Raw genomic sequence first — 288358 nt, forward strand, 5'->3', positions numbered from 1 at the left:
GGACTGACCTATCAAGAAAGACTGGATCAACTGGGCTTGTATTCACTGGAGTTCAGAAGAATGAGAGGGGACCTCATAGAAATGTTTAAAATTCTGATGGGGTTAGACAGGTTAGATGCAGGAAGAATGTTCCCAATGTTGGGGAAGTCCAGAACCAGGGGACACAGTCTAAGGATAAGGGGGAAGCCATTTAGGACCGAGATGAGGAGGAATTTCTTCACCCAGAGAGGGGTGAACCTGTGGAATTCTCTACCACAGAAAGTTGTTGAGGCCAATTCACTAAATATATTCAAAAAGGAGTTAGATGTAGTCCTTACTACTAGGGGGATCAAGGGGTATGGCGAGAAAGCAGGAAGGGGGTACTGAGTTGCATGTTCAGCCATGAACTCATTGAATGGCGGTGCAGGCTAGAAGGGCCGAATGGCCTGCTCCTGCACCTATTTTCTATGTTTCTATAACCCTCTATTCCCTTTTCCCACATTAGAACAGTGACTACACGCCAGAAGAACTTCATTGGCCGCAAAGCACTTTGAGACGTCTGGTGGTCGTGAAAGGCGATATATAAATCTACGTCTTTCTTTTCTTTTTTCCCCCCATACGCTTGTCTAGCCTCCCCTTAAATGCTTCTACACTGTTTGCCTCAACCCCTCCCTGTGGCAGCGAGTTCCACAATCTCACCACTCTCTGGGTAAAGAAGTTTCTTCTGAATTCCCCTTTGGGTTTCTTGTGACTATCTTGTGGGGAAGAGTGTAACGAGAGGCCATCTACATAAGTGGAAACACTCTCTCTGTATCCACTCTATCAAAACCTTTTATAATTTAAACAGTATAAATATTTGTATTGCACTTTTTTTTGACAGACATACGTCAATGGACCTGAAACAGGACTCTCTCCCCCCGACTCTCTTTCTACACCCCCGCCCCGGACTCTCATTCCCCCCCCCCGGACTTTCTCCCCACCTCCCCCCCCCGACTCTCTCTTCCCCCACCCCCAACTCACTTCCCCCCCCCCCCAACCCCCACCCCGACACTTTCCTCCCCGGACTCACTTTCTCCCCCACCCCCGGACTCTCTTCCCCCCTCCCGGACTCTCTTCGGACTCTCTTACCCCCCCCGGTCTCTCTTTCCCCCCCTCCCCCCACGATTCTCTCTCTCTCTCCCCCCCCCAGACTCTCTTCCCCCCCCACTCCCGGACACTCTTTCCCCCCCCCCCGGACTCTCTTCCCCCCCCTCCAACTCTCTTCCCCCCACCCCCCCCATCAACTCGCTCCCCACCCCGGACTCTCTCCTCCCCCTGACTCTCTTTCCCCCCCCGATTCTCTCTCCCCCCTGACTCTTCCCCCCCCCCCCCCCAACTCTCTCTCCCCCGCTCCGACCCCTTGGAGGGCCGAGAGCAGATAGTCGAGGGCCGGTGTGCGGCCTAGAGGGCCCGTAGGAAGCCGAGAGCAGCGGCGGCGAGCAGAGAAGCAGCGGGGGGCTGAGAGGGAGGAAGCGAGAGGCTGGGGGAGGAGGAGAGGCTGGGGGCGGGAGAAGAGTAACTGGGAGAGAGACTAGTGGTGGTGGTTGGTGGGTGGGTGGGGAGGGAAGAGACATGGGTGGGGAAGATCGGAGTGGAGAGAGGGAACTCAGGTAAGATAGATTACATTCTTCCAATGTCTTACAAAGGACATTGTTGGCGTGAATGATATCAGAAGTCATGCCACTGTCACTATTGACATCATACCCAATAACCCTGTTAACAATCCGTACACAATGCCTACCCCATCTCTGTTGGGGTGGGGGGGGGCAGGACTGATGCACTTGGACTGGGGCAAGGCACTTCGGCTGGCCTTTGCTGTCTTCTGGGGAGTTCTGTCCTCTGTCACTTCAAGAAGTCAAAGTGGATCGAGTTACAATTTGCAAAGTCAGTGAGACCTAGGGATGGGCGGTTCCAGTTACACATTCCTGTGAAACTTCAGGGTGTGGCTTATCCTCCAAGGGGACCAATCAGAGACAAAGGGTGGAGAATGGTGGCCATTTTTGCAGTACAAATAAGCGCATCCTAATTTTAAAGACCTCTATTAGGTCACCCCTCAGCCTTTTTTCAAGAGGAAAGAGACCCAGCCTGTTCATCATTTCCTGGTATGTATACCCTCAAATTTCTGGTATCATCCTTGTAAATCTTCTCTGCACCCTCTCCAGTGCTTCTATATCCTTTTTATAATATGGCGAACAGAACTGTATGCAGTGCTCTAAGTGTGGTCTAACCAAGGTTCAATATAGGTTTAGCATAACTTCCCTACTTTTCAATTCTATCCCTCTAGAAATAAAACCTTAGTGCTTGGTTTGCTTTTTTATGGCCTTCCTAACCTGTGTCACAACTTTTAATGATTTGTGTGTTTGCACTCCGAGATCCCTTTGTTCCTCTACCCCACCCAGACTCATACCTTCCCAGTAATAAGTGACCTCCCTATTCTTCCAACAAGTGTAATACATCACATTTATCTGTGTTGAACTTCATATGCAATTTTATTTTTTATTCGTTCCTGGGATGTGGGTGTCGCTGGCAAGGCCGGCATTTATTGCCCATCCCTAATTGCCCATGAGAAGATGGTGAGCCACCTTCCAGAACCGCTGCAGTCCATGTGGTGAAGGTATTCCCATAGTGCTGTTAGGGAGGGAGTTCCAGGATTGTAACACAGCGACGATGAAGGAATGGACAGTATATTTCCAAGTCAGGATGGTGTGTGACCTGGAGGGGAACGTGGAGGTGGTGGTGTTCCCATGCACCTGCTGCCCTTATCCTTCTAGGTGGTAGAGGTCGCGGGTTTCGGAGGTGCTGCCAAAGAAGACTTGGCGAGTTGCTACAGTGCATCTTGTAGATAGTACATACTGCAGCCACAGTGTGCCGGTGGTGGAGGGAGTGAATGTTGAAGGTGGTGGATGGGATGAAAATCATGTAGGCTGCTTTGTCCTGGATGGCGTCGAGCTTCTTGAGTGTTGTTGGAGCTGCACTCATCCAGGCAAGTGGAGAGTATTCCATCACAATCCTGACTTGTGTCTTGTAGATGATGAAACGCTCTGGGGAGTCCGGAGGTGAGACACTCGCCGCAGTATACCCAGCCTATTCTGCAATTATATGCCCATTCTACAAGTTTATTAATGTCCCCCTGCAATTTGTTGCAGTCCTCCTCAGTATTGACTATCCCCCCAATTTGGTGTCAACTGCAAATTTTGAAATTGTGCTTTTGATTCCAAGGTCGAAATCGTTAATATAAATTGTGAACAACAGTGGTCCCAGCACTGATCCTGTGGAACACCACTACCCACCTTCTGCCACTGTGAATAGCTGCCCTTTACCCCTACTCTCTGCTTTCGTCTTGAAGCCAGCTAGCGATCCATTCTGCTACTTGTCCCCTGACTCCACATTCTCTGACCTTGTTCATCAGTCTATTATGATGTACTTTATCAAAGACCTTTGGAAAATCTAGATAAATTACCATTGTCTAGTCTCTCTGTTACATCTTCAAGAAATTCAATGAGGTTGGTCAAGCAAGACTTTCCCTTTTGAAATCCATGCTGATCATTGATTATTATATTTTTGGTTTCTAGATGTTCTTCTATTTTCTCCTTTAGTAGGGATTCCATTATTTCCTTACCACCGATGTTAAGTTGACTGGTCTATAATTCCCTAAACATGTTCTATCCCCCTTCTTGAATATAGGTATTACGTTAGCTATCCATCATTCCCTTGGCACTGCACTTTTTTCTAACATATTATTAAATATGTGTAATAATGCCTCTGCTATCTCTTCCCTAGATTCTTTTAAAATGTGTGGATGTAATCCATCCGGACCAGTGGTTTTATTCTCTTTTGAGTTTGATTAGCTTATTTAATATATCCCCTCTTTATTTTAAATGTACTTATCTCATTATTAATCTCATCATCCAATGTCATGTCCACCTGTTCTATCTCCCCGATAAATACTGAAGCAAAATAATTATTTAATATTTCTGTCGTCTCTCTATCGTTACCTGTGGTATTATCCTGTCTATCCCTTAGCGGCGCTACTCCCATCCCAACCTTCCTTTTTTATTAATGTGCCTGTAAAATATTTTACTGTTTTGTTTTATGTTTCTTGATAATTTGATTTCATAGTTCCTCTTTGCCTTCCTAATTTGTTTCTTTTGGACTTCTCTTCTAATCTCTTCATATTCTCCCTTATCATGCGCTCCCCTGCTGTCTATGTACTTAATGTATGCCTCTTTCCTAACCCTCAATTGTTCCCTTATGGCTTTATTCACCCATGGAGTCTCATTAGTGTTTCATTTGTTCTTTCCTTTTAGCAGAATATATTGTTCCTGCTCTCTGTTGAACACAATTTTAAATGTTTCCTATTGCTGTTCTACATCGTAGTTTGCCAATATTGTTGCCCATTTTATTTTCCCAAATTCTATTCTCAGTCCCTCAAAATCAGCTTTTCTCCAATCTATTAACCAGGTTTTCTTCATACTTCTATCCTTCTCAATTATCATCTTAAAGCGTATTATATTATGGTCACTATTGTCTAGATGTTCCCCTACTTTTACTTCTCTTATCTGTTCTGGTTCATTCTCCATGACAAGATCCAATAGCGAGTCCTCCCTTTTTGGGCTTTTTACATATTTGGTTAGAAAGGAATCCTGTACACATTGTAGGAACTCCATTCCCTTATCCCCTTTACCTACCTCTTCTGTCCAATTAATATCGGGGTAGTTGAAATCCCCATGATGATTATTCAAAGTTTTTTTACTCATTTTCCTGATTTGTCGACATATTTTTTCCTCCACCTCCCTTCCACTATTAGGTAGTCTGTGGACTACGCCTATTAGTGTGATCCTTTCTTATCTTTTATCTCTATCCTTTACCTGAGGACTGGGAGAAATGTAGAATTTAGCAGAGGAGGAGTAAGGGTTTAATTAGGAGGGGGAAAATAGAGTATGAGAGTAAGCTTGCAGAGAACATAAAAACTGACTGCAAAAGCTTCTATAGATATGTGAAGAGAAAAAGATTAGTCAAGACTAATGCAGTCAGAATCAGGTGAATTCATAATGGGAAACAAGGAAATGGCAGACCAATTGAACAAATACTTTCGTTCTGTCTTCACTAAGGAAGACACGAATAACCTGCCAAAATTACTAGGGGATCGAGGGTCTAGCGAGAAGGAGGAACTGAGGGAAATCCTTATTAGTCAGGAAATGGTGTTAGGGAAACTGAGGGGACTGAAGGCCGATAAATCCCCAGGGCCTGATAGTCTGCATCCCAGAGTACTTAAGGAAGTGGCCCTAGAAATAGTAGATGCAATGGTGGTCATTTTCCAACATTCCATGGACTCGGGATCAGTTCCTATGGATTGGAGGGTAGCTAATGTAATCCCACTTTTTAAAAAAGAAGGGAGAGAGAAAACAGAGAATTATAGACTGGTTAACCTGACATCGGTGGTGGGGAAAATGCAGGAATCAATTATTAAAGCTGTAATAGCAGCGCATTTGGAAAGCAGTGACAGGATCGGTCCAAGTCAGCATGGATTTATGAAAGGGAAATCATGCTTGACAAATCTTCTAGAGTTTTTTGAGGATGTAACTAATAGAGTGGATAAGGGAGAACCAGTGGATATGATGTATTTGGACTTTCAAAAGGCTTTTGACAAGGTCCCACACAAGAGATTAGTGTGCAAAATTAAAGCACATGGTATTGGGGGTAATGTATTTGATGTGGATAGAGAACTGGTTGGCAGACAGGAAGCAAAGAGTAGGAATAAACGGGTCCTTTTCAGAATGGCAGGCAGTGACTAGTGGGGTACCGCAAGGTTCAATGCTGGGACCCCAGCTATTTACAATATACATTAATGATGTGGACGAAGGAATTGAATGTAATATCTCCAAGTCTGCAGATGACAGTGGGTGGCAGTGTGAGCTGCAAGGAGGATGCTAAGAGGCTGCAGGGTGACTTGAACAGGTTAGGTGAATGGGCAAATGCATGGCAGATGCAGTATAATGTAGATAAATGTGAGGTTATCCACTTTGGTGGCAAAAACAGGAAGGCAGATTATTATCTGAATGGTGACAGATTATTAAAAGGGAAGGTTAGCAAAATGAGACCTGAGTGTCATGGTACATCAGTCACTGAAAGTAGGCATGCAGGTACAGCAGGCAGTAAAGAAAGCAAATGGCATGCTGGCCTTCATAGCGAGAGGATTTGAGTATAGGAGCAGGGAGGTCTTACTACAGTTGTACAGGGCCTTGGTGAGACCACACCTTGAGTATTGTGTGCAGTTTTGGTCTCCTAATCTGAGGAAGGACGTGCTTGCTATTGAGGGAGTGTAGCGAAAGTTCACCAGACTAGTTCCCGGGATGACAGGACTGACATATGAAGAAAGACTATATCGGCTAGGCTTATATTCACTGGAATTTAGAAGAATGAGAGGGGATCTCATAGAAACATATAAAATTCTGACGGGATTGGACAGGTTAGATGCAGGAAGAATGTTCCCGATGTTGGGGAAGTCCAGAACCAGGGGACACAGTCTAAGGATAAGGGGCAAGCCATATAGGACCGAGATGAGGAGAAAGTCTTTCACCCAGAGAGTGGTGAACTTGTGGAATTCTCTACCAGAAAAAGTTGTTGAGCCCAGTTCGTTGGATATATTCAAGAGGGAGTTAGATGTGGCCCTTACGGCTAAAGGGATCAGGGGGTTTGGAGAGAAAGCAGGAATGGGGTACCGAAATTGCATGATCAGCCATGATCATATTGAATGGCGGTGCAGGCTCGAAGGGCCGAATGGCCTGCTCCTGCACCTATTTTCTATGTTTCTATGATTCTATTTTTGTCTTGCTGATACCCGAGTCACTTTTTTCTACTGCCATTATGTTATCCCTAATAAGTACAGCTACTGCACCTCCCTGTTTTCCTTCTCTCCCACTTTTCTAAATATGTTGTACCCTGCAATGTTTAATTCCCAGTCCTGATTTTTCTGTAGCCATGTCTCAGTGATCCCTGTTATGTCTCGTTCCTCGCAATGCATGATTGCCTCCAACTCCTCTGTTTTATTATGCTTTAAAATGCTCCTTAAAACCTACCTCTTTTACCAAGCTTATGGTTATCTGCCCATATTTCTCCTTATGTGGCTTGGTGTCAAAAATTATTTTTTGTCTAATAACACTCCTGTGAAGTGCCTTGGGCTGTTTTGCTACAGTAAGGGCAGTAGATAGAAAGGATCTTAGCTCCAAAAATCAGGAAATAGAATCAGTTTGGGTGGAGCTAAGAAACAGCGAGGGGCAGAAAACATTAATGGGAGTTATTTATAGACCCCCGAATGGTAGTTGTAATGTAGGGCAGAGTATAAATCAGGAAATTAGAGGTGCATTTAACAAGGGTAATAAGATGGGAGACTCTAATCTACATATAGACTGGGCAAACCAAAGTTGCAGTATAAAATGTGGAGGACTAATTCATGGAATGTATACAAGATAGTTTTCTAGATCAGTATGCTCAGGAACCAACTAGGGAGTAAGCTATTTTAGATCTAGTATTGTGCAATGACAAAGTGTTAATTAATAACCTTGTAGTAAAGGGGCCCTTAGGGAAGAGTGACCATAATATGATAGAATTTTATATTGGGCCGAAAATTCCGGCCTTGCCGGGTGCGTACGAAGTGCGCACGGACCCAGCGAGGCCTCGCAAAAGCCGGTTTTCGGGGCGCGATGCACATGTGCCGAAAACCGGCTTTTCTAATTTCTCTTGACAGATCCTCCGCATCCCCAGGAGAAGGACATCCGTGCGGGAGAGATCGGGCTATTTGCCCAACTCATGCCCAGCGAATGTCTTTCAAACTTTTACGCCTGGTAAAAGCAAGCGTATAGCTTGCTTTTGCCAGCATAAGGGTTTTAAAACATAAAAATGAATGATAAACATATAAATATTAAATTTAAAAAACCCTGTCCATTAAGATAAGTTTATTTTTAACCCTATTAAAACACATTAAAAAAAAATCCAAAAAATAGATTTTTTTTCTAAAACATTTAATTACATTTTAATTTCAATTAATTTTATATATGTGAGATATCTTTATAATTTATCATGCTGTGTTTGTTTTAGGAGGGTTTTCTCATTGATAGTAACAGGAACTCGCACTAACAGCATTCCCGTTTTTATCAATGAGAATACTGCATCGTGATTGGTGGTCCCACATGACTCCAGTATTTCCGTACGTATGGGGAAATCCTGTCCCCGTACGCTGCGCATCGAATGAAGGCCTCCGACCGTAATTGAAGGTGCCTCCGGGATCACCAGGAATTTTCGTTAAAGATTTTCGTGTCGGAGGCGTTCACCCGAAGGAAGTCTCCAACCAGAATTTTCCCCCCACTAAGTTTACATAAGAACATCAGAAATAGGAGCAGGAGTAGGCCATACGGCCCCTCGAGCCTGCTCCGCTATTTAATACAATCATGGCTGATCTGATCATGGACTCAGCTCCACTTCCCTGCCCGCTCCCCATATCCCCTTATCGCCTTATTGTTCAAGAATCTGTCGATCTCCACCTTGAATATATTCAATGTCCCAGCTTCCACAGCACTCTCAGGCAGCGAATTCCACAGATTTACAACCCTCTGAGAGAAGAAGTGTCTCCTCATCTCTGTTTTAAATAGGCAGCCCCTTATTCTAAGATCATGCCCCTTTAAGTCAACCTCCTCATCCCTGGAATCAACCTAGTGAACCTTCTCTGAATTGCCTCCAAAAGCAAGTATATCCTTTCATAAATATGGAAACCAAAACTGCACGCAGTATTCCAGGTGTGGCCTCACCAATATCTTATATAGCTGTAGCAAGACTTCGCTGCTTTTATACTCCATCCCCTTTGCAATAAAGGCCAAGATACCATTGGCCTTCCTGATCACTTGCTGTACCTGCATACTATCCTTTTGTGTTTCATGCACAAGTACTCCCAGGTCCCGCTGTACTGTGTCCCTTTGCAATCTTTCTCCATTTAAATAATAACTTGCTCTTTGATTTTTGAAAAGTGCATGACCTCACAGTTTCCAACATTATACTCCATCTGCCAAATTTTTGTCCACTCACTTAGCCTGTCTATGTCCTTTTGCAGATTTTTTGTGTCCTCCTCACGCATTGCTTTTCCTCCCATCTTTGTATTGTCAGCAAACTTGGCTACGTTACACTCAGTCCCTTCTTCCAAGTCGTTTATATAGATTGTAAATAGTTGGGGTCCCAGCACTGATCCCTGCGGCACCCCACTGGTTACTGGTTGCCAACCAGAGAATGAACCATTTATCCCGACTCTCTGTTTTCTGTTAGTTAGCCAATCCTCTATCCATGCTAATATATTACCCCCAATCCTGTGAACTTTTATCTTGTGCAGTAACCTTTTATGTGGCACCTTGTCAAATGCCTTTTGGAAGTCCAAATACACCACATCCACTGGTTCCCCTTTATCCACCCTGTTCGTTACATTCTCAAAGAACTCCAGAAAATTTGTCAAACATGACTTCCCCTTCATAAATCCATGCTGACTCTGCCTGACCGAATTTTGCTTTTCCAAATGTCCTGCTACTGCTTCTTTAATAATGGACTCCAACATTTTCCCAACCACAGATGTTAGGCTAACTGGTCTATAGTGTCCTGCTTTTTTGTCTGCCTCCTTTTTTAAATAGGAGCGTTACATTTGCAGTTTTCCAATCTGCTGGGACTTCCCCAGAATCCAGGGAATTTTGATAAATTACAACCATTGCATCCACAATCCCTGCCACTACTTCTATTAAGACCCTAGGATGCAAGCCATCAGATCCAGGGGATTTATCTGCCTTTAGTCCCATTATCTTACTGAGTACCACCTCCTTAGTGATTGTGATTGTGTTAAGTTCCTCCCCTCCTATAGCCCCTTGACTATCCACTGTTAGAATATTGTTAGTGTTCTCTACTGTAAAGACTGATACAAAATATTTGTTCAGAGTTTCTGCCATCTCCATGTTCCCCATTACTAATTCCCCGGTCTCGTCCTCTAAGGGACCAACATTTACTTTAGCCACCCTTTTTCTTTTTATATACCTATAGAAACTCTTGCTATCTGTTTTTATATTTTGTGCTAGTTTATTTTCATAGTCTATTTTCCCTTTCTTAATCATTTTTTTAATCGTTCTTTGCTGGCTTTTAAAAGCTTCCCAATCTTCTGTCCTCCCACTAGTATTGGCCACTTTGTATGCCCTTGTTTTTAATTGGATACCGTCCTTTATTTCGTTAGTTAGCCACGGATGGCTATCTTTTCTCTTACACCCTTTCCTCCTCACTGGAATATTTTTTTCTTGAGAGTTGTGAAATATCTCCTTAAATGTACGCCACTGTTCATGAACTGTCCTACACTTTAATTTATTTTTCCAGTCCACTTTACCCAACTCTGCCCTAATACCTTCATATCTCCTTTATTTAAGCTTAGTATGCTGGTTAGAGATCCAACTTTCTCACCCTCCATCTGAATTTGATATTCAATCATGCTATGGTCACTCATTCCGAGGGGATCCTTTACTAGGAGATTGTTTATTAATCCTGTCTCATTACACAGGACCAGATCTAAGATAGCCTGCCCCCTGGTTGGTTCCGTTACATACTGCTCAAGGAACCCGTCCCTTACGCACTCTATGAACTCCTCCTCAAGGCTACCCTAACCAATTTGATTTGTCCAATCAATATGGAGGTTAAAATCACCCATGATTATTGCTGTTCCCTTTTTACAAGCCCCCACTATTTCCTGGCTTATGCTCCAACCAACAGAGTTGCTACTGTTAGGAAGCCTATAGACTATGCCCACCAGTGACTTTTTCCCCTTATTGTTCCTTATCTCCACCCAAACTGTTTCAACACCCTTATCATTTGAGCCAATATTGTTTCTCATTATTGCAGTGATTCCATCCTTTATCAGTCGAGCTATTTCACCTCCTTTTCCTTTCTGTTTGAAAGTAATTTAGTTAAATCCGAAACTAGGGTCTTAAATCTAAACAAAGCAAATCACGTAGGTATGAGGGGTGCGAAGGTAGATTGGGAAACTACATTAAAAGGTATGACGGTAGAACATAAGATTTTTGAATATTAAGGGATATGGGGTCAGTGCAGGAAAGTGGAGTTAAAGTAGAAGATCAGCCATGTTCTCATTGAATGGCGGAGCAGGCTCGAGGAGCCGAATGGCCTACTCCTGCTCCGAATTCTTATGTTCGTAAGGGTGCTAGATAAATACAAGTTTTGTTGTTTTAGTTTGACATCAGAGAACTGGCATCAGTGCTACAGACCTGCTATAATTACATTCCCAATAGCTTTTATTGTCTGCTGCACCAAATCAGTTGCCTAATAGCAGAACTGCTCTCTTGTGAGCTCTGCTGCAGCATTTCAGTAATTTTGAAGCAATAGCCTTGGGCACAGGTCTTTATCCATTTTGCTTGTCAGCTTTTTCTGAGTCTTGTAGTTTAGCATGTCTGATTAACGGGTGCCCTAAAATAGCAAATAGGACCCTGAAATCGCACAGTGGAACACAATGCTCCACATAAACTGCAAATGGCCATGTAATAGTGATGAATCAGTGTGAATGAGGTAAGGAGGGACTGTGGAAATGCAATTCATTACGTGCTCATAAAGTGTTTGCTTAGAGCACTGCAGAGGCTCCGAAACAGGGCAGAATGAATTAGCTTTGCAAATGAGATTGCTACCACTGTACCTGTGAAGACATGAAGAGCGAACAGGGCTGGGAGTTGCCCAGGCACACAGCTCCAATTAACCCAGCATTCTTATTGCTTCATAAAGAAAAACTGGTGCCAAGTATTGTTTTCTCTCCTGGTAATACCCCCCGGTTTTTGGGATACAGTGTTACACACGCTGGCAGCAAACCAGCACCTTTCCCAAATGGTCGTTCTTCATGCATGAGTCGAGACCATGATTATTCTTGGACTGTTCGACCATTGAGGGCATCACAGTCAAATTTGATCCTGTTCTCACCCAACGCTCACACATGCATTTTCTACCAGGGGTCATTAGATAGTGATAAGGAGCTAGAATCAGACTCTTTCACCTCCTTTCTAACCCAGGGGTGCTGAGGCCAATTGTAACACCCCAGCTGATGTCAGCTAACTCAGTGCAGAGTAAGTAAACCTCGGACCATTTTGCTGGTATGGCTTAGTTGATCACGGCATTGGCCTGTGTGGTCGGAAAACCTCGGCACCAGCTCGCAGATTCAAACATGGAAGTTTAGCGTAAACATCAGCAAATCTTGTAGTGCTGTTGCTAAGGGCAACCAAAGCGCATTTTATCCCACCCGAATAGAATCCTACTTCTCTCTCCCAGGCCACACATCTTTTAACAGTCAAGATGTCCACCTGGAGACCAGCTCTCAGATTTCTGCCTCTCAGAACGAGCAGGTCCAGGGAGCTGCGCCGGGGTCAGGGGTCATGGAGCTGTGCCGGGGTCAGGGGTCATGGAGCTGTGCTGGGGTCAGGGAGCTGGTCAGAGGTCAGGAAGCTGTGCCAGGGTCAGGGAGCTGTGCCGAGGTCAGGGGTCAGGGAGCTGTGCCGGGGTCAGGGGTCAGGGAGCCATGCCGGGGTCAGGGAGCTGCAGAGCTCAGTTTGCTCCACTCAATATCCTGGCTTTGAGCCAAAAACTAAAACTTTGGGGGAATCAAAATTTCTCGACTCTCCGAGACTAAATTTCCACTGACTAGTAAAACAAGAGCTTGGAGTTTGGGCGAGGTGGGAGGTTTGAACCTTCTGTCGGTCTGGCCTTTTTACCAACAGTGGTTGTAGGGAGGAAAGGGAGAAGAATGAAGGAGTTGATTAAAGAAGGGCTGTTGAGTGAGTGTGAGTGTCCTGTATTCTGGAGCACAATGACCTGCTGCCTGTCACTGCTTGAAGCTCATAGACCAACTGAGAGAACAGATATTCCAGAGGTGTAGATTTCTCAGTCGCTCATAGTGATGGACTCCCACAGGAGTCGGCTACACAAGTGACCAAACAACAGCTACCCCCTAACAAGAGGTCAGTCATCAGCAGGAAAAGGTGGATCAGGTTCCCCAGGATCTTGGATTCGCAGCAGTCGGATCACCTTCAGGAAATACAGTGACAGATGTGGGAGCAGGAGGGACGGTGATAGATGTGGGAGCAGGAAATACAGTGACAGATGTGGGAGCAGGAGGGACGGTGACAGATGTGGGAGCAGGAAATACAGTGACAGATGTGGGAGCAGGAAATACAGTGACAGATGTGGGAGCAGGAAATACGGTGACAGATGTGGGAGCAGGAGGGACGGTGATAGATGTGGGAGCAGGAGGGACGGTGATAGATGTGGGAGCAGGAGGGACGGTGATAGATGTGGGAGCAGGAAATACGGTGACAGATGTGGGAGCAGGAGGGACGGTGACAGATGTGGGAGCAGGAAATACGGTGACAGATGTGGGAGCTGGAAATATAGTGACAGATGTGGGAGCAGGAGGCACGGTGGAGTGTTAGAGTCTAGCTGTGGGAGAGATCTGGCTAGCTTTTACAATTCAGGTAATATGGAAGTCTTGGGCTCTTATTACTCCTCCCACAAGAGGTTTGTTTTAACTAATAGTCATGGAATCTCCCAACAGCTTCAATGACACAGAGTGCTTGAGCAGTATTGATAAAGTAGAGGCTGTGACTCAGTGCTCCAGACTCCACTCCCAAAGCCATCTGATGAAAGACCCATCTCTCATTAAACAATCAAACACCTACAGTGTTGGGGGTTGGAGATGTGTGGTTGGGATTATGTGGTACACATTGTGCAGCAAACCCGAGGCACACCTGCATTGCTGCTGCTGTCAGTAAGGAGGGCCGGGCACATGACTTATTTTTTCATTTTCCACTTTTATTTTCCCATTAGTCCCTTCCTGTACTGAAGGCACTGAGTCATTGCTGGGAACGAGGAGCCGCCATATCTCACGCAAATGCCCATTTTGCAAGTGTGAACCCAGAGAGTAGCAGCCAGCACAGTTGGACAGTGAATAGCTGCATTCTATTCAAGTAATGGCAGCATCCCAATCAAACCTGTTAGCACCCGCGGAAATATTCAGGGGGTCAGACAGGTCTGCGCAGAGAGAAACAGGGTGAATGTTTGAGGTCGGGGACCTTTGTCAGGCTGCACAATGTCCCAGCCACACCTCCAATCCCCACAGTATAGGTGTCTGATTGTTTAATGGCGTCAGGTCACCGACCCCAAACATTCACTGTCTCTCTCTCCACAGATGCTGCCTGACCTGCTGAGTATTTCCAGCATGTTCTGTTTCTATTTCAGATTTCCAGCATCCGCAGTATATTGCTTTTGTATTTTCTGTTACTATCCTTGCCTGATGTCCCCAAACACACACACATTCCAGCAGGAATTACTGATCAGGAACAGGAACCCAGGGTGGTTTTTCCCGGAGACCAGTTGTAACAATCTTACACCAGCCCCAACTGAAGTGAACTAACTCAGGACAGACCAGGGCATGAGCCTGGGATCTTCTGGTCTGGGTGGCTTAGAGAGCTTGTGATATGTGCTTACTATACAGTATAAATGCACACGAGGCCCATACTTGAGAGAACGTCACTCTGTGACCAGTTACCTTTATTACCAAGACCTCAAGTGATGAAGGTGTGTGGAGCTTCCCCTTTGATACCTGAAAGTCCAGGTTAGGAGTGTCTCCCACAAGTTCACCCCTTGTGGTCAGTGATCTCAAGGTGTACAACTTAGGTCAGTTTAGACATGGGTTACAATGATAGTTGAATACATGACATCACCTCCCCCCCAAAGTCTTATTGGGATCACAGGTTAAGTCTCTCTGGTGGTTTACGCTCCCTTGTAGAGCACCTGAGTTGGGGCTCCGGTTGTTGGGCGCTGGCCTGAGTGTCTGCTGTTTGCGGTGCCTCAGGCCTGTCCGGACTGCCCACAGTAACTGGGCTCTCCTCCACTTGGTTCCGGTGTTCGGTCACCTGTGGTGGAGTAAACTCTACGTCGTGTTCTTCCTCTGCTTCTTCTATGGGGTTGCTGAATCTCCTTTTAGTTTGATCCACATGTTTGCGACAGATTTGTCCATTGGTAAGTTTAACTACCAAAACCCTATTCCCCTCTTTGGCAATCACAGTGCCTGCAAGCCATTTGGGCCCTGCAGCATAATTAAGGATAAAAGCAGGGTCATTGACATCAATACATCGCGCCCTCGCATTCCTGTCATGGTAATCACATTGTGACTGACGCCTGCTCTCAACAATTTCTTTCATAGCAGGGTGTATAAGGGATAACCTGGTTTTGAGCATCCTTTTCATTAGCAGCTCTGCGGGTGGAACCCCTGTGAGCGAGTGTGGTCGGGATCTATTGGCCAACAGGAGGCGTGATAAGCGGCTTTGTAGCGAACCTCCTTGGATTTTGAGCATCCCCTGTTTGATTATCTGCACTGCTCGTTTGAGGCCGGCTTGAACGGTGCCGTTCTGACATGGTTGATTCCATTGCCTGCCATGAAATCCTGGAATTCGGTGCTTGTGAAGCACGGGCCATTGTCGCTAACCAAGACGTCCGGTAGACCATGGGCGGCGAACATTGCCCGTAGACTTTCTACCGTGGCAGAGGATGTGCTTGAATTTAAAATGGCACGCTCAATGCATTTGGAGTAGGCGTCTACTACAACCAAAAACATTTTTCCCATGAAAGGACCTGCGTAGTCCACATGGATGCGTGACCATGGCTTGGCGGGCCAGGACCAGGGGCTAAGGGGGACTTCCCTGGGTGCGTTGCCCAGCTGAGCACGCGTGTTGCACCTGCGAACACAAAGTTCCAGGTCTGCATCTATCCCTGGCCACCAAACCTGTGACCTGGCAATTGCCTTCATCATGACAGTGCCTGGGTGCTCATTATCAGAGAACTTCACAAACAGCTCTCTGCCCATCTGGGGCATGACTACTCGGTTTTCCCACAGTAGGCAATCGGCCTGAATCGAACGTTCATCCCTGCGCCTATAAAACGGTTTAAATTCCTCAGGGCATGCCCCGTACGTGGCTGCCCAGTCCCCATTCAGGACACATTTCTTAACTAAAGACAGTAGCGGGTCTTTATTTGTCCAGACTTTAATCTGATGGGCTGTCACAGCTGAGCCTTCGCTTTCGAAAGCTTCAACAGCCATGACCATCTCAGCACCATGCTCAGTTTCCCCCTCAGTGGTGGCTAGTGGGAGCCTACTGAGTGCATCGGCGCAGTTTTCAGTGCCTGGTCTGTGCCGAATTGTGTAGTCATAGGCGGCTAACATGAGTGCCCACCTTTGTATGTGGGCCGATGCTTTCGCATTTATGGATTTGTTGTCGGCCAAAAGGGATGTTAATGGTTTGTGATCTGTCTCCAGCTCAAATTTCCTGCCAAACAGGTACTGGTGCATTTTTTTTTACTGCATATACACATGCTAGCGCTTCCTTTTCTACCATCCCGTAGCCCCTTTCTGCCTGGGACAGACTTCTGGAGGCTTAAGCTACCGGCTGTAACTGACCATTGGCATTCACATGCTGCAACACACACCCGACCCCATAGGACGACACATCGCACGTTAAAAGAAGTTTCTTACACAGGTCATATAATGTTAACAGTTTGTTGGAGCATAACAAATTGCGTGCTCTATCAAAAGCCCTTTCCTGGCTGTCCCCCCAGACTCAATCGTGACCTTTGCGTAGGAGCACATGTAGCGGCTCTAACAGTGTGCTCAATTTGGGAAGAAAGTTACCAAAATAGTTCAGGAGCCCCAGGAACGAACGCAGCTCCGTCGTGTTACAGGGTCTGGGTGCTCTCTGGATCGCTTCCGTCTTGGACACAGTAGGGCTGATCCCGTCTGCTGCTACCCTCCTCCCCAGGAATTCTACCTCTGGAGCTAAGAAGACACACTTCGCCTTTTTCAGTCGCAGCCCTACCCGGTCCAGTCTGCGTAGCACCTCCTCCAGGTTGTGGAGGTGTTCTTCAGTATCGCGTTCTGTGATGAGGATGTTGTCTTGAAAAACCACTGTCCCTGGAATTGACTTGAGGAGGTTTTCCATATTTCGCTGAAAGATTGTGACAGCCAAACGAATCCCGAACGGACATCTGCTATACTCAAACAACCCTTTGTGTGTCGTGATGGTGGTCAGCTTCTTCGACTCACTCACCAGCTCCTGGGTCATGTAAGCTGAGTGAGGTCAGGTCCAATTTTGAAAAAAGTTTGCCACTTGATAGTGTTGCTCTCGGTAGCGGGTACTGGTCTTGGAGTGACACCCAATTGACGGTGGCCTTGTAATCACCACATATCCTGACCGACCCATCCACCTTGAGCACCGTCACGATCGGGCTCGCCCAGTCACTGAATTCGACTGGCGAGATGATGCCTTCCCTCAGCAGGCGGTCCAATTCGCATTCTATCTTTTCCCGCATCATGTACGGCACCGCTCTGGCCTTGTGGTGTATTGGCCTGGCGTCCGGGTTTATGTGAATCACTACCTTAGCCCCCATGAAAGTGCCGATGCCGGGTTGAAATAATGAGTCAAATTTGTACAGGACCTGTGAGCATGATACTCGCTCCACAGAAGAAATTGCATTGACATCGCCCCATTTCCAGTTCATGACAGCAAGCCAACTCCTCCCCAGCAGTGCGGGATCGTCCCCCGGGATAATCCAGAGTGGCAACCTGTTCTCCGAATCTTTGTGGGTCACGACTACCGTGGCGCTGCCTAGCACCGGAATGATCTCCTTTGTATATGTCCGTAGCTGTGCGTCAATGGGCAATAATTTTGGCCTCCTGGTCTTGGACACCCACAACCTTTCGAACTGTTTGATACTCATCAGGGACTGGCTGGCCCCCGTGTCTAGCTCCATTAATACTGGGATGCCATTGAGGAGCACTTCCATCATTATCGGTGGCGTCCTGGTATATGAACTGTATATGTGCTCCACATAAACTCGCTGAACTTCAGCTTCCAGCGATTTCCCCCAGTATTCATTTGGCCTCATAGGGCTTACATCAGGCCCGTCCTCCTCGTACATCAACCTGGCTGCAGACTTCCTGCACATACGTGCCAAGTGACCACTGACGTTGCAGTTTCTGCAGGTATATTGCTGATACCTGCAAGCTCTGGCTGGGTGTTTCCCTCCACACCTCCAGCATGAGCTGGAGGCTCCGTTGTTGGAAACAAAAGGTCCATTACCTGTCGATCGTCTCTGACTGTCTCTGTAACTGTCCGTAAGCGCACCATTAACAGGTGTTGATGGCCCCATTACTGGCCGCATTGTCCATTGCGATGGCATGAATTGCCGTTCAGCTAGCCATTGTCTCTGTTGAATTTCCCCTTTGGGTTCGACTACATGCTGGGGCATGTCCGATTGCCCTTGTCTGCCTAGAGAACTGTGTGCCACGTTAACAATGTTGACTCCCTGGTCGTTTGCCGCATTTGAGCCAAGATTTTTGTCATACATCATTCTGGTCTCTTCCTCCCCTGAGATAATTGTCTGGGCTATCAGAGCTGCCGCTTCCAAGGTCAAGTCTTTCGTCTCAATCAGTTTCCTGAAAACCCCAGCGTGCCCGATGCCATCAATAAAAAAGTCTCGCAGCATCTCCGCTCTGCATGCATCTGGGAACTTACATAGGCTCGCCAGTCGCCGGAGGTCTGCCACGGAGTCTGGAACGCTTTGTCCTTCTTGCCGCCGGTGCAAGTAAAATCGGTATCTTGCCATGTGCATGCTGCTCGTCCGTTTAAGGTGTTCCCCAATCAATTTACCGAGCTCTTCGAACGTTTTGTCTGCCGGCTTCTCTGGCGCTAGAAGATCCTTCATCAGGGAGTACGTTCTGGATCCACAAACCGCCAGGAGATGAGCCCTGAGTTTGTCGACCAAATCCTGACCCAACCATTCATTAGTGACAAAACTTTGCTGTAGTCTCTCAATAAAGTCGTCCCAATCATCACCAACACAGTACCTCTCGTCTGTGCTGCTAGTGGCCATGCTCGCGTGGTTTAAATCCCAGTTTCTCGTCGCCAATGATATGTCTTTACTATACAGACCCATACTTGAGAGAAGGTCACTCTGTGACCAGTTACCTTTATTACCAAGACTTCAAGTGATGAAGGTGGGTGGAGCTTCCCCTTTTATACCTGAAAGTCCAGGTTAGGAGTGTCTCCCACAAGTTCACCCCCTTGTGGTCAATGTTCTCAAGGTGTACAACTTAGGTCAGCTTATACATGGGTTACAATGATAGTTGAATACATGACAGCTTGCAATTTAAAAACAACATTCTGCCTGACTCTACAAGCTAGTCCCCTTGCAGGGTGAATGTGAGCTCCAGTCTGTGTCTCTGTTAGTGTGTGTGGGAGGGGGAGGGGGGTTCTCTGGGTGCGTGTGGGTGTTTGTGTGGAGGGGTCTCTGGGTGTGTGTGTGTGGGGGGGTCTCTGGGTGTGTGTGGAGGGGGGTCTCTGGGTGTGTGTGTGGGTGTGTGTGGGGGGGGGGTCTCTGGGTGGGTGTGTGTGTGTGGGAGGGTTCTCTGAGTGTGGGTGGGGGTGTGTGTGAGGTTGGGGTTCTCTGGGTGTGGGTGGGGGTGTGTGCGGGGGGGGGTCTCTGGGTGTGTGTGGGTGTGTGTGTGTGGGGGGGGGTCTCTGGGTGTGGGTGGGGGTGTGTGGAGGGGGTCTCTGGGTGTGTGTGGATGTGTGTGTGTGTGGGGGGGTCTCTGGGTGTGGGTGGGGGTGTGTGGGGGGGTCTCTGGGTGTGTGTGGATGTGTGTGTGTGTGGGGGGGTCTCTGGGTGTGGGTGGGGGTGTGTGGGGGGGTCTCTGGGTGTGTGTGGATGTGTGTGTGTGTGGGGGGGTCTCTGGGTGTGTGTGGGGGGGGTCTCTAGGTGTGTGTGGCGGTGTGTGTGGGGGGGGTGTGTGGGGGGGTCTCTGGGTGTGTGTGGATGTGTGTGTGTGTGGGGGGGTCTCTGGGTGTGTGTGGGGGGGGTCTCTAGGTGTGTGTGGCGGTGTGTGTGGGGGGGGGTGTGTGGGGGGTCTCTGGGTTTGTGTGGGTGTGTGTAGAGGGGGGGTCTCTGGGTGTGTGTGGGTGTGTGTGTGTGGGGGGGGTCTCTGGGTGTGGGTGTGTGGAGGGGGTCTCTGGGTGTGTGTGGATGTGTGTGTGGGTGGGGGGGGGTCTGGGTGTGTGGGGGGGTCTCTGGGTGTGTGTGGGGGGTCTCTAGGTGTGTGTGGGGGGGGGTGTGGGGGGGGTGTGTGGGGGGTCTCTGGGTTTGTGTGGGTGTGTGTAGAGGGGGGTCTCTAGGTGTGTGTGGGGGGAGTCTCTGGGTGTGTGTGGGGGTGTGTGTGGGGGGTGTGTGTGGGGGGTCTCTGGGTTTGTGTGGGTGTGTGTAGAGGGGGGGTCTCTAGGTGTGTGTGGGGGGGGTCTCTGGGTGTGGGTGGGGGTGTGTGGAGGGGGTCTCGGTGTGTGTGGATGTGTGTGTGGGTGGGGGGGGGGTCTGGGTGTGTGGGGGGGTCTCTGGGTGTGTGTGGGGGGTCTCTAGGTGTGTGTGGGGGGGGGTGTGGGGGGGGTGTGTGGGGGGTCTCTGGGTTTGTGTGGGTGTGTGTAGAGGGGGGTCTCTAGGTGTGTGTGGGGGGAGTCTCTGGGTGTGTGTGGGTGTGTGTGTGGGGGGGGTCTCTGGGTGTGGGTGGGGGGGTCTCTGGGTGTGTGTGGGTGTGTGTGTGGGGAGGGTCTCTGGGTGTGGGTGGGGGGTCTCTGGGTGTGTGTGGGTGTGTGTGTGGGGAGGGTCTCTGGGTGTGGGTGGGGGGGTCTCTGGGTGTGTGTGGGGGGAGTCTCTGGGTTTGTGTGGGTGTGTGTGTGGGGAGGGTCTCTGGGTGTGGGTGGGGGGTCTCTGGGTGTGTGTGGGTGTGTGTGTGGGGGGGGTCTCTGGGTGTGGGTGGGGGGGTCTCTGGGTAGGAAGAGCCGTTGGGTTGTAGAGAGGGAAATAAACGAAGAACCAGATAAAGATGCCGTATTATTAGACAATGTAGTGACTGCTTTGCCTGCGAGAAGTACAAATGTTTTTATGCCAGTGTTGGCCTTAGGCTGGATTCACCCCTTGATTCAATAGCCTTCTGATTCTTTACTGTCTACATTACGATAGTGACTACATTACTTCATTGGCTGTGAAGTGCTTTGGGGCGTCATGAGAATGTGAAACGCTATATATAAATGCGAGTGCTTTCTTATCTAGACTGACGCATGAACATGTTCGACTTGGGCGAGTGATCTCAGAGCTGCTAAATGCCTGCGGAATTTTACCAGCAAGGAGTCCGTTTGTTCTGGAGAAGGAAATGGAGAAGATTTGGGGGATATTTCTGGTTAACAGAAGTTGAGTTTTCACATGCACACATGCACCTGACAACTGACTAAACTGGTGACTAAGATTTGATTCTGTGGTGCTCCGCTCCTGCAATGATTTCTCAACAGGGAAATTTTATTCCTGCACACTATTACATAATTCAACCACTAGCTCAGAGCCAAGAATTTATTGCCACGTTATGTGAAAGTTGCTAGGCTCCCCTCCCTGCTTTATTGCGGAAAACTGCAGCCAGATGTGCTGACCAGTTACTGATTCAGAACCATAGAATGTAAGGCCACAGAAACAGGCCGCTCCGCCCATCAAGTGTGCTCTGGTGTTCCACACCAGCCTGGCCCAATCCTCCTCACAAACAGGCTCGATACCCTTTCTTGAACAATCTAATTCTGTTTCAAAAGAATTTATAAACTTCGCTTCAACAACAGAATTCGATATTCTAACTCCCTTCTGGATAAAGATTTTTTTCTAACCTCCCCTTGTTAGCCAAATAATCTATCGTGTCTCTAAATACAATTTGAGCTCAGGCCTATCGAATCAGACACGACTACACATCGGTGTATTTAAACCTAATGCAACATCTACGGTGTAGGGATCCTTGAACGGTGCAGAGGGAAGAGGAAGCTCTGGACTAAGTGACATGCCCATGAATTATGCCACTCCACATTTTCCTGAACCCTTTGCCCAGTTCCGCCATCACACTCACTGAAAACAGTCTGGAAATAATAATCATAGCTCCGCTCCCAATAAAATCATTGGCAATTGCGATTTTTCTGTAGTTATGCCCGTTTTCACATCACCGCCAATTAGACTGAAAACTAATAGTAAGTGTGCTCGGCAGGTAGTGCAGGAGTCCCCCCGTGAGTCCATCTCGCTTTCAAACCAATATTCAATTCTGAGTATCGGTAAGGACGATGGTGCCTCTGGGGAGTGCAGCCAGAGCCAATTCCAAGGCACCACGCGTGGCTCAGCTGCACAGGGGGGAAGGAGGAAGAACAAAAGAGCTCTAGTGATAGGGGATTCTATAGTTAGAGGAACAGACAGGCGTTTCTGCGGCCGTAGACATGACTCCTGAATGGTTTTGTGCCTCCCTGGTGCCAGGGTCAAGGATGTCACAGAGCAGATACAGGGCATCCTGTGGGGGTGAGGGCAAACAGCTAGAGGTTGTGGTCCATATCGGGACCATCGACATAGGTAAAATAAGGGATAAGGTCCTACAGGAAGAATTTAGGGAGCTAGGAAGAAAATTAAAGGGTAGGACCTCAAAGGTAGTAATCTCCGAGTTACTACCGGTGCCACGTGCTAGTGAGTACAAGAATAGAAAGATAGAGAGGATGAACATGTGGCTGGAAAATTTGTGCAGGAGGGAGGGCTTTAAATTCTTGAGGCATTGGGACCGCTTCTGGGGGAGATGGGAATCAGACAGGTTGCACCTCAACAGCGCTGGGACCAATATCCTCGCGGGGAGTTTTGCTAGTGCTGTTGGGGAGAGTTCAAACTAGCTTGGTAGGGGGATGGGAACCCGAGAACAAATTCAATAGGGAGGGACGTAAAGCAGAAGTTGGATAGCAAGAATCTAGAAAGTGAATTTGTAAGACAGAGGAAACAGGGCTTAGTATGTTGTAAGCAAAGAGGTCTTCCTGTATATGGTATATACTTTAATGCAAGGAGTATAGCAAATGAGGCGGATGAGCTAAGAGCACAGGTAGACACTTGGGAATATGACATTATAGCCATTACAGAAACATGGCTGAAAGAGGGGCAGGTTTGGCAGATCAATATTCCTGGCTACAGGCTTTTTAGACAAGACAGAGAAGGGGGTAAAAAGGGGGGGGGCAAGGTTGCGGTACTGATTAAAGAAACTATTACAGCGGTGATGAGGGATGAATATGTTAGAGGGATCTAAATGAGGCCATATGGGTCAAATTGAAAAATAAAAAAGGGGCGATCACAGTGCTGGGCGTGTATTATAGAACTCCGAGCAGTGGGAGGGAGATAGAGGAGCAAATATGTAGGCAAATTGCTGTGAAGTCTAAAAACCATAGGGTAGTAATAGTAGGGGATTTTAACTAAAACAAATATTGATTGGGACAAATTTAGTGTGAAGGGTATAGAGGGTGCGGAATTCTTGAGATGCATTCAAGAGAATTTTTTTAGTCAGTATGTAGTACGCCCAATACAAGAGGGGGCGGTCTTGGATTTAGTTTTGAGGAATGAAGCTGGGCAGGTTGAAGGGGTATTAGTGGGGGAACACTTGGGTGCCAGCGACCATAATTCAGTCAGATTCAAGTTGGTTATGGATAAGGACAAGAATAGGCCTGGAATAAAAGTTCTGGATTGGGGAAAAGCTAATTTTGCTAAGTTAAGGAGTGATTTGGCCACAGTGGACTGGAAACAGCTACTTGTGGGTAAATCAGTGTCGGAACAGTGGGAGGCATTCAAGGAGGAGATCCGGAAGGCTCAGGCCAAACATGTGCCCTTAAAGAAAAAGGGTGCAAATAATAATTCTAGAGCCCCCTGGCTGTCGAGGGACTTACATGGGAGAATTAAGAAAAAAAGGGATGCTTATGTCATATATCAACAGCTAAATACTATAGAATCTTTTGAAGAATATAGAAAGTTAAGAAGCAAAATTAAAAAGGATATTAGGAATGCTAAGAGAGAGCACGAGAAATTCTTGGCCAGTAAAATTAAGGAAAACCCTAAGATGTTCTATAAATATATTAAGAGTAAAAGGGTAACTAAAGAAAGGTAGGGCCTATTAGAGTCCATGAGGGTAATCTTTGTGAGGAGGCGGGAGATGTTGGTAGGGTTCTTAACGAATACTTTGCATCTGTTTTCACAAAGGAAAGAGGTAATGCAGATACTGCTATAGAGGAGGTGTGTGATATTCTAGATGAAATAAATATAGTGAGAGAGGAACTATGAAGGGGTTTAGCAGCTTTGAAAGTAGATAAGTCCCTAGGCCCAGATGAAATGCATCCCAGGCTACTGAGCGAAGTAAAAGAGGAAATAGCAGAGGCCTTGACCATCATTTTCCAGTCCTCTGGATATGGACATGGTGCCAGAAGGTTGGAGGACTGCTAATGTAGTACCCTTTTTTAAGAAGGGAAAAAGGGATAGGCCGAGTAATTACAGGCCTGTCAGCCTAACGTCAATGGTGGGAAAACTATTGGAAAAAATCCTGAAAGACAGGATAAATCTGCATTTGGAATGGCAAGGATTAATTAGGGACAGTCAGCACGGATTTGTTAAGGGAAGATCGTGTTTGACTAACCTGATTGAATTTTTTGAGGAGGTAACCAAGAGGGACGATGAGGGTAATGCATACGATGTAGTATATATGGACTTTAGCATGGCTTTTGATAATGTCCCGCATGGTAGACTGGTCATGAAGGTTAAAGCCCATGGGATCCAGGGCAAAGTGGCAAGTTGGATCCAAAATTGGCTCGGAGGTAGGAAGCAAAGGGCAATGATTGATGGATGTTTGTGTGACTGGAAGGTTGTTCCCAGTGGGGTTCCGCAGGGCTCAGTATTGGGTCCCTTGTTTTTTGTGGTATATATCAACGATTTAGATTTGAATATAGCGAGTATAGAAACATAGAAAATAGGTGCAGGAGTGGGCCATTCGGCCCTTCAGCCTGCACCGCCATTCAATGAGTTCATGGCTGAACATGCAACTTCAGTACCCCATTCCTACTTTCTCGCCATACCCCTTGATCCCCCTAGTCGTAAGGACTACATCTAACTCCTTTTTGAATATATTTAGTGAATTGGCCTCAACAACTTCCTGTGGTAGAGAATTCCACAGGTTCACCACTCTCTGGGTGAAGAAATTTCTCCTCATCTCGGTCCTAAATGGCTTACCCCTTATCCTTATTCTTATGATTAAGAAGTTTGCAGACAACACTAAAATTGGCTGTGTGGTCGATAATGAAGAAGAAAGTCATGGGCTGCAGGAGGATATCATTCTACTGGTCAGGTGGGCAGAGCAGTGGCAAATGGAATTTAATTCAGAGAAGTGTGAGGTGATGCACTTTGGGAAGGCTAATAAGGAAAGTGTATACACATTAAGCCGTAGGCTACTTAATAGTGTAGATGAACAAAGGGACTTTGGAGTGCTTGTCCACAGATCCATGAAAGTAGCAGGCCAGGTGGATAAGGTGGTTAAGAAGGCATACGGAATGCTTGCCTTTATTGGCCGAGGCATAGAATATAAGAGCAGGGAGGTTATGCTTAAATTGTATAATACTTTGGTTAGGCCACAGCTGGAGTAGTGAGTGCAGTTCTGGTTGCCTTATTATAAGAAGGACGCGATTGCACTAGAGAGGGTGCAGAGGAGATTTACTAGGGTGCTGCCTGGAATGGAGAATCTTAGTTATGAGGACAGATTGGATAGGTTGGGTTTGTTCTCATTAGAACAGAGGAGGTTGAGAGGAGACCTCATTGAAGTGCACAAAATATTGAGGGGCCTGGACATAGTGGATAGTAAGAGTCTATTGCCATTGGTGGAGGGGTCTATTACGAGGGGGCATAGTTTTAAGGTGGTTGGTGGAAGGTTTAGAGGGGATTTGGGGGGGGGTTTCTTTACACAGAGGATTGTGGGGATCTGGAACTCGCTGCCTTGAAGAGTGGTGGATGCAGAAACCCTCACCACTTTTAAGAGATGGTTGGATGGGCACTTGCAAGTTAGGGACCTAGAGCTGGTAATTGGGATTAGACTGGATGATCTTTTGTTGGACGGCGCAGATATAATGGTAAGTACTGCAGGGAATAGAGTATTGCCAGGGTGATCTCCTGGACTAGTTTGGGTCGGAGAGGAATTTTCCCAGATATTTTTCTCCCTAAATTGGCCTGGGTTTTTATCTGGTTTTTGCCTCTCCCAGGAGATCACATGGCTCTGGTTGGGGTGGAGTGTAGAATGTTTCAGTGTAAGGGGTGTCACAGTTGTGTGGGGCGGACTGGTTGGGCTGGGTGCTCTTTGCCTTTCCGTCATTGTTCATAGGTTTATATGTAACCTATAGGGCTGCTGACCGAGGGCCGCGCAGCTCTTTGTCGGCTGCTGCGGACACGATGGGCCGAAATGGCCTCTTTCTGCACTTTAATTTCTATGTTTCTATGTTTCTAATGTTCCAAGTGACCTGACAGTGGTGCAATTTATTACTCCAAGATCGGGTTTAAACAGAGGAAATCACAGGTTCAGGAAAGGGAGCGTGTGACTTTTAGGGAGCCAGGTAGTAAGGATTTAGGAGAGGTTGAGAAGGAAGTCCCGCGGACACTGGTCCCACAGGTACAATGTACTCACTCCCTGTGAGGACAAGGAGACCGACTGCAGGGAGGACAGACACAATGCAGATCAGGCACTATGGCTCAGGAAGCTTCCAAGGGGGTGGGGGGGGCGGTGGGGAGCAGAATAGGAATGTGGTTGTGATAGGGGACTCTATAATTAGGGGGATAGATAGCGTCCTCTGCAGCCAAGAACGAGAATCCCGAAGGGTGTGTTGCCCTACCCAGTGCCAGGGTAAGGGATATCTCACGGTGGTTGGAGAAGAACTTGGAAAGGGAGGGGTAAATCCAGTTGTGGTGGTCCTGCTGAAAGAGTATCAGGAGTTAGACTCTAAATTAAAAAGCCGGACCTTGAGGGTAATAACCTCTGGATTATTGCCCGAATCACGTGGAAATGGCATAGAAGCAGATAGATCAGGAGAGTTAACACGTGGCTAAAGGGCTGGTGTGGGGAAGAGGGGTTCCTTTTCATGGGACACGGGCACTAGTACTCGGACAGGAAGGAGCTGTACCGATGGGACGGGCTCCACCTGAACCAGGATGGGACCCGTGTCCTAACAGAAAGGGTAAATAGGGAGGTGGCAAAGGCTTTAAAATAGTAAGATGGGGGAGGGATCTACAAGAAACGTAACCAGCCTAAATATAAACAAAACAGGAAAAGAGAGCATAGGAAAGAATAAAATAAGGAAGGTCATTGATGGCAAGGGAATAAATAGAATTATAGACCAGGAGTCTACAAAGATGGTTAAACATAAAGTGAGGAAATCCTATTTAAAATGTGTTAAACTGTCTGTACAGCAATGTATTATCAACAAGGGCAGACATTGACGACGAGATTCAACACCGCCTCCAGTGCTCCAGCGCAGCCGTCGGCCGTCTGAGGAAAAGAGTGTTTGAAGATCAGGCCCCCAAATCTGCCACCAAGCTCATGGTCTTTAGGGCTGTAGTGATACCTGCCCTCCTGTATGGCTCAGAGACATGGACCATATACAGTAGACACCTCAAATCGCTGGAGAAATACCACCAATGATATCTCTGCAAGATCCTGCAAATCTCCTGGTAGGACAGATGCACCAACATTAGCGTCCTCGATCAGGCCAACATCCCCAGCATCGAAGCACTGACCACACTTGACCAGCTCCGCTGGGCGGGCCACATTGTTCGCATGCCCGACACAAGACTCCGAAAGCAAGAGCTTTACTCGGAACTCCTACACAGCAAGCGAGCCCAAGGTGGACAGAGGAAACGTTTCAAGGACACCCTCAAAGCCTCCTTGATAAAATGCAACATCCCCACCGACGCCTCGGAGTCCCTGGCCAAAGATCGCCCTAAGTGGAGGAAGTGCTTCTGGGAGGGCGCTGAGCACCTCGAGTCTCATCGCCGAGAGCATGCAGAAACCAAACGCAGGCAACGGAAGGAGCGTGCGGCAAACCAGTCCCACCCACTCTTTCCTTCAACGACTGTCTGTCCCACCTGTGACTGACTGTAATTCCTGTCAATAACAGGGGAGCTGGAGGCAATCATGCGTTGCGAGGAACCAGACATAGCAAGGATTACTGAGATATGGCTAAAGAAGAATCAGGATTTGGAATTAAACATTGCAGGGTATAACATATTTAGAAAAGATAGAGAGGGAAAAAGAGAAGGTGGAGTAGCTGTACTTATTAGGGATAACATAATGGCTGTAGAAAAAAGTGACGCAGTTATCAGCAAGACAAAATGGAATCCATATGGATAGAGAAAAAGATAATAAAGGATCAATCTCACTAATAGTTGCAGTCTACAGACCACCCAATAGTGGAAGGGAGGCGGAGGAAGAAATATGCATCAAAATTAGGGAAATGAGTAAAAAACAGAATAATAATTATGGGGGATTTCAACTACCCCGATATTAATTGGACAGAAGAGGTAGGTAAAGGGGATAAGGGAATGGGGTTTGTACAATGTGGGCAGGACTCTTTTCTAATCCAATATTTAAAATAGCCCAACAAGGGAGAATTTACTATTGAATCTAGTAATGGGGAATGAACCAGAGCAAAGAAGAGAAGCAAAAGTAGGGGAACATCTAAGCAATAGTGACCATAATGACAATTAAGATGACAATTGAGAAGAACATAAGTATAATGAAAACCAAGGTAATAGATTGGAGAAAAGCTGATCTTGAGGGGCTGAGAATAGAATTTGGGAAAATAAATAGAACTTGGGAAAATAAAATGAGCAACAATACTGGCAAAAAGCAATGTGGAACAGCAATGGGAAACATTTAAAATGGTGTTCAACAGAGAGCAGGAACAAAATATTCCACTAAAAGGAAAGAACAAACTCAGCACTAATGAGGCTCCATGGATGAATAAATCCATAAGGGAACAATTGAGGGTCAGGAAAGAGCCATATATTAAGTACATAGACAGCAGGGCAGAATACGAAGAGATTAGGAGAGAAGTCAAAAAAACAATTAGAAAGGCAAAGAGGAACTATGAAATTAAATCATCAAGGAACAGAAAACAAAATAGTAAAATATTTTACAGGCACATCAATAAAAAAAGGAAGGATGGGATGGGAATAGGGCCATCCCACTGGGACCTGCAGCCTGGGATGGTGGGACACTGGGTGTGCCTTGCTGCGTCCCATCGGGATCGGCAGCCTGGGATGGTGGGACCCTGGGTGTGCCTCGCTGCGTCCCATCGGGATCGGCAGCCTGGGATGGTGGGACACTGGGTGTGCCTCGCTGCGTCCCATCGGGATCGGCAGCCTGGGATGGTGGGACCCTGGGTGTGCCTCGCTGCGTCCCATCGGGATCGGCAGCCTGGGATGGTGGGACACTGGGTGTGCCTCGCTGCGTCCCATCGAGATCGGCAGCCTGGGATGGTGGGACCCTGGGTGTGCCTCGCTGCGTCCCATCGGGATCGGCAGCCTGGGATGGTGGGACCCTGGGTGAGCCTCGCTGCGTCCCACTGGGATCGGCAGCCTGGGATGGTGGGACCCTGGGTGTGCCTCGCTGCGTCCCATCGGGATCGGCAGCCTGGGATGGTGGGACACTGGGTGTGCCTTGCTGCGTCCCATCGAGATCGGCAGCCTGGGATGGTGGGACCCTGGGTGTGCCTCGCTGCGTCCCATCGGGATCGGCAGCCTGGGATGGTGGGACCCTGGGTGAGCCTCGCTGCGTCCCACTGGGACCCCCAGCGTCGGACGGTGGGATGTCCCACCAACACTCAAACCACTACTCAGGGAAGGGGCTAGCACCTCAGTGGGTGGCACCTGCACCTCCTCCAGAGTGGGAACAACAGTGGGGGCTTCATCCATCCCCTCCCCCTCAAACCCATGCTCTTGGCCTGGAAGGTGGGATTGGAAGATGTTCTCTTCAGGCTCGTCCTCGCCTGAATCTTCTTCTGTTATATTTTGCATAAAATGAGGCCAACCCTGAGGCTGCAGAACAGACAAATGGTTTGCAGCAGAGGAGGGGGCAGGGTGGGTGGCATGAGTAGGCTCTCACAGCACAGGCAGCAGGCTCATTTGAAGGACCACGATGAATGATAGCACATTGCATCAACCGAACCGTAGCTGACAGAGACATCCCCATGAACCGAAGCATGGCTAGCCCACACAGTACTTAACAAGCCAGACTGTGGAATTTGCAGGACTTACCCTCTCCCTCGAGTGTGGGCCCAGCTTGTGCAGTGGTGGTTGCTTTTCTCCAGACAGGACCCATCAAAGCAGCAACCCTCTCTTCCAAGGGTGTCAGTGGGTGCAGATTTGCCGGGCCTCCTCCTGTTCGAGTTCTTTCTCATTTGTTGTGTCCCACTTTCCTCTGCAGAGATAAAAATATAACTTTTTAGAGAGGGTGTCTTTCTGCTGGGTGGGACATATACAGCTGGTCACATTAACAATTGCAATTCCATTGAATAAATGAAAATATTACTTACACTAACTACTTGACCAAGGCCCTGCCACTTCTTTTTGGTTTCAGCTTTTCTTCATTTCTTTTGGGTGGAACTTTTATGTGACCTCTGCTGGTGTCCAGCTCCTGCCATCTGGCCTCAATCACAGTAACTAGTGCCTCCACTTCAACCTGTAAGAAATTCTTGGTCCTTGCACCTTGTTGCATATTGTATTGCACCTCCGATTTTTCCACTGAGAATTAAAGTTCGCACACACAATCGGCTCTTTAAAAATGGCCGATTGCAGACCGGGAGCTGTACTGCGCATTCATAGGAATCACATCAAAAACGTCCTTTTTTTTCCCGCATGCGCAGAAGGGGCAACATTGTTTTTTCGGCACGGAACCTAGGCTCCAACCCCCGGGGCTACAGGACAGGCTGCGTGGCACCAATTTCAAAAAATAGACAGGGAAACTTGGCACATTTATTTTTGGAGCAGTTGTGGCCTAGAAAAAGGGGCGTAACTCTGGCAATAAACCAAAAACCAGCTTTGGGGAAAATTGAGCCCTAAGGAACAGGAGTAGGCCACTCAGCCCCTCGAGCCTCTTGCCCATTCAGTCAGATCATGGCTGATCTGCATCCTTCCACCCAACTTGGCTCCATATTGCTTAATACCTGTGGCTAGAAAAAAATCCATCGGTCTCAGATTTAAAATTATTGATTGAGCTAGCAATTGCTACTTTTTGTGGGACAGAGTTCCCTACTTCTACCATCCATTGCTTGAAAATTGTCGATCAAAGTTCATTGGCTGAGACCCTCCCATAGCTCTGGATGGTGAAGGTGCGTCACTTCACTGTGGACCGGCACAGAGGGCCTGATTCACTGCCAAGCTCGCAGCGGAGTATTCTCATTTTTAAAATGGCAAAATTTGGAGTAAGATAGCAACGGTCAAGGTCACCAATCTCGCAGTTGCAGGAAAATCTGGGCCATTGTGTTTCTCAGGTGAAAGAAAGAAAGACTTGCATTTATATAGCGCCTTTCACGACCATCGGATGTATCAAAGTGCCTTTACACCAATGAAGTACTTTTGAAGTGTAGTCCTTGTTGTAATGTGGGAAACGCGGCAGCCAATTTGCACACAGCAAGGTCCCACAAACAGCAATGTGACAATGACCAGATAATTTGTTTCTGTTATGTTGGTTGAAGGATAAATATTGGCCAGGACACCAGGGATAACTCCCCTGCTCTTCTTCGAAATAGTGCCGTGGGATCTTTTACGGCCACCTGAGAGCAGTTTAACGTCTCATCCGAAAGATGGCACCTCCAACTGGGCAGTGCTCCCTCAGCACTGCACTAAAGTTACAATTTCACGTACCTACAATATTCTCAATAAGCTTATCATAAAAAAACACAGCACAGCAAAACTAAACTGGTGGATTCCTTTGGACAATCAATCAGGTTGGTTGCAGTATCCCTGCTGTCACCCTAATTAACCTTTTCCATTATTACATTCACCCAAATTATTAGCCAACCTCCTTTCGTTCTTTTTGTGATTATCTTAAATTCTTACACTGCACTTTTTGTATTACTTTTCTATTCTTCCTGTAATAGGCTGTCCAAAACTGTACCTAATCCTCCAGCTCACTCAAACCAAGTTCAACACTCTCGCCTTGCTTTTGTATTCTGTGCCTCTAGATGCAAACCCAATAATTTAGTTTTCCTTTTATAGCCTTATCTACTTGCACTTTTACTTGTATTGGCCGGTGCACCTCTCCCTCTGCTCCCTTTAAAATCCTACCATTGAAGGTGCATTTTCCTTCCTCATTCTTACTTCCAAGCTGCATCCAGTGCAAGCTTCGATCAGTTGGTTGCTCTCTCTCACCTCTGAGTCACAAGGTTCTGAGTTCCAGTCCCACTTCCAAATTTGAACACATAGGCTAAGCTGACATTACAGCACAATACTTAAAGGAGTGGTGCACTGTTTGAGGTGCTGGCTTTCAGATGAAACATTAAACCAATATCCTGTATACTTAAAAGATCCCATGGCACTGTTGGAAACAGAGCAGAGAGTTTTCTTGCTGTCCTGGACAACACTTACTTCTCAATAACAACAAAAAATTGATTATCTGATCATTTATTGATTTGCCATTGGCAGGATCTTGGTATGTGTAGGACCTGTGTGCAAATTGAGCTGTGTTTGCCCACATAACAAAGGTCACTCAATTAGTTGGGAAAGCTCTGAGGATATGGTGAAGTGTTATATGAAATGCAAGTTCTTTTTTTCACAATGTTTTACATTGAACTGCATCTGTCACTCATTTGCCCATCCTGCTAACTTAGGTATGTTCTCCTGCACTTTCACACTTCTCATCACAATTTGCCCTACCCCCATTTTGGTTTCAGCAAATTTCAATATTGTTCTCTGAGTTCTTATGTGCAGACCCATGATGTACATAGTAAATAACAGTGGCCCCAACAAACACTGCTGTGGAACACCATTCATCTTTCCAGCCCGAGCTGTTTCCTTCTCTGCCCTCCAAATGCCTCTCTATCCATGTGGCCACATCCCTCTTAATTCCATGTGCAATTATCTTTGCCATAAGTATCATATGTGGTTCCTTCCCAAATGCTTTTCATACACCCACACTAAACCACATCCACTGAATCGCCTTTACTTATCCTCTCTGTTATTTCATCAAAGAATTCTATTAGGTTGGTCAAGCGTGACCTTCCCTTTAGAAATGCACAGTGCCTGGCCCTGACCAGCTCATGTTTCTGTAAGTATTTCATCATTTCATCCCATATTATAGCCTCTATTTGGTTACCAACAGCCCAAGTGACCTTGAGTTTCCTGGCTTATCCCTGTCTACTTTTTGAGGGGTGTCTGTTCACCACCCTCCCGACCTCTGGCACAATAACCCATTTGAAAGAATTTTGGGAAATTATGGTCAGTGGCCTTTATTATCTCTTCCTGAGCTTCTGTCAGGATCTTCGGATGCAAACTATTAAATCTGGTGATTTTCTCATTAAAATAATCACATTGCACAATAAGACCTCATCGTTACAAACTCCTGACCATTGACATTTCTGCTCATTTAAATCAGACGTTTATTTAGTTGAGGTTTTGGGATGCTCCTGATGGAGCCTCAACTATGTGTTTCTGAGTATGCAAAAGTGTGTCTGTGTGCCTTTGGGGTCGTGCTTGTGTCTGTGAGGCTGATTCTTGAGTGACCCCATTCACCCAGCGAACTTTGCCAGATGTCCGAACCATTTTCAAGGTGGGCCTCATTTGAATATCGGTGAGCTTCCCAAACATTCGGAGCTCTGACAAATAGCTCAACGAGCCAGGGAGGGGCTAGAAATGCAGTGGATTCTCCAACGGCCATGAAAATTGCAGCAATTTGCACAAGTTAAAGAGGCGACTACCTGTTTTGGGTGGCATTGCTGGGTGCCCATTTACATAAGAACATAAGAACATAAGAATATAAGAATTAGGAACAGGAGTAGGCCATCTAGCCCCTCGAGCCTGCTCCGCCATTCAACAAGATCATGGCTGATCTGGCCGTGGACTCAGCTCCACTTTCCCGCTCGCTCCCTATAACCCTTAATTCCCTTATTGGTTAAAAATCTATCTATCTGTGATTTGAATACATTCAATGAGCTAGCCTCAACTGCTTCCTTGGGCAGAGAATTTCACAGATTCACAACCCTCTGGGAGAAGAAATTCCTTCTCAACTCGGTTTTAAATTGGCTCCCCCGTATTTTGAGGCTGTGCCCCCTAGTTCTAGTCTCCCCGACCAGTGGAAACAACCTCTCTGCCTCTATCTTGTCTATCCCTTTCATCATTTTAAATGTTTCTATAAGATCACCCCTCATCCTTCTGAACTCCAACGAGTAAAGACCCAGTCTACTCAATCTATCATCATAAGGTAACCCCCTCATCTCCGGAATCAGCCGAGTGAATCTTCTCTGTACCCACTCCAAAGCTAGTATATCCTTCCTTAAGTAAGGTGACCAAAACTGCACGCAGTACTCCAGGTGCGGCCTCACCAATACCCTGTACAGTTGCAGCAGGACCTCCCTGCTTTTGTACTCCATCCCTCTCGCAATGAAGGCCAACATTCCATTCGCCTTCCTGATTACCTGCTGCACCGGCAAACTAACTTTTTGGGATTCATGCACAAGGACCCCCAGATCCCTCTGCACCGCAGCATGTTGTAATTTCTCCCCATTCAAATAATATTCCCTTTTACTGTTTTTTTTTCCAAGGTGGATGACCTCACATTTTCCGACATTGTATTCCATCTGCCAAACCTTAGCCCATTCACTTAACCTATCTAAATCTCTTTGCAGCCTCTCTGGGTCCTCTACACAACCAGTTTTCCCACTAATCTTTGTGTCATCTGCAAATTTTGTTACACTACATTCTGTCCCCTCTTCCAGGTCATCTATGTATATTGTAAACAGTTGTGGTCCCAGCACCGATCCCTGTGGCACACCACTAACCACCGATTTCCAACCCCAAAAGACCCATTTATCCCGACTCTCTGTTTTCTGTTAGCCAGCCAATTCTCGATCCATGCTAATGCATTTCCTCTGACTCCGCGTACCTTTATCTTCTGCAGTAACCTTTTATGTGGCACCTTATCGAATGCCTTTTGAAAATCTAAATACACCACATCCGTCGGTACACCTCTATCCACCATGCTCGTTATATCCTCAAAGAATTCCAGTAAATTAGTTAAACATGATTTCTCCTTCATGAATCCATGTTGCATCAGCTTGATTGCACTATTCCTATCTAGATGTCCCGCTATTTCTTCCTTAATGATAGCTTCAAGCATTTTCCCCACTACAGATGTTAAACTAACCGGCCTATAGTTACCTGCCTTTTGTCTGCCCCCTTTTTTAAACAGAGGGGTTACATTAGCTGCTTTCCAATCTGCTGGTACCTCCCCAGAGTCCAGAGAATTTTGGTAGATTATAACGAATGCATCTGCTATAACTTTCGCCATGTCTTTTAATACCCTGGGATACATTTCATCAGGACCAGGGGACTTCCCTGCCCGCTCCAAAATCGCAGGAGGCCAGATGTCGGCAGGAACAGGTGCTGCGACTCGATTATAGTCTCGCTACTGCACAATCACCACCAAAAAATGTTTGTGTCTATGTGTGTGTGCTTCTTTCTGTTTTTTAACCAGCTTGTAACAGGCAGGTTTTACACAGCTGTTTGGGGGGGAGGGGGGGGGGCATGTTTTCAGTTGCAGAAACTGGAGGTGTGGGTGGGAAATATTTCTGTGTTTTTTGGGGGGGGAATGTCTGGAGACATTCAGTCTGAGCTTAGGTCATGCCTCCTACTCCTACTCCTGTGTTATTTCCTGAGCCTCCACAGCTCTCATTACACAGACAGTCAGGTTTGAGGAGAACATTCACAGACTATGTATGAGTCACACTTCCCACATCATTCCTGGATTCTAGATGTTTATTTCACCTGTTACCCCTACAACAGGCTGGTTTTTTAAATTTTTTTTTAACCATTTAACAAACCCGTCAGCATTTCTTCCCTCCCCGACCGCCCGCTATTTTCTCGCTGCCCTCCTAAAGGTGCTGAGTTTCCCTGGGTTACAGTCCCATGGGTATCTCTCATTCCCTTCTCCAAGTGGCCATTCTTCACACCAGTCTAGACCATGGAGATATTACAGAAGAGGCAACCAGATAAAAAGACGCATACTCACATATAATTAAATATTTATGAACATGCAATAGATGACAGACAGGAAAAGAGACCCTGGTCTACCTGGCCTGTCCCACACAATTGTGATGCCTTATGCATCACAATAAATACACTCCCCACCCCACACACAAGCGTCTGATCTCCCATGAGAGGCGACAAACCAGATTAAAACCCAGACCAACTTGGGGAAAGAAAATCTGGGAAATTCCTCTCTGACCCCCTTAGGCAATCGAAACAAGTCCAGGAGATCCCTGTGGCCCTGATATTTCCCTGAAGTACCGACCTTTTGTACAAGCTGATCTTTGCCCCACCGAGAACCAGGTCCAGCTCTCGCTTGTCGGAATTCTGCGAGTCGGCGTCCACTGCACGAGATGGCAGCCCGTTCCAGAGGTCCACTGTTCACCTCCTGACATCTAACCTAGAACTGAGCGGATACAATTATCAAGAAACACGGAACAGGCTGTTTCTCTCAAAAAAGACTGAAAAGTGACCAGATAGAGGTCCTTAATATGATTAAACGTTCGATAGAATCGACGTAGAGATGTTTCCACTTGTGTGGGGGCCACAATTATAAGATATTAACTAATACTTGGGATAAGGAATTCAGGAGAATATTCTTTACTGAGAGAGGGTGAAAATGTGGAACTCACTACCACATAGAATCATAGAATGGTTATAGCACAGAAGGAGGCCATTCAGCCCATCGAGCCCGTGTCAGCTCTCTGCAAAAGCATTTCAGCCAGTCCCACTCCCCCGCCCTTACTGTATAGCCCTGCACATTTTTTTTCCTTCAGGTACTTATCCAATTCCCTTTTGAAACCCATGATTGAGTCTGCCTCCGCCACCCTCTCAGGCAGCGCATTCCAGATCCTAACCACACGCTGCGTAAAAACGTTTTTCCTCATGTCGCCTTTGGTGCTGCTGCCAATCGCCTTAAATCTGTGTCCTCTGGTTCTCGACCCTTCCACCAATGGGAACAGTTTCTCTCTGTTCTGTCTAGACCCCTCATGATTTTGAACATCTCTATCAAATCTCCTCTGAACCTTCTCTGCTCTAAGGAGAACAACCCCACCTTCTCCAGTCTAACCACGTAACTGAAGTCCCTCATCCCTGGAACCATTCTCGTAAATTTTTCCTACACCCTCTCTAAGGCCTTCACATCCTTCCTAAAGTGCGGTGCCCAGAATTGGACACAGTACTCCAGTTCGGGCCGAACCCGTGTTTTATACAGGTTCATCATAATTTCCACGCTTTTGTACTCTATACCTCTATTTATGAAGCCCAGGATCCCGTATACTTTCTTAACCGCTTTCTCAACCTGCCCTGACACCTTCAACGATTTGTGCATATATACCCCCAGGTCTCTCTGTTCATGCATCCCCTATGGAATTGTACCCTTTAGTTTATATTGCCTCTCCTCATTCTTCCTACCAAAATGTATCACTTCACACTGTTCTGCGTAAAATTTTCTCTGCCACGTGTCCACCCATCCCACCAGCCTCTCTATGTCTTCTTGAAGGCTATCATTATCCTCCTCATTGTTCACTATACTTCCAAGTTCTGTGTCATCTACAAATTTTGAAAGTGTGCCCTGTACACCCAAGTCCAAGACATTAATATATATCAGGAAAACCAGTGGTCCCATTACTGATCCCTGGGGAACACAACTGTACACCTTCCTCCAGTCCGAAAAACAACCGTTCACCATGACTCTCCATTTCCTGTCACTGAGCCAATTCTGTATCCATGCTGCCACTGTCCCTTTTATTCCATGGGCTTCAACTTTGCTGATAAAATGCCACATAATAAGCTTATCAGATGCCTTTTGGAAGTCCCATGTACACCGTGTCAATCATCTCTGTTACCTCATCAAAACACTCAATCAAGTTAAACACGATTTGCCTTTAACAAATCCGTGCTGGCTTTCCTTAATTAATCCACACATGCCTGTTAACTTTGTCCTGGATTATCGTTTCTAAAATCTTCCCCACTACCGAGGTTAAACTGACTGACCCGTAGTTGCCTGTAGTTGCTGGGTTTATCCTTAGACTCTTTTTTGAACAAGGGTATGACATTTGCAATTTCCCAGTCCTCTGGCACCATACCCCGTATCTAAGGAATATTGGAAGATTATGGTCAGTACCTCCGCAATTTCCTCCTTAACTTACCTAAGCATCCTAGGATGCATCCCATTCAGAGTTAATTTTTATTTTTCAGAAACTGAGGAGAAGGGCCAAGATCCATAATGCAGGACATTGTCAAGACTTAGAAGAGTAAAAGAGAAGGTGACATAAATTAGGAAGTAGTTGTGAGACTCCAAATCCTGTAGATTGTAGAGGGTTGGGATTAGGGTTAGGCAGACAAGCAATTTCATAGGTTTGTAGTTCCAGAAACCAATCAATTGCATGGTTCAATAAGCTTGATAAGGAGCATGTCAGGAGGAAGAAAACACATTTGGAGTTTAGGATGAAGAGAGGAATGTTCATTTAGTGCCTCAGCCATGCCCTCTGCCTCCATGTCTAGCTCGTCTTTCTGGTCCCTAGTCGGCTCCACTCCTCCTCTTACCACCCGTTTATTATTTATATGCCGACATAAGACTTTTGAATTTCCTTTTATGTTAGTTGCCAAACTATTCTCATACTCTTTCTTTGCCCCTCTTATTTCCTTTTTGACTTACCCTCTGAACTTTCTATATTCAGCATGATTCTCATTTGTATTCTCAACCTAACATCTGTCATATGCCCCCTTTTTCTGCTTCATCTTACTCTCTATCTCTTTCGTACCCGAACCATCTCCTTTTTAAAGACAGCCCATTGTTCGATTAGTTTTGTCCGCCAATGTTTGATTCCAATTTACCCAGGCCGGATCTGTTCTCATCCCACTGAAATTTGCCTCCCTCTAATTAAGTATTTTTTACTCTAGATTGCTCCCTGTCCTTTTTCACAGCTAATCTAATCCTTATGATACTATGATCACTGTTCCCTAAATGTTCCCCTACTGACACTTGCTCCACTTGCCCCACCTCATTCCCCAGAACCAGATCCAGCAATGCCTCCTTCCTCGTTGGATCAGAAACGTACTGATCTAGAAAGTTTTCCTGAACACACTTCAGAAATTTTTTCCCCTCTCTGCCCTTTACACTATTACTATCCCAGTCTATTGGATAATTGAACTCCGCCATTATCACTATTCTATAGTTCTTGCTCCTGTAATTTCTCTGCAAATTTGCTCAATATCTTTCCCACTAGTTGGTGGCCTATAGAATACACCTAGTAGTGTAATGGCACCTCTATTATTTCTTAACTCTAACAAAATAGATTCTGTCTTTGATGATGTAGTTCTATGTAATCATCTTGTGATGTTGATAGGGTTATTCAAATGAACATGGCATCACAGACAAACCCACTCCTAACCCCATCTGATGTCCATATGCACACTTTCCAACTGGCGATGCTTCATAGTGATCAGGAATCGGGCCCTTGCTGATTCTCCGCTCCCTCACATAGGGAATCTGATGCAATTGTGGTGTCCCAACTGCTGAATAGGCAGAGATCAGGTAATTCAGCTCACACCAGGATTTGAACCTGCGATATTCCTCGTCTATATGAATTAGTGCTAAACTCGAGGATGTCTTTAGTCGCTAAGCAATTTGTGATGTTTAGAGGATATCGCTGAACTAAATCATTTGAGTTAACTGCATCCCAGTTACGTTACATTCTACTAAAATGTGTACTCTATGTGCGAGTCTAGTCGGTATAGACTTGAAATCAAGCCTCTTGGGGAAGGATCAGGGGTGGGCCGTAACTTCCACCTGACTCATGGATGATACCGAACCCCATTCCACTTCCAGAGCCTTGGCACCTTGCAGCCTAGTGCCCATTCCATTGTCAGTGCAACTTGGTCATCAACCTCAGTGGGGCGGGTGGAGCAATTTAATTGTGCCACCTTAACAGTGTAAGTTAGATGACTGCACTGCCAATTATGTTTAAATTTGCTGCTGTCACGGCAACCGATCACTCTGCAATCCATTGCCTTTGGGAACCCAGACAGTTAAGAAGAAGAACTTGTGTTTATGTAGCAACCTCAGGTCATTGCAAAGCGCTTTACAGCCAATGAAGTACTTTTGGAGTGTAGTCATTGTTGTAATGTAGGAAATGCGACAGCTAATTTGTGCACAGCAAGCTCCCTCAAACAGCACTGTGATAATGACCAGATAATCTGTTTTAGTGATAAGAATATAAGAAATAGGAGCAGGAATCGGCCATTTGGCCCCTCGAGCCTGCTCCACCATTCACTAAGATCATGGCTGATCTGATGTAAATATTGGTCAGGACACCGGGGAGAACTCCCCTGCTCTTCTTCAAAATAATGCCGAGGGATCTTTTACATCCACCTGAGAGGACAAACGGGGCCTCGGTTTAATGTCTCATCTGAAAGATGGCACCTCTGACAATGCAGCACTCCCTCAGTACTGCACTGGAATGTCCGCCTAGATTATGTGCTCAAGTCTCTAGAGTGGGACTTTATATCCCACGATCTTCTGACTCAGAGTGCTACCACTGAGCTAAGACTGAGACTATATTAAATTATGTGGTCCCACTTTCGCCAGCGTTAGGTTCTGGAAAGTAAGGTCTTGGCAATATGAATGAAATGGTACAATTTTAAAGGGGGCAGGAACAGAGACATACTCAAGTCTTTGAAAATGGCAGCACAAGTTGAGAAGTCTGTTAAATAAGCATACAGGATCCTTGACTTATAAATAGAGCCATAGAGTACAAAAGCAAGGAGGTTATTCTGAAATGTTATAAAGTACTAGTTAGGCCCCAGCTGGAGGATTGTAGCCAATTCTGGGCACCGCACTTTGAGAAGGATGTCAAGGCCTTGGAGAGGGTGCAGAGGAGATTTGTTGGAATGGTGCCAGGGATGAAAGACTTCAGTTATGCGGAGAAACTAGAGAAACTGGGGCTGTTCTCTGTAGAGCAGAGAAGGTTAAGGATAAATTTGGAAGGTGTTCAAAATCATGAATGGTTTTGTGAGTAAATGAGGAAAAGCTGTTTCCAGTGGCAGGAGGGTCGATAACCAGAGGTCACAGATTCAAGGTAATTGGAAAAATAAGAGGAAAAATGTACACAGCCGGTTACTATAATCTGGAGTGTGTTGCCTGCGGTGGAAGCAGATTCAATAACTTTCAATAGGAAACTGGATAAATACTTGAAGGGGGAAAGTTTGCAGGGCTATGGGGAAAAGAACAGGGTAGTAGGACATTTTGGAAAGCTCTTTCAAAGAGCTGGTATAGGCACGATGGGCTGAATGGCCTTCTATGCTGTATCATTCTGTGATTCTATAAGGGCGCCTGCCTTATGCAGGTATACATTGCTGTGGGGGCACATGAAGTTGAGGTTACTGGAATGTCGATGGATGATGCCTTCTGCCTCTTATAGTGATGTCTGCACAGAAAGGAAGGCATGCTTCTTACAGTCAAAACTTCAGTGGGCAGAAAAAGGGGAAGAGTTCCAAAACAAATTCCACCCTTCCCACACAGATCATGTGGGAATATTGACTCTTGAGTATTGGCAGGCTGTTGGATCATGGGGGTGGAGACCTGATCCTGTTTTCAGCTGATGTCCAGGTTAGCAATCGGGAATTGGAACTCTCACTCAGGGGGAGTGTAGTACCCCTGTTACTGAGACCAGTGCCCAGTCCAGGACTCAGATCATGTGTGGCCCAGCCCAGGACCCAGAGTGTGTGGCCCAGCCCAGGATCCAGAGTGTGTGACCCAGTCCAGGACCCAGAGTGTGTGGCCCAGCCCAGAGCTCAGAGTGTGTGGCCCAGCCCAGGACCCAGAGTGTGTGGCCCAGCCCAGGACCCAGAGTGTGTGACCCAGCCCAGGATCCAGAGTGTGTGGCCCAGCCCAGGACCCAGAGTGTGTGGCCCAGCCCAGGACCCAGAGTGTGTGACCCAGTCCAGGACCCAGAGTGTGTGGCCCAGTCCAGGACCCAGAGTGTGTGACCCAGCCCAGGACCCAGAGTGTGTGGCCCAGTACAGGACCCAGAGTGTGTGACCCAGCCCAGGACCCAGAGGGTGTGACCCAGCCCAGGGCTCAGGGTGTATGGCCCAGCCCAGGACCCAGAATGTGTGGCCCAGCCCAGGACTCAGATCATGTGTGGCCCAGCCCAGGGCTCAGAGTGTGTGACCCAGCCCAGGACCCAGAGTGTGTGGCCCAGCCCAGGACCCAGAGTGTGTGACCCAGTCCAGGACCCAGAGTGTGTGGCCCAGCCCAGGACCCAGAGTGTGTGGCCCAGTCCAGGACCCAGAGTGTGTGGCCCAGTCCAGGACCCAGAGTGTGTGGCCCAGTCCAGGACCCAGAGTGTGTGACCCAGCCCAGGACCCAGAGGGTGTGACCCAGCCCAGGGCTCAGGGTGTATGGCCCAGCCCAGGACCCAGAATGTGTGGCCCAGCCCAGGACTCAGATCATGTGTGGCCCAGCCCAGGGCTCAGAGTGTGTGACCCAGCCCAGGGCTCAGAGTGTGTGACCCAGCCCAGGGCTCAGAGTGTGTGACCCAGCCCAGGACACAGAGTGTGTGACCCAGCCCAGGACCCAGAGTGTGTGACCCAGCCCAGGGCTCAGAGTGTGTGACCCAGCCCAGGACACAGAGGGTGTGACCCAGCCCAGGACCCAGAGTGTGTGACCCAGCCCAGGACACAGAGGGTGTGGCCCAGCCCAGGACCCAGTGACCCAGCCCAGGACCCAGAGTGTGTGGCCCAGCCCAGGACCCAGAGTGTGTGGCCCAGCCCAGGACCCAGAGTGTGTGGCCCAGCCCAGGACCCAGAATGTGTGGCCCAGCCCAGGACTCAGATCATATGTGGCCCAGCCCAGGGCTCAGAGTGTGTGACCCAGCCCAGGTCTCAGAGTGTGTGACCCAGCCCAGGGCTCAGAGTGTGTGACCCAGCCCAGGACACAGAGTGTGTGACCCAGCCCAGGACCCAGAGTGTGTGACCCAGCCCAGGACCCAGAGTGTGTGACCCAGCCCAGGGCTCAGGGTGTATGGCCCAGCCCAGGACCCAGAATGTGTGACCCAGCCCAGGGCTCAGGGTGTATGGCCCAGCCCAGGACCCACAGTGTGTGATCCAGTCCAGGGCTCAGGTTGTGACCCAGATTGCTGACTCCGGGCAGCTTATTGTATCACATGTTCAGGGAACTTCCGCCTCTTCAAAAACACTTTATTTTTTTTAATCCTCAAACTGTGACTGAAGCAAATCTTCCCAAGTCGGTAAAGTGGAGTGTGACCCGACCTTTTACTTTTGATGTTTTAACAAATTGAATTTGAAAACCATAGAGAGGAAATGTTTGCATCAGATCCTGTCATTTTTTTTAAATATAAAGAAAGGGCTACTTTTCCAGGAAAGTGCTGTGACCCAGCCGTGGCCGGGGCCCAAGCCCTCCTCCAGCTTGCAGTTGAAAGCCAGGCTGACATCAGAAGGGCGAGGCAGGAAATGGGAGGGTCCCGGGTGGCCTTTATCTCCAGGGAAGAGGCATTGCTGCTCAGTCACAGGGCAGCCGGCACACACACACACACAGAGCTGGGCGGAGTGAAGCCGGAGCCGCTCCGTGCCTCGTGTTCGCTTTCTTTCAACAACCGAGACTAGACATTTAGAGCCGGCCTGAGAATGAAGGAGATCTCGGAAGGTGCCCAAGTGATCAAGGAGGGCGTGCTGGAGAAGCGAAGCGACAACCTGCTGCAGCTCTGGAAGAAGAAGTACTGTGTGCTGACCCAGGACAGCCTCGGGCTGTTCCCGGATTCCCAGCGCCGCTCCCGGAGCAAGGACCTGAGCCTGCAGCACATCCGGACGGTGGACTGTGTGGAGAGGACGGGCAAGTACCTGTACTTCACGGTGGTGACCACCGACAACAAGGAGATGGACTTCAGGTGCCTGGGGGAGAGCTGCTGGAACTCGGCCATCACCATGGCTCTCATTCAATTCAAGAACAGGAAAGCCATCCAGAGCTTCAAATCCAGACAGGACAGCGAGCTGCCGTCCCCGGGACAACAGGACAAGCTGCTGGGGCGGTCTCCCTAAACCCTGGCCCCAAAGGTAGGGACATCTCCCACTGTCCGAGTCTCTGTAACTCCGGTCTTCCCACCCCCTCCCTCCGAGCTGATCCGCTTGGGGCATATTTCAAATTATTAGCAACTTTGAGCGGGTTAAAAGTGGACTGAGTCCGGACCAGGCCGGAGATGCCCAGGTCCCGGCCTCGGGGGGGAAACTTTCAAACAAAAATTCACCTCCTAAAGTTTCTGGTAAAGTTCCGCACCGCGATCCTGACCCGCTCCGCCGCAATTCCCGGGCACAGCAAAACCTGGGCCAAAGTTTGAGCGATGCGAGTGGCGCCAGGCTCTGGGGGGGATTGTCAGCCCTGTCCGAAGCCATGGGGAGCACCAGTCTCCCCCCACCCCTCCAACTGTTTCCCCCCCCCCCCCCACTGTTTCCAACCCCCACACTGTGCCCCTAACCACGGCCAGTCACCCCCCCCCCCCACACACTGCCCCCCCCCACCCACAGTTTCACCCTGTTCCCCACCCCCACACACACACACACACACTCTGTCTCCCCCCCCCCCCCCCCGGTCTCAGTGGAGGACCCGCTGATAGGGGAACTCATGCTGACACTTATCACAGCTTTGGGGTCACAGTGTAACCCTGTTACTTGGTATTCAGCTGTCTAGACCAGGAGGATCCCAGGCCTGTACTGAACTGGCTGATCTCAGTCAGGGTGGTTATAGGTGGCAGTAAATGAGCTCAGTGCACGAACCAGCTGGAGAATAAGCTTCTCCCAAGATCTGCCTCCATTACTGACAGGACTCGACCTGAAAACTGGTTACATCAATGGGGAGGAGGTGGTTGCCAGTACGACACACCAACATGAGTCAGTGCCTTCAGGATAGGAGTGAGAAGGAAGTGAAGAAAATCAGGGCAAGGAAAGAATTCAGAAACCTAGTCAATCTGAAAATGATATAGATAAAACATTTTGCCATCTGTTGGGCTTTTTCTCAACTTAACAGTACTCACCGTCTAGGCCCCCTCTTGATGTATGGCTGAGAGTTCCCTGCAATAATGGTGAAAGCTAACATATCTGCATTTTTAAAATAACTTGTGGTGCTGACTGATGGCAAATGCTCTGGTCATTGACTTTATGTCCTCTCTCTCTCTTTCTAGAACTGCCAAATCGATTGTGGAAAAAGTATCTCTTGACTGAGGATGTGGATGAAGGAAATCTGAGGGACTGAGAGTGATTTTGAAACGAACGCAATTTCATCCTCTGTGCTGTTTCTGCCAAATGGATGGGGACTGTTGCATTCCGAACCACCGATAGCCAGATCCAAAGCCAGGCTGCAGGGCGTCCGTGGGGGCTGGCCCAAAACCTGCTTCTCTATTTATTTATCTATTGCAGAACCAAGAACTTTTATCTTTTTGCATCAATTCTTCACATAAATTATTTTGAATTCTAATTTTGCATATTTATTAAAGTTTTTTAAAAAAGAAACTTAAATCTGTCCTCTTTTTATCTTTTCAGAGTTCAGTCTTTGCACTTACATAAAGCGGGGTTACAAACACTTTTAACATTCGTTACCTCAAAATGTAGTGTCCAAATGAGGTTTTGCGGGCTGCAGTGGGAACCATGCTGCCTCGGGCTGCATATAAAGTTGCTGATACATATAGATCGCAAGGATTTAAGATTATTCACCAGTGAAGTAACAGTGCCAATAAACAGCTCTTTCCAATCCTGCAGACCAACAAAATTCAGACCAGACACACCAACAAATAAGAAATTTAAGCACAAACACGATTGAGTCGTCTGCTCATAAGAAATAGGTGTAGGCCATATGGTCCCTCGAGCCTGCTCCGCCATTCAATACGATCATGGCTGATCTGATCATGGACTCAGCTCCACTTCCCCGCCCGCTCCCCACCCCCTTATTCTCTTAACGTTTAAGAAACTGTCTTATTTCTGTGTTAAATTTATTCAATGTCCCAGCTTCCACAGCTCTCTGAGGCAGCGAATTCCACAGATTTACAACCCTCTGAAAGAAGAAATTCCTCCTCATCTCAGTTTTAAATGGGCGGCCCCTTATTCTAAGATTATGACCCTAGTTCTAGTCTCCCCTATCAGTGGAAACAACCTCTCTGCATCCACCTTGTCAAGCCCCCTCATAATCTTATACTTTTCTGAATTCCAATGAGTAGAGGCCCAACCTACTCAACCTTTCCTCATAAGTCAACCCCCACATCTTTAGAATCAACCTTGTGAACCTTCTCTGATCTGCCTGCAAAGCAAGTATATCCTTTCGTAAATATGGAAACCAAAACTGCACGCAGTATTCCAGGTGTGGCCTCACCAATACCCTGTATAACTAGAAAGACTTCCCTGCTTTTATACTCCATCCCCTTTGCAATAAAGGCCAAGATTCCATTGGCCTTCCTGATCACTTGCTGTACCTGCATACTATCTTTTTGTGTTTCATGCACAAGTACCCCCCTGGTTCCGCTGTACTGCAGCACTTTGCAATCTTTCTCCATTTAAATAATAACTTGCTCTTTGATTTATTCTGCCAAAGCAAGGATTGAGTTGCCAGGGATCGGGTTGCCAAGGAGTGGGTTACCAGGAATGGGGAGCTGTGTATGACTCTGGGACCACAGGTTAGATACCCATGGATGAATTGGTCAGTTCCTTTTTGGTGAAGAACTCTGGGGCAGAACTGTTAGTGGTTCTCTCCCCTCATTTTCCTGAAGGCACTGATTCTCACTGGGGTATGGTCCCACAGGCACTAACCACTCCCGTATTTTGCCCAGGTGTGAGTGAGCCTGCAAAATGAGTGTCAACTTTGGAGAGCCAATTCCTGGTCTCTTGATATCTGCACAAGTACAGTTATCAGCAGGGATCACTGGATAGTGATTGTGAATGGGAACTCTGCCTAGCCCAGGGACACGAGGACAATTGCAGCATCTGTACTGCTATCCTCACTGAGATCCACTATCAGGAGAGTTGAACATGTTGATTTTTAATTTCCCCCCCCGAAATACAGAAATAGCATTGTGACACCTAGTTGCTGTAATTCTTGGGAGTGGTGGGCGCTACCATCTCTGTTCAACCCGTTCCAATTGCTCTGTAGACACTGTTTGATTTAGATTTCAAAAGGTGTATAGACAGGACTGTCAGTTCTTGCATCACAGCAATCGTGGAACAAACTGAGTAGATGGGCGTGGTGCTATCTTCCAGCAGAACATAACTAAAAATACAGTCCTAACCGGATTCTAAATTGAAGGCCGTACTGGAGGGATTATGTTGGGAGATAACCGTGGGTATCCAAGCTATGAACCGAGGACCATGTACGGACAATAACAGATCGGTAAAGACCATCTGGGCCATTGAGCCTGTTCCAGTGCAGCCCTTGAGCACTTAAATTGACTGTTTTCCTGCTCTGGAATAATAACCTAACGATCTAGAACGAGGGTAAACTACCCAATCAGCTGCTTTGGTTTCATAGTTTTTTTGTGCTCAAGGTCCATCAGCTGGTGGTCGAGGGGGTCGTTCAGCCCGACTGCCTGCCTTTCTTCCGCGGTTACATCCGAGCCAGGGTGTCCCTGGAGATGGAGCACACGGTGTTCACCGGTACGCTCACAGCCTTCCACGAGAAGTGGGCACCGGAGGGACTGGAGTGCATCATCAGCCCCGGCAACAAAATTTTAACGTGAACCATGTCAAAAGTTTAATTTGTTTAAGTTTGTCGGTTTTATTGCCACCCCCACCGCCCCTTTTAGCCAGGAGGCACTTGTATAATTTGTGTTTTGGTGCCCTCAGGAAAAAAAAACAGGGGGCAGCTGAAGAGGTTTTGGAGTGTGACCCCCGTCCCCCCTTTAATCAGGGGGCACATGATTGTTTTCTACAAAAATAGTTGTGCTCAAGATGAGATGCTAGCCTTGGGTAGTGGAACACGTTCCTTGACAGACAGAGACAGTGTCTGCGGTCTGTATGCAGACATGTTGGACACAGCCTGTGGCATTTCCTTTCGTTTCCTCGCCAGTCTACCATCGAAACAATTTTTTGTAAACTTTAAAAAAACTATGAAAATATATTAAGACATCCAACCAGTAAATTAAGTTTTTCTGACACCAAAGTTTTACCTGAGGAAATGCAACTTTTCAGCTGGATTTATAAAAACTGAAATGCTGAACCAGCAATAAATAGGTATCGTGGGCAGGTAGTCGTCAAACAGATTTTAAATGTGTTTACTGTACATGACAGACACAATACTGCCCTTTGGTGCACTGGAGTTTGTGTAGACTAGGCTCTGAGATGGATGGTCTACGAGCCAGTTCCTGTCTTTTACACTAAATCCAGTTCCCTTCTGGTGCCAGTGTAAGAGCTGAATCTTTTCATCGGTCAATGATCCTGCACTGGGATAAAGAACTGGATATAGTAATGTAAATGCCAGAAGCAGAACCATGAACATAGTTTCTACAATCCAACCTAAACATGTACTAGTGTAACAAACGGGTACTTTGAATATTGTGTACAGTTTTGCTCTCCTAATCTGAGGAAGGACGTTTTTGCTATTGAGGGAGTGCAGTGAAGGTTCACCAGACTGATTCCCGGGACAGCAGGACTGACATATGAAGACTGGATCGACTAGGCTTATATTCACTGGAATTTAGAAGAATGAGAGGGGATCTCATAGAAACATATAAAATTCTGACGGGACTGGACAGGTTAGATGCAGGAAGAATGTTCCCGATGTTGGGGAAGTCCAGAACCAGGGGTCACAGTCTAAGGATAAGGGGTAAACCATTTAGGACCGAGATGAGGAGAAACTTCTTCACTCAGAGAATTGCGAACCCGTGGAATTCTCCACCACAGAAAGTTGTTGAGGCCAGTTCGTTAGATATATTGAAAAGGGAGTTAGATATGGCCCTTAGGCTAAAGGGATCAAGGGGTATGGAGAGAAAGCAGGAATGGAGTACTGAGGGAATGATCAGCCATGATCATATTGAATGGTGGTGCAGGCTCGAAAGGTCGAATGGCCTACTCCTCCACCTATTTTCTATGTTTCTATGTTTCCTGAAGAGCTTTTAACACCAGTTTAATTTTCCTCTGCTTTTATTGCACTGTTAATGTATTCACATAAATTCCTGTCTGGGAAATTTTAATACAGTTATTAACCCAATTTAAAAAAGCAGGTTAATAACATACAAAAAAACAGAAAGGCGAAAGTAGCTTTACAGCTGGCATCGCTTGCAGAAAATAATGGCTGTAGTGGATGTTATGAGGCTTGACTACAACAGGTAGTAAGGAGCAGGGGGAGAGGGAACATATCTGGCACTTGGCTCTGATTCCAGGTTACAGTGACACACATGTAGCTTTGAGGGACGGAGATGCATCTTGTTTCGAGCTGATCGATATCCAGTGACAACTGTTGAAGTGCGTGAATGTGAACATCTGGTCCAGCTGTGATGCCCCAACAGTAACGTAGCCTGATAACACCCAAAGGCAGATGTTATGAGGCAAGGCACTAGGACAGAGTCACACTAGACGTCATCGTCATCATAGGCAATCTCTCGGAATCGAGGAAGACTTGCTTCCACTCCTAAAGTGAGTCCTTTGGTGAGTCCAATACGAGAGCCACAGACCCTGTCACAGGTGGAATAGACATTCGCGGGGGAAGGGGTGGGTGGGACTGGTTTGCCGTGCGCTCCTTCCGCTGCCTGTGCCTGACCACTTTACGCTCGCGGCGTTGAGATTCGAAGAGCTCAACGCCCTCCCGGATGCATTTTCTCCACCTAGGGCGGACTTTGGCCAGGGACTCCCAGGTGTCAATGTTGATGTCACACTTTACCAGGGAGGCTTTGAGGATGTCCTTATAACGTTTCTGCTGCCCATCGTTTGCCGTGAAGGAGCTCCCATAAAGCAATTGCTTAGGGAGCCTCGTGTCTGGCATGCGAACTATGTGGCCTGCCCAGCGAAGCTGATCGAGTGTGGTCAGTGCTTCAAAACTGGGGATGTTGGCCTGGTCGAGGACACCGATGTTGATGCGCCTGTCCTCCCAGGGGATTTGCAGGATCTTGCGGAGACATCGTTGGTGATACATCTTCAGCGACTTGAGGTGTATTCTGTACATTGTCCATGCCTCGGATCCATACAGGAGGGTGGGTATTAGTACAGCCCTGTAGACTATAAGCTTGGTGGTAGATTTGAGGGCCTGGTCTTCGAACACCCTTTTCCTCAGGTGGCCGAAGGCTGCACTGGCGCACTGGAGGCGATATTGAATCTCCGCATCAATGTCTGCCTTTGTTGATAAAAGGCTCCAGAGGTATGGGAAGTGGTAAGTATGGGTTAGACAATATAGCCGTGATTCAGCACTCTGAAGTGCAAACATTGCAAGAACATTGTCCAGTTCATGGGCAAATTGGCAGGACAGAGGCAGGTTGCTGGCACCCTTTTTCTTCAGTTTAAAAGTTTCCTTTAAAAATGATTATTCAGCCTTTAGATTTGTAATCACTGGTAATAAACCACGTTAATATATGGGAGTACCACATAGATCCTGAACGACTAGTGCCGGATAGTAGCAGTCTGCTTGAGACATTAGAGTTGTACGGTTACACTGAGAGACGCATACTGTATATCTATTCATCAAATCTTTATTCCTTCCATTTTACAACAGATATCAAAATGCAAAGTTTGTTAATCTACATCACAAGAACATGATGGAGTGGGATGTACAGGAAATGAATGACATCATTGGGGTGGGGGGAATTTGACCGTTGACCTGTTTAATGATGCAGATCCTAAGGCATGGTTAGTTTTCATTGTGCTTCATACAGCTGTCAAAATCAATTAACAATAATTCATATCACAGAACGTACACATCCTCTTGCACCATCTGGTACAATTTCAAACTGCCTGAGGCTAAGTCCCTCTATGGTGTCGTGTGTAACCGCCCACCTGGATCATGACATCCTCACATCCTGCATAGACTCCATCTCTCTCCCTGTCTGTCTCTGAGTCCCTCCCTCTCTCTCTCTCTCCCTGTCTCTGTCTCTGTCCCTCTTCCTCTCTGTCTCTCTCTCTCTGTCCCTGCCTCTCTCTCTCTCCCCCCCCTGTCCCTCTCTCTCGCCCTGTCCCCCTCTCTCTCCCTATCCCTCTTTCCCTCTCCCTATCTCTGTCCCTGTTCCATGATGCACACCAGAGCTTTGGAAATGGCATTCCTTTTCGCTCAGCAGCAGATTTGCCACGACCCCGAACCATGTCCGCCCCATTACCCGTGTTTCTGCTTTCTCCCTTCCCCCTCACAGTGTTTCAGCCCCCCCTCCTCACAGTGTTATAGGCCTCCCCTCTCACAGTGTTATAGGCCTCCCCTCTCACAGTGTTATAGGCCTCCCCTCTCACAGTGTTATAGGCCCCCCCCTCACAGTGTTATAGCCCCCCCCCTCACAGTGTTATAGGCCCTCCCCCACTCACAGTGTTATAGGGTCCCCCCTCAGTGTTATAGGGCCCCCCCCCACAGTGTTGTAGGCCTCCCCTCTCACAGTGTTATAGGGCCCCCCTCACAGTGTTGTAGGCCTCCCCCCCCCACAGTGTTATAGGCCTCCCCTCTCACAGTGTTATAGGGCCCCCCTCACAGTGTTATAGGCCTCCCCTCTCAGTGTTATAGGGCCCCCCTCACAATGTTATAGGCCTCCCCTCACAGTGTTATAGCCCCCCCCTCACAGTGTTATAGCCCCCCCCCACAGTGATATAGGCCCCCCCCTCAGTTACAGGCTCCCCCCCCCCTCACAGTTAAAGGGCCCCCCCCACCACAGTGTTATAGGCTCCCCCCCCTCAGTGTTATAGGCCCCACTTCCCTGTCCTCACCTTCCACTTCCCAGCCTGCACTTTCATCAGATCATCTTCACCATTTCTATCACCTAAAACATGATCCCAACAGCAAACAGGTCTACCTCTGCCCTCAGTTCCTTCCATGACATCCTGGTTCACTCCCACTACCTATACCTCCAGCTGCTACTTCCCTGCCACTCTTTCCCCCCGCCCCCTGTCCAAGTGTTCATCCCCCCTCTCCTATACGGCCTCCAGGGCCACAAACACTTCGATTCTTCCTGTATGAACCTAGATAATTAAGGAGTACGGTAGCAGAGTGGTTATGTTATTGGACCGGTAATCCCGAGGCCGGGACTAATGATACGGAGACACGAGTACAAATCCCACCACGGCAGCTAGGGAATTTAAACAGTTAATTAAATGAATCTGGAACAAAAAGCTAGTGTCAGTAATGGTGACCATGAAACTACCGGATCGTCGTAAAAACCCATCTGGTTCACTGATGTCCTTTAGGGAAAGAAATCTGCCGCCCTTACCCAGTCTGGCCAATATGTGACTCCAGACCCACAGCAAAGTGGTTGACTCCTAACTGCCCTCTGAAATGGCGGCTCACCACCACCTTCTCAGGGCAATTGGGGAGGGGCAATAGATGCCGGCCTTGCTGGCGACGCCCACATCCCAGGAACGAATAAAACAAATGTAAGAGAGCAATTTATGTGTAATTGCTGTGATTTGGGCTGTTTTTGCATTGTTTGGCACAAGCAATTAAGTAAAGATGTCATCAATGAGAGTGTATGGTGCCTCATCCTGTCTGAAATACAGGTTCTGCATGTCCTCAACCTCTGTCAGTATCCTCTTCTGCCATTGGATGTGGCTGGGCTTCCTATTCCACCTGCTCCATGTCAATGCCTCTTTGGACAAAAATGCTGAGCAAGAGGTAACAAGCCACAATGATCTTGGAGACGTTTGCTGTTAATACTACAACCCTCTCCCCCTCCATCGGTTTAGATTCCAAAACCTCGCCTTCAACCCTGATAGTCTGCTCCAGCATGTTCGTGGTGGTAGTCTCAGCCTCTTTATAACAGTCTTCAGCTATATCATGGCTGCCTGAGGGGTGTCATGAGCCAGGCCTGAAGAGGATAACCTTGATACCTGAGCAACCACCATCTGCTCTTCCTTGCCTTTCAAATAGTCTTGGTAGAATCAATTGGTAAACTGCAGAAACCCTGATATACACCTGTAGTCACAGAGCAGGTGTGGGATTGGGAGGTCAGGATTTAAATGGCTATGACGCATTAATATGAGGAAACCTTCCACATGATAAATGTGCGTGCTCTCTTGTTCTACAGACTGGTTTCCATGCGGAAACTAATGCAGAAGCTTGCTCTGGCAAACAAGGACCTGCCATCTGAAGATTTGCCACGTAACTCCAGCTGTTGCTTGGAAAACCAGTAACAGAATCTGGACAGCCACCGGAAGAGCTTCTCATGTCCTGAAACTGGTCTAACGTTAGGCTCCAGGAGGCAATTTTTCCTATTGCTTCCTTGGTGATTGCAGCTTTCCAAAATTAATCTGAAGTGTCGTTTTTTGAGGGGGGGATGTGGTATCGCACCAAACATATAAATTCACCTTAATTTCATGCCCCACCTAATGCTCCTCTTCTGCTGTTAGAAGCAACAAATATAGTGGTAACCCCAGTGGTTCACCCATGGCCGGACCTGTGGTGCTGCTGTAGTAAGAAGCACTGGACAACCATCCTGATTGGGGAAGTACTGGACAGAGAGAGAGGGAGACAAAGAGAGACAGACAGAGACTGAGATAGATTGAGAGACAGAGGGCAACAGATAGAATCAGAGAGAGACAGAGAAAGAGAAGGACAGAATATGTGAGAGAGAGAGAGAGACAGGGAGATGGAGAGTCAGAGAGAGAGAGAGAGACAGAAAGTGTGAGAGAGACAGGGAGAGGAAGAGACAGAGAGAAAGAGGACCCCCCCTCCCCTATCCCTAGCCAAATCTGGGCTGTGAGAGGGTGGTTCTAGTTCACTGGGGTAGATTTTTGACTTTGTGCGATGGTGTTAAAATGGATGATAGTGAGTCGGGAGCCCGTGTTACATCCCTCCCGTTGACTTCAATGCAAATACAAATGGCGCGAGTTGGGGGTTGGTTGGACCAAAATCTGAAGCCGTTTCCAGTGCAGCAGCAGCGTGGTGTGGTTTGCAGTCCTTTCTTTGCTCTAGAGTAACTTCACGTTCTCATCCAACTCCCCATCCGGCTCCAGGGTGAAGATGTTCGGCAGATCCCCGGCTCCAGTTGCAGTGCCGGCCAACAGCGGGCCGCGGCGACTCGCAGCTGGAAGTCAAACCCAAGTCTCGTCTAACGGCGCCTTTCATCATCGCTACTGTGCAAGGGGGCGGAGGCCTGTTTTAGTCCTGGGCTGGCCCTGGCCCGGCTTGGTCCTGGCCCCTGACCTGGCTTGGTCCTGGTCCCCGGCCCGGCTTGGTCCTGGCCCCTGGCCTGGTTCGGCTTGGCCTTGGGCCCTGGCCTGGCTCTGACCTGGCTTGGTCCTGGCCCTGGCCCCTGACCCGGCTTGGTCCTGGCCCCTGGCCTGGTTTGGCTTGGCCTTGGCCCCTGGCCTGACTCTGACCTGGCTTGGTCCTGGCCCCTGACCTGGCTTGGTCCTGGCCCCTGGCCTGGTTTGGCTTGGCCTTGGCCCCTGGCCTGACTCTGACCTGGCTTGGTCCTGGTCCTGACCCTGGCTCCTGGCCTGGTTTGGCCCCTGGCCTGGATCTGACCTGGCTTGGTCCTGGCCTGGCTTGGCCCTGGTCCCTGGCCCGGCCCACGAAGCCGGTGACACCTTGAGCCGCTGGCACCGACACGATCCGGGACCTTTCAGGAAGAGGGTGTCGGGAATCTAAGCGCGCCTCACCCTTTCAAGTGTTTTAAACGGAATAAAAATCCACCAGGACCAAATCCAGGCCCAGTTCCCCTGGCGGCAGTTTCAAGGTCCCCCCCACCCAACCCCGACAGGAGGTAGGCACGGCTTGGAAGAGGCTGAAGTCGTGAGAGTTGGCATTACTGCAAACAGTGACAGTAGAACTCTCTACTGCTGAGATCAGGTTATCTGGGGAATAGGTGGCTTAAAATGGACTTGGCAAACCTAATTTGTTGCACATGTCACGTGCACTCACCCTCTGCTCTGCTGGTGTTGGCCCACCATATTACAGCACACACCATGCTTCAGGCAATCATCAGGCCTGAGATCGGTGTGCCCAATACTGCTTACCAAATCTGCATAACTAAAAGCAGACATCATCGTGGAACAGCCCCCCATTTGGAGAACGTTTATATGTTTTCTCAAAGTTACAGATGGGGAGCAAATTATATAAAATAAATGAACTAGCAACAAATCATGATGAAGGGTTAGCAAGGAAGACTAAAAGCTTAGTTGAAGAAGTGGGTTTTCAGAAGGTTTTAAAAGGTGGAGCGAGAAGTGAAGTGGTTTATGGAGGGTGTGGCCTGACTTCTTGCAGCTTTAGCTGGCAGAGGTGTGACACAGTTATTTATAACAACTTTAGATTTAAGGCCTGGTCAAACACATACAACAAATAATTATAGGATTCCTGTTAAATCGTCTGTTGTGCGGCCCCTTCTGTTCTACTCTGTATTAGGAGTGAACTTGCCTGATCGCTGTTTACGGTACGAGTTTAACTAGATCTGCTCCTGTTTTTAATTTAATGTAATTTTTAAAATTGGTCTTGGGACATTGGCAATGCTGGGTTGTTGAGTCAGTTGTGGCCAGGTGGTGTATACTCGAGTCAGGTGTGAGTCTGATCGGGTAGGGTTGGGGGTGGCAGCTAGTGAACAGGTGGGGTTTTTAAAACAATTCAGCCTTCAGCAATTCTGACAAAGCATCAAAGACCTGAAATGTTAGCAACATATTTTTCCTTTCTCCACAGCCGTTGCCTGACTTGCTGAATCTTTTCAGCATTTTCTGTTTTCAATTCCGCCTTTATGGTAATTTTTTTATGGGGCTAGCATAGAGACTTATTGAATTTAATTTTATAACTCTGCATGGTGGGATATAAACCCAGAACCTCGAGGTTACTGATTCACTAGCATCATTATCCCCATTTGTACCCTATAAGGTAGAAAAGCTGTACAACAGTAACCAGGTCGCTCCTGCCCACCTGGTGAATGAAATATCTTTCAGCTAAATTCATTGTATGTGACAATGCTGGTAGTTTCCTGTTTCATATAATATTCTTCACGTTTATAGCTCTTCATTTCCAGTAAGTACCAGCTGAACACCAACATTTTTGGTATCCACAGATACTTATGATTAGCAAAAATAGACTCTGGAACACTCCAGTGCTAGAACTTCTCAACTCCAATCAGAGGGTTGGATCGAGGCACAGTGTGCTAAACCAGCACACTGCCATTTCACTGCATACTGTGCTCGAGTGCAAAACTGTCGACGTGGCAAATGTTGAAATTATTGAAAAATTAGATTATTATTGTGTTACTGCAATTTTCTTAAACTAATGATGGACTGGACCTGGAACCTGACGGTAGTATTTTCACATCTGGGAGTCAAACTAGCCCCTCGGGTCTTCCCAGTGTTGATGCCATTCTGGCATTTTCAACTGGCGTTGTTCCCAAAGAGGTAGAGGAAGACCAGCAAATTGACCACGAACTGCAGATAGCCAAAGGATGGGAACCCATAGGATTTGAATAGGAAGCCTCCAATGGTGGGAGCCACTGAGCGGATGAGAGAGTGAACACACATATTCAACCCCAGCATGGCACCTAGGGAAAGAGAGCAGATTAAATAACAAGTGAGAAACAGAATGACTTGCATTTATATAGCACCTTTCACGACCATTGAACTTTACAGCAAATGAAATACTATGAGGAAAAAAATGTAAACAGTGCAAGCGGCCTGGCGCATATACCTCAGCTCCTCCTACCTGTCGGTAACCGAGTCTGGCTCCTACACCCCTGCCAGCACAATAACCCAGCGCTGAAAACCATACACACCGATGCACAGCCATCATCCCCCCTACCTCATTCTCTTCTCACTCTATCCACATCACTTTAAGTTCAGAGGGAGATGCCCTGCTGGCTCGCAGATCTGTGATGCCATCAATGGGAGAGAAATGGAACTAGCCTATCATTTACTTGGCCCAAAACAATAGGAAGGAGCTGGACTGAGGCTGGCTGGCTGGCTGACCAAGCTCAGCTAGGTTGTTGGGAGAGTTAGGTTAGTGAACTTAAGCAGAATGATTCCACCCCATCCACCACCGTAAACATTCACTCCCTCCACCCCACCAGCGCACCGTGGCTGCAGTGTGTACCATCTACAAGATGCACTGCAGCAACTCGCCAAGGCTTCTTCAACAGCACCTCACAAACCCGCGACCTCTACCACCTAGAAGGACAAGGGCAGCAGGCGCATGGGAACACCATCACCTCCAAGTTCCCCTCCAAGTCTCACACCATCCTGACTTGGAAATATATCGGCCGTTCCTTCATCGTCGCTGGGTCACAATCCTGGAACTCCCTCCCTAACACCTTCACCACACGGACTGCAGCAGTTCAAGAAGACGGCTCACCACCACCTTCTCAAGGGCAATTAGGGATGGTCAATAAATGCCAGCCTTACCAGCGATGCCCACACCCTGGAATGAATAAAAACAAAGCAGACGAGTGTGGCTGAGTAACTCTGCTGGCTGGTGGAGTTGGTCTGGGATAGTGTATAGGCTCAGGGAGTTGGGAATTGGAAGTTGGGCTGTAGGGCTATAGTTGCTGTCTGGGCTGTTACGCTGGCTGGAGGAGATGGCTTTTCAAAGCCAGGCCGGGTTACTACATTGGTTGGGGGAGTTGGACTTGGTTATTGTGCTGGGCTATGGGAACCAGGCTGGGTTACTGTGCAGCTGGGGGAGTTGAACTCTATGAGTCATGCCCGGTTACCTTGCTGGCAGGAGAGTTAGGCTATAGGAGCCTGGGTTACTGTATTTACTATGCTGGCACAGAAGTTGGGTTGTGGGAGCCAGACTGGGTTATAGTATAATTGTGTCATTGTAACAGACTTCCTGGGTCAGCACTGAGACCTGAACTCTCGGATCGGTCCGATATTGAACCCATATTCAGGACTGGTGAAATCTAGATTTTAAATTGAAGATTGATTTTCAGTAACAACTTGCATTTCTACCACATTCTTCATGTGCAGGAAGATGTCTCAGGGCACAACATTAGGAGGACAAAAGCATGGATGTCTAGCAGGAGTGGAAAACAGAAAAAGAGAGAGAGTTGTATGATAAGAATCAAAGGCACAATTGAAGAGAACGTATGAAGATGTTTTATAAACCAAAAACTATGCAGGGCGTTTAATGGTGGAAAAGAGAGAATAATGCCAAGGAGAGGCTGGTGTTGGAGGTGTGGAGGATGCATGTGGAGAAGTAAAAGGAAGACTTCCATCTATATAGCGCCTTTCATGACCTCAGGATATACCAAAACGCTTTACAGGCTAATGAAGTACTTTTGGAATGTAGTCACTGTTGTAATGTAGGAAATACAGTTGCCAATTTTGCTGCAGCAAGATCCCACAAACAGCAATGTGATCATGACCAGATAATCTATTTTAGTTAGTTGAGTGTCAACTGTGGCTCAATGGGTAGCACTCTCGCCTCTGGGTCAGAAGGTTGTGGGTTCAAGTCCTACTCCAGAGACTTGAGCACAAAAATAAAGGCTGACACTCCAGTGCAGTACTTGAGGGAGTGCTGCACTGTCGGAGATGCCGTCTTTTGGATGAGACATTAAACTGAGGCCCCGTCTGCTCTCTCAGGTGGACGTAAAAGATCCCAAGGCACTATTTTGAAGAAGAGCAGGGAAGTTACTCCTTGGTGTCCTGGCCAATATCTCAATCAACATAACAAAACAGGTTATCTGGTCATTATCATATTGCTGTTTGTGGGAGCTTGCAGTGCGCAAATTGGCTGCCGCGTTTCCTACATTACAACAGTGACTACACTTCAAAAGTACTTCATTGGCTGTAAAGCACTTTGAGACGTCCAGTGGTCAAGAAAGGTGCTATATAAATGCAAGTCTTTCTTTCTTACTTTATAAATATTGGCCTGGATATTAGGGAAAACTCCCTGGATCTTTCACGTCCACCCGAGAGAGCAGACGGGGTCTCAGCTTACCGTCTCATCCAAAAGACAGCACCTCCGACAGCACCGCACTCCCTCAGTGCTGCACTGGGGTGTCAGCCTAGATTTTTTGCTCAAATCTCTGGAGTGGGACTGGAACCCATGAACTTCGGACTCCGAGGTGAGAATAAGGCAGAATGAGAGCATTAAGATAGGGCAGGATGATTAAAAAGTTAGGACGAGAATTCTGCTGGGGAATGGGGCAAAGAACCTAGGAGAAGACAGGGGAGGGGATGTCATAGATGTATTTGATTCTGACCTTGCCTGTTGTCCACTGTGATATATTCACAGAGCACAGCACACACAGCTTCCTAACATGGCAGGCAGCTCTCTTGGAAGTCTCCGGAATCTGCCTAGTTCTGTTTATTATTAACGCTGCACTTGCAGTACACAATACGTCCACATCCACAGTGTGGAGCTACAAACATTACAAGCTTACAGACATTACACTTCTCTCTCCTTAATGAAGAAGCCATCATAACAAACATCATACATAACTTTCATATTTATACATAACACAGGATATAAACTTTTTTTTTCCATATTTATAAATTTAACTTTACCACTTGTTTTCTGTTTCGAAGAGGATACCTTCGCTCTCGAACAGAACCTTCCAAACATGGTGTCGATTTCACACTCATTCGAGGCTCATGCTGAGGAACGTTTTCCTCCACGGAATTTCCTTGATTTTCATTTGAATTCACTAACTTCAGGCTCTTTGTTTTCCTGACTCGGACTCAGACTTTCATTCTGATTCTCTCCTGGATTTGTTTCCAGTACATTGGATTTAGGATTTGCTACTGGTGTATCAAAACTATCTGATGAGTCAGAAATAATTGTATCATTCCCACCTTCAACTCCTTCCATGTCTGTAGGTAAAATATGATCAATATGAACAAACCTAATCTGTCCATTATCAAACATCTTTACCAAATATGTGCGAGGACCACATATCTTCACCACTCTTCCTGGTAACCACTTTAACTATTTATGGTGATGGTTCTTCACTCTCACCTTCTGGTTTAATTTCATACTTCCCTCTTTTACTCTACCTCTATCATGATTCTCTTTGTCTTAATTGTGTCTCTTCCTGTCTTAATTGTGTCTCTTCACGGACTGTGCCAAATTTGGCTTTAACAACGAGAATCTGGTTCATGGCTGTCGTTTGAGAAACAACCCTGCTAGTGTTCTACCAGTAGTTGTATGAGGAGTATTTCGATATGTAATCAAAAAATTAGCCAATTTGTGATCCAATGACAACTGTCATTTCCTTGGATTTGGATCTAACATTTGTTTTATGAGGGCACGTTTTACAATTTGTACAGTGTGCTCTGCTGCACCATTCGAAGCAGAATGGTATGGTGGAACCTTGGTATGTTTCACACCATTTTTGCTCGTGAATTGTGCAAATTCTTCTGAACGAAATTGTGGTCCATTATCCAAAACAATTTCTTCAGGGAGGCCAAATGCAGAAAATAATTTTCGTAAAATGTCCAATGTTTTACTTGTTGTTATTTTCCACATTGGAAACACCTCAACCCACTTCGAATGGCTATCAATCACAATGAACAATTGTTGTCCTTCTAACTCAGCAAAATCAATATGTAGCCTTTGCCACACCCTGGGAGGCCATTTCCATGGCTGTAATGCTACTGGTGGTGGTTGCTTGCTTACCGATTGACATGTCGTACACTGACTCACGATGTACTCTATATCTTTATCAAGACCTGGCCACCATAAATAACTGCGTGCAAAACTCTTGGTCAAGAACATTCCCAGGTGCTGGTCATGGAGGTCTCCTAAGAATTTGGACCTGAATTTATTTGGTATAACCACTCTTGCACCCCACATGATACAATCTTTATCGACTGATAATTCCTACGAATGAAGAATGGATGTGTATCTTTGTTACCTGGTTTGGCCATCCATTTGCAATATACTCATACACCTTTGACATCACTGGGTCACGTTTGGTTGCTCTACCAATCTCTTCAGCTGTGACTGGCAGTTCATCAATGTATGAAAAATAAAACACTTCTTCCCTATCGGGTGTAACTTGTGCTGGGGATGGCAATCTAGACATTGCATCAGCATTACTGTGATCAGCTGATCATCTGTATTCAATATCTTTTGTATATGCTGACAAAATCAAAGCCCATCTCTGCATTCGGGCTGCAGCTAATGTTGGAACTGGGGACTTTGGATGGAGGATTGCTGTTAGGGGCTTATGGTCCGTAACGATGGTAAACTTATGACCATACAAGTATTTATGAAACTTCTTGACCCCAAAAATTAATGTCAAAGCTTCCCTTTCAATTTGCACATAATTACTCTCACTGGCACTGAGAGTGCGTGAAGCAAAAGCAATTGGTCTCTCCTCCCCACGACTTAATACATGAGAGATTACTATCCCAACTCCATATGGAGAGGCATCACATGCTAGCTTAATCTCCTTCGATATGTCATAGTGAACTAGCATGGTGCTCTGTACCAATTTGCTTTTGCACTCCTTGAATGCTGTATCGCATTCTTTTGACCATTTCCAATGAACCTGTTTTTTCAAAAGTTCATTCAGTGGATGTAATACTGTAGCCAAATTTGGTAGGAACTTCCCATAATAGTTCAAAAGACCCAAGAATGAACGAAGTTCAGTGACATTCCTGGGAGTGGGTGCATTTCTGATCGCATCCAATTTTTCCATGGTTGGATGTAAACCATCTTTGTCTACTCTGTACCCTAAGTACTCCACTGTGTTTTTAAATAACTCACACTTACGAGCAGACACTTGTACTCTGTGCTTCTCTAGCCGTTTGAGGACTTCATTCAATATGTTATTATGAATTTGCCTATTTGGTGCTGAAATTAGTATGTCATTCAAATAACATACTACCCTTCAATACCTTGCAAAATCTGGTTCATCACCCCTTGGAATATGGCAGGGGCGGAAGACACTCCAAAACGGTAGCCTATTAAATTGATATAGGCCTAGATGAGTATTTATAGTCAAACATGACTTGGACTCCTCATCTAGTTCAAGCTGTAAGTAGGCATTCGTAAGATCCAGTTTTGAGAAGATCTGACCACCTGTCAGTGATGTGAACAAATCTTCTATATTCGGCAATGTATTGGGGACATTACCCTCTAGAACCTGGTTTACAGTTCCTTTATAATCACCACACAATCTTACCTTACCATCGGACTTAGGTACAACAATAGGTGTAGCCCAATTACATCGATCTATCTTACAAATAATGTTCTCAGTCTCTAGTCTTTTGAGTTCTTGCTCAACTTTCTCCTCGAGTGCATATGGTACGGAACATGGCTTGTAGTAAACCGATCTAGCGTTCTTCTGTACCCTGATACTCGAAGCCTTGGATTGGACTGCCAGTTTTGCAGAACACCTTCGGATACTTCTTGATAACCTCATCCGTTGATGGAAATCTCGCTTCCACACAGAAAATCTTACTCCAATCCAACTTCAGTGAGCTCAACCAATTTCTTCCTAGTAAGGCCGGCTTGTCTCCTTTCACTACTATTAGAGACAAGTTCTGAAATTGATCTTTATATTTCACCGGTACGGTGATACGACCTACCACAGGAATTTTCTCTCCTGAGTAGCCTCGCAGCTCTATCTTGGATTTCTCCAGTTGAAAATCACGCAATTTGTCAAGGTACAGTGACTCCGGTACTACACTTACGGATGCACCCGTGTCAATTTCCATTGGTATCTTGAATCCCGCAACATCTATGTGGATTTTGATGCTTTCCGAATCGCTGTCCGTTAACCTCGTGCTCCTGATGACGTGTAACTCTAACATCTCCTCGTCCTGTTGTTCTTCCATGCTACGCAGTCTCTTTGGATTTCTACTCATAGCTTTAAAAACTGGTTTACCCTTCAGTCGGCATGCCTTCGCAAGATGCCCAGTCTTTCTGCAGGAGAAACACTCTGCCTTCACGTATGGACAACTTTGAGCAATGTGTTGTCCCAGGCACCTATAGCACGACTTCGACGCTCTGGTAGAATTTCCAGTTTCTGAGACTTTTGGCCATGCCCGTCTTTTACTTTGAACCTGCAGGTGATTTACCTCGGTTGACTGACGACTGTAATCATTATTTAATTCTCGGGAATATTGTTCGGCCATGCTCATCGACCTCGCTGCCTGACAAGCAATCTCAAAAGTCAAGTCATCCGTCGTCAATAACTTCCTTCTGATCGCATCATTTTTCACCCCACAAACAAAACGATCCCGTAACACTCGGTTTTGAAAGTTTCCAAAATTACAGTGCATCGATAGCTTTTTTAATGCTACGATGTAATCACTGATACATTCATCAGCTTTTTGATTCCGAATCCCGAAACGATAGCTTTCAGCAATTTCTAACAGTTTGGGGTTATAGTGCTGCTCCAGCTTCGTTAAAATCTCTTTAAGCATTGTGTCCTTTGGCTCGTCAGGCACAAGCAGATTTACAAGAGTGTCATATAATGCCGGACCTGCCTCCGATAAGAAGATTGCTTTCTTACGTTCCAACACAGCCCGGTTCTGGACTGCATTGTCTGAAACTTTGATGATGTTATTTGCAGTGAAATACATTTCTAGCCGATCCACATACGCTTTAAAACGTTCCCGGTCATGTCTATATTCACCCAAATATCCCAATACACCTGCCATTTTAATCTCTCGCTCTTCACACTGTGTGCTGTATTTTACCTCGGATTTTGTAGCTTTTTCCAAAGACAGAAACTTCCAAAGTCTCTCTGTCGGCTGGCTGAATCCTTCACCAACAAAAATTAAGCTTTAAATCATCCGAAAAATCCCATCTCAGTCGCCAAATGTGACATATTCACAGAGCACAGCACACACAGCTTCCTAACATGGCAGGCAGCTCTCGTGGAAGTCTCCGGAATCTGCCTAGTTCTGTTTATTATTAACCCTGCACTTGCAGTACACAATACATCCACATCCATAATGTGGAGCTACAAACATTACAAGCTTACAGACATTACATCCACATATGCAAAACGTTCCAGCTTGGTTCAAAGGATAAGGGTGTGGGGCGGAATCATAGAATCGTACAGCACAAAGGAGGCCATTTGGCCCATCATGCTTGTGTCAGCTTTGAAACAACGCTCCTGATATTTCTCCATAGCTATGCACATTGTTCCTTTTCATGTATTTCATATATCCCATTCCTTTCTGAAAGTTAAAGCCTTGTGATATTTTCTCTCCGTATGTCAGGAGAGATTGAGGCAAATGAAAGCTTTGGAATTCTCTACCCTGAAGGGCTGTGGATGCTCAGGGGTTGAGCATATTCAAGGCTGAGATCTATAGATTTTTGGACCCATGGCGGAATCAAGGGATATGGGAATCGGGTGGGAAAACGGAGTTGAGGTCGAGGATCAGACATGATCGTATTGAATGGCGGAGCAGGCTCAAATGGCTGTATGGCCTACTCCTGCTCCTAGTTCTTATATTCTTACGTTCTTAAAGCAAACCCAGCATCTCCCTGATTGACATCAGCTAACTCAGCACAGACAAGGGATTGAACTTGGTGCCTTCTTGTCTGAATGGCTCAGTAAATCACTATGCAGTGCATTTCACAATGAATCATGAGGAAGGGTAAGGGTTTGAAGGGGGCGTTTAATAGCAGTATTATATTCATAATTAGTGCTGTATTATCCACTTACCAGTGTCTGCGGGAGGAACTATTTTGGTTAAGATACTATTCGTAGTGAGGTAGAAAGCGGAGATTCCCAGGGACATCGGGATGCAAATGAGGCAGAAATGGAATATATTTGTCATCAATGCCTGAAGGAAAACAGATGGAAACTATTAACCTTGGAACGAAGGAGGGAACTAAAACAGAAACGAGTTATAACTGCACATCTGTGATGTACAAACTGTGGGGGTGTGTTCCTCCTGCTTGGACGGTTTTTATGTTGCCAATATCACAGTTTAAGCTCACACAGAAAAACAGCCACTTGGGTGAGATGTATCAGAAGGCGCCTGACAAACTAACCAAGCAACAGTCAATGTTTCCAGAAAGAGGGAGGGGATCGGGAGAAAATCTGGACCAAAAAATGCTTCTCGAACTGTCTTGGAGCCTTTTTACTGTGCGCCGATCTTCACAGGTTCGTCTCCCGTAACCTTTGCTGCTTATACTCAGTGAAGGAGCTCAGCCTGCATGACAGCTCTAACCCTCCAACAACACATGCAGTGGCACTAAACACTCACACACCCATTTACGTAGTCCCTCTCACTGCTCCAAGCAATGACATCCTATCCGTCTGCATCAGGTCCTGTACATTCACCTCAGCTTGAGCATGCTTTAAGATCCACAGGAAACGATCCCTGACCTTTACCCCATGACCCTTATCTTACAGCAATGTGAGGATGTGGACCAGCCTCAGGCTATGAGCTGATCCTGCTATTAAAGCCATACCCACAAGCACAGCTGCCCTAGTCAGACAGTTCAGGGGGTTGGTGTGGTGATGGACAAAAGCTTTTATTTAACATCTCTCTTTGAACTGTAGTTGAAATATTTTACTCTTTTTCCTGTCAATTTTCTCCCCTCCTCGCTCTCACTTAGGCTTCCCAACCCTCCAAGAGTGAGGCATTAAAATATAATTGTGTTTTTTTCCATTTTCTTTGAACACTTTCACTTATTATTTATAAAAATATGAGATGGGGAAAAATAATTGCGAGACAAGAATCATCCAATCGGGTAACAGTTTGTTTCCCAATGGGCATGGGAAGGCAGTGTGCTGCGAGGATAGAGGTGTTGGGCAACCAATGGTGGGAGCGTGAGGGCGGGGCATTTGGAGGCAGGAGGTCATGTGATGAAACCTCCAGGAATACATCCAACCAGAGTTGGCGACCCTACTCTCACTGTGTATGATTCGAAGGATGCAGATCCTCACCCAACTGGCCAGTCTTCATTGGTGAATGTGCAGAGTGAGTGTTGATAGGCTATTCAACTGAGTAGCATCACGGCCAAACCTGATCGTGCCCACACTTGATGTCTACACAGATACACTTCCAGCAGGCCTTTTGGCTAAGATCATGCGTAACTGACCTGACAGGGGAGTAGCCACCATGACCTCCGGGTGGTTCTCCCTGGATCAGAAAGGTATATGCTTGCTTTTTTGGAAACAGGAGGTGGGTGGGGTGGCTTGACCCATCCACGGAGGTGTGTGGGGGACCTGACCCATCCACCTCCATGGCACGAACCTGGTATTGCAGTACTTCCAGGAACGGTGCAGTGGCTCTAGGCCTTTTGGCTAAGAGCATTGGCGCAGAGTGATCCTTGGCGTGTGCAAGGTGACCTCTGGCGTTTGTGATTTGACAAAGAATTGGAACGATTGGCTACGAATTTCAAAAAAAAAAAGATACACTTCCAGCAGAGCTGTGTCCACGAAGCCTGGCTGAATGTTTTCTCCCTTTTGTAGCCCGAAGGAAGGAAGGAACATGGGAAGAAAAAGCTTGCATTTACAGTGTTTAGGGCATCCTGAGGATGTGAAAAACACTGTAAACAGCTAATGAATTACTTCTGAAATGTAGTCACTGTTGTAAATTTGTGCACATCATGATTCCTCAAACAGAACAAATAATCAGTTTGCTGCTGTTGTTCATCAGGACACTGGGAGAACGCCCCTACTCTTCTTCCAATAGTGCCATGGGATCCTTTACACCAACTGATAAGGCAAATGTTGGTGTAACATCTCATCTGAAAGACGGTGGGGTAGAAATTCCAGTCAGCACGAAACAGGCCACACCTACCGCTCTTGAAGTGTTTTTCCCACCGCGCTCGGTGAGGTGGCCTCTTTCATGAAATTCAGCTCTTTGTCATTTTTTTTTCAGGCGGACCGGAAGTCGGTCATAATGGGGGCAGAAGTGGGGCGGTGAGCAGAAGAGCGACCACGAGAGGGGCGGAAGTGGAGGCGAGATGGAGTCACCGCCGCTATCATTCACGAGCGGGGCGGTGATGACATCATGACGCACGTGCCTCACCGCGTCTCTACCCTTCACCTAAAGGGTTGGCCACTGCCAGCTCTGCGAGGATTTTAGTTAGGTCCACTGGGTCACCAGTGAGGGTTTTGGCCAAGCCAGTGGTGTGACGCCCAAGAGGGGGTTGCCAGGTTGCCTATTGGCAGCCCGGCCGAACTCGGGGACATAATTGTCCGGCCAATCTGGAAGTCGGCCGGCAAAATAAAGCTGTCGGGGGCACCGCTCGGCAGGCCGAAGATTTTTTGTGCTGAATATCGATAGAGGTGCGGAAGTGGGAACGTAAATAGGATGTGTCGGCAGCCGCGGGGCAGGAGTGGGGACCGCCGGAAAAAACACTGAGGTGAATTTCGTGAGCGGCAGCCGTTGGACTCCAAATCGGCGGCTGCGCAACTCCGCCGTTTGGCCGCCGCTTTCTGATGGTAAGCGGCCTTTTCGGGAGACTGAATTTCGTCCCCAGCACCTGATACCATATCGTGCTCCCTCAGTAATGCACTAAATTGTCCGATAGATTATGTGCTGAAGTCCTGCAGTAGGGCTTGATCCAACAACCCTTTGACTCAGAGGCAAGAGTACCATCACTGAGCCAAGCTGACGCCCCACATGGGCCCTGGAACCTATTGAAGCACCACCCTGTCTGAGCTAGCTTAGCAACAACTAACACTTAGACCAGGAACTTTCCAATCTTTGTGGCTCCGCAACTCAGCACATGGTGCATTACTCACTTGATCATTGAAGACTTGTGCTCTCATTACTTTCTTGAATACAAGGACAAGTGAGACACACCACCCCGTGTAATTCAGGGGCACAAGATCAAAACTTACCGTTGCCAAACCCACCAGACAAATGACCAGGATGGACCAGAGAAGTAGGCTTCTCTCTGCAATCTGATGAGTCAGCCTTCCAACCACTAGCCCCTGCATAACCTAGGGAAGAGCAAAAACAATCAGAGAGCCATTGACATCGATTTAAACTCGACAACGCGCAATAGCTTGGGAGAAAACAAGCAGGGGACTGGGTGGAGTACTGACCTATAACCCAGCTTTGAATCTAGCCAAGACTAATTGGATGAAATTCTCCTATCTCATGTTATCAAAGCATTAGAGATAGCTGTACAATTATTGATGCTTCATTGATCTGGAGCGGTTTGAACTTCCGGTCTGTATGGCTCAGTGCCACATCAGCCAATAGTTTACTCATTGGGCTATTGGAATCTGTGAACAACTTTAATTCCTAACTGTGAATCAGTATAGATGAGCTTCTGTCAATTTGAACACAAGTGGAAGAGGTTACAGTCATTTTGTATAACACATGTCACAGATCATGTCAAAGTGCATATGTGAATGAGCATCTGTGTGTTGTATGTGGAACTGCACAAGATAAAAGTTCACGGGGTTGGGGTAATATATTAGCATGGGTAGAGGAATGGCTAACTAACAAAAAATAGAGAGTCAGGATAAATGGTTCATTCTCTGGTTGGCAACCAGTAACTAGTGGGGTGCCGCAGGGATCAATGCTGGGACCCCAACTATTTACAATCTATATTAACGACTTGGAAGAAGGGACCGAGTGTAACGTAGCCAAGTTTGCTGATGATAAGATGGGAGGAAAAGCAATGAGTGAGGAGGACACAAAAAATCTGCACAAGGACATAGACAGGCTAAGTGAGTGGGCAAAAATTTGGCAGATGGAGTATAATGTTGGAAAGTGTGAGGTCATGCACTTTGGTAGAAAAAAAATCAAAGAGCAAGTTATTATTTAAATGGAGAAAGATTGCAAAGTGCTGCAGTACAGCGGGACCTGGGAGTGCTTGTGCATGAAACACAAAAAGATAGTATGCAGGTACAGCAAGTGATCAGGAAGGCCAATGGTATCTTGGCCTTTATTGCAAAGGGGATGGAGTATAAAAGCAGGGAAGTCTTACTACAGCTATATAAGGTATTGGTGAGGCCACACCTGGAATATTGCGTGAAGTTTTGGTTTCCATATTTACGAAAGGATATACTTGCTTTGGAGGCAGTTCAGAGAAGGTTCACTAGGTTGATTCCGGGGACGTGGGGGTTGACTTATAAGGAAAGGTTGAGTAGGTTGGGCCTCTACTCATTGGAATTCAGAAGAATGAGAGGTGATCGTATCAAGACGTATAAGATTATGAGGGGACTTGACAAGGTGGATACAAAGAGGATGTTTCCACTGATAGGGGAGACTTGAACTAGAGGGCACGATTTTTGAATAAGGGGCCGCCCATTTAAAACTGAGATGAGGAGAAATTTCTTCTCTCAGAGGGTTGTGAATCTGTGGAATTCGCTGCCTCAGAGAGCTGTGGAAGCTGGGACATTGAATAAATTTAAGACAGAAATAGACAGTTTCTTAATCGATAAGGGGATAAGGAGTTATGGAGAGCGGGCGGGGAAGTGGAGCTGAGTCCATGATTAGATCAGCAATGATCATATTAAATGGCGGAGCAGGCTCGAGGGGCCGTATGGCCTACTCCTGCTCCTATTTCTTATGTTTTTATGTTCTTATACCCAGAGCTGTGTGTGGAAGTGCACTGTCTGAGGAAATGTTTGTGGAGTTGGCTGCACATGGAGCTTGAGAGATATTGGCTGTATGCTGAGCTGACACTTGCCTTTCTCTGCATTCACTGACTACAACATGGCCAGATGAGCTAATGGGTGTTTCTGTGACTCAGTCATTAACTGACGGCAGAGTTGATTCACCTGCTGCAGTCACAGAGAGGTGACTTTTCAAACCACTTCATTCTTCTTTTGTTTGGTGTCAGTGAATTCAGATTCCAGTTGGGCAAACCATTGCAGGACAGGTGTGTACAGTGACCTCCAGACACCGGGCCCTGCCCTTGCACAGCTTTTGAATGCTGAACCGCAACCCAGCTCTCTCCACAACGACACCATCTGCTGTGGTACTGAGTCATAAAGGTTGGAAGATTCCAGCTTTGAATCATGGGCTGCGTGTGTTAGCTCATTTCAACACAGGCAGCAGTACAATTGGCCTCAGTATTCCTGGGTTAAGGTTGGGAAAATCAGCCAGGGTTCCCATTTTTAACTGTTATCCAATGACCCTCCTCTGGAAACTGCCTGCTGTGTTGATATTGATCAACATGTATTGCCACCCCCGCTGTCAAAGATGTTGCTGACAATTCACTGTCTGCACTGACCCATTAAGAAAGGTCACTTGTTAGAGCTACCAGATCATTGTTAGTCCCTAAGGAACAGTAGCCCAGAATAAACAGGCCCCTTCAGGAGATGGAGGGAGAAAATTAGGATTTAAAAAAAAAACACAATCTGCCCTGGGACTGTGTGTGTCCCTCGGCAGTGGACTGAAAATAAAAAGTAAACAAACTGCTGGAAATCGGAAATGAAATCAGAGCCGTGTGTCTGCAGCTGACCGGCTCACCTACCCTGCTCTTGTTTGTCCATCTGGAATCATATCTCATTATCACCAAACAAAGGAGGAAGGAAGGATTGAAACGATTGCGAAAAAGCCACCTCCCTGTTTGTGAATGAAACAGGTGGACCAACCCTGCCAGGTAATGATGCAATCTTCAGTTCAGGTGAAAGGTGCACACCCAAAATATCATGAGCTGTCTTTTCTCGTGAACAGAATGCAGCTACTGCCATGGCGATGTGAGGCAGTTTTGCCAGGGGGGGGGGGGATGACTATGCCAATGGGTCATACACCCATGGTCTTTGGATAGCAGCGCAGAAGGCTGTAGCAGGAGTGCACTACCAGGAACTTTAGGCATAAAAGTAGCACATCTGCTCGGCAGGTTTTTAAAAAAAAATGATTGGCAGTTTGAATTCTGAGACCTCGGAACACTGGCAGACCTGGGAATCGGAAGACCCCCAGAGGACAGGCAGGCCAAGGCACAACACATTACAGTCCTTGTAACTAAGGCATGGACTCACATACAAGGGGTCTTTTCACAAGCAGGGGAGTGATGTGACAAAAATTAAATACTTTTGTCTGTTAGATGATTTATTGGAGTAATTACTTTGGTCGGGTTTGTGAGGCGGGCAGGGTCGATGAATTTTCATCGTTCCTCTGCTGAGAGCACGGAGACCAGGAACTTCCGATTGTAAGCTTATATTTGGTGGACTTACAAGCCAGTCAGTTTAAAGCCAGAGAGAGCGAGAGAGCTAATACTGGCTCCATGGTAGCTATGTAAGAAGTGAGCAACTATGTTTCAAGAATCATCATATGTTGGCAGTTAGCACAGGAACAGATTATTTGTTTTTTCTCATTTCAAGGTGAATAGAGTAAAGGTTATAATATGCTTTTAGTGACTACTGTTTATTTACCTATTTAACGTTGAATAAATACATTCGGTATTACCTGAGCCTTAGTGTGATATTCAATCCATCTACCAAAGACGGAGTATAAATCAAGAAATAATAGAACCTTGTAAAAAAGGAACAGCAATAATCATGGGCGATTTTAATCTTCATATTACATAGAAAAATATGTCCTAGGGGGAGTGTTTGCTAGTGCTGTTTGGGAGGAGTTAAACTAACATGGCAGGGGGATGGGAACCTATGCAGGGAGACAGAGGGAAATAAAATGGAGGCAGAAGAAAAAGATAGAAAGGAGAAAAGTAAACGTGGAGGGCAGAGAAACCCAAGGCAAAAAACAAAAAGGGCCACATTACAGCAAAAATCAAAAGGGGCAAAGTGTGTTAAAAAGACAAGCCTGAAGGCTCTGTGCCTCAATGCGAGAGATATTCGGAATAAGGTGGATGAATTAACTGCGCAGACAGCAGTTAACGGATATGATGTAATTGGCATCACAGAGACATGGCTCCAGGGTGACCAAGGCTGGGAACTCAACATCCAGGGGTATTCAACATTTAGGAAGGATAAGCAGAGAGGAAAAGGAGGCGGGGTGGCGTTGCTGGTTAAAGAGGAAATTAATGCAATAGTAAGAAAGGACATTAGCGTGGATGATGTGGAATCGGTATGGGTGGAGCTGCGGAATACCAAAGGGCAGAAAACGCTAGTGGGAGTTGTGTACAGACCACCAAACAGTAGTAGTGAGGTTGGGGACAGCATCAAACAAGAAATAAGGGATGTGTGCAATAAAGGTACAGCAGTTATCATGGGCGACTTTAATCTACATGTTGATTGGGCTAACCAAACTGGTAGCAATGCGATGGAGGAGGATTTCCTAGAGTGTATTAGGGATGGTTTTCTAGACCAATATGTTGAGGAACCAACTAGAGAGCTGGCCATCCTAGACTGGGTGATGTGTAATGAGAAGGGACTAATTAGCAATCTTGTTGTGCGAGGCCCCTTGGGGAAGAGTGACCATAATATGGTAGAATTCTTTATTAAGATGGAGAGTGACACAGTTAATTCGGAAACTAGGGTCCTGAACTTAAGGAAAGGTAACTTCGACGGTATGAGGCGTGAATTGGCTAGAATAGACTGGCAAAGGATACTTAAAAGGTTGACAGTGGATCAACAATGGGAAACATTTAAAGATCACATGGATGAACTTGAGCAATTGTACATCCCTGTCTGGAGTAAGAATAAAACGGGGAAGGTGGCTCAACTGTGGCTAACAAGGGAAATTAAGGATAGTGTTAAAACCAAGGAAGAGGCATATAAATTGTCTAGAAAAAGCAACAAACCTGAGGACTGGGAGAAATTTAGAATTTAACAGAGGAGGACTAAGGGTTTAATTAAGAGGGGGAAAATAGAGTACGAGAGGAAGCTTGCAGTGAGCAGAAAAACTAACTGCAAAAGCTTCTATAAATATGTGAAGAGAAAAAGATTAGTGAAGACAAATGTAGGTCCCTTGCAGTCGGATTCAGGTGAATTTATAATGGGGAACAAAGAAATGGCAGACCAATTGAACAAATACTTTGGTTCTGTCTTCATGAGGGAAGACACAAATAACCTTCCAAATGTACTAGAGGACAGTGGGTCTAGTGACAAGGAGGAACTGAAGGATATCCTTATTAGGCGGGAAATTGTGTTAGGGAAATTGATGGGCTTGAAGGCCGATAAATCCCCGGGGCCTGATAGTCTGCATCCCACAGTACTTAAGGAAGTGGTCCTAGAAATAATGGATGCATTGGTGATCATTTTCCAACAGTCTATCGACTCTGGAGCAGTTCCTATGGACTGGAGGGTAGCTAATGTAACACCACTTTTTAAAAAGGGAGAGAGAAAATGGGTAATTATAGACCGGTTAGCCTGACATCAGTAGTGGGGAAAATGTTGGAATCAATCATTAAGGATGAAATAGCAGCGTATTTGGAAAGCAGTGACAGGATCGGTCCAAGTCAGCATGGATTTATGAAAGGGAAATCATGCTTGACGAATCTTCTGGAATTTTTTGAGGATGTAACTAGCAGAGTGGACAAAGGAGAACCAGTGGATGTGGTGTATTTGGACTTTCAAAAGGCTTTTGACAAGGTCCCACACAAGAGATTGGTGTGCAAAATCAAAGCGTATGATATTAGGGGTAATATACTGACGTGGATAGAGAACTGGTTGGCAGACAGGAAGCAGAGAGTCGGGATAAACGGATCCTTTTCAGAATGGCAGGCAGTGACTAGTGGAGTGCCGCAGGGCTCTGTGCTGGGACCCCAGCTCTTTATAATATACATTAACGATTTAGATGAAGGAATTGAGTGTAATATCTTAAGTTTGCAGATGACACTAAACTGGGTGGCAGTGTGAGCGGTGAGGAGGACGCTAAGAGGCTGCAGGGTGACTTGGGCAGGTTAGGTGAGTGGGCAAATGCATGGCAGATGCAGTATAATGTGGATAAATGTGAGGTCATCCATTTTGGGGGCAAAAGCACGAAGAATATTATCTGAATGACGGCAGATTAGGAAAAGGGGAGGTACAACGAGACCTGGGTGTCATGGTTCATCAGTCATTGAAAGTTGGCATGCAGGTACAGCAGGCGATGAAGAAGGCGAATGTATGTTGGCCTTCATAGCTAGAGGATTTGAGTGTAGGAGCAGGGAGGTCTTGCTGCAGTTGTACAGGGCCTTGGTGAGGCCTCACCTGGAATATTGTGTTCAGTTTTGGTCTCCTAATCTCAGGAAGTACGTTCTTGCTATTGAGGGAATGCAGAGAAGGTTCACCAGACTGATTCCAGGGATGGCTGGACTGTAATATGAGGAGAGACTGGATCAACTGGGCCTTTATTCACTGGAGTTTAGAAGGAAGAGAGGGGATCTCATAGAAACATATAAGATTCTGACGGGACTGGACAGTTTAGATGCGGGAAGAATGTTCCCGATGTTGGGGAAGTCCAGGACCAGGGGACATAGTCTTATGATAAGGGGTAGGCCATTTAGGACGGAGATGAGGAGAAACTTCTTCACTCAGAGAGTTGTTAACCTGTGGAATTCCCTGCCGCAGAGAGTTGTTGATGCCAGTTCATTGGATATATTCAAGGCGCCGTTAGATATGGCCCTTACGGCTAAGGGGTTCACGGGGTATGGAGAGAAAGCAGGAAAGGGGTACTGAGGGAGTGATCAGCCATGATCTTATTGAATGGCGGTGCAGGCTCGAAGGGCTGAATGGCCTACTCCTGAACCTATTTTCTATGTTTCTATGATCCAATGAAGGGTCCTGTAGGAATGAGTGACTATAGCATGGTCGAATTTCAAATTCAGTTGGAGGATGAGAAAGTTGGATCTCAAACCAGTGTCCTAAGCTTAAATAAATTAGATTACAAAGGCATGAAGGCAGAGTTGGCTAAAGTGGACTGGGAAAATAGATTAAAGTATGAGACGGTTGATGAGCGGCGGTGGACATTTAAGGAGATATTTCATAACTCAACAAAAATATATTCCAATGAGAAGGAAAGACTGTAAGAGAAGGGATAACCATCCGCGGCTAACTAAGGAAATAAGGGATGGTATCAAATTGAAAACAATGCTATACAAAGTAGCCAAGATTAATGGGAGACCAGACGATTGAGAAACAATTAAAAACCAGCAAAGAACGACTAAAAAAATAATGAAGAGAGGGAAAATAGATTTTGAAAATAAACTAGCAAGAAATATAAAAACAGATAGTAAGAGTTTCTACAAGTATATAAAAAGAAAGAGAGTGACTAAAGTAAATGTTGGTCCCTTACAGGATGAGACTGGGGAATTAATAATGGGGAACAGGGAAATAGCAGAGACTTTGAACAAATATTTTGTATCGATTTTCATGGTAGAAGACACTAAAAATATCCCAATAATGGATAATCAAGGGGCTATAGGGAGGGAGGAATTTAAAACAATCACTATCACTGAAGTAGTAGTATTGGGTAAAATAATGGGACTAAATGCGGACAAGTTCCCTGGATCTGATGACTTACATCCTAGGGTCTTAAAAGAAGTGGCTGCAGAGATAGTGGATGCATTGGTTGTAATTTACCAAAATTCCCTGGATTCCGGGGGAGGTCCCAGCGGATTGGAAACCTGCAAATGTAACGCCCCTATTTAAAAAAAGAGGCAGACAGAAAGCAGGGAACTATAGACTGGTTAGCCTAACATCTGAGGTTGGGAAAATGCTGGAGTCCATTATTAAGGAAGTAGTAGCAGGACATTTAGAAAAGCATAATTTAGTCAAGCAGAGTCAGCATGGTTTTATGAAAGGGAAATCATGTTTGACAAATTTGCTGGAGTTCTTTTGAGGATGCAACGAGCAGGGTGGATAAGGGGAAACCAGTGGATGTGGTGCATTTGGATTTCCAGAAGGCATTAGATAAGGTGCCACATAAAAGGTTACTGCACAAGATGAAAGTTCACGGGGTTGGGGGTAATATATTAGCATGGATAGAAGATTGGTTAACTAACAGAGAACAGAGTCAGGATAAATGGGTCATTTTCCGGTTGGCAAACAGTGACTAGTGGGATGCCGCAGGGATCGGTGCTGGGTCCTCAACTATTTACAATCTATATTAATGATTTGGATGAAGGGACCGAGTGTAATGTAGCCAAGTTTGCTGATGATACAAAGATGGGTGGGAAAGCAAGTTCGGAGGAGGACACAAGAAATCTGTAAAGGGATATAGAGAGGCTAAGTGAGTGGGCAAAAATTTGGTAGATGGAGTATAATGTTGGAAAGTGTGAGGTTATCCATACTGACAGAAAAAATAAAAAAGCAAATTATTATTTAAATGGAGAAAAATTACAAAATGCTGCAGTGCAGAGGGACCTGGGGGTCCTTGTACATGAAACACAAAAAATTAGTGTGCAGGTACCGCAGGTAATCAGGAAGGCAAATGGAATGTTGGCCTTTATTGCAAGGGAGATAGAGTCTAAAAGCACAGAAGTCCTGCTACAACTGTACAGGGTATTGGTGAGGCCACACCTGGAATACTGCGTACAGTTTTGGTCTCCTTATTTAATTGGAGGCAGTTCAGAGAAGGTTCACTCGGTTGATTCCTGAGATGAAGGGCGTGACTTATGAAGAAAGGTTCAGCAGGTTCGGCCTGTACCCATTGGAGTTCAGAAGAATGGAGGGCTGATCTTATTGAGACATATAAGATAATGAGGGGGCTCAACAAGGTAAATGCAGAGAGGATGTTTCTACTCATGGGGGAATCTAGAACTAGAGGGCATAATCTTAGAATAAGGGGCCGCCCATTTAAAACTGAGATGAGGAGGAATTTCTTCTCAGAGGGTTGTAAAATCTGTGGAATTCTCTGCCCCAGAAAGCTGTGAAGGCTGGGTCATTGAATATATTTAAGGCGGAGATAGACAGATTTTTGAGCGATAAGGGAGTCAAGGGTAATGGGGAGCGGGCACGGAAGTGGAGCTGAGGCCAAGATCAGATCAGCCATAATCTTATTGAATGGCGGAGCAAGCTCGAGTCCTGCTCCTATTTCTTATGTTCTTAAGAGGTCATATATTCCGGTAAACTAGAGTGTAATGGCAAAGAAGTTAAGGATAGCATTCGATTGAAAGAAGAAACTTATAATGTTATGAAGAATAGTAGTAAGCCTGAGGATTGGGAAAGTTTCAGAAACCAACAAAGGATGACCAACAAATTGATATAAAGGAAAATATATAGACAGAGAAAACTAGCAAGAAATATAAAAACAGTTTGTAAGAGCTTCCACAAGTTTGTAAAAAGGAAGAGAGAAGCAAACGTAAACATTGGTCCCTTTAGAGGATGAGGCAGGAGAAATTATTATGGGGCATAAGGAAATGGCAGAAACGTTAAACAAATATTTTGTATTTGTCTTCACAGTAGAAGATGCAAAAAAATAACTAAAATGGTGGGGAACCAAAGGACTTGTGTGGGTGAGGAACTAAATGTAATTCGTATAAGTCGAGAAAAAGGACTAGAGAAACTAATGGGACTAAAAGCCGACAAATCCCCTGGACCTGACGGGTTCTAATAGTGGTGGCTGCAGAGATAGTGGATGCATTGGTTTTGATCTTTCAAAATTCCCTAGATTCTGGAACTGTCCCAGCAGATAGGAAGGTAGCAAATGTAACACCGCTATTCAAGAAAGGAGGGAGAGAGAAAACAGGGAACTACAGGCCAGTTAGCCTGACATCAGTTGTCGGGAAACTGCTGGAATTCATTATTAAAGAAGTGGTATCAGGGCACTTAGAAACTCATAACATGATTAGGCAGAGTCAACATAGTTTTATGAAAGGGAAATTGTGTTTGACTAATTTCTTAGAGTTTTTTGAGGATGTAACTAGCAGGGTAGATAAAAAGGAACCAGTGGATGTAGTGTATTTGGATTTCCAAAAGGCATTTGATAAGGTGCCACATAAAAGATTATTACACAAGATTGGAGGTAATGTATTAGCATGGATAGAGAATTGGTTACCAGACAGAAAACAGAGAGTAGGGATAAATGGGTCTTTTTCAGGTTGGCAGGCTGTAACTAGCAAGGATCAGTGTTGGGGCCTCAGCTATTTACAACCTATATTAATGACCTAGATGAAGGGACCGAGTGTAATGTATCTAACTTTGTTGAAGATACATAAGAACATAAGAAATAGGAACAGTAGCGGCCATTCGGCCCCTTGAGCCTACTCCGCCATTCAATAAGATCATGGCTGATCTGATTATGGAGTCCATTTCCCCGCCTGCTTCCCATAACACCTTATCCCTTTATCGTTTAAGAAACTGTCTATTTCTGTCAAATTTATTCAATGTCCCAGCTTCCACAGCTCTCTGAGGCAGCGAATTCCAGATTCACAACCCTCTGAGAGAAGAAATTCCTCCTCATCTCTGTTTTAAATGGGCGGCCCCTTCTTCTAAGATCATGCCCTCTAGTTCTAGTCTCCCCTATCAGTGGAAACATCCTCTCTGCATCCACCTTGTCAAGCTCCCTCATAATCTTATATGTTTCAATAAGATCACCTCTCATTCTTCTGCATTCCAATGAGTAGAGGCCCAACCTACTCAACCTTTCCTCATAAGTCAACCCCCTCATCCCCGGACAAAGCTAGGTGGGACAGTAAGCTGTGAGGAGAACGCAGAGCATCTGCAAAGGTCTATAGATAGACTAAGTGAGTGGGCAGTAAGGTGGCAGAGTATAATGTCAGGAAATGTGAAGTTATTCACTTTGGTAGAAAGAATAGATAAACAGAATATTTTTTAAATGGTGGGAAACATTTAAATGTTGGTGTTCAAAGAGATTTGAGTGTCCTTATGCAAGAAACACAGAAAGCTAGCATGAAGATACAGCAAGCAATAAGGAAAGCAAATGGTATGTTGTCCTTTATTGTGAGGGGGTTGGAGTATAAGAGTAAGGAAGTCTTGTTACAATTGTACAGGGCCTTGGTGAGACCACACCTGGAATACTGTGCACAGTTTTGGTCTCCTTATCTAAGGAAGGATATACTTGTCTTGGAGGCGGTGTAACGGAGGTTCACTAGATTGATTCCTGGGATGAGAGGGCTGTCTTATGATGAGAGACTGTGTAGAATGGGCTGATACTCTCTGGAGTTAAGAAGAGTAGGAGGTGATCTCATTGAAACATACAAGATTCTGAAGGGGATTGACAAGGTAGATGCTGAGAGGTTGTTTCCCCAGACTTGAGTGTCTAGAACTAGGGTAGAATGTGGAAATGTGGGAATGTGAATGGGACTCGGTGCGAGTTAGGACATGGGCAGCTGAGTTTTGGTTCACCTCTAGTTTACGTAGGGTAGGATGTGGGAGGCCAGCCAGGAGTGCGTTGGAATAGTCAAGTCTAGAGGTAACAAAGCCATGGATGAGGGTTTCAGCAGCGGATGAGCTGAGGCAGGGGTGGAGACGGGCAATGTTATAGAGGTGGAAATAGGAGGTCTTAGTTATGTGGTTGAAAGCTCATTTCAGGGTTAAATATGACACCACGGTTGCAAACAGTGTGGTTTAGCCTCAGACAGAAGTTGGGGAGAAGGATGGAGTCAGTGGCTCGGGAAGGGAGTTTATGGTGGGGACTGAAAACAATGGCTTCGACCTTCCCAATATTCAATTGGAGAACATTTCTGCTCCTCCCAGAACTGAGTGTCGGACAAGCAGTCTGTCAACTTAGAGACCATAGAGGGGTCGAGAGAAGTGGTGGTGAGGTAGAGCTGGATGTCATCAGCGTACATGTGGAAGCTGACGCTGTGTTTTCGGATGATGTCGCCAAAGGGCAGCATGTAGATGAGAAATAGGAGGGGGCCAAGGATAGATCCTTGGGGGACACCAGAGGTCAGGATGCAGGAGTGGGAAGAGAAGCTGTTGCAGGTGATTCTTTGGCTATGATTAGATAGATAAGAATGGAACCAGGCGAGTGCACCCAGCTGGACGATGGTGGAGAGGCGTTGGAGAAGGATAGAGAAGAATAGAATGATATGTTAATGGGGTTAGAGATGAAAACGGGTGGGAGGAGGCTCGTGTGGAGCATAAATAGCTGCATGGACCTGTAGGGCCGAATGACCTGTTTCTGTGCTGTAAATAATATAACACGATGTAATCAAGATGTCTTGTTTAGATGTTGATCTGTATTTAGGCATGACTGAAATAAAATATTAGTGAAGCCTAGGAACTTGAGTACATAAATCTAGACTGAAACGCCAGTGTTGAGGTCCTGTCTGCTCTCTCAGGTGGATGTAAAAGATCCCATGGCACTATTTTGAAGAAGAGCAAGGGAATTATCCCCGGTGTCCTGGCCAATATTCATCCTTCAATCAACATAACAAAAACAGTTTATCTGGTTATTATCACAGTGCCGTTTGTGGGAGTTGCTTTGCGCAAATTGGTTGCCATGTTTCCCACATTACAACAGTGACTATACTCCAAAGGTACTTCTTCATTGACTGTAAAGCACTTTGAGATGTCCAGTGGTCCTGAAAGGCGCTATATAAATGTAAGTCTTTCTTTCTTTAATGGGTAGAGCTTGAATTGTACCAGAAACTGGCATTGCAAAACAACTTTAAGAATCAATCAGAAAAAATCCTCTTTAAAATGGTATGAGTTAGATGAACTTTAATTGCTAAATTGAAGAAAGAGCTGGGATCTATTTATGGAGGAGACCAGAACTTGTGGCCATAAATTTGATATATAAATCTAATCTGGGATTCAGGAGAAACTTCTTTACCTTGAGAGTAGTTAGAATGTGGAACTTGCTGCCACAGGGAGTAGTTGAGGCATGATTATTGATGCATTAAGTGGAAGTTAGATAAACACGAGGGAGAAAGGAGTAGGTTATCTTGATAGGGTTAGATGAATAGGGGTGGGAGGAAGCTGGTGTGGAGCATAAACACCGGCATGGACTTGTTGGGCCGAATGGCCTATTTTTGTGCTTTGCATGCTATGTAATTCTATATGATTTGCACAAGGCAAAGGCCCACAAATATCAATGAGATAAATAACCAGATAATCTGGTTTTAGTGGGTGTTAGTTGAGGGATAAACTGGGAAAATTCCCTGATCTTCATCAAATAGTGGCATGGGATGTTTTACATCCACCTGAAAACGGCAGATGAGACCTCGGTTATCAACAGCGTAGCATGCTCTCAGTAGTACAATGAAGTATAGACAGAAATGATAAAACCTTGGAATGTAAAAGTCCCTAATGCCTTCAGAAGAGAGAAGAAAATTGGCAAAGAAAGGAGTTTTTTTTTAAAAGGTTGATTCAGGGAGCAGGTATGCCAAGATTGAGAAGCTACAGGAGTCAGAGAGGACAGATTTGCCCAAAGGCCACAAACGTTTGGGTGATGTGTGATTGTAATCAATCAGCTGTAACAATTGTTGCAACAGTTTGCCAAAATATTTCAGCTGTCCACATCTTGAGGTCATGCCCCAGGTTGAACATCATCAACATGGGCAGTTTCTCTAAATCGAGGAAGACTTGCTTCCACTCTAAAAGTGAGTTCTCAGGTGACTGAACAGTTATACACACAATACAGTATGGTTTTAAGTCATTACATTCGAACTTGTGAGGTTGGAGTCTGAAACATCAGGAAGAATGCTCTAGGCACACTTTTTTTCCTTCACCCTATTCCCAACACAATCAGTGTTGCAACAGCTCTCTCAATAGCTGGACTAGCTGGTTACATAAGAAATAGGAGCAGGAGTGGGCCATTTGGCCCCTCGAGCCTGCTCCGCCATTCAGTAAGATTATGGCTGATCTGATCCTGGCCTCAACTCCATTTCCCCGCCCACTCCCCACAACCCTTGATTCCTTTATCATTCAAAAATCTGTCTATCTCCACCTTAAATATATTCAAAGACCCAACCTCCACAGCTCCCAGGGGTAGAGCATTCCAAAGATTCACGACCCTCAGAAGAAATTCCTCTTCATTTCTGTTTTAAATGGGCGACCCCTTATTCTGAAACTATGCCCCCTAGTTCTAGATTCCCCCATGTGGGGAAACAGTCTCTCTGCATCTACCCTGTCAAGCCCCCTCAGAATCTTATACATTTCAATAAGATCACCTCTCATTCTTCTAAACTTCAACTGGTTGACCTAGAGATGCCTGGTTCTGCATTGCTTAGTGAATGGCCTTGGTCAGACACAGTTCAGCAAGTTGTATCTTCCACTTCCTGATGCCTACTGTAATCTTCCAGTATCCCCTCAACTAGCTGATCATCATAGAACTGAGAAGCCCCATTGTAGGAGATCAGTAGGACCACGCCAGTTGTCAGTCTGATCAATGTGTAACAATGGTCTATATACCACTTTGCATATGAATGTGTTGCCAGCAGGCGGTTTCTTTTGCCTTTGGGCTTTTTTGTAAAACATCTTTTCCCACGGTTGCACAGTCAGCTATGTGATTATCACTCAATTTACATTCCGCCTCCAGCTTCACAGATGCCAAAGTATTAGCCATTGTGAGAAAGCAAATGCTTGGGTGGAGAGAGGAAACTCAGGTATTTCAGGTTAAATCAACATCACATTAATCAGCTAATTAATGGTATGAAAGGCATTATGTTGGATTAAAGCAACTTTGCTGGTATGGATTCCAGTCTCTTTGATCTTTCAGTACCACATGAATGCCAAAAGGAACCATTGGCATTCAATAACCAGCACAATGAGCCGAGATATTGTGAACAGGTAAAACGTTTCAATAAGAATGGTAAGTTCATTAAAACATTTATATCGCTTTAGTGGGAACTACCCAGTGTGATACAGAATCACACTGGCCAGCAGGTCTCCGGTCTGCACTGAGTTAGCCATTCCTGATCACTATCTCGTGACTCAGCAGGAAAATGCTAATATGTGTGTGTATCAGATGAGGACAGCACGTTGTGCGGTGTGCCAATGCTATCTAGGCTCTTACATGAAGACTGGCCGCTCAGGCTAGACACTGGAGGCTTTCCGGAATTGTACCCACTGAGGAGTCAGTGCCTTTAGGAGAGGAAGAGAGAAACCATCACAAATCTACACTTGCATAAGGCCTATTTTGTGAGAGATGACCCAGGAATCCAAGGATGCTGAGCGGAAAGGAGGAGAGGGGTTACTAGAGGTGACAACAGTACGGTTGAAGAGGTTGATTTCTGAGAGGCTTTTGAAAGGGAGCAGATAGCAAGGCACGGGGGTTTATGGAGAGTCCCAGGAGGCGGGCTCTGCCACTGACGATGGCGTTTAGTGAGAGAAATGACACAAAGTAGAATAGAATTGGGAGCGTGGAGCTTGTGCACTGGGATGTAGGGCTGGAGAAGATGGTGGGTGGAGCAAAATGGAAAATAAACAAAAAAGGCATCAATCGGTCAATATTTTGGGGCAGGCCCAAATTCTCGCTCAGCTGATGCCAGCCACCATTTCAGACTTTAACCCTCTCCATTAAGGGAAGAATCAGCAAACCTTTTATTACTGAATGTCAATCAGAAGCTGAAAATCTGTCCATGGCATTCTCCACTCCTGCTGTGCACTTGGCCAATGAATGGGTTATGGACATAATGTTAACTGATCAGAAATACAGGTATTTCAACCTCCGCCCGATTGTGTGCCTGCAGGAACTTGCTGAGTGGAATATGGCTGGTGTGATCCAAGGGTTGGTTAAGCTGCATGGAACCATAAAGGGGCAGGAAATACACTGAACGCATTAGGATTTAACAGTGGTGCTGTGTATTGCTTATGCAGTTTCACATGTCGCAAACCTAGTTTTAGCCCTTTGGAGACTGCACTGGTTGGCGGCTAGACCCCTTCTAACAGGGTTAGAAAGCAAATTATCCAGTGCCTCTCTCACTGCTTCGTTCAAAAGGTGCACAAGCATGGTACCACTCAATGCACCTCCGTTAGTGACAGAGGTTTCAGCATCATGGCCCAGCAATGCTGGGATTCTTTACCTCAACCCCTCTGTTCCGCTATCTCGCTCCACACCTACAAAAGCCTCTTCTAACCTACTTCTTTGACGATGCTTTTAGTCACTGTTCCCAACTCTTCCAGCAATTTCTGCTCAGGCGTCCCAACCCCGCATTGTTGTCTATAACACCCAGCTCTTCTCTTCTTAGGCGGTCCCTCGTATCGAGGATGACAGCTCCCACGCCAAAAAGGGATGAGTTCACAGGTGTTTCAATGAAGGACGTGATATTCCAGATCCCAAACTACATCCTGAAGGGTGGAAGATGCCTGTGCATGGATTTTTTTAACGTGGGGTGACCGTTGCAACCAGCCACCACACGGGCTTGACAGAGCGAGGTCTTGGTCCAGTGACAAGGGTTAACCAAGACGACTGGAGACCTGCTCTGCTGTACGGACCTAATGCGCGCACATATCATACATACTGTTCAGCCACGTAAGGGCTCATTTTAAGAGTGGTAGCAAGTCTTCGTTTGAGTCCGAGGGACTGCCGATGATGATGATGATATCGCAGTGTGGGCTGGCCCATGCTGCCCCTGAGCCCTCGCCTCTCCTGGGCCCTGATCACGTCGCTCTGCAATCTCTCGCCGCGCCTTCGCCGCTCCTGCTGTTCCTGCAGGCAGGTACACTCAGCACATCCAGCACACTGGGTAAGACAGCCATTGCAGCAATATTGCTCTGATTCACTGATGGGGATGAGAGGGTGCGGAGAAGCTGATACAGGGAGCAGGTGTCATCCTGCAGAATGCAGCAGCAACCTGAGCAATATTATCGCCTAGTGACTGATGACCAAGGCCGTACTGACTGTGGTCTAAAAGATTAGAATAGAAGGCAAGCACAGCAGTACCTAGACTGTCACATGCAGGTCACAAATGGTATTAGCCTGACACTGGACTTTCTTACAGACTCAGCACATTGGCATTTCTTGATTACATCTACACTCCAAAACGATTCCTTACAGATAAAATATGGAGATAAAAATATAGAAATACTGGAAATTTAAAAATAAAACAGCAGGTTCGTCAACATCCGAGAGAGAAAGACAGGTTAATGTCTTGAGTGGAAACCCATCATTAGAACTGTTCAAACGAAGGGTCTATATCAAAATGTTAGCCCATCCTTTTTACTTCAGATGCTGATCAACCTGTTGTGTATTTCTAGTATTTTGTGTCAAGAAAAGGTGGCATGCACTGTGCAAGTATACCTTCAGACAACGATGCACAGTGCGATCTGTGCTAACCTACAGATGCAACCCCGTACTGTAATAGATTTCAAGAGCTCCATGAACCAGAAATGAAGAATGTGTCATGCAGAAAATATGCAAGAACGAAAAGGTCAAGTGTTGGATAAGGATGAATCAAAGTTTGCAGGTAATTTAAGCAATGACAGGCATTATCTTATCTGCGACAAATCGCTGAGAAAGAAAAATGTTGCAATGGAATGAAAGTCTATGTGGTGAATTTTTCTAATTTTTTCTCCTACTCCCCTGAAGGCATTGACTTTTACTGAGGCGTGATTCCTCCAGCAGCTCACCCAAAGGTCATTCCTCATGTGTGAGCCTGGACAGAAAGTTACAATAAGCTATTCAACTCTGAGGTTATCACAGCTAATCCCAATCCTGTCCTCATCCAATGTCCAGGCTTGTGCACTTTCCAGCACTGGTCCCTGGATAGCCAACAGGAGTTGGAACACTGGGTGATTTTATACCTCCCTAACCTAGGCGTGCCAAAGCCAATTGTAGAACCCCGACTGAGGCTTGGCTGATATCGGCTAACTCAAAACAGAACACAGATGAACTTGGACCTACCGGTCTAGTGATGGATCTCCTGAAAATCAGAATGGGAACTTTGGTTTGCAGCTGCAGGTTTTTCTCAAGGCTAACACTGCTGTTGCATTATTCTAGGGCTCCATCATGCTGTGTCTTGACGTGCTATTGCCTGTGCCTTTCTTTTTGCCTTAGGCTGTTTTTAAGATACATACTTTTTCCCATGCTAACTAACGCCACCTCTTTCAATTGCAATTGGATCTACACATCACCTTCTGGTGACACTCCGTGTTGCTCAATGAATAGGGCTGCAATTCCTTTTGATGAGACTGGCCACATAGTGGGTGTCAGTGAGGCAGTGAATGATGACCTTCTCGCCCCCCATAATCAAGCGCCACACTGATATTCACCATCTAAGCACACGTGTGAAGACTATAACCTGTGTATAATACCGAAGGGCGGCCAAATCCTGTGCAACGGTACTCAACGTAAGTCTACAGCTTCAGGCGAGAAGGGGAGAAACTGGAAAACAGGGCACCTATCAAAAACAACTTGTATTTATGTAACGCCCTTGACATAGTAAAACATCTCAAGGCACTTCACAGGGGTGCTTTCAAACAAAATTTGACACCGAGCCACATAAGGAGATATTAGGGCAAAAGACCAAAAGCTTGGTCAAAGAGGTAGATTTTAAGGAGCATCTTAAAGGAGGAGAAGGGTAGCAAGGTGGAGAGTTTTAGGGAGGGAATTTCAGAGATTAGGGCCCAGGCAGCTGAAGGCACGGCCACCAACGGTGGAGTGATTAAAATCGGGAATGCTCAAGGCCAGAATTGGAAGAGTGTAGATATCTTGGAGGATTGCAGGGTTGGAGGAGATTACAAAGATAGGGAGGGGCGAGGCCATGGAGAGAATTGATAACAAGGATGAAAATTTTAAAGTCGAGGCGTTGCTTAACCCGAAACCAATGTAGGTCAGCGTGCACAGGGGTAATGGGCGAACAGGACCTCGTGCGAATTAGGACACGGGCAGCCGAGTTTTGGATGAGCTCAAGTTTACAGAGGATAGAACGTGGGAGGCCAGCCAGGAGGGTGTTGGAATAGCCTATCTAAGGTTTAGAGTAATATCCTGCACAGGTCACAATCTAGTGTCTCACTGATACCCACTTTATAAGAATCAAGATTGTCACTTCACAGAGTACAAAAGCAATGAGCATTTATATAGAGCCTTTAATTTAGTAAAACGTCTCGAGATGCTTCACAAGGAAAAATGTCTCCTGGAGCAACACAAAGAGTGGAAAAACACAACCAAATACCTGTGGATCATAGGCAAACAGCCGAACCAAATCACACAAATAAGCATAGAAATTCGGGGTTTAAGCGCCACCTGTTACAGCTGGAACCGGACGAAAAATGGCAGCGGCCGCTCTTCCGCCCAGTGCCGGTGGGTCCTGTGGTGGCTGCCATTTCCAGATGGAGGGCAGTGCTGCCAATGTCCGTGCTCACTAGGGATATGTAGATTATGCAGATCGTGACGTCAGTGAGTGTAAAACGGTCATTTAATGCCCGATCTGCGAGCTTTGATATTGCTGCTCCAGTTACTGGCACGCCTTACGTGCGACGAGCTGAGCATGTGTTGAGAAGCAGGAAGGAGGCTCCAGCAGCGGGAGTTAAAAGGGACCATCAGAAACTACTTGCACCTGACATTCTGCAGTCTGTGCAACTTTCTGTAACTCCAGCAGTTTATTAGCTTCTTTCAAGATTCGAAGGTAACGGAGTGTTGCTGCAAGTGGAGAATGCCTTCAACATTATTTAAAGGTTTCTGTTCACAACACTTACTCACAGTCATGGGGGCTGTACTGGCAGTCCCCCTCACACTCGAGTATCTTAGGGAGAGGGAGCAGAGGCAGCGAAGATGACAAGGGCCAGGAGGGCTCTCAACAGAAAGCCTTGCCCACCGAGGGTCTTCAGAGAGCATTTCTCATATCCATTTAAGTGAGGAGCAGTGTATTAGGAGGCTCTGCTTCACCAAGGAGGTGGTTACAGAACTCTGCCTCCTCCTGCAAGCAGACCTGCAGCCTGAGAGCAGGGCGACCACAGCTCCCCCAGTGGCAGTCAAGGCCACCGTGCCCCTCAATTTCTTTGCCAGTGGATCCTTCCAGTCTGCAGTAGGTGACATAGCTAACATCTTACAGTTCACCGTCCATCTCTGCATCTGGGAGGTCACTGAGGCTCTCTACACCAGAAGGGAGTACGCCGTCTTCTGCCTGAGCAGAGAGAAGCAGGACGCGTGCTCGTGTAGCTTTGCCAGGATAACAGGATAACACTTCCGGTGTCCCTGACGACGACGTGTGCGGGAAGTGCATCCGCCTCCAGCTCCTGACGGACCGCGTTGCGGATTTGGAGCTGAGGGTGGATTCACTCTGGAGCATCCACGATGCTGAGAATGACGTGAGTAGCACATGTAGCGAGTTGGTCTTACCGCAGGTGAAAGGTCCACAGCCAGATAGGGAATAGAAGACCAGCAGGAAGAGCAGTGCAAGGATGGTAGTGCAGGGGTCCCCTGCGGTCATACCCCTGCAAAACAGATACACCGCTTTGAGTACTGTTGAAGGGGATGACTCATCAGGGGAGGGCAGCAGCAGCCAAGTCAATGGCACCGTGGCTGGCTCTGCTGCACAGGAGGGCAGGAAAAAGAGTGGGAGAGCGATAGTGATAGGGGATTCAATTGTAAGGGGAATAGATAGACGTTTCTGCGGCCGCAACCGAGACTCCAGGATGGTATGTTGCCTCCCTGGTGCAAGGGTCAAGGATGTCTCGGAGCGGGTGCAGGACATTCTGAAAAGGGAGGGTGAACAGCCAGTTGTCGTGGTACACATTGATACCAACGATATAGGTAAAAAAAGGGATGAGGTCCTACGAGACGAATTTAAGGAGCTAGGGAGCTAAATTAAAAAGTAGGACCTTAAAAGTAGTAATCTCCGGATTGCTACCAGTGCCACATGCTCGTCAGAGTAGGAATCACAGGATAGCTCAGATGAATACGTGGCTTGAGCAGTGGTGCAGCAGGGACGGATTCAAATTCCTGGGGCATTGGAACCGGTTCTGGGGAAGGTGGGACCAGTACAAACCGGACGGTCTGCACCTAGGCAGGACCGGAACCAATGTCCTCAGGGGAGTGTTTGTTAGTGCTGTTGGGGAGGAGTTAAACTAATATGGCAGGGGGATGGGAACCAATGTGGGGAGACAGAGGGAAACAAAATGGAGACAGAAGCAAAAGACAGAAAGGAGATGAGTAAAAGTGGAGGGCAGAGAAACCCAAGGCAGAAAACAAAAAGAGCCACTGTACAGCAAAATTCTAAAGGGTCAAAGTGTAATAAAAAGGCAAGCCTGAAAGCTCTGTGCCTCAATGCGAGGAGTATTCGGAACCCAGGAGAGGGCTCTGAGCAAGTTAGAGTGAGTGAGAGCTCAGATGAACAGGACCCCAAGAAAGAATGCAAAAGGCAGGAGGCAACAGAGCAGAGAAGCACTGGGGTAAGTGTAAACCACAAGGTGACAGGAAGGGACAATATGTATGAATATAAAGGGGCTGCAGGAGGGGTCAAAACTAAAAGTCATGGTTTAAAAACTAGTATTAAAACACTCTACCTAAACGCACGCAGCATTCGAAATAAAGTAAATGAGTTGACGGCACAAATCATTACAAATGGGTATGATTTAGTGGCCATTACAGAAACGTGGTTGCAGGGTGGCCAAGACTGGGAATTAAACATACAGGGGTATCTGACAATTCGGAAAGATAGACAAGAAGGGAAAGGAGGTGGGGTAGCTCTGTTAATAAAGGATGATATCAGGGCAGTTGTGAGAGACGATATTGGCTCTAATGAACAAAATGTTGAATCATTGTGGGTGGAGATTAGAGATAATAAGGGGAAAAAGTCACTGGCGGGCGCAGTTTATAGGCCCCCAAATAATAACTTCACGGTGGGGCGGACAATAATCAAGGGAATAATGGAGGCATGTGAAAAAGGAACGGCAGTAATCATGGGGGATTTTAACCTACATATCGATTGGTCAAATCAAATCGCACGGGGTAGCCTTGAGGAGGAATTCATAGAATGCATACGGGATTGTTTCTTAGAACAGTATGTTACAGAACCTACAAGGGAGCAAGCTATCTTAGATCTGGTCCTGTGTAATGAGACAGGAATAATAAACGATCTCCTAGTAAAAGATCCTCTCGGAATGAGTGATCACAGTATGGTTGAATTTGTAATACAGATTGAGGGTGAGGAAGTAGTGTCTCAAACGAGCGTACTATGCTTAAACAAAGGGGACTACAGTGGGATGAGGGCAGAGTTGGCTAAAGTAGACTGGGAACACAGACTAAACGGTGGCACAATTGAGGAACAGTGGAGGACTTTTAAGGAGCTCTTTCATAGTGCTCAACAAAAATATATTCCAGTGAAAAAGAAGTGCGGTAAGAGAAGGGATAACCAGCCGTGAAAACCAAGGAAATAAAGGAGAGTATCAAATTAAAAACCAATGCGTATAAGGTGGCCAAGGTTAGTGGGAAAATAGAAGATTGGGAAAATTTTAAACGACAGCAAAGAATGACTGAGAAAGCAATAAAGAAAGGAAAGATAGATTACGAAAGTAAACTTGCGCAAAACATAAAAACAGATAGTAAAAGCTTTTACCGATATATAAAACAGAAAAGAGTGACTAAATTAAATGTTGGTCCCTTAGAAGATGAGAAGGGGGATTTAATAATGGGAAATGTGGAAATGGCTGAGACCTTAAACAATTATTTTGCTTCGGTCTTCACAGTGGAAGACACAAAAACCATGCCAAAAATTGCTGGTCACGGGAATGTGGGAAGGGAGGACCTTGAGATAATCACTATCACTAGCGGGGTAGTGCTGGACAGGCTAATGGAACTCAAGGTAGAGAAGTCCCCTGGTCCTGATGAAATGCATCCCGGGGTATTAAAAGAGATGGCGGAAGTTATAGCAAATGCATTCGTTATAATCTACCAAAATTCTCTGGACTCTGGGGAGGTACCAGCGGATTGGAAAGCAGCTAATGTAACGCCTCTGTTTAAAAAATGGGCAGACAAAAGGCAGGTAACTGTAGGCCGGTTAGTTTAACATCTGTAGTGGGGAAAATGCTTGAAGCTATCATTAAGGAAGAAAGAGCGGGACATCTAGATAGGAATAGTGCATTCAAGCAGACGCAACATGGATTCATGAAGGGGAAATCATGTTTAACTAATTTACTGGAATTCTTTGAGGACATAACGAGCATGGTGGATAGAGGTGTACCAATGGATGTGGTGTATTTAGATTTCCAAAAGGCATTCGATAAGTTGCCACACAAAAGGTTACTGCAGAAGATAAAGGTTCGCGGAGTCAGAGGAAATGTATTAGCATGGATCGAGAATTGGCTGGCTAACAGAAAGCAGAGAGTCGGGATAAATGGGTCCTTTTCGGGTTGGAAATCGGTGGTTAGTGGTGTGCCACAGGGATCGATGCTGGGACCACAACTGTTTACAATATACATAGATGACCTGGAAGAGGGGACAGAGTGTAGTGTAACAAAATTTGCAGATGACACAAAGATTAGTGGGAAAGCGTGTTGTGAAGAGGGCACAGAGAGGCTGAAAAGAGATTTAGATAGGTTAAGCGAATGGGCTAAGGTTTGGCAATGTCGGAAAATGTGAGGTCATCCACCTTGGAAAAAAAAACAGTAAAAGGGAATATTATTTGAATGGGGAGAAATTACAACATGCTGCGGTGCAGAGGGACCTGGGGGTCCTTGAAACTCTTTTGAGTTTACCTGAAAAAAAACATAAACATTAAACCGTGCCACCCGCCTGGGTGACACAGCAAATCCCAAAAAGTTAGTTTGCAGGTGCAGCAGGTAATCAGGAAGGCGAATGGAATGTTGGCCTTCATTGCGAGAGGGATGGAGTACAAAAGCAGGGAGGTCCTGCTGCAACTGTATAGGATATTGGTGAGGCCGCACCTGGAGTACTGCGTGCAGTTTTGGTCACCTTACTTAAGGATATACTAGATTTGGAGCGGGTACAGAGACGATTCACTAGGCTGATTCCGGAGATGAGGGGGTTACCTTATGATGATAGATTGAGTAGACTGGGTCATTACTTGTTGGAGTTCAGAAGGATGAGGGGTGATCTTATAGAAACATTTAAAATCATGAAAGGGATAGACAAGATAGAGGCGGAGAGGTTGTTTCCACTGGTCGGGGAGACTAGAACTAGGGGGCACAGCCTCAAAATACGGGGGAGCCAATTTAAAACCGAGTTGAGAAGGAATTTCTCCTCCCAGAGGGTTGTGAATCTGTGGAATTCTCTGCCCAAGGAAGCAGTTGAGGTTAGCTCATTGAATGTATTCAAATTACAGATAGATAGATTTTTAACCAATAAGGGAATTAAGGGTTATGGGGAGCGGGCGGGTAAGTGGAGCCGAGTCCACGGCCAGATCAGCCATGATCTTGTTGAATGGCGGAGCAGGCTCAAGGGGCTAGATGGCCTACTCCTGTTCCTAATTCTTATGTTGTTATGTTTATGTTCATGGTGCAGGGCAACATCGATTGCACCCACGTGGTTTTATGGGTGCTGTATAACAATGCTGAGATCTTCTGTAACCGCAAGGGCTACCATTCACTTATTGTGCAGTTGGTGTGCGACCACACACAGAGCTTCCTGATGGTCAATGCCCGCTATCGTGGCAGCAGACATGATGTATTCATCCTGCGTCAGTCCGGTGTGCCAGCAATCTTCTAGCCACCACATGAAACTCGAGGGTGGCTACTTGGAGACAAGGGGTATCCGCTGTGCCCCTGGCTCATTTCTCCCCTCCGCAACCCCAGCATTCGTGCCCAGCACTCATATAATGAGAGCCCTGCTTCCTCCAGCAACATCATTCGCAGAGCATCAGGCAACTGAAGCAACGGTTCCGCTGCCTTGACCGCTCGGGAGGAGCCCTCCAGTACATGCTGGAGCACGTCTCCCATTCCGTGGTGGTCTGCTGCATCCTCCACAACTTGGCTAACATGAGGGCGCAGCCTTTGCCTCCAGGGATTGCGGGACCACCTCAGGAGGCGGACAATGAGGAAGAGGTGAGGAAGTGTTAGCGGAAGAGGAAGAGGAGGGAGGGCGAAGGCAGGCAGCCAATCCTCCTTCCAGACGGGCATTAACGCCTCATCAGACTCTGATTCCAATGAATGAAAGCCCAGATCCCTGTTGCTCCCCATATCCCCATCATACCATCCCTGTGCCACGGACTATCACAGCGGCCTCCTGGATACAAAGCTGAAATGAGAGCTACCACAAAAGGTTCCAAACAAAATTAATAACTTTATCCAAAATCAATTGACACATATTTACACTTAGTGCCTGTCGTTTGGGAGCCCTTTAATCTCCTAGTGCTCCTGCAAAGTGTTTCCAGTGGCTGCAGCATGGCTGTTGGAAGGCTGCTGAGTGTCCGTGCAAGAGACTACAGATGGCCTTGCAGGACGCCCTCGAGCTGCTCTGGGCCTGGAAGGCCCGGTTGTAGACTGCACCACCTCAGCATGGGCAGTAGCAGTCTGGGCAATGGCAGAGTGGCAGTGGTGGGAGCAGGAATGCAGTCATCCCGAGAGAGGACAGCAGGTTCCTGCTCCACTGATCCACTGCCACCCCCCCGGGGTAGCACCTCAGCATCCAGAGCAAACTGTTGGAGCACAGATTGCTGGGCTGCTGCAACACCCTGCATGCTCTGGTAAACCCAGACCCGATGGCAGCTGTCTGAGCTTGGGTGGCAGAAAGCTGAGCCTGCATGAGCATGGTCTGCGCTTCCGCCTGTGCTGCAAGCAGCCGCGATATCGGCCATCACACGTCATCATCATGGGTCAACACGGTCTCGTCACCCATCACGTCATTATCATGGGTCAACACGGTCTCTTCACCCATCACACGTCATCATCATGGGTCAACACAGTCTCTTCACCCATCACATGTCATCATCATGGGTCAACACGGTCTCTTCACCCATCACACGTCATCATCATGGGTCAACACGGTCTCGTCACCCATCACACGCATCATCATGGGTCAACACGGTCTCGTCACCCATCACACGCATCATCATGGGTCAACACGGTCTCGTCACCCATCATATGTCATCATCATGTGTCAACACGGTCTCTTCACTCATCACACGTCATCATCATGGGTCAACACGGTCTATTCACTCATCACACGTCATCATCATGGGTCAACACAGTCTCGTCACCCATCACATGTCATCATCATGGGTCAACACAGTCTCTTCACTCATCACACGTCATCATCATGGGTCAACACAGTCTCTTCACTCATCACATGTCATCATGGGTCAACACAGTCTCTTCGCCCATCACACGCATCATCATGGGTCAACACGGTCTCGTCACCCATCACACGCATCATCATGGGTCAACACAGTCTCTTCGCCCATCACACGCATCATCATGGGTCAACACAGTCTTGTCACCCATCACACGTCATCATGGGTCAACACAGTCTCGTCACCCATCACACGCATCATCATGGGTCAACACGGACTCTTCACTCATCACACGCATCATCATGGGTCAACACGGACTCTTCACTCATCACACGTCATCATGAGTCAACACGGTCTCTTCACCCATCACACGCATCATCATGGGTCAACACGGTCTCTTCACCCATCACACGTCATCATCATGGGTCAACACAGTCTCTTCACACGCATCATCATGGGTCAACACAGTCTCTTCACTCATCACACGCATCATCATGGGTCAACGCGGTCTCTTCACCCATCACACGCATCATCATGGGCCGCCCCATTGAGGCCCTCATCTGAGTCCTGTGCAACAGTACCTGCGCGCTAACGTGTCCTCCGGGGAACGGGACCCTGAGCTACCCTTTCCCCCCAGCCTTGCTGCAGCCCACTCGTGCCCAGTGCCTCGCCCGGCGCAGACCCCGCCTCTATACCAGCCTCTAAAGCTCGCGCAGTGCCAGTGTCTGAGCTGGTGTCTGCGAGTGATAGATGCAGTGATGGTGTGTCTTCTTCTTCTTCTCCCCTCTCGCTCTCTTGCATCGCCTCGGGGATAGGCTGGTCTGGTGCTTGGTCTTGATTAACTGAAAGCAGAGAGGCACAAGAGTTGAGTTATGGTGAGGAGAGCGGGGGAAAGCAAGATATGCATACATACTGCATCAGCAGCTTGAAAGTGAGAAGAGATTGTGGGATGAGGGGAAGTGGGATGTGAGACGAAGGATTAGGAATGAGCATACCGTTGATATCCCCAAGGGCCACGGCCTCCATTATCCGCCCCCCAATGATCTCCAGCGTTCTCTTCTCTAGCTTGTTGAGGTCCTGGATGGCAACTTGGCCCCCGCCTGTCTGCTGCTGCTCGCTCCGATTATGAGCGACCTTGGCTTGCAAGAGAAAGAGAAGTGTGTGAGTGAGTGTGGTGCAATGGTTTGGGTGATGTGTCTGCCAGGGTTGAATAACTGTCAGTGTGTGCAAGGTGTGAGATGTGGGTGTGAATGTTGCAGCAGTGGTAAGGTTGTGAGTGAAGTGAAGCTGTGATTGTGAGGTGCGTGTGGTGATGGGTAGAGATTGTTGGTAGGTGAGTGCTGGGGGTGTGGTGCATTGAGCAGTGAGAGAGACTTGTGGTGCAGATGGTGAGATATGGCATTTGCTGAAGCCTTCACTCACCTTGACCTGCTGTGTGAGGTCATGAAACTTCGTTCAGCACTGGATGGCCGACCTTGTCACCACAGTGATGGCCGTGACATAGGCGACTATCTCCTGCCCGAGCCTTTGCGAGGTGTGAGGCGAGGGCTTCCTGCCAGTGTGTGAGAAGAGGACAGCCTGCCCCCTCTCCATGGCCACGAGCAGTGCATCAAGAGCCACGTCAGAGAATGTACTGAGGCCCCACCATGTGTTTCCACTGCCGGTTCCTGCCAGCTAAAGTTGTAAGTGGCCTGACAATGAGGTGCTGTGACAACAATGCACCTCCCCTTTAAGTACTGAATAAAGCCTGTGCCAAACATGACTGGGAATTAGACTGGACCCGATATTGGTCCACCTTTTGAGCGGCAAGCCAATGAGCAGCAGTTTTAGCACTGAGCTCAAGACTACAATCATGTTAATGGCTGAGCACGAAAGACCATTTTGACCTGAGGTAGCTTAACATTGTTGGGCCTTAACAACGCCCGTTTTGTGGCCATATCCAAATTCTAGGCCATGAATCCTTAACCCCAATTAATTTCTGATTATTAAGTGAATGGTTAACAGTTGCCTCCAACAGCACTTACATTTTCTGTACAAAGGAGTCACAGCCCTGATTCATTGGGAGTATCCCTAATCCTGCAAGACTGCACCGGTGAAGTGACAGTAAGAACCTTGGGTGCAGGCGTTGCCTCTTTAATCATAATCACTGGGACACCTTATTCATTTCTCACAGAACTCTGAGATTTTACTGGCACCACTGACAGCACAGCAGCTCATCAAATTTGACTGAAGCTGATGATTAATGTCACAGTTGGGCCTAAGTACAAATGCCCAGGGCAAAGTTTGCCACATCCCTGAATATATTTACATAAAGATGGAAATATTTTGCAATCTTTAATCTGAAAGTCATTAACCGCACCCATCACTTTTCACAATGGAAGTCTAATGATTGGATAATTCGATGTACACTTTCACTGGAAAAGGACCTCAGAGTGAGGTAAATGTTTGCAAGAGAGATGGCGATTACCAGCTTCATCAGAAGACTGCTGCACTCATCAACTTGACTTTGTGTCATTTTCTGTCCTGTGATTTTAAAGCCAGGATCTGATGTATGTCTGTGGATCTCTCAAGAAAGAGATGGTCCATTCATGTTCACAAATATGAAAATTGGAACTAAAGATCTTACTCAATTTTTCAACGATGTCCACATCTTCACTTATCAACGTTTCAGGAGCTAGTGGCTCTGTACTCTTGCATTTTTACCTATTCCCCCTCTCCCCCACCAAATCAAGGATACTGTTAACAGAGCAGGCAAAAATGTGGTTATAAGGGAGTCATAATTGACTACAAGATCAGCGAGTGTGAGGTCAGCATGGCGATCAGAAAGTCCAGGGTTTGTAGAGAGGTCAGATCGTAATCAGCAATTAACATGGCCGTCGGATCATGCACAGAGCTCGAGGCAGGCCAGGGCAGAGGAGTGTGGGCAGCGGGGAGCAACAGTAATGAAGCAGGAAAGGGTGTGGGAAGCAGTGACTGTGGCAGTGCAAGGGCAGAGCTTGTCACCGTCAGACACCCAGAATTTGGTTTTGGTGACCTCCAACTGGGACCTGAGAGTTCAATGTGGAAAATTCACGAGATAGAGTGGCTAGTCAAGGCGATCAGTAGATTGGAGTGCTTAAAGCATTAGAGGAAGGAGAGGAATGCTGTTCAAAATGCTTGGGGACGGACGAGCAGTTCCAATGCCATTTATTTGCTCCGACAGAGAAACTATGAGCAGGACGGAATGCTGAGTTGGGCTGGGAGTGGAGCGAGAGTTCTGGAATACAAAGGGTGGAAGTTATGTTACAGCTGTACACAGCTCCAGTTAGCTCCCATTTAGAGTAACCGCGTTCAGTTCTGGACAGCAGACCTCAGGAAGGGTATATCGGGCCTTGGAGGGGAGTAGCGCAGATTCACCAGATTGATACCGGGGCTAAAAGGGTTAAATGATGAGGACAGGTTGTACAGATGCTGATTAAAGGATTTGATAGGGTAGATAGAGGAGAAACTATTGCCTCTGGTATGGTGTCCAGAACTAAGGGGCATAACTTTAAAATTAGAGCTAGGCCTTTCGGGGGTGATATCAGAAAGCATTCTTCACACAAAGGGTAGTGGAAATCTGGAACTCTCTCTTCCAAAAAGCTATTGCGGCTGGGTCAATTCAAAATTTCAAAACTGAGAGTGTTAGATTTTTGTTAGGCGAGGGTATTAAGGATTATGGAACCCAGACGGCTAGATAGAGTTAAGATACAGATCAGCCATGATCTAATTGAATGGTGGAACAGGCTCGAAGGGCTGAATGGTGTTCTCTTGTTCCTATGTTCCTCAGAGTAGGAGTGAGATAGTAGGTTCAGCGAGTACGTACTGGGAGCGGTGCAGGAGTGAGCCAGCAGATAGGTTGCTATCCTGAAAACTGACTATATCCTAATAACATGAGGAAGAGTAGCTGCCTAGGGCTGAAGATCTGCAATCCCTCCCTCACCAAATCTCACTGCCTCTCTCCTCCTTTAAGATGCTCTATAAAACCTACCACTTTGTCATCCGTCTTAATATCTCCTTATGTGGCTCGGTGTCAAATTTTGTTTGATAACACTCCTGTGGAGCAGCTTGGGATATTTAACCATATTAAATGCAAGTTGTTGTCATTGTGGGGAACGGGTGTATAGTTTTTGGGGTGACTGTTAGTGTTGGGGAGAGGATGGGGTAATGGCAGCATCAGACACACACCTGTCTATTTACTCGTGGGTGCAATGTTCTCACACACTGTATGACAATTAAACTGCTGAAATTCCTTGGCAGCACTCGGAAGCGTTGATCCATTTTAGAATGTTGACTTCTCATGAATGTGTGGTTTCTGTGGCCCAAGTTATTTACAATGCTTCAGGTATGTGCGTGTCAAAGAGAAAGAGAGAGAAAGGGAAAGAGAGGTGAGAAAAAAGAAAAAAAATCTTGCATTTATATAGCGTCTTTCATGACCTCAGGATGTCCCAAAGCAATTTACAGCCAATGAAGTACTTTTGAAGTGTAGTCACTGTTGTAATGTAGGAAACGCGACAGCCAATTTGCGCACAGCAAGCTCCCACTTGGAGTGTGAAAAAGAATGAAAGAGGAAGAAAGAATGAGCCGAGCTCCATTTAATACACACACACAGCTAAACAAAGAATGTTGACCCATAAAATTATAAGTAATACCTTGCACTGCATTGACTTATATAAATGGAATTCAAATTATAGTCAACACCAGATATAGAACCATAGAACAATACAACTAGACCTGTTCTCCCCAGAGGGGAAATCAGCACAGGATCAATTGCACTGTGGGTGGTATCGTACAGCAGTACATCCGACTGACAATACCTGAATCTGTAATGTGTTAGAACACTGTCCCCTCCATTTCTTTGACCTAGGTCTGAATTCAGCCCCATTTGATGGAACAAAAGACTCCTTTCTCTCCACTGGTTCAAAAGGTCCTATATGAAATGAGCTTGGGGCAGCCTAACCCAGCTCCTCGTGGATGTGGTTCCCGAGCACAAACCTGCCCACAATTTGGCATTAAACTCATTCAGATAGATGAGGAGTACTCGACTGAAATCGGTATGATGAGTGAAAATGGGACATCAAAGCGAACCCATCTTGTCCTTACCCAACATGTAAATACATACACATGCCCTCTCGCATGCAGGAGTCATTAGGGGTACTGAAGTTGCATGTTCAGCCATGAACTCATTGAATGGTGGTGCAGGCTCGAAGGGCCAAATGGCCTACTCCTGCATCTATTTTCTATGTTTCTTTGTTTCTATGATAGTGATCAGAAGCAGGAACCTTGATCATTTTCTCCCCTCGTTAGTCCAGGCAAGCTGGGAGCAAGTGGTGTGTTGTGATTGCTGTGTGACCAATGCTGGATTCAGCAAAGACCAGAAATTGAACCTGGAACCAGACCAAGTGTTGTCAGGGATCCTGGGCGGGCTGCCCCTCTGCCGGGGCTCCCATCAAGCACCCCCTTCCTCCTCATTTAAATGCCTCTGTTTGGTCTGTGTCTACATCTGCTGCAGGCCAGGCTCAGCTACCTCTCCAAGGAAAGCTGTGGCAATCCCTGAGCAGTGTTAAAGGGCCAGAGACCAGCTGATCCAGGGCCCGCCCCTTTCCCCTCGCTCTTGAGTCACAGGAAATGCTCAGGAACATTGGTCTTAATGATTCACTGCATCCGTTTCCGGAGGGGAGGCCAGAGAATCACAGAGGAAGGCAAAACTGATCCTGTACTCATGCTACAAAGAAAAACTGGAAATCTGCCAGTGATACTGTGAATATAGATTGTGATACTTAATCTTACTAACCTGTACTATAATCTTGGGTCACTGAACATAACTTAGTTATACTATTACTAGTAAAACCAGCTATGAAGGAGATAATTTGATGCACTAAGCTTACGTTTGCACTTACTATAATCTAGATTCAGTTGATTGACTAATTAAGGATCAGTCCACTTTTGCTGTGATCATGAGCACTTAACTCATTTAGTATGTTACAATAAACATTGTTAAATAAAGTTGTGTTAGTTAATACATCTCTGTGTTTGACAGTTTTATGTTAGTGTTGTTATGAGGTTCTGCTGTGCAGACCTGGCTTGGTTAACAAAGATCTTTCAATGCAACCTAACAGAGAAAGATTTCTCCGAGGAAAGTACTGCTGAGCACTGCTGGCGAGAGCATTGTAATGTCCCTTACCATTTGCAACACACCAATGTAAGCCATGAGATAGCCATTGTTCTCCGGCTCCAGTTTGAAATGGTCCATAGCAACAATCGAAAACATACTCTGGAACACTCCTGTAACAGAACAAGAAAGCTAGGTCACGCAGGTGTTCAAGATTTGTGGCTATATTTTGCAGCATGGTTTCCATTTGGATAAGTTCGCCGCCCAATCAAAATTAGATTTGGGGTGGGTGGTCCCTAACATTGTGCAGACAACTACAAACTCACATTTTTTTTGGACTGCCCAATTAATTTAGAACCAATTTAATGAGGAGTTTGTGATTCCCAAGAAAGTTGTTCCATCACAAATTGCAGTGGTAAAAGACAAGGGTTGGAAAGATCCACTTGAATGAGTTTTAAATGATGCACTCCCATATTCTGCACAAGCAGATGTGCGGCTAGTAGGATGGCCGTCGCAGTTTTATTTGATCCCACATTGGTTTGCTAATCTCTAGGCAGGTTCCAATAAGCACTGCAGATGGTCACCAGAAAAGCACCAATTATTTAAGTAGAAAATGCTGTAAAATGGAAAACAGGAGAACTTCCTTGTTGGCCTGTCAGGCCCTGTCATTCAGTACAGACCAGAAGGTCCCAGGTTTAATTCGCCAGTTAGCTGATCGAAGCATGATAAATTGTTACAGGCGCTAGAAATTCGACTTCCTGCTCCTAGGAAGGTGGGAAAATTTAGCCACGGTTCCTGCTCCTGATCACTATCCAACGAGCCCTGTTAGAAAGTGTGAGATATGTGAGTGAGGACAGGATTGGGCTCAGCTGCAATGTTCTCCAAAGCCTGCCAATACTCGCTGCTTAGACTCACCATAATGAATGGTCATTTGGGGGTGATAATGAAAAGAGGGAAAGAGAGAGAAGGGGAGAAGTGGAAGGGGGAGCGATCAACACTAGACAGCATAGCAGATAAGTGAAAAATTATAAGGATCTTTTGGGGATGCAGTACTCAGCAAATATATTCTTGTCAGGATATTGCAGTGACACGGACACTCCTCTGTAATTGCCACAACTTAATTTAGGAACTATAAAAGTGACAAGGGATGTTAATTTCAAGGCAATCAGTTATTTCCAGGCACCTTAAAAGGATTATACTAGGATCAGGTTATACAGAATTTGCTAAGGACTTGCAGAGTTCCAAAGTAAACTTGCAGAGACTAAATACTAACAGCAAGAGAAACTCTTTTGACATTTAATTTAAAAAAAATATTGGGTCTAAAATTGCGCTCCCCGCGGATGGATACCAGGTGCACACGCGCCCACAGGGTCCCCGCAAGTTCCAGGTTTAGGTATGTGAAGCGCATGTGCCTAAACCCTGCACTTGCGATGTGTCAAAAATCCTTGTGACAGATTGTACGCATGCGAAGGAAAAGGGCCTCCTGTCCAGCAAATGTCCTTCAAATTCTTACGCTGGTAGTTTTGGCATACCTAACCAGCAAATGATTTAATTCCACGAATAACTAAGCTAATGCCATCATACATGCTCATGTCAATCATCCAGAATCACACAATTCCTTCATTCTTAATCAATTGATTGTGAACCAAGTTTTGAGAATCCTAACAGGAGAATTGGCTGTGGTGCAGCAGATAGGACTTCAAAACACGACCAACACGTCCCCAAACCAATCCACTGTGTGTCCAAGCACAAAACTGCTATATTACTGGCATTTTGGAGCAGCTTTCTATACCACTGAATATTTGTCAACATAGGATTTTCATATAAAAACGAGGACTGCATCAGGTATGGTAGTGTAGTGGTTATGTTAGCAGAAACCTGGAGGGCTGGAGTAATGATCCAGAGTGGGGGGTTCAAATCCCACCTTGGGCTGTTGTGAATTTGAATTCTGTTTGTTGTGGTAAACCTTAAATACCGGTTAGGCCTCATCTGGAGTATTGTGTTCAATTCTGGGTACCACACTTTAGGAAAGGTGTCAAGACCTTAGAGAGGATGCAGAAGAGATTAACTAGAATGGTTCCAGGGATGAGGGACTTCAGTTATGTGGAGAGACCGGAGAAGCTGGAATTGTTTTTCTTAGAGTAGAGAAGGTTAATGGGAGACTTGATAGAGGTGTTCAAAGTCATGAATGGTTTTAATAGAATAAATAAGGAGAAACTGTTTCCAATGGCAGGAAGGTCAGTAACCAGAGGACACAGATTTAAGGTGATTGGCAAAAGAACCAGAGGCATTTTGAGTGAACATGTTTTTTTACGCAACAATTTGTTATGATCGGGAACGCGCTCGCTGCCTGAAAGGGCGGTGGGAGCAGATTCAATAGTAACTTTCAAACGGGAATTGGATAAATACGCAAAGGAAAAATATTTGCAATGCTATGGGGAAAGAGCGAGGGAGTGGGACTGGTTGGATAGCTCTTCCAAAGGGAGCAAATGGCCTCCTTCCATGCTGTATCATTCGATCATTCTATGATTCTATGATTTTATGACTAGAAGCGAAGGAGAGGCTCCCAACATCTGATCCTCTGACCCTTTCCCCAAACTCCACGGAAAACCTCAGCCACATTTTCCACTAAGGTGCAGAAGCTTTGTCCCCTGAATGCTTTCTTCTGCAGCTCTTCCAGTCTGGCAGCTAAATGCATTTAAAAAAAAAAATCTTTTGGTAACTTTTCAATCATGAAATGCTGCACAACATTTTCCCATCCCCATTTTTTTCTGCAGATTGTGTTTGGCTGGCCCAATGATTTTCTCCGCGAGCATTCTTCACCCTGTGAAGAAAACATTCTGTCCTGTGCCACAGACGGCTGCCCAAGCTCTTCATCCACCTTCACATTCGGTACTGGGGGCGGTGTTCCAGGCCCGGGGAGAGGTCCAATCACTGACCCTGGGAGGGCCAGGCTCTCCTGCTCCTCTCGGCACGAGGCTGAGGCTGCCTTGTTGCAGCCGCCGGAAATCCTGAGCCCCAGGACCTCCGGCCGCCTGCAGGAAGACCTGAAAGTAAAGGCCTCAGGCCTCATTATCATATGTAAATTGCTGATCCGCCTTTTGGTAGCTGATAGGCAGGACCGGGGGGGAGGGGGGGGGTGGCGACCGGATTGAAAGGTGAAAGTGGGCGGGTTGGGGTCGGAATTCACAGCCCCCCCCCCCACGCCTCCAACGCTCTTGTCTCAGAAAATCCCGGCCCTGATGTTGCAGATAAACCTCTCGACTGCAATATTCCATAGCTCTGTCTAGAATAATGCAGCTAGGAAGTTTGCCTGAAAAATCAGGAGTCGGAGACCAACGCAGCCAATCCAGGACCAGGGGGCTCAGCTATGTTGCTCCCCCATGGTTCAGTGTTTGGGCTCACACTTGCTCACTCGGGTGAAGTATTGAACAGCACCGACTGAGCTATACCCTCGAGAAGAGAAAGGCAGAAAAAATACAAGCAGTAATTAGGGTCAATTATTCATAATTAGCAATTATCTAACAATATACAGTAAGTGAGACAACTCAACATTATAGTACCCATTATATAAACTTGTATAAAGTGACGTCGCGTGCCCAGTGCAGCAACCATTATAATGAAGCATATTAAGTAAACAAGTTGACTTACCCAGGAGCTGTCTCCTGTATACTCAAACGGGTACAGTAAGGTGACTTACCCATGGGCAGTCCACTGATGGTTTTAATGGTGAGGATTCCTGCAGCTCCAGGGATGCTCAGCAGCCTGAATATTTTTTTCACACTGAAGATACTCATACTGGGAGCCGTTTCTAAAACAGAAATTGTTTGTCAGTGCTCAGTGCTGTGCATGCTCCTCGTTTCACACACACTCTCACATCCACACGGGGCTGGGCCGACAACCACAAGATCCAAACAGCCATCAGAAAGCAGAGACCTTCATTCCATCAGCCTGGGCTCGGCACAAATCCACGTTTTTCAGGTGAAAGGATGTTGTGTACCCAACTATCCCTGCACAAGAGTTGTGTTGTCCGAACCATTATTGCTTGCCTTTGTAAGAAAAAATATCAGGCTTTTCCAATGGCGCAGTGTGTAAAGGTGCTGACTCGATGTAGTACTGAGCCATACAAATCAAAACATAGGAGCAGGAGTAGACCATTCAGCCCCTCGAGCTGCTCCGCCATTCAATTAGACCATGACTGACCTGTACCTCAACCCCATTGAGCCGTTTTGATCCACATCTCTCGATACCTTTAACAAAAATCTATTGACCCCAGTCTTAAAAGTTTTAATTGACCCAGCATGCAGACATTTGGGAGAGAGAGTTCCAGATTTCTGCTCCCCTGTGTGTGAAAACAGCCCAGATTCAATTCCCATTCTCTGCCGAAGTAGCTGATCAAAGGCAAGGGATTGGTTCAGGCATTGCAACTGGCCTCAGTATTGCTGAGGAGGAGAGGAAAGCATTTGGTCAGTGATCAGCTTCAGTAACATTCAACTCCCGTACCAGTACCAGTGGATGGATGCCCACAGTACTGTCTGCCAGGGGTTGAATGCTGCGGATCAGTACACCTCCATCATAGACTAAGGAGGGAGAAGCTGTTTACTCGGGCACGTGGATCATTAACCAGTGGTCATAGATTTAAAATCATTGGCAGAAGAACTAGAGGGGAAATGAGAAGTTGCTTCACACAAGACGGTTGTTCAGATCGGAACGCACGACCTGAAAGGATGGAGGAATCAGATTCCACAGGAACTTTCAAGAGGCAATTGGACATGTACTTGGAGAACTAATTTGCAGGGTTATGGGAAAAAAGCTGGGCTGTGGGATTAAATTGAACAGCCCTGACACAGTCACAAGGGGCCGAATGGCCTGCTTCTGTCCGATAAGATTCTATGAAAAGTCAGAGGGCATCTGGTGCCTGTGGAATCACACTTTACCACAAATCAAAGGCTTCAGGACTCGAAGGCTAAGGGGAGAAAAACTGCAAAAGCAGAAAAAAGGACAGGAAAATGAATGTACAAAGACTCGCACGGAATTAATTATTCATGTCTGGACATGTGATATGACACACACAAACTTCAACTGACCTGGTTTATTTTCCTTGGTCAAGGTCACAGGTTTGGTATGAGCTGGGATGTATTTCAATACCACAATGGTGTTCAGGACAGACCCAGCCGCTGCAACATAGGCTGCAAACGGTTCCCTAACGGAGGCAACACAAGTTAGATCAGCAACATGGGCTTCAGAAGTTTGCATCACACACCCGTCATCAATTCATGTATTTACTTGCATCACTTTAATTAAAATTCAGCCAGAGACATCTGATTTAGATATCAAAAGAGGTTTGCTTCTTTGATCTGAGTGCACAAAGGGATCTTTAATCTAGATCATGTGGTTGGCTGATTTAGAATTGCTGTTAACGGTATTAATACAAGTAGCAGGACTTTCCTATCATCTGAACAAGTTGAATTTTTTACCCATTGTTTCATGTAGTTGCCAACCCACTGATTTGGAAATGTGAATTTTTGGATCGCCACATACACCAATGTATTTCCCCATTGTATATGGTCTGAAACCAGCCTAGGTGCATATTTGCACAATATGCATTACTCATACGTTTTATGTAGTACAGGTGTGACGTCCGAGGTCAGGGAGGTCTGGGGGAGGCGGGGAGGTCGGGGCGAGGCAAGGTCAGGTGGCCAGAGGTCGGACTGAGACAGGGGGAGGTTGGGACGAGACGGGGGGAGATCGGGCGGCCAGAGGTCAGGCCAGAGGTCGGGTGGCTGGGGAGTTCAGACTTTGGAACATTTTCCGGACGACCCCGCCACAGATCGACCCGGTGTCTGGATTCCGGAACCCGGAACGTTCTGGATTCTGGAACTCCGGATTTTGGATGTCACACCTGTGTTGTTATTGTATACATTTGAAAGTAATATAATCAGTTTCAATTGAAAGTCTTCGATTCAAAAGAATTTATAGATTAAAAGTAGGAGTTAGCTTTAGTTCAGCAGTTCTGGTATACAATTAGACCAATTTGCTCCCTGTTTTATTACATGATATGTTAAGACCAGAAATTATACTATTCCCACTGGAATGTATATGTATGAAACATAGAAAATAGGTGGAGTAGGCCATTCGGCCCTTCGAGCCTGCACCACCATTCAATAAGATCATGGCTGATCTTCAGTACCCCATTCCTGCTTTCTCTCCATACCCCTTGATCTCTTTAGCCGTAAGGGCCACATCTAACTCCCTTTTGAATATATCTAACGAACTGGCCTCAACAACTTTCTGTGGTAGAGAATTCCACAGGTTCACAATTTTCTGAGTGAAGAAGTTACTCCTCATCGCGGTCCAAAATGGCTTACCCCTTATCCTTAGACTGTGACCCCTGGTTCTGGACTTCCCCAACATCGGAAACATTCTTCCTGCATCTAACCTGTCCAGTCCCGTCAGAATTTTATGTGCTTCTATGAGATCCCCTCTCATTTTTCTAAATTCCAGTGAATATAAGCCTAGTCGATCCAGTCTCTCCTCATATGTCAGCCCTGCCATCCCTGGAATCAGTCTGGTGAACCTTCGCTGCACTCCCTCAATAGCAAGAATGTCCTTCCTCAGATTAGGAGACCAAAACTGCACACAATACTCAAGGTGTGGCCTCACCAAGGCCCTGTACAACTGCAGTAAGACCTCCCTGCTCCTATACTCAAATCCGTTGATCAGTTGAGAATAGGATGGAGTTTAGATGTGATACCTTACATGGTTGTAAAGCCTTCGAATACTCAGTCTGTGCTTACACATGAATAATACTCACTTCGGTGAGGTACTACAGGGCTACTGGTACCCATGAACTTGTACGCCATCAAGAGTCAACACTTTACTGACAGCCCAGTTCTCAGTAATGAAGTCTGTCAATAAACTTTAAGTCCACCTACACTGCCCAAGGAGTTTGTACATACATAAAACATCCGGGGGCCAAAATTGCATCCTTCCGTAAGCTCCATGACCACCTCTAAGAGGTGGGAATGGATCGGAGAGGCCTTACCACCGGGGGCGGACGGATGGGCCAAGCTGACTGAAATTGCCCCCGGACCGGAAGCGGCGGGAACAGGTTACCACACCGCTCGTTTTCCCGTTGTGTCGGGCAGGCGCCAGCCCCTTACCACCCCCCCCCCCCTCCCACCATGGGAAATTGCCCCCCCGGAGCAGCGCCATCACCGGTCGGTGGCACTGAGCGCTTTCCCCAGCGTGGAACGGTCTGTGGCTGGGCGGCGCGTCCGCCCTTAAAGGGGAGGTCACGCTGCCAGCGACTCAATTTCATTTTTTATTGTTGGCCAATTGCCAGATCGGGCTGACAATTATGTCCATGGGTTCAGCCGGGCCGCCAACAGGCAGCCTGGCACCCCCTCTTGGGTGCCGGGCCACTGGCCCAGCCGAAACCCTCCCTGGTGACCCAGTGTTCGTCACTAAAGTGGCTGCAGAGTTCACAGCGGCCCTCCCCTTTAACAGAAGGGGAGGGATGTTGTGACGCCTCATTCTGACATCATCAGTGATGCGCTGACATCATCAACGCGCCGCTGATGACTTGGAGCGACGGCCGTTCCGACCCGCCCGCACTTCCACCCCGCTGACGACTGCAACACTGCTCCGACCGGAAAAAAAAGTCCTGAATTTTGGCGGATTATCCGCCCCACGCATTGGGGCAGACAGAACATTTTCAAAACGGTAAGTGCAGCCCATTTGGGGAGGAGGACTATTTCGGCCCCCCAGACTCTGGTGCAGTCAAGTTAATAAGCGGATACATTTTTTTCCTTCTCTCTTGAAGGCACCGACTCTGCTAAGTGGCTATTTTTCATGTTTGAGTCCAGACACTGAGTGTCAGTAGACTATATATTATTGGAGACCAATAAGTTGAGCTTAATCCTGTGCTCAACCAACCATCATGCACATGTACTTTCCAGCAAAGCCCATTGAACAGCACTCAGGAGTAGGACCCTGGCTAATTTCTCTCTTCCCTACCCCAAAGGCACTGCAGTCAATTGTAAGCTGTTCTGGCCAATTCAGCACAGTCCCCGGCTGAAACCTGGGAGCTTCTGGTCTATATGGCATAAAGTTAAACAAGGCACACGAGAAACCTTTTTAAAATACACAGTGGAAACTCATATATAATAAGTTAACAGTCGAACAGGAAGAAAAGATTTTGATGGAAAAGATACAGGTTTTGGCCATCGGATGATTAATGAGGCAGGAAGGAGGACAGTAGGAGTATGTTTGAGTTTGTGTGTGTGTATTGGCACATGTGGTGGAGCCTGGTCTTCAGTCATCTTGGATCCCCTTGCCACTGGACCAAGACCTAGCTCTGTCAAAGCCCGTGTGATGGCTGGTGTGCAACGGCCACCCCACGTTAAAAAATCCACGCACAGGCATCTTCCACCGTTTAAAATGAGTTCATCCTCGGCCCTGAGGGACTGCCTATGATGATGATTAAAGATGAGAATGTTCATTCGTCTCATCTTAGTTCATCAATGTTTTAAAAACCATAAAGAGAGAAAGAATTTGCATTTATATAGTACCTTTCACATCCTTGGAATCTCCCATACTTTGTAGCCAATGAATTATTTTATGAACTGTTATAGGCAACCAATTGGCACACAACTATTTTGTTGCAAACTTTAATACAAGTGCCCCCTGATTAAAGGGGGACACTAAAACCAACAAACTTAAACAAATTGAACTTTAGACATTAAACGGTCAAACTAAAATTTGGTTGCCGGGGGTGATGATGCACTCCAGTTCCTCCGGCGCCCACCTCTCACGGAAGGCCGCGAGCGTACCAGTGGACACCGCGTGCTCCATCTCCAGGGACACCCTGGCTCGGATGTAACCGCGGAAGAGAGGCAGGCAGTCGAGCTGAATGACCCCCTCGACCGCCCGCTGCCTGGACCGGCTGATGGCCCCCTTGGCCATGCCCAGGAGCAGTCCTACGAGGAGGCCTTCTGACCTGCCCGCTCCCCTCCACACAGGGTGCCCAAAGATCAGGAGCGTGGGACTGAAGTGCAACCAGAATTTGAGGAGCAGCCCCTTCAAATAATGGAACAGGGGCTGCAACCTCGCACACTCAACATAGATGTGGAATACGGATTCCTCCAGACCGCAGAAATTGCAGGCGGCCTGGGAGTCCGTGAACCGACTTAAAAACCTATTGCGCAGGACTGCTCCATGCAACACCATCCAGGCCAAGTCCCCAATAAATAGTGGGAGGACTACCAATTGGCACACAGCAGGATCTCACAAACAGCAATGAGATAAATGACCTGCTGACTTTTCACCTGGAAACCACACTTACTAATGATATGAAACTTACGGCGGAGTACAGCCTGAATTGGCGTCTTCAACCACAAAGACGTGTCCTCTGTCTTTCGTGAACTCACTGACATCCTAAATGGTCAACTTATGAAACACCATGCTCACCTGTTTACTTGTGCGTAACCCATGACTGGTCACTAAACTACAAAAATCATCTCCTGAAAACTGCTGAGAAAGTCAAACCCTGAATTAACCTAACAACCAAACCTGCCAACTCTACCTGGGGAGCGAATTTCTTCACTCTAGGCTCATCTACTCTCGCTCTTTGCTGTTCAATTGTGGAATATTGTGCTGCTGTTTGGGTTTACTTACCACACACTAAGCTGGTGGATAATCAACTGCATGCCACTAAACATCTTCTGTCAGGCACTTTACGCCCTACTCGCCTCCGATGGTTACCATTCCTCTGTAACATTGTTCCTCCACATCTTTGGTCATACAGATGCAATAGCAAAATTGATGAAAAGACTTTGAGAGAAAATCATGTTGCCAATTCACTCTGACTAGTTCTATCCAGCAACAGAGTGGCTCCCTTTGAGACACCCACTATGGTCAAGCTTGCCTGATTCCTTTGGGCGAGAAATTGAATCGATTAGTGCCACCCGTTAGCGTTGGTGAAGGGCGCTACTGGGACGCTAAAGGCTTATCGCCCGGGTGCCGCGATATTAGCGCTGCTTGCCAACTTAGCACCAGGGAATTCTGAGACCGTGAAGTCAATGAGTGTGCAACGCCCCGCTAGTGCCCCGATCACAATATTGATTATTTTTGTTGCATTTACTGCTCGGCGCTAATCACGCCAGCAAAACCAAGCGCTCACAAATGGTATTGGTGTCACCGCGGTGATATATAAAGCAATGAGCAACCGGGTCATTGGGAGGTCAGAACAATTGCTACCTTCCCAGAGATCGTTTTGAATGCTTTCAGATTGTGAACTGAGTTGCTTTGTTTCTGTTGTTACAGTTTGTTCATTAGCATTTCGCACTACTTTTGGACCTGGTGCTTTCACTCAGTCATGGGGGCTGTGCTGGCAATACACCTTGGCATCCGGCAGCTACTTTAGGGCAGCAGCTCCAGAGACCGACCATGCCAAATGTGGCCAGAGGCAGGGAGATGGCACGCAGACGTTGCAACAGGAAGCTTTACCCTCCCAGGGTTTTCCAGAAGCAATGCCTTAGAAGGCTACGCTTCAGCAAGGAACTGGTCACCGACCTGTGCCACCTGCTGCCCCAAGACCTCGAGCCTCATATCAGGAGGACCACTTCACTCTCAGCGGCAGTTAAGGTCACAGTGGCTCTCAATTTCTATGCTGGTGGCTTCTTCTCGGCTACAGCAGGGGATATAACAAACATTTCCCAATTCGAAGTGCATTGCTGTATCCAGCATGTAACAGATGCTCTGTACAGCAGGAGAAGGGACTACATCTCATGGAGCATGTCCAGGGAGAAGCAGCAGGAATGCTCGTGTGGATTTGCAAGTATAGCGGGCTTCCCCATGGTTCAGGGCGCCATTGACTGCACCCATGTTGCACCTCATCACAACGCAGAGTTGTTCCGTAACTGCAAAGGCTACCACTCTGTGAATGTTCAGTTGGTGTGTGACCACAGGTGGCTGGTGTGCAATGGTCACCACACGTTCAAAAAATCCACGCACAGGCATCTTCCACCCCTTCAATTGGAGTTAAAAACTGGAATATCAGGTCCTTCACTGAAACATCTGTGAACTCTTGTGAAAGCAAGTCATCCTTGTTCGAGGGACCATGGGATCCCCGTTGGACTGCGGGGAAACCCAGAAATGACGGCAGCAGTCAGTGCTTGTGTGGCATCAATCCGAGTCTGTATCAGAGTGGGCGAAGTCTGCACGGGAGTGGGCGGAGTCCGTACGGGAGCGGGCGGAGTCTGCACGGGAGCAGTCTGCGATGGGATGCTACCAAGCACTGACTCCATTACAGCAGTAAGCTGTTGTGTGGTTTCGGCCGGCGCTGAAATAGTGCTGCCATCCCACCCATGACACGCGGCATGAGGTCCGGGTCCCCACCGTCTCTCTGCGAGCCCACCATCCTTTGCAAGCTGCCAAGGGTGGGCTGGAAGATGTGCTGGGAGACACGCGCAATGCTAGAGGCGGACTCCTCCAAACCCCCAGCAAGTGCACCCATGCTCTTGGGCGCCGTTGCTATAGCACCCAGAAGCTCGCTGTGCATGCCCGCTGACTGTCTGGCCAAAGCTTCCACATTGTGGTCCTCAGCAGAGTCCTGCTGAGCAGAACGTGCGCGAACTCACCCTCCGGGGTGCAGGCCCTCGAGCTCCCCGTGCCCCGTGGTGTTACTGCACACTGCTGGGTCCCGGAGCATCACCCTCCTCGAACTCCAGGAATATTGCCTCCTCCACCAATGTCATCTCCCCAGAGTCGGGGGCAGCTTGCTGAGGAGACTGTGTCTGAGCTGGGGTCTCCTGTCCTTCGGCCGTGTCTCCCTCACTGGGGGGCTGAGGGACAGGCTGCTGCTGCACTGGCTCATCATCTGACAGCATAAAGGCCAAGAGTGTGCTTCAGTTCAGGAGAGGGGGTGGGCATGGAGACACTACACTTTAATGCAAAATGGGAAAGGTCTGAGGGGGAAGTGGCGTGTGAGGAGAGGGAGGCGTGTGGAACATACCAGTACTGTCCCCATGGGGGGTGGGTGAGGAACGTACCAGTACTGTCCCCATTGGGGGGTGGGTGAGGAACGTACCAGTACTGTCCCCATGGGTGGGTGGGTGAGGAACGTACCAGTACTGTCCCCATGGGTGGGTGGGTGAGGAACGTACCAGTACTGTCCCCATTGGGGGGTGGGTGAGGAACGTACCAGTACTGTCCCCATGGGGGAGGGGTGGATGAGGAACGTACCAGTACTGTCCCCATGGGGGGGGGGGGGGGAGGGGGAGTGGATGAGGAACGTACCAGTACTGTCCCCATGGGGGGGTGGGTGAGGAACGTACCAGTACTGTCCCCATGTGGGTGGGTGAGGAACGTACCAGTACTGTCCCCATGGGGGGGGGGGTGGGTGAGGAACGTACCAGTACTGTCCCCATGTGGGTGGGTGAGGAACGTACCAGTACTGTCCCCATGGTGGGGGGGGGGGTGGGTGAGGAACGTACCAGTACTGTCCCCATATGGGTGGGTGAGGAACGTACCAGTACTGTCCCCATGTGGGTGGGTGAGGAACGTACCAGTACTGTCCCCATGGGGGGGGGGGGGGGGGGGGTGGGTGAGGAACGTACCAGTACTGTCCCCATGTGGGTGGGTGAGGAACGTACCAGTACTGTCCCCATGGGGGGGGTGGGTGAGGAACGTACCAATACTGTCCCCATGGGGGGGGGTGGGTGAGTGAGGAACGTACCAGTACTGTCCCCATGGGGGGATGGGTGAGGAATATACCAGTACTGTCCTCATGGGGGTGGGTGAGGAATGCACCAGTATTGTCCCCATGTGGGTCGGCATGGCTGCGTGCTGCAGCTCCTACCACTTGTGGGCCGAGGATCTCCTGACTCTTTATTCTGGGTCAGTGAGGGACCTCAGGATTGCCTCACCGCCCCCTGTCCTGTCTTGCTCCCCTCTAGTTAGTTTGGCCTGCAAGAGTTTAAAAAAGCCTTTAATTGAGAGTGCAGCTATGTGGTTGTCACATGTGCATACCGTAGTTGAATAGCTGTTAACGTATGCAATTGCTGAGCTGTGGATGTGACCTTTAGTTGGTGGACACATTGTGTGTGAGAGTGCTGAGTTGTGGCACGTTCTAGTGTCTACAAATAATTGCCTCGACATTGTGGCATGCAGAGGTTGTGGAAGAATGTACTCACCCTGACCACCCGAGTCAGGTCATTAAACTTCTTGCGACATTGCATCGCTGTCCTGTCAATCATGCTCCTGCCAGACACGTATTGCGATACCTCCCTCCACAGGCGCCTGGCATTGGCCTTCTCAGGAAACATGGAGGCACGTTGCCTCTCCACCGCCTCCACAAGAGCCTGAAGGGCGTCGTTGCTAAAGCGCACGGTGCGCAGTCTCGGTCCCTGAGCAACCATGCTGCTCCTTCAACACCAACAGCAGAGACGGAATGGTGAGTTTGAGGCTGTGTAGCATCACAGCCCCTCCCCTTAAACCTCCAGTTGGAGCCCGCATGGGTCTGGACACGAGCACAGCTGAAACTGATTAGTGCCAAGGGGAGCGCTGTGCGTGGCGATACTATTGCCCTAAGAGATGTGTGCCGTGTTTGATTTAGCACTGCTATTCCCTCAGAGCGGCAAAAATCAATTTCCCGATCACCGGCGCTTATTATCGCCTGCTGCTAAAATTAAGATTTTAAGGAGCATCTTGAAGAAGGAAAGGGAGGTAGAAAGGCGGACAGGTTTAGGCAGGGAGTTCCAGAGCTTAGGGTCCAGGCAACAGAAGGCACGGCCACCAATGGTTGAGTGATTATAATCAGGGAGGCTCAAGAGGGCAGAATTAGAGGAGCGCAGCCAACTTGGGGCTGTGAGGCTGGAGGAGAGTACAGAGATAGGGAGGGGCGAGGGCCATGGCGGGATGAGAATTTTGAAATCGAGGCATTGCTTAACCGGAAGCTAATGTAGGTTAGCGAGCACAGGGGTGATGGGCGAATGGGACTTGGTGCGAGTTAGGACATGGGTAGCCAAGTTTTGGATCACCTCTAGTTTACGTAGGGTAGAATGTTGGAGGTCAGCCAGGAGTGCGTTGGAATAGTCAAGCCTAGAGGTAACAAAGGCATGGATGAGAGCTTCAGCAGCAGATGAGCTGAGGCAGGGGCGGAGACGGGCGATGTTACGTAGGTGGAAATAGGTGGTTTTAGTTATGCTGCGGATGTGTGTTCGAAAGCTCATTTCAGAGTCAAATATGACACCAAGGTTGCGAACAGTGTGGTTCAGCCTCAGACAGAAGTTGGGGAGAGGAACGGAGTCAGTGGCTCGGGAACGGAGTTTGTGGCGGGGACTGAAAACAATGGCCATCTATATACCAACTTTGCCACAGAAAAATCAAAACTTCATCCATATATTCCCACGGCTGAAGCCATTTTTATTAATTTGAATTAAGCAATACTATCTAAAATCATATTACATAGACAGAAGTCCCCGTTTTTACCACCACCCCTGTCAGGGTAGAATAGCCTGCCAACAGCCTGAGCTTTACATGAAGAAAGCTCACTTGGGCCTGGGGTCAGCAGAATTCTCCTGGAACCGTATCCCAATGATAGAGGAAGGGAGTAAGAAAACATAATATTATTTTGCGAAAAAGTCACATTCAGGAAGGAAACAGCAGGCTCAAGAGGATTTAAAAAAAATATCAAAACACCACAGAAAGGATAAACAGTCCTGTCTGCCAGTTTCCTATCATTTAAAAATACTCCTGCTGTTTAGTACATAAATGCCAGGAAGTGGTTGAGTATTGACACCAACCTTCTGGAGCTAATTATATGCAGGCCAGGTACAGGACCTACCACTTCCTCCTCAAACCCAACAACTAACCGAGCAGCCATCAGACAGTGCAAGCCCAAACATGCACACAATGACCTGCGAGCTGCTCCGCAGACAAAACGAGGCATGTCTCCACTCCCAACACCTCCGTGTTGTCACAAAACACAAACCCTGTTTCTAAAAGTAACAGTATTTTGAACACAAAGAAAAGAAATGATGTTTTCAGTCAATCATGCTTACACCCACTTGTTCCATTCCGAGTTGACCCACCCGCTTCATGTTACAGAGAACTGCAGCACCATAGAGGTTTACAGTACAGGAGGAGACCATGCGGTGTACCCTGTCTGTGTCAACTGTTTATTATAGCAATCCAAAACTACTCCCACTTCCTCACTCTTGCCCCACAGCACTGCATCTTCCTCCAGTTCAAATATTTGTCCACTTTTCCTTTAAAAGATGCAATGGCCCCTGTCTCAATTACTCCATGTCAAAGCAATCCACGTTTCAACAACTTTCTGTGTAAACATCTTCGCTAACCCCACTCTCTCAGTGACAATTTTAAATTGATGACTCTTCATCATTCACTCACTTACTACAGGAATTTTTTAATCTCTATTCACTATCACTATTCTAAGCCTTCTCTTAGTCCCAATATCTCAACTCTCTCCTCATAATTATAGTTTCTCATCGCTGGTAACATCCTGGTGAATCTACACTGCATGCTCTCTATAGCTTTTAATGTTCTTTCGATAAAGCAGTATCCAAAATTGTACACCGTACTCTAACTACAGCCCATAACCTTGTAGAAATGTATTATTTCCTATTTGTTCTTGTACTCTAAGCTTCTATTTATAAAACCCTTTCTATAAGAACCGTGATCGCCTCAAAGTGACGTCCACGGGTCAGTGAGCGCTCACTGCTCGGTCAAAGCGGAGGGGCCGCCATTTTGAAAATTGCCCTCGTGGATTTTCCCGGCAAAGGACGTCTCCGCTCCGTCCGTGTTGCCGCCCCATCGACCCCCGTTCCGCCCCGAGTGGGAAATTGCCCCGCGGGAGCGGACAGCTGCCGCTTGGTGCCCCCGACAGTTTTCCCCAGCGGGAAGCTTCTTGTGGCTGGGCGGCGCGTCCGCCTTTAAAAGGAGGGCGCACTGCCGCGACCGCCATTTTATTTCAATTGTCGGTCAACTGCTAGGTCGGCCTGACAATGGTGGCCACGGGTTCGACTGGGCCGCCAACAGGCAGTCAGCCAGGCATCCCCCTCTTGGGTACCAGGCCACTGGTCCGGCCGAAACCCTCCCTGGTGGACCAGTGTTTGCCACTAAAGTGGCTGCAGAGCGTGTGGCGGCCCTCCCCTTTAACTCGGAGCGATGGCTTTTCCGACCTGCCCGCACTCCCACCTCACTGACGACACCACATCCAAAGAGCTGAATTTCCCGCATCGTCCGCTCTGTGCATTGGGGTGGACAGAACACTGAAAGGTCAGGAGGTGCGCCCCTTCCGGGCGGAGGGCAATTTCGGCCCCGAGATATTGCACCTTCTGATCTCTTTGTTTCTCCACATCTTTCAGTCTCTTTCCATTGACTGTATACTCAAATTCCTTCTTTTTCCACTCAAAATGTGTTATTACAAAGTTCTGCATTAATCTGCTATCTGTCTGCTCATTTTGTTAACCAATCTTTGTCCTCCTGAAGACTTTTACAGTTCTCCTCTCTGTTTGGGAAAACACGCTACTTCTGTGTCACCACTTGGCAAATATCAATACCATTCTCCCTATGCCCAAGTCCAAATCATTCAAATAAATTGTGAACAAAAGTACACTGCTCCCTGGGGTACAAGACTTCCAATCCTTTTTCCAATCTAAGTAACATTCCTTAACGCAATCCTTTGTTTCCAGTCAGTCAACTAACTTTCCATTCATTTCCTCATAACATACCCCAGAATTTTTGTAGCAGTCCTCCTAAGGCAGGGTCGGGCACTGCTGACTGACAGTGGCGGAGACTCTGCCCCTCTACAGTACTCACCACCCCACTTCTGCCCCCGTTATGACTTCCGGTCCGCTTAAAAAAAAAAACGACAAAGAGCTGAATTTATCGAAAGAGGCGACCTCATCCGACGCGGCGGAAAAAACATTGCGGGAGCGGAAGGTGTGACCCGTTTCGGGCGGGAGTAAGTGCCAGCCCCCTTATTTAATGCTTTCTGAAAATCTCAATATACAATGGGTAAGATTTGGAGAACTTCTGCCCAGCAGAAACATGGAAGTAACTCCCCAAAGGTGATGGGGAATGACTTACTGTCCCATTCCTACCTTCCCCAGGCCCATGGCTGAGCAACCAGAGCATCCGCCTGCATCAGGTGATGGGCCTTTTAAGATGCCAATCTGGGTCCCTATGATGTTCGCAGGACCTCGATGAACATGTTGGGATAGTACTGGGCGGAGCGTACCCACAGTATCAGCTGGTCATCCAGCTGAAGAGAAGCTGAGTGGATCAGTTTTAATTCACCTTCTGTGGGGCTGGGAGAAGGCATGGAAACAACCCGGGTCGCTGCTGCCCCCACCGACCACACCTCAGCTCAACCCTGGGACCTACCTCCTTCCAGCCTGGGCCAGCACGCAGTCCCCTGGGGAGCTTGGTTTCCTCCCGCAGCCTGCCAGCCCGATGTTAATGAAGCCCGGCCCTCAAAATAGTCCCTTCAGGACTAATGCACAACCAGTCAGCTGCTCAACAGAGAAAAAAAATCAACCCCACAATTTTAGTGCCTACCTTTCATTTATAGTCAATTCAAAAACATTCTAGCATTTGTGAAACAAGATTGTCCTCGAACAAATGCAGACTGGTTAGATGTGATCATTTCATGTATTTCTAAACGCTCACTAATTTGGTCTTGAGACTTTGATGGTGCCACAATCAGCATACTTGAGTCATGAAGGGAAACCAGACCTTGCTGTGAAATCTAAGTGTAAAGGAATTGAGGTCCACAGACCAGAACAACACAGGTCCAGGTTCAAATCCGGAGCCCTTGTTGAGTTAGCATAACTTAGCTGTGGCAACAGTTCAAGTGTTACAATTGGTTCTTAGGCTGAGGGGGTGGGAGGAGGAGAGAGAGGTGGAGTAAAAAAAATCCGCCTCGATCGCTGCTCTTGATCACTATCCAGTGATATATGTACATGGCAGGGTGGTGGGAAGGGGAAGGAGAAAAGGGAAACATCATCAGGCGAGGGCAGGATCTGAGCTGACAGTGTGCCCTACCTGGTTCAATAGCCCGCCGATACTCACTAGGCTCACACATGATGAATGGCTACTTTGGCAAAGTACAGAAGGCCTCTTGGTGCCCACGGAATTGTACCCCAGCTAGAGTTAACAGCTTTAGGAGAGGAAGCGAGAAAATTAAATAGTAACAATAGTGAAATGAAAGAATTAAAACAATTAAAAACAAAGGAAATTGTTAAAGAAAGGCAGTTTTGTGGCAAGAGGAGCAGTGAAAGCTGCTTTCAAAACGTCTCCACAGAGTCAACAGGGCTCGCTATCCTTCTCAGCTGATTTAAAGCTCGCTAATACAGGTCGAACCTCCGTTATCCGACACCCTCGGGACCTGGCCTGTGCCGGATGAGGGGAGGTCATTGACCCAGGGGGGCGGGTGGGGGGAGGAGGTCGATGGGCTGTTGGCTGCCGAGGTGGCGGATCAAGTGGGCCCCGAGGTGTCGGCAGATTGAGTGGGCCCCGAGGAGTTGGTGGGTCGAGCGGGCCCCGAGGAGTTGGTGGGCCTCGAGGAGTTGGTGGGCCCCGAGGAGTTGGTGGGCCCCGAGGAGTTGGTGGGCCCCGAGGAGTTGGTGGGCCCCGAGGAGTTGGTGGGCCCCGAGGAGTTGGTGGGCCGAGCGGGTCCCGAGGAGTCGGTGGGCCGAGCGGGTCCCGAGGAGTCGGTGGGCCGAGCGGGTCCCGAGGAGTCGGTGGGCCCTGAGGAGTCGGTGGGCCCCGAGTAGTCGGTGCACCGAGCGGGTCCCGAGGAGTCGGTGGGCCCCGAGGAGTCGGTGGGCCCCGAGGAGTCGGTGGGCCGAGCGGGTCCCGAGGAGTTGGTGGGTCGAGCGGGTCCCAAGGAGTTGGTGGGTCAAGCGGGCCCCCAAGGTGTTCTAGATTGAGGGGGCTTCTGCTACTGCTGATCACTTTCTTTCCAGTAAGTGTGTGGATTTTCTGTTTATCATAAAGGAAAGGTATCACCGTTGTGCCGAAAAAGGGAATGGGAAACCTGGGGGTGGGTGGGGGCAGAAGTTCTGCGCATGCGCCGGGAATGGTGCCGTAGAAGGGTTGGTTCCGGATAAGAGAGTCCCGGACAAGAGAGGTTCAATAATTAGTAATCAGTGCCTCCAACAACAAATGTGTGGGTAAATATATTAACCCTGATCCACAAAGGCTAAGAAGGTACTATTTCGGATTTGATGAAACTCATCTGAGCCAGGGCCACAGTTGCAGTGCTATAATTGGCCTCAGTGCCACTGAGCAAGGCAAGGGTGATCAGCTGGGGTTCCTGCTCCTGATCCAGGATCGGGTTTGGCTATTGAGTCCCCCACAGCTGAGCCCACCCTGATGGCTTGCTTTATATAACCAACGGCCACTTGAGTTAGGTACCGGAGAGGTTCTGGGATCAGTCTAGAAAAAAAGAGGGGAAGAGCAGAGTGGGGAAGGAAGATCTGCATTAATCTCCTCCTCCATTGAGTGAATTGAGCTGCTCACTGAGTTCAACACAAGCATGTCCTGAGTGATTTAGAAATCTTTTGCAGGCTGTGTGGCATTTGCTTGAACTTGTTGGGAGGCCTGTTCAGCGCTAAATGCTCTGTGTTTAGCCGGCAGCATGTGTGAACAGGAACTAGGCAGCAGCACGCAGTCTGAAAGAGACCTTTTATCTCACTGGGCTGCGAAATGTGATGACAACTCCACCCGTGCCAAAATGCCATTCATACACACTTCGTGTGTAGACCCTGCGTAATACAATCCTAATTCTTGTTATCTTGTATGTAATTTACCACCAACCACCGAGTACTCTGCAACATACTGTCAGTTATCGAAAACCCCGTTAAATTTACTGCCAGTTGTCTATTATTTCCAATTAATTCCAAACCAGCCATTCAGTGTCTTGTGTGTATCATCATTACCAATGTAACACACTGTACAGCCAGCTATTGCCCCGCAATTAACCCAAGCTAGCAATACCTACGGCTCAGCCTCAGCTCCCCAAGAAACAGAGTTCATGGGGAGACTCTCGCCTTCATTTTTGGCGGTTTTCTCAGCGGTACAGCTGTTTTTGAGAGAGAAACCATCCCGCAAAAATTTCTCCCTAATGATATCGCCCACATCTCGAAACGTTCGCCGGGACCAAACCGCCGAGAAAGTTGCTAGGGCGTAAGTTTGGCCTCAACGGAAGCCCGCCCAGATCGCCGAAGGAACTACCCAGTGAAAGCTGCTTAAACAGGGCGGTAGGCGAGTACTCTGCAAAGAAAGGTAAGTTAAAGGTTCTTTGTTTATTTTTTTTTAATTGTAAAACGGCGATTAACTGTAACATTATCCGGGGAGTGTTTTTAACTTTTTTTTTCAAATGAAACTTAAAAAAAAAATCCCCCTCCTGAGGCCCAACTGCAGCCTCGGTGTAAATTTTTAAAAACATTTTAAGAACCGCCCATTTCACCTAGCTTTGGGGAAACCGCCGAGAATACTGGTGCAAGATCCATTTTCTCGCTGATTATATTTTTTACCTTAATTCTTGCCAGCGTTAGTTGCAAAAGGTTAGCAGTTTTTCTGGGCAGCAATCGAGCATTGAGGGGTTCTCAGGAATGTCTAGCCCATGTTGCAGGTTGATGGAAGTTGACTGTGGTGTGCTCCTTAGCCATCAACCTGAACTAGGGGGAGTGTTTGCTAGTGCTGCTGTTGGGGAGGGGAACCTATACAGGGAGACAGAGTGAAGTAGAATGGGGGCAGAAGCAAAAGATAGAAAAAAGAAAAGTAAGTGGAGGGCAGAGAAACCCAAGGCAAAAAATAAAAAGGGCCACATTACAGCAAAATTCTTCAGGGGCAAAGTGTGTTAAAAAGACAAGGCTGAAGGCTCTGTGTTGCAATTCGAGGAGTTTTCGTAATAAGGTGGACGAATTAACTGTGCAGACAGCAAATAACGAATATTATATAATTGGCATCACGGAGACATGGCTCCAGGGTGACCAAGGCTGGGAACTCAACATCCAGGGATATTCAACATTTAGGAAGGATAGACAGAAAGGAAAAGGAGGTGGGGTGGCGTTGCTGGTTGAAGAGGAAATTAACGCAATAGTAAGGAAGGACATTAGCTTAGATGATGTGGAATCGGTATGGGTGGAGCTACGGAATACCAAAGGGCAGAATACGCTATTGGGAGTTGTGTACAGACCACCAAACAGTAGTAGTAAGGTTGGGGACAACATCAAACAAGAAATTAGGGATGTGTGCAATAAAGGTACAGCAGTTATCATGGGCGACTTTAATCTACATTTAGATTGGGCGAACCAAATTGGTAGCAATGCGGTGGTGGAGGATTTCCTGGAGTGTATTAGGGATGGTTCTCTAGACCAATATGTCGAGGAACCAACTAGAAAGCTGGCCATCCTAGACCGGGTGATGTGAAATGAGAAAGGACTAATTAGCAATCTTGTTGTGCGAGGTCTCTTGGGGAAGAGTGACCATAATATGGTAGAATTCTTGATTAAGATGGAGAGTGACACAGTTAATTCAGAGACTAGGGTCCTGAACTTAAGCAAAGGTAACTTCGATGGTATGAGACATGAATTGGCTAGAATAGACTGGCGAATGATACTTAAAGGGTTGACGGTGGATAGGCAATGGGAAACATTTAAAGATCACATGGATGAACTTCAACAATTGTACATCCCTGTCTGGAGTAAAAATAAAATGGGGAAGGTGTCTCAACCGTGGCTAACAAGGGAAATTAGGGATAGTGTTAAATCCAAGGAAGAGGCATATAAATTGGCCAGAAAAAGCAGCAAACCTGAGGACTGGGAGAATTTTATAATTCAGCAGAGGAGGACAAAGGGTTTAATTCGGAGGGGGAAAATTGAACATGAGAGTAAGCTTGCTGGGAACATAAAAACTGACTGCAAAAGCTCCTATAGATATGTGAAGAGAAAAAGATTAGTGAAGACAAACGTAGGTCCCTTGCAGTCAGATTCAGGTGAATTTATAATGGGGAAGAAAGAAATGGCAGACCAGTTTGGTTCTGTCTTCATGAAGGAAGACACAAATAACCCTCCGGAAATACTAGGGGACCGAGGGAATAGTGAGAAGGAGGAACTGAAGGAAATCCTTATTAGGCGGGAAATTGTGTTAGGGAAATTGATGGGATTGAAGGCCGATAAATCCCCGGGGCCTGATAGTCTACATCCCAGAGTACTTAGGAAGTGGCCCTAGAAATAGTGGATGCATTGGTGATCATTTTCCTACAGTCTATCGATTCTGGATCAGTTCCTATGGACTGGAGGGTAGCTAATGTAACACCACTTTTTAAGAGAGGGAGAGAGAAAACGGGTAATTATAGACCAGTTAGCCTGACATCAGTCGTGGGGAAAAAGTTGGAATCAATTATTAAAGATGAAATAGCAGCGCATTTGGAAAGTAGTGACAGGATCGGTCCAAGTCAGCATGGATTTATGAAAGGGAAATCATGCTTGACAAATCTTCTGGAATTTTTTGAGGATGCAACTGGTAGAACCAGTGGATGTGGTGTATTTGGACTTTCAAAAGGCTTTTGACAAGGTTCCACACAAGAGATTAGTGTGCAAAATTGAAGCACATGGTATTGGGGGTAATGTACTGACGTGCATAGAGAACTGGTTGGCAGACAGGAAGCAGAGAGCCGGGATAAACGGGTCCTTTTCAAAATGGCAGGCAGTGACAAGTGGGGTGACGCAGGGCTCAGTGCTGGGACCCCAGCTATTTATAATATACATTAATGATTTAGATGAAGGAATTGAGTGTAATATCTCCAAGTTTGCAGATGACACTAAGCTGGGTGGTGGTGTGAGCTGTGAAGAGGACGCTAAGAGCCTGCAGGCTGACTTGGACAGGTTAGATGAGTGGGCAAACGCATGGCAAATTCAGTATAATGTAGATAAATGTGAGGTTATCCACTTTAGTGGCAAAAACACGAAGGCAGAATATTATCTGAATGGCGGCAGAGTAGGAAAAGGGGAGGTGCAACGAGACCTGGGTGTCATGGTACATCAGTCATTGAAAGTTGGCATGCAGGTACAGCAGGCGGTGAAAGCGGCAAATGGTATGTTGGCCTTCATAGCAAGGGGATTTGAGCACAGGAGCAGGGAAGTCTCACTGTAGTTGTACAGGGCCTTGGTGAGGCCTCACCTGGAATATTGTGTTCAGTTTTGGTCTCCTAATCTGAGGAAGGACGTTATTGAGGGAGTGCAGCGAAGGTTCACCAGAACGATTCCCGGGATGGCAGGACTGACATATGAGGAGAGACTGGATCGACTGGGCCTGTATGCATTGGAGTTTAGAAGGATGAGAGGGGATCTCATTGAAACGTATAAAATTCTGATGGGACTGGACAGGTTAGATGCAGGAAGAATGTTCCCGATGATGGGTCAGAACCAGGGGACACAGTCTAAGGATAAGGGGTAAGTCATATAGGACTGAGATGAGGAGAAACTTCTTCACTCAGAGAGTTGTTAGCCTGTGGAATTCTCTACCGCAGAGACTTGTTGTTGCCAGCTCATTGGATGTATTCAAGAGGGAGTTAGATATGGCCCTTACGGCTAAAGTGATCAAGGAGTATGGCGGAAAGCAGGAAAGAGATACTGAGGTGAATGATCAGCCATGATCTTATTGAATGGTGGTGCAGGCTCAAAGGGCCGAATGGCCCACCCCTCCACCTATTTTCTATGTTTCTATTATTTCCTAATAGATGTGTTTGATTCATCCTGCATTATTTGGGTCAGTGACTATTGGCAGCTACTAGGGCTTTTGGGTTAGAAACATAGAAAATAGGTGCAGGAGTAGGCCATTCGGCTCTTCGAGCCTGCACCACCATTCAATAAATTCATGGCTGATCATGCAACTTCAGTACCCCATTCCTGCTTTCTCTCCATACCCCTTGATCCCTTTAGCTGCAGGGACCATATCTAACTTCCTTTTGAATATATCTAGTGAACTGGCCTCAACAACTTTTTGTGATAGAGAATTCCACAGGTTCACAATTCTCTGAGTGAAGAAGTTTCTCCTCATCTCGGTCCTAAATGGCTTACCCCTTATCCTTAGACTGTGACCCCTGGTTCTGGACTTCCCAATCATCGGGAACATTCTTCCTGCATCTAACCTGTCCAATCTCGTCAGAATTTCATATGTTTCTATGAGGTCCCCTCTCATTCTTCTAAATTCCAGTGAATATAAACCTAGTTAATCCAGTCTCTCCTCATATGTCAGTCCTGCCATCCCGGGAATCAGTCTGGTGAACCTTCGCTGCACTCCCTCAATAGCAAGAATGTCCTTCCTCAGATTAGGAGACCAAAACTGTACACAATATTCAAGGTATAGCCTCAACAAGGCCCTCACAACTGCAGTAAGACCTCCCTGCTCCTATACTCAAATCCCCTAGCTATTAAGGCCAACATGCCATTTGCCTTCACCGCCTGTTGTACCTGCATGCCAACTTTCAAAGAGTGATGTACCATGACACCCAGGTCTCATTGCACCTCCCCTTTTCCTAATCTGTCACCATTCAGATAATATTCTGCCTTCGTGTTTTTGCCACCAAAGTGGATAACCTCACATTTATCGACATTATACTGCATCTGCCATGCGATTGCCCACTCACCTAACCTGTCCAAGTCACCCTGCACCCTCTTAGCATCCTCCTCACAGCTCACACTGCCACCCAGTTTAGTGTCATCTGCAAACTTGGAGATATTACATTCAATTCCTTCATCCAAATCATTAATGTATATTGTAAATAGCTGGGGTCCCAGCACGGAGCCCTGTCGCACCCCACTAGTCACTGCCTGCCATTCTGAAACTGACCCGTTTATTCCTACTCTTTGCTTCCTGTCTGCCAACCAGTTCTCTATCCACGTCAATACATTACCCCCAATACCATGTGCCTTAATTTTGCACACTAATCTCGTGTGGGCCCTTGTCAAAAGCCTTTTGAAAGTCCAAATACACCACATCCACTGGTTCTCCCTTGTCCACTCTACCAGTTACATCCTCAAAAAATTCTATAAGATTTGTCAAGCATGATTTCCTTTTGATAAATCCTTGCTGACTTGGACCGATCCTGTCACTGCTTTCCAAACGTGCTGCTATTACATCTTTAATAATTGATTCCAACATTTCCCCAGTAATGATGTCAGGCTAAATGGTATATAACTACCTGTTTTCTCTCTCACTGCTTTTTTTAAAAATGGGGTTACATTAGCTACCCTCCAAACCATAGGAACTGATCCAGAGTCGATAGAATGTTGGAAAATGACCACCAATGCATCCACTATTTTTAGGGCCACTTCCTTAAGTACTCTGGGATGTAGACTATCAGGCCCTGGGGATTTATCGGCCTTCAATCCCATCAATTTCCCTCACACAATTTCCTGACTAATAAAAATTTCCTTCAGTTCCTCCTTCTCACTTGACCCTCGGTCTCCTAGTATTTTCGGGAGGTTATTCGTGTCTACCTTAGTGAAGACAGAACCAAAGTATTTGTTCAATTGGTCTGCCATTTCTTTGTTCCCCATTGTGAATTCACCTGATTCTGACTGCAAGGGACCTATGTTTGTCTTCACCAATCTTTTTCTCTTCACATATCTATAGAAGCTTTTGCAGTCAGTTTCTATGTTCTCTGCAAGTGTTCTCTCATACTCTCTTTTCTTCCTCCTAATTAAACCCTTTGTCCTCCTCTGTTGAATTCTAAATTTCTCCCAGTCCTCAGGTGTGCTGTTTTTTCTGGCCAATTGATATGCCTCTTCCTTGGATTTAACACTATCCCTAGTTTCCCTTGTTAGCCACGGTTGAACCACCTTCCTCATTTTATTTTTATGCCGGACAAGGACGTACAATTGTTGAAGTTCATCCATGTGATTTTCAAGTGTTTGCCATTGCCTATCCGCCGTCAACCCTTTAAGTATCATTCGCAAGTCTCACCAAGCCAATTTATGTCTCATAGCATCGAAGTTACCTTTAGTTAAGTTCATGACCCCAATCTCTGAATTAACTGGATCACTCTCCATCTTAATGATGAATTCTACCATAATATGGTCACTCTTCCACAAGGGGCCTCGCTGTTAGCTTTTGAACAGCAACAAACTTGGGCTGAGGGGGACAGGAACTTGGGCTGTGATGGGACAGGAACTTGGGCTGCGGGGGTGCTCAGGAACTTTGGCTGAGCTCTATTCTGTCTGGAGTCGGTAGTCAGAATGGCTCGAATTACACTTTGCAAAGTCACTCAGAACTTGGGATGGGCAGTTCCAATTACACATTCCAGTGAAACTGCTGGATTTGTCTTATCCTCCAACGGGACCAATCAGCAATCAGGTCATGTGATCATGGAAAGCCAATCAGAACAGTTGCTAGTGCAAATAAATGCCTCCCTAAAAATTCGTTGCCGCTAAGCACCTACTGCCCGAGCGCTGTGCTACGACAGCCTGCCGCGAACTTCATTGGTGCTTTAGCAGCGCTGCTGTCATTTAGCATTGCTACTTGGTGACGTCAAGACTGTGCAACACCCCCTTTGCGACGAGTTTCTGAAATTGACTGCTTTGGCCTGCTGTAACGCTTGGCGCTACCACCGACGGGGAAGCAGAGGATCCCGGGGCAATATCGCAGGGAAGGACGAGGCAAGTGTTGAGAGTCACATTTTTAACAATGTACTTACCTCTCTTATCTGCGGAAGGCTGTTGGTCGCCTCCATTCCATTTTTTTGCAGGTTTCACATGATCGACCTCACCTCCTCTTTAGGCCCTAGGATGCCGGTTTCTTAGACCTTTAAGTTAAGAATCGCTCTCGCCCCGCGATGGGCCTTCAGCGCCCAAAGCGGATTGTGGAACACTTCCCTGAGAGCTTTCACTGCCCTCCCCTCTCGGAACGCTAAAAAGGAATAAAGCTAGCGTCCAGTCCAACTGGCTATAACCAATTTTTAGTCCTGTCTCTGTTTGATTCTCTCCACATGCTGTCTGACCTACTGAGTGTTTCCAGCATTTTCTGTTTTTATAACAATCACCCTGCATGCAACTCACTATGGACAGTCTAATACCCCGTGTATCGCATATGAAGCCCCATTGAGCTCCTTTTCAAAACCGTGCTTGCAAGTTCAAATTTTGAATTACTATTCAGTGATCAAGACAGAAGTTCTCAGCTGAAACAGAATGGTGTGAAGGGAAGAGAGTCAGCCAAGATGGTGTAATGCAGCAGAGTTTAAACATTCACCCGGGGTAGAGGTACAGGGCAGAAATTCAGCCGCCCGATAAGGCCTGTTACCGCCGGAAAGCAGCAGCCGCGGGGTGGTATCGAATGGTCACCGCTCGTGAAATTCTCCTTGGTGGTTTTTCACCGATCCCCACTTCCGCCCCGCTGCTGCCGACCCCTCCTAAATGCGTCATCAAAGCGCGCACTGCTGATCTCCCGCACCATTAGCAAAATTCACCTTCGAAAATCTTCTGCCCGCCGCTCGGTGCCCACGACAATGTTTTCTGTCGGTGCGCTGTTTGCAGTGTGTTTAAAATGGTGGCGTGGCCGGATTTCAACGGGAGGGCGCATTGCCGCGGCCTCCATTTTATTTTTTTTGTCGGCCGACTGCCAAGTCAGTCCAACAATTATGCCCCCGGGTTTGGCCGGGCCGCCAACGGGCAGCCTGGCACACAGCTCCCCCCTCTTGGGTGCCAGCCCGCTGGCCCAGCCCAAACCCTCCCTGGTGGCCCAGTGGACCGAACTTAAAACGCTGCAGAGCTCGCAGCGGCCCTCGCCTTTAACTGAAGGGACGAGATGTGTTGATACGCCAGCGCGATGATGTCACCAGCCCGGCGCTGATGACTGACAGCGGCGGACACTCCCCCCGCCCCCACTTCCGCCCCCACTAAAACATAGAAAATAGGTGCAGGAGTGGGCCATTCGGCCCTTCGAGCCTGCACTGCCATTCAATAAGACCATGGCTAATCATTCCCTCAGTATCCCTTTCCTGCTTTCTCTCCATACCCCTTGATCCCTTTAACTGTAAGGGCCATATCTAACTCCCTCTTGAATATATCCAATGAACTGGCCTCAACAACTCTCTGCGGCAGGGAATTCCACAGGTTAACAACTCTCTGAGTGAAGAGGTTTCTCCTCATCTCAGTCCTAAATGACTTATCCTAAGACTGTCCCCTGGTTCTGGACTTCCCCAACATCGGGAACATTCTTCCCGCATCTAACCTGTCCAGTCCCGTCAGAATCTTATACGTTTCTATGAGATCCCCTCTCATCCTTCTAAACTCCAGTGAATAAAGGCCCAGTTGATCCAGTCTCTCCTCATATGACAGTCCAGCCATCCCGGGAATCAGTCTGGTGAACCTTCGCTGCACTCCCTCAATAGCAAGAACATCCTTCCTCAGATTAGGAGACCAAAACTGAACACAATATTCCAGGTGAGGCCTCACTAAGGCCCTGTACAACTGCAGTAAGACCTCCCTGCTCCTGTATTCAAATCCCCTAGCTATGAAGGCCAAAATACTATTTGTCTTCTTCACCACCTGCTGTACCTGCATGCCAACTTTCAGTGACTGATGAACCATGACCCCCAGGTCTCATTGCACCTCCCCTTTTCCTAATCTGCCGCCATTCAGATAATATTCTGCCTTCGTGTTTTTGCCCCCAAAGTGGATAACCTCACATTTATCCACATTATACTGCATCTGCCATGTATTTGCCCACTCACCTAACCTGTCCAAGTCACCCTGCAGCTTCTTAGCATCCTCCTCACAGCTCACACCGCCACCCAGTTTAGTGTCATCAGCAAACTTGGAGATATTACACTCAATTCCATCATCTAAATCATTAATATATATTGTAAAGAGCTGGGGTCCCAGCACTGAGCCCTGCGACACTCCACTAGTTACTGCCTGCCATTCTGAAAAGGACCCGTTTATCCCGACTCTGCTTCCTGTCTGCCAACCAGTTCTCTATCCACGTCAGTATATTACCCCCAATACCATGTGCTTTAATTTTTCACACCAATCTCTTGTGTGGGACCTTGTCAAAAGCCTTTTGAAAGTCCAAATACACCACATCCACTGGTTCTCCCTTGTCCACACTACTAGTTGCATCCTCAAAAAATTCCAGAAGATTTGTCAAGCATGATTTCCCTTTCATAAATCCATGCTGACTTGGACTAATCCTATCACTGCTTTCCAAATGCGCTGCTATTTCATCCTTAATGATTGATTCCAACATTTTCCCCACTACTGATGTCAGGCTAACCGGTCTATAATTACCTGTTTTCTCTCTCCCTCCTTTTTTAAAAAGTGGTGTTACATTAGCTACCCTCCAGTTCATAGGAACTGATCCTGAGTTGATAGACTGCTGGAAAATGATCACCAAATGCATCCACTATTTCTAGGGCCACTTCCTTAAGTACTCTGGGATGTAGACTATCAGCCCCTGGGGATTTATCAACCTTCAATCCCGTCAATTTCCCTAACAGAATTTCCTGCCTAATAAGGATATCCTTCAGTTCCTCCTGCTCACTAGACCCTCGGTCCCCTAGTACATCCGGAAGGTTATTTGTGTCTTCCTTTGTGAAGACAGAACCGAAGTACTTGTTCAATTGGTCTGCCATTTCTTTGTTCCCCATTATAAATTCACCCTAATCCGACTGCAAGGGACCTACGTTTGTCTTCACTAATCTTTTTCTCTTCACATATCTATAGAAGCTTTTGCAGTCAGTTTTTACGTTTCCGGCAAGCTTCCTCTCATACTCTATTTCCCCCTCCTAATTAAACCCTTTGTCCTCATCTGCTGAATTCTAAATTTTTCCCAGTCCTCCGGTTTGCTGCTTTTTCTGGCTAATTTATATGCCTCTTCCTTGGATTTAACACTATCCTTAATTTCCCTTGTTAGCCACGGTTGAGCCACCTTCCCCGTTTTAATTTTACTCCAGACAGGGATGTACAATTGTTGAAAAAAAAGACAAAGTGCTGAATTTCGCAAGATGGGCTGCAAAAACACAAGAAAAACGGTCGGTGTGACCTGTTTCTGGTGGGTGTGATTTTCGGCCTCACAGGGTCTGGATCTGCAGGCAGTGGGAACAAGATTTGAGTGGTGCCCTGGTTTGGTTTTTTGGTACTTCCAACTCCTCCTGGGGTAGGTACAGTTCTATGCATACCAGCCACCCTCCGGTACCTCATCTAATGCCATTCTTCCCAGGAGCCCAGGCACTCAATGTTGGCCGATGATTTGACTGTGATAGCCACGACAGCCAAGCCGGCCTCAGTCCTCAATGGATGTCCATACATGCACACTTTCCAGTTGGAGTCACCGGATAGCATTGAGGAGGGGGAACCCAGGCCAATTTTTCCTTTCCATCCAACAGGTGTGATGCTTATTTTACTCCCCCACCCCGCCCCACCCCCACCTGCCCCTGCTGGGAGTTCCCGCATAGACTGCTCACAAGTCGTTCCCTTGAATATACAGCGCAGCCACGCAGCAAATTTAAAGGCACCACGCATTACAGGCCGCACACAACAAATAACATTTAGAGGGAACATTGGCCCCAGGTGTGGATATTTCACATTCTTGTTTCCTTACATTCCCATCTCTAAATATTCAGTGCATTGCAGATAACCAAGCTGTTTTCTACAGGGTCAGGGTCTGGACCTCCCACAACATCTTTGATTTCCCATTATTACCTGAGGCACGATCTAGTATGAAGGAAAATATTTTGAGATAATGTCACCATGGAAATATCAACAGGGGACTGAAGCCAACATAAGGAAGGAAATCGGAGGGCACGATGGGACTTGTCCAAGCAGATCAGATTAGTGTTTAAAGGCAACCTTGTACTAACAAAATGCCTGTTGCTGCAGAAGGACAGAGGGTGCAATTGTCATCATCATCATAGCAGTCCCTCGGAATCGAGGAAGACTTGCTTCCACTCCCAAAGTGAGTTCTTTGATGGCTGAACAGTCCAATACGAGAGCCACAGACCCTGTTACAGGTGGGGCAGAAATTCGTCAAGGGAAGGGGTGGGTGGGGCTGGTTTGCCGCGCGCTCCTTCCACTGCCTGCGCTTGACCTCTTCACGCTCTTTGTGTTGAGAATCGAAGAGCTCAACGCCCTCCCGGATGCACTTTCTCCACCTCGGGCGGTCTTCGGCCAGGGTCTCCCAGGTGTCAGTGGTGATGTCGCACTTTACCAGGGAGGCTTTGAGGGTGTATATTGTGTTCAGTTTTGGTCTCCTAATCTGAGGAAGGACGTTCTTGCTATTGAGGGGGTGCAGTGAAGGTTCACCAGACTGATTTCCGGGATGGCTGGACTGACATATGAGGAGAGACTGGATCAACTGGGCCTTTATACATTGGAGTTTAGAAGAATGAGAGGGGATCTCATAGAAACATACAAGATTCTGACGGGATGGGACAGGTTAGATGCGGGTAGATTGTTCCTGATGTTGGGAAAGTCCAGAACCAGGGGACACAGTCTTAGGATAAGGGGTAGGCCATTTAGGACTGAGATGAGGAGAAACTTCTTCACTCAGAGTTGTTAACCTGTGGAATTCCCTACCGCAGAGAGTTGTTGATGCCAGTTCATTGGATATATTCAAGAGGGAGTTAGATATTGCCCTTATGGCTAAAGGGATCAAGGGGTATGGAGAGAAAGCAGGAAAGGGGTACTGAGGTAATGATCAGCCATGATCTTATTGAATGGCGGTGCAGGCTCGAAGGGCCGAATGGCCTACTCCTGCACCTATTTTCTATGTTTCCATGTCCTTGTAACATTTCCGCTGCCCACCTTTGGCTCGTTTACCATGAAGGAGCTCCGCATAAAGCATTTGCTTAGGGAGTCTCGTATGAACTATGTGGCCTGCCCAGCGAAGCTGATCGAGTGTGATCAGTACTTCAATACTGGGGATGTTGGCCTGGTCGAGGACACTGATGTTGGTGCGCCTGTCCTCCCAGGGGATTTGCAGGATCTTGCGGAGACATCGTTGGTGATATATCTCCAGCGACTTGAGGTGCCTTCTATACATCGTCCATGCCTGAGATCCATACAGGAGGGCGGGTATTACTACAGCCCTGTAGACCATGAACTTGGTGGTAGATTTGAGGGCCTAGTCTTCAAACATTCTTTTCCTCAGACGGCCGAAGGCTGCACTGGAGGCGATGTTGAATCTCCGCATCAATGTCTGCCTTTGTTGATAAGAGGCTCCCAAGATATGGGAAATGGTCCACGTTGTCGAGAGCCGCGCCATGAATCTTGATGACTGGGGGGCAGTGCTGTGCGGCGGGGACAGGCTGGTGGAGGACCTTTGTCTTATGGATGTTAAGTGTAAGGCCTATGCTTTCATATGCCTCGGTGAATACATTGACTATATCCTGGAGTTCAATTTCAGAATGTGCGCAGACGCAGGCGTCATCTGTATACTGCAGCTCTACGACAGAGGTTGGGGTGATCTTGAACTTGGCCTGGAGGCGGCGTAGGTTAAACAGCTTCCCACTGGTTCTGTAGTTTAGTTCCACTCCAGCGGGGAGCTTGTTGATTGTGAGGTAGAGCATGGCGGCGAGGAAGATTGAGAAGAGGGTAAAACGTGCTGAAATCATGCAGTGGTTCTGTGCTGGGATCGTTTTACAACAGCCCCTTTGATGCTCTGTGTCAGGCCTACTTTTCAAATGGAACCAGCATGTTTTTTTTATTTCCAATTTCCTCCCCTCCTGAAAGGTTGCTTCTTCCTGGTATATGATTTCATTGACACCAGCATATTCCAGTATCTCATCAAAATGCCCAATCTTCACAGGTAAGCCTAGCTAGTGGACACTGGCAGGCTACTTCATGGGGACATCACAGGCAAGCCCAATCATGCCCATAACACACACACATCTTTACAGCTGTGGTCGCTGGATAGTTATCAGGAACAGGACCCTGCTCCCTAACTTGGATGCTAAGGATAATCGCAGCATCCCAACCAACATTCCAGCGGAGGTTCGTCCCCGGAGCCTGGGGATCATCCATACGGCCAAGGATCACACCATTTACCCACTGAACCCATGGAGAGTCCAGATTTTCACTTGTTAGATTGCGCTTACAGCGTTGTCATCTTAACTGTTCCATTACATTTCACTTCCTGCTATTCTTAATGGCTTAATCCATACACACTTAACAGGATTGAATTATTAGGAATTATATTTCAGGGGTTAAATCATTTAGTTGCTTTAGATTTGATTAATCTCTTAGAGTAAACAACTGAGTTTAGAATGGGGAGAAAGCTTAAGGCCCATGATGTGCAATGCCTGTGCAATATGGAATGCTTTGTGTGTGTGTGTAATGACCAGACATGCAGCAAGTGTCCTACCCCTTGCACTCGAGCTCACGTTTTCTGTCACATCCGGGTGGCTGAAGGGTTCCTGGAATGCACATTCCAGGCGATGTCCCTGGTAGATAACGAGGAAGGGAAGTGAGTGACCAACCATTTAGGTCAGAGGAATAGATGGGAGGCAGTGCAGAGATATTCTAAATTGGTAAAGTAGTAAATACCAGTGACAATGACAACAACTTGGAGGAGGGGAACCATGGGCAACACCTCAGCAATATGGAGTGGTTGCCAAAGTGGGAGGGGGGAGGGGGGGTGAAGTGTAGAAACGCAGCAGTAATAAAGGATTCTGTAGTCAATGGAATAAACAGGTGCTTTTGCAGTTGTAACCAAGGGTCCCGAATGACAAGTTGCTTTCCAGGTACAAGGGTAAGGGATATCATGAAGAGGTACAAATAATTTTTGGATCGAGTTAGAAATAACGACATAGGAAGAAATAACATTTAGATTCTTGAAAAGGAGTTTCAGCAATTAGGAGATAGATTAAAGAAGCAGGATCTCAAGGGGAGTAATCTCAGGAGAACTCCCAGTGCCACATTCTCATCCATGTAGGAATAGTAAGATACAGGAGTTAAATTAGTGGCTGGATACTTGGTGTAGAAGGGATGGGTTTAAATTCCTGGGACATTGGGCCCAGTTCTGAAGCGAAAGTGGGCTGTACAGGTTGGACAGTCACCACCTGAACAAGACTGGGATCTGTGTGTTTGCAGTAAGACTGACTAATGCTGTTCAGGAGGGTTTAAACTAATATGGCAGGGGGAAAGGATAAATGAGATAAAGAAGCAGAAAAGACAACAAAGGGGACAAGGGGTATGATAAAACAGATCAGAAGAAGGTTGCAGTAAACTGAGTAAGATTGCCAACCAGTGAAGGTGGGGGGGGGGGGGGGGCGGGGAGGAAAGAGGCAAGTTGTATATTGTTAATGCACAAAGTATCAATAGAATTGGTGAGTTGGGAGGCAAATATGATATAACAACATTAACAAAAAGGTAGCTTAGACTAGTGCCGGACTGGGAACTCCCTCCCTTTTGTTCCCTGATGATTGTGGGCCTTCTGAACCATTACAATCCTTGTGGTGATGGTGCTCTCAGAACGGTGTTAGGTCGGGAATTCCCAGGAATTTATCCCAGCATCAATGAAGGAATGGTGGTATTTGTCCAAATCAGGATGGCGTGTGACTTGGAGGGGAACTTACAGTGCTGGTGTTCCCCTGATGTGGCTGGCTTTGTGTTTCTTGGTGGTAATGTTTGTTGGTGCTGGGAGGTGCTGCTGAAACAGAGAAGTACTAAGCTGGACTACAAATCTCGAGTGCTTTGTGGCTGTATAAGATCAACGGGTGCACTTAGGAAGTGCAATATTCACCCTCAAAAGGCTACAGGGACGACCAAAGGATTATTCCAGGTACAGTCCCCAACACTTACACCGTTTGCACCTACAGGCAGCCAGCCGGACAACAGCACGAACCATTTGCCATTACCATAGGAGCCAATTACAATATATTAAGCGCGCCGACTATTTTGGGAGTTCAAAAATAGTCGTTAACTGTATTTACCGATTTAAAAAGCTCTTCTCTCCTTTCATGGTTTGTGCCTTGGATCAGGCAGCCCTGCCGTTTTCAGTCCCCCCTGGACTCTCCAGAATCTCTGCAGCTGCCGTGAGCCAAGCCCTTCCTGCTGGTTGACGTTAGCGGCTGGGTTAGAGCCAGATTTCCTGGGCAGGCTCAGGGCCTGGTTGCTGGATGCTGCACCGGGCAATGGGAACACCATCCAGCAGCTTGTTGAGCTCCTCGTCCTTCTGGCTGGTGGGGGGTCAGCCAGTAAGTTGTAATGTGCGATTACTTAGAACAGCTGCATAGAATCAGGCGGTTGTACCCACCTCTACGATTTCTTTCTGACAATTGCTGTCCATTCAAGAGTCCACTGCGTGTGGATTATCAGATCAGATTAGTAAGAATATTTTGGGGAATTTGAAAGTGGGGTCTACTCCTACAGGTTGTTCAGCCCCACACTGCGACCTGCAGCGAGTGAGTACTTCATGCTGAGTGAGTTGTCACCACCAGTGGCTGGGTTAGCAGGAACCCACAAGTACATATTTAGACACCACTCATACATTAGCTTATTAACAGAAAATATTTTGCGCTACACGCCAGACATGGACACACATCTCACCAAAACAAATCCCAGCACGAAACCTGCTACCATCCCGGTCGCATTTAGGTAACGCACTCTGTGCTATTTCTGGATGGGTCACTTTCGTTGGCTCTTTGCTTATTCTTTGCTCCCCTCTGTTCTGAAGGTGCCGACTTTCGCTGGGATAATGATTCACAGGCATCAACCCAAGTGGCCATTCTTCGAGTGCCAGCCTAGACAGCGTCGCCAGGAATTTCAGCGGAACCCTGAGAAATAGCATAAAGGGCCTTCTATGCCATTTGTCCCGGGCTTCTGTCGTACCAACGGCGAGAGCTTGGGGAACTACCATGTAAATTTTACCCGAGTGTCAGCCAGCTATTCACAGCTGAGCCCAATCCTATCGTCAGCTTACAGTCACATGGGCACTTTTCAACACAGGTCACTGGGCAGTGGTTGGGAGCAAGGGCCCTGGCCGATTTCCCCCTACCTAAATCAAGGGTGTCAAGGCCGATTGTGGTGACCCAATCATCACCTGGATCCAACACCAAACTCAGTACAGACTAGAAAGCAAGCCCACGAGCCGCTGGTCTTTGTGGCTCGAGTACTCACTGCCTTTACCAACTCATCATCGCGCAAGTGTTCGCCTGCTTGCTCACTGGAATTTGTTTGGTGATGATGCTGCAGTTGGACACTGAGACACCCTTGCAGACATTTGACTGGTACCAGCATGGGCTTGCTCTCCCTACGCTTTGCCAATTGAGGCACTGGTTAGGGCAGAGCTTCGTGTAACACTCCAGTGCAGTACTGTGAAACAAAGCAGGAGATCGCGGGTGCCATCCTCGGTCTGTGTCGCCTCAGCTTGGCAACAGATGGGAGTAACATGTCACTCTGGCTTGGAAGATGTACGAGTGGGAATAGGTTTGAACTCGACTTTGATACATTCCCCGGTCAGAACACCTTATCTAGGCTCACACATTAATGGAATGAGGCATCGGTGAGCAAATTGCGCTCTTGAAGCTGTCCCCAAGAGTTAGCCCTCAGGGAAGATTTTCCGTCAGCAAGTAGGTGAAAGCTCAGATTGTCGAACACTGACTCAGTTGGTTCAAGACTACTTATTATTTATAGTACAAACAGTGAGTGTGTTTCTTGTCTGGGACCCACCTCAGAGCCTGCAGAAAGCAGACAGCTGTTCACATTTTATCCTTTAAAACAAGCACCAACAACTCCTGGGGGAATTACAGTCAGGCAGGGTTTACATACTCCTACGCGCAGATAGCTTTAATGAGTTTAGCCGTGGCTCAGTGGGTAGTGCTCTCACCTCTGAGTCAGCAGGTTCTGGGCTCAAGTCCCAGACCTCGAGCACAAAAATCTAGTCTGATACTCCCAGTGCAGCATTGGGAGGTGCACCTTATGGATGAGACGTTAATCGAGGCCCGGTCTCAGGTGGACGTAAAGGATTCCATGGCACTATTTCAAAGAAGAGCAGGGGAGTTATGGCCGGTGTCCTGATCAATATTTATCCCTGAATCAAAATCGAAAACAGATTATCTGGTCATTATCACATTGCTGTTTGTGGGAGCTTGCTGTGTGCAAATTGGCTGCCGTGTTTCCTACATTACAACAGCGACTACACTTCAAAAATACTTCATTAAAGTGATTTGGGACATCTTGACGTTGTGAAAGGCGTTATATAAATGCAAGTCTTTCTTTAATCACCTCAAGCTAAGATTTCTTCAGCCTCTGATTTATATAATAACATCACTGTACAGCAGAATAGCACAAAGAAGAGTGAAGTCATGAACCTCAAATCTTTCTGTTTGTACCTTGTGCCACGGATGCATGGCAGAGCCTTGCTGATCCCAGAACAAAGGCAGGTAAATCAAACGCACTCTGACCTTCTCATCCCAGAGTACAGACCAGCACACAGAAGAGCCTGTGTTCCTTAGACCTATTGCTAGCACTTTGCTGCCCTCTGCTGTTCCACGGATGGATTGCAGAATAAAAACAAGATACTGGCCAGGCCCCTGGAGGATAGCTTTATTCATATCCTAGAAAGCACAAACAAGTTCATTATCACCCGATATTGAAAGGAAAATTCTCTAAAATTAAAGTATTCATCACAGAAAACCATTCTATCCCACAGAAAAATGCACTGGTAATAGAGATATTGAGGTTAATGATCAAGGTAATGGACATCACTAAAGCAGGGACGTAATGAATGTCACAATAGAAGTGAACCATTATGTATTCAATATTGACAGCATTTTCATCTTAAACCGGACCCTTCTCAGTACCATAAACATTTTGTGCTCCCTGCATTAGATACAGACCATGCAATATGGTCCCTTATAGGCACGCAGTTAGGAAAGGTAGGAGTCAAAACCTCACAGGAAATCACGCAATATCATTTCTGAGCGAGAGATTACATCTGATATGTTTAGGTCTACTATGGGGTTGACAAAATTAAATTTTTTAATATGTTAGAAGTGCGTGACACAGCAAACTCTCAGGTGAACACAAGTTAGAATTGTTTTAGGTGTAAGAGCTCTCATTATAGTGTAGATCAGATTCATTGAGAAGCCAGTTTAACTTAAAGGAGCTGTACATTTGTTAGCCTGGGCAGGACTTTTATAAACTGAACGCTAGATTTAAAAATGAGCTTTGTTGGTCACACAGTGTGAGCTCAACCTTACTGGGAAGGTCAATTGTGTGGACACAAAGTACGAACTGGATCAATGTGGCTGTGATTGGGGTTATCACACAGTTTGTCACACAATGTTGGGTCACCTCTGCACACGGCTGGAAACATGTGTATGCACATCAGGCAAGGATAGGATTGGGTGCTGTGCCTCTTCTGACTACTATTTAAAGTGTCAGCCGTGGCTCAGTGGGCAGCACCCTCGCCTCTCAGTTAGAAGGTTGTGGGTTCAAGTCCCACTCCAGGGACTAGAGCACATAAATCTAGGCTGACACTCCAGTGTAGTGCTGAGGGAGTGCTGCATTGTCGGAGGTGCCGTCTTTTGGATGAGACGTTAAACCGAGGCCCCGTCTGCTCTCTCAAGTGGATGTGAAAGATCCCATGGCACTATTTCGAAGAAGAACAGGAGAGTTATCCCCGGTGTCCTGGCCAATATTTACCCCGCAATCAACATCACTAAAACAGATGATCTGGTCATTATCACATTGCTGTTTGTGGGAGCTTGCTGTGCATAAATTGGCTGTCATGTTTCCCACATTACAACAGTGACTATACCTCAAAAAAGACATCATTGTCTGTAAAGCGCTTTGGAACGTCTGAGGTTGTGAAAGGCGCTATATAAATGCAAGTCTTTTTAAAATTTCACTCCCAGTTGAATAACCTGCCAATAGACACTTACAAATCCCCTGGGAGGACAGACACACCAACATTAGTGTCCTTGACCAGGCCAACATCCCCAGCATTGAAGCATTGACCACACTCGATCAGCTTCACTGGGCAGGCCACATTGTCCGCATGCCTGACATGAGACTCCCAAAGCAAGCGCTCCACTTGGAACTCCTACACGGCAAACGAGCCCCAGGTGGGCAGAGGAAATGTTTCAAGGACACCCTCAAAGCCTCCCTGATAAAATGCAACATCCTCTGGGACACCTGGGAGACCCTGGCCAAAGACTGCCCTAAGTGGAGGAAGTGTATCCGGGAGGGCGCTGAGCTCCTCGAGTCTCATCGCCGAGAGCATGCAGAAACCAAGCGCAGGCAGCGGAAAGAGCGTGCGACAAACCAGTCCCACCCACCCTTCCCTCAACGACTATCTGTCCCACCTGTGACGGGGACTGTGGTTCTCGTATTGGACTGTTCAGCCACCTAAGGACTCATTTTAAGAGTGGAAGCAAGTCTACCAAGGGACTGCCTATGATGATGAGGCTCACGTATGAGTTGACGCCAAGGATCCATGGAAATATACCCCATCAAGAAATCAGCACCACTTCAGGAAGAAAAAAAACTGGTAACGGAAAAAAAACTGCATCAAGTTGGAAAAGATACCGCACGCAAAGGAGAAATGAAAGTCGGTGCTTCAATGTGTTATATTTGGGTTTTTTAAAAATAAAATTTAAATTTCCCCCAACCAAATGTTTTCCAAACTCTCTCCAAGATGCTGCCTCGTGCTGACACCAGTTCCATTGAGGTTAGCTGCCTTCCAGTGGATCTTTGCCAAGTGACTACACTTTGTGACTGAGCCTAGACAGCGAGTGTTGGCAGGCCATTTAAGTTTGGAGGACAATACAATCGAGTCTGAGTCTGACACACGCAGTTTGCAGGAGGATCGGACCGCAAGGACCTTTCTGGTCTGTATGACTCAGAACCTGACAGAACATCTATCCAATTAGCCATCAGGGGAGCTCTCTGCTGGGTTGTTTGAATGAGGGCTAGATGGAGGCCCTGTGGGGCACACGGACACATCAGTTCGAACTTACCCAAACCTGGAGATCAGCAAACCACCAGCTGAAGAACCAAGGATCATCCCCACACCGTATGAGAGACCAAGCTTCCCCAGGGCACCCGTCCGTTCCGACTCAGTGGAGAGATCAGTCACCACCATCTGAGCAGCTGCGAGGGTTTAAAAGGAAAGAAATGCATTTAAAAAAATCAGAGACAGGAGAGACAAACTGAAAAACGGAGGGAGAAAAAGCACCACGCAGTACCTTGCATCCCGTGCATGAAGACGGAGGGCACCCGGGAAAGGAAAAGCAGAGGCACATTAGTCGAAAGTCCCATCAAAACGTAGGTAAGTCCTGAGGAGAGGTACGCTAGCGATAGGGCAGCTCGTCCTCCAAACAAATCACCAAACCTGTCAGCAGGAAAAATAAAAATACTACATCACAAATGAAACCAGGATGGATAACCAGTGGGGCACCTGTGGAAAGCACACTGGACAGTGCTTGGGCAAATTCCCTAACATCCCTCCAGAGGTAGCTGCCAAGATAGCTGGAAGGTAGACGTGTTCCAGCTGTGGCAGAACCAGAGTTTTCATCCTGTAATAAATAAGGAAATTTGTATCTTTATGTCAGACAGGTTTCAAAATAGCTAGAGTTAGAATGGGAGTGTCTTGCATTACCAATTTTAATGATAAACTCCAGCCCGCGCTAATCAAACAAAGTTACGGTTTCAATTACCGTCAATATCAAAAGCAAATGAAAGCCAGGAAACATAGAAACATAGAAAAATAGGTGCAGGAGTAGGCTATTCGGCCCTTCTAGCCTGCACCGCCATTCAATGTGTTCATGGCTGAACATGCAACTTCAGTACCCCCCTTCCTGCTTTCTCGCCATACCCCTTGATCCCCCCAGTAGTAAGGACTTCATCTAACTCCCTTTTGAATATATTTAGTGAATTGGCCTCAACTACTTTCTGTGGTAGAGAATTCCACAGGTTCACCATTCTCTGGGTGAAGAAGTTTCTCCTCATCTCGGTCCTAAATGGCTTACCCCTTATCCTTAGACTGTGACCCCTGGTTCTGGACTTCCCCAACATTGGGAACATTCTTCCTGCATCTAACCTGTCTAAATCCGTCAGAATTTTAAACGTTTCTATGAGGTCCCCTCTCATTCTTCTGAACTCCAGTGAATACAAGCCCAGTTGATCAAGTCTTTCTTGATAGGTCAGTCCCACCATCCCGGGAATCAGTCTGGTGAACCTTCGCTGCACTCCCTCAATAGCAAGAATGTCCTTCCTCAAGTTAGGAGACCAAAACTGTACACAATACTCCAGGTGTTGCCTCACCAAGGCCCTGTACAACTGTAGGAACACCTCCCTGCCCCTGTACTCAAATCCCCTCTCTATGAAGGCCAACATGCCATTTGCTTTCTTAACCGCCTGCTGTACCTGCATGCCAACCTTCAATGACTGATGTCCCATGACACCCAGGTCTCGTTGCACCTCCCCTTTTCCTAATCTGTCACTAGTCAGATAATAGTCTGTCTCTCTGTTTTTACCACCAAAGTGGATAACCTCACATTTATCCACATTATACTTCATCTGCCATGCATTTGCCCACTCACCTAACCTATCCAAGTCGCTCTGCAGCCTCATAGCATCCTCCTCGCAGCTCACACTGCCACCCAACAAATCCGCAAATTTGGAGATACTACATTTAATCCCCTCGTCTAAATCATTAATGTACAGTGTAAACAGCTGGGGCCCCAGCACAGAACCTTGCGGTACCCCACTAGTCACTGCCTGCCATTCTGAAAAGTACCCATTTACTCCTATTCTTTGCTTCCTGTCTGCCAACCAGTTCTCAATCCACGTCAGCACACTACCCCCAATCCCATGTGCTTTAACTTTGCACATTAATCTCTTGTGTGGGACCTTGTCGAAAGCCTTCTGAAAGTCCAAATATACCACATCAACTGGTTCTCCCTTGTCCACTCTACTGGAAACATCCTCAAAAAATTCCAGAAGATTTGTCAAGCATGATTTCCCTTTCACAAATCCATGCTGACTTGGACCTATCATGTCACCTCTTTCCAAATGCACTGCTATGACATCCTTAATAATTGATTCCATCATTTTAGCCACTACTGAGGTCAGGCTGACCGGTCTATAATTCCCTGTTTTCTCTCTCCCTCCTTTTTTAAAAAGTGGGGTTACATTGGCTACCCTCCACTCGATAGGAACTGATCCAGAGTCAATGGAATGTTGGAAAATGACTGTCAATGCATCCGCTATTTCCAAGGCCACCTCCTTAAGTACTCTGGGATGCAGTCCATCAGGCCCTGGGGATTTATCGGCCTTCAATCCCATCAATTTCCCCAACACAATTTCCCGACTAATAAGGATTTCCCTCAGTTCCTCCTCCTTACTAGACCCTCTGACCCCTTTTATAAACTACAGTTCATAGCCTATCCATGGCTATCATCTTAATTGCCAGACCACTGGGACAATATAATAACCATACCATAAAATGGCCTGCTTCAACATCAACGTAATGACAACTATACACTGAAGGTCGGACTGGCTCATGGTCTCAGCTCCCTGCTTTCCCCTGCCTCTACCACACGAGGCAAAAGAACATCACAAAGGCTAACTCTCATGTAACTGCCAGGAAAGGCTCAGTCAGAAGCTACTGGAAAGCACTATAAGAACTTCAGATGGCTTTTTTTCCATTTTGAAACAGTTTACATATTGCGTAAACTGTATCAAAATGTAAAATCAGTTTCTTGGGCAACCTGTGTCTAATTCTCACCATTAGCTTCAGGCTATACACACTAATCTGATGGCATGACGCTGTCTTTCTTTCAAAGGAGAACCCGCTGAGTATTCCCCATGGTGAGTAGTCCATTTTGTCACTGCCAGACATTGCGTTCCATGCACGGCATGTACAAAGGTACAGGTTTCCATTTATAGACTTGCCGAGGGCTGGATTTTTGTTTTGATTGTGCCCCTGCTAGCCCCGGACAGGCGGTAATGTCTCCGGAAATGTTGCCCCGCCGGGACATTCGCTGCGCAGTGCCACCCGGGAGCACCGTGCCGGTGTGCAGTGCCCCCCCCCCCCGGTATCGACTGCGGTGTGAGATTTGGTTGGAGCAACACCGCAGCACCCCGCAGTGGGACCGCCAGGGAAAGCGAGCGGTCCGAGCTGTTCCGGCGGCAGTGAGGGAAGGACTGACTGCCTGAGGGAAGTGTGAGCATTTCTCGTTTATTTCGGGTCAGTAATATATTGGGAATGTTTGCTGTGTTTTGTGTCCTGATTTTATTTTGCAGGCAGGCCTCTCTGTAGCTGGGGATTTTCAGTTGGTCACCCAGCCTAGCGCCCTGAAAGAGGTGTGGAACGCCTCCCTTAGCGTCTACTCCACTCTCGGGGCCCAGCTGCTGAATTTTGTGGATGCCGACACAAACCATTTCCAGCGCCCTCAGAAGCCTGCAACTGAAAATTCCGCCCACAAGCGACTACTTGTGGAAACCCCCTTTTGGCCATAAACAGAACATTAAACAGAGTGTTGAGAGAGAATCCAACTCTGGCCTCTCTCACAACCTGCAGTCCATTATCTTACTCGGCAAAGCAAGGCTTCTTTGAAGGATAGCTCACAACTGCCAACACTTCCTGAATCCATCTCTGTTTAATCAACTACAAATATGGAAGGCAGCATTGCTGTCTCAGAGGCAAGTTGCAGGGGGTAATGAGAGACACATTACATCGAATATATCTATTAAAAAATCAGATGCACTGGAGAAAGTGCAAAAAAGATTTACAAGGATGGTTCCAGAACTGATAGATTCCAGCTATTGAGGAAGTTGGAGCGTTTTCTCTAGAAGAGAGACTTGGAGGTGACCTGACTGGTCTTTAACATTATGAATGGGTTGGACACGGTAGATGTGGAGAACCTAAAACCAGTGGTCATTAATACGAGACAGTTAATAAATCCAATGGGGGAAATAAGGAGAAATGTCTCCTCAAAGAATGGCTAGAATGCGGAACTCAGTACCACAGGGAGTCTTTGAGGCGAATAGCTTAGATACTTTCAAAAGGAAACTAGACTGGTACATGAGGGAAAAGGGAAGAGAGGCTGAGATGAGGCAGCTGGATTAGGCGACTTGTGCAGTATAAACACCGGCAGACTAGTGGGGCTGAAAGGCCTGTTTCTGTGCTGTATATTCTATGTAATCTATCACTGTAAACATCAGTAGTCTCCACTATATATTGAGACCAGTGGGATAGCCTCAGCTATAAAGGCTGCATATTCGCAGTCAATTCAGAGTCTTATGGACAGTGGTGTGTGGATACAGGCGTCAGAGGCTAGCAAGTGGCTGCAATGAATCTTGTACAAGTGCAGTCTCAACCCTTACTTCCCCCTCGGGAAAGGCAAGGACGAAAAGTGGAGCAAGAACTTGGCATTATTAGAAATAATATCTCAGGCTGAGCCATCAACAGACAGCGCAATTTCAGAGGAAACTAAATTGCCATGAGTATAATTTTGGTGGAAGACTAAAGCGTAGAAACCCGTTTAAAAGTGTAAGATGCCAAAACTTTTGGAGATACCCAAAGTGGCGATAACTGAATCTAAAGGTGTTGAAAAGCCGAGGTCTGGCCATGCACATCATACAACGGAAGTCTCAAACACCATACTGGTGATTTATGGATTGGGCCACAACTTCCAAGGTGATGGATAATTTTCCAGTTAACAGCAGCTGCCATAACTTTAGAAAGTAACAATGAGCAATAGTTGGAAGAATGAAGGGGACCGGATGAATATTAGCAAATTGCAAAGCAATAGGAAAGGTAGCCTGGGATTATGAGAGGCTAAAGTGATGTCGTAAGTCCAGAGGCAAATATCGTATGGACCACAGGACTGCAAGAGCTGTGTCAGTCTCAGAGTTTAGATACAATGTCAAGGTTAACGTAGAGTTTCTGAGTTCCAGGGCTGAGGCACACTGTGTAGTGGCGGTCTGTGTAGATCACGGTTAAGGCACGCTATTGGAGTTAATGAAAAGTAGTCCTGTAAGGATCAGGGTTCATTGTGTTGGGGAATTCCCTGGCATAAAATGAAATTTCATGGAAATTCAATCCTGGAGAACCCAGTCATCCTGTTTCCTGGCCCAAGTCATTTACCTGCCAAATAGGGGTCCTCCCAGGAGCTGGATTAAAGCAAACGTTGTCTGTAGGTAACCAAACATGACTGTATCCATCCCCAGCCTCTTCGACAAATACTAGGGACAAAATATTAGTGTTAGAATCTGGGATAATATGGTACAGTGTTCTAAAGCCTATAACCAAGCAGACCGCAGCTCGGACAAACTTTGATCCTCCACATTTGTTAAATGGAAACTTGGTACAACATTGCATAGGTGTCCTATTGATTACTGATCAATCAAGGTGTAATTGATCAAATCGCCACTACCAAACCCAACACAAGCTTGGTCTGTGGACTGGTATACAAAATTAGATTCAAATCCAGGGCAAAAGATTAAACAGGTTTGTTAGAACATACAACAGGAGTGCCAGCAGCTCTTTAAAAGCATTAGCTAATACCAAATGACCAGAATGGAAAGCAAACTGGGTACAACACAGAATGTGGGGGTTAAAGCTAGCTACTCAGGCTGGCGAAAGGTAGGAAGCGATGTTTCACAGGGATTCATGCTGGGACCACAGTTTTTCACAATTTACATAAATGATTTGGACGCGGGAATCAGAAGTTCAGGTACAATATCAAAATTTGCGGATGACACCAAATTGGAGAATATCGTTAATACTGAAGAATATTGCGACAAAATACAAGATGGCATTAACAAATTTGTAGAATGGGCATGTAAATGGCAAATTAATTTCATCATAGGCAAGTGTGAATTGGTGCATTTTGGCAACAGGAATAGGGATGTCACCTAATCCTTGGAAAATCTTGGCTGGATTTTTGATTGGAGGCTTCTTAAGGTGGTAAATTTTGCACCCTATGAAAGCTTGAGCCTCCGTTCGGGAAATTCACCCAAAACTCAGCTGCAACGATCGGGGGATGGTAAATCAGGCTTTACACACCTGCCCTCGGCCACCCCAACCATAAACTGCCGCGCAAAAACCGCAACTTTACTTGAGCATGCGCAGAGGCTGGCTGTAGTTCCCGGGCCCAGCGAATGTTTAGGGTGCAGCACTATAGGTTTGTGCATGCGCAGTTCCACCTGTGCATTCTGAGCAGCGCGGGAAAATGGAGGAGCAGGCGGGATGCCAGAGAGCATGCTGCTTCTCACCCACGGCCGCTGAGGCACTGAGACAGGCCAGAGAGAGGTGGCCGGCCATGCATCGTCCTGGAGGAAGGGGGTCCCTGCCAAGTGTTTTGGGGGATTGGGAGGGGGATTGCAAAAGAGGTGCCAGCGACAGGCATGGTGCCTCGAACTGCCACCCAATGTCGCAAGAAGGTTAACGACCTCACGAGGGTCGTCGGGGTGAGTACCCTTTACATTTATGCATCCCTGCCAGGGTTGCAAGATCGCTGTCTCACACAATGTTCCAGGCCATGATGTGGGCTGGTGAAGCTGCCCGAGAGCTGGAGGCTCAGTTCACCAGCCATGCCCTGCGTATTCAGGTGGCATGGACCCTCTTGCCCCCTATTCATTCTCATGCCTCCTCGCACTACCTTTTGACTCTTGATATGCGTTTGGCAAATGTCACCCTGAGCCGCAATCCTAGGTGGCTCTCGCCTCCACCCAGCCTCCCCACATGCTCTGCGCACAGCCACACAGATTATAATGCGCATTGTTACACTTCCAGACAGTAGCAGCCAAACTATGGAAGGCACATGTGCCACACCATGAGCTGCACACTCACTCACATCACTTTCTTGTTCTTATTGTAGGCGAAATTGGCCCATAATCGCCAGAGCAGCAGCGTAGCGGAGGTGGAGAGCCTGACCTACAGGACCTCACCGAGGGGGATCAGTGAGTGTCGGCCCTCCTGGGCACTCCAGTTTGCGCGGTGGCCGGTGGGGAGGTAGAGCCCCCTATGGATAGTGACGGTATGTGAATGGGGCTAGCGATTTATGTGAGTTCCTTGATCCCTGATATATAGTGGCCTACTCCCTTTACATATAGATGCCACCTTCCTCTTATCTCCCTCCCCCCTCCCCTGCTACTAACCACATGTCTGATGCTTTGTGCTTACAGATGATCAGTCACAAGCGCAGCTGCCTGCCCCTGAGCCATCAACATTGGGCGATGGGGGAGACAATGAGGTATGGGACGAGGGTGTGCTCACTGAGTGGGAGACGCCATCAGTCCCACCAAGTGTGGAGACCACATCGGCAGACGAGCCTGAATTTGAGGGGTTTGAGGACTCTAAGGCTCCTGGCCCTAGTGGCCTACAGCAACGGCCAACGGGGGGGGGGGGGGGGGTAGCTCGGAGGCCAACTCCCGGAGTATGAGTTGGCCCAGGAGTCCCGCTGAGAGACAGACAGACATGGACCTGGACTTGGTGGCTCTGTCCAGGGCGACCACACAAATGCACCACGAGCTCCTAGGTGCATTGGAGAGGGTCCCAAGGAGCATCACTCGCTGTGAGTGTGGCAGAGGCCGTCACAAGCATTGCCCGTGCCACTCAGGAGTCCAATGAACCCACCCTTGCCCGCTCAGAGGGAGATGGGCTCACTGAGCGATAGTGGCGTCCCAGAGGGGATGGCACATGCCATGGTTGACGTGGCAGCAGCCATCGCATCACAGGCCCAAGCCACGCAAGAACTGTGTAATGTGATGCTGTCGGTGATTGCTGGCATGAACTCGCAGACTGCTCTGTTTCAGACTCAGTGTGCTCTGAATCAGTCTCAGAGTGATGCCATACAATATCAGTGACTGCTGCCTCCTTTCTGTGTTCCCACAGTCCGACGGGGAAATGATGGGGCAGGAGCAGGCCAGCAAGTTGTGCTCACACATGGTGCTCCGGATGCTGATGCTCCTCCCCGTGTGAGTGGCAGAAGGCCCCTAGAAATGGAAGATGCTGTCCTTCCCCAAGATGTCCTTCTCCCACCACTGCCCCTCCGCCTTTGCACCTACACCCTAGCCATCACAGACTGCTGCCGCCGATGCTGAGGGAGTAGAGAGTCTTTGTGATGTGGCGAGTGCAGCGTATTGAGAGTCGCTGCATATGTCCCCTGCTGCAGCCAGGAAGGAGCCGGAGGCATAGAAGGCCAGAGCCAGTGTCCTTCACTGCGACGGGCAGCGCAGTCCTGGTGCCAATGTGAGGCTGCAAGTCTGCCTGTAGGAGATGGCACATCTCTGTCAGCACTTCTGTTCGGAAACGCGGCCTTCTCACACACTGCTCCTCAGAGAGCTGGAGGTATGAGCGTTGCTGCCTGTAAACCCGTGGGGAGTAAGGCCTCCTGTCCAGACGTCTATGGCCTCTCCTCATCCGTGGGCCGCCATGGCCAAGAGCCCTTCTATCTTGATGCCGCCTAACAAGAGTACGCAATAGGAGGTGCTGGCGAACTAGTAATGCACCCATTCAATTATTTCACTGAAGTTGTAAGGAGCCCGTAATGCAGATAAATCTGCCGCTTTTATGACAGAGGTTCACGCAGCGTGCTGTGCGGAAATATCGCACTCAATGTGACCTCCAATTTAGTATCCTGCTCCCTCAGTTTAAATTTGTTGCAAATAGTGGTTATTCGATCGTAGGACTGCTTGGTTTTCCAGACGTGACTTCGGGCGGATGTTAAATACGGTGTACCCACCTCATTTAGCGACTGGGGTGCTGGGGGGGGGGGGGGAATGTTACACAACAACTGACGTCATGATCTGAATGAAACTACACAGCGAGGCGTTTAGCGTTTTGCACCGCCGCATATCCGGCATCGAATTTCCCGGCGGGGCACTGGAAGCTGGCCACTCGGGCGGTAAACATTTCAACACCCTTTCCCGCCCCTCCGAGACATGAACAGAGGCGCAATCCAACCAAAGATCCAGCCCAAAGACTGTAAATGGGGTAGAGGCGCACAGATGAGTACAGGTGCCAAAATCATTAAAAGTAGCGACACACGTTAACAAAGCCGGACAAAGTGAATACAAAGCACGGGGGTGCATTTCTAGAGGAATCGAATTCAAAAGCTGAGAGGGTATGCTAAAGTTATATAGAACCTTGGTTACACCACACTATTGGTCAATTCTGGTCTCTATATTACAAAAAGGATATAGAAGCACTGGAGAAAGTGCAAAAAAGATTTACAAGGGTGGTAGCAGGACTGAGAGGTACAACTGTCAGTAAAGACTGATCAGGTTGGGGCTCTTTTCTCTAGAAGTGACCGGATAAAGATCTTTAAAATTATGAACAGGGTCGATAAGGTAGACGTAGAGAAAATGTTTCCATTTGTGGGGGAGCCCAAAACCAGGGGCCATAAATACAAGATATTAACTAATGTATCCAGTAAAGTAATTCAGGAGAAACGTCTTTACTCAGAGTGGTAAAGATGTGGAATTCATCACCACATGAAGTTATTGAGGCGAATAACATAGATACATTTAAGGGGAAGCTAGCTGAGTATATATGGGAACACATGAGGGAGAAAGGAAGAGAAGGATATGTTGCTAACGTGAGATGAAGCAAGGAGGGAGTAGGCTTGTGTGGAGCATAAACGCCAGCAGAGACCTGCTAGGCCTGTTTCCGTGCTGTAAAATTCTTGCCCTTCTGTCTGGTCTCTTCTGCAGCTCTTGCTTTTGTCTGATCCTTGCTCACCTCCTGGGGTGAAAAAGCCCAGCTTGTTGACAGGTTGAACTTAGCAAACCCCATCCTATCAGGGCAATATTAAAGTGGAAAATCAGAGAGAATTCTTTTCTTTATCTTTTCTCCCCTTTGTTGAAGATGTTCACTCTTGCTGCAGAAAGATTTCAGGGTACTGCCTATAACTCATCCAAGTGACCATCATTTATGTACCAGTTTAGACTGACTATTCCACATTGGGAGAATCACAGACAAACCTGGAAATCATTGCTGATTTTCACTCCTTCCTAGCCTAGGGTTACAGACGCCACCTGCAGTGCTCCAACTGCTGCCCTGGCTGACAGTACCAGTTCAACACAAACTAGGAATCAAACATGGAACATGGCTCAGTTATCACATAATTGGCGCCTTTCCCATTGAGCCAATAGGTGCATATCAGAAAAAAGGTCACCATTCAGGTCAGAGGCTGGGTATTCTGCGGCGAGTGTCTCACCCCCTGACTCCCCAAAGCCTCTCCACCATCTACAAGGCCCGTCAGGAGTGTGATGGAATACTCTCCACTTGCCTGGATGAGTGCAGCTCCAACAACACTCAAGAAGCTCGACACCATCCAGGACAAAGCAACCCACTTGATTGGCTCCCCATCCACCACCGTAAACATTCACTCCCTCCACCACCGGCGCACCGTGGCTGCAGTGTGTACTGTAGGAGCGAAAGCCCGTGTTTACCAAATACATGGCTTTCAGCGCAGTCTGAGATGACACGTGCTGGGTTAAAAGTTTAAGCAACTTTTCTGATGAGCATGGATTGTAAATTGGAGTTTGAATCAAAGCAGAGGATGTCTCCACAGACAGAAACAGATATTTGATGGTGTGAAGAGTCATTCAGCCATCCAAATGTGTCAATTTGGTTTTAAAGGTGCCCACTTCTTCAGCCAGGAGTTTTCCCCCCGCACAGTTGACCCTTTCTGCCGTCTTCAGAATTCTCGCTCTACCTGGACCCCCTCCCTCTGGCCTCTTCCCCTCTCTAGACCTCTTCATTGCAAACCATTGCAGCCATTGCTATTTACAACAATAAAGAGGGAGCCAGTCACGTGACTTGTTGTAAACAGCAATGGCTGCAATCCCACAGTAGTCCACTGGGTGGAGCTATATATACTACAGACGTAAAAGATCCCGTGGCACTATTTTGAAGAGGAGCAGGGGAGTTATCCCCGGTGCCCTGGCCAATACATATCCCTCAATCAACATAACACAACCAGATTATCTGGGTCATTATCACATTGCTGTTCGTGGGAGCTTGCTGTGCGCAAATTGGCTGCCGTATTTCCCACATTACAACAGTGACTACACTCCAAAAGTGCTTCATTGGCCATAAAGCGCTTCGAGGCGTCCCGTGGTTGTGAAAGTCGCTATATAAATGCAAGCCTTTTCACACAAATACAAAATCAAAATACTGCGGAAGATGGAAATCTGAAATAGAAACAGAAAATGCTTGGTGGGTCGGGCGGTGTCTGGGGGGCGAGAGACAGAGTTAATGTTTCATCCAGTTCTGACGAAAGGTTATTGACCACGAGCATTAACTCTGCTTCTCTCTCCACAGATGTTGCCTGACCCGCTGAGTATTTCCAGCATTTTGATTGTATTTCAGCTTTTCACAGTTTGATTCCACGAGTAATTTAGAGCTCATTCTATCCACGCCCTCACCCACTCAAGCAATGGCTTTAGAAACATAGAAACATAGAAAATAGGTGCAGGAGTAGGCCATTCGGCCCTTCTAGCGTGCACCGCCATTCAATGAGTTCATGGCTGAACATGCAACTTCAGTACCCCATTCCTGCTTTCTCACCATACCCCTTGATTCCCCTAGTAGTAAGGACTTCATCTAACTCCTTTTTGAATATATTTAGTGAATTGGCCTCAACAACTTTCTGTGGTAGAGAATTCCACAGGTTCACCACTCTCTGGGTGAAGAAATTCCTCCTCATCTCGGTCCTAAATGGCTTCCCCCTTATCCTTAGACTGTGTCCCCTGGTTCTGGACTTCCCCAACATTGGGAACATTCTTCCTGCATCTAACCTGTCTAACCCCGTCAGAATTTTAAACGTTTCTATGAGGTCCCCTCTCATTCTTCTGAACGCCAGTGAATACAAGCCCAGTTGATCCAGTCTTTCTTGATAGGTCAGTCCCGCCATCCCGGGAATCAACCTGGTGAACCTTCGCTGCACTCCCTCAATAGCAAGAATGTCCTTCCTCAGGTTAGGAGACCAAAACTGTACACAATACTCCAGGTGTGGCCTCACCAAGGCCCTGTACAATTGTAGCAACACCTCCCTGCCCTTGTACTCAAATCTCCTCGCTATGAAGGCCAACATGCCATTTGCTTTCTTAACCGCCTGCTGTACCTGCATGCCAACCTTCAATGACTGATGTACCATGACACCCAGGTCTCGTTGCACCTCCCCTTTTCCTAATCTGTCACCATTCAGATAATAGTCTGTCTCTCTGTTTTTACCACCAAAGTGGATAACCTCACATTTATCCACATTATACTTCATCTGCCATGCATTTGCCCACTCACCTAACCTATCCAAGTCGCTCTGCAGCCTCATAGAATCCTCCTTGCAGCTCACACTGCCACCCAACTTAGTGTCATCCGCAAATTTGGAGATACTACATTTAATCCCCTCGTCTAAATCATTAATGTACAGTGTAAACAGCTGGGGCCCCAGCACAGAACCTTGCGGTACCCCACTAGTCACTGCCTGCCATTCTGAAAAGTCCCCATTTACTCCTACTCTTTGCTTTCTGTCTGACAACCAGTTCTCAATCCATGTCAGCACACTACCCCCAATCCCATGTGCTTTAACTTTGCACATTAATCTCTTGTGTGGGACCTTGTCGAAAGCCTTCTGAAAGTCCAAATATACCACATCAACTGGTTCTCCCTTGTCCACTCTACTGGAAACATCCTCAAAAAATTCCAGAAGATTTGTCAAGCATGATTTCCCTTTCACAAATCCATGCTGACTTGGACCTATCATATTACCTCTTTCCAAATGCACTGCTATGACATCCTTAATAATTGATTCCATCATTTTACCCACTACCGATGTCAGGCTGACCGGTCTGTAATTCCCTGTTTTCTCTCTCCCTCCTTTTTTAAAAAGTGGGGTTACATTGGCTACCCTCCACTCCATAGGAACTGATCCAGAGTCAATGGAATGTTGGAAAATGACTGTCAATGCATCCACTATTTCCAAGGCCACCTCCTTAAGTACTCTGGGATGCAGTCCATCAGGCCCTGGGGATTTATCGGCCTTCAATCCCATCAATTTCCCCAACACAATTTCCCGACTAATAAGGATTTCCCTCAGTTCCTCCTCCTTACTAGACCCTCCGACCCCTTTTATATCCGGAAGGTTGTTTGTGTCCTCCTCAGTGAATACCGAACCAAAGTACTTGTTCAATTGGTCCGCCATTTCTTTGTTCCCCGTTATGACTTCCCCTGATTCTGACTGCAGGGGACCTACGTTTGTCTTTACTAACCTTTTTCTCTTTACATATCTATAGAAACTTTTACAATCCGTCTTAATGTTCCCTGCAAGTTTCTTCTCGTACTCCACACAACACTATTGCAAAACATTTGTTTCACAGTGAAGGCTGTTAACCCTTGCCACCTTTTGCCGACGGTTAATGGAGCCTTGCTTTGCAGGTCAGACGTTGCAGCCCAGGGCAGTGTTATCTTAGCCCGACCGCACAGAGAGGCTCCTCTTACATTCTTGTGTCTGAATGGGGAGCTTTTCCAAATCTACTTCACCATCTGAACACAAGGGGGCGCACTAAGGTACACGGGAATCGCAAAACCCAAAAAGCTGAGGTCCATCTCGTTCACCGTCTACCATCCCGGTTGTCGCATGATCCAACGATAATGGAGTTGTTGACTCATTATTGCAATCAATCTATTGATTAATTACATAGAATGTACAGCATAGAAACCGGCCATTTGGCCCAACTGCTCCCTGCTGGTATTTATGCTCCACCCCATCACCATATCCTTCTATTCCTTTCTCCCTCATGTGTTTATCCAGCCTCCCCTTAAATGCATCGATGCTATTCGCCTTGACCATTCCCTGTGGTAGCAAGTCCACATTCTCAGCACTCTCTGGGTAAGGAAGTTTCTCCTGAATTCCCCATTGGATTTATTAGTGACTGTCTTATATTGATGGCCTCTAGTTTTGGTCTCCCTCCCACAATTTTAAGGTTTTCCCCCTTTGTTCTGGACACTCCATCCCCCTCTCTCTTCCACCCACTCCGCCCCCCCACCCCACCCCCACCACCAGAGGAAATAACTCGTCTCTATCTACCTCAATCAAAACAAAAAAAACATAATCTGTCATCATCACATTGCTGTTTGTGGGAGCTTGCTGTGCGCAAATAGGCTGCCACATTTCCCACATAACAGCAGCGACCACACTCCAAAAGTACTTCATTGGCTGTAAAGTGCTTTGAGACATCCGGTGGTCATGAAAGACGCTATATAAATCTAAGTCTTTCTTTCTTATGGGGATGATACACATAGAGAGATTATCTTGACTCTTCTAATCCCTTCAGTAGTTCTGGAAGTAGATGCCTGGGACTGGGATGATAGTTTTGATAAATGGTTGGCAAGGGTAGAAAGCTTGTATCAGAGAGCTGCAGGTATCACAGTCATGGAAGTGAGACAGGGTTACAGCGATGGAAGGCAGAAGGGCCTGAGTGGATGAATCCGGGGAGGAGTCGCATGAAAGGATCAGGACCAGGTGGTGCCTGGTTCCCAACCCGGCAGTTGATAGAGGACAGGGATAGACTGGCTAAAGAATGAGAAAAGTTAACAGAAAAGTTGAAGAATCAGGAAAAGGAAGCAAGAGTGACAGACAGGAACGATACCTTGGTTCAGTTGCTGAGTTCGGGGGTAGATTCCGCAGCTGAGGGAGGATTGCTGTAGGGATGCTTTGCCTCAACCACACACGTCGTTTCTTTCGGACCCTTACTTCAGGATGTGTGGAAGGGCAGCGGGAAATTGACACATTGCCGGACAAATGAAGGTTGAGGTGCTCCTGGAGGAAGGGGATTCCCCTCTTCAGAGACAGTACTCCATCACCCCAAATGCACCAGGAGCAATTACTGGGCATTTAGAGATGAAAGCAGTGGGAGAAGCTTGCTCAGAAGCATTTAAAGTTTCTGTAGGAATGAGCTGTCTCAGAACTGATGAGATGTTCAGTGAAAAACTAAAATGTGGGAATTATAAGCATGATCTAAAGGATGCAAAATAGAAGTTGGAGTGTTGAAAATGTTGAGAGGGGAAATGACAGCCGTTCTGAAAGGTGAACTGAGAGAAGGACTGGGACTCTCGACTATTTAGCAGCTCTGTCACCCTTTACTCTTGTGTTGTTACACACCTCCCATAAAGAGGAGAAAGGTGTTAAAAACTGTGCAGAAGGCAATCGATTTGGTTGCAAACACCGATTGCAAGTTTAAGATTCTGAATCAGAACAGAATGGGATTCAGTAGGAAACATCAGAAATTGAAAATTGGCTCAAGGGAAAATGGATAAATAGTTATGACTGAATTGAAAGGATGAAAGGGAAGATCATGTCTCATTTCTACTGTTCTAGTGTTTTTCTTTGATGCTTCCAATGTGAATGTTAATTTATTTTAAAGCCTGTGTGAATGTTTCTTTGTTAGTGTGACTGTGACTCCTCCCTCTTTTTCAAGTGACACTGCTTAGTTTGAGATATTGGTCTGAATTAAATTTGAGTTATTGAGGTTAATTAACCTATTAAAACTAGATTTTTTATCATGGCCATGGTGAAATTCTGGCTGGTGTAAATTGTGTGAAAACGTCTAGTTCCAGACATAAGGCAATTACATCAACAATTGGTATTTTTTAAATTTCTGACCAATTTCAAGTATGTGATACCAGGAGAAAAAAAGGGAATGCCATTGTTGTGCGTAGAGATGTTTTAAAGAATGTTTGTAGTAATAGTACTGATGATGTCTAATGTTTTTACCTGCTGAATTGAATTGATCAGGATCTTTGCAAATATTAAACGCAGAGACTTTGTAAAAGTAAAAAATTTTTTTTAATTTGAAAGGCTGCGAGATGTGTGACAGACACCGACATGGATTGATGATGTTGGTGTTTGTCAACTTTTGAAATGCAAAAAAGGAAGTTAACTCTTCACAAGCAGCTGTGAACTCTTGTTTTAATTCGGTACGCAACACCTTTTGCATTGTTGAATGTAAATATTTTGGGCATTTTAAAATTTTAAGTTTTTGAATTTGAGTAGATGCTTCCTGCAGTGACAGGTGAATTTGAAATTGACAAATGATGAACCCATTGGACTGGCAGGAAAGCCACAGTGGATTTTCTGTCTTATTCCTTTTAAGCAGGGGCCATATGAGTGCTGATGGTGCAAGATTATCAAGCGGGTTCTTTGATATAGAAATTACTTCAAGGTATTAGAGTTTGAACTTTGCTGGAACAGAACAGTGTGAGCTCCAGTAATGATCAGAGTTTAACTTTTTATCAGCAGTGTTGGATTTCGAATGTTGCAGCGTGATGACAAAACTGGACAATACTGCTTTTTTAATGCTTGGAATTAATGATTTGGAGTCATGTGTTATCTTCCAAGACAAATTGCTCGAGAGGGAAGATGAAGGACATTGCAAATACTTTTGCTTTCATTTATTTGGTAAATCAAAAAGCCTGGACATAATTTTTTTTTGTGAAATTAAAATTGGTTCAATATAAGAGGTGAAATTTAAGAGGATAGTTTAAATTTTATTTTTTTGAAAAGGTCCAGTCTATGTGGTTCCATTTAAACTGTGTTAACAAAGAAGTTTTGGGGGGGAAGACTGTGGTGTTAAAGATAACTAACATCCCTCATCTTGCAGACTTAATTGCTCTCTGGAATGACAATATTTTAAGGAATATTAAGAGGTTATATAGTAACGATCCGATTGTACTCCGAGTTACGTCACGACAGGCAAGCCCCAGGAGGGCAGAGACAACGCTTCAAGGACACCCTCAAAGCCTCTTTGAAAAAAATGCAACATCCCTACCGACTCTTGGGAATCCTTGGCCCAAGACCGCTCAAAGTGGAGGAGGAGTATCCGAGAAGGCACCAAACACCTCGAGTCTCTTCGACGGGAGCACGCGGAAGCCAAGCACAAAAAGCAGAAGGAGGTACAACAAATCAAGCACCCCACCCACCCGTCCCTCCAACCACCGTCTGCCCCACCTATGACAGAGACTGTAGATCCCACATTGGTCTCATCAGTCACCTCAGATCTCATTTTAGTGTGGACTCGACTCCGGGAGACTGCCCAAGAAGAAGAGTATTGGATAGTGGAAGTTTCTCCAGGGCTCCTGAATGAGATGGAAGGGAAATAAATGGGAGTTTTTCTAAAATCATTTTCACAGATGATTGTGGGTGAATTTCAGGAACTCAAACAGGGGTTAGGAAGAAATGTGCGAGAAATAGAAGACACATGAGCATGATTCATGAAAAGATTTTTAAATTTGATATCAATGTAAATTATATTAGAAGTTAGGAAAGTGTAGGCGAGAGTCATTAATTGAAAGGTTTCTCTTGGAGAAGTTTGTGTCTTTGTCTGAACAATGAGAAAAATGTATTTGATAGCCTGGCCACTACCCTAAACATTGGGACCATGCAGTGAGAGATGAGAAGACGAATAATCGATCATTTAATAAGATAGCCCAGAAATGGCTTGTATCTGATGTCAAGTGTGATTTGATATTGGGATACCGGTGTGTGTGCAAATGTGATATGTTGTGCACGAGGCATCTAGCATGCGGAAATGCATGCTGAAGATGCACTGAGGAACGGGTCTCAGACTTGCTCAGGTATTTGACAGCAGCACGACAGGAAATGGTTAATGTGGCTCAGGAGCTCAGGAGAGTGATACAGCTTTTATTCAAGGCACTGATATAGATATACCCCATAGCGAAACTGACCTTTAATGAAACAATATAGAGTTAAACGTACTGGTACCCATCAGAGGGACTGAAATTGAAAGTAAAGTAGGATTTAGACTTCTAAAATTCAGGGTGGAAATCAAAATAACATTGGGATGACTAAAAGCTAGTGGAAAATGATACTTAGCAAGAATATCCGTAAGATGGATTGTAAGAGGAAAATTTGGCATTAGGGGTACCAGCGGGACAAGGGTTAAAGTGCTGGTTCCTGCACTGGCCCATAAGGAGGTAAAAGACCTCTCTTCGGCCTTGTACCAAGGCTCCAGAAGTTATCAATTCAATAATATTCCGACAGGATACGATGTGAGAACCTAAACAGACATTGATAAGACCTTGCGAAGAGGCTCGAGGCGGACTCACAGGCACCAAGGAGAATCAACAAATTCTGACCTAATGAAGTCATTCTAGTCACGGCCTAAGGTAGTCACGAGGGTCTTGGCCTGTCAATCCGGAGTAGCACTAATAAGGTAGTCCAATTAGAGAAGTAGCACTAATAAGGTAGTTCAATTAGAAATCTAGGGAGGTCTTGTCCGGGAACAGAGGGGTTTTTGAAATGTATAAAAGTTGTATGATTGTGCTGTTCGGGGAGCATCTCCACTCACAGGCGGCTGTGATAAGGGGTGTTCCCGGACGTTCGTAATAAAGATCGTTATACTTTGCCATCCGTCTCTGTCTGCTAACTTCGAGAATTGCTACGTGGGCTGGGTGGAGTGTCAACCCTCTATATCAGTGGGCCCGCTCGTGGGAAAAGAAGCCTTCCCTCTCCCCCATCAACATGGATAATGAGAAGAAGAGCTGGAGAAATCTTTTAAGTCCATGATTACTTGATATTACAGTACATTGTAGCATTACACAGATCATCATAGGCAGTCTCTCGGAATCGAGGAAGACTTGCTTCCACTCTTAAAATGAGTCCTTAGATACACGGATAAGGCCTGGCAGAGAGACAAAGAGAAGAATTGGGGGAATGTGGAAGCGAAAGCCCGTATTTCTGGAATATTTCGCTTTCGGCGCAGTCTGAGATGACGCATGCTGGGTTAAAAGTTTAAGCAGCTTTTCTGATAAGCATGGATTGTAAATTGAAGTTTAGATCAAAGCAGAGGATGTCTCCACAGAAACAGATACTAGAAGGTATGAAGAGTGATTCAACCATTCGAATGTGTCAATTTGGTCACCTGTGTGTTTATAGTAATACAATTCATGGCAAGGGTTGTTTGTGGCAATAAGACCGGATTTCAGGACAATGGGTATCTGGTTGTTTAGTTTACATTGTCAGTCAGTTAGTATTTATATGTACTGTCGATTACTTATGGTACTTATGGTCTACAGGGTTGTATTGATACCCTCCCTCCTGTATGGCTCAGAGACGTGAACTATGTTCATGGGAAACCTCAAATCGCCACCAACGAAGCCTCCACAAGATCCTGCAAATCCCCTGGTAGGATAAACGCACCAATGTTAGTGTCCTCGCTCAGGCGAACATCCCCAGCATCAAAGCACTGACCACACTCGACCAGCTCCGTTGGGCGGGCCACATTGTTCGCATGCCTGACACAAGACTCCCAAAGCAAGCGCTCTACTCGGAACTCCTACACAGCAAGCGAGCCTCAGGTGGGCAGAGGAAATGTTTCAAGGACACCCTCAAAGCATCCCTGATAAAGTGCAACATCCCCACTGACACACCTGAGAATCCCTGGCCAAAGACCGCCCTAAGTGGAGGAAGAGCATCCGGGAGGGCACTGAGCACCTCGAGTCTCGTCGCCGAGAGCATGCAGAAAGCAAGCGCAGGCAGTGGAAGGAGCATGTGTCAAACCAGACTCCCCACCCACCCTTTCCTTCAACGACTGTCTGTCCCACCTGTGACAGAGACTGTAACTCCCGTATTGGACTGTTCAGTCACCTAAGAACTCACTTTTAGAGTGGAAGCAAGTCTTCCTCGATTTTGCGAGACTGCTAAATGATGATGTATGTACTGTTGATGTACCATTGATAGTTTGAATGGAATATTGAGTTCAAAGACCTGATTTTGTATAAGAGGCGAGAGTGAACACTGTTTTAACAGAGACATTAGAATTAGAGGGTGTTTCTTAAGAGACACTAGAATTGGAGCGTGTGTCTCACAAGCAAGGGGGCATGCACTGGTTTTGTGAAGTGTATGTCTCAGTAACTTTCATACTGGCTTTTGTGTAGTATGAAGTTTTAAATAAAGACCTGATCCAGCCATTACTACAACTGAGTGTGTGTATAATCTGATGTTTCAAGCAATGAGACGAAAAAGAGCAAGAAAGCAGTCCAACATGTACTATCTACAAGATGCACCGCAGCAACTCACCAAGGTTTCTTCGGCAGCACCACCCAAACCCGTGACCTCTACCACCTCATCATAGGCAGTCCCTCGGAATCGAGGAAGACTTGGTTTCTTTGATGGCTGAACAGTCCGATATGAGAGCCACAGACCCCCCTGTCACAGGTGGGACAGACATTCGTCGAGGGAAGCTGTCGGTGGGGGTGGTTTACCGCACGCTCCTTCCGGTGCCTGCGTTTGGCCTCTTCATGTTCTTTGCGTTGAGACTCAAAGAGCTCACCACCACCTTCTCAAGGGCAATTAGAGATGGGCAATAAATGCTGGCTGTGCCAACAACACCCACATCCCATGAACAAATATATATATTTTAAATTACTTACCTTTTAGGCCTCCAGAGGCTAAAGTGCTATCTGCTTCCCCATGCCTGCCTAACCCCACCATTATAACTCTCCAAAGACCTCCCTTGCTGGCTGTTGTGTATGGCGAAAGAGTTAGACTGAACACTGTGAGCTCAAAGTAAAGTGTGACCTTAGTCTTTAATTGCAGGTCTCCAGAGTGCCTCTCCAACCTGTGAAGCCTCCTTAAATACCTGTGCTCCCAAGGGATTATGGGGTCCCTTGGGATGCCAGGGAATGAGCCCTCTGGTGGCTGTACAGAGTAAATACAAGTCCAGATATATAACAACATTCCCCCCCAAAGTCAATAGTGTAACTATTTACAATGTGAGTTGATCTGGGGCCCTTCTTGCCCTGGTTGATCGTCTCGGTGTGAAAGCTGGTGGTGTTGAATCATTTGTTGAGCCCTCGCTGGGCTGCTGTGCAGCTGGCCTTGCTGGGCTGCCTGGTGTGTTGAGCCCTGCAGGGCTGCTGTGGATGATAGGTTCTGCTTCGTGGTCAACCGTGGTGTCGGTTGCCATTGGCGTGTGTATTGGGAGATCAAAAAAGGTAGGGTTCCAAGGTGGGTTGCTCAGGGTAGTCCGTGAATCTGAGTTTGATTTGGTCCAAGTGCTTCCGGTGAATGAGTCCATTTGAAAGTTTGACCCGAAACACTCTGCTCTTTGGCCACGACAGTGTCGGGAAGCCACTTGGGACCTTGTCCATAAGTTAATACAAATACAGGATCATTGACTTCAATCTCGCGTGATACATTTGCGCTATCATGGTACACATTTTGTTGAAGCCACCTGCTCTCTACCTGTTCCTGTAGATCAGGGTGAATTAACGAGAGCCTTGTCTTAACTGCTCTTTTCATGAGCAGTTCAGCAGGTGGGATCCCAGTGAGTGAGTCTGGTCTCGTGCAGTAGCTAAGCAGAACTTGGGATAGGCGAGTCTGCAGTGAGCCTTCAGTTACCCTCTTCAAGCCTTGCTTGATGGTTTGCACTGCTCTCTCTGCCTGACAATTGGACGCTGGTTTAAACGGGGCAGATGTGACATGTTTGATCCCGTTACGTGTCATGAATTCTTTGAACTCAGCACTGATAAAACATGTCCTGGTGAGCGACAACAGGACATCAGGTAAAGCCATGTGTGGCAAACATGGCCCGCAGGCTTTCACTGGTGGCAGCGGATGTGCTAGCCGACATTATCTCACATTCAATCCATTGGATTACGCGTCTACAACCACAAGGAACATTTTACCCAAGAACGGGCCTGCATAGTCGACGTGTACCCTACACCATGGTTTGGAGGGCCAAGAGCATATACTTAGCGGCACCTCCCTGGGTACATTGCTTAACTGTGAGCATGTATTACATCTGTGAACGCAGGACTCTAAGTCCGCATCGATACCGGGCCACCACACGTGGGATCTGGCTATCGCTTTCATCATTACGATGCCTGGGTGGGTACTGTGGAGGTCATTGATGAAGGTGTCCCTGCCCTTCTTGGGGACCACTACTCGATTGCCCCACAGAAGGCAGGCTGCCTGTATAGACATTTCATCTTTGCGCCACTGGAACGGCTTTATCTCTTCCTGCATTTCCATTGGGACACTGGACCAGCTCCCGTGAAGCACACAGCTTTTGACTAGAGATAATAAGGGGTCCTGGCTTGTCCAGGTTTTGATCTGCCGGGCAGTGACGGGTGATTGCTCACTCTCAAATGTTTCCATAACCATGGCTAGATCTGCGGGCTGCGCCATTTCCATCCCCGTGATGGGCAATGGCAGCCTACTGAGAGCATCGGCGCAGTTTTCTGTGCCTGGCTTGTGGCGGATGGCATAGTTGTAACCGGACTACGGGAGCGCCCATCTCTGGATGCTGGCCGATGCGTTGGTATTCATCCCTTTATTCCCGGAAAACAGGGATATAAGTGGTTTATGGTCAGTTTCTAAATCAAATTTTAGCCCAAGCAGGTATTGATGCATTTTCTTTACCCCATAGACACACGCTAACGCTTCTTTTTCAATCATGCTGTAGGCTCTCTCAGCCTTAGACAGACTCCTGGATGCATAAGCAACCGGTTGCAGTTTCCCAAAATCATTAGCTTGTTGCAATATACATCCAATGCCATATGACGACGCATCACATGCTAGTCCCAAAGGCTTACATGGATCATACAACACAAGCAATTTGTTTGAGCATAACAATGTTCTCGCTTTTACAAAGGCATTTTCTTGGCTTTTGCCCCAAACCCATTCGGCCCCTTTTTGTAGTAAGACATGTAGTGGTTCTAGCAGGGCTCTGAGATCTGGTAAGAAGTTACCAAAGTAGTTCAAGAGTCCCAGAAACGACTGCAGCTCCGTCACTTTCTGTGGCCTTGGTGCGTTCTCGATTGCCTCCGTCTTCGCGTTGGTGGGCCTGATGCCGTCCGCTGCAATCCTCCTTCCCAGGAACTCCACTTCAGGTGCCAGGAAAACACACTTCGAGTGTTTTAACCTGAGCCCCACGCGGTTGAGTGGTAGCTTGTGCACTGCTCCATCGTAGGAGACCTTTACGGTAGCACTGCCAATTACAGGAATCAGTTCTTTAATGTAAGTTCTTAGTCTCATGCGAACTGGAGTTAAGACTGGCCTTGAGGCATTGTTGCACCACAACCTTTCGAAAGTCTTTTTGCCCATGATGGACTGGCTCTCGCACGTGTCCAGCTCCATTGACACCGGGAGCCCATTTAGTTCAACGTTCAGCATTATCGGGGGACAATTCGTGGTGAATGTGTGCACCCCATGTACCTCTGCCTCCTCTATCTGAGGCTCTGGTTCATAGTGATCCTCCGTGGATCTCTCCTCCTCTGCAATGTGGTGGTTTGCAGGTTTAACAGGCTTAGCAGCTCACCTGCACACTTGTTGGAGGTGTCCCATTGTTCCACAGCCCTTGCAAACGTATCTTTTGAATCGGCATGAATGGAAATGATGATCACCCATGCAGCGCCAACAAGGTATTAATGGCCTTGCATTCATCACTCTTGATGGCGGACTCTAAGACATCTGCGGATGTGTAGCTGCAGGTATATGTGACCTGCCCTATATGTTACGATTCGAAAACAACATCACTTTGTTCACAGTACTTGTAGCAGCACTTATGTGCTGAGAGATTTGCTTCGTATTGTCATTGGTGGCAATGAATGCCTGGGCTATCACAATGGCCTGACTCAAGGTTGGGGTCTCTACAGTGAAAAGCTTGCGAAGTATGGTTTCGTGGCCAATGCCAAGTACGAAAAAGTCTCTGAGTATGTGCTCCAAATGTCCTTCAAATTCACAATGTCCTGCAAAGTGTCTTAGCTCAGCGACATAACTCACCACTTCCTGGCCTTCAGATCTTTTGTAGGTGTAGAACCGGTACCTCGCCATCAGAACGCTTTCCTTCGGGTTCAAATGCTCTTGGACCAGTGTGCACAAATCGTCGTACGATTTCTCCGTGGGTTTCGCTGGACTGAGCAGATTCTTCATGAGGCCATACATTGGTGCCCCACAGATGGTGAGGAGTATCACCCTTCGTTTGGCAGCGCTCTCTTCCCCATCTAGCTCGTTGGCCACAAAGAATTGGTCAAGTCGCTCCACAAAAATTTCCCAATAATCTCCCTCTGAAAACTTCTTCAGACTTCCCAGTGTTCTCTGCATCTTTGGGTTCGCTATCTGTATCTCGTCGCCAGTTGTGTATGGAGAAAGAGTCAGACTGAACACTGAGCTCAAAGTAAAGTGTGACCGTAGTGTTTAATTGCAAGTCTCCAGAGTGCCTCTACAACCTGTGAAGCCTTCTTAAATACCTGTGCTCCCAAGGGATTATGGGATCCCTTGGGACTCTGGGGAATGAGCCCCCTGGTGCTGTACAGAGTAAATACAAGTCCACATATATAACACTGGCCATTTCTCTCCTCAGGAACCGTGCATCATCATCATCAGCAGTCCCTCGTATAGAGGATGACTTGCTTCCACGCCAAAAAGGGATGAATTCACAGGTGTTTCAATGAAGGACCTAATATTCCAGATCCCGAACTACATGTTGAAGGGTGGAAGATACCTCTACGTGAATTTTTTTAGTGTGTGGTGGCCGTTGCACACTAGCCACCACACAGGCTTGACAGTGCTAGGTCTTGGTCCAGTGACAACGATTAACCAAGACGACTGGAGACCAGCTCTGCTGCACGAACCTAGTGTGCACACATATCGCAGTGTGGGCTGGCCCGTGCTGCCCCAGTGCCCTTGCCTCTCCTGGGCCCCGAACTCACGCCTCTCCTGGGTCCCGATCACGTCGTTCCATAATTACTTCCCACGCTCCAATCACCGACCTGGGTTATGGTGACGTCCAATCCAGTCGCCCTCTTCACAGCCATCACCTTGAAGATGACCACGCAGCGAAGCAAGAGGCCTCCCTCTCTACACAAACCAGACCAAGAAGCAAGGAAAAAGACCGTGAAATTTGCTTGACTCATCAGCAGAATCAAAGGAGGAGCAGTGTGGAGCATACCACTTCAAGGCACCGTGCATTAGGCCAAGGCCCACAACCCTGCTATTTTTATCTGCCTGCATCCACTACTGCCACAGCCATTGTCCTCGAGTCCGGTATATTGCGCCTCAGGGCGCTCAGTTACACCTCCTTCTTGACCCGGTATCTGCATCTCTGCCTTCTCAGGGCAGATTTTGAGCTCAAGATCCCAGTCCCAACGGCGTCCTAACTGCAATGGGCATCTAAATCTTCCCCCGTTTCGAGCTGCTGTCCTGTCCTGGTTCCAGTCCCATTGTCCATGCCCTGAATTGTTTTTGCTGAGTTCTGAGCACTATGCTAGGAATCTGGCAATTTCCTCTAAGTTGAGTATAGATCAATAAAATGTTTTATAGTGCAATAAGCAATTTTTGGACTCTCGGGGAATCAAGGGATATGGAGATTAGGCAGGAAAGTGTAGTTGAGGTCAAAGATCAACCAAGACCTTACTGAATGGCGGTGCAGGCTTGAGGGGCCACATGGCCTATCCTACTCCTAATTCTCATGTGGATGAGAACATGTGGGTGTTCTTATATTTCCAGGTTCCCAACTTAAGACTGCTGGGGGCAAACAAGATAGGGAGGAAGGGGTGGGGATAGGTGAGTGAAGTAGGAGTAAAAGAGGAATTTAACAGCTTAGGGAATTGTGGGGAGGGGGTACTAGAGGTGAGGAAGGGGTAGGGGATAGAGGATGAAAAATGAGAGAGAGTTTGGGCAGTGAGGGAATGGAATGGATCAATGAGAGGATTCGAGGGGTTGGGTAGGCCGGAGATGGGAGAGAAAATGGGATGGCGCATGAAGAACAGCAGCAATGGGAAGTGTGTAGACAGTGCAGGTTGTGGGAATGGGAAGGATTCAGGGGAGGCAATAGAAACAAGTGGGTGCAGCAGATAGGACACGAGCTTGAGGCTCAGTTTGAAGTTTAAAATGTCAAATTGGCTCAGTGGTAGTAATGTCGCCTCACACAGCGGGTTGTGGGTTCAAGTTCCACTCTAGGATTTGAGCATATAATCTAGGCTGGCACTTCAATGTTGTACTGTAGGAATGCTGCATTATAGGAGTCATCTTTCAGATGAGATGTTAAACCAATGCCCTGCTTGCCAATTCAAGTGGACACAACGTATCCTGAGGATGTGAAGGACAGTGGCTAAATGTGTGTTCTTTCTTCCACCTGGCTGGAGATTCAATTATTGGATTGGGCTTTGTTGCCTATTTCTTGTGCAAATGTTTTGATTCATCATTAAAAGAAGTTGCAGTCATGTCAAGCACAGCAAACTTTGGCCTCTGCTGAAATTTCAGTGGCCTGACCCATTAAATATGCTGGCCTGGTCTGGCCTCAGCCACCTGGAGTCCTTCACAGCCCAGTACACCCCAATCTGTTCTGGGATTGTTCCCGCCAGAGTCCTTTCTACAATTGGCAAATATATTAGGAGATCCAAACATAGCATCAGTTAAGGAGAAAAATCATTGTTGAGGAAGGACCCGGGAGGGGACATTTCTGGACAGGTTGGACTGCTAAGGACTCTGTGAATAGGGCAGGCTGAAAATGAGTCGACTGCGGCAGACTGGACAGCAAAGTGCCTCTTGGCCTACCTGCTCATTTACCCAACTCAAGTGCATTCTTACCTATCTGCGACAAATGCCTCCTAGCTTATCTGCTTGCTGTCACCTCGAAAGCTTGCTGACCTGAGTGCTTAATCCTGTTCAATTACCTGCCTAGCTCGAGTAGTTACCAGACCCCAATGCATCCCCGATCCAGCTGCTCAACCCACTTATCAGGAGTGTTTCCTGTCTCGCTCGAATGCTTCCTGCTCAGCTAAGCTGTTTTGGGGTAGGGGCGGGAGGTAGAGAGACAGCAAGAAATTGGAGAAGGAGGAGATTGAACGAGTGAGAAGTGAGGGAATTGGAAAACAACAAGAAATAATGCAGGAGTGGAAGGAGGCAAGCAGTAAAGGAAAACAGACAAGTGAGGAGAGAGAGAGACACAAATACACATACTGGGGGGGGGGGGGGGGGAGAAGATATGTAAAGAAGAAGAAAAAATCAAAGGAGGAGGAAAGAAAGATACAAGTCAATAGCAACTTGCATTTATATATGTTAAAGTAAATTGTGGGGAGGATACAAAGAGCCTGCAAAGGAATATAGACAGGTTAAGTGAGTGGGCAATAAGATGCAGATGGAGTATGTGGGGAAATATGAGCTTATTTACTTTGGTAGGAAAAATAGCAAAACAATATTGAGAACTATTAAATGTTGATGTTCAGATAGATTTAGGTGTCCTCAGAGCAAACAACAACAACTTATATTTATATAGTTCCTTTAACGTGGTGAAACATTCCAAGGCACTTCACAGGTGTATTATAAGATAAAAGATTAGGCACTGGGCAGGTGGCCAAAAGCTTGGTCAAAGTGTCATGTATTCCACTGTCATTGTAGCCCATGTATAAACTGACCTAAGTTGTACACCATGAGAACTTGTGGGGGACACTCCTAACCTGGACTTTCAGGTATAAAAAGGGACACTCCACCCACCTTCATCACTTCAGTGCTGGCTAATAAAAGTTACTGATCACACAGTGACCTTCTCTCAAGTATGGGCCTTGTGTGCATTTACACTGTAAAGACGAGAAACTGGGAATTAAACCACGCGAGCATGGCCACTAGCAGCACAGACGAGAGATACTGTGTTGGTGATGATTGGGACGATTTTATTGAGAGACTATAGCAAAGTTTCATCACTAAGGAATGGCTGGGACAGGATTCGGCCAACAAACGCAGGGCTCATCTCCTGACAGTTTGTAGATCCAGGACGTACTCCCTGATGAAGGACCTTCTAGCGCCAGAGAACCCGGCGGACAAGACTTTTGAAGAACTCAGTAAATTGATCGGGGAACACTTTAAACCGCGAGCAGCATGCACATGGCGAGACACCGGTTTTACACGGCGGCGAGAAGGGCAAAGCGTTCCAGACTTCATGGCAGACTTCCAGCGACTGGCGAGCCTATGTAAGTTCCCAGATGTATGCAGAGCGGAGATGCTGCGAGACTTTTTTTATTGAGGGCATCGGGCATGCTGGGGTCTTCAGGAAACTGATTGAGATGAAGGACTTGACCCTGGAAACGGCGGCTTTGATGGCCCAGACATTTATCTCAGGGGAGGAAGAGACCAGAATGATGTTTGACAAAAATCTTGGTTTAAATGCAGCAAATGGACAGGGAGTCAACATTGTTAATGCAGCACACAGTTCTCCAGGCAGACAAGGGCAATTGGACATGCCCGAGCATGTAGTCGAACCCAAAGGGGGAATTCAACAGAGACAATGGTTAGCTGAACGGCGATTCATGCCATCGCAAGGGACGATGCGGCCAGTGGCTGGCGAGTGAGTTGAAGAAGCTGACCACCATCACGACACACAAGGGGTTGTTTGAGTATAATAGTTGTCCGTTTGCGTTTCTGATAACTACCGCAGGAGCGGGTTAGCCTCCCCGGGTGGAAACAGTTTCGCGCCCCCTGGATGAGTAGAACAGGGCAATTTCGGCCTCTTTGTCTCTAATATTGAAATAGACAGAAATTTGGGTGCTACCTCTCATGTCAGGTTATCCTTTGTTTATTATTTCATGTTCAATAATTTCAGATCTTCATCTCACACAGCAATCAGTACCACAGCATGTTAATGATTTATCTTTCTGTGTGCCGCATGTATTTTTGAAAGCTACATTCTCTCAAGCTTTTTGAGCCTTCTAATTAGATCTCTTTTTACAAAACTAAAATGGATTTCGAATCACTTTCCACAGTAATTTTCTTTCCAAAGACATAGTCAAATTTGTTCAATCACAAAACAATGGCTAACTGTGCATTTTGAATCTCAACATAGCCCATCTCAGTTTCAGTCAGAGACCTTGAGGCATAAGCCCCAGGTTAACCTTCTTTCAGGAAACAATCTTCTAAATCTCTTTCAAGTGCATTGTACTGTAGAAGTAAATCATTATTAATGTCAAAGTATTCCAGTATTGGTGCTTGAGAGATAATCTTCATGACATTCTCTGAACACTTCTTATGGCCACAGTTCCATGTAAAATCAACTTGTTTCTGTAGTCACAAAGAGTAGTGCTTACCTCAAACTTGAGAAAATTGATCCAGTTAGCAATTCCCAATAAATTCTGGATTCCTCAGAAGGCATCTAAGTTTTGTTTTAACTTTTCAGTATCTGGTTTTAGTTCATCTCGAGAGTCAATTGCCCAAATATTTCACTTCTTGTTTGTTAACCTTGATACCTTTTTGTTGGCACTGGTTCAATTGGGCTTCCAATTTCCAATAATAAGAACATAAGAAATAGGAGCAGAAGGCCATAAGGCCCCTCGAGCTTGCCCTGCCATTTAATACGATCATGGCTGATCTGATCATGGACTCGGGTCCACTTCCCTGCCTGCTCCCCATAACTCCTTATCGTTTAAGAAACTGTCTATTTCTGTCTTAAATTTATTCAATGTCCCAGCTTCCACAGCTCTCTGAGGCAGTGAGTTCCACAGATCCACAACCCTCGGAGGAAATTTCTCATCTCAGTTTTAAATGGCTGGCCCCTTATTCTAAAATCATGCCCCTTAGTTCTAATCTCTCCTATCAGTGAAAACATCCTCTCTGCATCCACCCTGTCAAGCCCCCTCATAATCTTATACGTTTCGATAAGATCATCTCTCATTCTTCTGAATTCCAATGAGTAGCGGCCCAACCTACTCAACCTTTCCTCATAACTCAACCCCCTCATCTCTGGAATCAACCTAGTGAACCTTCTCTGAACTGCCTTCAAAGCAAGTATATCCTTTCGTAAATATGGAAACCAAAACTGCATGCTGTATTCCAGGTGTGGCCTCACCAATACCTTGTACAACTGTAGCAAGACTTCCCTGCTTTTATACTCCATCCCCTTTGCAATAAAGGCCAAGATTCCATTAGTCTCCCTGATCACTTGCTGTACCTGCATACGATTCTTTTGTATTTCATGCACATGTACCCCCAGGTCCCGCTGTACTGCAGCACTTTGCAATCTTTCTCCATTTAAATAATAACTTGCTCTTTGATTTTTTTCTGCCAAAGTGCATGACCTCACACTTTCCAACATTATACTCCATCTGCCAAATTTTTGCCCACTCACTTAGCCTATGTCTTTTGCAGATTTTGTGCGTCTCCTCACACATTGCTTTTCCTCCCATCTTTGTATCATCGGCAAACTTGGCTACGTTACACTCAGTCCCTTCCTCCAAGTTGTTAATAGATTGCAAATAGTTGGGGTCCCAGCACTGATGCCTGTGGCACCCCACTGGTTATTGATTGCCAACCCGAGAATGAACCAATCATGGTCCTGTTTAACTGCACCATAGATTAAAATGTCATCTGCCATTATTGCAATTCTTTCCAGACTTTGAAGTGTACTGTGAAGTCTTCTCTAATTTTGCTCATTATCTGCAGAAATTCTGAAAGACTCATAACCCAACTGATACTGAAAAGGTGATCTTCAGGTTTAAATTTAGCTTTTGCTGGTTCATCATGTAGGTTTTGAAAATGTGTCTGATAACGCTCCTGTGACCCGCCCTGGGATGCTTTTATTATGTTAAAAGGTGCTATATAAATGTAAGTTGTTGGTTGTTGCTGATTATGGTTGACAGCTTTATTAAGTGGCTTTGGATTGTTACACAAGCACACCATATCATTCCCTTTCACCGAAGAGACCCAGTCAGTCGGGACACTGACCAGCATAATAACTTTCTTATCTATAAGCTCATTAATGCACTTCTGGACAAGTTCTTTCAACAGTTGGAGGTAGTTTCTTGCCGGACAATTGTGTTCCTGGGACCTTCTTATTAATTTGAAGGTTCACAGTGTTCCTCTCTCCTTTGGAGAGTCTAATACAATGCTACTATATCTTGTTTTGTGAGCTTTGATGAACCCTCCATCATAATGTTCTTCTGAGTCACTGTCACAAATTACATATGTTGAATGATCTCAGCACCTAGGACAGATCTGCACTCACATGGTGCTCCTTGATACTCAATGCTATATTTCTTGTTGCTCTTGGGGATTTTAAAGCTAACTTATCTAATCCCCAATGGTTTTATTTCTGTTTTATTGAACGTGAAGTAGTATTTGAGTTCTGAAGTTCTGTCACTTGGATCATCAACCAGTGTTCGGTGTTCATTCTGATACTGGTGCTCTGAGATCTAACAACTTCAAGCAACAAAATAAAACCTTTATTTGAGTCCCAATGAGCTTAATCTAGAGTTTGCAGCTGAAGCTTGCCTTTTTCTCCCCCTCAATTTCTGAACTTTGAACACTTGGCTAAGAAATTATTTTGTTCTCTGCATCTATTACACTAAGCAGAACAGGCTTCTTTCTCTCTGACATGATTTTTTCCACGGTGCTTAATCTGTTTCGGTTTTCAAAAATTTCTTAGATTTCATTAGTCTTTTCAACACAAAATTGTTACATCTTAGCAACAACAGCCTTTATATCAGCCTTGCTAGCGCCCGTCTCAAATGGAAGATCAAGTATTTTCAGTGTGTCCCTGCCCATACAGGTAATTAGTGCAAGAATTCCCATATATTTTGGCTGCTCATAATTGTCTCAAGTTCTTTCAAAGCTTTTGCAATCACTGCCCGGTTTGCCCTCCATCTTTAGTTTTGCTGGAGTGGCACAGAATAATAAATTCACAGAGCTGTAGTAGTTGTATTCCTAGTACTTAATGTTTTTAATTTTCCATTTCAAATGATCTTTTAGTAATATAGTCAGACAGAACAGGATACAGTCAAAAAACAGTATGGGATCTGTTTGAACAGTCCAGAGCACTTAGCTGAAAAGCCCAATATATCCAACAGAAAAATTCAAAATGTTATTTTTCTTTTCTTCCCGTCACAAGTTTAGGGTCTTGCTTCAAATATTCTCTGGGGTACGGCAGTGCTCGACACTCCTGCAAGTGATCGGAGTGTCTTGAGGGTTGTGCCCATTATGCCCAATATCTAAACAGACAATAGCATAACCCAGGCACATAACAAGACGACCCCCTGTATTCTTTCGCATGTGCCCCCATCCGTGCTTCTCTAATTTTTTAGAAAGTGAACCATTAAAACACTTGGTAGACAAGACCAAAATTAAAATGATTAAGCTGCTTTATTTCATGGCAAGTAAACATACTGGGCAACAATTATGATTGTATTCAATTTATTCAATACAATTTGCGTTGGTATAATACGAAATAATGTCTCGGATCTTGAGTTGAGAATAATGGTGAGGCTACCAGCGCTCACTATTATTATGGAGTAAATCGAACAGCAACTTCTGGAGTCCGCACAGGCGCAGTTAAACCCAGAAATCCGGATGCTGCTGTCAAATTTGCTCTACTCCTCCACAAGCTTCGCTACACCAGTACCTTGTCAACAGACACGGCATTGAAACACATTCAAGGGCGTGAAGTTGCTACACTTACCCACGAGTTACACGCTGGAGAAAGTTAGAGCTGGTGCATTCAGGTGTAAGTGAATTTTTAACGGCGTGATAAGTCATAATAAATGCCAAACAACCTCTCTGACCCTGAAAATTTAATTTTACAAGTGTGGAGTCTCATTTCTTCAAAATGTAATTATTGTTGGGATTTAAAAAAAATTTAATAATTAAAAAAAACTTTTTCTTTGTCTTTTATCTCTCTCTTAATCCCACCTTCTTTTCATCTCTATTTCTCTTTCTGTACATGGTTTTTACAAAGAATTAAATATTCTAATTTATTCTTCCAGGTTTAGACTGTGTCTCAGTGAGGATTCTTCAATCTGATTGGTTGAAGAGCCACGTTGTTGCTTTACCTGCGCTCACATGCCACAGATCCCCGCAGATGGTACCACGCTGGAGAGGATCTCTAAATACCATACATTTCTGCTCAAAAGTCCGCGAAAAATCAGTGGGCAACTGAACTCTGGAGAAAACAGAAAGTGTTAATGTGAAGAGCTATAGGTACTCGAAGACAGCACTGAGGACAAACTTTTTCAGAGTTAATCTGGTTGCAAGTTGTAACAGGAAGTACATTTATGCTTGAATGTGGGGGTGGGGTTATGGTTTGTTGATGAAGAAAAGAAGTGCCTACACTGACCTATTCCATCTCTTGTATAGCTTTGTGCTGTTATTTACAGCCAAAGTGGCATTATTAAAATAGGATTAGCTTTTAAAATATAAATTGAATTTGATGTTCTAAATAGTTTAGAACAAAACAAGCACAACTAAGTGAACTGAATTCTTGTAAAATATTAAAGTTGGAAGTATTTGTACAAATTTAAAGTCGTGTTTGCTGATATGCAGATTGTTAGCCAAGTCAGAAACGGCATAGTTTAATAAATGGTTCATCAGGTTTGTGGCCTCCAGAATGGTTTGTGAGAAAGAGATGAATCTAGCCACAGCACAAGTTGCTTAGAGAGCATGTGTTTTCAAACTTCACTTGCAGGTCATAAGCTAAAGGGGTCAATGATTCATCTGGTGCCCTTTGACACATATTCCTGACAAAATTCATTGGTTTTCTGATACCAGTATTCTTGCTTAACAGGTATTTATTGAGTATTGAGACACGAACAAATTGCTTAGTGTTTTTAGTTGAGCCAGCTCAGAAGCATTTTAACCACTTTTCATCTAAGTGCTCTTTTTTTAAGACTTGTGGGAATACACTTTGCTTTAAAGCCCCAACACTTAAATAGAACTTCCCCTTCCTCCGGCACCTTCCCATGCAAGCGCAGGAGATGCAACACCTCTCTTCCCACTGTCCAGGGCCCCAAACACTCCTTCCAGGTGAAACAGCAATATACCTCTACTTCTTGCAACTTAGTACAGGTTGAACCTCCCTTATCTGGAACCCTCGGGACCTGGCCTGTTCTGGATAAGGGATTTTTCTGACGAGGGGTGGTCATGTTAAATTGGATGGTACAGGTACTGAGCAAAGGGATATCGGGGCTGGCTGGCTTGGGGTTGGGAGTGCAGCAGAGGGATCGGGGGTGGGGGGGGTGGAGGGGGTGTGGTGGAGGGGGACAGTGGATCGCGGGGTCAGGCCAGCGATTGCGGGATTCGGCAGCGAGGAAGGACTTCAATTTGTTCATGTTGGAGTTCTGCACATGCGCCACCCGGTGGCCGGGAACGGTTCTGGACGAGGGGTGGTTCTGGATAAGGGTGGGTCAACCTGTATACTGTATTCGCTGCTCACAATGCAGCCTCCTCTACATTGGGGAGATCAAACACAGATTGGGTGATTGAACGGAGGTGTTCACCAAAGCAGTCTGCCAGCATGACCCTAAGCCTCCGGTCGCCTGCTACTTAATTCTCCATCCCACTATGACCTCTCTGTCATTGGCCACCTACACTGTCCCAATGAAGCTCAATGCAAGCTTGCGGAACAGCAATTCATCTTTCAATTGGGAACTTTACAGCCTTTTGGCCTCAACATTGTGTTCAGTAACTTTAGATCATAACCACCGCTCCTTTATTCTCACACAGCAGGCGCTAGTAATGGTTCTGCTGTAAACATTTACATCTCCGCTAGACCCATCTTTTGTGTCTTTACTTGTCCCATTACCACCCCCTTTTGCCTTATACCATCAACCCTTTTGGCGTTTAATTACACCTGCCCATCACCCTATCACAGACCTTTCCTCCCCTCCCTCCCCCTCCCACACCCACTCCTTTTTCTCTGGCTCTGCACTTGATTAAAAACTGTTAAATCTCTAACTACTTCCAGTTCTGATAAAAGGTCATAGACCTGAAACATTAACTCCGTTTCTCTCTCCACGGATGCTGCATGACCTGCTGACTGTTTCCAGCATTTTGTGTTTTAATTTAAAACAGAACTCTTTCCAGTGGGGAAAAAAAACAACTCTTCCATAACACCTTTTAAAACATTTTGGTAGATTCAGAGTGAATTATTTCCAATTCTGACTCCGTATAGCATTTAATATTAAGCTCAGTTGGTTAGAAACTAGTAGACGTCAAATCTTTAAAATGTGTTTATTGATAAACCATTTGAATTCCAATGTTTTAATTCATTCAGATTTAGCCAGCCAATTAAATATTTAATTGGCAATTTAACAAATAAATCCTTATTTCAGGCACACACAAATTTTTGTCCTATGGATACCTGCCAAGTTGAGGTATGACAGTTTCTGGAATTCAACAGACATATGTCAGACAAAACTTTTAATTATATAATAGATAATTAAAAAAAATATATACCCCACGATATGAGGTGGGGGGAAAAAATGGAACTTGAGAGAAGAAAAAGAACCTGAATTTTATATAGCAGCTCATCATGTCCTTAACATGTCCCAAGGTACTTTGCAACCAAACGATTACTTTGACATGCAGTCACTGTTATGTTGAAAAATATGGCAACCAATTTGCACATAGCAAGGTCCCACAAACAGCAAATAAATGAGATAACCAACAGATAATCTGACGTCCGAGGGCGCAATATTGACACAAGGAATATTCACTGTCCTTCTTCAAATAACGTCAGACATTTCTTGCATCCACCGGAGCAGAAAGATGGAAACTTATTTAACGCCTCATTTGAAAGATGGCACTCCCTCAGTAGCATACTGAAGTATCAACCTAGATTTAAAAAAATTAATTCTTGGGATGTGGGCGTCGCTGGCAAGGCCGGCATTTATTGCCCATCCCTAATTGCCCCTTGAGAAAGTGGCGGTGAGCCGCCGCCTTGAACCGCTGTAGTCCATGTGGTAATTCTATTCCCACAGTGCTGTCCAGGATTTTGACCAAGCCTCAGATCTCGGGTGGGCTTGAGGCAAGGCTGCTACCAACTGAGGCAAAATGACAATTGACTTCTAAAGCAGACACGAGACTCCGAAAGCAAACGCTCTACTCGGAACTTCTTCACGGCAAACTAGCCAAAGGTGGACAGAAGAAACGTTACAAGGACACCCTCAAAGCCTCCCTGATAAAGTGCAACATCCCCACCAACACCTGGGAGTCCCTGGCCAAAGACCGCCCTAAGTGGCTGAGCGCCTCGAGTCTCATCACCAAGTGCATGCAGAAAACATGTGCAGGCAGCCGAAAGAACATGTGGCAAACCTATCCCACCCTCCACGACTATCTGTCCCACCTGTTGCAGGGACTGTGGCTCTCGTATTGGGATTGTTCAGCCACCTAAGGACTCATTCTAAGAGTGGAAGCAAGTCTTCCTCGATTCCGAGGGACTGTCTATGATGATGAGATGACAATTGAAGAAAATTCCCTTACAAGAGACAGAAAACTAAGGCAGTAGATTTTAAAGGTTAAAATAGTGAACAGTAATGCTTAATGCGATTACTATCTGAAACTTTAGTTAGGAGCAGTAGTTTTTCTGCAAAGACCTATAGCTCAACAATTTTACACCTAGTACACAATGCACATTATAGCAGCCAGTGTTTCAGCTGTTTGTACTCAGGTGAAATGAAGCATGTGATTCTGTTCCCTAACTGTAGTAACTCAGAGCTCACACACAGGTGGGGTGGGGGAACACACAATTTTTATGGAAAAGAACAAGGTACAAACGAGCGCAAAAGTACTTAACTGGAGGAGGACTAATTTCAGTGAAAAGGAATCTGGCCTAAGTGGATTGGAATCAAAAGGTGGTAGGCAAAACAGTAATTGAAAATGGGAGGCCTTCAAAGTGGAGATGGTTCGGGAACAGAGTTGACACGTTTCCATGAGGGGGAAAGGAAGGGAATCCAAAGCGAGAGCTCCTTGAATGACGAAGGATATCGAGCTGAAAATGAAACAAAGAAAGGAGACTTATGATAAATGTCAGGTTTTTAAATTCAGTAGAGAACCAGGCTGAATACAGAAAGTACAGAGGAGAACTGAAACAGAAAATAAAAGGGGCAAAGGCAGCGTATGAGAATAGATTAGCGGCCAACATAAAAGGGAAGTCAAAAGTCTTCTATAAACATATAAATAGTAAATGGGTAGTCAAAGAAAGGGTGGGGCCAATTAGCAACCAAAAAGGAAACCTTCTTGTGGAGACAGACGGCACAGTTGAGGCTCTAATGAGTACTTTGCTTCTGTCTTCATTAGAGACGAGGATCTGCCAATGTAGCAGCAAAGGAGGTGGCAGTAGCGATATTGAATAGGATAAAAATAGAGAGAGGAGATGTACTTAAAAGGCTGGCAGTCCTCACAGTAGAGAAGCCACCCGGTATGGATGGGATGCAACCAAGGTTACTGAGGGAAGTTAGGGTGGAAATTGTGGAAGCTCTGGCCATAATCTTCGAATCGTCCTTGGATATGGGGATGATGTCAGAGGACTGGATGATTGCAAATGTTGCACCTCTATTTAAAACCGAGGAGCAGGTACAACCGGAAACCAGGCCAGTCAGCCCAACGTCGGTGGTGGGGGAACTTTTAGAAACAATAATGCGGGACAAAATTAATTTACATCTGGAAAAGTATGGGTTAATAAATGAAAATCAGCACAAATTTGTTAAAGGCAAATCATGTTTGACTATCTTGATCGAGTTCTTTGGTGAAGTAACGGAGAGGGTTGATGAGAGTATTTACTTTGGTAGGAAGAATAGAAAAACAGAATTTTTGTTAGAAACTATTAAATGTTGTTCAGAGATTTAGGTGTCCGTACAAGAAATGCAAAGAGTCAGCATGCAGGTACAGCAAACAATTAGGAAGTCAAATGGCCTTTATTGCTAGATGGTTGGAGTACAAGAGTAAGGAAGTCTTGCTACAGTTGTACATCGTAGGCAGTCCTTCAGAATCGAGGAAGACTTGCTTCCACTCTTAAAATGAGTCCTTAGGTGGCTGAACAATCCAATACGAGAACCACAGTCCCCGTCACAGGTGGGACAGATAGTCGTTGAGGGAAGGGGTGGGTGGGACAGATTTGCCGCACGCTCTTTCCACTACCTGCACTTGATTTCTGCATGCTCTTGGTGATGAGACTCGAGATACTCAGCGGCCTCCCGGATGCATTTCTCCACTTAGGGTGGTCTTTGGCCAGGGTCTCCCAGGTGTCAGTGGGGATGTTGCACTTTATCAGGGAGGCTTTGAGGGTGTCCTTGTAACGTTTCCTCTGCCCACCTTTGGCTCGTTTGCCGTGAAGGAGTTCCGAGTAGAGCGCTTGCTTTGGGAGTTGTACAGGGCTCTGGTGAGACCACACCTGGAGTACTGTGCACAGTTTTGTTTCTTTATTTAAGGAATGATATACTTGCCTTCGAGGCTGTTATGTATGCAACACCTTGTAACCAGCATTCTACTGCACTAGCTTAAAGCCTTGTTCCCTTGGCACACAACTTGATAGCCACCAGAGGTGTGCAGTTTTGAAAAAGGTGTGCGCATCTGTTGGGAGTCCCAAGGGATCCCAGCATCCCGTGGGAGCATTTTATATAAGCAGGCCTCCCATGCTGTGCCAGCACTCTGGAGTCAGAATAGACTAAGGTCACACTTATTCAAGTCTACAGTACTCAGTCACATTGCTTTATTTGAGACATAATAGAGGCGGTGCAATGAAGGTTCACTAGATTGATTCCTGGGATGAGGTTGTCCTATGAGGAGAAATTGAGCAGATAGGGCATATGCTCTCTGAAGTTTAGAAGAATGAGCGGTGATCTCATTGAAACATAAGATTCTGAGAGGGACTGACAGATTAAATGCTGAGAGATGGTTTGCCCTGGCTGGAGAGTCTAGAACTAGGGGGCATAGTCTCAGGATAAGGGGCTGGTCTTTTAAGACTGAGATAAGGAGGAGTTTATTCACACAGAGGGTTGTGAATCTTTGGAATTCTATGCCCCAAAATGCTGTGGATGCTCATTCGTTGAGTATATTCAAGGCTGAGATCGATAGATTTTTGGACTCCAGAGGAATTAAGGGATATGGGGATAGGGCAGGAAAGTGGAGATGAGGTCAAAGATCAGCCATCAGCCATGAACTTATTGAATGGCAGAGCAGGCTCGAGGGGCTGTATGACCTACTCCTGCTCCTAATTTTTATGTTCTTATGAGGGTACTGCATTTGATGTTGTGTATGTGGATTTTCAAAAGGCGTTTGAAGAGCAGTCTGTTTGGATTGTAGAAAGTAGATGGACTTTGATCCTTATTTATCTGTCCTTTTGTCGTAGTTTTTTGCTTTCACTACTGAAGCTAGGCACACCTTTTTAAAACTGCACACCTCTGGAGGCTGTCAAGTTGTGTGCCAAGGGAACAAGGCTTTAAACTAGTAAGATGGAGGGGGGGAGGAATCTACAAGAAACATAACCAGCCTAAGTATAAACAAAACAGGAAAAGAGAGAATCGGAAGAATTTTTTAAACAGCCGTTACCGCCTCGCGGAAAGGAGTTACTGCTCAGTCAGGGTGGTCGACAATCGGGACATTGCCCTCGTCCCTTTTTCTGGCGGAGAAGGTGAACGTCCTGCCCATGTTTCCGCCCAGTCAGCCACGCGCCGATGACCCCTTTCCGCCCCGCGAGGGAAATTGCCCCACGGGAGTAGAACAGCCGACAGTTGTTGCCCCCAACAGCTTTCCCTGGCGGGAAGCTGCCATTGGCTGGGCAGTGCATCCGCCCTTAAAGAGGAGGGTGCTTTGCGGCGGCCACCATTTTATTTTAATTGTCGGCTGACTCTGAAGTGACAACGGGTGCGGCCGGGACTGCTGGCCTGACCGAAGTCCTCCCTAGTAGCCCAGTGGGTGCCACTAAGGTGGCTGCAGAGCTTGCAGCAGCCCTCCCCTTTAGCTGAAGGGGAGGGACGTTGCTCCGCGTCAGCATGACGCGGCACGTCTGCGTCGCACTGACGTCACCACCTGCCTTCCGCCCCGCTCCGACGGAATCGCTCAAAAAAGGGCAAAATCGCACAAATCATCGCCCCATCGATTGGGGAGGTAAATCAACAATTAAAATCGCTAAGTGCGCCCCGTTTGGGTGGAAGGCAATTTCGGCCCCTCGGAGTCTAAAAAGCTGGTTAAACATAAAGTGAGTGGAAATCCCATTAAATTGAATTAAACTGTATGTACACAGTGTCCGTATTAAAATAGGGGAGCTGGAGGCAGTCATAGCAGGGATTACTGAGACATGGCTACATAAAAATCAGAACTGGGAATTAAACATTGCAGGGTATAACATATTTATAAAAGAGTAGATACTGAGTGTTTCCACTTGTGGGGAAGACCATAACTAGAGGCCATCAATATAAGATAGTCACCAAGAAATCCAATAGGGGATTCAGAAGAAACTTCTTTCCCAAAGAGTGGTGAGAATGTGGAATTCGTTACCACAGGGAGTGGTTGAAGCGAATAGTATAGATGAATTGAAAGGGAGGCTAGACAAGCATATGAGGGAGAATAGAATAGAGAGTTATGCAGATAGATTTGGAGGAAAGACGGGAGGCTCGAGCGGAACATAAACGCCGACATGGACTGGTTAGGCCGAATGGCTTGTTTCTGTGCCATATGTCCTATGTAACTGCAGTTGTTCTGACACTACATAACACCTATGGGTATCCTACTGGACATCCCTCTCTTTGCAGATTCTGAAGGAAAAGGAGGAAGATCACTGGAAACATGCAAACAGATGCATTTACGCTTTGTGTGTCCAAGAAGGAACTAACACAGGCTAAGGCATTCCCACCAGAATTTGTCTAAAAAAGTCTGCATGCGGAGATTGTGATTTACCAGAAAGATCATGACACAGCTGCAGCCAGTTATTAGAAGGTACTCCCACAATGTTGTTAGAAAGGGAGTTCCAGGATTTTGACCCAGTGACGATGAAGGAATGGTGATTATACGTCCAAGTCAGGATGGCCTATGACTTAGAGGGGATCTGGGAGGTGGAGGTGTTCCCATGCGCCTGCTGCCCTTGTCCTTATAGGTGGTAGAGGTCGAGGGTTTGGGAGGTGCTGTCGAAGAAGCCTTGGTGAGTTGCTGCAGTACATTTTGTAGCTGGCATACACTGCTGACACGCTGCGCTGGTGGTGGAGGGAGTGAAAGTTTAAGGTGGTGGATGGGATGCCAATTAAGCATGCTGCTTTGTTCTGGATGGTGTTGAGCTTCGAGAGTATTGTTGGAGCTAGAAACATGGAAAATAGGTACAGGAGTAGGCCATTCGGTCCTTCGAGCCTGCACTACCATTCAATATGATCAGCCAATTGGAGAGTATTCCATCACACTCCTGACTTGTACCTTGTAGATGGTAGAAAGGCTTTGGGGAGTCAGGAGGTGAGACACTCGCCGCAGAATACCCAGCCTCTGACCTGCTCTTGTAGCCACAGTATTTATGTGGCTGGTCCAGTTAAGTTTCTGGTCAATGGTGACCTCTAGAATGTTGATTGTGGGGGTCATGTATTAAATTTTTCCAGGTTAAATTATGCGGTTGCACAAAAATGTGAATGGGCCACGCAACCCCTTGATGATTGAGTCTGGGGCTTTGGCCGATAGGTATGATTCTGTGAAGACAACTATGTCAGGCTTGACTAGTCTCTGGAATAGCTCTCCCAATTTTGGCACAAGTGCCCAGATGATAGTTCACTGGACTGGGTGTACCTTTGTCATCTGATACCTTAGTCGATGCTGTGTGGTCTGTCTGGTTTTAATCTGCTGGTAACTTTTTGTAGTGGTTTGATACAACTGAGTAGCTTACAAAGCCATTTCAGAGGGCAGTTAAGAGTCAACCACATTGCTGTGGCTCTGGAGTCACATATAGGCCAGACTGGGTAAGGACGGCAGGTTTCCTTCCCTACAGGAACCAGTTGGGTTTCTACGACAATTGTTCTATTTGCAGTGTCACTCCTTACTTAAATCAAACTGGTAAAGAAGAATTTACACTTGTGAAATGTATTTAATATAGAAAAATGTTTCAAAGTTCTTCACTTGAGCAAGAGGTAGAAAAAGAACTGGGAAAAGGTGTTCAAGGAGTCAGGCAAAAGGCAAACATGTGGAGTGGGGTGGAAAGAGAGGCAGAAGAGTCATATGTAATTTTTATTAAAAGTGAATTGCGTTGGAATTAGGGTTTAACTATATGATACAAGGATGTCTTTTGATGCAAATTACCCTTTTCATGCATTGTTTGAATAAATGAAAAAGGTTCCAAATGCTTTTTCCAGAGACAGTACTTCCTTTGGTGTGTACACAACATACGATTTTACGTTTGGAAATACCGCCCTGTGGTGTAAATCTGTATTTCTGCAGTGTAGCATGTGTAAAACTCAAATGTCACTGCACAGGAAATGCTCAAATAAAAGTATGTAATTATCAATTTAATCACCTGCCATTTCAAAAAAAATATGAATATCAATCCTGTCATCACTAAATTCACAATGCACCACAGACATATGATCCTAGTATACCATTACAACCCATTGCACAAGAAATAAAAAGGATCTGTCAATGCCCTCAAGCAATGCACGCAAATAGTGCTTCAGAATGGAGAGATGCAAATGAACAGAGGCCTGCAATAAACTAATCAATAGCTAATAGTATATTGCCTTTATATGTTACATGACCATCATGGTCTTCGAGCTTTGTTCAAGGGTATTTACCATCCAAACTGCAAACCCTGGAAAGAGCTAACAGCATTTTTTTCTGCTCTGACACAACAAGAAGTGCAATAGCTCCAAGTTTGCAGATGACACTAAGCTGGGTGGCGGTGTGAGCTGTGAGGAGGACGCTAAAAGGATGACTTGGACAGGTTAGGTGAGTGGGCAAACACGTGGCAGATGCAGTATAATGTGGATAAATGTGAGGTTATTCACTGGTGGCAAAAACATGAAGGCAGAATATTATCTGAATGGCGGCAGATTAGGAAAAGGGGAGGTGCAACGAGACCTGGGTGTCATGGTACATCAGTCATTGAAAGTTGGCATGCAGGTACAGCAGGCGGTGAAGGCTGCAAATGGCATGTTGGCCTTAATAGCTTGGGAATTTGAGTATAGGAGCAGGGAGGTCTTACTGCAGTTGTACAGGGCCTTGGTGAGGCCTCACCTGGAATATTGTGTTCAGGTTTGGTCTCCTAATCTGAGGAAGGACATTCTTGCAGCGAAGATTCACCAGATTGATTCCCGGGATGGCAGGACTGACATACGAGGAGAGACTGGATCGACTGGGCCTGTATTCACTGGAGTTTAGAAGGATGAGAGGGGATCTCATAGAAACATATACAATTCTGGCAGGACTGGACAGGTTAGATGCAGGAAGAATGTTCCCGATGTTGGGGAAGTCCAGAACCAGGGGACATAGTCTAAGGATAAGGGGTAAGCCATTTAGGACTGAGATGAGTTGTTAACCTGTGGAATTCCCTACTGCAGAGTTGTTGATACCAGTTCATTGGATATATTCAAGAGGGAGTTAGATATGGCCCTTACGGCTAAAGGGATCAAGAGGTATGGAGAGAAAGCAGGAAAGGGGTATGGAGGTGAATGATCAGCCATGATCTTATTGAATGGTGGTGCAGGCTCAAAGGGCCGAATAGCCTACTCCTGCACCTATTTTCTATGTAAGAAGAAAATTCAGAAAGTAAAGTTACAAATCAAGTTTTGCCAAAACATTTAACCATCTTAGTGAAGTTTCCCCAAGTTGCTGTACAACCAGGGCAGTTCAGCAAGTTTAGAAAGTCTTAAAAATCTGATTGAGTCTACAGCACAAAAATACCTTGAGTATTTCATTCAGAAGTTTTTAGATCTATACTGCTTTCTAAATATAAGGATAGGTGCATAAAATAAAAACAATGAACAGTCCTGATGGTTCAGCAAGATTACCAGTGAGTAACTGAACAATACAGGCCAGATACATCCAGATTCAATTCCCAGCTGATGCGGTTACCTTCTCAGCAACAACGATAGAGGCAATATAATTAGCCTCAACGTGCTTGGACTAAGGATGGCAAAAGAATTTAGCCTTGGTTTCCAGTAGGGCTTTGAATATCAATCAGGAATCTTAACTGATTTTCTTTGCAGGTACTGAGGCCAACTGCAGTGCCACAACTGAGATCAGCTAGCTGGCATTTACTATTAGAGATATTGTTGCTCATATCTTCCTGGTCGGATCAGCTCAATTGTTCACTCGATAAACTCACTTAGAATTAGCAAAACCCTATTCTTATGGTCTATCAGCAAGACTCAAAAATAAAATTAAAGCAGTAGTATGGAATTGCATCAATTTTTATGTTCCCCTTAATCAGAGATAGACTCTGACCATGTTAACCATCCATACATAGTGCTGATGAAATATACAACACTTTTTATAAAGATCTTTATTGTATTTATCTATAAGCATAATTTATTGCATTTAGTGCTTCCAGGATATCACTGTTTTAACGGGGAGAAGAGAATGGGATCAGCCAGAAGTCACGGTCCATTTGGGAACCACAACCATAGGAAGGACAAATGTTCAGGTCCTACATAGAGTTTCAGGAGCTAGCGAGGAAGAGCAGGACCTCTGGCTTACTTCCACTGCCATGTGCTACTGAGTATAGGAACAGTAGGATATGAGAAGTGGGCGAAGGTTTGATGAAATGGCACAGCAAGGAGGGCTGCAGCTTTTTGGACAGGAGGGACCTATTCAAGATGGATGTGTTGCACCTCAACAGGGCTGGGACTAATTTCCTTGCAGAGAGGTTAACTAATACTGTGGGAGTGGGTTTGAACTCATTTGACAGGGGGAGGAGCACCAGGTTGAAGCATTAGAGAGGAGATAAAAAGGTGCACAGAGGACTGGGAGAGGCAAACAGCATTAGAATAAATAGTTCAGAAATGGGGGGTGGGGGAAAGAGAATGCGAGGCAGGCTAAGACAGGTTTGAAGTCCATGTGTGTAAATGCATGGAGCGTGGGAAATAAAATTAGTGATCTGTAGGCACAAGTAGCCACATTGGATTATAATCTGGTGGCAATAACAGAACCTAGCTCAAACAAGGGGAGGGATGGGTACTTTATATTACCTGAAGGCATTATAGCTAGGAATATTGAGAAGGAAAAAATGGAGGGGGGTTGGCGAAAGTATTGATCAAAGATACTGTTACAACACTGGAAAGGGATGGTGTACTTGAGTGTGCAAAGACAGAATCTATTTGGTTAGAATTAAGGAATAGAGGAGCTATTACACAGCTGGGTGTATACTATGGGCCACCTAATAATGGGAAGGAGATAGGGGAGCAAATTTGCATGCAAATTGCAGAAAGATGGAAGAACTTTAGAGAAGTGATAATGGGGGCTTCAATTATCCTAATAAAGAATGGGAACAGCGTAAAGGACAAAGAGGAGGAGGAATCCTTGAAATGTGTACAAGAGAACTTTTTTGATCAATATGCTTTCAGCCCAATGAGGAAGGAAGCAGTGCTGGATTTAATTCTGAGGAATGAAGTGGGGCAAGTGGATCATGTTTCAGTGGAGGAGCATTTAGGAAACAATTACAGGGTATCACAATATCATTATGTTTAAAGTAGTTATTGAAAAGTACATGGAACAATTAAATGTGAAAATACGTAACTGAAGGAGGGCTACTTTCAGTGAGTTGAAAAGGTATGTGGCCCAGGTGGATTGGCAGGTAAAACAGTAATTGAGCAATGGGAGGCCTCGGAGATAGTTCGGGTACAGAGTAGACACCTTCCCAAGATGGGGAAAGAAAGGGTATCCAAAGCTAGAACTCCCTGGATGACTAAAGATGTATGTCGGACATCCTGGAGACATCTTGCAGAGTTAGGAATTAACAGTCAAACTTCTTTGTGTTTGTGATTAGCAGGCTTTCCAATATAAACAGTATGACTTTGAAGTGCGGTGAGGAGAAAGCAGGACTTGTCTTCTGATACGTAAAGTGTTTGTGTAAGGAAATAAGTGTAGGTAATAAATTGTAACTTCAGTTTTAGAGTAATAAAACAGGAGTAGTGACTCCATTTGCTAAATATAACAGTAGGTAAAGAAAACCTTGTTTAAGGGAAGTGGTTCCGAAGTAAACAAATTACAACCGTTTACATGAATAGTCTGTTTTCAAAGGGTTTGGGAATAGATACGTCATACAGTCTTATCTATGACATTTCCTTTGGTGTAGTTAAAATATGGTGTATAAAGGATCATGGTTTTCAACAGTAGGACCGAGTGTGCTTGAAAGATACACAAACCATGAAAAAGCCACTCTGTACACAGTTAAAGGCCAATGACCTTTACTGTGCATCAATAAAGTCTGTCCCGTTTACTCTACTACAAAGTCTCCTGCTTACTTAAAATGTATTGTTCTGAAGCAGAGGTGAAAGGCGTTTGACTGCTAATAATATAGAGCTTAAAATGAGACCCAAGGAGACTTATGATAAATGTCAGGTTTTTAATTCAGTAGAGATCCAGACTGAATACAGAAAGTACAGAGGAGAACTGAAAAAGAAAATAAGAGGGGCAAAGGCAGCGTATGATAATAGATTAGCAGCTAACATAAAAGGGAACCCAAAAGTCTTTTTATAAACACATAAATAGTAAAATGGGTAATCAAAGAAAGGGTGGGGCCGATTCAGGGCCAGAAGTATATTTTTGTGGAGGCAGAAGGCATGGCTGAGATAATAAATGAGTACTTTGCATGTCTTCACTAAAGAGGATGCTGCCAATATCACAGTGAAGGAGGAGGTAGTAGAGAAATTGAATAGGATAACAATAAAGTGAAAGTACTTAAAAGGTTGGAAATGCTTAAAGTAAAGAAAAATTTGCATTTGTATAGCGTCTTTCACATCCACCAGATGTCTCAAAGCACTTTACAGTCAATTAAGTACTTTTTTGAAGTGTAGTCACTGTTGTAATGTAGGAAACACGGCAGCCAATTTGCGCACAGCAAGCTCTCACAAACAGCAATGTCATAATGACCAAATAATCTGTTTTCCCTGCTCTTCTTCAAAATAGTGCCATGGGATCTTTTGCATCCACCCGAAAGCAGACAGGGACTTGGTTTAATGTCTCATCCGAAAGAAGGCATTTCCAACAGTGCAGCACTCTCTCGGCACTGCACTGGAGTGCCAGCCTAGATCAAGTCTCTGGAGTAGGACTTGAAGTAGAAAAGTCTCCTGGTCCTAGGTTACTGAGCAAAGTAAAGGTGGAGATTGCAGAGACTCTGGCCACAATCTTCCAATCCTCCGTAGATATGGGAGTGATGTCAGAGGGCTGGAAGATTGCAAATTTTACTCCCCCGCTCAAAAAAAGGGGCGAGAGATAAACCCGCAAGCGACATGCCAGTCAGCTTAACGTAGGTGGTGGAGAAACTTTTATTGACAATAATCTGGGACAAAATTAATTGGCACTTGGAAGAATATGAATGAATGTCAGCACTGATTTGTTAACGGTAAATCGTGTTTGACTAACTTGATTGAGTTCTTTGATGAAGTAACAGAGAGAGTTGACAAGTGTAGTGCAGTTGATGCTGTGTATATGGACTTTCAAAAGGCATTCGATAAAGTACCACATTATAGACTTATTAGCAAAATTGAAGCCATGGGATTAACGGGGAAGTAGCTGTGTGGATACGAAATTGGCTAAGAAACAAAAAGCAGAGAGTCGGGTTGAACGGATGTTTTTCAGACTGGATGGAAATGTGCAATGGTGTCCCCCAGGGACTGTTGTTGGGATCACTGCTCTTTGAGATATATATAAATGACCTAGATATATAGGATTTCAAAGTTTACAGATGACAAAAAACTCAAATGTAGTAAACAGCGAGGAAGATAGTAACAGGCTTCAGGAGCACTTTTAAGGTATTTGGCAAAAGTACAAGTGTTTTTATACAGTAAGTTATGATCTGGAATGTACTGCCTCAAAGAGTGGCATTAACAGATTCAATAATCACTTTGAAAAGGGAGTTAGATAAATACTTTAAAGGGGAAAGATTGACAGGACTACTTTGAGAACAGAGCAGTGGAATGGGACTAATTGGATAAGTCTCAAAGAGCCGAATGACCTCCTTCTGTGCTGTGTCATTCTATTCATCTATGTAATCCGTAATGTGTCATTACTCAACAAACTGTGTAAATTGGAACAAACTCAAAACTTTCGGGAAAAAAACCTTCAACCCCGTCAGCCAGCATTGCGCAAGCTGGAAGCGCGAATCATTGCATAAGCTGGAAGCGCGAATCATTGCATTGTACCCGAGCACAGATCAGGGACATTGACCATTTCAACCAGGAAAGGGCACTGAACTACTCACAGGCATGACTCCAATCTGGATCCAGAAGCAAGTGGAATAAAGAGCCATGTTGATGTGAGCTACTAGGATGACGAAGCCCACCCCGGAGCCTTTCTCGGGATCTGTCATGATCAAGGACAGGCAGGTATCCGTGTCCTCAATAACCGCAATGTGACAGCGGCCGCTCTCCGAGGCTCGGAGTTCGGGCTGTGTGTGTGAAGGTGCGGCCCCCGCAGTCTGTCACTGAGCGGCCGGCGGACACTCGCTCCCTGCCCAGCCGCCGCCAACTAACCGGCGCCGCCCAATCACAGCGCCTGGCGGCCCGGCGGGAGGGAGTTTATCCAACGGGCCAATGTCCGCCATTCCCCGCCCGCGAGTTACCACAAACAGCGGGAGATTCAAACAGCAAACCGACACCGCTCGATCCAGTCTGTGACCCCCCCCCCCGGTGGAGGTCAACGCTGCAGGTCCCGCCTCCGCTTCACGCTGATTGGCCAGCACCTCACAGCTCGGCTCTTCATTAGCCGAGGCAGCTGCCACTAACCGGCGACACATTTACTGCGCTGAAACGCCCGCTTGTGCGGTTTTAAAAACACGATCGGATTGAATTTGCGACCGTGTAAAAGTGAGGAAAGAATGTGAAAGGTGCGAACATGTCAGGCGGATTGGAGCGGCATTGTGGGACTTGTAGTTCTATGGAAAGGTGCGAACATGTCAGGCGGGTTGCAGCGGCAATGTGGGATTTGTAGTTCTGTGGGAGCGAGGGGCCGCGGCGGCCGGCGGGACAGCGAGGCGGCCGGACTCACACTCCCGGCGCACATTGCGAGGCGCGGGCTGGCGAGCTGCGCATTGGTCTGTTTTCCTCAGTCGGTCCCGGAGAGAGTGCGAGTGACAGAGGCGGGAGAAGGTACCGCGCCGAGCCGATCGATACCTGGCAGCCAGGCCGCATCGAGACTAGAGGGATATGGACTCGGAGTCACAGCTCAATGCACACAGAAACGCCGTCCTTTTAGAATTAAACGGTATCCTGTCCACCACTCGGAACCTGTGAGTAGCGCGGAGGGGGGGAGGGGATGCTGGGGGGACATGGCACCAGAGATGCGCCATCAGCACGCACTGTGCGTCACCTTTACGTGCTTTCTGATAGGCTCGCTCCACCAAGAGGCCTAGCCATGAAGACCTAACGTACCAGAGCCCTGCTCTAATTCAGTCCCGTTGTGATCATTACATTTGTATACATATAAAGGGCACTGCAGCAACTTTTCCTCAATTTTTTGCCAGCCTCATTTGGAGACTCAAAGTGTAGTTAGTGCCCTTGGGCATCTTATCCAAGTGGCCATCCTTCATGAGAGAGCCTTGACACAGAGTATTGGTAGGCTACTCCATTGAGGGGTCATCACAACTAAGCCTGATTGTGCCCTCAACTTACATGAACCTCCAGCAAGGGTAAACAAATAAAGATCAGGAGTAGAAGCACTGGTTAGTTATTTCCTTCTCAACATTAGAACATAAATAGGAGCAGGAGTCAGCCATTTGGCCCTTCGAGTCTGCACCGCCATTCAATAAGATCAGGGTGATCAATCCCTCAGTACCCCTTTCCTGCTTTCTCTCCATACCCTTTGATCCCCTTAGCCGGAAGGGCCATATCTAACTCCCTCTTGAATATATACAATGAACTGCCATCAACAACTCTCTCCGGTAAGGAATTCCACAGGTTAACAACTCTGAGTGAAGAAGTTTCTCCTCATCTCAGTCCTAAATGGCCTACCCCTTATCCTAAGACTGTGTACCCTGGTTCTGGACTTTCCCAACATCGGGAACAATCTACCCGCATCTAACCTGTCCCATCCTGTCAGAATCTTGTATGTTTCTATGAGATCCCCTCTCATCCGTCTAAACTCCAATGTATAAAGGCTCAGTTGATCCAGTCTCTTCTCATATGTCAGTCCAGCCAACTCTGATCGTGAACTCAGCTCCACTTCCCTGCCTGCTTCCCATAACTCTTTGTTCCCTTATCACTCAAAAATCTGTCTTTATCTCCGCCTTAAATATATTCAATGACCCAGCCCCCACAGCTCTCTGGGGCAGAGAATTTCAAAGATTTACAACCCTCAGAGAAGAAATTCCTCCTCATCTCAGTTTTAAATGGGTAGCCTTTTATTCTATGTCCCCTAGTTTTAGTTTCCCCTATGAGTGGAAATATCCTCTCTGCATCCACCTTGTTTAGCCCCCTCATCTTATATGTTTCGATAAGATCACCTCTCATTCTTCTGAACTCCAATAAGTATAGGCCCAAGCTGCTCAACATTTCTTCATAAGTCAATCCCCTCATCTCCGGAATCAACCTAGTGAACCTTCTCTGAACAGCCTCCCATGCAAGTATATCCTTCCTTAAATACGGAGACCAAAACTGTACACAGTACTCCAGGTGTGGCCTCACCAATGCCCTGTGCAGTTGTAGCAGGACTTCTCTGAATTTATACTCTATCCCCTTGCAATAAAGGCCAACATGCCATTTGCCTTCCTGATCACTTGCTGTCCCTGCATATTAACTTTTTTGTGTTTCATGCAGGTCCCTCTGTACTACAGTACTTTGCAAATTTTCTCCATTTAAATTAGAATTTGCTTTTCTATTTTTTCTGCCAAAGTGGATAACCTCACATTTCACATTATATTCCATCTGCCAAATTTTTGTCCACTCTCTTAGCCTGTCTATATTCCTTTGCAGATTTTTTGTGTCATCACAATTTGCTTTCCCACCCATCTTTGTATCATCAGCAAACTTGGCTACATTACAGGGTCCCTTCATCCAAGTCATTAATATGTATTGTAAATAGTTGAGGACGAAGCACCGATCCCTGCAGAACCCCACTAGTTATTGTTTGCCAACCGGAAAATGACCCATTTATCCCAACTCTCTGTTTTCTGTTAGTTAGCCAATTCTCTATCCATGCTAATATTACCCCACAACCCCGTGAACTTTTATCTTGTGCAGTAACCTTTTATGTGGCACCTTATCGAATGCCTTCTGGAATACACCACATCCACTGGTTCCCCTTTATCCACTCTGCTCGTTACATCCTCAAAGAACTCCAGCAAATTTGTCAAACATGATTTCCCTTTCATAAAACCATGCTGAATCTACTTAATTGAATTATGCTTTTCTAAATGTCCTGCTGCTGGTTCCTTAATAATGGACTCCAGCATTTTCCCAACGACAGATGTTAGGCTAACTAGTCTATAGTTCCCTGCTTTCTGTCTGCCTCCTTTTTTAAATAGGGGTGTTACATTTGCAGTTTTCTAATCTGCTGGGACCGCCTCAGAATCCAGGGAATTTTGGTAGATCACAACCAATGCATCCACTATCTCTGCAGCCACTTCTTTTAAGACCCTAGGATGTAAGTCATCAGGTCCAGGGGACTTGTCCGTCTTTAGTCCCATTATTTTACTGAGTACTACTGCTTTTGTGATTGTATTAAGTTCCACCCTCCCTATAGCCCCTTGATTATCCACTATTGGGATGTTTTTAATGTCTTCTACCGTGAAGACCGATACAAAATATTTGTTCAAAGTCTCTGCCATTTCCCTGTTCCCCATTATTAATTCCCTAGTCTCATCCTCTAGGGGATCAACATTTACTTTAGACACTCTTTTCCTTTTTATGTACCTGTAGAAACTCTTACTATCTGTTTTTATATTTCATGCTAGTTTACTTTCATCATCTATCTTCCCTCTCATTATTTTTTTAGTCGTTCTTTGCTGGCTTTTAAAAGTTTCTCAATCCTCTGGTCTGCCACTAGTCTTGGCCACATTGTATGTCCTTGTTTTCAATTTGATACCATCCCCTTATTTCCTTAGTTAGCCACGGATGGTTATCCCTTCTCTTACAGTCTTCTCATTGGGATATTTTTGTTGCGAGTTATGAAATAGCTCCTTAAATGGTCTGCAACTGCTCATCAACCGTGTCATACTTTAATCTATTTTCCCAGTCCACTTTAGCCAACTCTGCCCTCATACCATTCTAGTCTCCTTTATTTAAGCTGAGGACACTTGTTTGAGATCCAACTGAATTTGAAATTCAACCATGCTATGGTCACTCATTCCGAGAGGATCCTTTACGAGGAAGTCATTTATTAATTCTCTCATTAAACAGCACCAGATCTAAGATAGCCTGCTCTCTGGTTGGTTCCGCAATGTACTGTTCAAGGAACTATCCTGGATACACTCTTGTGAAATGTTCCCCAAGGCTATCCTGGCCAATTTGCTTTGTCCAATCAATATGAAGGTTAAAATCTCCCATGATTATTGCCATTCCTTTTTTACAAGCCTCCATTATTTCTTGATTTATACTCCGTCCAACAGTGTAGCTACTGTTCGGGGGCTTATAGACTACGCCCACCAGTGACCTTTTCCCCTTATTATTCCTTATCTCTACCCAAACTGATTCAACATCTTGATCTGAGCCAATATCGTTTCTCACTAACGCACTGATCCCATCCTTTATTAACAGAGCTATCCCACCTCCTTTTCCTTTCTGTCTGTCCATCCAAATTGTCAAATACCCCTAAATATTTAGTCCAGGTCACCTTGCAACCACATCTCTGTAGTGGCTATCAGATCTTACCCATTTGTATCTATTTGTACCGTCAACTCATCTATTTTGTTACGAATGCTACGTGCATTCAGAGAAAGAGTTTTTAAATTTGTTTTTTTACCATTTTTCCCTGCTTTGACACCACTTTCACTGTTACGTTTATACATTCTGTCCCTGGAAGCCAAATGTAACATCTGGACTATTGTCCTAGTTGGAGATCAGCAAACTCATGACAGTAATGCCAACCCCACTGTCCCATAAATCATGAGACAAACTCTTAAAAACCATGAGATTTGGTAAGAAATCATGAGTTGCTATTTTTTCCCCGCCCGACCCCAAACTGACCTTTGCTCCCGGACCAGAAGCGTATTCTGCGGCCGTTGCTCCCGGACAGGAAGCGCATTCGGCCGTCACTAACCGATTACTCAGATAAGAAATAGGAGCAGAAACATAGAAAATAGGTGCAGGAGTAGGCCATTCGGTCCTTCGAGCCTGCACCACCATTCACTAAGATCATGGCTGATCATGCAACTTCAGTACCCCACTCCTGCTTTCTCTCCATACCCCCTGATCCCCTTAGCCGTAAGGGCCACATCTAACTCCCTCTTGAATATACCCAACGAACTACATAAGAACATAAGAATTAGGAACAGGAGTAGGCCATCTAGCCCCTCGATCCTGCTCCGCCACTCAACAAGATCATTGCTGATCTGGTGCTGTTTAATGAGAGAATTAATAAATGACTTCCTCGTAAAGGACTCAGCTCCACTTTCCCGCCCACTCCCCATAACCCTTAATTCCCTTACTGGTTAAAAATCTATCTATCTGTGATTTGAATACATTCAATGAGCTAGCCTCAACTGCTTCCCTGGGCAGAGAATTCCACAGATTCACAACCCTCTGGGAGAAGAAATTACTTCTCAACTCGGTTTTAAATTGGCTCCCCCGTATTTTGAGGCTGTGCCCCCTAGTTCTCGTCTCCCCGACCAGTGGAAACAACCTCTCTGCCTCTGGGCTCCACAACTTTCCGTGGTAGAGAATTCCACAGGTTCACCACTGTCTGGGTGAAAAAGTTTCTCCTCATCTTGGTCCTAATATGGATTACCCCTTATCCTTAGACTGTGACCCCTGGTTCTGGACTTCCCCAACATCGGGAACATTCTTCTTGCATCTAACCTGTCTAAACCCTTCAGAATTTTATATTTTTCTATGAGATCCCCTCTCATCCTTCTAAACGCCAATGGATACAGGCCCAGTCGATCCAGTCTCTCCTCATATGTCAGTCCTTCCATCCTTCGCTGCACTCCCTCAATAGCAAGAACATCCTTCCTCAGATTAGGGAACCAAAACTGCACACAATATTCCAGGTGGGACCTCACCAAGGTGGATCCCCACTGCCACATCACTCGCAGGCCAGCCTTGTTCTGCTTCTGACCGTTACTCTTTCCGGAACATTACCTCCTCCAGCCCAACAACCCTCCGAGATCTCTGCAGTTCTCCAATTCAGTTCTCTTGCGCATTCCCGATTTTAATCACTCCAACCTTAACGGCCGTCCATTCTGCTGCCTTGGCCCTAAGCTCTGGAATTCCCTCCCTAAACCTCTCTGCCTCTCTCCTCCTTTAAGATGCTCCTTAAAATCTACATCTTTGACCAAGCTTTTGATCACGTGCCCAAAATAACTCGTGTGGCTCGGTGTCAAATTGTGTCCCATAATTGTTCCTATAAAGGAATGTTTGGGATGTTTTACTACTTAAAGGCGCTATATAAATGCAAGTTGTTGCTGTTATCGACTTCTGGCCAGTTACTTTCCTCTTTGAGCTTACATAACCTATTTTCTATGTTTCTATGGGGTACTGAAGTTTCATGTTCAGCCATGAACTCATTGAATGGCGGTGCAGGCTAGAAGGGCTGAATGGCCTGCTCCTGCACCTATTTTCTATGTTTCTATGTTTCTAAGCCAGTGTTCAACACTCTACAATGTACCAGTGTAATTGAGCCACAACAGACCTGGAAAGATTCAAATTAGGTGTTAAAATGGCTGTTCATTTATTGGAACATTGTGCTATAAGCAAAAACAAAATATAAACCCATATATCAGCAATTGCTGCATCCAACTGCATATGTAGCATTTTGCACAGTCAGTAGGCTGTTATCCTAAGAAATTGTAGGTTTTAACACCGAGAACATATTTAATTGGGTGGTGAATGAGATTATCTCCTGATTGCAGTGACTCCTGCGTTGGACTCTGCATATACCAGGTTAATGTGCGTCAAGTACAAGAACAACAGCAACTTGTATTTATACAAGCGCCTTTAATATAGTAAAATGCCCCAAGGGCTTCTCAGGAGTGTTATAAGACAAAAAAAAAATCAACACTGAGCTGTTAGCGTTAGTGTTTTCTCAGAAGAATCACTCAACACTCAGAGTCGGTTCCAATGCTGATGCGGCCTTTATTACGCTTAGCGGGGAGGAAATCACAAGACTGAGTCCAGGCTTCTCTCCACAGAACAAAGGGTTACATTCACTTTTATATGTTTCACAACAGTTACAAACAGTTTACTACAGTTACACAGCCCATCACGGCTGGACACAAGCCAATCACAACGATTATAGATTACATATAGGTTCTTTTAACCCAATAGAATTCCCCTTATGTCTCAGGAACCATGTGTTCGTCTCTTGTCAGCTTGGGCTGATTGATATAGGTTCTCTCACTAGTTCTTTCTTCTTGGAGAAATAATTAGTTTATAACCTTGTTTACAGGAGATGGGTTCTCTTATCTCTTTCTTCCTGGGGAATTAATTGGTTTATGGCCTTGAATACGGGAGATGGGTTCTCTCCTCATTATTCTTATCCTGCATCCAAGGCATTCCTATAGTGGGCCTCACAGGGTTATTGCTCGGTCATTGAACATTCAACAGTTCACAGCTTGACTACCTGATTTCCCATCATGCCTGGGCAGCCATTTTATGTGTGGCCACTTTAAACTTATATGCGTTTAGATATATCTAGCAGGTGCCTAATGCCTAGTATTCTGGTATATTCTAAAGGTGCCTACCTCCTACAACAACTCCCCCTTTCGGTAAAGGGACTAGTCCTAGTCCCCTTTTAACCGACCATTCGACCTTTATTAGATTTTGTGCACGGCCCGGTACTCCCTGCCTCAACATGCTGGCCAGTCACGCGGTTTCAGGAGTCCCGGTTGCTTAAATCGAATTGACAAAGGCCAAATCCTCCTGCCCCCTTACAAAACAGGCTTGTTTAGTATCCGGGGAACGGTGATTTGTCCGTCTTCGTTGTGCGTGGTGTCTGCATGCCTGGCAGGCCATGATGCCCCATGTTATTGCTAAGATCAATTGTATCCCGACCAGTATATGTGAAATTATTCGAATCCATGGGTGGATGTTCACATTTATTCCCCAGTCCCAAACCTTTCTCCACCAACTCTGACTTTGTAAGTCTACCTCGGCATCTTCTTCCAGTACTTTGATTTTAGTTTGCAGTTGGTGGTAGAGCTTTACGGATTGACCCACTCTGAGCCTCAACTCTCGTAATACTTCGGTTAGATGTGGGATAGGGACCTGCTCTGGCTCGTCATAATCCTGCAAATGATCATGGAGCTGATCGGTTACCTCAATAACTTTGGACTTCCGGCGCCTAACCTGGGTGATATGCGCTTGCCCGATCGCGACAGGTCGTAGTGGTGTAAAGCAAAAGTTTGGCTGTGGTATAGGGCACTGCAGGTCATTATACTGGAATGAACGCTCAGTAGTAGAGACGCAGTATCTTCCCTTCCCTCCGTAGCCTGCCCTCGCGAAGTGCATGTGTGCGGGCACTATTTCTAGTACACACCCGTCGGTTCGGTTAAACCCGCACTCGTCTAGCTCCCCTCGGCCCACCAGGTGAGGGCATACTGTGATTTCCCCCTTTTGCTTGCAATCTGCTAGAGAAATCCCGGTAAGTATGTTGTTTCGACGAACGGCAGAGGTGGTGGTCAGGTAGTAGCGTATGGACACATTTTCCCGTATTATTCCGATATTCTCTCGTTGGTATAGGGGGAACGGCCCTGAGTCCGGCGTGGCTATAGGGATCATCAGGACTGTCTCTATCCCGGTAGTCCTACCCATCTGGCAATCTGGAATTGCTGGGTATACTCGGGTCAGTCCCTTCAGAGTACAATTATCCAGTGTCCCCCTTTGGTTAGCCAACTGAGCTAAATGTGAACTGTCTATCCAATCGGGTACTTCCCCGCGTTGGATCTGGTCGAGATTGTGGCGGATCTGTCCCACCATCCATAGACCATAAGCGTGACAGAGTTGCCCCTGTCTTTGCTTTCCCTGTATCTTACTGTTCTCTATCAATGAGGTGATTGATGGTTCTGGCGTGAGCTTCCAGGACTGAGATGCCATCCAGCTGGATTTTGGCACCCTCCTTTCCTAGGTTGGCTTGGTCTTCCTGGTTTTGCTCCACCCTTTCCAATAACCCCTTCATCACCCCTCTAAGCTGTTCCACCCTCTCATTTAATCCTTGTATGTCTATCGAGTTCACTACGGAGGTCCCTGTATTGAAAACGGTAGCAACATCATTAACTATTTCCCTCTTCATCCTGGGGGCTAACCCCTGTCCCCGGAACCTACTGGCACCCATTGCATCGGCAGCCTGCTGCATTACAACTTTACTTAATACATTGTACATCTTCCTTGACTGTTCTGTACAGTATTCCGGCATCTGGATGCCTGAAATATTGATCAGAACAGGCACAATTTCATGTTTAACATTATCATACAACAGTTCCCCCTCGTTGTACATTACAATCCCATTCTCTGGTCCCTTCGTAGTTATGGGACAAGGCAGTTCCTCGGGCAATTTAGTGATTCTTATGGGGCGTGGTGTCGGAGGGGGTGAGAAACATACATACAATGATAGTGCAGCCGCCCCCGCCTCCTCGTAATACCCACACAGCCCCATTCCCTTCTTGCGGATGACTGATTGCTGGGATTGTCCCGGAGGCGCGCAAATTATGCCGAAAGTACATTCATCAGGCCCTTTGACATCCCTCCGTTTAATGCATCTGCTCCTTATACCCGTGGAGCACTGTACACATACTCTTATTCTTATTAGGATTCTTATTAGGATTCACTTGTAACCATGCATTAAAATAAGTCCTGTCCTTGCTCCAGTCCTTGGCTGCTGGGATGCACATTCCGTCTGTTAAATTAAACAAGACTCCATAGTTCATGTAGTTGTTTATTTCCAGCGTGCTCTGCTGTCCGTCGGTGTTGCCCAGGGTACGTGCATGTCGCAGGGCTATCCATATTACGAGTAGCGCCTTTCGTATTCCCATTCCGGTAAGTATTATCTGTAATTTTAAACAGACGGCCTGGTCGTCACCAGGGGTTAAGTTTTTTGCTCTACGAGTGTCCCTGTCACCCTGCAAAATCAGAAGCACAAGGTTATAATCGAACCATTTCGAGCTGAATCTGTAGGGCGTGCGCCCATGTCTTTACCCACTTAAATATTACCCAAACTCCTATTATGACCAAGGCCAAAGCTATTCCTCCAAACATCGCTGTCTGCTTTACCGCTAGGTTGGGTTTGTGGACTACACCTACCCACCGTGGGGTACATTGGCTCTATTGCCAGAGGTGATGGTGCTATGGCTGCGCACTGCACTATCCGTCTCGTCCCGTTATCTCTTCCAGCCTGTTTATCTTAGCTTTTAACTCTTCAATTTGTTTTATTGAGTATCTATTTCTTTATTGTATCAGGCAAGTATTATTACATAAGCTAGTTCTGTTTTTATTTTTGTTTCCTCTGTTAGGTGAGTCTTTTTTTTTCCTATTAAGAAATCCAAATTAATAATGTTCAGTATAAAACGGCTGTCAATGGAAAGGGTTAACTCCTTTCTAGGTTTGTAAGAAGACCTGATGTCATTACGTGACTTCACGTAATCATCTGAAAAAAAGTCTTTGTGCCTTCAAAACTGGCTTCGAAATTAGGAATCCGTTAAAAACAGCATAAATCATTAGAGTAAACTCCAATGTTTTCTTAACTTCTAATTCAAGTACTTGCCAAATAATTTTTTTAAAAAATTGTTTTAAAACAAGACCACACATACAATAGCAATTTTGTTTACTGAAATTCAATTCTGTTTTTTTTTATTTCTCTCTTTCTCCTCGTTATCTTCAAAACCCTCCTGCTTGTTTGGACTGTTCGGGACTTTTTTTTGATAAACAATGTCCATTTTGGAAATCTTTTCAAACTGCATTGAAACTTTTTCATAATTTAAAATTCGAATCCATGTAGAGTGTTTTTTACTTATTCCAATTTTTTTTTTCCTTCTAATTAAACCAATATCTTTTTCACAGCAAACATCAACTAGTATTTAGTAAGTTATGTCTTTTTCCATTTAGTCCGTTACATTTTTTTTTTCTTTCTTCAAATTAGGTTTTGTATTTTACACGGAGGGTTCGTAACTCCATAAAGTTGTTAATTTAAAATCATTTGTTTACTTTCAAAGTGGCGTCTTTATCTTTTTCTTTTTCTCCATAACTGGAATGGAGTCCAGCTTTGAGAGTTTGAGGGCTGCCTTTCGTTATCTCAAAATGCTCTAGTTTCAAAGTCGTTACTAAAGCTTGCTGTTTTTAACATTTTCCAAAAGTCCCTTTTGCACCTTCGCAGATAGCTCGCCACTCGCCCAGAAGTTTGACCTGATCAGATTTAATTTAATAATTTTTTTTTTTGAATCCACCTCAGTATTTTCTGTGCCTTCTCTGAATATCTCAAAATCCCAATTCAAACTTTGTAATTTCAATCTTTATTTAAAACTTTTTTTTTTGCTAGAAGCTCTTTTTTTTTTAAAGCATTCTTTATCTCATTCCGAGACTAAATTTATGTCTTTCAACCCAATCAATCATTGCATGTTTTCTTTTGGCAAGTAAGTGAGTGTGTCAAATAAATCTTTTGCTCAACAAACCTATCCTTTATTTGTTTATTTTCCTAGCTCCGTAACTTATCATCCGAATAAATCCACACCTGCGTTTCTAACTTAAATGTCTTAAAACTTCCCACATACAGGACAACATTACAAAGGGTTAAAAAAAGACTTTCACTCTGTTTCTAAAATAAACAGACACTTGCATTCCTCTTCCAACCAGGCTTTCAGAACATGAAAACATAAAAATTTCATTCTGCAGTCAAAAATCACACAGACACTTCTCACTCAACGATCAGACATTTACAACAGTCTCTCTTCTTGTTTTGGCCGGCTCTATTTTTGGATCCATGACCTTTCAGGGAATTCATAGTTTTATCTAAATAATTCCTCACATAACTAGTTCCTGAGGATTCCACCCTGCTTTAATCATTTTTTCGATTAGCTTCTTTTGTTTTTCCGCCAGGTGGCGGGTAAGCGACCCTTCTGGTCCCCACTCGAGTTTACTTGTTTTCATGGCCATTCCTGGGTAGGACTAGTACCGTTAGGAATCTACTCTCAGAGGTCCGCTTTCTTTCTAGCGCGACTTGTAGTAAACTGTCCCTTGGCTACTGTCAGGTCACAAGTTCTGCTGTTACACAAACTTATATAATTCTTAAAAACGCGTTTAAGCAATTCCCGCAGTGCTCTACGTATCCTTAACGACTACCTACCACCGCTCGGCCCGTTGGTCTGACCCTGTTCACAGGTTTGGATTCCGTTAGCCGCTGTACACCGCTTGGTTCTACCCCGGGGTATTTCAAATTACACTACTGGGTCCGGAAGATGTCTCTCGGTATCACGATCCCACGGTCTAAGTGTGTTCCCTACGCCTACTTGGTTCCTGGCCGTCACGTGGGACAAAAGTCCTCTTAATTCAGGCTCAGGCTAGGCGTTTGAGATATTAGACTGTCTCCTCGTGTCGATCAACCAGCTTCCACCTTCCGCACCCTTAATACTTAAAAATCGTTTTTATTTTATACTCACCCGGGTTTTTCCAAGGGCGTCCAGCGACTCCGGGAAATCCCGTCGACTACGCCACTGTTAGCGTTAGTGTTTTCTCAGAAGAATCACTCAACACTCAGAGTCGGTTCCAATGCTGATGCGGCCTTTATTACGCTTAGCGGGGAGGAAATCACAAGACTGAGTCCAGGCTTCTCTCCACAGAACAAAGGGTTACATTCACTTTTATATGTTTCACAACAGTTACAAACAGTTTACTACAGTTACACAGCCCATCACGGCTGGACACAAGCCAATCACAACGATTATAGATTACATATAGGTTCTTTTAACCCAATAGAATTCCCCTTATGTCTCAGGAACCATGTGTTCGTCTCTTGTCAGCTTGGGCTGATTGATATAGGTTCTCTCACTAGTTCTTTCTTCTTGGAGAAATAATTAGTTTATAACCTTGTTTACAGGAGATGGGTTCTCTTATCTCTTTCTTCCTGGGGAATTAATTGGTTTATGGCCTTGAATACGGGAGATGGGTTCTCTCCTCATTATTCTTATCCTGCATCCAAGGCATTCCTATAGTGGCCCTCACAGGGTTATTGCTCGGTCATTGAACATTCAACAGTTCACAGCTTGACTACCTGATTTCCCATCATGCCTGGGCAGCCATTTTATGTGTGGCCACTTTAAATTTATATGCGTTTAGATATATCTAGCAGGTGCCTAATGCCTAGTATTCTGGTATATTCTAAAGGTGCCTACCTCCTACAACAGAGCCATATAAGGAGAAATTAGGGCAGCAAAGAGGTAGGTTTTAAGGAGGAAAGAGAGGCGGAGAGGTTTAGGCAGGGAGTTCCAGAGCTAAGCAACAGAAGGCATGGCCACCAATGATTGAGCGATTTTAAATCCGGGATGCTCAAGAGGGCAGAATTAGAGGAGCGCAGCTATCTCCGGGGGGTGGGCGGGGGCGACGCCTTGAAACAAGATGAGAAGAATCCTCAATAAATCACAAGACATTTGCATTATAGTCGATAAAGTCGTTTGGACCGCGCTCCTTACCTGTAAATGAAATGGGGGAGACGAGCAGGGCGCATCATCCCCCGTAAATCTCCAGTCCCAACTGCTGCTGCACCCCTCCCCTCCCCTCGTGCTGCACCCCTCCCCTCCCCTCGTGCTGCACCCCTCCCCTCCCCTCGTGCTGCACCCCTCCCCTCCCCTTGTGCTGCACCCCTCCCCTCCCCTTGTGCTGCACCCCTCCCCTCCCCTTGTGCTGCACCCCTCCCCTCCCCTCCTGCTGCACCCCTCCCCTCCCCTCCTGCTGCAACCCTCCCTTCCCCTCCTGCTGCAACCCTCCCTTCCCCTCCTGCTGCAACCCTCCCCTCCCCTCCTGCTGCAACCCTCTCCTCCCCTCCTGCTGCAACCAAGCCAGTTGCCTGGCCTACGGCAAATGCTCTTTTTTTTTTAAGGAGTCATTGGGTCTTTTTACTAATGACGATTCTAGTGTAGATGTTTGAGAAGTGAAATTAAATACAGCACAGCAGTAAGAATCTCTAATACAAGTACCCTGTACACAGGCAGAGTTTATCCATGGGAAAACTGGTACTGTCCAGCAAGTACAGAGTCTGACAAAATCACCCCATGCGATTGTTCTTTGATAAGATTTCCATGCCGAAGATATAGAGACCGGAACTGGCAGTTAGCATAGCATATTCCCATACCCATTCCTGCACCAAAAGTAACAGGCCATATGCACCGCTTAAAAACAACAGAAAATACAATTCCTACTCAAAGACCAACACCTAATTTCACCTGTGTTCGCCACGCACTGTCCCACCCTCTTGCCGACTTTGCCTCCGCCATCTTACACTGCGTTGTAATTGTTAGCAGATGAGTCCGGTACGCAACGACAGGCGCAGGTACTTTTGCAGACTAACTGCCCCCGCTAATTGCAGGTGTGGAGCCAAGATGTGATCTTTGGGCCACCCATCCCTCCCTCCCGTGGAGATAGCTTGATAGGCCCAGGTACCCCAGGCTCTGGTTTGGGCCTGGGCCGCTTGCTGATTTAAAAATGGCGCTCGTTCCCGCCGCCGCCGCTCCTCGGTTTTGCTGTAGTGAACAGTTGACTCTCTGTCATCCCCTAGTCAGTCACTCACTTAGAGACTGCTGCCATTTCTAACAGGCCGAGAGCAGGCCGTTTCCTGCCGAACAGTGAATCGTGTACAGGTTGAGCGTCCGAAATCCAGAGTTCCAAAATTCGGAATGTTCCGGAATCCGGCGGGGTCGTCCGGAAACCGGAAAATGTTCCGAAATCCGGACAGCCGCCCAACCCCCCCCCCCAACCTCGGCCAACTGCCTGACCTCCCCCCAACCTCGGCCGGCCGCCCGACCTCCCCCTGATTGTTAGCTGAGCCGAAACTTGGGACCAACAAATCAGTCAGGCAGGGAGCGACTGAACGGTGAACCAAACAAAAAAGTCAAAAGGAAGCCTCCACCTTGCCGGGCAAACACCCGTGCCAGCTGTCCTACCGTGCAAACACCATGAACAACGAGTGTGTGACACGACATGCTGTGTGTGTGTGGGTCTCTCTGTGTGCATGTGTTGCACAAGCTGAGCACCAGGAACTTGTCAGGACAGAAGGCACCAAGGAGTGTGAACATGCTCGGGGTAAGAGGCTTACCAGTGACCCTTTTCAAAGCCACCATCACTGTGTCTGCTGGCACATGGCCTCCCCATGACAGGGAGGTTGGTACCGGGTTCAACTTGGGAGCTTGCAAACGGTAACAGTCAAAGGCATCGACACAGACGTCCGCGCCTGTGTATCTCTGCAACACCCCTAACACCACCACCGCTGCCACCTTCCCCATAAATCTCCATTCCTCTGACTGTGGCCTTTTGTGCATTCCCACCTCGTTCCATCCCACCATTGGCAGCTATGTCTTCAGACATCAAGGCCCCATGTTATGGAATAACCTCTTTAAACTTCTCCATCTCTTCACCACCTACCACTCTGCCTTTAAGAACCTCTTTAAAACACACCTCTTTGCTCAAGCTGTTGGTCACCCCTCCTAATATTGCCTTCTTTGTCTCAACATCCAATTTTGTATGAAATGGACACCTCAGGTACAGCAAGCACTTAGGAAGGCAAATTGTATATTGGCCTTTATTGCAACAGGGTTTGGAGCACAAGAGTAAGGAAGTCCTGCTACAATTGTACAGGGCTTTGGTGAGACCACATCTGGAATATTGTGTATAGTTTCTCTGTACCTAAAGAAGGATATACTTGCCTTAGAGGGGGTGCAACGAAGATTCACTAGATTGATTACAGGGGAGTTAACCCGGTGTCCAGTCCAATATTTATCCCTCAATCAACATAACAAAAAAACAGATTATCTGGTCATTATCACATTGCTGTTTGTGGAAGCTTGCTTGTGCACAAATTGACTGCTGCGTTTCCTACATTGCAACAGTGACTACACTCCAAAAGTACCTCATTGGCTGTAAAGCACTTTGAGACGTCTGGTGGTCATGAAAGGTGCTATATAAATCCAAGTCTTTTTCCTAGGATGAGAGGGTTGTCCTAGGAGGGATTGAGTGGATTGGGCCTACACTGTCTGGAGTTTAGAAGAACGAGAGGTGATCTCATTGAAACATATAAGATTCTGAGAGGGCTTGACAAGTTTGATGCTGAGAGGCTGTTTCTCCGGGCTGCAGAGTCAAGAATCAGAGGGTTCAGTCTCAGGATAAGTGGTCTGCCATTTAGGACTGGAATGAGGAGATACTTCTTCACCCAGAGTGTAGTGAATCTGTGGAATTCTCTATCCCAGAGGGCTGTGATGCTCAATCGTTGTATATATTCAGGCTGAGATTGATAGATTTTTGGACTCTAAGGGATATGGGGATCGGGTGGGAAGGTGGAGTTGAGGTTGAAGATCAGCCATGATCTTAATTGAATGGAGGCCTGCTTCTATTTCTTATGTTCTCAGTTATCAAACTGTTGGGTCATTTAATTGGCTGACACAAATTTAATGAGCTCCTAGAATATTGGTCTGGAATTTGTATCAGTGGGGATTACTGTTTCTGGCCACTATCCAATGACAAAAGGACAAAACTGGACGGCAGCAATGTTCCCTTGCTGATACTTGCATTTCAGGATCATTTATGAAGAATGGTCATCGGTTAGAAGGTGCTCAGCATCCTAAAGTTCTTGTTGATGGACAGTAGTTCTGCTTTGGGGTTAGTACTGTGGTAACTGACTCTTACCACTATGTGGTCTTGTAATCACATTCTGCACTGAAAGTCTATTGTAAAGTGTTGCCATCAATTCATCACAGACAGTCCCTCGAATCGAGGATGACTTGCTTCCACGTCAAAAAGTTCATAGGTGTTTCAATGATGGACCTAAAATTCCAGGTCCGAACTAAATCTTGAAGGGTGGAAGATGCCTGTGCTTGGATTTTTTTAAACGTGTGGTGACCTTTGCACACCAGCCACCACGATTATCAATTATACAACCATCAATTATGACTTTGCTCTCTTATTTTAGGTCAGTTTTTTTTTTAAGCAGATTAAATATTACGCAGGAACCAAATGATACAGCAAGTAGTGAATTGGCATAATACTAAAAAACAAAATTAGAACCAGTTCATGAGGCATCAAATAACCTTTTTATAATGTATTGGTTACATTTAGTCTGATAACAGGAAGGGGGAGGTTGTAAAAGTTGAAAGGGTGGAGGATGGAAGCCTGACGAGGAGGGATGCTTTGCAATACCGAAAAGATGCCGGGGGTTGATCCTTAAGCAGTGGGTTCTTTTGGCAGAGGAGAGTGAGGCCCGATAGTACTTGATATGTTTCAGCCAATTCTGGCGGTAGATGTCCAAGCCTGTTATGCACCAAGTCTTTGCCTCTTGGGCTTGAGGGAGTGAACATGGGGACAATACCAAGGGATCAACCAGGATGGGAGAGAATAAAGTGGTTGCTGGTTACAAGGGTATCAAACATGGAGGCGAGAAAGTGGTTGCGTAGATCGACAATAACAGAAATATAAAAAGGAAAAGAGTGGCTAAAGTAAATGTTGGTCCCTTAGAGGACGAAACCGGGGAATTAGTAATGGGGAACATGGAGATAGCGGAAACGCTGAACAAATATTTTGTATTGGTCTTTACGGTAGAGGTCACGTCAATATTCTGACAGTGGATAGTCTAGGGGCTATACGGGGGGAGGAACTTGACACAATCACAATCACTAAGGAGGTGGTACTCAGTAAGATAATGGGACTAAAGGCAGATAAATCCCCTGGACCTGCTTCCTCGGGTCTTAAGAGAAGTAACGGCAGGGATTGTGGATGCATTGGTTGTAATTTACCAAAATTCCCTGGATTCTGGGGAGGTCCCAGCAGATTGGAAAACTGCAAATGTAACACCCCTATTTTAAAAAGGAGGCAGACAAAAAGCAGGAAACTACATACCAGTTAGCCTAACATCTGTGGTTGGGAAAATGTTGGAATCCATTATTAAAGAAGCAGTAGCAGGAAAAAGCAAAATTTAGGCAGGCAGAGTCAGCACGGTTTTATGAAGGGGAAGTCATGTTTGACAAATTTGCTGGAATTCTTTGAAGATGTAACGAACAGGGTGGATAAAGGGGAACCAGTGGATGTGGTGTATTTGGACTTCCAGAAGGCATTTGACAAGGTCCCACATAAAAGGTTACTGCACAAGATAAAAGTTCACGGGGTTGTGGGGTAATATATTAACATGGATAGAGGATCGGCTAACTACCAGAAAACAGAGAGTCGGGATAAAGGGTTCATTCTCTGGTTGGCAATCAGTAACTAGTGGGGTGCCGCAGGGGTCAGTGCTGGGACTCCAACTATAACGACTGGAAGAAGAGACTGAATGTAACGTAGCCAAGTTTGCTGACGATACAAAGATGGGAGGAAAAGCAATGTGTGAGGAGGACACACAAAATCTGCAAAAAGACATAGACAGGCTAAGTGCGTGGGCAAAAATTTGGCTGATGGAGTATTATGTTGGAAAGTGTGAGGTCATGCACTTTGGCAGAAAAAAAAATTGAGCAAGTTATTATTTAAATGGCGAAAGATTGCAAAGTGCTGCAGTACAGCGGGAGCTGGGGGTACTTGTGCATGAAACACAAAAGGATAGTATGCAGGTACAGCAAGTGATCAGGAAGGCCAATGGTATCTTGGCCTTTATTGCAAAGGGGATGGAGTATAAAATCAGGGCAGTCTTGCTACAGCTATATAAGGTATTGGTGAGGCCACACCTGGAATACTGCGTGCAGTTTTGGTTTCCATATTTACAAAAGGATATACTTGCTTTGGAGGCAGTTCAGAGAAGGTTCACTAAGTTGATTCTGGGATTGAGGGGGTTGAATTATGAGGAAAGGTTGAGTAGGTTGGGCCTCTACTCATTGGAATTCAGAAAAATGAGAGGTGATCTTATTGAAACGTGTAAGATTATGAGGGGGCTTGACAAGGTGGATGCAGAGAGGATGTTTCCACTGATAGGGCATGATCTTAGAATAAGGGGCCGCTCATTTAAAACAGAGATGAGGAGAAATTTCTTCTCAGAGGGTTGTGAATCTGTGGAATTCGCTGCCTCAGAGAGCTGTGGAAGCTGGGACATTGAATAAATTTAAGACAGAGATAGACAATTTCTTAAATGATAAGGGGTTATGGGGAGCGGGCAGGGAAATGGATCAAGTCGAAGGAAGCTGTAGTAATGAACAAGGTGTTGCCATCTGTGCACCAGTCAAAGCCATGACATCACTGGAATCATTTGCAGTAAGGTTTTGGATGACAAAGACCTGGTTTGTAAATGAACGGACATTCTGGAGGAAAGTGCGGAGATGGACGGTGATCACTGATCCACTGGCAGAATCCAAGGTGGGATGGGAGGAGGTTGGCGAGGATAACACCCAGCGGATGTGCTGGGCGGGAAGGTCAGTGAGAGAGGCGGATGGGGCAATTTGGGTTGTTGCACGTAAGGAGGCAGGGCAAATAGCTCGATTGGCCCTTCGGACAATGCCAGGGTAGCTGTGGGCTTATGCAAGATGGATTCATGTCTGGATAGTAACAGGAGAGTCAGATGGCAGAGGAGTAATGATGGGTTGGGGTAGGGATGGGGGACAAAGTATCCAGGAGGCAAAAATGAAAGTTGGTGTGATTGGGTGATGGGAAGGCGAGGAGACGGGGAAGAGAATAAGAGGGGCCAAAAGGGAAAAGAAAAGAGAGAGAATTAATGAGTTTGGTCATACATGAGAGCTAATATTTGCACCTGTAAAGACACAGGGAATTTGGTCTACTTAGAGAGGACATTTGCCCTTACTCCAAATGCCTTGCATTGGATGGATCACAAATGGTTACACTTGGTACCTTAGTGTTATAGGGCCCAAGTTTCCACACGATAAAAAACGGGCACCCCTCCGAGCTGGGCGCCCGTTTTTCGCGCCTAAAACGGCGCCTAAAAAAAAAATCGCGATTCTGGAGCGCCCTGCAGCTCCTTGTCTGCCTGGCGCGGCGCCCAGGGGGGCGGAGCCTACACTTGCACCGATTTTGTAAGTGGGAGGGGGCGGTTACTATTTAAATTAGTTTTTTTCCTGCCGGCAACGCTGCGCGTGCATGTTGCAGCATTCGCGCATGCTCAGTGTGAAAAAAACATTGGCACTCGGCCATTTTTGTAGTTCTTTGTAGCTGTAGTGTGAAAAAAACATTGGCACTCGGCCATTTTTGTAGTTCTTTGTAGCTGTTTAATTTTTGAACATTTTTTTAATAAAAGCACATTGCCATCAGCACTTGCAGCCTTCTCACTGTCTCCTTCCCGCCCCCCACGGGAAGAACAGGCGCCTCCCCCCCCCCCCCCCCCCCCCGCGGGAAAGAACGGGCGCCTCCTCTCCCCCCCCCGCGGGAAAGAACGGGCGCCTCCTCTCCCCCCCCCCCCCCCCCCCCCCGCGGGAAAGAACGGGCGTCTCAGGCTGACTGCAGAATTCTCTGTGCCTGAAGCACTTTCACACAGGTAGGAAGATGGTTTATTTAATCTTTTCTTTGCTTATAAATGTTTATTCAGGTTGGGTTTATTTGTATAATATTTGTAGAAGTATAAATAAGGATTTATTATAGAATTTAATGAGTTCCCTTCCCCCCTCCACCTCGTTCTGGACGCCTAATTTGTAACCTGCGCCTGATTTTTTAATGTGTAGAACAGGTTTTTTCAGTTCTACAAAAATCTTCACTTGCTCCATTCTACTTTAGTTTGGAGTACGTTTTCACTGTGGAAACTTTGAAATCAGGCGTCAGTGGCCGGACACGCCCCCTTTTGAAGAAAAAATTCTGTTCCAAAGTAGAACTGTTCTACCTGACTAGAACTGCAGAAAAAAAAATGTGGAGAATTGCGATTTCTAAGATAGTCCGTTCTCCACCAGTTGCTCCTAAAAATCAGGCGCAAATCATGTGGAAACTTGGGCCCATAATGTCTAGTTAACCAACTGTCAGCCCAGAGGTGCAAAACTTTATTGGATCAACCTCACCAAACACTAAAACACTCCACAAAGTCAGGCTCAAATTCAACAGCAGTTGTCCTTTTTTCAGTGAGTCTCTCTGTGGGTTCAGTGGGTAAGGGCTGTGCTGATTCCGCGATGATTTACTAGGTAAAGGCACCAATCCTAGGCGTGTGCTGATTCCCTGATGGTTTACTGGATAAAAGCACCGATACCAGGTCCGTGCTGATTCCTCAGTAGTTCTGAAATACAAAATTATAAAATGGAACATATTTATAACATCATAATACTAATAAATAAGCTGTCCAAACTAAAAGTAAGGTGTCAGTAAATTTGAGCTGTTTTGAAAGTGGAACCAATTAAACATTTGACATTCTGTAGTGTTCTTTTAGCGATCTGGTAGACACCAATCATATTCCATGGGCATTTGGCACATACTGAAGGTCTGCACATGGAAAAACAATCGGAGGGACCCATCCCAGAGTTGAATACTCTAAAAGAACAGGCGGTGATGTGCATTGGTTACCATCACCATAGAAAGATGTAGCACTTCCATAAAGATAATTTATAATTATCTGACATCACATAAAACAACATGAAGAAATCACCCTACTTTATTTCCATCCCAAAGCACTTGACATACAATGAACTAGGTTGAAATGAATGAATTGTTGTGTATAAGCAAACAAACGGCAATGAGATGAATGACCAGTTAATTGTTTTTTGGTAGTGTTCATTGAAGAAATATGTAGTGCCCAGTTCCTGAGGAACTCTGTGCTCTGCTTGGAATCTATAATGTCCGCCTGAATCATTAGTCTGCCTGCTACGATGATTCAGGCGGACATTAATGGATAAAACTGCATAAAGGAATGGAAAACAGCAGGCATTCATAAAACACGTTCTATTTATGTTTACTTGGATATTGAACTATGGGTGTGGTGTTGAAGGGAAGTAACACTAAAATCACTAACTTGAGGGCTCTTGATCTTTGTTTTACAGAGTGTGTGAGCTCAGGACACTGGTAGCTTTGACAGACCGAGAAGGAGGGAAACTAGTCCAGTCTCAGAACAAAGTAAGCATTGATCAGCAGGTTTCTCAGTGTGGTAGTGCCTTATGAGTCCTGAGACTAACTGGTTGGTTGGATTCTCAAGTATATTATAGTTTTGTACTGATTTAACATTGGGCTAAAAATGTAACTTCATCCCAAAAAGGTGATAGTGGTATAACAGATCTTTGCACGGATCCCCTTTATCAGGGCTTTGATACAACACAAGTTACTTCTGCCTCTCCTTTGTTATATGACTCACTCCAATAATATGTGATAGAAACATAGAAAATAGGTGCAGTAGTAGGCCATTCGGCCCTTCGGCCCTTCGAGCCTGCACCACTATTCAGTATGATCATGGCTGATCATACAACTTCAGTACCCCATTCCTGCTTTCTCTCCATACCCCTTGATCCCTTTAGCCTTGAGGGCCACATCTAACTCCCTTTTGAATATATCTAACGAACTGGCCCCAACAACTTTCTGTGGTAGAGCATTCCACATGCCCACAACTCTGAGTAAAGAAGTTTCTCCTCATCTCGGTCCTAATTGGCTTACCCCTTATCCTTAGACTGTGACCCCTGGTTCTGGATTTCCCCAACATCGGGAACATTCTTCCTGCATCTAACCTGTCCAATCCCATCAGAACTTTATTTGTTTCACTGAGATCCCCTCTCATTCTTCTAAATTCCATTGAATACAAGCCTAGTCGATCCAGTCTTTCTTCATATGTTAGTCCTGTCATCCCAGGAATCAGTCTGGTGAACCTTCGCTGCACTCCCTCAATAGCAAGAATGTCCTTCGTCAGATTAGGAGACCAAAATTGTACATAATATTCAAGGTGTGGCCTTATCAAGGCCCTGTACAACTGTAGTAAGACCTCCCCGCTCCTGTACTCAAATCCTCGTGCTATGAAGGCCAACATGCCATTTGCCTTCTTCACCGCATGCTGCACCTGCATGCCAACCTTCAATGACTGATGTACCATGACACCCAGGTCTCGTTGCACCTCCCCTTTTACCAATCTGTCACCATTCAGATAATAATCAGCCCTCCTGTTTTTACCACCAAAGTGGATAACCTCACATTTATCCACATTATACTGCATCTGCCATGTATTTGCCCACTCACCTAACCTGTCCAAGTCACCCTGCAGCCTCTTAGCATCCTCCTCACAGCTCACATTGCCACCCAGATTAGTGTCATCTGCAAACTTGGAGATATTACATTCAATTCCTTCATCTAAATCATTGATGTATATTGTATACAGCACTGAACCTTGCGGTACCCCACTAGTCACTGCCTGCCATTCTGAAAAGGACCCGTTTATTCCGACTCTCTGCTTCCTGTCTGCCAACCAGTTCTCTATCCGTGTCAGTACATTACCCCAATACCATGTGCTTTAATTTTGCACAATAATCTCTTATGTGGGACCTTGTCAAAATCCTTTTGAAAGTCTAAATACACCACATCCACGGCTCCCCCTTGTCCACTACTAGTTACATCCACAAAAAATTCTAGAAGATTTGTCAAGCATGATTTCCCTTTAATAAATCTATGCTGACTTGAACTGATTGTTAGGGTGAATGTACCCTCCAAGAATCACTCGTCACTCAGGGTCGGTCCCTACATCAAAACGGTTTATTATGCCGGCGGGGAGATGAGGCAACTGGTGGGTCCAGGTACGTCTCTCCACCGAACAAAGGATTTCATGGATTTTTATATGTTTTACAACAGTTTACTACAGTTACATCAGCTCATTTCGGCTGGACACTATCCAATCATATTGATTGTAGATTACATATAGATTCAATTAGACCAATAGATAGAGTTAGTCGCTAAACGTAAAGTGGCTCATGTGTTGCTTGCTGAGAGATGTGTGTTGCTAGGAATTACTCATGTATCTTGTAACATGGCCCAGGCCCCTCTTATCTTACTGTCCTTGGGTGCTGTCTTTGGATAGCCTCCTTATCTTAGTCCTGTTACAGAGTCTTATTGTCCTAACATGAACCAGAACATCTTGTCTGAGGCCTGGCTGATTAGAGACATCTGCAAAGCTTGCTTGTTATTCCTGTGTGTGGGAAACAACAGTTATCAGTTTCCAGGAATGTGGTCTCTTTCAGCTAGCAGAAACCCCTTGAGGCTTTGAGACATCACGGGCAGCCATTTTTATAATATTAGAGTTACATATTTAGTTCCAACCTTATGCTACAGGTGCCGTTGCCCTAGGGGAAAATCTTTCCGCTATAACACCGATCCTGTCACTGCTTTCCAAATGCGCTGCTATTACATCTTTAATAATTGATTCCAACATTTTCTCCACCACTGATGTCAGGCTAACCGGTCTATAATTCCCTGTTTTCTCTCTTCCCTCCTTTTTTAAGAAGTGTTGTTACATTAGCTACCCTCCAGTCCATAGGAACTGATCCAGAGTCTATAGAATGTTGAAAAATGACCACCAATGCATCCACTATTTCTAGGGCCACTTCCTTAAGTACTCTGGGACGCAAACTATCAGGCCCAGGGAATTTATCAGCCTTCAATCCCATCAATTTCCCGAACACAATTTCCTGACTAAGAAGGATTTCCTTTAGTTCCTCCTTCTCTCTAGACCCTCGTTCCCCTAGTATTTCCAGAAGGCTATTTGTGTCTTCCTTAGTGAAGACAGAACCAAAGTATTTGTTCAATTGGTCTGCCATTTCTTTGTTCCTAATTATGACTTCACCTGATTCTGACTGTAAGGGACCTACATTTGTCTTCACTGATCTTTTTCTCCATGTATCTGTAGAAGCTTTTGCAGTCAGTTTTTATGTTCCCTGCAAGCTTACTCTCGTATTCTATTTTCTCCCTCTGAATTAAACCCTTTGACCTCCGCTGCTGAATTCTAAATTTCTCCCAGTCCTCAGATTTGCTGCTTTTTGGTCACTTTATATGTCTCTTCCTTGGATTTAACACTATCCCTAATTTCCCTTGTAAGCCACGGTTGAGTCACCTTCCCCGTTTTATTTATTTACGCCAGACAGGGATGTACAATTGTTGAAGTTCATCCATGTGATCTTTAAATGTCTGCTATTGCCTATCCACCGTCAACCCTTTAAGTATCATTCGCCAGTCTATCCTAGCCAATTCACGTCTCATACTGTCGAAGTTACCTTTCCTTAAGTTTAAGGACTCTAGTCTCTGTTAACTGTGTCACTTTCCATCTTAAAACTAATGCGTATAAGGTGGCCAAGCTTTGTGGGAAAGTAGAAGATTGGGAAAATTTTAAACGACAGCAAAGAATGACTAAGAAAGCAATAAAGAAAGGAAAGATAGATTACGAAAGTAAACTTGCGCAAAACATTAAAACAGATAGTAAAAGCTTTTACCGATATATAAAACGGAAAAGAGTGACTAAAGTAAATGTTGTTCCCTTAGAAGATGAGAAGGGGGATTTAATAATGGGAAATGTGGAAATGGCTGAGACCTTAAACAATTATTTTGCTTCCGTCTTCACAGTGAAAGACACAAAAACCATGCCAAAAATTGCTGGTCACAGGAATGTGGGAAGGGAGGACCTTGAGATAATCACTATCACTAGGGGGGTAGTGCTGGACAGGCTAATGGGACTGAAGGTAGACAAGTCCCCTGGTCCTGATGAAATGCATCCCAGGGTATTAAAAGAGATGGCGGAAGTTATAGCAGATGCATTCGTTATAATCTACCAAAATTCTCTGGACTCTGGGGAGGTACCAGCGGGTTGGAAAGCAGCTAATGTAACGCCTCTGTTTAAAAAAGGGGGCAGACAAAAGGCAGGTAACTATAGGCCGTTTAGTTTAACATCTGTAGTGGGGAAAATGCTTGAAGTTATCATTAAGGAAGAAATAGCGGGACATCTAGATAGGAATAGTGCAATCAAGCAGACGTAACATGGATTCATGAAGGGGAAATCATGTTTAACTAATTTACTGGAATTCTTTGAAGATATAACAACATTGGTGGATAGAGGTGTACCGATGGATATGGTGTATTTAGATTTTCAAAAGGCATTCGATAAGGTCCCACACAAGGTTACTGCAGAAGATAAAGGTACGCGGTGTCAGAGGAAATGTATTAGCATGGATCGAGAATTGGCTGGCTAACAGAAAGCATCGAGAGTCGGGATAAATGGGTCCTTTTCGGGTTGGAAATCGGTGGTTAGTGGTGTGCCACAGGGATCGGTGCTGGGACCACAACTGTTTACAATATACATAGATGACCTGGAAGAGGGGACAGAGTGTAGTGTAACAAAATTTGCAGATGACACAAAGATTAGTGGGAAAGCAGGTTGTGTCGAGGACACAGAGAGGCTGCAAAGAGACTTAGATAGGTTAGGCGAATGGGCTAAGGTTTGGCAGATGGAATACAATGTCGGAAAATGTGAGGTCATCCACCTTGGGGGAAAAAAACAGTAAAAGGGAATATTATTTGAATGGGGAGAAATTAAAACATGCTGCGGTGCAGAGGGACCTGGGGGTCCTTGTGCATGAATCCCAAAAAGTTAGTTTGCAGGTGCAGCAGGTAATCAGGAAAGCGAATGGAATGTTGGCCTTCATTGCGAGAGGGATGGAGTACAAAAGCAGGGAGGTCCTGCTGCAACTGTACAGGTTATTGGTGAGGCTGCACCTGGAGTACTGCGTGCAGTTTTGGTCACCTTACTTAAGGAAGGATATACTAGCTTTGGAGGGGGTACAGTGACGATTCCAGAAATGAGGGGGTTACCTTATGATAGATTTGAGTAGACTGGGTCTTTACTCGTTGGAGTTCAGAAGGATGAGGGGTGATCTTATAGAAACATTTAAAATAATGAAAGGGATAGACAAGATAGAGGCAGAGAGGTTGTTTCCACTGGTCGGGGAGACTAGAACTAGGGGGCACAGCTTCAAAATACGGGGGATCCAATTTAAAACCGAGTTGAGAAGGAATTTCTTCTCCCAGAGGGTTGTGAATCTGTGGAATTCTCTGCCCAAGGAAGCAGTTGAGGCTAGTTCATTGAATGTATTCAAATCACAGATAGATAGATTTTTAACCAATAAGGGAATTAAGGGTTATGGGGACCGGGCTGGTCAGTGGAGCTGAGTCCACGGCCAGATCAGCCATGATCTTGTTGAATGGCGGAGCAGGCTCGAGGGGCTAGATGGCCTACTCCTGTTCCTAATTCTTATGTTCTTAATGAAGAATTCTACCATATTATGGTCACTCTTCCCCAAGGGGTCTCGCACAACAAGATTGCTAATTAATCCTCTCATTACATAATGGAATGGCCAGCTCTCTAGTTGGTTCCTCGACACATTGGCCTAGAAAACCATCCCTTATATAGTCCAGGAAATCCTCCTCCACCGTATTGCTACCAGTTTGGTTAACCCAATCTATATGTAGATTAAAGTCATCCAAGATAACTGCTGTACCTTTATTGCATGCACCCCTAATTTCCTGTTTGATGCCATCCCCAACCTCACTATGACTGTTTGGTGGTCTGTATACAACTCCCACTAACGTTTTCTGCCCTTTGGTGTTCCGCAGCTCTACCCTTACAGATTCCACCTCATCCACGCTAATGTCCTTCCTTACTATTGCGTTAATCTCCTCTTTAACCAGCAACGCTACCCCACCTCCTTTTCCTATCTGTCTATCTTTCCTAAATATTGAATATCCTTGGATGTTGAGTTCCCAGCCTTGGTCACCCTGGAGCCATGTCTCTGTAATCCCAATTACATCATATCCGTTTACCGCTATCTGCGCAGTTAATTCATCCACCTTATTACGAATGCACCTCGCATTGAGACACAGAGTCTTCAGGCTTGTTTTTTTAAATACTCTTTGTCCTTTTAGAATTACGCTGTAATGTGGCCCTCTTTGATCTTTGTCTTTGATTTTTCTGCCCCCCACTTTTACTTTTCTTCTTTCTACCTTTTACTTCTGACCTCATTTTACTTCCCTCTGACTCCCTGCATAGATTTAACGGGGAATTATAGACCGGTTATCCTGACATCGGTGATGGAGAAAATGTTGGAATCAATTATTAAAGTTGAAAAAGCAGCGCATTTGGAAAGCAGTGACAGGATCGGTCCAAGTCAGCATGGATTTATGAAAGGGAAATCATGTTTGACAAATCTTCTAGAATTTTTTGAGTATGTAACTAGTAGAATGGACAAGGGAGAACCAGTGGATGTGGTGTATTTGGACTTTCAAAAGACTTTTGACAAGGTCCCACACAAGAGATTGGTGTGCAAAATTAAAGCACATGGTATTGGGAGTAATGTATTGACGTGGATAGAGAACTGGTTGGCTGACAGGAAGCAGAGAGTCGGAATAAACGGGTCCTTTTCAGAATGGCAGGCAGTGACCAGTGGGGTGCCGCAGGGTTCAGTGTTGGGTTCCCCAGCTATTTACAATATACATCAATGATTTAGATGAAAGAATTGAAGGTAATATCTCCAAGTTTGCAGATGACACTAAGCTGGGTGGCGGTGTGAGCTGTGAGGAGGATGCTAAGAGGCTGCAGGGTGACTTGGACAGGTTAGGTATGTGGGCAAATGCATGGCAGATGCAGTATAATGTGGATAAATGTGAGGTTATCCACTTTGGTGGCAAAAACAGGAAGACAGAATATTATCTGAATGGTGACAGATTAGGAAAAGGGGAGGTGCAACGAAACCTGGGTGTCATGGTACATCAGTCATTGAAGTTTGGCATGCAGGTACAGCAGGCGGTGAAGAAGGCAAATGGCATGTTGACCTTCATAGCTAGAGGATTTGAGTATAGGAGCCGGGAGGTCTTACTGCAGTTGTACAGAGCCTTAGTGAGGCCACACCTGGAATATTGTGTTCAGTTTTGGTCCCCTAATCTGAGGAAGGACATTCTTGCTATTGAGGGAGTACAGCGAAGGTTAACCAGACTGATTCCCAGGATGGCAAGATGAGGAGAGACTGGATCAACTGGGCTTGTATCCACTGGAGTTTAGAATAATGAGAGGGGATCTCATAGAAACATAGAAAATTCTGACAGGTTAGCGGCAGGAAGAATGTTCCCGATGTTGGGGAGTTCCAGAACCAGGGGTCACAGTCTAAGGGTAAGGAGTAAGCCATTTAGGATGAGATGAGAAGAAACTTCTTTACTTAGTTAACCTGTGGAATTCTCTACTGCAGAAAGTTGTTGAGGTCAGTTTAGATACATTCAGAAGGGAGTTAGATGTGGCCCTTACAGCCAAAGGGATCAAGGGATATGGAGAGAAAGCAGGAAAGGGGTACTGAGGTGAATGATCAGCCATGATCTTACTGAATGGTGGTGCAGGCTCAAAGGGCCGAATGGCCTGCTCCTGCATCTAATTTCTATGTTTCTTTGTTTCCCATCCCCTTGTCCTATTAGTTTATCAAATTGTCAGGAGTCCCCTGTATTCTACGGATCTGGAGGATGTATTGTGGAGTAGGACCATTTACACACATTAAACCATCAGTTAGCATTGGCTGGAATACTCTTTGGAAAACGTGACAAATGTGACATATTTTATATTGTCTGAATCACAGTTTCCCTATTTATTCAATATGTAAATTGCAGCTTGTTACTTATTTTCCACCGGAATATCAGTTATATTTTACATAATTTTCATTAACAGACATAAATTCTCAGCTGTTAAAGAAAATAAAAACTATTGTTAAACAGTTGGTTTAGGCAGCAGTAAATTAAGCAGAAAGCCAGTGATGTATCCCCCATGATCAATTTTCAAATGGTCTTTCTCTGTACAAAGAATACACGACAAAAATAGACCGTGCAGTACAGTGTCTTTTGACATTTACGTTACAACCTCCAGTTTATAATTTCTGGTCTGTAGGTCCATCCACAGGAACCAGGACAGCCAGTTTCATGCTAACCCAGAAACCTGGTTTATAAGTTGCCTTTAAAAGTATTGATTATGGACTTTGCCAGCATGAATCATTGTCTGTAAAACATTATTGTAATCTCAGTTGAACACTGTAGCCAGACAGCAGCTGAGGTAAATGGGGGCCTGTGGTTAGACTGGAGGCCAACGTAAGGGGGCCCTGCAGTTAGAAGAAAGGCTGAGGAAAGCAGGGGGTGGGGGCTTGCAGTTAAACAGGAGTCTGAGATCAAAGGGTTTTCTCAGACAGTACCAAATCTTAGAAGAATATAGTTGTTAGAATAGCTGGTACATGCTGCTTTATTATCCATTACAGAAGGATATTGATAAAGGCAGCGTAGTAGGCAGCTTTACCAACATCTCGGCCAAGAAAGGATCCTAATAGAAAAAGGTAGAGATGACTGAGTGAGTTAGGCACTCGCCCTTCACCTCTGGGACTTGGACTGAAATGTAGCCTAGATTTATGGGATGAAAGTGTTCTATATCTACTGGCAATAAGGATTGTCTGTAAAATGAATTTGGTCAGTCTAAATCTGGGTCTTAGTCCATAATACAAGAACGTTTCTAATGTTGTACTAATTTTGAAAAATTTATTCACGGGATGTCGCTGGCTAGGCCAGCATTGATTGCCCATCCTTAATTGCCCGTGAGAAGGTGGTGGTGAGCCGCTGCAGTCCATGTGGTGAAGATGCTCCCACATTGCTTTTAGGGAGGGAGTTCCAGGTTTTTGACCCAGTGGCGATGAAGGAACGGCGATATATTTCCAAGTCAAGATGGTGTGTGATTTGGAGGGGAACTTGGAGGTGATGGTGTTCCTATGCGCCTGCTGCCCTTGTCCTTCTAGGTGGTAGAGGTCGCGGGTTTGGGAGGTGCTGCCGAAGAAGCCTTGGCTGTTGCTGCAGTGCATCTTGTAGATGGTACACACTGCAGCCATGGTACGTCGGTGGTGGAGGGAGTGAATGTTGAAGGTGGGGACGGGGTGCCAATTAAGCGGACTGCTTTGTCCTGGATGGTGTTGGATTTCTCGAGTGTTGTTGGAGCTGCACTCATCCAGGCAAGTGGAGAGTATTCCATCATGTTCCTCACTTGTGCCATGTATATGGTGGAAATGCTTTGGGGAGTCCGGAGGTGAGACACTAGCTGCAGAATACCCAGCCTCTGACCTGCTCTTGTAGCCACAGTATTTATGTGGCTGGTCCAGTTAAGTTTCTGGTCAGTGGTGACCCCAAGATGTTGATGGGTCGGGGATTTGGTGATGGTAACCCCATTGAATATCAATTGCCAATTTCACTCAGGATGGCTGGTGTAGGAAATGAAAAAAAAAATCACATTGGTGTAATGGAGGATGGGCATAGCACATCCACTTGTTTAATACCTGATCCTAAAGTGCTTGAGAGACAGTGGCCGCCAAGATGGAAAGTTTTCCATTCCCAGCACTGATGACCCCTGCTTTGATGAGCACAAACGAAATGTGCTTAAAAGAAAAGTAGCGAAAGTACAGTGGTGCTGGAAGCTATAATGGCAGCACTGCCCACAAGTAGAAATGCTTTCACTGCATTTCATGTTCCCTGAATTCCAACAAGGTGAACTGCAGCTGATTTATAGAAGCCAAAGCAGATTTGGGGCAAAGCTAAATAGTTGTGTTTATGGCAAGTCTCAAATGGGGATCATCATCATAAACCTTAATGTTCGCACTCCGGTTAGAAGTTCAGTCTCCAAGAAATAACCTCCATCTGATTACTCGCAGCATTTTACCATAAAAGGTACAGTTGGACTAACTTGGTGGCTAAGTGTGTAAAGAATCCTGCCCCACCCCCACACACAGTATGCTACTGGGCTACAAAGACTAGGAACTCTGGGTTCCATCCCTGGTTTGTGCAAAGCTTGCAGTCCCAGCTGGAGTGGCACTGGAACCCGACAATTGTCATTCCTCCATCCCCATGGTCAAATAGCCTAATGATAACTGTATGAAAATTCGTGACTAGGAAGATGTATGAGAGGACAATTGGTGTTTGTAGAACCGAGTCTCCTGTAAAAATCATCACGTTCAGAAAATAAGGGGGGAAGCAATTGGGTAGGGGAACTTTAATGATGCTATTATGGTTTTGGTTTCCACAGTCAGAGTTAGTTAATTCATTTTTCATTAGTACATGAGCCTGCAAATATCTTTTTACTCATCAACCTATGCCATTTTTTTTTAAACATAGTTAGTTAATGTGCACTGCTGAACTGACCCACCTGGCTGAACAGAATCACTCGTGTTCAATTGAAACCACTTATTAATATTAAACTATTCGCCGCAGTTATTATTGAGGAATTTTGATCACAGTTATGATATTTCTCAGTGAAGTGTTCCGACAAAAACAACATTTACAAGCTAGTCTGGATGAGTAACTTTAACAATGAATTACCAGTTTGTTGAGTTCATATTTTAATGTTGATGTCTCATTCGTACACTGAGTTTTATTGTATTACAAAATACAGGTCGAAACTCCCTTATCCGGAACCATCCCTCGTTCAGAACCATTCCCAGTCACTGGGTGGCACATGCGCAGACCTTCAACATGAACAAATTGAAGTCCTCCCTCACTGCCGACCCCCGCGATCGCTGGTCTGACCCCACGATCCACCGCTCCCCCACCCCGATCCCTCTGCCACACTCCCAGCCCCAAGCCAGCCAGCCCGATATCCCCTTGTTCAGTACCTGTACCATCCAATTTAACGTGACCACCCCTCGTCCGGAAAAATCCCTTATCCCGAACAGGCCCGGTCTCGAGGGTTCTGGATAAGGGAGGTTCAATCTGTAGTGGGTTCCCAATGTATACAATTAACCAGGTACGGAAGAAACCTCAGAAAATGCTGGAAATACTCAGCAAGTCAGGCATTATCTGTGGACAGAGAAACAGAGGTAACCTTTTAGATCAATGACCTTTCGTCAGGACTGCAGAACTGACTGCATTGTACTATCACTGTTTAAGGGTTGATGATACTTTGATTTAATATGTCACCACTATTACAATATTTTTAATACATGTAAAGTATGTTGCTTTGCAAAAAGTTTGCGTGTGCTTAAAGTCCCTTGATCTACTGAGCTTTGTACTGTACTACAATACTTTGCTGTTTTCTTACCAGGCTGTGAGCTCCCTGGACATCTGGAAGCGTCTGTTTGCTGCAGTGCCTTCTGAAGAAGACGCTTCATTATTGCAATAAAATGGCCGACGGAGAGACCAACATGGTTTCCACAGATCTTTTGCTTCTAAAAGACCCTGATCATGAAACCAGGTTACCCAGTGATGCAGTATCACTCAGTGACACTGACTCGGAGACTAATCTGCAGTCATTTAATTCCTTGTCACCTCTTAGTGAATCTGATCCAGACTCCTGGTCCCCTGATGACTCGCCTGTTGATGGGGTTGAACCCCAGTGTGACTACATGTCAGATCATTCTCTATCGACTGTTGGAAACAGCCCTCCATCACAATTGTTTCAGCTACGGGGAACTAGTTCTGGCTTCTCTTTTCGTAGTCAGAATATATTCAGTGGTTTGGAGAATGCAGTAAAGTTTGATGCATCTCAACCCAAGGACAACAGCATAATTGACGGAGAATTCAAGCGTCCGCCAAATCCAGCTCCTCAGAGAAAGGTGACAGGGGGGTCTCCTCCAGGAAACCAGAGCAGTTATCCTTTAAAGAGAAAAGTTATCGGAGAGCCTCCCAGAGGAAAGCAGAGCAACGTCTCGTGTAAAAAAGCACAGTCTGTCCCAGACTATCTTCTGCATCCAGAACGCTGGACCAAGTACAGCCTGGAGGATGTTCCTGAAACCAGCAATAAGAAGAATACAGCAGTGGCGTTCGAGTTCATGGAGAGCTTGAAGAAACAGAGAAAAGAAAAGTCTACAGTGGACCTGGATGAAAGCTTCACTTCCTGTTTCAATCAAGAGTCTGACGATGTCGCTGGTAAAATCCTATTCACCAAGCCATCGAAACCAGCAGGCAGCATGGCAGATTGTGTCGACAGGACAGAACAGGAAGGTCATGGCAGTAAGCCTAATGTGGTCAGGAAGATAGCAAAGAGAGAAGAACTGAATCCAGAGGATCCTGGGCAGGTGGACCTGACACACCTAGATTACGGTGAAGTCAAGGAAGTGGAGGATGCGAAAGCATGGTGGCACGATAAAGATACAGAGGAGCCGGACAAGGATAGGAAACACATGACTACAGGGGAGAAGATGCACGAGTCAGTGGTATTTCATAGTGGAAGAAAGAGGAATCGAAAAAATATTCGAGTGAAACTGGATAAAGACAGTGAAGATGATTGATGGCTAGGTAGTTCGATCCCAAGGCCACTGATGTTTTTAAATGGATTATTTCAAAATCAATCTTTAGCTGTATCTGACGTCTACGGGGGCTGTCTCATTTTGTGTAGTGATCTATAAAACAGGAGATTTCTAGGACAGCTGCAATTACTTTGTACAGCTACCTGGATGCCTGTGTTTAACACTTTGCCGTTAAATATATTAATTTGAGGGGGGGGGCGGGGGGGGGACAAGATGGGGTGGAGAAAAGAAGTTTAGTGTCTCTGATGTAGTTAAAGTTTGTGACAGTAAGGAGAAAAATGGGGATAGATCCTGAACTGTAGTGAAGGTAAAATGTACACCATTAATAAAGACCTTTTGTTATCCTTTAAATACCGTGTCTTGTGTTTATAAATATGAAATGTAATTTATAAACCCCTAGGCTAAAATTGCGGGAAGAGACTACATGAGATTAAATAGTAGGACACTTAAGTGTAGAGGAACAAAGAGAGTGCATGGTCACAGATTCCTGAAGGTAGCAGGTCAGGTAGATAAGGTGGTTAAGAGGCATACGGAATACTTGTATTCTATGCCTCGGCTAATAAAGACAAGAGCAGGGATGTTATGTTTGAACTGAAGAGAACTTTAGTTAGGCCACAGCTACAGTTCTGGTCACCACATTACAAGAAAGATGTGATTGCACTAGAGAGAGTACAGAGGAGATTTACGAGGATGTTGCCTGGACTGGAGAATTTTAGCTATGAGGAAAGATTGGACGGGCTGGGTTTGTTTTCTTTGGAACAAAGGAGGAGGAGGGAAAACCTTAGAGGTGTATAAAATTATGGGGGGCCTCGATAGGAGTGGATAGGGTGAACCTATTTCCCTTAGCAGAGGGGTCAATAACCAGGGGGCATAGATTTAAAGTAATTGATAAGAGGTTTAGAGGGGATTTGAGGGGACATTTCTTCACCCAGAGGATGGTGGGGGTCTGGAACTCACTGCCTGAAAGGGTGGTAGAGGCAGAAACTCTCACCACATTTAAAAAGTACATGGATGTGCACTTGAAGTGCCGTTACCTACAGGGCTACGGACCTAGAGCTGGAATGTAGGATTAGGCTGGATAGCTCTTTGTTGGCTGGCATGGATACGATGGGCCGAATGGCCTCCTCAGTTCTGTAAATTTCTATGATTCTAGATCATATTTAGTAACATTCAGGAGTTGAGTTGGCTTACAGGAAATCCTATAAATTCAAGTGTGTCATCCATTTGGGGGGAAGAACAAGGTGTAGGGGTTTTTCCTTCTACTGTTGCTTGTGACCGGACGCAACCTTCAGACTATGGTGATTTGAGTTGCTATCAACAGTGGACCCCTTTTCTGCTTATACCCAATTACAGCTTAGTGATATGTTTGATACCACCAATATGTCTGAGGCTGCTTATAGCCAACCTTGACGTTTTGAGGCGTCCTGCACCCCTATCTGGTTCTGACCTCAGAATTTAGGTGGATAATGAGCTTCCCACAATAAAACACTCAGAGATGCAAAAGACAAGAAATGTTCCTGGAAAAGTCAGGTAAGTCCTACTTTATTAAAACCCAGGTGAGCGTTTAAACAAGGTTAAGTTGCTAAAGACAACACAAAACTAATACACACATAATAAAATTAGTGCGAGCCCCCAAAGGGTGGACCAAGTGAAATACAAGGTCGACGCACTGGCTTGTTAAACCTTTTTATTTCCTTAGTTCAAAGTGGTTCATGGGAGGAACGGACACAACGAAATTCTACACAAGTTTAAAATCCTTATACCCACTCTATCACCCACCCCCTCCTTTACACCTAACTAGCCTAAGCTGACAGTTGGGAGAAGACTCCAGGGTGATACTCACAGTTTCCTTGGACGGGTATAGTGGGCCCCACCTTAAATTGGATTTGCTCCAGTTATCCTCGGAGGTTGTATGGGCTCGCAGTTGTGTTTCTTTTCGGCCGGGTGAGTTGTCGGTGTGGACTGGGGTGAATGTTGCCTCCCCCGGTCACCTCGGTCGTCAGTGGGCCTCGGAGCGCGGTCCTGGTGTGCGGCTCGGTTGCTTAGGGCATGGTTGGGCCCCCCCCCCCCCCCCCCCCCCCACTTTTTCTCTTCCTTGGTTTTCGGTTGCTGGTTCAGTCTCGGTCCGCTGGTGGCAGTGGTCTTTGGCCGCTCCGAAGTTCTTTAGCCTGGGTCGTTCTTTTGCGAGGCTGAGTCCCTCTCTCTTCCTTCGAGGTGTCGTCAGGTCCCCTTGTCTGTGTTTTTCAAGTGCTGCCAGCTCTCACCTTTTATACCCGGTTCGGTTCCGGCCTTTTCCGCGCCCAAACTGAATCAATGTCTCATTGTTTGAGTCGAGGTGGGGATGAGGTGTTAAGGTAAAGCATTGTTTCTTGTGCACCTCGGTGTCTGATAGTCTGGCTGGCTATTGTGTCAGGGTCAGGTTGCACCGAGGTGTTGGCCTTTCCTATTGTCTTTATGTACATGGGTAATGGTCCTTTCTCCTTGATTAGATCCAGGTAAGCTGTCCTTTACAAAATGGGCCGGGTATCCTTATTGGTCGAGGATTTTCCTGGCCTGGCTCGATTCACTGATTGGCAGGCCCAGGATGCACTTTCCCGGGATTAGCTTGCTTCTCAGCCTGCCTGTGGCCCCTCAATTCACATAGTGTCAGGCCACAGACATCCTTCCCAGCCTGCCTTTCTGCCTGCAGCTTGCCTTGGCCAAAGTTCGATTAAAAGGGTGTATGGGATGATCCCATGCTCTTTCCTTGTTACTGGGTGCCTTTTTTTTTTGTAGCACTAGATTTTCGACCCTTACAAGGCAACGGGATTATGGTAAATTTTATTCTTGACCCAGTCTGACGACCGTTATTTAGAAAATGTAAATATTCTAATTGCTATCAACAAAACGCGTGATAATTGGAGGCAATTTACTTCACCATTTAACTCTGAAAATTTGAACTCAAAATAAGGAAAGACACTGTTTGGCTCATTAAATGTCACTGATGCATCCTGGAATTTTGGGTACATTACATATGCTCAGACTGCACATCTGTCACCAGGTAAGAGTCAGAATTCTGGACAAAACTATTCAGTTCAAGCCCAGGCATCCGTACAAACGAAAGGCATTTCAATGGATAAATTCCATCATGTTATTGTAACTAAAATAGGACTTCCAATGCTGGCTGGAGGCATTCGAGAGATCTGATCACATGACACCTGCAATTATTACCGCATTTACATTAGAGGTAGTTGAGTTATCTTTGCGTGTGGTTTTGTGCCAGCTGCTGTTGTGCAAGAAGATCAGGGAACCAGGAGACCACCCGCGAGCAGATGACACAGAACGGCTGGGAAGAGGGGAAATGGAGGGCAGGGGAACAATTCGGAGGAGGAAACGCAGGAGGAACTTTGATTCCACCAATAATTAACAGTATTACTATTAGTTATTGCTGCATTTTGTGAGCTAAGAACTTGCATATATATAGTGCCTATAGTTCTCAGGCCGTCCCAAAGTGCGTTACAGCCAATGAAATATTTTGTTTAATTATAGTCACTGTTGTAATGTAGGAAACGCTACAGCCAAATTGCACACAGCAAGCTCCCACAAACAGCAATGTGAGAATGACCAAATGATGTTTTTTTTTGTGATGTTGATTGAGGGATAAATATTGGCCAGGACACCAGGGATAACTCCAGCTCTTTTTTGAAATAACGTCATGGGATCTTTTACCCCACCCGAGAGCAGACGGCCTCAGTTTAACATCTCATCTGAAGGACGGCACCTCTAACAGTGCAGCATTCCCTCAGTACTGCACTGGGAGTGTCAGCCCAGATTTTTTGCTCAAGTCTCTGGTGTGGGACTTGAACCCACAACCGTTTTGCTCGGAGGCAAGGGTGCTGCCCACTGAGCCACAACCGACAGTCCAGTTTTACTGGTAAAATTCAAATTTCCTTCATCGCCAACAGTCACATAACTCACTGATAGTCTGTGTAACTGGTAGGTCTAATCGCCCCAATATCCTACAATCCACTGATACCCTGAAACTACAGCTAAAATACCCCTGCACTGCACAAGGTCTGGTCCAGTCAATCCCCAGGTTTCACTCACCCTTACTGGCTGCTGCTACTCTCGGCTTTGCAAAAAATATTGATCCCCCCACGTCCAACCCATTTTCCGGTCTCCCTCTCTGCGCCACCCCCGGCTCAAGTCCCAGTTCCCCCGGCCTCCAGTCTCCCTCTCTATCCCAATCCCTTTCTCTTCCCCCAAACCCTCCGTCTCCCTCATTCCATAAACCCCCCCACCCCCTTTCCCCAACCTCCAGTCCCCACCGGTTCCCAAACCAAATGCACCGCTTTTCAAGGGTAAAGAGAAATGCAGCGCCTTGTGTCTTTACACTTTCTGAATGTAACGCTACATGTGCAAATTCAATTTGAAACCCTGGCAAGGGATACTTCAAAAAAAGGAACTACTACATGGTTTATGAGGGAAGGAGGAGAACCTGTGCAAATCAAATTAAGTGTCGGGCAAGGCAGTGATTCATTTCGAACAATTCCTTGTGTCTAGAGAAAAGATTGTATTGCTAACAGTCTGCCCTCTTCCCATCCGCAGCAGTTCCATCACTGCTGTAACTGCTCCTGACTTGTGCAGACGGCAGCTCCCTCCAATACAAACCTCTGGATCTTCGGAAGTGCAGCAGGCACAGCAGTGGTGGTGGTGGTAGTGAAAGGCAGCTTCACCGTTTTAAAAACCTCAGCCTGGCGACCTTTGAATCTCCATCTAAATAAAAGAACATGCAACAAAAGGTAGATATTCTCTGAACAAACTCTTCTCTGTTGCCAGCGGCAGTGGTCGGGTGATGAACCACTGATTTCGGGAGATGCCTGCCTAAAATGGGAGCATTGGGAACCCTACCACTGGAAAATAGTAGATGGTAGGCTGAAGGAGAGGAGAGATGAAGGGTAGGCGAAAGAAAATGGGGAAGACAATAGTAACTCATAAGGGCGATACTGTATTGCATCCTCTATCACCTTTTGCAGTTATTGGCCAATGAGGCAGTGAAATTAATCAGAAGACAAGGGCCTAAGTGAGGCCTGTTGTTTAAGCAGTGGCTGGTAATTAGAGCCCAGTGGCTGCTGAGCACATGTGCTCTAGCCTGCTTAGCCAGTATTTGGTTGAACAAGCCAATACATATCCTGCAGAACCGGTTTGACTGGTTAGCTTGTCGAATCCATGTAGGAGATCAAGTAGCAACAATTAATCAGAGCATCTGATGGAAGGGTGCCTGAGAATTAATGATCAGAAAATACTCAGCAACAAATAAAACTACAACAAAAGAATCAAAAAGGAATAAATTGACCAAAATAGGCTGGTTGTGCAGGCTATTAAAACCTGTCCTTTCATCCCTTCACATAGTCCTGTGTGGTATTAACAGGCTGAGATTCACCCAGTCTTCAGCTCCCTGAGCCATCCTTATGTGGCCACCCATGTATACAGGCCAAGATAATTGGACCTGGGTATGTCCAAGTAGGCTATAACAGAACTGTGTGGACTCCTGCAACCAGACCTAGACCTAGAAACCACTTCCATGAACATGCTATGTTAGTAGCTGTTAAAGTGACTGCCTTGGATCCTTCCAAGCAACAGCAGGAGATTTCAATTAGATTTTACAACCTGCAGTGGAGTTAGATTGTGCAGGTGACAGATGCTTTGTTTACACAGGCCAATGATTTCATAGATTTCCGAGCGACACAAGAGCAATCCAGTTTTACTGACTGACTGGATTATTCAGTCAATGCACTATTGGTAGCAGACGTCAGTATCACCTCCTTCATGAACAGAATTGAGTTCTGACCATAATTACAGAATAAAACACATTAATGTCCATTGGCCTAGTAGTTGTCATAATTCTGTTATTTCAAGGATCAGGAAGACTTGTGGCTGCTGGGAACTAAGGTCATCTACTGGAGCCTTGGCTCATAACGCATTTAAGACATCCATATGAAAAGACTTAAAGATGCAGTGAGGCACACACAGCTACTTGGATCTAGGTGGAGCAGATCATTGGGCTGTGTAATAGATTGACTGGTCAGGAGAAATCTTACAGATATCTGACTAAATATATATTAAAGCCTGCCTATACTGTAACATCCAATGCAAAAGTCAAATAGGCACAACTGCCATTGTCCGCAGCCATCGGAATCCATTAATTCAATAATATTCCTCCCGACTATCTTACTGTGTTTCATCCTAACTAATGTCACAACATTAGAATGCCAGGAACAAATTTACTTTACTACCCTCTGGAAAGGTTGTGTTTATTCAGGGAAGCTGGGTGATACCCTGAGACACACTATCTGTCATTCACCTGCTGCTGGGCACTCCCTCAACTTGGCCAAACTGGTAAACAGCACTGATGCGTGGAAACCCTACAGTGTGGGGTCACCAAATTTTGCGAGAGTGAAATCTTGAAGGTCTGGAGCAAAATAATATAATATTTTATCACCACCAAACATTCCGAAAAAGATGCAGAGCAGTTTATTTTCCCACTCCATATGTAAATCCCTACATTTCCTTATAGTTCATACATGCCAGGTCAACTTTTGACAATAAGTCTAAAATGATATGATTCAATAGTTTCAATTTATTTTACTTTAACAACTGGCTCCACAAAAACAACTCTTACAATTATAACTAAGGACGCTGATACTGGCAAGGCTCCCTTCCTTTCCGTGTAACACTCTGCTTCCCTTCGGTTTCTTTCTCTCCCCTTCATTCCATTTGTCTTTCGCACTCTTCCCTTCTCTTCAATCTCTTCTATTCTACCTTTTCCACGGGGGATTCATGAGGTCTGCATTGAGGAGCAGGAGTGTGCCCCACACTTGCTCGCCTTACTGAGGTGGCACTTAGAAGCACAAGGATTAAGTAGACAACATATCTTACGTTATCACTAATGAAAGCACATATTGATGCAGGGACTTAAATATGGAGTCAGAAAATAAACTGCTCACATCTTTTTCGGAATGTTTGGTGATGATTTGTTAACTAGAAGAAACACATAAATGTTGGTATTGGGTGTCAAATGTAGAATTCGAAGTGACGGGTGGAAATTGGTGAGAGTACAATACAGAGAACAGTTCATGCAAGAGCTCTAATGCTGTATTTAACTGAAAGTTCTGTCAGTTAATCTTTCACATACCAACCTGCCTCACTGTGTATTAGACTCAGTCAATCTTCCTGCCAAAGTTGCTAGCCTACCTTCCACCAATGGCTATGCTTGTGATGAATCTAGTTTGTCAGCTACAATTTGGTGTCAGCCTCACTGCTGAACTGGGGATAGCAAAGCCAGATGGCATGCCTCGGTTGGATAGCAGAGTTTCTGGGTCGACTGCGGGTGGGTGCCAGACACACAAGCTGTAAGTACAGCTGCAGGAACTCCTCTTTCACCTCGAAATCCAAGACAGCCGTCATTTGCAAGTCCAATGTTGGCAACTGGTAGCAACAAGAATGCTGTTGCTGGGGGTGTGCACCAAAGGAATGCTGAATTTCAGAAAACAAGCAGCAAGCAGCTGAAAAACAAAATACACTAGCAATAAGACATTCAGGCAACCTAGCTTGAAGTAGTGCTCTTTTGTGGTGAGCAATATGGATGTTTCCCAGTGCATGAGGAGCTCAGTACAAAAGACCACACCGATTTTAGTAGGATGGACAGATGTAGAAACATGTAAAGTAGTTCATTTTAGAACTAAGAATAGGGAAAGGAAATATAAAATGGCAAGATTTAAAATGAAGTGAAGGAGCAGAGGGGCTTGGTATGGAGGTACACAGGTGACAATGCAACTAGATATGGCTGTAAATAAGACAAATGAAATCCTTGGTTTTGTATTTAGAGGCATAGAATACAAAACCAAAGAGGTAATATTGCACTTGTACAAGATCTTAGTTAAGCTGCAGATGGAGTATTATGTATAGTTTGGGCACTCTAGTATAGGAAGGATATAAAAGCAATGGAAGGAAGGGCCACAACATTTAATAGTTAATCAATTATCAAGGATGAGAAGTTACAATTCTGAAGAAACACTGGAGAAGTTAGGGCTTTTTTCACTAGAACGGAAGGGATTAAGAAGTGATCTGATAACCATTCATAACCTTGAAGATCTTTATGAGAAAGGTAAATAGTGATATTGTTTCCACTGGTTTCCCAATCTCCTATGGCCAGGTTACCGCACTATCCTCCTCCTCGCTGTTGAAAATGAACTTACCTTAATGGGGCCAATAAGCCCGCCTAGCGCATTACCCGGCCCAATGAGGTGGAGCGGGTCTGGTGTCGCCATTCATGATGCGTTTTCAGCCGGGATTTTAAAAGGGACCAAGGCCATAATTACATTTGAAGTTTCATCCAACACAGTGCTGTCAGTGCACCACAGCATTGGAGTGCTGCAAACACTGACAATGACTGCACAGAGGCAGCGACTGCACCCAGGTTCTCTGATAACTTGCTCCATATGCTTATGAAGGGAGTCAGAGGACACAGGGAGATCCTCTTCCCTGCCGATGACAGGAGACCAAGATAGCCTGGTTGCACGCAGGGATGTGGTCAGGAGGACCTAGGGCAGTGCCGCAAACTTTTCAATGATCTCATTAGATCAGGAAACATGAGCACAAAGCCACACTCAACTGTATCCTGCTGTGCCTCTCAGCACATCCTCATCACTCTGCCTTCCCGACCCTACTCCTGTACACCTTTACACCAACTTACCATCCCTCTCGATTGACATTATCACATCCCCATCTCACTGGCCACACCCTCATCCTAGTGCAATCATACCAACTAATTACATAACAAACAAGGATAGCCATTTGGGGGTTTTAATCCAATGTTTAAGTTCCTGTTGATGTGGTGTCAAACATAATCTTTATTTTCAACACTTTCCGGTCTTGGACAGATTTGTATGCACCTTTGGAAGTAGCTTAATGAGTTGCAGTGAATGGTGAGACATAATGGTAACCACCCCCACCCCCCCCCCCCTGCAATGATGGTAAGCGTTAAAGGAATGGCTTGGGCATTATAGGGTGTTGGCGTGAGGTGATGCCAACCTGGCGCATCATGTGGTAGCCATATGGGTGTACAGTGTAAAATTAACTAAATCTGGCCATGATGAGGCGATCCTTGGCAACAATGTGCTCGGGTACTGATGCCCTCTGACCTGGGCAGCATCAGCTGCTTGCGGAGAAGGTTGGTGGTGTTGTTGGTGTTGCTGGTGTTGGGGCTGATCGTAGTCTGATTCTGAGGACCAAGGTGAGACAGTATCAACGGCACCCATGTTGATGGAATAGATGGCAAGTGAAATACAGATGACAGAAACATAATGGCAATAATGCAGAGAGTTCTTCCAATGAGGTAACACTGGATGGCGACTTTACTAGAAACACTTGCAGCCTGCAGAATCTGTGCTGGCAATGGACTGAGTAACAGCTTCTGCCTGAGGAAAGTGATCATCTGTCAGGTGGGAGCTTTTACTGTACATTTCATATTGTCAAGTAATCAGCTGGAACTTCCACCTCTGGCTGTCAGACGTGGTTCCTGAGCTGCATGAATCCCATGGCCATGCAGGGAAATTTAAAACATAAGTGAAAAAAGGCTCTTAAGTGCCTGTAATCATCTGAAAATCATCTCAATTGGGTCCTGCACTGCTGCTGGTCGGGTTGACTCTGCGATGACAGACGCGACCTAGAAAGGCGTACGGGAGCAATCCGCAGTGGGTTCCCAATCCGCTGTCCAAAATAACTTTACCACCCGGCCCACCACCGATCGCACCCTCTACCATCCCGGAAAATTTCGGCTGGTTTGACTTTGCCTTCAGGCATCACTCATAACCTTTCGCCATCAGGACTTGGTGTTCAACTAGTTTCATCTCTAGGAGGTGCTTTGTGATATTTCATTATATTAATGGCTTTATATAAATGCTAGTTGTTGTAATTCAGTGTTGAATACAAGAAAAATATCTGGCACAACCCAAAAATGAAAGCAGTCCTCAAATGGCAGATATATCTACTTGAATTTTACTAATCCCTCGAGGTCTTTCCACGATCAGAAATGATCAGCACTTTGTCAACCTGCAATTGTGGTCATGGAGACAGAGAGGGATATATTCATGCTAAGATGGTATGTGAGATTATAATTACAATGCCGTAAGCTTTATCATCAGCCTGGGAAAGTAAATGTGATTGTATAATGTGTACTCCAGATAAAATAAATTGTGTAATAAACCAGTGGATATCAATACTACCAGTTAACAATTAAACACCACAGCACAGTCACCAATTTTGAAACTTGCGCAAGTAGACATTTTGCTGCTGAAAACAAAATAGCAGCTGGAACCAAGAGAGTTGTAAGAAAACGAATGGTATATAAAACTCCTGCAGTGCATAAAATTGGGCACATATGACAAAAGGTAAGGCAACAGTGAAAATGTAGATAAAGCAATTTAATAAGTGGGTGGCTCTTTTCAGTGTTAGAACTTTTTTGCTTAAGAAGTCAGCTCTTTCAGACCAGGCCATGTGGACAGTGTTATACCCATTTCATAAGCTATGAGATAGAAGGATGCAGAAAGAAGATGACTGGCATTTTAATATTTTGCCTTTCATGACCACCTGATGTCCCAAAGCGCTTTACAGTATATTTCAAATGTAGTCACTGTTGGAATGTAGGAAACGCGGCAACCAATTTGCACACAGCAAGTTCCCACAAATAATAGTGATAATGACCAGAAAATCTGTTTAGTGATGTTGATTGAGGGATAAATATTGGCCAGGACACCGGGAATAACTCACCTGTTTTCTTCGAATAGTGCCATGGGATCTTTTATGTTTACCTGAGAGAGTAGATGGGATCTCGGTTTAACATCTCATCCAAAAGTCGGCACCTCTGACAGTGCAGCACTCCCTCAGACTGCACTGGAGTACTGAGAAAAGCTATTAAATATGGGGTGGGTCAGACTTAAACAAGAATAAGAGGTTTATGAGGGTAAAACTAGCAGTTTGACCCTCCAAAAATGTAGAATTTTCTTTGCTGTGAAATGTGGCGCACTGTGCCTCAAAATTTCCCATTTCATGGCACATCTACAAAAACAAGTTGAATCAAAAATTTATATGAAGCCCATGTATGCCTAAAGAAAGATCACCAACGATGTCTCCGCAAGATCCTACAAATCCCCAGGGAGGACAGGCGCACCAACATCAGCGTCCTCGTCCAGGCTAACATCCCCAGCATTGAAGCACTGACCACACTCGATCAGCTCAGCTGGGCAGGCCACATAGTTCACATGCCAGACACGAGACTTCCAAAGCAAGCGCTCTACTCGGAGCTCCTTCACGGCAAATGAGCCAAAGGCGGGCAGAGGAAACGTTACAGGGACACCCTCAAAGCCTCCCTGATAAAGTGCAACATCCCCACTGACACCTGGGAGTCCCTGGCCAAAGACCGCCCTAAGTGGGGGAAGAGCATCCGAGAGGGCGCTGAGCACCTCGAATCTCGTCGCCGAGAGCATGCAGAAACCAAGCGCAGGCAGCGGAAAGAGCATGCGGCAAACCTGTCCCACCCACCCCTTCCCTGAACGACTATCTGTCCCACCTGTGACAGAGTCTGTTGCTCTCGTATTGGACTGTTCAGCCACCAAAGAACTCAGTTCAGGAGTAGAAGCAAGTCTTCCTCGATTCCGAGGGACTGCCTATGATGATAATGATGATGATGGAAAGCGTTCTCGCTGAAATGACCTAAATCAGGTCTTGGAAATTTAATGTGCAGCAAATTGGGCATGTGAGGTTTCATTTTATGGTGCATACCTCTGCAGTTGAGATCCATCCAGTTGTGCAGGGCCTTGCAAAACAGAATCAGAATGTTACAGAAACAGCCAATTTGGCTGATCAAGTCTGTGTCAATGTTTTTCTCCATACGAGCTGTCTAAGCTAATTCTACACTCCTGCTCACTCCCCATAATCCTTGAAAAAGATAAATATTAAAGTAACTTATCTAATTCCCTTAAAAAAAATGGACTCGGTTTCATGAACTATTTGTGGAAGAGTCCTTGAACATGTTGTCATCCAAATCCATGCCCATCTTTCCCACAACTCCACATTTGAACCTCTCCAATTAGGTTTACACCCCCTGCCACGGCACTGAAATGACCCTCAGTCACAAATGACATCCTATGTAATTGTGACCATGGTGCACTGTCCCCCCTCATCCTCCTCGACCTGTCTGTAGTTTGACACGGTTGATCATACTATCCTCCTCCAATGGTCCTCCGTTGTCCAGCATGGTGGGACTGCTCTTGCCTGGTTCCATTCTTATCTATTCAGTCACAGCCAGAGAATCTCCTGCAATGGCATTTCTTCCCATGCCACTACCTCTGGTGTCCCCCAAGGATCTATCCTTCACCCTCTTCTATCAACATGCTGCCCCTCGGCGACGTCATCCGAAAACAAAATGTCAGATTCCACGTGTATGCTGATGAAACCCAGCTCTACTTCACCATCGCTCGACTTCTCTACTGCATCGGATTTGTCCTGCGGCTTGTCTGACATTACAGTATTGGATGAGCAAATATTTCCTTCAATTAAATATTGGGAACACCAAAGCCATTGTCTTTGGCCGCTGCCACAAACCCTGTTCCCTAGCCACCGATTCCTTCCCCCTCCCTGGCCACTGTCTGAGGCTGAATGAGATTGTTTGCAACCTCGGTGTTATATTTGACCCTGAGCTGAGTTCTGACCCCATAGCCTCTCAATCACCTTCATCCACCTCCTTAAAATCACCCATCATAGAAACATAGAAAAATAGGTGCAGGAGTAGGCCATTCGGCCCTTCGAGCCTGCACCACCATTCAATATAATCATGGCTGATCATTCCCTCAGTATCCCTTTCCTGCTTTCTCTCTGTACCCCTTGATCCCCTTAGCCGTAATGGCCATATCTAACTCCCTCTTGAATATATCCAATGAACTGGCATCAACAACACTCTGCGGCAGGGAATTCCACAGGTTAACAACTCTGAGTGAAGAAGTTTCTCCTCATCTCAGTCCTAAATGGCCTACCCCTTATCCTGAGACTCTGTCCCCTGGTTCTGGACTTCCCCAACATCGGGAACATTCTTCCCGCATTTCACCTGTCCAGTCCCGTCAGAACCTTACGTTTCTATGGAGTTTAGAAGGATGAGAGGGGATCTCAGTGAATAAGGGCCCAGTTGATCCAGTCTCTCCTCATATGTCAGTCCAGCCATCCCGGGAATCAGTCTGGTGAACCTTTGCTGCACTCCCTCAATAGCAAGAATGTCCTTCCTCAGATTAGGAGACCAAAACTGAACACAATATTCCAGGTGAGGCCTCACCAAGGCCCTGTACAACTACAGTAAAACCTCCCTGCTCCTATACTCAAATCCCCTAGCTATGAAGGCCAACATTACAGGGAAGATTCTTCCCTTATGGTATGTGGCGACCAGAACTCTTCAAGGAGTCTACATTAACTTGACTGTTCTCTCCACGGATGCTGACTGACCTGCTGACTGTTTCCAGTATTTTCTGGTTTTGGTTCAGATTTCCAACATCTGCAGTTTTTGCTTTATAGAGAAATATATTCAACAGCTTTCGACCAGTTCAGCAATTCTATCGATGGTACGATGAACAAGTGAAGGTAGGGGGGAAACCTCAAATTTTGTGTTGGTGATAGTGAGTTAGGTTCAGAGTTATTAGGAGAGTCAGTGAAATGTGTCTTTCAACTCCTTCATTTACAAAATAATGAAAGTTAAACATTGTAATAAAGTGCAAAATGTTGTTTTGATCTTTTGTTTTGTTTCTATTTTTAGTAAACCTGATTTGTAGATTATAGCCTAAGCCACAGTGTCTGATACAGTGGTATTTCTTCTGTGATCTGAGGAGCTAGGAGGATAGGAAAAGACCCGTCATTTCCAGTAACCTGGACAATACTATAGTATAGTATATAGTATAAGGCAGTCCCTCGTGTCAAGGATGTCCCACTTCCACACCAAAAGAAATTATGAGTTCACAGGTGTTTCTATGAGGGACCTGACATTCCAGATCCCGAACTACATCCCTGAAGGGTGGAAGGTGTCTGTGCGTGAATTTTTTTTAATGTGGGGTGGCCGTTGCACACCAGCCACCTCACGGCTTGACAGAGCTAGGTCTTGGTCCAGTGCCAAGGGTTAACCAGGACAACGAGACTAAGCTCTGCTGCATGTGCCTAGTACGCACACATACTCCTACTGCCCCTCCAGCAGTGCAGCACTCTGCTGCATGGGCCAGCAGTGAGGCCCACACTGCAACCTAATACTATAATACCATTATATTGTGTACAAAGTCATAATTCAATGCACAAGGCTTGCTTACAGGAGCTGTCGATGGCAGAGAAAATGTGGGTGCACGCCTGAAATTATAAGATTGTGATCTAGTCAGGTAGAGGAAAGGAAATAAGAGACAGAAAAAGACAAGCCATCAGGTATTCTCCAGATGTCAAAAGAATGGCAGAATAGACAATTATATTAGACAAGCAGATATGCTAGGATTGCCACAGGAAATAAGATGACAAAACACAGCCCAAGGACAGTAACCTCTTCCTTCTGATTGACAGTACCACCATCTTGACATGGTGTGGGTGTTCTCATCAAAAAGATGAGGTTCAAAACTTTGCTGATATTTGGTGTAGGTTGGTGGAATGGAGCATATGGCTTGCTCAGGTAAAGAGAGAGAAGACCATGGAGGAATTTGAAAATAAAGATGTAGACCTTGAAGTCAATGTGAGGGGGGAGGGTGAGCAGCCAGAGGTCATGGTCCATGTTGGTACCAACGACGTAGGTCGAAAGAGGGATGAGGTCCTGCAGGCAGATTTTAGGGAGATGGACCTCAAAAGATAGTAATCTCTGGATTATTCCCAGTCCCACATGTGAGTGAGTAAAGAAATAGGAGAATAGAGCTGATGAATACGTGGTTGGAGAGATGGTGCAGGAGGGAGGACTTCAGGTTCCTGGGGCATTGGGGCTGGTTCTGGGGGAGGTGGGACATGTACAGGCCAGACAGGTTGCACCTAAACAGAGCCAGAACCAATATCCTTGCGGAAAGATTTGCTAGTGCTGTTGGGGAGGGTTTAAACTAAGTTGGCAGGGGGGATGGGCACCAGGATGTAGCATTAGAAAGGAGAAACAAAGGGCACAAAGGATTGGGAGAGACGGATAGCTCTAAAGCAAGAAATATAGTGAGGGATTATGTGGGGTCAGACTAAGAGAACACGGGATGGTCTAAGATAGGTTTACAGTGTATGTATGTGAACACACGAAGCACAATAAACCAGGTCGGTGAGTTGCAGGCGCAAATAGCCACATGGGAATAAGATGTCATAGCAATAACAGACAATAATGGCAATAAGATATGCCTATGATGGCTCAAAGAAAGGCTGGATTGGGTATTAAATATTCCTGGATATAGGGGTGTTCAGGAAAGATAGGGAAGGAAAGATGAGAGGTGGTGTGGCAGTATTGGTTAAGGAGAATGTTATTGCTATTGCTAGTGCTGGAGGGGTCAAGGACAGAATCTATTTGGCTAGAGTTAAGAAATAATAGAGGGGTCATTACAATACTAGGTATATTCTATAGGCCACCAAATAGTGGGAAAATTATGGAGGAGCAAATTTGCAGAGAAATTACAGAGAGATGCAAGAACTATAGAGTAGTGATAATGGAGGACTTCATCTATCCTAATATAGACTGCTCTTTACACTATTACTATCCCAGAGAGGGGAAAAATTATTGAAGTGTGTTCAGGAAAACTTTCTTGATCAGTATGTTTCCGGCCCAACGAGGAAGGAGGCATTGCTGGATCTGGTTCTGGGGAATGAGGTAGGTGTCAGTAGGGGACAGTGATCATAGTATCAGAAGGTTTAGATTAGCTATAGAAAAGGACAGGGAGCAATCTAGAGTAAAAATACTTAATTGGAGGAAGGCAAATTTCAATGGGATGAGAATGGATGTAGCCCGGGTAAATTGGAATCAAAGATTGGCAGGCAAATCTGTAATGGCTGCCTTTAAAGAGAAAATATTTCGGGTACAGTCGAGGTACGTTCTCACTGGGGGGAAAGGTAGGGCAACTAAAGTCAGGGCTCCCTGGATGATGAAAGAGATAGAGAGTAAGATGAAGCAGAAAAAAAGCGTGTATAACAGATGTCAGGTCGAGAATGCAGAAAAAAAGCGTGTATAACAGATGTCAGGTCGAGAATACATCTGAGAATCTGGCTAAATATAGAAAGTTCAGAGGGGAAGTGAAAAAGAAAATAAGAGGGGCAAAGAGGGTATGAGAATAGATTAGCAGCCAACATAAAAGGGAATTCAAAAGTCTAATATAGGCAAATAGTAAACAGGTAGTAAGGGGGGAGGGGGGGGGAGGGAGCCGATTAGGGACCAAAAAGGAGACATACGCTTGGAGGCAGAGGGTATGGCTGAAGTACTAAAATAGTATCTGTCTTCACCAAGGAAGAGGATGCTTCCATAAACATAGTCAAGGAGGAGGTAGATGAGGTACTGGATGATATAAGAATTGATAAAGACGAGGTACTCGAAAGGTTGGCCGTTCTTAAAGTAGATAAGTCATCAGGATCAGATGGAATGCATCCTAGGACGCTGAGGGAAGTGAAGGAAGAAATGGCGGCGGTACTGGCTATAATCTTCCAAACCTCCTTAGAAACGGGGGTGGTGCCAGAGGACTGGAGAATTGCAAATGTTGCACCCTTGTTCAAAAAAAGGGTGTAAAGATAAACCCAGCAACTACAGGCCAGTCAGTTTAACCTCAGTAGTGGGGAAGCTTTCAGAAACAATAATCAGGGACAAAATTAACAGTCACTTGGACAAGAGTGGATTCATTAAGGAACACCAGCACGGATTTGTTACAGGCAAATCGTGCTTAACCAACTTGATAGTTATTTGATGAGGTAACAGAGGGTTTGACGGCAATGCGGTTGAAGTGGTGTAGATGGATTTCCAAAAGGCGTTCGACAAAGTGCCACATAATAGGCTTGCCAGCAAAGCTGAAGCCCATGGAATAAAAGGGATAATGGCAGCATGGATACAGAATTGGCTCAGTGACAGGAGATTAATGGTGAACGGTTGTTTTTCAGATTGGAGGAAGGTACACCGTGGTGTTCCCCAGGAGTCAGTGCTAGGACCACTGCTTTTCTTGCTATATATATTAATAACTTGGATGATAAGAATTGATAAAGATGAGGCACTCGAAAGGCTGGCTGGCTGGGTGTACAGGGCACAATTTCAAAATTTGCAAATTACAAAACTTGGAAGTATAGTGAACAGTGAGGAGGATAGTGATAAACTTCATCTGCCACGTGTCTATCTTCTTGAAGTCTAACAACTTGTATTTATATAGTGCCTTTACCGTAGTGAAACGTCCCAAGGTGCTTCACAGGAGTATTATGAGATAAAACGATTTGATACCGAGCTGCAGAAATTAGCGCAGGTGACCAAAAGCTTGGTCAAAGGTGGTAGGTTTTAAGGAGCATCTTGTTTGAGGAAAGAGAAGTAGCGAGGAGGAGAGGTTTAGGCAGGGAGTTCTAGAGCTTGGGGCCTCGGCAACTGAAGGCACGGCCACCAATGGTTGAGCAATTATAATCAGGAATGCTCAATAGGGCAGAATTAGAGGAGTGCAGACATCTCGGGAGGGCTTTGGGACTGGAGGAGATTAGAGAGAGAGGGTGGGGCGAGGCCATGGATGGATTTATAAATAAGGATGAGAATTTTGAAATCGATGCGTTGCTTAACCGGAAGCTAATGTAGGTCAGCGAGCACAGGGGTGATGGGTGATCGGGACTTGGTGCGAGTTAGGACATGGGCAGCCGAGTTTTGGCTCACCTCTAGTTTACGTAAGGTAGAATGTGGGACGCCAGCCAGGAGGGAGTTGGAATAGTCAAGTCTAGAGGTAACAAAGGCAGGGATGAGGGCTTCAGCAACGGATGCGCTGAGGCAAGCTTAACACAGAAAAGTGTGAAGTGATACATTTTAGTAGAAAGAATGAGGAGAGGAAATATAAACTAAAGGGTACAATCCTAAACGAGGTGCATGAAGAGAGACCTGGGGGTATATGTGCACAAATTGTTGAAGGTAGCAGGGCAGGTTGAGAAAGCAGTTAAGAAAGTATACATAGAAACATAGAAAATAGGTGCAGGAGTAGGCCATTCGGCCCTTTGAGCCTGCACCACCATTCAATAAGATCATGGCTGATCATTCACCTCAGTACCTCTTTCCTGCTTTTTCTCCATACCCCTTGATCCCTTTAGCCGTAAGGGCCATATCCAACTCCCTCTTGAATATATCCAACGAACTGGCATCAACAACTCTCTGTGGCAGGGAATTCTACAGGTTAGCAACTCTGAGTGAAGAAGTTTCTCCTCATCTCGGTCCTAAATGGCTTATCCTTAGACTGTGAGCCCTGGTTCTGGACTTCCCCAACATCGGGAACATTCTTCCTGCATCTAACCTGTCCAGTCCCGTCAGAATTTTATCTGTTTGTATGAGATCCCCTCTCATCCTTCTAAACTCCAGTGAATACAGGCCCAGTCGATCCAGTCTCTCCTCATATGTCAGTCCTGCCATCCCGGGAATCAGTCTGGTGAACCTTCGCTGCACTCCCTCAATAGCAAGAATGTCCTTCCTCAGATTAGGAGATCAAAACTGAACACAATATTCCAGGTGAGGCCTCACCAAGGCCCTGTACAACTGCAGTAAGACTTCCCTGCTCCTATACTCAAATCCCCTAGCTATGAAGGCCAACATACCATTTGCCTTCTTCACTGCCTGCTGTACCTGCATGCCAACTTTCAACTACTGATGTACCATGACACCCAGGTCTCGTTGCACCTCCCCTTTTCCTAATCTGCCACCATTCAGATAATATTCTGCCTTCGTGTTTTTGCCCCAAAGTGGATAACTTCACAGTTACCCACATTATACTGCATCTGCCATGCATTTGTCCACCCACCTAACCTGCCCACGTCACCCTGCAGCCTCTTAGAATCCTCCTCATAGCTCACACCGCCACCCAGCTTAGTGTCATCTGCAAACTTGGAGATATTACACTTAATTCTTTCATCTAAATCATTGATGTATATTGTAAATAGCTGGGGTCCCAGCACTGAGCCCTGCGTCACCCCACTAGTCACTGCCTGCCATTCTGAAAAGAACCTGTTTATCCCGACTCTCTGCTTCCTGTCTGCCAACTAGTTCTCTATCCACATTAAAACATTACCCCAATACCATGTGCTTTAATTTTGCACACTAATCTCTTGTGTGGGATCTTGTCAAAAGCCTTTTGAAAGTCCAAATACACCACATTCACTGGTTCTCCCTTGACCACTCTACTAGTTACATCCTCAAAAAATTCTAGAAGATTTGTCAAGCATGATTTCCCTTTCATAAATCCATGCTGATTTGGACCGATCCTGTCACTGCTTCCAAATGCGCTGCTATTTCATCTTTAGTAATTGATTCCAACATTTTCCCCACTACCGATGTCAGGCTAACTGGTCTATAATTCCCTGTTCTCTCTCTCCCTCCTTTTTTAAAAAGAGGTGTTACATTAGCTACCCTCCAGTCCATAGGAACTGATCCAGAGTCGATAGACTGTTGGAAAATGATCACCAATGCATCCACTATTTCTAGGGCCACTTCCTTAAGTACTCTGGGATGCAGACTATCAGGCCCTGGGGATTTATCAGCCTTCAATCCCATCAATTTCCCTAACATAATTTCCCGCTTTATAAGGATAGCCTTCAATTCCTCCTTCTCACTAGACCCTCACTCCCCTAGTATTTCTGGAAGGTTATTTGTGTCTTCCTTCGTGAAGACAGAACCAAAGTATTTGTTCAATTGGTCTGCCATTTCTTTGTTCCCCATTATAAATTCACCTGATTCTGACTGCAAGGGACCTACATTTGTCTTCACTAATCTTTTTCCCTTCATATATCTATAGAAACTTTTGCAGTCAGTTTTTATGTACCCAGCAAGCTTCCTCTCATACTCTATAATCCCCCTCCTAATTAAACCCTTTGTCCTCCTCTGCTGAATTCTAAATTTCTCCCTGTCCTCAGGTTTGCTGCTTCTTCTGGCCAATTTATATGCCTCTTCCTTGGATTTAACACTATCCTTAATTTCCCTTGTTAGCCACGGTTGAGCCACCTTCCCTGTTTTATTTTTACTCCAGACAGGGATGTACAATTGTTGAAGTTCATCCATGTGATCTTTAAATGTTTGCCATTGCCTATCCACCGTCAACCCTTCAAGTATTATTCGCCAGTCTATTCTAGCCAATTCACATCTCATACCATCGAAGTTACCTTTCCTTAAGTTCAGGACCCTAGTCTCTGAATTAACTGTGTCACACTCTATCTTAATAAAGAATGCTACCATATTATGGTCACTCTTCCTCAAGGGGCCTCGCACAACAAGATTGCTAATTAGTCCTTTCTCATTACACATCACCCAGTCTAGGATGGCCAGCCCTCTAGTTGGTACCTTGACATATTGGTCTAGAAAACCATCCCTAAAACACTCCAGGAAATCCTCCTCCACCGTATTGCTACCAGTTTGGTTAGCCTGTAAGAGAAATTTAGCATTAAGGGTAACAGTGGGACAAGGGTTAAAGTGCTGGTTCCTGCACCGACCCATAAGGAGATAAAAGGCCTCTCTTCGGCCTTGTACCAAGGCTCCAGAAGTTATCAATTCAATAATATTCCGACAGGATACGATGTGAGAACCAAAACAGACATTGATAAGACCTTGCCAAGAGACCCGAGATAGACTTCATGGCGCCAAAGGGAATGTATAACAAATTCCAACCTAGAGATACCATTCTGGGAACAGTCTAAGATGGTCTCGAGATCATGGCCTGTCAGTCAGAGCTCATGAACTGTCAATCCGGAGTAGCACTGATAAGGTAGTCCAATTAGAGAAGTAGCACTGATAAGGTAGTCCAATTAGAAATCTAGGGAGGTCTTGTCCAGGAACAGAGGGGTTTTTGAAATGTATAAAAGTTGTATGATTGTGCTGTTCGGAGAGCATCTCCACTCACAGGCGGCTGTGATGAGGGTTGTTTCCGGACGTTCGCAATAAAGATCGTTATACTTTGCCATCTGTCTCTGTCTGCTAACTTCAAGAATTGCTACGTGGGCGGGGCGAGCGTCGACCCTCTATATCAGTGGGCCCGCTCATGGGAAAAGAAGCCTTCCAATTTCCCCCTTACATTTGGTGCTGCGAGCAGGGTGCAGAATTCCCGAATGGAACAATGACCCAGCTGTTGGGGTGAGTATGTTTTAATTTACCACCTTCAAGTTAGAGCTGTGGCATTGTAAACCGCAAGGGAAGGACATCCGTACAAAAGAACCATCTGTAGTGAGTCCCGGAGGGACGGAGACTGAGGACAGGGACAATCTAGGGGTGAAAGGGGGCCAAAAGGTGCATCCTAAAATGCGCGCGTGGAGGTAGCACGGCAGTGCGAGGGTACGACGCAAGGGAAGATATAGGGGAAGGTCTATTGACCCGAAGTGGTACGAGCGCACAGTGCAGGGATGAGAGAGTGAGGACATAGAGACAACGTCCCGGCAGTGACGGGACATATTGACCCAAAGCGTGACAGTGGTACAAGTGTACGGCGCCAAGGGAAGACATATAGATAGCGTCCTGCATACCTAACATGAATTTAAGGGAGTACCCAAGACCCTCATAGCCCCGAAGAAGATGGGTAACACGGCTATTAAAAAGGCGAATAAAACCAATCATTAATTGTAACTTGCGTAACTACATAATGCCATAAAAAAGCTGATAGTGACTATCTTAAAAATAGAGCTGGCCAAACAATTAGTAGGCTTGGTTGAATGAAGAGAGACTTTTGTGAATGTCTGTCATTGAGTGAGAGTCCTTGTGTGATTTTTTGACTGCGGATGGAATTGTTCATGTTTCTGAAAGCCTGTTCGGAAAAATAGTGCAGCTCCACCCACTTTTCCAAACAGAGTGAAATTTTTTTTAACCCTTTGTAGTATTGTCCTGTATGTGGGAAGTTTTAAGACATTTTAAGTTAGAAACGCAGGTGTGGATTTATTCGGATGATAAGTTACGGAGCTAGGAAATGCTCAAAGGATAGGTTTGTTGAGCAAAAGATAAATTTTTTTTTAAACCACCAGGACCATGTATTTTTTATTTGACACGCTCACTTACTTGTCGAAAGAAAACACGCAATCGTTGATTACATTGGGTTGAAAGACATAAATTTAGTCTAGGAATGAGATAAAGAATGCCTTTTAAAAAAGGCCTGTGAGGATCTCTCGCGGCTGCGGGCTGGGGAAGTACACTCCCATTTTCCTTTGTGTAAAACCTTGACACAAAAGCTTCTAGCTCAGTAAAAAAAAAGAGTTTTAAATAAAGATTGAAATTACAAAATTTGAATTGGGATTTTGAGATATTAAGAGAAGGCACAGCAAAATACTGAGATGGATTCAAACTAAAAAAATTAATTATTAAATTAATCTCTCAAAGAAAAAAGGAGAAATACAACTAAAAGGTTTGGAAACAATCTAGAAATACCTTCACGGATCAGGTCAAACTCCTGGGCGAGTGGCGAGCTATCTGCGAAGGTGTAAAAGGGACTTTTGAAAAATGTAAAAACAGCAAGCTTTAGCAGTTTAGAAAAAGGGACATTCTAACGACCTTGAAACTGGAACATTTGAGAAAACGAAAAGCAGCCCTCAAAGCCTACGTGCTAGACTCCGTTCTAGTTATGGAGAAAAGAAAAAAGATAAAGACGCAACTTTGAAAGAAAACAAATTGAACGATTTGAAAGAAAAAAAGTGTCTTCGATTGTCTGATGATTTTAAATTAACAAATTTATGGAGTCACGAACCCTCCGTGTAAAATACAAAGCCTAATTTGAAGAAAGGTGATCTGAAACAAAAAGACGTAACGCACTAATTAGGTGCTGGAAAAAAAAGGGGGGTGTTTGCGATGGAAAAAGACATAACTTACTAAATACTAGTTGATATCGGCTGTGAAAAAGATATTGGTTTAATTGGAAAAAAAAGAATTTGAAGAGGTAAAAGACACTCTCCATTGATAATGATTTTAAATTACGAGAAAGTTTCACTGCAGTTTGAAAGATTTCTAAAATGGACGTTGTTTATCAAGAGAAGTCCCGAACAGTCTAAACAAGCAGGAGGGTTTTGAAAATAACGAGGAGAAAAGATCTAAGTTATGCGAACTCAGCACAGAAAGAAAAAACTGGGAATTAGAGAATCTTACTGAATTTTAAAATTCTTATAGAAAATGGAACTGGCACGGATGTTTAGATTTTGTGCTGAGAGAAATAAAACACAAGATTTGCCCAGTGAACGGGACCGTAAAATAAAACGAAATGTTGGAATGTATACAGCGTGTGTGAACATTGGATTTCAGTAAACAAAATAGCTATTAAAAATGTGTGGTCTCGTTTTAAAATGAATTTAAAAAAAATCTTTGGCAAGTACTTGAATTAGAAGTTAAGAAAAAATTGGAGTTTAATCTAAAATGCCGTCTTCCCTGATGAGAAGACTTTTATTATGATGGCTTTACTAATGATTTCTGCTGTTTTAACGGATTCGTAATTTCTAAGCAAGTTTTGAAGGCACAAAGACTTAAAAAGGACTTTTTTGGATGATTACGCGAAGTCACGTAATGACATCAGGCTTTCTCACAAACCTGTAAAGGAGTTAACCCTTTCCATTGACAGCTGTTTTATACTGGACATTATTAATTTGGATTTCTAAATAGAATAAAAAAGACTCACCTGACAGATAGAGGAAATGGTGGGATAGTCAGAATAAAAATAAAAACAGAACTAGCCTGTGTAATAATACTCGCCTGATACAAATAAAAGAAAGATACTCAAACAAAACAAATTCAAGAGTTAAAAGCTAAGATAAATAAGCTGGGAGAGATTTTTTTTTAAATGGGACCAGACGGATAGTGCAGTGCGCAGCCATAGCACCATCACCTCTGGCAATAGAGCCAATGTACCCCACAAACCCAACCTAACCCTTACCTCCGATTTCACAGAGTGACCTCGACATGCATGGATAAAAGATGAGTAGACCAGAACCTAACACCTGGTGACGACCAGGCTATCCGTTTAAAATTTGCAGATCAAACACTCACCGAGATGGGACCACAGCGGCTACTTCGACCCTGGAGACTCAGGATACTGGGAACCTTGAGGCCCACGCAGGCACAGGATAATACAGATGGACTACGAGAGATATAGTACACGCAGGAAAGACACAACTACATGAACTAGCTTTGTTTAATTTAACTGCCGAAATATGCATCCCAGCAGCCAAGGACTGGAGCAAGGACAGAACTTATTTTAACGCATGGCTATGTATAGTGCATTATGTAAGGTTGTAATGCAGCAGGCTGCCGATGCCATGGGCGCCAGTAGATTCCGAGCACAAGAGCAAGTTCATAGGACCAAAAGGGGAAGGGCGCAGAAATCCAACTGGATGGAATTTCAGTTCTAGAAGCTCATGCCTGGACGGACGAAGCTGCAAAACAAGCCGCCAAATCCACCCCGCAAGAGAAACAGAAGGGTGGGAACAGAACGGAGCAAAAAGGGGGATGGGACCCCAGGATGTTTGGGGAAACTGGCCAATGGGATAAAATGAAGACCAAGGGAGGTCTCTGGAATGCAAGGTGTATGTCCTGAAGCGTGACACGGTTATAACACGGAGAAGCCGGTATTGATCATGCGCAGCGCAAACAAGAAGGAATACAACCTAAAAAGGGGGGCGGATGGAGTTTGGAGGAAAGATAACAATAAAGGTCCGGCTGGGACACCAAACACGCCCAAAGGGACCCTGGGAAGCCCTACCACTGCCCAAACAACCACCCTGGGGACAACAATTCTTCCCAGCACAACCACGCAAGTCCCCCCATAAGCCCGTCCATAAAGACTGGAGCCAAAGGGGGGCTAGTAATAAAAGAATCTAAAGAAAGGATATAATTGGAGTGCATCAGCGACTACTTAACCTAAATCTAATGGATATCATAGTTTCATTCTCACAGAAGCTAGGAAGAATAAGTATATACCAGAACCTGGCACAACGGATCCTCGAAGACCCGGAATCCACTACCCTGAGATTTAATGTCAGAAAGGGAACAGGACAAGGTTGAACAAAAAGGGGAATAATGGAAACACTAGGCACGGGTTATGGGGCAGGGGTTACGACGATGAATTCCATAGATCTGTATGCAATACGACTGGGTTAACAACGTAAAGGCATAGTCTTGAGGGGTTTACTGGGGAGGGACTTGGATAACCAAGCCCTACAAGCACGGTTGGGAGATGGCGCGGAAGGGGAACTGTTACAAGTGGCCCATACATTGCAGAAACATGCCAAGACAATAAATTTGATCCACGCAATGGGGAACGATATAAGTAAACGATTACAGGCTGAGCTAGTTTGCTCCAGGTATGGGGCCTGGATATTAAGTGAGGTACAACATAATTTGGAGCAACTCCAGAATGGAGACATACCAGATTGGATTCCGAACAGCATACTTAACAATTGGACTCTAGATAAAAAATTGATTAACACATGCGAGGTACGAAGGAATAGTCACGCATGGGTGCCAAATTTCAGATGTATTACTGGGTGGGTGAATATGATCGGATTTGTGTTGTCCATACCACAGTATGATGTAACAAAGGGAGACCCCTTATATCAGATCGATAGTAACGTAACCGAGTTTGGTTTCTTACTTCACTGATATTATCAGCCTGCCGGATGGGCGATTAAAGTTAACAATAGTACCAAAGGCATTGCCATAACCAACTGCTATAAAAATAACCAAGTGGTTTTATGTCGAGGTATGCCACGAATGACGAATGATGATTGTGGATTCCACCAGATAAACGGGTGTATGCTGAGTATCACTCCTCTTGAACACGATCTTGAGACCATTGCTGCCCCGCAAGGGAACGGAGAGTGGTGCGTGAGCATGGGGGCAGCCAACTTAACCATTAATACCAGGGGAGAAGTCACCCCCTGTGTCCTCATTAGTCCTAACTTCTGCTTCAGACTCAAGGGAGAAATAGACATAGACAGATACCACATACATCCCGAGACAACGGATATCATCCACGGAACAATCACGAATGCCCTCTGAGAAGGGTACGATACCGGAACTAAATGAGGAACAATTACGTTTGATTCTGGATTCCTTGCACCAAAGACGACAGTATGTCCGGCTGATGGAAGAAATAGACAACTTACAGAGAGACACTAACGCAATGCTGGCTAATCAGCCCTGCTACTCAAAGCTGTGGGACATTGGACTTATTATTCTTATCCATGGGTGAATTTGAATATTATCACATGTACTTGTAGTAATACAGGGCCTGGTTCTGATGGTCATGATTGGATAAACATGTGCACGAATTAACCAGACCAAAAGACACGGTAGAGCCTTTTAAGACCAAAAGGGATGAAAATTTCAGCAGTCCTACAGGAAGGACTTACCGTATATAACTCTGTGTGTGGGAAGGTTTCAGGAGGTCCGGAAGCTTGGGAGATGGCCACCCAGGTGAACAAACCTATTTGAAACTCGCCTCCAGGGAAATAGTTATTGGGAAATATAGCCAGCTTGACATATAGCCAAGGGCCAAAAGGGGGGAATTGTAAGAGAAATTTGGCATTACGGGTACCAGCGGGACAAGGGTTAAAGTGCTGGTTCCTGCACCGACCCATAAGGAGATAAAAGGCCTCTCTTCGGCCTTGTACCAAGGCTCCAGAAGTTATCAATTCAATAATATTCCGACAGGATACAATGTGAGAACCAAAACAGACATTGATAAGACCTTGCCAAGAGACCCGAGATAGACTTCATGGCACCAAAGGGAATGTATAACAAATTCCAACCTAGGGATACCATTCTGGGAACGGTCTAAGATGGTCACGAGATCATGGCCTGTCAGTCAGAGCTCATGACCTGTCAATCCGGAGTAGTACTGATAAGGTAGTCCAATTAGAGAAGTAGCACTTATAAGGTAGTCCAATTAGAAATCTAGGGAGGTCTTGTACGGGAACAGAGGGGTTTTTGAAATGTATAAAAGTTGTACGATTGTGCTGTTCGGGGAGCATCTCCACTCACAGGCGGCTGTGATGAGGGTTGTTCCCGGACGTTTGTAATAAAGATCGTTATACTTTGCCATCCGTCTCTGCCTGCTAACTTCGAGAATTGCTACGTGGGCTGGGGCGAGCGTCGACCCTCTATATCAGTGGGCCCGCTCGTGGAAAAAGAAGCCTTCCCATTTCCTCCTTACATAGCCCAATCTATATGTAGATTAAAGTCGCCCATGATAACTGCTGTAGCTTTATTGCACGCATCCCTAATTTCTGGGATCCTGTGCTTCATGAATAGAGGTATAGAGTACAAAAGCATGGAAATTATGATGAATCTTTATAAAACATTGATTCAGTCGCAACTGGAGCATTGTGTCCAATTCTGGGCACCGCACTTTAGGAAGGATGTGAAGGCCTTTGAGAGGGTGCAGAGAAGATTTACGAGAATAATTCCAGGGATGAGGGACTTCAGTTATGTGGATAGACTGGAGAAGTTGGGGTTGTTCTCCTTGGAGCAGAGGAGATTTGATAGAGGTTCAAAATGATCAAGAGTCTGGACAAAGTAGATAGAAAGAAACTGTTCCCATTGGCGGAAGGGTCGGGAACCAGAGGACACAGATTTAAGGTGATTGGTAAAAGAACCAAAGGCGACATAAGAAAAAACTTTTTTTAAACAGCGAGTGGTTAGGATCTGGAATGCATGGCCTGAAAGGGTGGTGGAGGCAGACTCAATCACGGCTTTCAAGAGGTAATTGGATAAGTACCTGAAAGAAAAAAAATTGCAGGTCTGCGGGGATAGGGTGGGAGAGTGGGACTGGCGGAGGTGCTCTTGCAGAGAGCCGGCACGGGCTCGATGGGACGAATGGCCTTCTGTGCTGTAACCATTCTATGTTCCTATGAATGTGTGAGGCACAGTGGAGCTTGCAAGATTAGGATGTGGGGGGAGAAATTAGGCCACAGAGTTTCCGGTTATTTGGAGGGGAGGCAGGTGGGAATTTGAGTCATCATAAATATGAACTTGGATTTTGATAGCAAAGGGAAAAAGGAAAGAGCAAAGGTGGGCGATGTTCCTAAAGTGGAAAAATGTAGAATTGCATTAGAGCAGGAAGTTGGGATCAGGGTGTAGCCCCCCGGATTTGTCTCTAGGGTTGCTCACAGCAGAGACCCGGAGATTCACATCAATTCCTGGAGACTCGGACTAACCCTAGAAGGTGGGCCACCCGAGGTGTACAAGGGCCAATGATTCTGCTACCATTGCCAAAGTTGAATTTTACCCCTTATTAAAATCGAGTCACCAGGGAGAAATTATAGGTGATGTGCAAAGCATGAGTACATGGTAAGCTAGTGCTCACTTTAGAATTTCCGATCCTTAATCTTCACTTTGGCAAGGAAGAATTTCCAGCTGCTTGTGTCTCAGTTTTAAATGATTAATGTAGAAATTACTGTTAAATGCTTAACACATTCATATCAAATTCCTCTCTTCGAATGGATTAAAATAATTAGGCTAACATCACCGTTAAAATAGCGGAGACAGGAATTTATTTTAGTGTTTGCATTATAACATTGCCAACAGTAATTCCTACTCTACTAATCTCAGGCAGAGCAGGAATAACAATAGCTTCACAGAGCACAAATCAGAGTGCATTGGAGCAGCAGAGAAATGGTAAATCCAACCTTGAGGAATGAATTGCAACATCTCATGGTACGGTATCATTAAATGTTTTACCAACAAACAGTATATGATTGGAGTGTTTGAGAGAGCAGGCTATAAAGGAAAGTGTTGAAAGGGAGGAAATGCGAGAGCCATGTAAGGAAGAACTTACTCCTCAGGACCTACCATAGCACTTTACAACTACAGGTACTGGATTACTTTTGTATTGCAGTTAGTGTTATGTAGGTAAACACTGCAGCCAATTTGCACAGAAAGTTAATGACTAACCAGATAACCTTTTTCTGGTGATGTTGATTGAAGGAGGAATATTGGGGAGAGAATTCTTTAGTCTTCTTTGAATATTGTTGGTTTAAATGATAGCATTCTTGCCTCCAAGTCAACCCTACCAAATAAGCCAAGCACCAAGATCCAGCACAGGCATGGTGGATCGAATGGCCTCTTCTGTGCTTTATTAGTCTCTGAGCCGAGCTGCCACAAGCTGCTGTAAATGGGAGTTTTCACTGGGCTTTATATCCTAGATTTAATGTCTGTACTTTTGTCAAAAAAGGAAAGCCCATGGTCTTATCAGGAACACAGCCCAAGAATAAAGTTAGTATAGTAGACCAAAGCATCTTGGTTACTTCAATATCCCCACCCCCCGCCTCTACTGAAGGCACTGAACTCTATCGTTGAGTCTTTCACTGGTACCAGCATTACTTCAGTATCGCAGCATAAATTCACCATGCACGAGCCTCAACAAGTTTTGGCAAGATCGAGTCTTTGTAACACATTCCAGCAAAGGGTTATGATGAAGCCTGAGCTGGAACCTGAGCCGATTTCCCCCAATTTAGATTAAACAGAGCTCACAGTACAAGTGGTGCTCCCACCTCCTTCCCTCAGTATCTGGTTTACAACTGCTCAAACTCCTCTCTTCTAGGACCATTAAAGCTGAGTTAACGCACACGTGTCAGTACTTTAACACTACTCCATCTATAAATTTATTTCTCCAATTTTAATGACTATTTATATTATTATGATATAAATTATATAAAAATATTTTTTAGTTTATATCATTTTCTCCCAAGGCATCTACTTCTCGCTAGGGACAGTTCTGCAGGCTCTAGGAAGTTATCCAAGTGATGATCAACTTGCACACGGTTACCAGCACAGCCAGCTACCTTGGCAGTACAGCTAACCCTGAGCCAATGTGCAACTGTTTCCCCCTCAGCGTGGGGGTAATGGAAGGGCCATTATCGTACCCAACTACTACCGAACTGGCTTTCATCGCCACTCAGCACAGACCACATATGGAATCTGGAACTTTCCTGGTCTGTACATCCGAGGTCCTGAATAACTTGCTGAGCCTTTTGTAAAGTTTGTACGCCTATTTTGTCCATTTTCAGTAGCATTAAAAAGGGACATTGAAGAATGTTGCAGATCAACAGTTCGAACATTGAGTACTTACTTGATAGCGGTGATGTCAATACAAGTTAAAAGACAGATGGTTTTAGACACTTGTACTACAATCCCCCTGCATGCAAATCTATCTTCCCAAGAGCATTGTGTCCATTTCTGTCCTGGTTCCTTGTCGCTCCCTTTTGAAGAGTGAAATTTGAACAAGCTGCTTTGTTATTTATCAATTTAACACTTAAGGTTATTTCTGGTTGTCCAAAAACATTTAAGTAACCCCAAGAGTCCCCATTAACTAATTGGCAACTGGGTTGGCATCCCCCTTAACTAGAAGAGAGACAAGAAACAAGTTCTAATCCCAGCCAGCTAAATTGGACCACCCTGGGGGTTTGCAAAGGGGGAAATGGAGCACGAGCTGTTTAACAACATAATAGGAATAAGATTAGGCCATTTGGCCCCTCGAGCCTGCTTAAGACAACCATGGCTGATCTGATCATCGACTCAGCTCCACTTCCCTGCCTGCTCCCCATAACCCTTTGTTCCCTTAATGCTCAAAAATCTGTCTATTTCTGCCTTAAATATATTCAATGATCCAGCCGCCACAGCTCTCTGGGGCAGAGAATTCCATAGATTTACAACCCTCTGAGAGAAGAAATTTCTCCTCATCTCAGTTTTAAATGGGCGGCCCCTTATTCTGAGACTATGCCCCCTAGTTTTAGCTTCCCCTATGAGTGGAAATATCCTCTCTGCATCCACCTTGTCGAGCCCCCTCATTATCTTATATGTTTTGATAAGATCACATGTCATTCTTCTGAACTCCAATTAGTATGAGGATAGGTTGAGTAGGTTGGGCCTATAAGTCAACCCCCTCATCTCCAGAATCAACCTAGTGAACCTTCTCTGAATAGCTTCCAATGCAAGTATATCCTTCCTTAAATTACGGAGACCAAAACTGTATGCAGTACTCCAGGTGTGGCTTTACCAATACCCTGTACAGTTTTGTAGCAGGACTTCCCTGCTTTTATACTCCATCCCCCTTGCAGTAAAGGCCAACGTGCCATTTGCCTTCCTGATTACTTGCTGTACCTGCATACTAACTTTGTGTGTTTCATGCACAAGAACCCCCAGGTCCCTCTGTACTGCAGCACTTTGCAATTTTTCTCCATTTAAATTATAATTTGCTTTTCTATTTTTTCTGCCAAAGTGTATAACCTCACATTTTCCCACATTATACTCCATCTGCCAAATTTTTGCCCACTCACTTAGCCTTTCTATATCCCTTTGCAGATTGTGTGTGTCCTCCTCACAATTTGCTTTCCCACCCATCTATGTATCATCAGCAAACTTGGCTACATTACACTCAGTCTCTTCATCCAAGTCATTAATATAGATTGTAAATAATTGAGGCCCCAGCACCGATCCCTGCGGCACCCCACTAATTACTGTTTGCCAACTGGAAAATGACCCATTTATCCCAACTCTGTTTTCTGTTAGTTAGCCAATTCCCTATCCATGCTAATATATTACCCCACAACCCCATGAACTTTTATCTTGTGCAATAACCTTTTATGTGGCACCTTATTGAATGCCTTCTGGAAATCTAAATACATGACATCTACTGGTTCCCCCTTATCCACCCTGCTCGTTACATCCTCAAAGAACTCCAGCAATTTGTCAAACATGATTTCCCTTTCATAAAACCATGCTGACTCTACTTTTCCAAATGTCCTGCCACTGCTTCTTTAATAATGGACTGCAGCATTTTCCCAACGACAGATGTTAGGCTAACTGGTCTATAGTTTCCTGCTTTTTGTCTAACTCCTTTTTATAAAAAATAGGGGCGTTACATTTGCGATTTTCCAATCCACTGGGACCTCCCCAGAATCCAGGGAATGTTGGTAGATTACAACCAATGCATCCACTATCTCTGCAGCCACTTCTTTTAAGACCCTAGGATGTAAGCCATCAGGTCCGGGGACTTGTCCGCCTTTAGCCCCATTATTTGACCCAGTACTACTTCTTTAGTGATAGTGATTGTATTAAGTTCCTCCCTCCCTATAGCCCTTTGATTATCTACTATTGTGATGTTTTTAATGTCTTTTACCGTGAAGACCGATACAAAATATTTGTTCAATGTCTCTGCCATTTCCCTGTTCTCCATTATTAATTCCCCAATCTCATTCCCTAAGGGACCAACATTTACTTTAGCCACTCTTTTCCTTTTTATGTACTTGTAGAGACTCTTACTATCAGTTTTTATATTTCGTGCTAGTTTACTTTCATAATCTATCTGCCCTCTCTTATTTTTTTAGTTGGCTTTTAAAAGTTTCCCAATCCTCTGGCCTCCCACTAGTCTTGGCCACATTGTATGCCCTTGTTTTCAATTTGATACCATCCCTTATTTCCTTAGTTAGCCACAGATAGTTATCCCTCCTCTTAGAAATATATCCCAATGAGAAGGAAAGACTGTTACGAGTTATGAAATATCTCCTTCAATGTCTGCCACTGCTCATCAACTGTCCCATACTTTAATCTATTTTTCCAGTCCACTTTAGCCAACTCTGTCTTCATACCTGTGTAGTCTCCTTTATTTAAGCTTAGGACACTGGTTTGAGATCCAACTTTCTCGCCCTCCAACTGAATTTGAAATTCAATCATTCCTAGAGGATCCTTTACTAGGAGATCGTTTTTTAATACTGTCTCATTACACAGTATCAGATCTAAGATAGCCTGCTCCCTGGTTGGTTCCGCAACGTACTGTTCAAGGAAACTATCCCGGATACACTCTATGAACTCTTCCTGAAGGCTACCCTGGCCAATTTGATTTATCCAATCAATATGAAGGTTAAAATCGCCCGTGGTTATTGCCGTTCCTTTTTTACAAGCCTCCATTATTTCTTGATTTATTCTCCGTCCAACAGTGTAGCTACTGTTAGGGGGCCTATAGACTATGCCCATCAGTGACTTTTTCCTCTTATTCCTTGTCTCCACCCAAACTGATTCAACATCTTGATCTTCTGAGCCAACATAGTTTCTCACTAACGCACTGATCTCATCCTTTATTAGCACAGCTACCCCACCTCCTTTTCCTTTCTGACTGTCCTTCTGAATTGTCACGTACCCCTGAATATTTAGTTCCCAGCCTTGGTCACCTTGCAACCACGTCTCTGTAATGGCTATCAGATCCTACCCATTTGTAACTATTTGTGCCATCAACTCATCTACTTTGTTACGAATGCTGCGTGCATTTGGATAAAAAGCTTTAAAATTTGTTTTTACCACCATTTTTTCCTGCTTTCTGATTCACCTTTATGTTTATACATTCTGTCCCTTCCTGGCACGCTCTGGTTTTAATTTCCCCCAGTGCTACCCTGCTCTATTGTCTTCTCCTTATTCTTTGACTTTTTGAATTTTCGCTCATCTGAACCCTCCCCCCACTAATTAGTTTAAAGCCCTCTCTACAGCCCTAGTTATTTGATTCTCCAGGACCCTAGTCCCAGCACAGTCTAAATGGAGTCTGTCACAATGGAACAGCTCCCTCTTGCCCCAGTACTGGTGCCAGTGTCCCACGAACCAAAACCCATTTCTCCCACACCATTCTTTGAGCCACGTGTTTAACTCTCTGATCTTATTTACCCTATGCAAATTTTTTCATGGCTCAGGTAGTGTTGTGGAGTATTCAAATATAACACTCGTCACAAGTCTGTATATGGAGAAAAGAGTTGTTTATTTTGCTCAATCGACCAAGGGAGACACGGCTTCTACACGAGTTCAGTAACTCGGTGACCCAACCCAGCCGTTCTCTCTGAACAAATCGTTGGGTTACTGTCTTTACACAGTCAAAATACATACAAAATCATGAAGTCCCGCGCGGAAGCTTTCCATTTGTTGTTTCCTTGCCACGTCAAAGTTTCGCCTAACTACTATGATTACATTGGTTAATACAATTATATTGACAGAAAGCTTCGTTATCTCCCCTGTGTACCTTTTATCTGATTAGTTACGTGCTACATTTTCATGTCTGTGAACTCTTCCCCTCCTGGCTGATCTACCCTCAACCAGTTGCGGGTTCTCAATCATCCATTGTTTCCCGTAATTTCTTACCACCCCATGTGACCTAGCCTTGGAGTGTATTTTTTCCAACTGTCCGGTTTTTTTTCTGTGATAAGGTAATTTATCTTCCTGAGAGTTCTAGTTTAGCATTTTCCCTGTGTTTCATAGCATGTATCTTTTTTTTTCTTTCAGCCTTGCTTATGGTTTTTAAATTTTACTTAATTAGGTCCCCTTTAATTAATTAGGTTCCCTCAGATTAATTTTTCTCTCTACAGGTAGTAATCCAGAGAGTACCACCTTTGTGGTTCTGCTTTTTAATTTGGCCCCTAGCTGGAGAGAACCCCCCTCCCCGCTAGCGGGGGTGGGGGGGAGGGTTATCTCCAGTGTCCTGGCTACTTTACAAAGTGACCAGCACTGCTATACCCGAGAGAATGTCCAAGGTAGACCTGAAGCTTCGAACAGCCTCATTATCTATGCTGGCAATTAGGGAGTATCCAAGACCTAGTCATAAACTAAATTACAACAATGTATGGAGCTACTTGTCCAAGCTTGAGTGAAAATTCCATGTGATATAGAAGGATTGGTAGATCAGATTTCCTGATTAAATACCTTTCAAGATGAAAGAATACCAAAGGGTACATTGTAAAATAATCTAAATTCTAAGATAGAAAGATATTCAAATAGCATTCGGTGCAAGGGACGAATGCAATGCTCAGCACCAGTATTGCTGCTGTGCAGTGAGTGCAGGTGACCCATATTATCGAATCATAGAATGGTTACAGCACAGAAGGAGGCCATGCCAGCTTTCTGCAAGAGCACTTCAGCTTGTCAATTCCCTTCTGAAAGCCACAATTGAGTCTGCCTCCACCACCCTCTCAGGCAGCGCGTTCCAGATCCTAACCACTCGCTGCATAAAAAGGTTTTCCCCCATGTTGCCTTTGGTTCTTTTGCCAATCACCTTAAATCTGTGTCCTCTGGTTCTCAAACCTACTGCCAATGGGAACAGTGTCTCTATTTATTCTATTAGACCCCTCATGATTTTGAGCACCTCTATCAAATCTCTCAAACGTCTCTGTTCTAAGAACAACAACCCTAGTTTATCCACCTAACTGAAGTCCCTCATAAGAACACAAGAAATTGGAGCAGGAGTAGGCCATTTGGCCCCTTGAGCCTGCTCCACTTTTCTGCACTATCCCCATATCCCTTGATTCCCTTAATATTCAAAAATCTATCTATCTCGGTCTTGAATATACCCAACGACTGAGCATCTATATAGCCCTCTCGGGTAGAGAATTCCAAAGATTCACCACTCACAGTGAAGAAATTTCTCATCATCAGTCCTAAATGACCATCCCCTTAGGGAAAGCATTCTTCCTGCATCTACCATCAAGCCCTGTATGGATTTTGTATGTTTCAATGAGATCACCTTTCTTCTAGAATACAGGCCTAGTCTACTCAATCTCTCTTCATAGGACAGTCCTCCCATCCCAGGAATCAGTCTGTGAACCTTTGTTGCACTACCTCTATGGCAAGTATATCTTTCCTTAAGTAAAGAGACCAAAACTGTATACAATACTCCAGGTGTGGTCTCACTAGGGCCCTATATAATTGGAGCAAGACATCTTTACTCTTGTAGTCAAATCCTCTTGGAATAAAGGCCAACAACCATTTGCTTTTGTAATTGCTTGCTGTACCTGCATGTTAACTTTCAGTGATTTGTGTATAAGGACACCCAGGACCCTCTGAACACCAACATTTCCCAATCTCTCACCGTTTACAAAATAACGTTTTACTATTTTTCCTACCAAAGTGGATAACTTCACATTTCTCCACATTATATTCCATTTGCCATGCTCTTGCCAACTCACTTCGCCTGGCTGTATCCCCTTGAAGCCTCTTTGCATAATTAAAAACAGTTTTATAATTGCTTTTGCAAGTCTTTTCCTTTCTAAGTCATAATAATAGGCCAGTCTTGTGGTGTGACAAGATAAGTTATATCTGGGGTGAAACTGCTAAGTTTGCAGAAATGTTTTACAGCATTGTTTTTGTAAGAGAACAGAATGTTCAGGTAATCACAGACAGTTGAGGCACATGTAATTGCCACCTTGAGCAACAGACCCAGTATTACAGAATGACCAATCACCAAATGAACACGCCGAGCTTCAACCATTAATGCTATCAGGATCGGGATCGTGGTGATCACGCGTTGTAAGAGGTATTAAAAAAATATAACTTTGAGACCCCTGATTGACTACGGAGAAGACAGGCTAAGTGAGTGGGCAAAAATTTGGCAGATGGAGTATAATGTTGGAAAGTGTGAGGTCATGCACCTTGGCAGAAAAAAATCAAAGCGCAATTTATTATTTAAATGGAGAAAGATTGCAAAGTGCTGCAGTACAGCGGGACCTGGGGGTACTTGTGCATGAAACACAAAAGGTTAGTATGCAGGTACAGCAAGTGATCAGGAAGCCCAATGGAATCTTGGCCTTTATTGCAAAGAGGATGGAGTATAAAAGCAGGGAAGTCTTGCTACAGTTGTACAGGGTATTGGTGAGGCCACACCTGGAATACTGCGTGCAGTTTTGGTTTCCATATTTACGAAAGGATATACTTGCTTTGGAGGCAGTTCAGAGAAGGTTCACTAGGTTGATTCCAGAGATGAGGGGGTTGAATTATGAGGAAAGGTTGAGGAGGTTGGGTCTCTACTCATTGGTATACAGAAGAATGAGAGGTGATCTTATCGAAACGTATAAGATTATGAGGGGGCTTGACAAGGTCGATGCAGAGAGGATGTTTCCATTGATAGGGGAGACTAGAACTAGAGGCCGCCCATTTAAAACTGAGATGAGGAGAAATTTCTTCTCTCAGAGGGTTGTGGATCTGTGGAATTCACTGCCTCAGAGAGCTGTGGAAGCTGGGACATTGAATAAATTTAAGACAGAAATAGACAGTTTCTTAAATGATAAGGGATTAAGGGGTTATGGGGAGTGGGCGGGAAGTGGAGCTGAGTCCATGATCGGATCAGCCATGATCGTATTAAATGGCGGAGCAGGCACGAGGGGCTGTATGGCCTACTCCTGCTTCTATTTCTTATGTTCTTACAAGAGTGACCAGCCAAGCAAGCTCAGCAGTCTCGAGTCAGCACGCTCCGTTGTCCTTGGTTATAAGAGAAATAAAGCTTGTGTTCTAACCAAATTAATTACTGTCCAAGTTTGTCTAATGCATGCTGTGTGCGTTTAATAAACTGTTCTGGTTTACTAAACGAGTATCCCTGTTGTCACCATTTATGCCAGTCAAGTCTGAGTAAACGAGGGCAATTAAATCTGCCTACACCATCTCAGAACTTGCATTCCCACCTAGCTTTGTATTATCAGCAAACTTGGATATATTATATTTGGTCTCCTCATCCAAATCATTGATAGATTGTGAATAGCTGGGGCCCAAGCACTGATCCCACTAGTTACAGCCCGCCAACCCGAAAATGACCCATTTATTCCTATTCTGTTTTCTGTCTGTTAACCAATTCTTAATCCATGCCAGTATATTACCCTCAGTCCTATGAGCTCTAATTTTTTTTAATAACCTCTTGTGTGGCACATTATTGAATGGCTTCTGAAAATCCAAATACACCACATCCACTGGTTCCCCTTTATCTATTCTGCTACTTACAACCTCAAAAAACTCCAACAGATTTGTCAAACACGATTTCCCTTTCATAAATCGGTGTTGACACGGCCCAATCCTATTATTTTCCAAGTGCCCTGTTACCACACCCTTAATAATCGATTCTAGCATTTTCCCTACTACTGATGTCAGGCTAACTGGTCTGTAGTTCCCCGTTTTCTCTCTCCCTCCTTTCATAAATAATGGGATATTATTTGCTACTTCCAATCTGTGGGAAACCTTCTAGAATCTACGCAATTTTGGAAGAAGACAACCAATGCACCCACTATCTCGACAGTCACCTCTTTCAAAACCCTAGTGTAATGTATTTAACCCTGTGCAACCTGCATTACACCTGACCACCAGAGGGCCCAACTGTTGGAGTCTCAAAGGATCCCAGCATCCCTTGGGAGCAGAGTATATAAGCAGACTACCCACAAGGTACCTGCACTGTGGAGTTTTATAATAAAGGATGAAACTGTGTACAATGAGCAAGTGTGACCTTAGCTCCTTTAATAATGAGTGTACCACCTAGTATGTAGGCCTCAGGTCCAGGGGATTTAGCAGCTTTCAGTCCCACTAATTCCTCCAGTACTACTTTTTTTACTAATTTCTTCCAGTTCCTCATTTTCGCTAGACACTTAGTTTTCCACTATTTCCGGGGAGTTCTTTTGCATCCTCTTCTGTGAAGATAGACACAAAATATTTGTTTAATTTCTCTGCCATTTCCTTATTCCTCATTATAATTTCTCCTGTCTCAGCTTTTAAGAGACGCACATTTACTTTCACTAATCTTTTCCTTTTTACATACCTATAGATGCTTTTACAGTGTGTTTTTATGTCTCTTGCTAGTTTACTCTCATTCTATTTTTTTAAATCAATTTCTTGGTCCTCCTTTGCTGAATTCTAAAATCTTCCCAATCCCCAGGCTTACTGCTCTTCACTCTGATAACCCCGAGTTGGAGGTTGTCACAAGGCAATCATTGCGGATGCACAGCGATCTGTTGGGTACATTGGAAAGGGTGCCCGAGATCCTCAACACACTTGCTGTGAGGATGGAGCAATCCGTCTTAACATTTGCATTTGTGACTCAAGTGCCCATCGAACCCATTCTTGGTAGATATCAACGGATCTTGGAAGCCACAAGTGACCATGGGGTCTCAGACATGATGATGCGGGCTATGGCTGATGTGGCAGTAGCCATTGATCACCAGGCCGAAGCCATAAAAGGCCTGCATTCTGTCATGTCATCAGTGCATGGTGGCATCAATGCGCTCTCTGCTTTGATGCAGATGCAGTCTGCCCTGATGCTGACTCACTCTGCTATGATGCAGAGTAAACTTGATGCCACACAAGCAGTGACTGCTGCCATCGTGTCTGGGTTCTCGAGAGTCCAACGGGGAGCTAACGGTGCCAAAGCAGGCCAGCAATCTGTGCTTCACCAGATTGCTCTGGATGCTAAGGCTCTGCCCTGGGGGAGTGGCAGCATGTCGGCGAAAGTGGAATAGGATGTCCTCTCAGGACGACATTATTCCGCCTCCCACCACTGCCATTCCGCCTTTGCACCCGCCACTGTCTGCAACCCATCCAGCAGAGACTGCTGCTGCCCTTGCTGAGGTGGTGCAGTCTGCAGCCGGGGCTTCCAGGGCTTGAGCTGGTCAGGAACATCCTTCTAGGCCATCAGTTATGTCTGCGGCGCTGACAGAACAACTTTCACCCAGCCTTGCTGCAGGCACTGAGACCCCATTGATGAGGAGCAATAGGCGTGGGAGGAGGAAAAGGGAAAGGATGGTAAATCAGTGCGCAAGTCCCACTAAACAATGATCGTATTGGGGCCATATATGTTGAGCTTATTGGAATATTAAGGCATCTATAGTTGTAGCTGCCTTTGGGTGATTATGTTTGCAGGAGCATAGTTTCAATCATAATTTGCTGCTGCTGATGGCTGTGTGTTGTGCTTCTTTACGGCACGCTCTTGTTGTTAATAAAGGTTATTTTGCGACTTCACATTATTGGTTGAGAATTTATTGGGCGCGATAACTTCAGCACATCGCCAGGTGAAGAGGCTGCCCACTCTGCATGTGTTGCATCATTTACTGGAATCACTGCCCAATGAATCTCTGACAAGTACCCCTTCCAGCAGTGTCAGGCTGCCTCCTCCGTGGCTGATGCTCCTCGTCTTCCTCCTCATCGTCGTCGTGAGGTGCAGCTACCATCCCTGGTGGCAATGGCTCGCACCCCCCTGCCCATGATGGCCAGGTTGTGCAGCATGCAGCACACAACGGTGAAAAGGGATTCTCTCAGGGTGTACTGAAATGTCCCTCCAGTGCAGTCAAGGCAGTGGAAACACTGCCTTAGAACCCCGCTAGTTTGCTCGATTATGGTCCTGTTTACGGCGTGGCTGTGGTTGTAGCGCTGCTTGGCAGGGATGGTGGGGAATCAGCCAGGTGGTGAGACCATATACTTTGTCGCTGATCAGCCAGCCACGCCCTTCATGCGGTGGGTGGAACAGTCATGGCAAAGTGCTCTCCCGCAGAATGAAGGCATCATGGCAGCTGCCAGGATGGCGGGCATTCACAGTGACGATCATTTGCCGGTGGTCGCACACCAACTGGACGTTGAGGGAGTGGTAGCCCTTGCGATTGCGAAACACTGCTCCATTGGGCAAGTAAAATGTAGGGAACAGCACCAACTCTTATTGAAACATAGAATATAGGTGCAGGAGTAGGCCATTCGGCCCTTCGAGCCTGCATCGCCATTCAATGAGTTCATGGCTGAACATGCAACTTCAGTACCCCATTCCTGCTTTCTCGCCATACCCCTTGATCCCCCTAGTAGTAAGGACTACATCTAACTCCTTTTTGAATATATTTAGTGAATTGCCCTCAACAACTTCCTGTGGTAGAGAATTCCACAGGTTCACCACTCTCTGGGTGAAGGAGTTTCTCCTCATCTCGGTCCTAAATGGCTTACCCCTTATCCTTAGACTGTGACCCCTGGTTCTGGACTTCCCCAACATTGGGAACATTCTTCCTGCATCTAAGCTGTCTAAACCCGTCAGAATTTTAAAAGTTTCTATGAGATCCCCTCTCATTCTTCTGAACTCCAGTGAATACAAGCCCAGTTGATCCTGTCTTTCTTGATATGTCAGTCCCGCCATCCCGGGAATCAATCTGGTGAACCTTCGCTGCACTCCCTCAATAGCAAGAATGTCCTTCCTCAAATTAGGAGACCAAAACTGTACACAATACTCCAGGTGTGGCCTCACCAAGGCCCTGTACAACTGTAGTAACACCTCCCTGCCCCTGTACTCAAATCCCCTCGCTATGAAGGCCAACACCGCCTGCTGTACCTGCATGCCAACCTTCAATGACTGATGTACCATGACACCCAGGTCTCGTTGCACCTCCCCTTTTCCTAATCTGTCACCATTCAGATAATAGTCTGTCTCTCTGTTTTTACCACCAAAGTGGATAACCTCACATTTATCCACATTATACTTCATCTGCCATGCATTTGCCCACTCACCTAACCTATCCAAGTCACTCTGCAGCCTCATAGCATCCTCCTCGCAGCTCACACTGCCACCCAACTTTGTGTCATCCGCAAATTTGGAGATACTACATTTAATCCACTCGTCTAAATCATTAATGTACAATGTAAACAGCTGGGGCCCCAGCACAGAACCTTGCGGTACCCCACTAGTCACTGCCTGCCATTCTGAAAAGTACCCATTTACTCCTACTCTTTGCTTTCTGTCTGCCAACCAGTTCTCAATCCAAGTCAGCACACTACCCCCAATCCCATGTGCTTGAACTTTGCACATTAATCTCTTGTGTGGGACCTTGTCGAAGGCCTTCTGAAAGTCCAAATACACCACATCAACTGGTTCTCCCTTGTCCACTCTACTGGAAACATCTTCAAAACATTCCAGAAGATTTGTCAAGCATGATTTCCCTTTCACAAATCCATGCTGACTTGGACCTATCATGTCACCTCTTTCCAAATGCGTTGCTATGACATCCGTAATAATTGATTCCATCATTTTACCCACTACTGATGTCAGGCTGACCGGTCTATAATTCCGTGTTTTCTCTCTCCCTCCTTTTTAAAAAAGTGGGGTTACATTGGCTACCCTCCACTCCATAGGAACTGATCCAGAGTCAATGGAATGTTGGAAAATGACTGTCAATGCATCTGCTATTTCCAAGGCCACCTCCTTAAGTACTCTGCGATGCAGTCCATCAAGCCCTGGGGATTTATTGGCCTTCAAACCCAATCAATTTCCCCAACACAATTTCCCGACTAATAAGGATTTCCCTCAGTTCCTCCTTCTTACTAGACCCTCTGACCCCTTTTATATCCGGAAGGTTGTTTGTGTCCTCCTTAGTGAATACCGAACCATAGTACTTGTTCAATTGGTCTGCCATTTCTTTGTTCCCCGTTATGACTTCCCCTGATTCTGACTGCAGGGGACCTACGTTTGTCTTAACTAACCTTTTTCTCTTTACATATCTATAGAAGCTTTTGCAGTCCATTTTAATGTTCCCTGCAAGCTTCCTCTTGTACTCTGTTTTCCCTGCCCTAATCAAACCCTTTGTCCTCCTCTGCTGAGTTCTAAATTTCTCTCAGTCCCCAGGTTCGCTGCTATTTCTGGCCAATTTGCATGCTACTTCCTTGGCTTTAATACTATCCCTGATTTCCCTTGATAGCCACGGTTGAGCCACCTTCCCTTTTTTATTTTTACACCAGACAGGGATGTACAATTGTTGTAGTTCATCCATGCGGTCTCTAAAGGTCTGCCATTGCCCATCCACAGTCAACCCCTCAAGTATCATTCGCCAATCAATCCTAGCCAATTCACGCCTCATACCTTCAAAGTTACCCTTCTTTAAGTTCTGGACCATGGTCTCTGAATTAACTGTTTCATTCTCCATCCTAATGTAGAATTCCACCATATCATGATCACTCTTCCCCAAGGGGCCTTGCACAACGAGATTGCTAATAAATCCTCTCTCATTACACAACACCCAGTCTAAGATGGCCTCCCCCTAGTTGGTTCCTCGACATATTGGTCTAGAAAACCATCCCTTATGCACTCCAGGAAATCCTCCTCCACCGTATTGCTTCCAGTTTGGTTAGCCCAATCTATATGCATATTAAAGTCAGCCATGATAACTGCTGCATCTTTATTACATGCACCCCTAATTACCCATATGGATTCCAGATCATCCTAGCTAATGTCCTTCCTAATTATTGCATTACTCTCCTCTTTAACCAGCAATGCTACCCCACCTCCTTTTCCTTTTATTCTATCCTTCCTGAATGTTGAATACCCTTGGATATTGAGTTCCCAGCCCTGATCATCCTGGAGCCACATCTCTGTAATCCCAATCACATATCTGTTAACATCTATTTGCACAGTTAATTCATCCACCTTATTACGGATACTCCTTGCATTAAGACACAAAGCCTTCAGGCTCGTTTTTTTTTAACACCCTTTGTCCTTTTAGAATTATGATGTAGTGTGGCCCTTTTTGTTTCTTGCCTTTGTTTACTCAGCCTTCCACTATTGCCTTTTACCTTTCTACCATCTGTTTCTGACTCCACATTACTTTGCCCTTCTCGCTGCATTGGTTCCCATCCCCCTGCCATATTAGTTTAAACACTCCCGAACTGCATTAGCAAATGTTATCCCCAGGACATCAGTTCCAGTCCTGCCCAAGTGCAAACCGTCCCTTTTGTACAAGTCCCACTTCCCCCAGAACTGGTTCCAATGTCCCAGGAATTTGAATCCCTCCCTCTTGCACCATTGCTCAAGCCACATATTTATTCTAACTATCCTGCTCCCTCTACTCTGATTAGCACGTGGCATTGGTAGCAATCCAGAGATTACTACCTTTGAGGTCCTACTTTTTAATTAACTTCTAGCTCCCTAAATTCAGCTTGTCGGACCTCTTCTTGCTTCTTACCTATATCGTTGGTACCTACAACCCTCCCTCTTCAGAATGCTCTGCAGCCGCTCCGAGACATCCTTGACCCTTGCACCAGGGAGGCAACATACCATCCTGGAGTCTCGGTTGCGGCCGCAGAAACTCCTATTTATTTCCCTTACAATTGAGTCCCCTCTCACTATAGCTCTCCCACTCTTTTTCGTGCCCTCCTGTGCAGCAGAGCCACCCATGGTGCCATGAACCTGGCTGCTGGTGCCTTCCCCTGGTAAGTCAACTCCACCAACAGTATCCAAAACGGTATATCTGTTTTGGAGGGAGATGACCGCAGGGGACTGCTGCACTACCTCCCTGCTCTTGCCTTGTCTCATGGTCACCCATTCACTATCTGTCCTAACCTTTACCTGCGGTGTGACCAACTCACTAAATGTGCTATCCACAACATGGCCTTTGACCTTACAAAGGCCTTTGACACCGTCAACCGCGAGGGACTATGGAGCGTCCTTCTCTGTTTCGGCTGCCCCCAAAAGTTTGTCACCATCCTCCGCCTGCTCCACGATGACATGCAAGCCGTGATCCTGACCAATGGATCCATCATAGACCCAATCCACGTCTGGACCTCTTCTCAATCTTCCTTGCCATGCTCCATCTCACACTCAACAAGCTCCCCATTGGAGTGGAACTAAATTACAGAACCAGTGGGAACCTGTTCAACCTTCGTCGTCTCCAGGCCAGATCCAAGACCATCCCAACCTCTGTCGTCGAACTGCAGTACGCAGATAATACTTGCATATGCACACATTCAGAGACTGAAATCCAAGTCATAGTCAACATCTTCACTGAGGCGTACGAAAGCATAGGCTTTACACTAAACATCCGTAAGACGAATGTCCTCCACCAACCTGACCCCGCCACACAGCACTACCCCCTAGTCATCAAGATCGACGGCACAGCCCTGGACAACGTGGACCACTTTCCATACCTTAGGAGCCTATTATCAACAAGGACAGACATCGACGACGAGGTTCAACTTGGCCTCCAGTGCGCCAGTGCAGCCTTTGGCCGCCTGAGGAAGAGAGTATTCGAAGATCCTCAAATCTGGCACCAAGCTCATGGTCTACAGGGCTGTAGTGATACCTGCCCTCCTGTATGGCTCAGAGACATGGACCATATACAGCAGGCACCTCAAATCGCTGGAGAAATACCACCAACAATGTCTCCGCAAGATCCTGCAAATCCCCTGGGAGGACAGACGCACCAATGTTAGCGACCTCGACCAGGCCAACATGCCCCCCATCGAAGCACTGACCACACTCGACCAGCTCCGCCGGGCAGGCCATATTGTTCACATGCCTGACACAAAACTCCCAAAGCAAGCGCTCTACTTGGAACTCCTACATGGCAAGCGAGCTCTGGGTGGGCAGAGGAAATGTTTCAAGGACACCCTCAAAGCCTCCTTGATAAAATGCAACATCCTCTGGGACATCTGGGAGTACCTGGCCAAAGACCGCCCTAAGTGGAGAAAGTGCATCTGGGAGGGCGCTGAGCACCTCGAGTCTCGTACCGAGAGCATGCAGAAACCAAGCGCAGGCAGCGGAAGGAGCGTGCGGCAAACCAGTCCCACCCACACTGTCCCTCAACCACTGTCTGTCCCACCTGTGACAGAGACTGTAATTCCCATATTGGACTGTTCAGTCACCTAACAACTCACTTTTAGAGTGGAAGCAAGTCTTCCTCGATTTCGAAGGACTGCCTATGATGATGACATGGTGTTGGTGAAACCACACCTAGAGTACTGCGTACAGTTTTGGTCTCCTTATTTAAGGAAGGATATACTTGCATTGGAGGCAGTTCAGAGAAGGCTCATGAGGTTGATTCCTGAGATGAAGGGGTTGTCTTATGAAGAAAGGTTGAGCCTATATTCATTGGAGTTAAGAATAATGAGAGGTGATCTTATTGAAATGTATAAGACTCTGAGGGGGCTTGCCAGCGTAGATGCAGAGAGGATGTTTCCCCTTGTGGGGGAATCTAGAACTAGGAGGCATAGTTTCAGAATAAAGGGCCACCCATTTAAAACAGAGATGAGGAATTTCTTCTCTGAGGGTCGTAAATCATTGGAATTCTCTACCCCAGAGAGCAGTGTAGGCTGGGTCATTGAATATATTTAAAGATGGAGATAGACAGATTTTTGAATGATAAGGGAATCAAGGGTTATGGGGAGTGGACAGGGGAAGTGGTGTTGAGGCCAAGATTAGATCAGCCATGATCTTATTGAATGGCGGAGCAGGCTCAAGGAGCCAATGGCCTTCTCCTATTTCTTATGTTCTTATGCTGTCTCTTTTATTCCATTGCCTTCAACTTTGCTGGCAAGCCTATTATGTGGTACTTTATCAAATGCATTTTGGATGTCCATGTACAACACATCAACCCTTTCTGGTACCTCATCAAAAAACTCGATCAAGTCAAATATGATTTGCCCTTTAACAAATCTGTGCTGGCTTTCCTTAATTAATCCATACTTGTCCAAACTTTGTCCCTGATTATCTTTTCTCAAAGCTTCCCCACTACGAGGTTAAACTGACTGGCCTGTAGTTGCTGGGTTTATCCTTACACCCTTTTATGAACAAGGGTGTAACATTTACAATTCTCCAATCCTCTGGCACCAACCTCGTATCTAAGGAGGATTGGAAGATTATGGCCAGTACCTTCATGATTTCTTCCTTAACTTCCCTCAGCGTCCTAGGATGCATCCCATCTGGTCCTGGTGACTTATCAACTTTTAAGTACAGACAGCCTACTAGTCTCTATCAATTTTTATATTATCCAGTATCTCCATTATCTCCTCTTTCACTATGACTTTGGCAGCATCTTTTTTGGTACGGACAGATGCAAAGTACTCATTTAGTACCTCAGCTTTGCCCTCTGCCTCCATGCGTAGGCCTCCTTTTTGGTCCCTAATCGGCCCCACCCCACCCCTCTTACTACCCATTTACTATTTGTATGCCTATAGAAGAATTTTGAATTCAATTTTATGTTATTATCAAGCCCGGAGGCTGTATCGCTTTCACAAAGCACGCCATAACAAAAAGGTGCCTGTGGTGCTGAGGCATCTATTCGGCTCAGTAAGGCCCCAAGGCCCCCCTCCCCCAAACTTCAGCTTTCCTTTTCCCCTACTAGGGCAGCACTAGCAGCAACAAACAGAATAATCAGTTCATAAACAATGGTCTTTCCTCCCCCTTTTCAGTCTCTACTCTAAACCACAACATATAGAAATATTTATCCAAACCCACACCTTCTGCCTTCTTCAGAAAATGTCTTGTGGATGGTTTTTGGAATGCCACTAACTTCCAAACCAAAGGAAGGGCTGTGTTTTTTTAAAGAGATGAAAGGTGAGAAGGAATTCAGAAAGGAGAGAATACCTCTCAATTCAAGAGAAAACAGACCTTCTTACTAGAAAAACACAATTGGCTGAAGCTCTTCTTTCTTTCCAAACTCCACATTTAAATGACCTCAAGGTGAATTACATCATCAGACAAAATTAAATCTCAAGTGCACAATCGACCAATCAGCTCTGACATTAAGCAACAATTATAAGCTGCCCAATCAAAGTTGTAAGATGTTATTGGACAGTTGCTATGCGACCATTTTGAGTTGGACCAATCGAGTGAGCTGGGGTTTGTTTAATACTATCAGGACAAAATGTCACTCCAAGTGCCGTCTTCAAGAATCATTCATGATGATACAGATGGTGTTCTGTGATGCTGATTGGTTGCAGGGGGCTGCAAGCGAACCGGTGGACACGGCGTGATCTCGTTCCTGGGTCACCCGGGTGCATACAAGGCCTTGAAATAGTGGTAAGCAGCCAAAGTAGCACTCCTGGCATCCTGCCCTGAGCATGGTGGTTTTAGCCAGGGGCAGGAGCAGATGCACTAAAGTCCCCTGATCTGCTCATCCCTCTGCACACCGATGATCGAAGTTAAAGAGCGCATGGATAAATGTAACCAAAAGTGAAGGAACCAACCGACTACTGCTGCTAACAATTTAACACATTTTGAGGCAAAGGAAATGAATGATCTATTTTATATTGGTCAGTGCCCACATGTCCATGCGTTCACCCACTTTGCTCTTTCTCCAAAAACACTCCTGAGTACTGCAGGAGACCCCTATACCCCTACCAGCTCTCATTCTGTGCTTCCCTAATTGCCATCAGTTTTGTTATTGAACTATAGGTAACATGGAATCAAAGTATTAAAAACAAATAAGGTTACAAGGAACAGCTTTTAAGAGAAAATGAACTTCATCTGCATGCCCTTGTCTAATTCTGCACAGTCCTCTCACCCCATTTTACTTGAACACTACACTAAGTCCTATCTTCCTTGTAGCATTATGCAATACGAACTAATATTTCCCATAATATTTTCTTATCAATGCCAAACAAACAATGACACTTCTCCTGAATTAACCATCAAATTAGATCTGACCCCTAAAACTCGAAAGCCTGAATTGTAATCGGGAAGCAGTTTGGGAGCTTGGAAGCAGTCGGGAAACTTGGGAGAATGGGCTTTCCGCAGGCCCTGCGGGATTGATTTGCAGTTGAAACCTCTGTTCCCACCTACAGCCAGCCAGATGAAGAGGCTTGGAGAGGCTAGCTTGCTGCAGGCGGGTAGGTCTGTGGTACTAGGCTGCAGAGAGGAGAGGGGGTGGGGTAGGGAGAGAACATCAGGGGCCGGCCGGGGGCGGGTGGGGGGCGAGGAGGGTGTGATGTCGGGGGTGCGGAGAGAGAGAACATTGGGGGTCAGGGGTTTATTGGGGGGGGGGGGGAAGGGTGGGAGAGAACATCAGGGACCGGCGGGGGCGTGGACGCGAGGAGGGTGTGATGTCGGGGGTGCGGAGGGAGAGAACATTGGGGGTCAGGGGTTTATCGGGGGAGAGGTGGGCGAGAACACCAGGGGCCGGGAGAGGCAGAGACATCGCTGGCCTGAAGAACGATTGTGGGATGGAGAGGAAGGAAGAGAACGAGGCTCAGCCTGTATAACGATTGGTGAGGGAGGGGGGGAGGCCTTGTGGCCAGGTCTCCGATCACAGGGAGGGGATTAGGCTCCATGGATGCTGGATCTAGGAGCTAAGTGCAAAGGCAGTTACCTCCTGGATCTAGCAGTCCTCGCCTCCCATTTCCTGAGACCTGCGAAACCTGACCAGCCATAGTGACATTTTAAAATGCAGGTTAAATCTGAGGCACACCAGCCTCATTATAATATTTAAATAGGCGGCCTGCCTCCTTGGAGTGGGTTGGCTGCCCTCCCTCCCCCCCCATCCCACCTCCATTAAAACCGAAATTGGGACTTCTGGAGGTGGGTTCCGGTCGGAGTTCTGATGTTTAACACTAAACTTACCACCAGACTCTAACTCACCCATTTTTTAGGGTTGTAATTCCCCCCTGGCTGGAATTTTTTGCCTTGGCTTCGGATTGGGTGCGTGCGGGCCGCATGGGGGTTCGGGAACGCGATATTCTGAGCAGCGCGTCGCTCAGAACGCGTTTCACTTAATGGACCCAATTGAAAGACTCACACGCGTTTCCCGGCCCTGTTAAATGGTGCGGCTCTGATGATATCATTGATGACTCATTTCAAGCACCGTTATTGAAAGCAGCCTTGCACGCAACTCACCTGAAGGTTGCTCGAGGAGGGTGGAACCTGACAAACAAAAATAAGTACACTTATCAGTTTGGACATTTGGATAGCCAAAAGCCAATGGCTGCACTGCGTTTCTCAGACTCAGCACTGCATACTCTGGTGCAAGCTGTCAGAGCATGCAGGGAGGTCCTCTTCACTGCTGATAGGCGAAGGAGACATCCACAAGAAACAACAAGAGCCTGGCTGGATATAACCAAGGAGGTCAGCAGCAGGGATATGGTGAGGAAGTCCTGGATCCAGTGCAGGAAACGTGTTAATGATCTGGTGAGGTCAGGAAAGGTGAGTGCAAAGCCACACTCGCCTTCATCCTGATCTGCATGTCACCACATCCCTATCACTCTGCCTTCCCAAGCCTACTGCTGCATATCATTACTCACACCAACATACCTTCCAGGTCCATCCATCCCTCGCTCTCTATCTACATACTCACATCCCCATCTGACTAACCACCCCTCACACTCACCCACATCCTAGTGCAATCATAGCAAGTCACACCATAGAAGGAAGCCATTTGGCATTGGCACCCCACTCGCTCATAGTCACCCTCTACAGATGTAACCCATCCATTCCTTGCACTCATTCCATCACTCTCACTCAAACGTCTCTTTCCCTCCTTGCAGGAGAAAAAAGTTCAGAACAGAGCGAGGGCGAGAACAACTAACAGCAGCAGAGGACAGGGCTCTGGAGATCTCGGGAGCTTGAGAGACACTGGCTGAAGGAGAAAGGGGGACATCCCAGCAACCTGCTGACAGAGTCACATCTCATAAAACCACATGGCATACAACAGTCACTCATGTGGTGATTGATATCTGCAGCCAGTGAAATGTCATTATTTGCATAATGGTAACGTTACCCATTCTTATTATCACACTTCTAATTCATCTCTTTACTCTTCCACAGGTTCATCAACTACCCCCCCCCCCCCGCACTGTCCAGCCAGAGGAGGAAGAGGAGGAACCTCCAGCCTCCGAGGGTGCAGCGTCAGCAGCCCCAATCGCAGCCAGCACCGGCGAAGATACGTACACCTTGATGGGTCCTTTGCACCATAGAGTAGGGTTGTCACCTGGTGTCTCACAATTCACAAATGAGCAAGAGCAGGTGGTGTTGACAGGGACATCACTGGAGACTCCTCGCTGAAGGACGTAGGACGTTCCAAGTTCTGCTGAGCTGCATGCAGACACTGAGCCTCGGGGGCCATCGACAAAGAGGGTGATCCTGGAGGGGCAGCAACAATTGCCTGAGGCTCTGGCATCTTATGCAGCTTTGATATCTGCAAATGTTCAGAGAATGGAGGAGTCCATCTCCAACTGGGCACCACCATGTTGCAGGCGATGATGACAATGCGCTTTTCCATGGAAAGGATGGCCACCCACATGGAGCAGCATAAGAGGGGTGACCAAAAAGGAGACTAACACGTGGAGGCAGAGGGCATGGCTGAGGTCCTAAATGAGTACTTGTGATATTCTTTACAACATCACAAACACACACATACACAAGGTATGTCATGAACTTGTCACATGATCCTTTATTGTACATCATCAGTTGCATTACCACAGTAGTCCACTAGGGGAGCTCTATATTACACTTCACTCTCTTTAATGAAGAAGTAATCACAGCAAAATAATCATTATACATACTTGCATGGTTATACAAAACAAAAGATAGGGATTTATTTTGCCATATTTATAAATCAAACTTAACCACTTGTTTTCTGTTTCGAAGAGGATACCTTCGCTATAGAACAGAACTTTCCAAAATGGTTGTTGAACTTAGAATTATTCTCGGCTGTGCCTGAAGAGAGTTTTTCTCCAAGGGCAACCCTTGTTCTATATTTGGAGTCATTACAACTTCAGACTGCTGTCTGCCTGACTCAGAGTCTGACTTAAATTCTGACTTTCTCTTGGACTTGTTTCTCGTACATCTGATGTAGGATTTGCTACTGGTACTGTACTTGTAACAAGACTATCTGACTCATCAGAAATAATCAAATCATTCCAACTTCAACTCCTTCCTCATCTGTAGGTAAAATGTGATCAATGTGAACAAACCTAACCTGTCCATGATCAAACATCTTGACCAAATATGTGTGAGGACCACATATCTTTACTACTCTTCCTGGTAACCACTTTAACCATTTGTGGTGATGACTCTTCACTCTCACCTTCTAATTCAATGTCACACTTCTCTCTTTTACTCTACCTCTATCATGATTCTCTTTCTGTCTTCTAGGATTCTAGGATTCACTCAGATGAGCACATGCTAGCTGTGGACAGCAGATGGCAGGCACTCAAAGGAGGGATGTAAATGTAGATTTGGGCCAGCTCCTTGCTAACAGGGAAGCGTGGGTGGCCCAAGACAGGGATGATGGAAGTGGAGGCTCTTTTCAAGACTTTGGCAGAGCCATCACAGGCTCCAAAACTCAGAGGACATCCACCAAAAGCATCTGACTAGTCGCAGCAGGGAAGTGAGCAGCCTGCCTCTACCCTCTGCTGAAGCCACAGGTAGCACCTCATGGAAGGTCTCGGAAAAAAAACATGACACCAAAGTAGACGCGGGTGCATCAAAAAATGTTAGTGCTAAGTTTCCGTTATTTTGATGTCATACATAAATGTTTTTCTTTGCACCACTTTCGGGTCTTGTCCATTTTTGCCTCAAACCTTGGAAGTGGTTTTGTCACTTGGAGTGAATGGTGAAACATTACTTAACCTTGAACACTGAGGCTTTGGGTGAGAGGAATGGATTGGTCATTATAGGGATGCTTTTTGGTGGTGTTGGTGTGCGGTGGGAGGGCAGGCGGTGCACAGTACAGCATGTGGAAGGCGTGTGGCTGCATTGGAGCATGTTAAATAAATCTGGCCATGATGAGGCCATCCCGGGCCTCACGGGCAGTAACATGCACCACTGCTGGTGCCGTCTGCACCTCAGGTTCCTCCTCCTCATCTTCCACCTCCTCCTCCTCCTCCTCCTATTCCTCCTCTGAAGAGGCTGTGTCCTGTGCGCCATGCTCCTCCTGCAGCTCCAATCCTCGCTGCTGTGCTATGTTGTGCAGCACGCAGCAGACGGCAATGATGATGATTCTGGAGACCCTGGCTGGTGCGTATTGAAGGGCTCCTCCAGATCTGTCCAGGTATCTGAAGCGCATTTTCAGCATGCCTATTGTTTGCTCCATGACGCATCTGGTGGAGATGTGGCTCTCAGTATAATGATCCTTGACCTCAGTTCTTGGCCTTCTCAGGGGCGTCATGAGCCACGTCTTCAGTGGATAGCCCTTGTCTCCGGCAGCCAGCCGGTAAGTCTGGAGGTGCGAAGAGCTGAGGGAGGGTGGACTGGGGCATCACAAAAGAGTCATGACAGCTGCCAGGAAATCTGGCACACATATACATAATCATCTTCTTATGGTTCCAGGCAAGCTGCACCTTGAGGGAGTGGAAGCCCTTGCGGTTCACAAATACTCCTGGGGGTGCCTTCATGGCCACATATGTACAGTCGATGATGCCCTGCACCTGTGGGAAGTCAGCTAGAGCCACAAAGCCCAGCGCCCGCTCAGTAACACTGGCCTCATCAGTGGCAAAGTGGATATAATTGGCTGACTTGTGAAACATGGCATTGGTCACCTGGGTGATGCATCTGTGGGTGGTCGACTACAAGATCCTGCAAATGTCTGCTGCAGATCCCTGGAAGGAGCCTGAGGCGAAGAAGTTGAGGGCAGTGGTGGCTTTGACAGCCACTGGTAAGGATTGTACACCAGGACCTCAAGGCAGCAGGTCTTGTTCCAGCAAACAACAAATGTCTGTAACGCCCTGGCGCGATAGCCTGAGCCTCCTGAAGCACTGCTGCTCAGTCATGTCCAGGAAGCTCAGCCTCTACCTGTATACCCTGTTGTGGGTATCGCCTCCAGCGCGCTGCAGCCCTATGGAGCATCAGGTCATTGAGGAGACGGCTGCTGTTGTGGCTGCTACTGGTGTCGGTGGTGGGGCTCACCTTGGTCCAATTCTGAGGACTAAGGTGAGACAGTATAAGCGGCACCTATGCTGATGTGGTAGATGGTAGGTAAAGTGGAGATCTGAGGGCCAATCCCTCAATGTTGTGAAAGTGAACGTGGCTTCCGAGGTCCCTTTCCTCTCCAAAGTCCTTGGAACGTGTCGCCTCCCAAATCTGTGCCCATTTTCCCCGGCACTCCATGTTTCAATCCCTTCAATCCGGTTTCCATCCCGCCACAGCACCGAAACGGCTCTCATTAAAGTCATAAATGACACTGTGACAAAGGTAAACTATCCCTCCTGGTCCTCCTTGACCTGTCTGCAGCCTTTGACACGGCTGACCACTCCATCCTCCTCCAACGTCGTTCAGCTGGGTGGGACTGCACTCACCTGGTTCCATTCTTATCTATCTAATCGTAGCCAGAGAATCACCTGCAACGGTTTCTCTTCCCACTCCCGCATCGTTACCTCTGGTGTCCCCCAAGGATCTATGCTTGGCCCCCTCTTATTTCTCATCTACATGCTGCCCCTTGGCGATATCATCCGAAAACACGGAGTCAGTTTACACATGTACACTGACGACACACAGCTCGACCTCACCACCACTTCTCTCAACCCCTCCTTGGTCTCTAAATTGTCAGACTGCTTGTCCGACATCCAGTCCTGGATGAGCAGAAATTTTCTCCAATTAAATATCGGGAAGACCGAAGCCATTATCTTTGGTTCCCGCCACAAACTGCGTTCCCTAACCACTGACTCCATCCCTCTCTCTAGCATCAATGTGAGGGCAAACAAGACTGTTCGCAACTTAGGTGTCATATTTGACCCTGAAATGAGCTTCTGGCCACATATCCGCGGCATAACTAAGACCGCCTATTTGCACCTCCGTAACATCGCCCGCCTCCGCTCCCTTCCTCAGCTCATCCGCTGCTGAAACCTTTGTTACCTCTAGACTTGACTACTCCAACGCACTCCTGGCTGGCCTCCCACATTATACCCTACTTAAATTAGAGGTGATCCAAAGCTTGGCAGCCCGTGCCCTAACTCGCACCAAGTCCCGCTCACCCAGCACCCCTGTGCTCGCTGACCTACATTGACTTCTGGTTAAAGCAACGCCTCGATTTCAAAATTCTCATCCTTGTTTACAACTCCCTCCATGGTCTCACCCCTCCCTAACTCCGTAAACTCTTTCAGCCTCAAAACCCCACGAGATGTCTGCGCACCTCAAATTCTGCCCTTTTGAGAATCCCTGATTATAATCGCTGAACCATCGGCGGCTGTGCCTTCGGCTGCCTGGACCCCAAGCTCTGGAACTCCCTCACTAAACCTTTCCGTCCTCCTTTAAGATGCTCCTTAAAACCTACCTCTTTGACCAAGCTTTTGGTCATCTGCCCCAATTTCTCCTTATGTGGCTCGGTGTCAAATTTATTTGTTTTGTCTTATAACACTGCTGTGAAACGCCTTGGGACGTTTCACTACGTTAAAGGCGCTATATAAATAAACATTATTGTTGTTGTTGTTGTTGTTGTTTGTTGTTTCAAAAGTGACTTGCAAGATGCAGACACTGAAACCCGTGGACAAATGGAGTGAGCAAGAGCCTTTCCATGAGGCAAGTAATGAGGTGTAATGCTGCAGTATTTATGTGCTTTTCCCAGCTGTCGATAAATGAACTTGTCCATGTCCCCATCACATCCGCGGTACCCGACCTCCGTGAATCCCGTGCTCCTAAGGCATTAAGTTCACTCATAAGGGTCTCTCAACAAGCAGTTAATGATTTCGATGAGGTCGCCCGCCTCTGCCGATCGGGTCCCTGTCGCGCCCACAAAGCCGCCCGAGTTAAACGCGCGGGTGGGTGGGGACGACAGCAGGTTCCTGTCGCACTCGCTATTTCCGGGATTTTTACTGCCGATCCGCCCCCAAACCCGCCACCAGGCAACGGGAAAATTCTGGGAATGGATTGGTTTGACCCTTTGACCACTTGCAAATACTTTGATCATGCCAAGCAATCTTTGACATGCCCCCGAATAGGGAGAATGACCTTTCGGTTTAACATCTTGTCTAAAACCCAGCAGCTGTCACAATGCAACACACCGTCAGTACTACAACGAGTGTCAGCGGCGATTATGTAGTACTAACTTTGGAGTGGGGCTTGAATCCACAGCCCTCTCACACATACACAGGTGATACTGACTGAGCCAAGCTGACACTGGCATGAATGATGATTCTTCACTTAATCATGGGTCAAAACCTAGGTTGATTGTTTCTGGCAACATGTATACAACATGTGTGAAAATGTCACCATGACACACATAGTAGGACACTGTGTGCAGAGCTGGCTACCTATCACATCAGATAACGCTCTCAGACCTGTTCATTTCTCCTACTATCTGGAGTGATGTAAGTTGGTATGTCCAGTAGTGTCATGTATCCTACATGGCTACTGTTGGTACTATCTCAAGATGTGCCACCAAAGGGCACAGCAGTGGGAGACTTGTAGGTTACCTATACAGGTGTGCCTGGCCTAGTATAAAAGGCAGGCCACCAGGTGTGATCCTCACTCTGGAGTTAACGAATAAAGGACTAAGGTCCCTTCAGTTCAAGTACAACACATTGCCTCGTGGAGTCATTACTAGAGCATCTAAGGACACAACAATTGGCGACGAGATTATGAACTTTGACGCAAAAATGGCTACCCTTGATACGTTGCAGCAGTTCACCGATGGTGATGATTGGGACGCCTTTGTAGAGAGGCGAGAACATTTCTTCACAGCAAACGACCTGGCAGGAGATGACCCGACCATACTGGCTGATAAGCGCAGAGCTAGCTTGCTAACCAGTTGTGGGCCCACTGTCTATGGCCTCGTCAGGGACTTGCTGGCACCAGCAAAGACAGCGACCAAGACGTACAAGGAGCTCGTATCCCTGATGCAGGAGCAACTCAAGCCTAGGGAAAGCATCCTCACAGCCACACACCGGTTCTACACCCACCGACGGCCCGAAGGCCAGGAAATTGCGAAGTATGCCGCAGACCTCAGGAGGCTGGCGGCACTGAGCGAGTTCGGAACCCACCTCAACGAAGCTCTGCGGAACATTTTTGTCATTGGAATCAGCCATGAGGGCCTTCTTCATAAGCTACTGTCGGCAGATACCACAGTCACACTGCAGAAGGCCATCTCTGTGAGCCAGGCATTCATGACCTTGACCTGCGGCTCTAGGCAGATGAATCACCCTCAGGACTCAAACCCGGCAGGTACTGTGCACAGAGTGGCACCCTTTAGAGGCTGGACTATAAAGCACGAATCCTCTCAGGGAAGGGAGAACAGGCCCATGAGTCCCTTAACTCAGAGCCCGCCGAGGGGGGGCTAATCATGTAGCACCATGCTGGCGTTGCGGAGGGAATCACAGGGCTCACCAGTGCCGCTTTAAAGACTATGTATGCAAAGGCTGCAGCACAGAGGGTCACCTCCAGCGAATGTGTAAGAGAAATATGACTCACTGTGTTGATGAAGAGTCTGCAGATGGCCAGGAATCCAGCGCTGATTATGAACCGATAGGCAGAGAGGCAGCCCAGCCCCACGGGGAGGTACATAGCATGTTTACCTGCACCACCGAGTGTTCCCCGCTGAAGATGGAAGTCAAGATAGATGGCGTTCCAGTCTTCATGGAAGTGGAAATGGGGGCGAGCCAGTCAGTAACGAATCAAGTAGCCTTTGAGAGGCTATGGGACAATCAAGCTGAATGACCCAAGTTGGTCCCAGTTCAGGCAAAGCTGCGCACCTACACTGAAGAAATCATCCCAGTCGTTGGTCGCGCGAATGTAAAGGTACTCCATGATGGCGCGGTGCACTAGTTACCTCTGTGGATTGTGTTGCAGGTGATGGACCAACGTTGCTCGGCAAAGGATCCATTGGAAGTGGGAAGACTTCACCCCTTCAGCGATCGATGCCCTCTGCGCTCAGAGGCAAAGCAAGCCCTCACCTGAGGGTGGACCCGGCACCGGAGAGCAGACCAGCACGGCACCTGAGACACAGACCGCTCAGCACGACTGCGTGGAGATGATCCAGCTGAGACGACCCGAATGCACCTTCCAGGCTCCAGTGGCAGGACTCTGGAGGAAGAAATCAGATCCAGAGGCGACTTCCCAGCTTCGGAGGCAGAACCGGGGGAGAAGAGGATCACCGCAGTCGACATCGTGGATGGAGGAAAGATGGCGCCTCAACCACGAGGTGGGGCGCCGAAGAAAAAGATGGCCGCAGCCAGACCACGAGGTGCAGCGCTGATGGAGCAACACGTGGCACCAAACGGAGAAGCGGATTGGGGTAAAGAAAGCAAGGCTCGCTTAAAGGAGGCCTGCAACTCACTACAATTAAAGGGACAGTTCCACACACTCAAGCAATGTAATAGTAACTGTAAGTCAGAGACAAAATGTGTAACTGATCATGTAAAATGTGTAACTGATAATCTGAATTGTGTACACGCAACCAGCGAGGAAAAGCCATGCAATTATGTAAAATGTGCAATTGATGATCTGAATTGTGCACATGCAACCAGTGAGGAAAAGTCGCGCAATCGCGATCAGACCCACAGAGTGTCCATCATAAGTAAGGAAAAGTTGTGCGATGCAGGATTTCAACTGCACGCAGCCAATGCTGCGGGCAGACACCCATCGGGAACACACTGGTCCAGTGAGCCACCCAATGCTGTTGCCTGCGTCCCGGGAACCAGAGTCATGCACCATGGCGTGTGGCCACAAGCAGCCAACACACATGAGCTGCAGAGCAAGCAGCCTCAGCAGGGCAACGGCACCGGCATCGATACAATGCCCCGGGTCGGCCCCACCTCTCAGGCACCCGATGGCACCGACTGCCATGAGCCTGAAGGAGCAGACTGTGCTAAGGCGCAGCCCCCAGACCCCATCGCCACCAGGGCCATATCCATAAATGAAGGGTCACCCGCCATAGTTCCCCCAAAGGGGACCGGGACCAGCCAGGATCCCAAACTAAACAACGCCCAGGCCAGCGAGTCAGCAGTCCCCTGCGCACTGCTAAGCGACAGCTCTTCAGGAAGCAGCAGTGACCCAGGGCACAAAGAAAAGACAGGGAGGTCACAGGCATCGGTGAACTGATCCGATGCTAGGGACCACGGCAACAGCCCCAAGAGCAGGCAACTCGAGCCAACCGGGCTCCCACTGCCAGCATTGGGCACCACGCCACCACCAGACTACAGGGACACCATCCAGCAGTTCTGGAACCAGTTTGTCCTCACGCACCAGTCACTGCATTGATAAGGTATCTCACCAGTCTAATGTACTTGTCTCATAATGGAACCACAAATGTAATGTTTTCCCTGAACTTGAATGTATATGAATGCTATGAGCCTCCGACATAATCTATATGTGTGTGGGGGGGGGGGTAGGTGAAATGGAGTGCTCAGGGACGCACACAAACAGCAACCACCAGCACTCTACTGCACCAACCACACACCCAAGATTGAAACGACCTGCCATGGGTCAACCAGATAGAGCCCACATAGAGCTAAGCCCAAAGCACAGTCAATGCAGAGGCGATTTGCACTAAAGGCTCATGGGAGAGTGATGTCATGTATCCTACATGGCTACTGTTGGTATTATCTCAAGGTGTGCCACCAGAGGGCACAGTAGTGGGAGACTTGTAGGTTACCTGTACAGCTGTGATTGGCCTAGTATAAAAGGTTTTATATTGATGGCCTCCTAGTTTTGTGTTCTCTCTGAAGTGGAAACATCTTCTCTACGTCTACCCTATCGAACCCCTTCATAATTTTTAAAGACCTTTATCAGGTCACCCCTCAGCCATCTTTATTAGAGAGAAGACCCAACCTCTTCAGTCTTTCCTGATAGATATCGTTATACTCTGTACAGCCACCAGAGGGCTCATTCCCCGGAGTCCCAAGGGATCTCATAATCCCTTGCGAATGCAGGTATTTAAGAGTGCTTCACATGTTGGAGAGGCGCTCTAGAGACCTGCAATAAAGGACTAAGGTCACACTTTACTTTGAGCTCACAGTGTTCAGTCTGACTCTTTCTCCATACACTACAACTGGCGACGAGATACAGATAGCGAACCCAAAGATGCAGAGAACAGTGGGCATCCTGGAGAAATTCTCGGAGGGAGATGATTGGGAAACCTTTGTGGAGCGACTCGACCAATACTTCGTGGCCAATGAGCTAGATGGGGAAGAGAGCGCCCCCAAACGTAGAGCGATCCCCCTCACTGTCTGTGGGGCACCAACGTATGGCCTGATGAAGAATCTGCTCACTCCAGCGAAACACACGGAGAAATTGTACGACGATTTGTGCACACTGGTCCGAGAGCATTTGAACCCGAAGGAAAGCATTCTGATGGCGAGGTACCGGTTCTACACCTACAAAAGATCTGAAGGCCAGGAAGTGGCGAGTTATATCCCCGAGCTAAGACGCCTTGCAGGACATTGCGAATTTTAAGGACATTTGGAGCACATGCTCAGAGACTTTTTCGTACTTGGCATTGGCCACGAAACCATACTTCGCAAACTTTTGACTGTGGAGACCCCAACCTTGAGTAAGGCCATAGCGATAGCCCAGGCGTTCATTGCCACCAGTGACAATACTAAGCAAATCTCTCAGCACACAAGTGCTGCTACAAGTACTGTGAACAAAGTGATGTTGTTTTCGAATCATAATGGACAGAGCAGGTCACACATGCCTCCAGCTACATGTCCACAGATGTCTCAGAGTCCACCATCATGGGTGATGAATGCAAGGCCATTAACACCTTGTTGGCACTGCGGGGGTGATCATCGTTTCCATTCATGCTGATTCAAAGGATGCATTTGCAAGGGCTGTGGAACAATGGAACACCTCCAACAAGTGTGCAGGTGAGCTGCTCGGCCTCCTACACCTGCAAACCACTACGTTGCAGAGCAGGACAGATCCACGGAGGATCATGATGAAACAGAACCTCTGATAGAGGAGGCAGAGGCACATGGGGTGCACACATTCACCACGATTTGTCCCCCGATAATGCTGAATGTTGAACTAAATGGACTCCCGGTGTCAATGGAGCTGGAAACAGGCGCGAGCCAGTCCATCATGGGCAAAAAAACTTTCGAAAGGTTGTGGTGCAACAAGGTCTCAAGGTCAGTCTTAACTCCAATTCGCACGAAACTAAGAACTTACACTAAAGAACTGATTCCTGTAATCAGCAGTGCTACCGTAAAGATCTCCTACGATGGAACAGTGCACAAGCTACCACTCTGGGTGGTACCGGGCGATGGTCCCACGCTGCTCGGTAGGAGCTGGCTGGGAAAGATACGCTGGAACTGGACGACATATGAGCACTATCTCCCGCTGATGACACTTCGTGTGCACAGGTCTTAAACAAATTTCCTTCGCTGTTCGAACCAGGCATCAGGAAATTCCAAGGAGCAAAAGTGCAGATCCACCTAATTCTGGGGGCGTGAGCCATCCATCACAAGGCGAGAGCAGTACCGTACATGATGAGAGAAAGAGTAGAAATCAATCTCGACCAGGTACAAAGAGAGAGCATCATCTCACCGATCGAGTTCAGCGAATGGGTCAGTCCTATTGTCCCAGTCCTCAAGGGAGACGGCACCGTCAGAATCTGTGGCGATTACAAATTAACTATCAATCGTTTCTCCCTGCAGGACCAATACCCACTACCAAAAGCTAACGATCTCTTTGCAACGCTGGCGGGAGGAAAGACGTTCACGAAGCTGGATCTGACGCAGGAAGTGGAGGAATCCTCGAAGGCCCTCACCTGCATCAACACACACAAAGGTCTTTTTGTTAATAACAGATGCCCGTTTGGAATCCGATCAGCGGCGGCGATATTCCAGAGAAACATGGAAAGTTTCCTGAAGTCGGTCCCGCACACCGTGTTCTTCCAGGACGACATCTTGGTCACAGGTCGGAACACAGTCAAGCATCTGCAGAACCTGGAGGAGGTTCTTAGTCGACTCAACCGCGTGGGGCTCAGGTTACAACACTCGAAGTGTGTTTTCCTGGCACCTGAAGTGGAGTTCTTGGGAAGGAGGATTGCGGCGGACGGCATCAGGCCCACCAACGCGAAGACGGAGGCAATCGAGAACGCACCGAGGCCACAGAACATGACGGAGCTGCGGTTATTCCTGGGTCTCTTGAACTACTTTGGTAAATTCTTACCGGGTCTCAGCACTCTGCTAGAACCACTACCTGTCTTACTACGAAAAGGGGGCGAATGGGTTTGGGGCAAAAACCAAGAAAATGCCTTTCTAAAAGCGAGAAAATTGTTATGCTCAAACAAATTTCTTGTGTTGTATGGTCCATGTAAGCGCTTGGTACTAGCATGTGATGTGTCGTCATATGGCGTCGGGTGTGTATTGCAACAAGCTAATGATTTCGGGAAACTGCAACCGGTTGCCTATGCATCCAGGAGTCTGTCTAAGGCCGAGAGAGCCTACAGCATGATTGAAAAAGAAGCGTTAGCGAGTGTCTATGGGGTAAAGAAAATGCATCAATATCTGTTTGGGCTAAAATTCGAACTGGAAACTGACCATAAGTCACTTATATCCCTGTTTTCCGAGAGCAAAGGGATAAATACCAACGCATTGGCCAGCATCCAGAGCACTCATGTTGTCTGCATACAACTACGCCATCCGCCACAGGCCAGGCACAGAAAACTGCGCTGATGCTCTCAGTAGGCTGCCATTGCCCATCACGGGGATGGAAATGGCGCAGCCCGCAGATCTAGCCATGGTTATGGAAGCATTTGAGAGTGAGCAATCACCCGTCACTGCCCGGCAGATCAAAACCTGGACAAACCAGGATCCCTTATTATTTCTAGTCAAAAATTGTGTGCTTCACGGGAGCTGGTCCAGTGTCCCAGTGGAAATGCAGGAAGAGATAAAGCCGTTCCAGCGGTGCAAAGATGAAATGTCTATACAGGCAGACTGTCTTCTGTGGGACAATCGAGTAGTGGTCCCCAAGAAGGGCAGAGACACCTTCATCAATGACTTCCACAGTACCCACCCAGGCATCATAATGATGAAAGCGATAGCCAGATCCCACGTGTGGTGGCCCGGCATCGATGCGGACTTAGAGTCCTACGTTCACAGATGTAATACATGCTCGCAGTTAAGCAATGTACCCAGGGAGGCGCCACTAAGTTTATGGTCTTGGCCCTCCAAACCGTGGTGTAGGGTACACGTCGACTATGCAGGCCCGTTCTCGGGTAAAATATTCTTGTAGTTGTAGATGCGTACTCCAAGTGGATTGAATGTGAGATAATGTCGGCCAGCACGTCCGCTGCCACCACTGAAAGCCTATGGGCCATGTTTGCCACACATGGCTTACCTGATGTCCTGGTGAGCGACAACGGGCCATGTTTTGCCAGTGCTGAGTTCAAAGAATTTATGACCCGTAACGGGATCAAACATGTCACACCTGTCCCATTTAAACCAGCGTCCAATGGTCAGGCAGAGAGAGCAGTGCAAACCATCAAGTAAGATTTGAAGAGGGTAACTGAAGGCTCACTGCAGACTCGCCTATCCTGAGTCCTGCTTAGCTACCGCACGAGACCACACTCACTCACTGGGATCCCATCTGCTGAACTGCTCATGAAAAGAGCACTTAAGACAAGGTTCTCGTTAGTTCACCCTGATCGACATGAACAGGTAGAGAGCAGGCGGCTTCAACAAAGTGCATATCATGATAGCGCAAATGTGTCACGCGAGATTGAAGTCAATCCTGTATTTATATTAAATTATGGGCAAAGTCCCAAGTGGCTTCCTGGCACACAGTCGTGGCCAAAGAGGGGAGCAGGATGATTCGGGTCAAACTTTCAAATGGACTAATTCACCAGAAACACTTGGACCAAATCAAACTCAGATTCACGGACTACCCTGAGCAACCCACCTTGGACCCTACTTTTTTGATCCCCCAACACATACACCAGTGGCAACCGACACCATAGTTGACCATGAAGCAGAACCCATTATCCACAGCAGCCCTGCAGGGCCCAACACACCAGGCAGCCCAGCAAGGCCAGCTGCACAGCAGCCCAGCGAGGGCCCAACAAATGACTCAACAACGCCAGCTTTCACACCGAGACGATCAACCAGGGCAAGGAGGGCCCCAGATCGAATCACCTTGTAAATAGTTACACTATTGACTTTGGGGGGGAATGTTGTTATATATGTTGACTTGTATATACTCTGTACAGCCACCAGAGGGCTCATTCCCCGGAGTCCCAAGGGATCCCATAATCCCTTGGGAGCACAGGTATTTAAGGAGGCTCCACAGATTGGAGAGGCACTCTGGAGACCTGCAATAAAGGATTAAGGTCACACTTTACTTTGAGCTCACAGTGTTCAGTCTGACTCTTTCTCCATACACTATAGCTATAACATCATGGGCCGCCCCGACCTGTGTGAGAACACCACTGCAGGTCGGGGCTATAACTAGAGCTGGAGCATTGTGGAGAAGGTGCGGTGAATGCAGGTACTGGGCCCAGAAGAGCCGAGGACCCGGGGCAGCACGGACCAGCCCACACTGCGATATGTGCGCGCACTAGGTCAGTGCAACAGAGCAGGTCTCCAGTCGTCCTGGTTAATCCTTGCCACTGGATAAAGGCCGAGCTCTGTCAAGCCCGTGTGGTGGCTGATGTGCAACGGTCACCACACGATAAAAAAATTCACGCACAGGCATCTTCCACCCGCTAACTGGAGTTCAGGACTAGAACATCGGGTTCTTCATTGAAACATCTGTGAACTCATGTGGGAGCAAGTCATCCTCGTCCGAGGAACTGCCTATGATGATGATGATGATGATGATAAAAGCAGGCCACCAGATGTCATCCTCACTCTGGAGTTAATGAATAAGAACATAAGAACATAAGAACGTAAGAATTAGGAACAGGAGTAGGCCATCTAGCCCCTCGAGCCTGCTCCGCCATTCAACAAGATCATGGCTGATCTGGCCGTGGACTCAGCTCCACTTACCCGCCCACTCCCCATAACCCTTAATTCCCTTATTGGTTAAAAATCTATCTATCTGTGACTTGAATATATTCAATGAGCTAGCCTCAACTGCTTCCTTGGGAAGAGAATTCCACAGATTCACAACCCTCTGGGAGAAGAAATTCCTTCTCAACTCGGTTTTAAATTGGCTCCCCCGTATTTTGAGGCTGTGCCCCCTAGTTCTAGTCTCCCCGACCAGTGGAAACAACCTCTCTGCCTCTATCTTGTCTATCCCTTTCATTATTTTAAATGTTTCTATAAGATCACTCCTCATCCTTCTGAACTCCAACGAGTAAAGACCCAGTCTACTCAATCTATCATCATAAGGTAACCCCCTCATCTCCGGGATCAGCCTAGTGAATCATCTCTGTACCCCCTCCAAAGCCAGTATATCCTTCCTTAAGTAAGGTGACCAAAACTGCACGCAGTACTCCAGGTGCGGTCTCACCAATACCCTATACAGTTGCAGTAGGACCTCCCTGCTTTTGTACTCCATCCCTCTCGCAATGAAGGCCAACATTCCATTCGCCTTCCTGATTACCTGCTGCACCTGCAAACGAACTTTTTGGGATTCATGCACAAGGACCCCCAGGTCCCTCTGCACCGCAGCATGTTGTAATTTCTCCCCATTCAAATAATATTCCCTTTTACTGTTTTTTTTTCCAAGGTGGATGACCTCACATTTTCCGACATTGTATTCCATCTGGCAAACCTTAGCCCATTCGCTTAACCTACCTAAATCTCTTTGCAGCCTCTCTGTGTCCTCTACACAACCCGCTTTCCCACTAATCTTTGTGTCATCTGCAAATTTTGTTACACTACAATATATATAGATGACCTGGAAGAGGGGACAGAGTGTAAACAGTTGTGGTCCCAGCACCGATCCCTGTGGCACACCATTAACCACCGATTTCCAACCCGAAAAGGACCCATTTATCCCAACTCTCTGCTTTCTGTTA

The 288358-nt window shown here is 46.1% G+C and overlaps 3 protein-coding genes across 5 annotated transcripts; 2 read left to right on the forward strand and 1 right to left on the reverse strand.

Moving 5' to 3' along the window:
* The first annotated feature begins 43779 nt into the window (after window positions 1-43779).
* On the forward strand, window positions 43780-45798 carry phlda2 (pleckstrin homology-like domain, family A, member 2). Its single transcript, XM_070898652.1, has 2 exons — window positions 43780-44349; window positions 45471-45798. The coding sequence occupies exon 1, from the start codon at window positions 43924-43926 to the stop codon at window positions 44332-44334; it is 411 nt and encodes a 136-aa protein (XP_070754753.1). The 5' UTR covers window positions 43780-43923; the 3' UTR covers window positions 44335-44349; window positions 45471-45798.
* A 6562-nt stretch (window positions 45799-52360) lies between these two features.
* Window positions 52361-188904, reverse strand: slc22a18 (solute carrier family 22 member 18). Its single transcript, XM_070899758.1, has 10 exons — window positions 188489-188904; window positions 145464-145561; window positions 140557-140702; window positions 140329-140461; window positions 105419-105534; window positions 104032-104142; window positions 100404-100504; window positions 68160-68261; window positions 65019-65139; window positions 52361-56930 (listed from the first exon to the last, which is right to left on the reverse strand). Exons 1-10 carry the CDS (start codon window positions 188594-188596, stop codon window positions 56764-56766), a joined length of 1203 nt encoding a protein of 400 aa, XP_070755859.1. The 5' UTR covers window positions 188597-188904; the 3' UTR covers window positions 52361-56763.
* Window positions 188433-223132, forward strand: tssc4 (tumor suppressing subtransferable candidate 4). Of its 3 annotated transcripts, none has more exons than XM_070899761.1 (3): window positions 188433-188608; window positions 210506-210578; window positions 221578-223132. In XM_070899761.1, exon 3 carries the CDS (start codon window positions 221657-221659, stop codon window positions 222761-222763), a length of 1107 nt encoding a protein of 368 aa, XP_070755862.1. In that variant the 5' UTR covers window positions 188433-188608; window positions 210506-210578; window positions 221578-221656; the 3' UTR covers window positions 222764-223132. The 3 variants fall into 3 exon arrangements, with proteins under 3 accessions (XP_070755862.1, XP_070755860.1, XP_070755861.1); XM_070899759.1 differs by lacking the exon at window positions 188433-188608 and adding an exon at window positions 189305-189514; XM_070899760.1 differs by lacking the exon at window positions 188433-188608 and adding an exon at window positions 189305-189489.
* The last annotated feature ends 65226 nt before the right edge of the window (window positions 223133-288358 follow it).

The sequence above is a fragment of the Pristiophorus japonicus genome, chromosome 14 (genome assembly GCF_044704955.1).
Source record: "Pristiophorus japonicus isolate sPriJap1 chromosome 14, sPriJap1.hap1, whole genome shotgun sequence".
NCBI lineage: Eukaryota > Metazoa > Chordata > Chondrichthyes > Pristiophoridae > Pristiophorus > Pristiophorus japonicus.

Bases quoted from the DNA above. Each gene is read 5' to 3' on its own strand.
- phlda2 (XM_070898652.1), top strand. From the start codon at position 43,924: ATGAAGGAGATCTCGGAAGGTGCCCAAGTGATCAAGGAGGGCGTGCTG.
- slc22a18 (XM_070899758.1), bottom strand. From the start codon at position 188,596: ATGACAGATCCCGAGAAAGGCTCCGGGGTGGGCTTCGTCATCCTAGTA. The intron at 140,703-145,463 runs GTAAATGACTTG...TCCTGCTGACAG, and splicing joins GGAGGACCCCTATTTGGCAG to GTTTGGTGATTTGTTTGGAG. The intron at 68,262-100,403 runs GTAAGGGACATT...GCTCTTCCCTAG, and splicing joins ACATTGGTGTGTTGCAAATG to GTTATGCAGGGGCTAGTGGT.
- tssc4 (XM_070899761.1), top strand. From the start codon at position 221,657: ATGGCCGACGGAGAGACCAACATGGTTTCCACAGATCTTTTGCTTCTA.